This window comes from Myotis nattereri, assembly GCF_964212035.1.
Source record: "Myotis nattereri genome assembly, chromosome: 19".
Taxonomy (NCBI): Eukaryota; Metazoa; Chordata; class Mammalia; order Chiroptera; family Vespertilionidae; genus Myotis; species Myotis nattereri.
Genome location: NC_138095.1, coordinates 2,697,940 through 2,985,493, shown reverse-complemented (window position 1 = coordinate 2,985,493; position 287,554 = coordinate 2,697,940). Strand labels below are relative to the sequence as shown.

The 287,554-nt window shown below is 48.0% G+C and overlaps 6 protein-coding genes across 6 annotated transcripts; 5 read left to right on the top strand and 1 right to left on the bottom strand.

The window, feature by feature from the left end:
- Window positions 1–112: 112 nt before the first annotated feature.
- Window positions 113–2,169, top strand: LOC308534994 (THO complex subunit 1-like; the record flags this gene model as incomplete). Its single annotated transcript, XM_081113714.1, is given in 3 exon segments — window positions 113–1,823; window positions 1,826–1,879; window positions 2,027–2,169. Coding segments are annotated over 3 exon segments (1,908 nt in total).
- A 4,048-nt stretch (window positions 2,170–6,217) lies between these two features.
- On the top strand, window positions 6,218–8,274 carry LOC308534993 (THO complex subunit 1-like; the record flags this gene model as incomplete). The annotated part of the gene is given in 3 exon segments (XM_081113713.1): window positions 6,218–7,928; window positions 7,931–7,984; window positions 8,132–8,274. Coding segments are annotated over 3 exon segments (1,908 nt in total).
- A 4,004-nt stretch (window positions 8,275–12,278) lies between these two features.
- On the top strand, window positions 12,279–39,226 carry LOC308534992 (THO complex subunit 1-like; the record flags this gene model as incomplete). Its single annotated transcript, XM_081113712.1, is given in 3 exon segments — window positions 12,279–13,989; window positions 13,992–14,041; window positions 39,155–39,226. Coding segments are annotated over 3 exon segments (1,833 nt in total).
- A 17,876-nt stretch (window positions 39,227–57,102) lies between these two features.
- On the bottom strand, window positions 57,103–57,669 carry LOC308535374 (small ribosomal subunit protein eS8-like; the record flags this gene model as incomplete). The annotated part of the gene is made up of 1 exon (XM_081114241.1): window positions 57,103–57,669. One exon carries the CDS (start codon window positions 57,667–57,669, stop codon window positions 57,118–57,120), a length of 552 nt encoding a protein of 183 aa, XP_080970367.1. The 3' UTR covers window positions 57,103–57,117.
- Window positions 57,670–67,427: 9,758 nt separating this feature from the next.
- On the top strand, window positions 67,428–204,784 carry UBASH3B (ubiquitin associated and SH3 domain containing B). Its single transcript, XM_081113655.1, has 14 exons — window positions 67,428–67,607; window positions 167,466–167,519; window positions 168,147–168,333; window positions 168,688–168,886; window positions 171,921–172,090; window positions 173,199–173,407; window positions 175,473–175,605; window positions 176,999–177,119; window positions 177,968–178,090; window positions 186,804–186,896; window positions 188,039–188,183; window positions 198,860–198,966; window positions 201,403–201,512; window positions 202,939–204,784. The coding sequence occupies exons 1-14, from the start codon at window positions 67,480–67,482 to the stop codon at window positions 203,074–203,076; spliced, it is 1,917 nt and encodes a 638-aa protein (XP_080969781.1). The 5' UTR covers window positions 67,428–67,479; the 3' UTR covers window positions 203,077–204,784.
- Window positions 204,785–218,081: 13,297 nt separating this feature from the next.
- CRTAM (cytotoxic and regulatory T cell molecule) lies at window positions 218,082–245,467 on the top strand (the record flags this gene model as incomplete). The annotated part of the gene is given in 13 exon segments (XM_081113711.1): window positions 218,082–218,113; window positions 219,640–219,680; window positions 219,683–219,715; window positions 226,832–226,975; window positions 230,008–230,163; window positions 232,072–232,215; window positions 233,955–234,113; window positions 236,950–236,997; window positions 237,000–237,092; window positions 238,951–239,034; window positions 241,096–241,242; window positions 244,670–244,756; window positions 245,337–245,467. Coding segments are annotated over 13 exon segments (1,299 nt in total).
- Between the last annotated feature and the right edge of the window lie 42,087 nt (window positions 245,468–287,554).

Here is a 287,554-nt window from a genome sequence, read left to right as displayed (position 1 = left end):
GACCAACTGAACGCTGTGTCCGTGTCATTTCTTCTTCGCCGAATCCGTCCACACGTTTGGGAACCCCTGGACCTGCTGGGCTTCGACCCCACCGACACGCGCGGCCGAGAAGATGTCTCCTACACGGCCACGCTTCAGTGTGCCCGAAGCGCGGACGCGGTTCACGAAGTCTGCCAGAGAAGCCCTGAACAACAAACATATCAAGCCATTGTTGAATACCTTCGGCCAGTTACCTGGAACTGAAGATGAAAGAAAATGTGCCCTTGACCAAGCTCTCAGAGGTGTTCTGCAAGAAGAAATTATAAGTCACTCATCGTGTGAAAATGTTCTAGCTGCTATTTCTTTTGCTGTTGGGGGAGTAACTGAAGGTATTTGCACCGCATCTACACCTGCTGTGTTGTTGGGAGACGTTTTGGAATGTCTCCCTTTGGATCAGTGTGACACAATATTCACGTTTGTGGAAAGAAATGTTGCTACTTGGAGATCAAATACATTCTATTCTGCTGGGAAAAATTATTTACTACGTGTGTGCAATGATCTCTTAAGAAGATTATCAAAATCCCAGCACGCAGTTTTGCGTGCACGAATTCAACTCTTTTTGGCCAGGCTTTTCCCTTTATCTGAGAGATCCGGTCTTAACTTGCAGAGTCAGTTTAATCTGGAAAATGTCACCGTTTTCAATACCAATGAGCAGGAAAGCACCTTGGGTCAGAAGCACGCTGAAGACAGAGAAGAAGGAATGGACGTAGACGAAGGTGAAATGGGCGATGACGAAGCTCCAACAACTTGCTCCATTCCAATGGATTACAGCCTGTATCGAAAATTCTGGTCACTTCAGGATTACTTCAGGAACCCTGTGCAATGCTATGAGAAGATTTCATGGAAAACTTTCCTCAAGTCCTCAGAAGAGGTCCTGGCTATTTTCAAGAATTACAAATTAGATGACACTCAGGCCTCAGGAAAAAAGATGGGAGAATTAAAAACAGGAGGAGCACATGTATATGTTGCAAAATTTTTAACAAGTGAGAAGTTGCTGGGTTTACAACTGAGTGACAGTCACTTTCGCCGGCACATTCTACTGCAGTATCTCATTTTATTCCAACATCTCAAGGGACAGGTGAAATCCAAAAGTTCAAAGGATGTTTTAACTGATGAGCAGTCACTCTGGATTGAGGGTACTACAAAATCAGTTTATCAACTGCTCTCTGAAAACCCACCCGATGGAGAGAGATTTTCAAAGATGGTAGAGCATATATTAAACACTGAAGAAAACTGGAACTCGTGGAAAAATGAAGGCTGCCCAAGTTTTGTGAAGGAAAGAACATCAGATACTAAGCCGAGGAGAGCAGTACGAAAGAGAACAGCACCAGAGGACTTCCTGGGGAAAGGGCCCAACAAAAAGACTCTGAAGGGAAAGGAGGCGTTAACAAGCCTTTGGGATCTCTGCCCGGATAATATGGAAGCTTGTAAATCAGACTCAAGAGGCTACATGCCAACTTTGGAGGAATTCTTTGAAGAAGCCATTGAACAGGCAGACCCGGAAAGCATGATTGAAAAGGAATATAAGGTTGTGAACAATCCAAATTATGGTTGGAGAGCCCTGAGACTGTTAGCACGGAGAAGCCCTCACTTCTTCCAGCCAGCCAAACAGCAGTTCAAAAGTTTGCCAGAATATCTCGAAAACATGGTGCTAAAGCTAGCAAAGGAATCACCACCTCCTTCAGAAGAAAGAAAAACAGGACAGGGTGAAGATGAGGAAGATAATGATGCTGTACTGAAGGGAAATGAAAGCCCTGATGCTCGCCGGGACAAACCTGTAACAGGGGGAAAATAGAGATACTTGCCAACAAATTGGGTGAACAATGGAGCACATACCACAGTTGTGTGCTTACTTATTTATTTATTTATTTTTATTGCATTTGTGTCAGTGGGGCCCCGCGGAGCTGAGTCTGAGCGAGGCGTCCATCACTTCTTCTGGAATGAATGGCTGAATGACCTTGGGCTCTCCTCACCTGCGCTTCAACAGTTGGAGGGCTGACTCAGATCAGCCCTCCAGAGTTCTTGAGGGCCCTTCCCTTCACCACCCTACAAGGACTCCGTTTCATTAGCTTTGTGACTACTGCCCCAAAGAACAACTTCACAGTCGCCACACTGGCTCCATCGCTTTGATGAGTGCTCAGTGACCGGGAGGGGCTAGGGCCGGAGGACAGGCAGGGGCACTGAGAAAGGGAGGTGACCGCTAATGGGTATGGGTGTAGTGTCCTACAGTTGGCTTCTCGCAGATAACGCCCCTGGCTGGACCTTCCCCCACCCCTCGGGTCTACCCACACCTGGGAGGTCCAGACACCTGGCTCTGCCTTCCCCAGAGAAGGTTGCGGAATGGGGTGCGGGTGCGGGTGGTGAGTGCGGGGTGGGGGGGGAGGCTTGCATTGGCGCTCCAAGACCAGTAGAGGGCGCCACTGGCCCGCCGAAGCGATTCCCGGGGCTTGGGGAGGACTGGGGAGATGGGGCAGGTGCCCGAGGAGCCCGCGGGGCTCCGTCTCCCTGCCTTGCGGGGCGGCATCGCGTTCTCTGGGTTGAAGAGGCGACAATGCATATTTAGACAGGCCCGGGTGGGACGGGGACAAGCCACAAGGAAAAGAGCCACAGTGAATCTCCTAGAGGTGGCCACTCATTTGATAGCGGAACTTGTGCTCCCGTGTATGTGTGCCTGTGTGTGTGGGGGGGGGGGAGGGGGGGGAGTGGAGAGGGCGGAGGAGGGTAGGTGTGTGGGTGTGCGTGTGCGCGTCTGTGTGTGTAAATCCGCAGTCACGCACGGGCACTTCTGGATTGGAATGGTCCGTCGGCATCCATGCGCACCCTTCATCCCGGGCCTTCTTGCAGACAGCGTGCCCCGCCCCCTGCTTGTCCTTCCTGGCTCTGGTCAAGGCCAGGCCCCTGGCTCTGGCTGCAGGAGGGTGGCTTGCATTGGCGCCTCTCGACCAGCAGAGGGCGGCACGGGCTCTCCGGCCATCTTTGAGGGGCACTAGGCCCAGCAGGGTTACCTGAGAGGCCATCGCCTCACTGCGAGGAGAGGCTGTTTATTTGTGCTAAGTCAGGAGTCCAGGTCACCACACACCAAGTCTACAGCAGGCACAGGAGAAGCAAGCGAAAGGAACTCAAACATAGCACTGCAGAGAGTCCTCAGCATACAGGACAGGAGAGCAGGAAAATAACCGAGAAACAAAGGGCTCTGAAACCCAGAAAACCATAACAGCGCGAGCACCCTTCACTGGCGATAATCTCTTCAAGTATAAACAGATGACAAGATCCGACTGAAAGACAAACGGCGCCCTGCTGGTGTGGCTCAGTAGGTGAGAGAGGTGGCGTCAGGCCATGGAAAGCTGAGGGCTCCATTCCGGGTCTGGGATCCCCGGGCAAGGGCGCATACGTGGGTGCAAATACCAGATTCTGTCCTGGCTCTGGGCAGGGTGCTGTGGGAGGCAACCGATCCCTGATTCTCTCACATCACTGTCTCCCTCTCTCCCTCTCTCCCCCACTCTCTCCGTCTCCCGTTCTCCTGAAAGTGGCTGAGATGCCCCCTGTTCATTCCTCAAAGGGAGGGGCGGGGTGGGAAGGAGGGGGGAGACCGGAGACACAAACACACCGAAGGAAGGGTGCCTTGGAGGTCATGGGAGGCAGAGGCTGAAGTGGATGAGAATAAAATGTGTCTGCTTTTGTGTATCTGGTTGTCGATCAGAGTGATTGGCGGCGGGGCTTTATTTTTTTATTTTATTTTATTTTATTTATTATTTTATTTTACTTTATTTTAGAGGAGGTTGCAGCGGGGGGTGGGGGGCATGTGAGGGGTTGGGGGGTTGCATCTGCGCTTCTCAAACAGCAGAGGGCGTCGCATTGAAAGTCTGGATCAAAGTGTTCTTTTAGGAGGTTTATTTTTATTATTTTTATTTTTTTAGCAAGTTTTTGTTTTGTTTTGTTTTTTTGAAAATGAGTAGGACAATGGCCGCAGTCACGCACAATACTTTGAGCATCTCCCGGCCTCAGAGGTAACCAGAGTCCTGGGAGCAGGGCCCCTACTGATCCATCTTGTCCAAGAGCGGGGTGGCATCCCCAGCAATAGACATGGGTGCTTTCATTCCTAGGGCCGGGGGTGGCCGAGGTGTCAGCCGCTGCTTTTGTTTCCGCCGCGCAGCCTCCTTCTCCTGCAGCCACTGCTCCGCCATCTTCCCCCAGTCGATGTCTGCGTGGCTGTTGGGCTTTGGCTGTTGCTGCCATTGCGTTGCCGGGAGCCAGAGGAGGGCTGCGGCTGGGGCTGGGGCTGGGGCTGGGGCTGGGGCTGGGGCTGGGGCTGGGGCTGGGGCTGGGGCTGGGGCTGGGCCTGGGCAGACAGTGGGGTGGTGCTGGCCTGTAGCTATTGGTATAAAGAAAGAAATAAAATAAAAAGTATTCTGTCAACATTTATTTGGTTTTTGGCCTCGCCCCGGATCAACCCAAATCACTCTGATCCACAACCAGAGACTAGTCCGGGCCAGGAAAATATAATTATAAAATGAAATGAAATGAAATGAAATGAAATGAAATGAAATGAAATGAAATGAAATGAAATAAAATAAAATAAAATAAAAAAGTTAAATAAATAAAATAAAATTAAAGTAAAATAAAATAAAATAAATAAAATATATAAGTTAAAATAAAAAAATAAAATAAAATTATTAAATTAAATTAAATTAAAAAAGTCCCGCCGCCAATCACTCTGATCGACAGCCAGAGACCAAGTCCCGGCCAGGCCATCTGCTGGACCCACCCTCTCTCTGTGTGTGGCCGGGTCCCCGCCAGAGACCAAGTCCCACCCGCCCGTTTTGGTGAGCACAAGGTCATTCAGCCATTCATTCAGGAAGAAGTTATGGAAGCCTCGCTCAGACCCAGCTACGCAGGGCCCCACAGACTCGGACTAGTCATGCCCTCCCTCGGTGGGGCTAAGCTGTTTGAGTGCAGACAGATGGCTTTTCTCCCTAGGCTCCCACTCTTCACCCTGTTCACAAGGGTACCCTCGCCATGGCCCTCACCTTCTCCACCTCCAGCTTCCGGTCTCCCTGATAACTGACCCGCTTATGCAAATTAATTTCACCTGCCTCAGCCTCAGTTTCCTCTTCCAGAAATGGATTAATGTAACCTACAAGGTGGCCCTGCTCCCACCACACAGGAAGCCCTCAAGGTGCCGTTGGCACCTGGGCCAAACCCTAATATCACATACACACACACACACAACTGTGGTACATCTACATAATGGAATACTACGCTGCAGTAAAAAGGTAAAAAAAAAAAAAGAGAGAAGGAATTCTTGCCAGCATGGATGGAACTGGAGAGCATTATGCTAAGTGAAGTTAGCCAGTCAGAGCAAAATGAATACCACATGAGCTCACCCATTTGTGGAATATAGAGAACAACGTAGACTGAGGAACAGGGACAGATCCACAGACATCTACACCAGCACTCTCTGCTGGGGCTGTTTGACTGCTGGTGGCCTCTGGCGTCCTGGGCGCAGAGCTAATATACAAAACCATACACATTGTATTCACATCAACTTCAGCCTCAGCCCCTGCCTCCCATGACCTCCAAGGCCAGCTGCATTCGGTGTGTCTGCGTCTCCGGTCTACCCCCTTACCCCCTCCCCCCACCCCCCCACCCCCCTACACACACCCTCGCCCCGCCCATTCCTTACGCGGAATAAATACCAGGCGCAGCCACATTCAGCAGTACCTTTCCTTGAGGTCCTTTCGGGGAATGCCACCTGAAGGGGCGAGCCGCGCGGGGCCTAGCTTGGAACATGTGCACCCCCACCTTAAACTTGACGCCCAACCGGTGACGCTGTCAGTCCAGGGGGCGGCTGATTGGTGGAGCGGGTGTGATTTGGCTCCTCCCACCACGCTCTGGGCTATAAAAGAAAGCAGCGTCTTCTTTGCAGAGCTTCTCAGCCCTAGGCTTGTTGTCTTGGTCGTCGTCCTCGTCCTCCCAAGACAGCTTTCAGGGGAGAGATCTCGCCAAGCACCGATCCCGGGACATAGAAGCCGCTGGAGCACCTGGCTAGCACTTGGCTAGGCTGCTGACCAACTGAACGCTGTGTCCGTGTCATTTCTTCTTCGCCGAATCCGTCCACACGTTTGGGAACCCCTGGACCTGCTGGGCTTCGACCCCACCAACACGCGCGGCCGAGAAGATGTCTCCTACACGGCCACGCTTCAGTGTGCCCGAAGCGCGGACGCGGTTCACGAAGTCTGCCAGAGAAGCCCTGAACAACAAACATATCAAGCCATTGTTGAATACCTTCGGCCAGTTACCTGGAACTGAAGATGAAAGAAAATGTGCCCTTGACCAAGCTCTCAGAGGTGTTCTGCAAGAAGAAATTATAAGTCACTCATCGTGTGAAAATGTTCTAGCTGCTATTTCTCTTGCTGTTGGGGGAGTAACTGAAGGTATTTGCACCGCATCTACACCTGCTGTGTTGTTGGGAGACGTTTTGGAATGTCTCCCTTTGGATCAGTGTGACACAATATTCACGTTTGTGGAAAGAAATGTTGCTACTTGGAGATCAAATACATTCTATTCTGCTGGGAAAAATTATTTACTACGTGTGTGCAATGATCTCTTAAGAAGATTATCAAAATCCCAGCACGCAGTTTTGCGTGCACGAATTCAACTCTTTTTGGCCAGGCTTTTCCCTTTATCTGAGAGATCCGGTCTTAACTTGCAGAGTCAGTTTAATCTGGAAAATGTCACCGTTTTCAATACCAATGAGCAGGAAAGCACCTTGGGTCAGAAGCACGCTGAAGACAGAGAAGAAGGAATGGACGTAGACGAAGGTGAAATGGGCGATGACGAAGCTCCAACAACTTGCTCCATTCCAATGGATTACAGCCTGTATCGAAAATTCTGGTCACTTCAGGATTACTTCAGGAACCCTGTGCAATGCTATGAGAAGATTTCATGGAAAACTTTCCTCAAGTCCTCAGAAGAGGTCCTGGCCATTTTCAAGAATTACAAATTAGATGACACTCAGGCCTCAGGAAAAAAGATGGGAGAATTAAAAACAGGAGGAGCACATGTATATGTTGCAAAATTTTTAACAAGTGAGAAGTTGCTGGGTTTACAACTGAGTGACAGTCACTTTCGCCGGCACATTCTACTGCAGTATCTCATTTTATTCCAACATCTCAAGGGACAGGTGAAATCCAAAAGTTCAAAGGATGTTTTAACTGATGAGCAGTCACTCTGGATTGAGGGTACTACAAAATCAGTTTATCAACTGCTCTCTGAAAACCCACCCGATGGAGAGAGATTTTCAAAGATGGTAGAGCATATATTAAACACTGAAGAAAACTGGAACTCGTGGAAAAATGAAGGCTGCCCAAGTTTTGTGAAGGAAAGAACATCAGATACTAAGCCGAGGAGAGCAGTACGAAAGAGAACAGCACCAGAGGACTTCCTGGGGAAAGGGCCCAACAAAAAGACTCTGAAGGGAAAGGAGGCGTTAACAAGCCTTTGGGATCTCTGCCCGGATAATATGGAAGCTTGTAAATCAGACTCAAGAGGCTACATGCCAACTTTGGAGGAATTCTTTGAAGAAGCCATTGAACAGGCAGACCCGGAAAGCATGATTGAAAAGGAATATAAGGTTGTGAACAATCCAAATTATGGTTGGAGAGCCCTGAGACTGTTAGCACGGAGAAGCCCTCACTTCTTCCAGCCAGCCAAACAGCAGTTCAAAAGTTTGCCAGAATATCTCGAAAACATGGTGCTAAAGCTAGCAAAGGAATCACCACCTCCTTCAGAAGAAAGAAAAACAGGACAGGGTGAAGATGAGGAAGATAATGATGCTGTACTGAAGGGAAATGAAAGCCCTGATGCTCGCCGGGACAAACCTGTAACAGGGGGAAAATAGAGATACTTGCCAACAAATCGGGTGAACAATGGAGCACATACCACAGTTGTGTGCTTACTTATTTATTTATTTATTTTTATTGCATTTGTGTCAGTGGGGCCCCGCGGAGCTGAGTCTGAGCGAGGCGTCCATCACTTCTTCTGGAATGAATGGCTGAATGACCTTGGGCTCTCCTCACCTGCGCTTCAACAGTTGGAGGGCTGACTCAGATCAGCCCTCCAGAGTTCTTGAGGGCCCTTCCCTTCACCACCCTACAAGGACTCCGTTTCATTAGCTTTGTGACTACTGCCCCAAAGAACAACTTCACAGTCGCCACACTGGCTCCATCGCTTTGATGAGTGCTCAGTGACCGGGAGGGGCTAGGGCCGGAGGACAGGCAGGGGCACTGAGAAAGGGAGGTGACCGCTAATGGGTATGGGTGTAGTGTCCTACAGTTGGCTTCTCGCAGATAACGCCCCTGGCTGGACCTTCCCCCACCCCTCGGGTCTACCCACACCTGGGAGGTCCAGACACCTGGCTCTGCCTTCCCCAGAGAAGGTTGCGGAATGGGGTGCGGGTGTGGGTGGTGAGTGCGGGGTGGGGGGGGAGGCTTGCATTGGCGCTCCAAGACCAGTAGAGGGCGCCACTGGCCCGCCGAAGCGATTCCCGGGGCTTGGGGAGGACTGGGGAGATGGGGCAGGTGCCCGAGGAGCCCGCGGGGCTCCGTCTCCCTGCCTTGCGGGGCGGCATCGCGTTCTCTGGGTTGAAGAGGCGACAATGCATATTTAGACAGGCCCGGGTGGGACGGGGACAAGCCACAAGGAAAAGAGCCACAGTGAATCTCCTAGAGGTGGCCACTCATTTGATAGCGGAACTTGTGCTCCCGTGTATGTGTGCCTGTGTGTGTGTGGGGGGGGAGGGGGGGAGGTGGAGAGGGCGGAGGAGGGTAGGTGTGTGGGTGTGCGTGTGCGCGTCTGTGTGTGTAAATCCGCAGTCACGCACGGGCACTTCTGGATTGGAATGGTCCGTCAGCATCCATGCGCACCCTTCATCCCCGGCCTTCTTGCAGACAGCGTGCCCCGCCCCCTGCTTGTCCTTCCTGGCTCTGGTCAAGGCCAGGCCCCTGGCTCTGGCTGCAGGAGGGTGGCTTGCATTGGCGCCTCTCGACCAGCAGAGGGCGGCACGGGCTCTCCGGCCATCTTTGAGGGGCACTAGGCCCAGCAGGGTTACCTGAGAGGCCATCGCCTCACTGCGAGGAGAGGCTGTTTATTTGTGCTAAGTCAGGAGTCCAGGTCACCACACACCAAGTCTACAGCAGGCACAGGAGAAGCAAGCGAAAGGAACTCAAACATAGCACTGCAGAGAGTCCTCAGCATACAGGACAGGAGAGCAGGAAAATAACCGAGAAACAAAGGGCTCTGAAACCCAGAAAACCATAACAGCGCGAGCACCCTTCACTGGCGATAATCTCTTCAAGTATAAACAGATGACAAGATCCGACTGAAAGACAAACGGCGCCCTGCTGGTGTGGCTCAGTAGGTGAGAGAGGTGGCGTCAGGCCATGGAAAGCTGAGGGCTCCATTCCGGGTCAGGGATCCCCGGGCAAGGGCGCATACGTGGGTGCAAATACCAGATTCTGTCCTGGCTCTGGGCAGGGTGCTGTGGGAGGCAACCGATCCCTGATTCTCTCACATCACTGTCTCCCTCTCTCCCTCTCTCCCCCACTCTCTCCGTCTCCCGTTCTCCTGAAAGTGGCTGAGATGCCCCCTGTTCATTCCTCAAAGGGAGGGGCGGGGTGGGAAGGAGGGGGGAGACCGGAGACACAAACACACCGAAGGAAGGGTGCCTTGGAGGTCATGGGAGGCAGAGGCTGAAGTGGATGAGAATAAAATGTGTCTGCTTTTGTGTATCTGGTTGTCGATCAGAGTGATTGGCGGCGGGGCTTTATTTTTTTATTTTATTTTATTTTATTTATTATTTTATTTTACTTTATTTTAGAGGAGGTTGCAGCGGGGGGTGGGGGGCATGTGAGGGGTTGGGGGGGTTGCATCTGCGCTTCTCAAACAGCAGAGGGCGTCGCATTGAAAGTCTGGATCAAAGTGTTCTTTTAGGAGGTTTATTTTTATTATTTTTATTTTTTTAGCAAGTTTTTGTTTTGTTTTGTTTTTTTGAAAATGAGTAGGACAATGGCCGCAGTCACGCACAATACTTTGAGCATCTCCCGGCCTCAGAGGTAACCAGAGTCCTGGGAGCAGGGCCCCTACTGATCCATCTTGTCCAAGAGCGGGGTGGCATCGCCAGCAATAGACATGGGTGCTTTCATTCCTAGGGCCGGGGGTGGCCGAGGTGTCAGCCGCTGCTTTTGTTTCCGCCGCGCAGCCTCCTTCTCCTGCAGCCACTGCTCCGCCATCTTCCCCCAGTCGATGTCTGCGTGGCTGTTGGGCTTTGGCTGTTGCTGCCATTGCGTTGCCGGGAGCCAGAGGAGGGCTGCGGCTGGGGCTGGGGCTGGGGCTGGGGCTGGGGCTGGGGCTGGGGCTGGGCCTGGGCAGACAGTGGGGTGGTGCTGGCCTGTAGCTATTGGTATAAAGAAAGAAATAAAATAAAAAGTATTCTGTCAACATTTATTTGGTTTTTGGCCTCGCCCCGGATCAACCCAAATCACTCTGATCCACAACCAGAGACTAGTCCGGGCCAGGAAAATATAATTATAAAATGAAATGAAATGAAATGAAATGAAATAAAATAAAATAAAATAAAATAAAATAAAAAAGTTAAATAAATAAAATAAAATTAAAGTAAAATAAAATAAAATAAATAAAATATATAAGTTAAAATAAAAAAATAAAATAAAATTATTAAATTAAATTAAATTAAAAAAGTCCCGCCGCCAATCACTCTGATCGACAGCCAGAGACCAAGTCCCGGCCAGGCCATCTGCTGGACCCACCCTCTCTCTGTGTGTGGCCGGGTCCCCGCCAGAGACCAAGTCCCACCCGCCCGTTTTGGTGAGCACAAGGTCATTCAGCCATTCATTCAGGAAGAAGTTATGGAAGCCTCGCTCAGACCCAGCTACGCAGGGCCCCACAGACTCGGACTAGTCATGCCCTCCCTCGGTGGGGCTAAGCTGTTTGAGTGCAGACAGATGGCTTTTCTCCCTAGGCTCCCACTCTTCACCCTGTTCACAAGGGTACCCTCGCCATGGCCCTCACCTTCTCCACCTCCAGCTTCCGGTCTCCCTGATAACTGACCCGCTTATGCAAATTAATTTCACCTGCCTCAGCCTCAGTTTCCTCTTCCAGAAATGGATTAATGTAACCTACAAGGTGGCCCTGCTCCCACCACACAGGAAGCCCTCAAGGTGCCGTTGGCACCTGGGCCAAACCCTAATATCACATACACACACACACACAACTGTGGTACATCTACATAATGGAATACTACGCTGCAGTAAAAAGGTAAAAAAAAAAAAAGAGAGAAGGAATTCTTGCCAGCATGGATGGAACTGGAGAGCATTATGCTAAGTGAAGTTAGCCAGTCAGAGCAAAATGAATACCACATGAGCTCACCCATTTGTGGAATATAGAGAACAACGTAGACTGAGGAACAGGGACAGATCCACAGACATCTACACCAGCACTCTCTGCTGGGGCTGTTTGACTGCTGGTGGCCTCTGGCGTCCTGGGCGCAGAGCTAATATACAAAACCATACACATTGTATTCACATCAACTTCAGCCTCAGCCCCTGCCTCCCATGACCTCCAAGGCCAGCTGCATTCGGTGTGTCTGCGTCTCCGGTCTACCCCCTTACCCCCTCCCCCCACCCCCCCACCCCCCTACACACACCCTCGCCCCGCCCATTCCTTACGCGGAATAAATACCAGGCGCAGCCACATTCAGCAGTACCTTTCCTTGAGGTCCTTTCGGGGAATGCCACCTGAAGGGGCGAGCCGCGCGGGGCCTAGCTTGGAACATGTGCACCCCCACCTTAAACTTGACGCCCAACCGGTGACGCTGTCAGTCCAGGGGGCGGCTGATTGGTGGAGCGGGTGTGATTTGGCTCCTCCCACCACGCTCTGGGCTATAAAAGAAAGCAGCGTCTTCTTTGCAGAGCTTCTCAGCCCTAGGCTTGTTGTCTTGGTCGTCGTCCTCGTCCTCCCAAGACAGCTTTCAGGGGAGAGATCTCGCCAAGCACCGATCCCGGGACATAGAAGCCGCTGGAGCACCTGGCTGGCACCTGGCTAGGCTGCTGACCAACTGAACGCTGTGTCCGTGTCATTTCTTCTTCGCCGAATCCGTCCACACGTTTGGGAACCCCTGGACCTGCTGGGCTTCGACCCCACCAACACGCGCGGCCGAGAAGATGTCTCCTACACGGCCACGCTTCAGTGTGCCCGAAGCGCGGACGCGGTTCACGAAGTCTGCCAGAGAAGCCCTGAACAACAAACATATCAAGCCATTGTTGAATACCTTCGGCCAGTTACCTGGAACTGAAGATGAAAGAAAATGTGCCCTTGACCAAGCTCTCAGAGGTGTTCTGCAAGAAGAAATTATAAGTCACTCATTGTGTGAAAATGTTCTAGCTGTTATTTCTCTTGCTGTTGGGGGAGTAACTGAAGGTATTTGCACCGCATCTACACCTGCTGTGTTGTTGGGAGACGTTTTGGAATGTCTCCCTTTGGATCAGTGTGACACAATATTCACGTTTGTGGAAAGAAATGTTGCTACTTGGAGATCAAATACATTCTATTCTGCTGGGAAAAATTATTTACTACGTGTGTGCAATGATCTCTTAAGAAGATTATCAAAATCCCAGCACGCAGTTTTGCGTGCACGAATTCAACTCTTTTTGGCCAGGCTTTTCCCTTTATCTGAGAGATCCGGTCTTAACTTGCAGAGTCAGTTTAATCTGGAAAATGTCACCGTTTTCAATACCAATGAGCAGGAAAGCACCTTGGGTCAGAAGCACGCTGAAGACAGAGAAGAAGGAATGGACGTAGACGAAGGTGAAATGGGCGATGACGAAGCTCCAACAACTTGCTCCATTCCAATGGATTACAGCCTGTATCGAAAATTCTGGTCACTTCAGGATTACTTCAGGAACCCTGTGCAATGCTATGAGAAGATTTCATGGAAAACTTTCCTCAAGTCCTCAGAAGAGGTCCTGGCCGTTTTCAAGAATTACAAATTAGATGACACTCAGGCCTCAGGAAAAAAGATGGGAGAATTAAAAACAGGAGGAGCACATGTATATGTTGCAAAATTTTTAACAAGTGAGAAGTTGCTGGGTTTACAACTGAGTGACAGTCACTTTCGCCGGCACATTCTACTGCAGTATCTCATTTTATTCCAACATCTCAAGGGACAGGTGAAATCCAAAAGTTCAAAGGATGTTTTAACTGATGAGCAGTCACTCTGGATTGAGGGTACTACAAAATCAGTTTATCAACTGCTCTCTGAAAACCCACCCGATGGAGAGAGATTTTCAAAGATGGTAGAGCATATATTAAACACTGAAGAAAACTGGAACTCGTGGAAAAATGAAGGCTGCCCAAGTTTTGTGAAGGAAAGAACATCAGATACTAAGCCGAGGAGAGCAGTACGAAAGAGAACAGCACCAGAGGACTTCCTGGGGAAAGGGCCCAACAAAAAGACTCTGAAGGGAAAGGAGGCGTTAACAAGCCTTTGGGATCTCTGCCCGGATAATATGGAAGCTTGTAAATCAGACCCAAGAGGCTACATGCCAACTTTGGAGGAATTCTTTGAAGAAGCCATTGTACAGGCAGACCCGGAAAGCATGATTGAAAAGGAATATAAGGTTGTGAACAATCCAAATTATGGTTGGAGAGCCCTGAGACTGTTAGCACGGAGAAGCCCTCACTTCTTCCAGCCAGCCAAACAGCAGTTCAAAAGTTTGCCAGAATATCTCGAAAACATGGTGCTAAAGCTAGCAAAGGAATCACCACCTCCTTCAGAAGAAATAAAAACAGGACAGGGTGAAGATGAGGAAGATAATGATGCTGTACTGAAGGGAAATGAAAGCCCTGATGCTTGCCGGGACAAACCTGTAACAGGGGGAAAATAGAGATATTTGCCAACAAATTGGGTGAACAGTGGAACATTCTGGCTCCTTCCACATCACCCCAGATTGAAAAGAAAAAAAAAAAAACTCCTAAAAAACAGCAAAAATACTCCCCCCAAAAAACAAAACACACACACAAAAAAACCTCCTTAGAAATGACATTGATCCAGCCTTTCAATGCGCAGAGGCTTGGGCAAGCCCATATGGCCAGGCCAGGACTTGATCTCTGGGCGAGGACTGACCATCCATCCAGAGAGGGAGTTGGGGGGGGGGGGATGGGGCCGGGGGGAAGTCCAGCAGGTGGCCCAGCCCAGGTGGGGCAAAGAGCCCGTCCCACCCTCTGCTGGTTGAGAATCGCCAATGCAAGCCACCCTCCTGCAGCCACCTCTGGGGAAGGCAGAGGCTGGTTCCTGACCTGAGGCGGGTAGGACAAGCAGGGGCCGCGCTGTCTGCGAGAAGGCAGTGGCTGAAGGCTGCTCACAGATGCTGAGGGACCATTCCAATCAAGGAGTGTCTGTGCGTGACGGCGGATGAGCACACCCACACGCACACCCATTGGCCCCCACCCCGCTACTGTCTGTGTCCATTGGTGATGCTTATATGCATGCATGCAAGCCCTTTGGTTGACCTCTTGACTCCTTTCCCTTCCCCTCTCCCTGCTTCCCCTCTGTGTTTGATGGTCTGTATGATGCTTCTCTATCTCTGGATCTATTTTTGTTCATCAATTTATGTTGTTCATTATATTCCACAAGTGAGTGAAATTATGTGATACTAGAAGCTCGGTGCATAAATTCGTGCACCAGTGGGGTCCCTCAGCCTGACCTGCAGGATCAGGTGGAAACTGGCTCTCCGACATCCCCCGAGGGGTCTCAAATTGTGAGAGAGTGCAGGCCAGGCCAAGGGTCCCCACTGGTGCATGATTGGGGCCAGGGAGGGACGCAGGAAGTTGGCCAGCCAGGGAGGGACCACAGGAGGGCTCCAGGGTGTGTCCAGCCCATCTCACACAATCCTGATCAGCCGGACCCCAGCAGCAAGCTAACGTACTGGTTGGAGCATCTGCCCCCTGGTGATCAGTGCACGTCATAGTGAGCAGTTGAGCAGCCTTAGCATATCATTAGCATATTACTCTTTGATTGGTTGAATGGCTGACCAGACAACTGGACACTTAACATATTAGGCTTTTATTATATAGGATTTATCTTTCTCCAACTGGCTTATTTCACTTAGCATAATGCTTTCCAGGTCCAGCCATGCTGTTGCAAATGGTAAGAGTTCTTTAAAAAAAAAAAAACAAAAAAAAAACCTCCTCACAGTAGTGAGTACTTTTTAAAATATATATACACTGAGTGGCCAGATTATTATGACCACCTGATGTTTGTATGCAAATTAGCTATAATTTCACACTGAAGTTGCTAGAGGGCCAGACCATTATAAATAGGGAAGCAGGGTGTTTACCACGACAGTAGAAGTGATTTTTTCTGAAGATATGGGTAAACAACATGATTTAACAGCCTTTGAATGTGATAATACACACACACACACACACACACTGAGTGGCCAAATTATTATGAGTACTTCGTTGGGCCACCTTTTGCCTTCAATACTGCGGCGATTCTTCTTGGCATTGATTCCATGAGATGTTGAAAGGTGATGCAAGGAATCTGACACCATGCCTGATGAATAGCACTGTCCAGTTCTGTGAGATTTGATGGTTGTGGAACCAGCTGCCTGATGGCTCTTTTAACTTCTTCCCAAAAATGCTCAATTGGAGTGATATCTGGTGATTGTGGGGGCCACCTAAGCAAGGCAAAGTCTCCCTCATGTTCTTGAAACCACTCCTGCACAATACGAGCACCGTGGCATGGTGCATTGTCTTGTTGGAAGAAGCCATCTCCATTGGGATACGCCATCCACATGATAGGATGAACTTGATCAGCAATGATACTTAGGTATGTTGTGCTATTCAGATGTTGTTCCACGTTAATTAAAGGGCCCAAATCATGCCAGGGAAACATGCCCCAAACCATAACACTGCCCCACCAGCTTGAAGGGTGTACTCATGCATGTGGGGTGCATGCTTTCATGCTGCTTCCACCAAATTCTCACTCTGCCATCTGTATGATGCAACTGGAAACGTGATTCATCGGACCACATGACTTTTTTCCAATGCTCGACTGTCCAATCCTTGTGTTCCTGTGCGAACTGGAGACGTTTTATCTTGGTAACTGCAGACAGCAAAGGTGTTCGAACAGGCCTTCGGCTTCCATATCCCATACAATGCAGTGTACGACTAATATGCCTACAAACGTCAGGTGGTCATAATAATCTGGCCACTCACATTCAAATATATCCCACGTTCAAAGGCTGTTAAATCATGTTGTTTACCCATATCTTCAGGAAAAAAATCACTTCTACTGTCGTGGGAAACAACCTGCTTCCCTATTTATAATGGTCTGGCCCTCTAGCAACTTCAGTGTGAAATTATAGCTAATTTGCCTACAAACATCAGGTGGTGATAATAATCTGGCTATTCAGTGTGTGTGTGTGTGTGTGTGTGTGTGTGTGAGTGTGTGTGTGTGTGTGTGTGTGTGTATTTAGGTACTCCTACATTGGGTGCATATATGTTTACCAGGGTTATAGCCTCTTTTTGGATAGATCCCATTAGTATTATGTAGTGACTTTGTTGTCTCTTGTGATGGCCTTTATTTTGACATCTACTTTGTCAGATATGAGTACTGCTACTCCAGCTTTTTTCCCTTTCCATTTGCATGGAAAAACTTTTTTCCATCCCTTCACTTTTATACTGTGTGTGTCTTTTGTTCTGAAGTGGATCTCTTGTAGACAGCATATAGTTGGGTCATGTTTTTGTATCCGTTCAGCTACTATATGTCTTTTTATTGGAGCATTTAATCATTTACATTTAAGGTTATTATTGATAGTTACTTATTTATTGCCTTTTTAATTCTGTATGGCTAGGTTTCTCTCTGTGTATCTTCTTCTCATTACAGCAGTCCCTTTAGCATTTCTGGTAATGCTGGCTTGGTGGTGATGAACTCCTTTAATTTTTCTTTGTCCAGGAAGCTCTTTATTTGACTGTCTATTTTAAATGATAGCCTCTCTGGATATAGTAATCTTTGCTTTCCAAATCCTTTGCTTTCCAGATCCTTGCTTTGCATTACCTTGAGTACTTCATGCCATTCCTTTCTGGCCTGTAGAGTTGCTGATGAGAAATCAGGTGTCAGCCTTATGGGAGCTCCTTTGTAGGTAACAATTTGCTTTTCTCTTGCTGCCTTTAAGATTCTCTCTTTGTCTTTAAGTTTTGGCATTGTAATTATGATGTGTCTGGGCATGGGCCTGTTTGGGTTCTTCTTGCTTGGGGTTCGCTGTGCCTCCTGTACTTGTGTGACTTTTTCCTTGATCAGGTTAGTGAAGTTTTCAGCCATTATTTCTTCAGACATGTTCTCTATTCCTTTCTCCCTTTCTGCCTCTTGTGGCACACCGACTATTCTAATATTGTTACATTTCATGTTGTTCTACAGCTCCCTTAAGCTGTCCTCCTATTTTTATTTTATTTTTTTCTTTTTGGTTCTCTGTTGAGTGATATTTTCAACCCTGTCTTCTAATTCACTGATTTGATCCTCAGCTTCCCCTAATCTGCTGTGTATTCCTTCTAATGTTGTCTTTATTTGTGCTATGTCATTCTTTATTTCCAACTGTTCTTTTTTCATAGTTACTATATATTTTTCTCATGCTGTTGAGCATCTTTACCATTATTATTCTGAAGTCAGTTTCAGATAAATTTCTAATCTCCATTTATGTATCTCTTCTTCTGGAGAATTCGCTTGTTCTTACATTTGTGGGTTGTTTCTTTGTTTCCTCATTTTGGCTGCCTGTTTGGGTTTGTGACTATGTATTAGGTAGATCTGCTACACCTCTCGATCCCTGATGGAGGACTGTGTCAAATGCTGTTTCCAAATAATTAGATCAGGCAAAGACTCAAATCCTCCAGAGACTGTCTCTGGCTGCAGACTGATAGGATTCCTCTTGATTTTCCCTCAGGCAATCATCCACAGGTGTGGCAAGAGGTTTTTTTGTTTGTTTGTTTTGTTTTGTTTTGTTTTGTTTTGTTTTGTTTAGCAGGGTGGGCTAATTGTTTCTTCCTGGAGGGTAATTGTTATTCTCAGTCTCATATGGGGCAAGGTGTTTTCCAATAGGGTGGGTCAGCTGTCTCCCTCCCCTCCCTCCACCCAGGCAATGCCGCCTGTATAACAACTGTCTGCTTGAAAAAGATTACTTCTGCAGCGTAAGGGAATGAATGGGTCAACACAGGACACTGGAATGTCTGCCTTCTGAGCTCTAACCCCAGAGCCCTCAATCCTGGCTTCTGCTCACCCAACTCTAATCCACTCTGCTGTTTCTCTGTTGGATCATAAGATGGGTGGCTCCACAGGAAATTTTATGTGTTGGCTCTTTAAGAGCATGCCTGAATTTCCAGCCATCTCTCCCTGGTAGACAGCTACCCCACTGCTTTTCACAGCCAGATGTTATGTGGGTGCCTTTCTCAGTTCTGGTGCTCTCTGCTGGGGGCCCAGCTCTGGAATTAGTCACCAGAGTTCTCAGTTGGGAACCCCCTACATCTGAGATATCTCTCCGAACTTCAGCTGCTGTCTATGGGAGCCTGGCCAGCCCTTTTGCACCTCTGCTCCTCTCACCAGCCTCTATGCAGTCTTCACTTTTGGTCCTCCGTTATCAGGGTTCTCTCCAGCTGTCTTCCATTGATTATTCAGTAAGATTTTCTATATTTTAGTTGTAATTACAGTTTGGACTTGGGAGCATGTCCATACAGCATCCACTTACTTCACCACCATTTTTTAAAAATACATACTTTTATTTATTTCAGAGAAAAGGGAGAGGGAGAGGGAGATAGGAGCATCAATGATGAGAGAGAGTGTCATTGATTGGCTTCCTCCTGCACACCCCCCACCAGGGATTGAGCCCACAACCTGGGCATGTGCCCTTGACCAGAATTGAACCTGGGACTCTTCAGTCCACAGGCTGACACTCTATCTGCTGAGCCAAACCAGCTAGGTCTCACCACCATTTCTAATCTCCTAATTCTACCTGTTTTAAAACACTTCACTACACATTTCCCATTTCTACAAATGTCAATTCTAAGTGTTTCAAACACTTCCCTACACATTTCACAGCCCTTTAAATGTTAATTCTACCTGCTTTCATGCGCTTTCTTACACGTTTTTCATTTGATTAAACATGAAGACTAAGTGTTTCAAACACTTCCCAGCACATTTCCCAAGACTTTAAAGGCGAATTCTGTTTTCAAACACTTTCCTGCACACTTCCCATTTCTTTAAACGTGGATTCTAAGTGTGTCAAAAACATCCCTACACATTTACCACCTCTTTAAACATGAATTATAAGTGTTTTCACTTTCCTCCATATATCCTAGATCTTTCAATGTGAATCTATTGTTTCAAACAACACCCTACACATTTCCCTAACCCTAACGCTAAATGCTAACCCTAATACTAACACTATTGCCTAATCCTATCCCTAACCTAACCCTAACCCTAAACCCTAACACTAACCCTAACCCTATCGCCTAATCTTAACTCGAATTCTAACCCTAACATTATTCTACACGTCTCCCAGCTCCTTTAATGAGAATTATAAGTGTTTTCAAACACTTTCATGCTTATTTCCCAGCTCTATAAATGTGAATTCTAAGAGTTTGGAACACGTCCCTACACATTTACCAGTTCTTTAAACATGAATTAGTGTTTGAAACACTTTCTTACACATTTCCCAGCATATAAATGAGAAACATAAGTGTTTTCCTCCATACTTCCCATCTTTTCAATGTGAAATCTAGTATATCAAACAATACCCTACATATTTACTTAGCCCGAACCCTTAATCCTAACCCTGTCGCCTAACCCTAACCCTATCCCTAACCCTAAAACTATCCTATTTCCCAGCTCTATAAATGTGAGCTCTAAGTCAGTGATGGCGAACCTATGACATGTGTGTCAGAGGTGACACGTGAACTCATTTTTTTGGTTGATTTTTCTTTGTTAAATGGCATTTAAATATATAAAATAAATATCAAAAATATAAATCTTTGTTTTACTATGGTTGCAAATATCAAAAAATTTCTATATGTGACACGGCACCAGAGTTAAGTTAGGGTTTTTCAAAATGCTGCCACACCGAGCTCAGAAGGTTCGCCATCACTGGCCTAAGTGTTTCAAACACTTACCTACACATTTCCCAGCAGTTTCAACATTAATTCTACCTGTTTTTGAACACTTCCCTAAACATTTCCAGTTCTTTAAAAGTGAATTCTGTTTTCAAATGCTTTCCTACTCGTTTTCCATTTCTTTAAAAGTGAATTCCAAGTGTTTAGAACACTTCCCTACACATTTCCCTGCTCTATAAGCGTGAATTATAAGTATTTTCAAACACTTTCCTCCATATTTCCCAGCTCTTCCAACATGAATTCTAGTGTTTCAAACAATATCCTATACATTTCCCTAAACCCTAAACCTAAGCCTACTCTAACACTAATCCCTAACACTTAACCCCTAACCCTAACCCTAACCCTAACCTCTAACACCTAACCATAACCCTAACCCAAACACTAACTGCAATCCTACTGTTACTCCTACCCTTACCCCTAATCCTACCCCTACACCTAACCCTAATCCTACTCCTAATCCTACCCCTTCCCTTGCCACTACCCCTTCCCCACCCCTACGTCTACCTCTACCCTTACCCCTGACCCTACACATACCCCCATCAATACCCCTGTCCCTGACCCTGAACCTCATCCTCACCCTAACCCAGTGGTTGGCAAACTCATTAGTTAACAGAGCCAAATATCAACAGTACAACGATTGAAATGTCTTTTGAGAGCCAAATTTTTTAAACTTAAACTACATAGGTAGGTACATTGTTATTAACTTAATTAGGGTACTCCTAAGGCTTAGGAAGAGCCACACTCAAGGGGTCAAAAAGCTGCATGTGGCTCACGAGCCGCAGTTTGCCAACCACAGCCTTAATCCTACCGCAATCCCTACCCCTACCTCTAACCTTAACCTAACCCTACCCATAACCCTAAATCTACCCCAAACTCTAACCCTAACCCTAACTCTACCCATACCCCTACCCCGACCAATACCCCTACCCCTATACCTAACCCTACCCTTATCCTAACCCTAACCCTTTCCCTACATCTAAACCTATTCCTACCCCTAAACCCACCCCTAACCCTAACAATAAAACCCTAACCCTAATCATAAACCCTATACCTAACCTGAACCCTGAACCCTAACCCTAACACCCTAACTCTAACTCTAATCCTAACCCTTTACCCTTAACCCAAACTTTTAACCCTTAGCCCTAACATAACCCCTAACCCTAACCCCTAGCCCTAACCATTATCAAATAAGGATAGAAGCAAGAGATTGGAGAAAACTCAGAGAATGAGGAGAGAAGTGAGAGATGGTAGGAAAAGAGAGAATGAGGATCAAAGTGAGAGATCAGTGAAAATGGAGAGAATTAAGAGAAAAGGGGAGATGATAGAGAAAAGAGAAAATGAAGAGAGACACTGGAGATTGGTGAAAAAGGAAATAATGAGGAGAAGGGAGAGTTCATTAAAAATGGATAGACTCAGAATGAGTCAAGAATCAGGAGAAAATGGAGAAAATGAGGAGAGATCAGAGAAAACAGAGAGAATGAAGCTAGATATGAGAGATTGAAGAACACAGATTAAATGAGTAGAGAGGAAAGAGATTGGAGAAAAAGAGCAGATTCAGGAGGGAAAGGAGTGATCAGAGAAAAGAGAGAGAATAAAGAGACAAGGAGAGATGGAGAGAATGAAGAGACTACTAACGATTGAAGAAAATGCAGAGAATGAGGAGGAAAGTGAGAGTTCAGAGAAAACAAAGAGAGTGAGGAGAGATCAGAGAAAGAAAGTAGATTCAGGAGGGAAGCAACAGATCAGAGAAAATGTAGAGAATGATGAGAGAAGTGAGAGATCAGAGAAAATGGTGAGAAGTGGTGACAAGTCAAATGAAAGATCAGATAAAATGAGGAAATTCAGGAGGGTAGTGAGAGATCAGAAAAAATAGAGTTAATGAGGAGAAAGCAAGATATCAGAGAAAACTCAGGGAATGAGAGAAGTGAGAGATTATATGAAACAGAGAATGAGGATAGAAGTGAGAGATTGTAGAAAAAAGGAGAAAATAAGGATAGAAGCAAGAGATTGGAGAAAATAGAGAGAATGAGGAAAGAAACAAGAGATCATAGAAAATGTAGGGAATAAGGCTAGAAGCGAGAGATTGGAGAAAAGGGAGTGAATGAGGAGAAAAGCGCGAGATCACAGAAAATGGAGATAATGAGAAGAGGTGGGAGAAAATGGAGAGAATAAGGAGAGAAGCAAAAGATTGAAAAAATACAGCAGATTCAGGAGGGAGGTGAAAGATCATATTGTAGGTAATGTAGAGAATGAGGAGAGAAGTGAGAGATCAGAGAAAATGGAAAGAATGATAGAAGGAAGAGATGACCCAAAATAGATAAATTCAGGAGTGAAGCAAGAGACAGGAGAAAATGGAGAGAATGAGGAATAAAACGAGAAACTGGTGAAAATGGAGAGAATGAGGGGAGATACGAGATATTAGAGAACACAGATGAAATGAAAGAATGAGTAGATAAGGAGAGGTAGTAGAGAGCTGAGAGAATGAAGAGATTACCGAAGATTGAAGAAAATGAAGAGAATGAATAGAGAACCAAGAGATGGGGGAAAGAGAAGAGTCAGTTAAGAAGGGAGGAATTGGAGAAAATGGAAAGAATGAGGAGAGAAGCAAGAGATCAGAGAAAATGAAGAGAATGATGAGAGGTGCAAGAGATCAGAGAAAACAGAGAGAATAAGGGAAATGAAAGATCAGACAAAATGAGGAAATTCAGGAGGGAAATGTGGATTCAGAGAAAATGGAGTGCATGTGTAGGGAAGGGAGAAATCGGAGAAAATATAAAAAAAATGGGGAAAGACTCCATCAGAGAAAATGGAAAGGATGAGAATAGAAGTGAGGGATTGGAGAAAACAGAGAGAATGAAGAGAGAAAGGAGAGATGGGAAAAAGAATATGCACTATTGCAACTCCTCCCTTACTAGGGTGCTGTTCTCAGAATGTTCACAAGAGGGCAGTACTGCAAATAATCCCTTATAGGGTGCTGTTATCAGAATATCCACAAGAGGGCAATATTACTCCTCCTCCCTGAAACTGCAAGAGATATCTAGGTCTTTCAATTGAGTTTTCTTTTCAGGCAGGAAGAATTCATTACTAGATCCTATTTCACAATGTACTCAGGAGAGCACTATTTCAACTCTGCATGCAGGTCGAGAGGCCTCTAGGCCTGTCAATTGGGTTTTCTTTTCAGACTCACATACTTCATTATTAGGGCGCTGTTCTAAGAATGTCCACAAGACTAATCTCTTACTAGGGTGCTGTTCTCACAATGTCCACAAGACTAATCTCTTACTAGGGCGCTGTTACAATGTCCATAAGAAGTCCCTATTACAACTCCTCACTTTCTAGTTTGCTGTCTCAGAATGTCCTCAAGAGGGCAATATTGCAACTCTTCCTTTACTAGGGTGCTGTTCTCAGAATATCCACAAGAAGGCACAATTGCAACTCCTGGTTCGAAATTCTTCGGAGTCATGGTTTTGATTTTGGCTGAGTCATGCTTTGCATTTTGGCTGAGTCATTGTTTTTTTTCTATTTAATATATTTTTTATTGATTAAGATATTACATATGTGTCCTTATCCCCACGTTACCCCCTCCCCCCTCCCCCCCCCCCGCTCATGCCCTCACCACCCCCCCCCCCCCGTTGTCCATGTCCATTGGTTAGGCCTATATGCTTGCGTATAAGTCCTTTGGTTGATCTTTCCCCCTTACCACCACCCTCCCCTACCTTCCCTCCAATGCCTGACAGTCCAATCAAAGCCTCTCCGTCTCTGCATCAGTCCTTGTTCATCAGTTTATGTTGTTCATTATATTCCACAAATGAGTGAGATCCTGTGGTATTTATCCGCTCTCCAGTTCCATCCATGCTGTGGCAAATGGTAAGAGTTCCTTTTTCTTCTTCCTTTTCTTAAAGAATACCTTTCAGCATTTCATATAATGCTGGTTTGGTGGTGATGAACTCCTTTAGCGTTTTCTTATCTGTGAAACTCTTTATCTGACCTTCTATTCTGAATGATAGCTTTGCTGGATAAAGTAATCTTGGTTGTAGGTTCTTGGCATTCATAACTTTGAATATTTCTTGCCACTCTCTTCTGGCCTGCAAAGTTTCTGTTGCTAAATCAGCTGACAGTCGTATGGGTACTCCCTTGTAGGTAACTGACTGTCTTTCTCTTGCTGCTTTTAAGATTCTCTCTTTGTCTTTTGCTCTTGGCATTTTAATGATGATGTGTCTTGGTGTGGTCCTCTTTGGATTCCTTTTGTTTGGGGTTCTCTGTGCTTCCTGGGCTTATAAGTCTATTTTTTTCACCAGGTAGGGGAAGTTTTCTGTCATTATTTCTTCAAATAAGTTTTCAATATCTTGCCCTCTCTCTTCTTCTGGTACCCTTATAATTCTGATGTTGGTACGCTTGAAGTTGTCCCAGAGGCTCCTTACACTATCTTCATATTTTTGGATTCTTTTTTCTTTTTTGGTTGGGTATTTTTTGTTTCTTTGTATTTCAAATCTTTGACTTGATTCTTGGGATCCTCTTGTCTGCTGTTGGATCTCTGTATATTATTCTTTATTTCAGTCAGTGTATGCTTAATTTCTAGTTGGTCTTTTTTCATATCCTCCAGGGTCTCACTAAATTTATCGGCAGTTTCCATAAAATTCTTGAAAAACCTTATAAACGTGGTCTGGAACTCTATATCCAGTCGTTTGCTTTCCTCCATTTCTGTCATCTGTGACCTATTTCTTTGTCTCCACATTTTTTATGCTTCCCTGTGTTGGTAGAGTGGTTTTGTGTGCTAGGTGTCCTGTAGGGCCCAGTGGCTCAGCCTCCCCAGTTACTTGAGGTGGACACTCTTGGTGCACCCCCTGTGGGCTTTGTGCAGAGTCTTGTTGTAGTTATGCCTTGATTGTTGTAGGATCACTGGGAGGAATTGACCTGCAGGCCAATTGTCTGTGAGAATCAGCTGTGTCTGCAGTGGGAGAACTTCTGTGCTGAAGATACCCTTCTGGGGCAAGACTTGCTTCAGTGGGGCTTTGGTGCTCACTGAGTCTGCCCCCTGAGTGTGTCCCTTATGGATCTGAGGAGTTGTAATCTGGATGGTCCCACTCTGACCACTGGGTACACTGGCTCTTGGATCTAAGAAGGTGCTAATTTAGTCTCTGCCTGAGGTTACCCCACAGGATCTACAAAGAGAACTGCAGATCCCCCTTCCTTTTTTGGAGTTTGGAGGTGCCCAGATGAGGCCCAGCTGTGAAGCAATGCAAGCTGCTGTGGGGCCTTGGGCCTTCTTTTGGAAGTTCTGGGTCTGTCTGGCCCAGCTGCAATTTGTTAGGTAATTTTCAGGTTGCAAAGGGCCAGGGCATTCATATGCAAAAGCCTCTGCTGCAGCCTGGGTGGGGCGGGGTCTCAGGGAATCAAAGGGCGGAGCAAGCAGCTATGGTGGATCCTCAGCCCTGCCCTAAGGGGCCCTGCGTCTCAGTGTCCCGGTAATTGCTGCAAGCACCTCTGAGGGAAAGCCACCCTTGAGTTCCAAGTTCTGCCTGCTGCCAGACAGTCCAGTTTCTCCCCGTATGAGTCCTGGGTCCCCAGAGACTTCCCAGAACCGGAGTTCAGAGCAGTTGGGAGCTTGTGACTCCCTCCCGATTCAAAAAGACAGCTGCGTCCTCAGGTGCCAGCCCCTTTGTGCGCGTGCTCAAGCCTCTGTACCTCTGCACTTTACTTCCGCAGCTCCTCTGAGTCTCCGTTTGCTTTTCTTTTTCCTTCTAGTTGTAGAATTTCCACTCAGCCAGCCTTCCTGTAGTTCTGGATGATGTCCGTTTTGTCTTTTCATTGTATTTTTGAAGTTGTTGTGGGAGGCAGCAATTTCCGGTGTTTACCTATGCCGCCATCTTGGTTTCTCCCTGAGTCATTGTTTTTAATTTTTGTTGGATCATAGTTTTGATTTTTGTTGAGTCGTACTGGTGTCATGCTAGTGGGTTTGCTAAGTCATCCATTTTCTCTGACATCTGGCTTCACTCTTGAATTTCTCCATTTTCTCTGAAATGGTATTTTTGCCCAGAATCTCTCCTTTTTTTTTTTTTTTTGATCTGATGCTTCACACCATTTTTCTGATCTATTGTTTCTATCCTCAATCTCTCCGTTTTCTCTGATCACGCCCTTCTTTCCTTATTCTCTCTGTTTTTTCTGAACTCTCACTTGTTTCCTGAATATCTCTGTTTTCACTGAACTCTGGCTTCTCTTGTATCTCTCTGTTTTCTCTTATCTATAGCTTTTCTCCAGAATTTCTCCATTTTCTCTTATGTCTCATTTCTTCCCTGAATCTGTTTTTTCTGATTTGTAGCATCTCTCCTCATTATCTCCATTTTTCCTGATCCGTCACTTACCTCCTCATTCTCTTTGTTTTCTGTGATCTCTGGTTTCTCTCCTGAATCTCTCAATTTACTCTAATCTCTCACTTCTCTTCTGAACCTCTCCATTTTCTCTAATCTCACTTCTATTCTGAATTTCTCAGTTTTCTCTGCACTCTCATTTCTCTCCGTAATCTCTAGGTTTTCTCTTCCCTCTCACTTTTCTTCCCATTCTCTCCTTTTTCTATTATCTCTGGCTTCTATCCTGGATCTCTCCATTTTCTCTGATTGCTTACTTCACTCTGAAATCTCTCTGTTTTTCTGATCTATTGTTTTTCTCCTGATCACTCACTTTTTTCCTTATTCCCTCCATGTTCTTTGAACTCTCACTTCTCTCCTGAATCTATTTTCTCTAAACTCTAGCTTCCTTCCTGAATCTCTCCATTTTCTCTGAACTCACACTTCGCTTCTCTCCCTTTTCTCTGAACTCTTGCTTCTCTCAAAAATTTTACCATTTCCTCTTATCTCTCACTTCCCTCCTTAATCTCTGTTTCTGTGATCTTTTGCTTATCTCCTGAATCTTTCTGTTTTCTCTGATCTCATGCTTCTCTCCTGGAGGATAACCTCTGACCTTTGATCTTTGTTCTCTGAACTTTGATCTCTGGCCTTAAACTTTTGACCTCTGAGTTTTGAGCTCTGAGCATTGGCCTTTAACCCTTGACCTTTGACTTTAAGCTCCTATACTCAGCCTTGCCATTTGAGCATTGACTGTGACCCTTAAAACCAAGCCATGATGTCTGACACCTTTACCAGTGACCACTGACCCTAGATATTTGAACCTTGTTCTTTGAACCTTGATATTTGAACCTTGAGCTGTAACAACTGGTGTCCAAGATCAGTCTTTGACCCCTGATATGACACTTGAACCCTGACCTTGAAGCCTTGCACCTTGACCTTTTAATCCTAAGCCTTGACCGCTGAACCTAAATATTTGGCCTTTGAACCTAGAACTCTGACTCTTGACTTTTGACCCTGACCAACTTGCCCTCTCTCTCTAAAATTATAATCTAACCTAAATAAGGATAAATATCATTAGAATAAATTAAAAACAATAAAATTATGCAATGATGACACACATGAGATGAATGAGGCTTGTGTTGGCAAATCAGAGCAATCTCTTCCCAAACCAAAACAATGACAAATAAATACATAAATGGTTTTTTCTTTGATATTAGAAACTTCTGTGCACCAAAAGAAGCTGTCTAAAGAAAAGGGAGCCCACAAAATGAAAGAAAATCCTATATAATAAAAGGGTAATATGCAAATAGACCAAACGGCAGAACAACCAACCAACCAATCAAAGCATAATATGCTAATGATATGCTAAAACTGCTCAACTGCTTGTTGTGATGTGCACTGACCACCAGGGGACAGGCAGTCAACTGGTTGACCAGTCACTAAGATGTGCACTGACAACTAGGTGCAGATACTCCGACCGGTAGGTTAGCTTGCTGGGGTCCGGCCAACCGGGACTGAATGAGATGGGCTGGACATGCTCTGGAGCCCTCCCGCAGTTCCTCTCTGGTCCGATGTGCACCATGGGGTCCCCCTGCCAATTAATCTTCAAATTTTTATCATGATTTTTCTGACCTTAAAAACCACCAGTACCCTGGCCCTGTGGCTGTTAGTTGGGTGCCTCCTGTGCACCAAAAGGCTGCAGGTTTGGTTCCCAGTCAGGGAAGGGCACAGACTTAAGTTTCAGGTTTGATCCCCCTCCCCCACACTGGGGTGTGGTCAGAGCGACTACAGAAGGCAGCTGATCGATGTTTCTTTTTCACATCAATGTTTCTCCCTCTCTCTCTAAAGTCAATGAACATATCCTTGGGTGAGGAAATATTTTTTAAAGTTTGATCCCTCAAGTAGATTAAGTATTATTAGAAAACAAACAAACAACATTGGTGCTCCCCATTACTTGTTGAATTCAATTGAAATTCCTTGGCCTGGCATCTGGGGCCCTTGTTACTCCGGCTTCAACCTCCAGGCTTACCTTGCCTTATGTCTTCTCCATCTGTAAGAAAAGAGTCTGAGGGGACCTTTAGGAGTCTTCAGGCTGGGCCCTCTTTGAACTTCCATCATTTCTGATCGACATTCCTCCTATTCTTCAACACAGCCTCCAATAGCATATTCCCCATGAAATCTTTAATAAAGCTCCAACTGAATTAGCTTACTTTCTTTCTTGTATATAGACTAACTTGTATATAGTTGAATTGATGTATGTTCTTTTGAGCTCTGAGTCACATGGTGACATTTTCTAATTTTGTTCGTCTGGGAGATGGGACGGCAGAACACTCGGGACTCGGTGCCCCTCACACTCTGGGGCCAACGGTGTGGCCAGACACTTCCATTCACTCTCCAGCAGTTGTGAGCACCTCCCTTGCAGGGAGCTGGTCCACCCTTGCTGCTGGACACAGTCGCTGCAGGGAAGAAACATCTGCACAGCATATGCTTCAAGGGACCTGGCGTATATGGCGTACTGTTCTTAATATGTTTGCTCCCCCTCTTAGCGCTATGTGTTTTGACCAAGGCCACCTCCCCGAGAAAGGTTGTTTCCCCAGGTAGGGACTTTTCCCTGGAGTTAGGGATTAACAAGACTAAGGAAAGGAATAAATCAGTAAAACCCCTTAACTAAGTACCAGGCGGGTAGTTAATCACCTTAACTATGAACAATCATGCTTAAGTTATATAATCCTTACTTAGGATAATCTCCTTCAGTTACTTCCTTGTAGCTTAACAGAACAGTAGAGTAGTGACCTTGGAATGGAGATAACACCTTTGGAATAGAATTGATAGGATTAAAATCAAATGGTATAAATACAGATGTAACAGGACAATAAAAAGAGAACCTGGCTAGAGAGAACCTGGCTATGCTGATCAACTGAATGCTGTCTCCGTGTCCTTCATTCTTCGCTGACTCTGTCCACACCTTTGGGAACCCCTAGACCCACTGGGACTGGACCCCAACACTCCCTGAGTGCCCAAAACACTGAGAAATGCTTATAATTTTTCCAACTGTATGATTCTGAATTCTCTGGAGAAACTAAAGATAATGTTTGGGCTGTGTGTGGTTAGTGGAGGGTGATTTGTATAGAAATACTCTCAATATTTTGTAAATTGTTATGGGTTCACTCAGCGAGATAGACCACCGACTCAGAATTTAAATTTAAGAGCCTTTATTAAGCTGGCCAGCTGACTACAGTTACAGCACCCTGCCAAAGCAGAGGCCGAACTGCAGCACCGACTTCCATGGCCAGCTGACTACAGTTACAGCACCCTGCCAAAGCAGAGGGCTGAACTACAGTGCTGACTGCAAGAGTTACATTTTATTATTAAATTCTTTGCAGGCCCAGAGAAAAATGTGTCTTTCAAATTCTGGGCCCCCAATATGGAGGAAACTCTCTTTATTTATACTTTTCCCAGTCCTTTGTCTCCCAAATTTGGAATGAGACTTCCGGGACTTCTGAGAAAGAAGGCCTGCGTGCTGGGAAGGGGCCATGAGACCATATCTCAAGGCCTGGCCTGATGTCAGTACCTTCCTATCTATGTGTTTTAGGAACAGACAGCACAGCATGACCCATCTGGCCAAAGTGCCAGATATGCAGCCCAGCACATAAATAATTCTTATTCCCATTCTGTTAAGGTGCAGATTTCATCAGAAAATTATCTCCTTCCTCCCTACACAACACACTTGCCAGTTCTATCCTGAGACAGACATAGGAGAGGAAAAAGGTCGACAAGGTTTAGAGTCAGAATCCTTAGCACTGAGCCTCAGATCCAGTAGTTACAAGCTATGTGGCCATGGATCCATCTGTTCACATCACTGAAATCAGTATCTACTGTAAAGGGCAGGACCTTTCTGGGGTCTCCCTGGTGGACAGACATGGAACAACTGTAAACTGCAATGTGGGGTTCAGATGCTCACGGAGTTGCCATTATTTCTTCCTTTTTTCCTTCTCTCCATTTGCATAACTCAAGTGAAACTGAAATGAGATTAGAGTTGTTAAAGAAAATGAAGGACTGACAGCGCTGGGGCAGTTCATGGTCACAGAATGTGTTGGGGAAAGATATTGGGGTGAGCAGAGTTAGAGGCTCAGTCAGAATAAGTAAAAAGAAGGCCAGCCCTGTCCTGCCTGGGTGGCTCCGTGGGTTGGAGCATTTTTCAGTGCACGAAAGGGCTGGGGGTATGATATAGCACATACCCAGGGTGTGGGTCCAATCCCAGTTGGGGTGTGTGTGGGAGGCAACCAATAGATGTTTCTCTCTCTCTCTCTCTCTCTCTCTCTCTCTCTCTCTCTCTCTCTCTCTCTCTCCCTTCCTTTCTCTCTAAAAAAAAAATCAATAAAAACATACTTTTTTAAAAAAAGATCAGCCCTCCTTCTTTTGTTCTCCCTCCCTCCCTCCTGCCCTCCTTCTCCCTTGTGTAACCTCATTTGAAAAAGGTGATCAAAGATAGATTCTGCCGCTTCCTCCCAGTACCTTTGCAGTCAGGTGAGGAGAGGGCAGGAGGTGAGAACTCCAGGGATGAGTGGAGCACGCGTGGCACTAAAGGTGGCTGGCATTGGTGGGTGCTTTGTCCATAAAGGGGGAAGTCGCTAGAAAGCACAGGTGAGCTGAGGGACGGGGAGACGTGAGCGTACTGGGTATTTTACACCAGAATGCTGCCTCTGGACCCTCTCCTGCCTTCGTGCCTTCTAAGCATTTCTAGAATACACCAAGGATGACTTGCATCTGTCTTCAGTTACAAGGCATTTCACTTCTAGTCAATAAGTTTATGTTCTAAGCAGTATGGTCTCCATTTTACAGGTGAAGAGTCTGAAGCCCAGTGGTTAGTGGCTTGCCCAAGGTCACACTCTGTGAGAGCAATCGAACCCAAACCCAGTGTGAAACCCAGAGCCTGAGCCCAGGGGTTGCCGCAGGACACAGAACTCAAGCAACTGACCCGAAACCCCAGGACCTGCACACGAGGAGGCGAGGAAGTGGCCTGAGGAAGGGGAAATCGTCTTACTTCTACCCTCTCAGCTCTCTTCCTCCCTCCTCCTGTCCTCTGCTGCCTCTCTCCAGAGTACCCAGCATCCCACCCACTGCCCACCAGCTGCAGTTCCCACTTTATATCCTGCCTAGACCCCAAAGTGCTAAAACCACAACCAAAGGAGGCAGTTAAAGGGGCCGGTCCTCTGTCCCTCCCTCCTTCCTTCTCCCTCTCCTATCTCATCTGGATATCCCCCAACCCCTCCTCCACCCCCACCTTCTGGAGACAGTAAGGCTCTTATACCCTTCAGGCTAACAGGGCAGGTTTCTGGGACTGGGTTCTGTCCCTGCTAATGGACCCAAGAGATGTAAAGTTACCAGGCATCTCAGGAAACTTAATTCAATTTCTTACAGATCATTTCTGTAAACCAGTTCCACTCTCATTGTGAGGTTGTCCCCCCCCCCCCCCCCCCAGAGAGATTAGTAATACACAAAGAGCCATTCTCTCCAGGTTCAATGAATAAAAGCAGGAAAACTCAAGAATTAGAGGTGGATGGGCCTGAACTCTCTTTTCACCTGTGCCTGTTGGTTCCCTTTCCTGTTCTCCCTCCCATTCTAATCCCAGTCCTAGTGGCAGTCAGCAAGCCTCAGACCCAGCCCATGGCAGAGGGCCTTCCTTTCTGTTGGGAATGGTCAGACTCTAAACGTTGTGTGCTGTGGTCAGGTCCTGTGAGCTGACGCTGAGCTCAGAAGATACAGCCGCTTTGCTGATAGGTGGCCGCCGACCTTCCCCTGGGACCTAGCAGGCTAGCCTCTCACCACCTGCTTCTTGGGGAAGAAGCCGGCGTGGCCGTGTCCATCTTGTCTTCCTTTATGTAGTGTGCGCAGCACCCCGATTGTTTGTCGGGACGTTAGGAATGAGTAGAGGCTAAGAAGAGGACAGATCCCTAGATGAACATCCACTCCAAGTCCTTATTAACGACATCCTTGTCCCCAAGGGGTTCTCCCCTGGCAGTGGAGACAGGCACTTGTCTCAGATGGGAGTGTTGTCATTTCAGCCAAGTTCCTGAAGGGGAGTCCCAATCGCTTCATCTGCCTCTTTGTCAAATGCTTCCCTGTGCTATTGGGAGACAGACAGTGCAATGACTGCAAAGCACCACAGAGAGGAGAGCGGTTCAGCTCTCGCCTGTCCCAGGCTCTGACAGGACTCCATTAACCCTACAAAGTGAACTAGAAAACAAGGGAATGTAAGAATGAGTGAACAAATAAATGAATATAATGGTTTGTCAGGCTTTGCAGTCTGCGATATGCTTCCTTATTGTAATTCTCGCATCTCTTTAAGCACATTTCTATTTCTTTTTCTTTCTGTAGATCAGGAATATGAGGTCAGACTTGCCTACAGTGACCCAGGTCGGAAATGGCAGCGGGAACTTGGACTCAGATCTCTCTGTCTGAGCCTCGCACCACTGGCGTTTCTCTCAGCATGTCAGCCTCCTCTGCATAGTCAGGTCTGGGCTTCGCATCACGTTCTCAGTGCTGGGCTCCCTGTCCACCCACCTGGCTGCCTTCTTCCCTTTCACTCTTTCCCATTTGCCTGTTTCACCTCCTTCACCTCATTTATCGCTGCTGCTGTCTGGCATCATCCTGTTGCATTTTTAAGTCTGTAAGCTGTTCTACGTGCTAGGCTCTGTCTGAATTTGGCTTCCATTCTTTAGTATGGAGGTTAATATCACCTTTACCTCTATTGTACCCAAGTGAAAACTGAAGTGTATGGAGTTTAATTACTTTCCAAGTTTAAACAGTGGAGGCAGAGTTACCCTTTGTAGGAGATTTCAGATATTTGACTGCAAGGGTCACATTTTAATTATGTGCTAATCTCCTGAAAGTGTTATATGAATTTTTTCTGGATAAGGGTTGTGTCATTGTTGCTATTTTTCCCCAGAAATAATATTTAACTTTTACAACAAGTCTTATTAAAAAATTTTTATTGTTGAAAGTATTACAGAAGTCTCCTTTTCCCCCATTGATATCTTCTAGCCCCCCTGCCCCCCCCACCCCAGGCCTTCACTACACTATTGTCTGTGTCCATGGGTGATGCATATATGCATACAAGTTCTTTTGTTAATCTCTTCACACCCACTCAGCCAACTCTACCTTCCCGCTGAGATTCGACAGTCCATGGAAATATTTTGTGAATAAATTGTCTTTGTTCTTAAGAATCCACATATGCATGGAATCATGTGATATTTGTCTTTCTCGGCCTGGCAAATTTTGCTCAGCATAATACTCTCCAGGCCCATCCATGTTGTCTCAAAGGGTAAGAGATTCTTCTTTTTTACTGCTGCACAGTATTCCCTGGTGTAAGTGGACCACATTTTTATCCACTTATCTACTGATGGGCACTTGGGCTGTTTCCAGATGTTAGCTATTGTAAATTGTGCTGCTATGAACATGGGGTGCACACATTCTTTCTGATTGGTGTTTCAGGTTTCTTGTAATATATTTCCAGAAGTGGGATCACTGGGTCAAATGGGAGTTCCATATTTAATTTTTTGAGGAAACTCCATACTGTTTTCCACAGTGGCTGCAACAGTCTGCATTCCCACCAGCAGTGCACTAGGGTTCCCTTTTCTCCACATCCTCGCCAGCATTTGTCATTTGTTGATTTGTTGCTGGTAGCCATTCTGACAGAGTGAGGTAATACCTCATTGTCATTTTAATTTGCATTAATCTGATGATTGGTGTCTTTGAGCATTTTTACATCTGTCTCTTGGCCATCTGTAGGTCCTCTTTGGAGAAGTGCCTATTCAGGTCGCATGCCTGTTTATTAATTGGGTTATCTGTCTTCCTTTTGTTGAGCTGTATGAGTTCTTTATATATTTTGGAAACTAACCCTTTATCAGATGGATCATGACCAAATATGTTCTCCATAGCGTGAGCTCACTTCTCATTTTCTTGGTGGTTTCTTTTGCTGTGCAGAAGCTTTTTATTTTGATGTAGTCCCATTTGTGTATTTTCTCCTTAGTTTCCTTTGCCCTAGGAGATGTATCTAAACATATTGCTACTAGAAATGTCTGAGATTTTGCTGCCTATAGTTTCTGCTAAGATTCTTATGGTTTCATAACTTACATTTAAGTCTTTTATCCATTTTGAGTTTATTTTTCTGTATGGTATAAGTTGGTGATGTAGTTTCATTTTTTTGCATGTACCTGTCCAATTTTGCCAGCACTATTTATTGAAGACTCTGTCTTTACTCCATTGTATGCTCTTGCCTCCTTTGTCAAATATTAATTGAGCACAGTGGCTTGGGTTTATTTCTAGGGTCTCTGTTCTATTCCATTGATCTGCATGCTTGTTGTTACACCAGTACCATGCTGTTTTGATTAAAATGACTTTGTAATATAACTGGATATCTGGTATTGTGATCCCTCCAACTTTGTTCTTCTTTCTTAAGATGGTTGCAGCCATTTGGGGCCTTTTTTTGGTTCCATATAAATTTTTGGAGTATTTGTTGTTGATCTATGAAATATGCTGTTTGTATTTTAATAGGAATTGCATTGAATCTATAGATTGCTTTAGTAGTATGGACATTTAAGGATATACCAATCCAGGAACATGATCTATCCTTCCACTTTTTTATATCTTCCTCTCTCTCTCTTTTTTCAATGGCCTGTAGTTTTCTGAGTATAAGTCTTTTAACTCTATGGTTACATTTATTCTTATGTATCTTAATTTTTTTTTTTTGCAATAGTAAATGAAATTGTTTTTTTAGTTTCTCTTTCTGTGAGTTCATTATTGGTGTATAAAAATGCTATTGATTTCTGGGTGTTAATTTTGTGTCCTGCTACTTTGCCAAATTCATTTATTAAATCTAGTAGTTTTTTGGTCGAGTCTTTAGGGTTTTCTATGTACAATAATGACAGTTTTATTTCCACCTTTTCAATTTGGATGCCTTTTATTTCTTCTTGTCTGATCACTGTGGCTAGGACTTCCAGTACTATGTTTAATAAGAGTGGTGAGAGAAGACATTCCAGTCTTGTTTCTGGTCTTAGGGAAAATGGTTTTAGTTTTTTTTTCCCATTGGTATGATGATAGCTGTGGGTTTGTCATATATAGTCTTTATCATGTTGAGATATGCTCCCTCTATTTGTTTTTGTATTTATGTATTATATGCATCTGCTACAACTCCCAGTCTCTGGTGCAGGACAATTATAGACACTGTTTCTGGCCCCAAGTACACTGTTTGGAGCTACCAGCAATCCACAGCTTGTGGCTCCCTCTGCTGGGCTGGGCACCTTTGGAAAGGACCAACATGTGCACCAAGGTCTGCTTTTCCTAGCCCCAGGCCCAGAAGGAGATCAGGCAAAGATTCAAAGCCTTCAGAGATCTTCATCAGCCTGCAATCTGATTGTTATTTTCAGAGCCTCAGGCTCTAGACCACAGCAAGCCATAGAGTGCACAGGGCAGGGTGAAAGGTTTTCTGACAGGGTGCTGCCATTGCTTCCTCTCCCCCCAGACAAAAGCTGCCTGGATGCTAAAGGTCTGCCTCAGAAAGATGCCCTCTAAAGTGTGAGGGAATGAGGACTCAGCACAGGAAACTGGGGCAGCTGCATTCTGAGCTCTAACCCCAGAGCCCCCAACCCTGGTTTGCGCTTATATAGCTCCAGTCCACTCTGCCCTCCCTCTGCTGGAACTCAAGGTGAGTGGCTGCACACAAAATTTTGTGTGTTGGTCCTTTAAGAGGATGCCTGCACTTCCAGCCATCTCTCTCCCTGGTAGACAGCAACCCTGCTGCTTTTAACCCATTGTACACCATAAGTGTCTGTAGATGAAAGGGGGGGACCTTCCCCACATGCCAAATGTGCCTATAAAAAAAAATATGTTTTCCCTAAGTGGCAGCCCTGAACAACTTTAAAATCATTTTTCATGAGATTTTTCAGCTGAAAATACTCAAGAACACCCACATTGTGAGTAATATATATTTTTATAATATTCATTGCAAATTGATTTTTTAAATTAAATTCAAAATACCGTGGTGTGTGAGGGTGGTTTCAGTTTTGGAGGTGTGGCAGTTAACTGGTTAACAACCAGATGTTATGTGGGCACATTCTTCAGTTCTGGGCTGGGAGGTCCAGCTTGGGGTTTAGAACCCAGAGTTCTGAGTGGGAATCGCGACAGCTGAGACATCCCTCTGGAACTTCTGCTGTCTGTGGGAGCCTGGCCTGCTCTCTTGCGCCTCCACACTTCCTATCAGTCTCCATGTGTCTCCACTTTCTGTCCTTGGTTATCAGGGTTCTCTCCAGCGAGTCTTCAGTTGATTATTCAGGGTGTTTTTTCTGTATTTTAGTTGTATTTCCAGTTTGGTGCTGGGAGAGTGTTAGTGTAGCTTCCATTTACTCCACAGCCATTTTGGAACTTCCTACAACATGGCTTAAGAAAATTGGTGACATTCCAGTATCTACCAACTTCAGGAGGATTGAGAATTACTGAAATCAATGGTATAATTGAAGTGTATAATAATGGAATGATTTAAATATGTACAGTAGTTCCTCGGGTTATGTCGGGGATCCGTTTCTACAGCGCGATGTAATGCAATTTTTGCTGTAAGTCAGAACCCACCTACATAAGCACCTACGTCACTCACATGGAGCACATACACAGCAGTAATGAAGTGAAACAGTAAAAAAAAAGAATTAAAAGAACGATAACAATTCTTGATCTTTACTTGTAAAAAAATAATAAAAAACATAAAGCACATATGTACATGAGTCAAAATGATGGAAGTTTGTTTTTTAATAAATAAATGGGAGATGGTGACATAACCACAAAACAATGCTCATCGAGTCCGACATAATTCGAGTAGTCTGTATATTTTTCAGGCTCATTAATATGTGATTTGAAAATGCATGTACTTATTCTTCTCTACAGATTTTACTGAAGATCCTTTCAACCCAGAGCTTACGCTGACTGGTCATGAAGGGAAGATGGCCCAGATGTGTATTTGAGGGTGGAAGGAAATTAATGATTTAAAGCCTTCTAGTTATCACTTAAGACCTGAAAATATAAAAGTTGACTATAAATTACTGGAAATAATAGACACAGCATGAATTTCAGATTCTGGGGCTTCTAACAGTGTGTTTGGAGTCTCTTAAACTCTCTGAGTCTTGCTTTTCTCATCTGTTAAATGAAGAAAAGAAAACTTTATTTAAAGGGATATTATAAGGATTAAATGAAACAATTAATGTAAAATTTCCTGGCATGCAATTGGTGATAAGCGAATTTTAGTCTCCTTCCACTACCCCTTGTTCATAATGATTGAATAGTTCATATGTGAGAGTGATTATAAAGTAAAAAATAAGGTTAGTATAGCAAGTAAGCCTACTAGAATGCAAACATCTAATGAGTGCTGACCCAGTGCAGTAGCTTCTATGGGGAAGCTGCCCACTCCACCTGACTGTGCTGTTTTGGCTAAAAACATTTGGAATGCTTCTCTCTACAGTCAGACCCTCATGCAGAACACATTCACAGGAAATTAGTTCAACAATTTTTTATTCATTCACCATGTTACTCATCCTGAACAAGTGAATGAGCTATTGTTTTCAAAATAGACCAACAGATAAGAAGCAAGCCACAACTCTAGCACCCCTTTTCAGCTCTCTAATCAAGTATTGCTCAGCTCCCCACAACGTTTTCTAGATATGCTCAGAGAAGCTCTTGTTGGCAAATTCACCAGTAGCCACTTTCTAAATGGAAAGTGTATTGTCTCTGAGGGACAGTGTGTATCAGTCAAAGGAGGTAAGGGATAGTGACATTCGTGAAGACAAAGGAGACAGAAATAGAATTACAAATACCTAGAGCATTCTTTGAAAGAAAGATTTAAAAACAGTAGCTTTAATGAAAGAATAGGGTGGAGTGTAACAAGGCTAATATGGGAATGAGGCAACCCTATTTCAGGTAGTAGCACTTCCCTGGAGATAGTCTCAAGAGCCATTATTTACAGGAAAACTTGCTTTGACTGTGAGCATCCTAAAGAACCACTTTACATCGATTTAAAAGGCCAACCATGTTGACACTTCCAACTAGGGATTACTAGCTGGATCTGTGGCTTATGAGAAAGAAATCTGTGTTGGTATAAAAAAGGAAAAGTCCAGCCCTGGCCAGTGAGACTCACTCCTGTCCACCAAAAGGTTGCTGGTTTGGATTCCTGATCAGGGCACATACCCAGGTTGTGGGTTTGACCGCCTGTTGATGTGCATATGAGAAGCAGCCAATCAATGTTTTTCTCTCTAAAAAAAAAAAAAAAAATCAATAAAAGCATATCTGTGTATATATAAAGAGCCAGGGTCCATAATGACCGAAGGCTAACCAAACACCAGATATCAGTGCTGGGTTGCCATGGCGACCCAGCACTGACTGCTGAGGGGGCTGTGGATCAGGCCAGGAGACAGGCTTCCAGAGAGAGAGGCAGGGTCTGATCCGCAGCCTCTGTGGCAGCTGTTGATCAGCTGTTGCCTCTCTCCTTCTCTCAGGGCTTCGCCAGCAGCCAGGCCTCTGCAGGGGCTGCTAATCAGCCCCACCTCTTTTATCAGGCCAAGAGATAGGCCCAGAGATGCTGACTTGCATAGAAACTGACCAATCAGAACCTAATCTAGGTGAAGTGCCAGGAGCCAATGGCCGCCTAGGAGGTGGAGCTCATGACGCTGAACTGGCATCAAAACTGACCAATCAGAACCTAATCTGGGTGAACTGTGAAGGCAGAACCTAAGGTAGGGACTGAGGAGGGGTTCTCAGGGCAACAGCTGTTTGGTGCAAGGTGTAAGAAAGCGGTTCAATTTTTTAATGACTACTTTGGCAGTATAGTGCGTATGGCTGGCTGTCAGTCCAGATATAGGGGTTATGTACTTTTGTCTGCCAAGAGCATCTCCTCCTGCTAAAAAAGGCTCCCCCTGCCTATTTAAGCAATCCTATCCTATATAATCTATCTATACTAATAAAAGGGTAATATGCTAATTAGACTGGGTCGACCAGCCATCTTCCAGATGTCCGACTTCCTTCCAGACAAAGCCATCTTTTTTTTTTTGTTTTTTTTTATTTAAATCTTTTTTTAAAATTTTTTATTATTAGTTAAGGTATTACAAATGTGTCCTCATCCCCCCCTTTAACCCCTAACCTCCCCCCACACACAAACTCATGCTCCCATCCCCCCGTTGTCCATGTCCATTGGTTTGGCTTATATACATGTATACAAGTCCTTCTGTTGATCTCTTCCCCTTACCCCCGCCCTCCCCTACTTTCCTTCTGGGGATTGATAGCCTGATCGCTGTTTCTCAGTCTTTGGGTCTGTCCTTTTTCATCAGTCTATGTTGTTCTCTATAATCCACAAATGAGTGAGATCATGTGGTATTTATCTTTCTCTGACTGGCTTATTTCACTTAGCATAATGCTCTCCAGTTCCATCCATGCTGTTGCAAAAGGCAAGAGTTCCTTTTTTTTTTACCGCAGCATAGTATTCCATTGTGTATATGTACCACAGTTTTCTAATCCACTCATCTGCTGATGGGCACTTAGGCTGTTTCCAAATCTTAGCTATGGTGAATTGTGCTGCTATGAACATAGGGGTGCATATATCCTTTCTAATTGGCGATTCTGGTTTCTTGGGATATATTCCTAGGAGTGGGATCACAGGGTCAAATGGGAGTTCCATTTTTAGTCTTCTGAGGTAGCTCCATACTGTTCTCCACAGTGGCTGCACCAGTCTGCATTCCCACCAGCAGTGCAGAAGGGTTCCTTTTTCTCCACATCCTCTCCAACACTTGTTGTTTGTTGATTTGTTGATGATAGCCATTCTGACAGGTGTGAGATGATAACGCATTGTCGTTTTGATTTGCATCTCTCATATAATTAGTGACTTTGAGCAGGTTTTCGTATGTCTTTCTGCCTTCTGTATGTCCTCTTTTGAAAAGTGTCTATCTAGGTCCGTTGCCCATTTTTTTATTGGATTGTTTATCTTCCTTTTGTTAAGTTTCATGAGATCCCTGTATATGTTGGAAATTAAACCCTTATCGGTGGTATCATTGGTAAATATGTTCTCCCATGTAGTGGGTCTTCTTGTTGTTTTTTTGATGGTTTCCTTTGCTGTGCAAAAGCTTTTTATTTTGATGTAGTCCCATTTGTTTATTTTCTCTTTAGTTTCCATTGCCCTAGGAGCATTATCAGAGAAGAAATTTCTTCGGCATATTTTTGCGATTTCGCTGCCTGTGGATTCCTCTAGTATTTTTATGGTTTCCCGTCTTACGTTTAAGTCTTTTATCCATTTTGAGTTTATTTTTGTTTATGGTGTAAGTTGGTGATCTAGTTTCATCCTTTTGCATGTATCTGTCCAATTTTCCCAACACCATTTATTGAAAAGACTGTCTTGACTCCATTGTATGCTCTTGCCTCCTTTGTCGAATATTAATTGGGCATAGTGGTTTGGGTCGATTTCTGGGGTCTCTATTCTATTCCATTGATCTATATGTCTGTTCTTGTGCCAGTACCAAGCTGTTTTAAGAACAGTGGCTTTGTAATACAGTTTGATATCTGGTATTGAGATCCCACCTACTTTGTGTTTTCTCAGGATTGCTGCAGCTATTCGGGGTCTTTTTTTTATTCCAGATGAATTTTTGGAACGCTCGTTCTAGATTTGTGAAATATGCCGTTGGTAATTTAATGGGGATTGCATTGAATCTATAAATTGCTTTGGGTAGTATGGACATTTTGATGATGTTGATTCTACCAATCCATGAACACGGTATATTCTTCCATCTGTTTATGTCTTCCTCTATCTCTTTTTTCAGTGTCCTGTAGTTTTCAGCATATAAGTCTTTTACCTCCTTAGTTAAGTTTATTCCTAGGTATTATAATTTTTTTGGTGCAATGGTAAATGGGATTGCTTCTGTAGTTTCACTTTCTGTAAGTTCACTATTGGTGTAAAGAAATGCCATGGATTTCTTAGCATTAATTTTGTATCCTGCTACATTGCCGAATTCATTTATTAAGTCTAATAATTTTTTGATGGAGTCTTTAGGGTTCTGTATGTACAGTATCATGTCATCTGCAAATAAGGACAGTTTTACTTCTTCTTTTCCAATCTGGATGCCTTTTATTTCTTCTTCGTGTCTGATCGCAATGGCTAGTACTTCCAGTACTATGTTGAACAGGAGTGGTGAGAGGGGGCATCCCTGTCTTGTTCCTGTTTTTAGGGGGAATGGTTTTAGTTTTTGCCCATTGATTATGATGTTGGCTGTGGGTTTGTCATATATGGCTTTTATTATGTTGAGGTATGATCCCTCAATTCCTATCTTGCTGAGAGTTTTTATCAAGAAAGGGTGTTGGATTTTGTCAAATGCTTTTTCCGCATCAATTGATATGACTATGTGGTTTTTTTCTCTCAATTTGTTTATGTGATGTATCATGTTTATTGATTTGCGGATATTGTACCATCCTTGCATCCCTGGGATAAATCCTACTTGGTCATGGTGTATGATCTTTTTGATGTACTGCTGGATCCGATTTGCTAGGATTTTGTTGAGGATTTTGGCATCTATGTTCATGAGGGATATTGGCCTATAATTTTCTTTCATTGTATTGTCTTTATCTGGTTTTGGGATTAGGGTGATGTTGGCTTCATAGAATGAGCTGGGAAGTGTTCCTTCCTCTTGGATCTTTCGACATAGTCTGAGGAGGATAGGTTTTAGGTCTTCCTTGAATGTTTGGTAAAACTCCCCTGTGAAGCCATCTGGCCCCGGGCTTTTGTTTGCTGGAAGCTTTTTGATTACTGCTTCAATTTCCTCCATAGTTATTGGCCTATTGAGATTTTTAGATTCTTCCTGGTTAAGTTTTGGAAGGTTGTATTTATCTAGGAATATGTCCATTTCCTCCAGGTTGTCTAGTGTGTTGGAGTAGAGTTGTTCATAGTATTTTCTAACAATCCTTTGTATTTCTATGGGGTCTGTTGTTATTTCTCCTCTTTCATTTCTGATTTTGTTTATTTGGGTCCTCTCTCTTTGTTTCTTGGTGAGCCTGGCTAGAGGTGTATCAATCTTGTTTATCCTTTCAAAGAACCAGCTCTTGGTTTTGTTGATCTTTTGTATTGTTTTTTTGGTCTCTATGTCGTTTATCTCCGCTCTGATCTTTGTTATTTCCTTCCTTCTGCTTACAGTGGGCTTTTTTGTTGCTCTCTTTCTAATTCTTCGAGTTGTAGAGTTAGGTCATTTATTCTCATTGTTTCTTGTTTCTTGCAGTAGGCTTGTAGAGCTATGAACTTCCCTCTCAAGACTGCTTTTGCTGTGTCCCATAGGTTTTGGATTGTTGTGTTTTCATTGTCATTCGTTGCCATGATGTTTTTTATTTCTTCTTTGATCTCACTGGTTACCCAGTCGTTGTTTAATAGCATGCTATTTAGTCTCCATGTGTTTGATTTCTTTGGATTGTTTTTGTTGTAGTTGATTTCCAGTTTTATGCCTTTGTGGTCTGAGAAGATACTTGATATGATTTCAATTTTCTTGAATTTGAAGAGACTTTGTCTGTGACCCAATATATGGTCTATCTTTGAAGATGACAAATGTGCACCTGAGGAGAATGTATATTCTGTGGCTTTGGGGTGAAATGTTCTGAAGATGTCAATTAATTCCATCTGATCTAGTGAGTCATTTAGGATTGATGTTTCTTTGCTGAGTTTCTGTTTAGAGGATTTGTCCAGTGGCGATAATGGGGTGTTAAGGTCCCCTACTATGATTGTATTGCTGTCAATCTCTCCCTTGATCTTCTCCAGAAGATTTCTTACGTATTTGGGTGCTCCTATATTGGGTGCATATATATTTACCAGAGTTATTTCTTCTTGTTGGACTGCTCCCTTTAGTATTATGAAGTGGCCTTCTTGATCTCTTTTTATGTCCTTCACTTTGAGATCTAATTTGTCAGATATAAGTATTGCTACCCCGGCTTTTTTTTCACTTCCATTGGCCTGAAAAACCTTTTTCCATCTCTTCACCATCAGTCTGTGTGCGTCTTTTGTTCTGAGGTGGGTTTCCTGTAGACAGCAGATATATGGGTCATGTTTTCTTATCCACTCATTTACCCTATGCCTTTTGACTGGGGAATTTAATCCATTTACATTTAAATTATTATTGATAGAAACTTGTTAGTCGCCATTTTTGTTCTTTACCGCTGCGTTCCTTCTTTGTTTCCTGTTTTTTCTATTTACAGCAGACCCTTTAGCATTTCTTGCATTGCTGGTTTGGTTGTAATAAACTCCCGTAGACCATTTTTGTCTGTGAAGCTCCTGATTTGACCCTAAATTTTGATTGATAGCCTCGCTGGGTATAGTATTCTTGGATTCAGACCCTTCCTTTGCATGACTTTGTATATTTCATTCCATTCCCTTCTTGCCTGATGTGTTTCTGTTGAGAAATTGGTCGCTAGTCTGATGGGGGATCCTTTGTAGGTAACTTTCTGTCTCTCTCTGGCTGCTTTTAAGATTCTTGCTTTGTCGTTGGTGTTTGCCAATTTAATTATTATGTGCCTTGGTGTCGGTCTTTTCGGGTTCATTTTGTTTGGGACTCTGTGAGCTTCTTGGATTTGTGTGAGTTTTTTCCTCCCTATATCAGGGAAATTTTCTGTTACTATTTTTTCAAACAGGTTTTCTATTCCTTTCTCAGTTTCCTCTCCTTCTGGCACCCCTATTATTCGGATGTTGTTTCGTTTAGCATTGTCCCAGAGTTCTCTTAGGCTCTCTTCCTGCTTTTTAATTTTTTTTTCTAGAAGCTGTTCTGTTTGGGTATTTTTTTCTACCTTGTCTTCTAGCTCACTGATACAGTCCTCTGCTTCTTCTAGTCTACTGTTGATGCTTTCTATTGAGTTCTTTATGGCAGTGATGTCGTTTTTCATTTCTTCTTGGTTTCTCTTCATTTCCTCTTGGTTCTTCTTCATTTCCTCTTGGTTCCTACACATATTGTTGAATTGGTCTTCCATTCTTTTCATCCACCTTATGACCATTACTCTGAATTCTTTCTCTGACAGGTTGCTTGCCTCCATTGCCTCTATTTCGTTTACTTCCTTTTCTGATGATGCCTGTTTTTCTTTCATATTTGGGTTGGTTCTTTGTTTCACCATGATTTCTCTTCTCAAGGTGTTTGGTTATGTAGATCTCTCTCTGTTGCGCTGATTCAAAGGCACAAAATACAACACAACAAGGCACAACGTACAAGGCACCAAACTAAATGCATTCATGATATTAATAACCCCAAATAAAGGTGACCCCCCCCCCCCGAGCGAAGAGAATTAGGGGATAAAGAAGAAAAAAGAGAAAAATATTAGAGAGAAAAATAAAAAACAAAAAGGAGTGCCGAAATGAGATTGGGAAAAGGGAGAGAAAGAAACACACAAAAAGACCAAAAAAAAAAAAAACAACAACAACAACAACAAAAACAAAAAAAAAATTAAGAGAATGAAATAGAGGTGGGGAAGAGGCTATTTGTATGGGGAGAGCGAGGGATTGGAAATTAGATATATAAGTAGGGTGAAATTTAGACAGTGGGTAGAAAGAAGGAATAGGTAAAATCCAAAGCAGGAATAGGGTAAGAGAAACAGGACGACAAAAGGGGAAAAGTGAGGAAGAGAGTTTTGGCTTAAGGGTAAATGTGAGATAGAGAGAAATGATGCTAAAGGAACGATGAAAATAGAGTGTAGAACACTAATACCAAAATAAAATAAAGAAAAATTAAAAAAAATAATAAAAAATAAAATGACCCTTGAAAAAATGGTAAAAGGATAGCAATAATACTGGTTAAAAAATGTAGTAATTAAAAAGGTAAAATCAGGTGATGAAAAAAATAAAAAAATAAATAAAATAGGTTCTTAATGAAATGGTGAAAAAAGAATTAAAAATATATATATATAAAAATATTCAGAAGTGAAGGTGCTTCAGATCTTCCACTCTTCTTTTTGGCATGCCTCAGTCCTGCCAGGCATTCAGGGGAGTGTTGAACTTCCCTGCGATACACTGTCCCTCCGTGCAGTAAACCACAGACCTGATTTTAAGGCAGGTTGTATTTTTTTACCAGACTGCCTTTATTTGTGATCGCAAAAGAGACAGTTCGTGGCTCTGCCTCTGGGTGGCAGTGTGTCTGGATTTACCTCCGAGGCTCTAAGTCCTCTCTATCAGTAGGGTTTTGTCCTCTATGGTATTTGGAACTGATTCGGGAAAGACCACTGCCCAGAGCTGGTTCCTTGCCACTGTCCGCTGTTTCCCAGGCTCCCCAAAAAGAACTTTCCCCTACAGGCTCTGCGAATGACCCCAACTGGGGAATCCCATGCGCTGGGTTTAATAATCAAATGCACGGATCTAAGGGGGACTGTAACAAGAGCCCGATAGTTGTGCGAATTCGCAAGCCTCCACCTTCCAGGTCTGCGCACAGTCTCCACGCGCCCACTCGCCCCTGGTACCAAGCAGCCAGCAGATTGGCAAAGTCCAAGGCTGCTCCTTTACATCCAGTCCAGCTATGGGCTCATTTTTCGCGTTCCCTTCTGCCAGCAGCCCTGTGGGGCCCCTTCCCCACTCGCGGGTCACGCTGGTCCCAACGGCTGCGGACTCTGTGGGGCGCTGATTCCGCCCCGCGCGCGCGAGCTCGGTCCTCCCTCCAACCTGAACTGCAAACCGCACCTTTAGGGGATGTCCAACCTTTCCGTGAGAAGAAGCAGTGCTCGTCTGAATTCACGCAGTCACGCTGCTTGAGATCCCTTGTTTCCAGGTTAGTAGCTGGTCTCTGGATGCCGGCAACAACCACCCAAGATGGCGCAGTCTCCGCTGCTTAGCTGGCGCACCAGGAGAGGCTTCAGCTGCAGTCTCCAACCGTCCTTTTTTTTCCCTGGGGGGTTCTCAGTCTTTCCTAGCTGCAGACAATCTCTCAGCTGAAAATCCTCTACCTATTCGGGCTGAATGTTACCCGTTTCAGCTGCTCACCCTTATCTGCTCCAGGACAAGGCACAGGACACGTCCGCTTATACCTCCGCCATTTTCCAAGCTCCAGACAAAGCCATCTTGATGGGGGCTGAGGCAGAGGCCATTAGGGGCAGTCAGGCCAGCAGGGGGGGGCAATTAGGGGCGATGAGGCAGGCAGAGGCAGTTAGGGCAGTTGAGGTCAATTGGGCCGGCAGGGGAGTAGTTAGGCATCAATCAGACTGGCAGGGGAGTGGTTAGGGGGCGATCAGGCAGGCAGGCGAGCGGTTAGGAGCCAGCATTCCCACATGGTGAGAGGGATGTCCGACTGCCAGTTTAGGCCTGATCCTAGGCCTAAACCGGCAGTCGGACATCCCCCCAGGGGTCCCAGATTGGAGAGGGTGCAGGCTGGGCTGAGGGACACTCCCCAGTGCACAAATTTTGTGCACCAGGCCTCTAATTTTAAATAAAAAGGAAAGAAATAGAAGAATTCCATGAGTAAGATGCTAAGCAGCCAGAATGGCTCTGGAGCCCTGGGCTTTATTGCCCAGGTGAGGGTTTTTTCGTAGGAATAAAGACCTGCATCTCTAATTCCATCTGTTGCCAAACGAGCTAGGCTCTAGGGCAGCCGTGGGCAAACTATGGCCCACGGGCTGGATCCAGCCTGTTTGAAATGAATAAAACTAAAAAAAAAAGACTGTACCCTTTTGTGTAATGATGTTTGCTTTGAATTTATATTAGTTCACACAAACACTCCATCCATGCTTTTGTTCCGGCCCTCCGGTCCAGTTTAAGAACCCATTGTGGCCCTCGAGTCAAAAAGTTTGCCCACCCCTGCTCTAGGGCCATAGACCATCCCCTCTGTTCAAATGTTCCATCTTTCCTCCAAAATGCATCACTACCACTGAGAGAAACCTAAAGTCTTTTGTAATTTAAAGGATGAAGTACAATTTTTTATTGCTTTAATTTGAATATTTTCAAACCCACAGGAAAGTTGAAGGAATAATAGAATACCCATATATCTCTTCACCTACATTCACCAACTGACAAGTTTTTTTATACCCACGTTATTTCACTCTCTCTTTATTTATATACATACTTTCCCTTAGCTAAACTATCCAAACGAAAGCTCCCCATATCATGACATTTCAGCATTAAAGTTTTAAGTTTGCATGTTCCAGGGACAAGAACATTCTCCATAACCACAGCACCATTATTGCACCTACAAAAATCAGCATTAATACCTTGAGTCTGCAGCGGTTCAGAATGAGCCACACCAAGATGCGCCTCAGTGGTATATGGATTATTTTGAGTTAAAGACAAACTTCTATTAATCTCCCCTCTTTAACTATCTAGAGAAATTTCAATTAGCAGCCTTGCTCATAATAAGAGATTATCCAAGATAACCTTTTCTGACCTAGCTCTGTGGCAGAGCAAACTCCAGAGTACTGACATGTGCTCTCCCTGCAGTGGCTTTCTGGGACCCCACGGTGCATCACCTCATCCCTAACTCAGAATGTCTAATAGACCCTTTTTTCCTTTCTGTGTCTGAACTTCTTGTGTGTTGTATCTCTGACTCTCTTGTGTATGTGGGGTTCCCATGAACACAAAATTAAATTTGATTTTCTCTTGTCAATCTGTCTCTTGTTAATTTGATTATTTGGCCGACCAAGAGAACCAGAGGAGAGAAAAGGGAATTTTGCCCCTTCCTCACAAGTCCATAGTAAAGTTTCAAAAACTATCCCCAAAATGTTCTTTATAGTGGATTTTTTAAAATCAAGGGTCTGATCAATGTCTACTATGCATTGTAAACACTCCAGTTGTGGGAAGCCGCCTATTTGTCTTCACTAGCAGAGAGGTGTGGACAAGGAGCCCTGGCAAAGGTCAGAGCTGTGCACCCACTGTTTAGTCGAGACAATGGTAGCTGAAGCAACTTCCCCACCAGATAGTCATGTAAATCCTCACTGATAAGATAGTCTGCCTGTTACTGGAACTTGCCTGCCTAACGGCTATGGGTGGATCCCAAACTGAATAAAAAGATGGCGAGGCCTGAGCACAAGCCGCTCTCGCCTGGCCCCCCAATTTCCAAATTATTACTTGTCTCTTTCACTTGTGTGCGGCCCCTCTTCCAGATTCTGAACCCTGAACCACGCGGGACGTGGGGAAACATACATATACAAATTTACACACTAGTGTTCATGGTCTTGGGTCCTTTATTTGACAAGCCTGGGCTACTTTTCCTGCAGAACATCCCACATTTAATGATGTAGGAAATGTGCAGGAAAGTGTTTGAAACACTTAGAATTCAACATTAAAGAGTGCAGGATAGTGATAAGGTTAGGGTTAATGTTAGAGTTAGGGTTAGGGATTAGGGTTGGGGCTAGTGTTAGGGCTTACTTCTTGCATTAGTATTTAGGATTTAATTAGGAATGTTTAGAGTAGTGTTTGGAATGCAGAATTCATGTTGAAAGAGTGGGAAATTACGTAGGAAAGTGTTCAAAAACATTTAAGTTCATGTCAAAGACCTGGAAAATACATAGGAAAATGTTTGAAAGCCCTTATAGTTCACATTAAAACAGGTGGGACACAGAACCTGGCTGGAGATCCTGGATAGAACCTGGCTAGAGAACCTGGCTATGCTGATCAACTGAACGCTGTCTCCGTGTCCTTTCTTATTCGTTGACTCCGTTCACACCTTTGGGAACCCTTGGACCTGCTGGGGCTGGACCCCAACAATACAATAAACAGGAAGCCTTTACTTGCAAGTACAAAAAAAAGCAGGTGGGAAATATATAGGGGAGTGTTTGAAACACTTATAATTCCCGTTTACAGCGCTGGTAAATAATTAGGAAAGTGTTTGTAATCACCTATATTTCACCCTGAAAGAACTGGGATATATGTAGAAAAGTGTTTGAAAACTCTTACAATTCACGTTGAAAGTGTTGGGAAACGTGTAGGAAAGCATTTAGCATAAGAGTCAGGGACATGGTTAGGGTTAGTTTTAGGGTTAGGGGTGAGGGTTAGGGCTAGAGTTACGGATTACTGTAAGGGTTAGGATTTAGGGTTAGAGTTACGATATGTGTGGGATACTGTTTGGAACACATAAGTCACATTGAAAGACCGGGAAAATATGAGGCAAAGTTTTAGAAAACACTTATATTTCATGTCAAAGAGCTGGGAAATATGTAGGGAAGTGTTTTAAAACACATATTTCATGATGATAGAGCTGAAATGTGCAGGAAAGTGTTCGATACACGTGTAATTCATGTTGAAAGAGCGGGGAACGTGTAGGAAAATGTTTGAAACACATATAATTTACGTTGGAAGAGCTGGGTGCTTTCGTACTCCTGGTTCACTTAATTATCACAGAATCCCATTTTAAGATGAGAAACTGAGGTAAATATTTTTGCTTACTTTCCCAAACCTACAGCCCAGTCCTAGAATGGGACTCATCGTAGAGTGGGCTGAGGGAGGGAGGTTTGGGTTGGGGATGGGGCAGCAACTGAACAGGGGAGGGGGCAGCAGCAGGCACTTCAACATTGTAATTTCCAGGATGTACATGGCAGACATTGCACTTGCCAGAGTGGAATTCCCTGTGGCTTGGTATAACTTAATCTTCCCTCATTGTAGAGGTTACAAGTTATTTGTGTTTACATTACATACCATGTACGATTTGGAAAAATATATCTAATATCAATGTACACAGTTCCACAAAGATTCACTCAAATGCATTTTCTATAATTTGAAAGTAAACCTACATTTTAAAAAAGAAATACTCAAAAATTATGTCTTGCAACCTCTGAGACCACTGTATTTTCTTTTCAGGTTTTTAAAATAACATTTATTTTTTAAAAGTTAACATGTGCCTAATAGGAGGCGAAAACACAAGAAGCAAAGAACAAAATCATCCATAGTCACAGCAGTTCACCTTTAACGTGCCCGTCTGGGTCCCATGTGTATGTGCGCAACTGGGCCGCCATTTTTATGTAATTAGATTGTACAGGTATGTATCATGCTTTTTCACACATTATGAATACCTGCCATTTCAAAGTCCCAAACCTATATGTGTGTTTTCATAACCAAAAATACACTACACCAACTCAATCTGGGAAAAAAAATGTATAATCCTGCTTTTCTTGGTGACAAAAATTTTATAAAAGACAAAAATGGGAACAGGCCTTTAGTTAAAGATATGGACAGAGTCACAATTAATATACTGCATTCCCTTCATGTTCCATTAAGATTGAGACAGAAAGCAAGAGAGTACACAAGTATAATGCGTCTAAGAGAATTCTTTACCTGATCTACACTTTTAAAATATTAGCAAGGAAGCAAGTTTCCACTGAATTCCCTAACTTTGTCTCCCTACAGCACAGCCCAAGGAGGTGCTTGCGCGTCGATGGGAATCATGGGAATGGAAGTGCAACCGGTCTGCACACATCCCTGCCGCCCACCTCCTTGGCCCTCGCTGCCCCCCTGGGACAAAGGTGATGTCCAGGCTTGATTTCCGCTCTTTGAAATCAAGTTCTTGGATATGTTTTCTTCATATCTAGGTTTCTAGATCTACTTAATTCAATTCTATTTCTTATAAATAAAATTTCCCCTTATGCTGCCCATCCATTTTCTTTGGTATAAGAAAAAGCAGCTGTATGAGAAGAGGAACACACGTTTTTTAGCTTGTACTGCGATTGCACAACACTTCCATTGCTATGTAGCAAGCAGAGATGCGAGGCTTTCACACGAAGCAATGGATAACAGAGTGTCTCCTGTGAGGGTTCCAGAGCAGACACGCTGGGAATAAAATAAAAATAGACCCCTCCCGACTCTCTTGCTTTTGCAACTGGGAGAGATCTTGATTTTTCAATGGGTGTGAAAAATATAAGCATGTGTTGGTTTAGACGCAGGGGTGGGCAAACTTTTTGACTCGAGGGCCACAATGGGTTCTTAAACTGGACCGGAGGGCCGGAACAAAAGCATGGATGGAGTGTTTGTGTGAACTAATATAAATTCAAAGTAAACATCATTACATAAAAGGGTATGGTCTTTTTTTTTTTTTTTTTTTTTTTAGTTTTATTCATTTCAAACGGGGTTTGCCCACGGCTGGTTAGAGTGATGCTCCAAACTGTGTCCGCCTCAGCTTCTCCTGCTGGGTGACGTGACTGCAAGGTCAGGCTGTGCATCAACAGTCATGAGAAGGCTGCTGCACCTTCCCCACGGGCCCTGCTCAGTGCCTGGTCCTAGGGACAAACTTCAGATGGTAAAACAGTCCCCAACCTGCAGGCCCTTAGATCTGTTATCATCGTGCTTCAAGGACAGGGTAAGAATGGCAGGACTATTTCTTAATTTTAATTTAATTTAATTATTTAGGTCTAATTGACATAAAACATTGTAAGTTTAAAGTGTACAGCATATTGGTGATTTAAAAATGGCAGAGTCAGTGGATGCTGCAGGGACATGCTCCCAGGAACAAACTGGAATTACAACTAAAATACAGAAAAACTTCCTGAATAATCAATGGAAAACTCATGGAAGAGAACCCTGATACCCAAGGACTGAAAGTGGAGACTGCATAGAAACAGGTAGGAGGGGCAGAGGGGCTAAAGGCCTGAGGGGGCACCCACAGACAGCAACTGAGGTGACTGGAGAGATATCTCAACTGTGAGGGGTTGCCACTGAGAACGCTGGGGTCTAATCCCCAAGCTGTGGCCCGCCCCCCCCCCCCCCAACAGAGAGCACAACAATAGAAGCCAGGATTGGGGACTCAGGGCGTAGAGCTCAGAAGGCAGACCCTCGTAGTTTCCTGGGCTGAGTCATTTCCTCAAACTGCAGAGGTCATCTTCTCATGAACACTTTGGGTTTGCCTGAAGGGAAGACAGTTGACCCACCCTATTGGAAAACTCCTTGCCCTGAGGCCACTTAAGAGACTAAAAATAACAATTAACTGCCAGGAAGAAGCAACTGCCCCACCCTGGTGAAAAAAGTTCTCACCACACCTGAGGACAATTACCTGGGGGGCAATTTAAGTCAGAATCCTATCAGTCTGTAGGCAGAGGCAGGCTCTGGAGGCTTTGAGTCTGTTTTCAGAAACGGCATTTAACACTGTCTTGCATTAGAGATTGACAGGTGTGGAGGATCTACCTAATACATAGTCACAAACTCAGACAGCCAAAATGAGGAGACAAAGAAAAAAACCCAAATGAAAGAATAAGAGAATTCTCCAGAAGAAGAGATAAATGAAACAGATAAGAAATTTATCTGAAACAGAGTTCAGTGTAAAGATGGTAAAGATGCACAACAGCATGAAAAAAAAGACATAGTCACTATGAAAAAAGAACAGTTGGAGATAAAGAATGACATAACACAAATAGCGAACACATTGGAAGGAATACACTACAGATTAGAGGAAGCTGAGGATAAAATCAGTGAATTAGAAGACAGAGTTGAAAATATAGATCAATCAGAGAACCAAAAAGAAAAAAAATAAATTAAAAAACAGGAGGACAGCTCAAGGGAGCTGTGGGACAACGCAAATGTAACAATATTAAATAGCAGGTGTGTCAGAAGAGGCAGAAAGGGAGTAAAGGATAGAGAAGGTGTTTCAAGAAATAATGGCAGAAAACTTCCCTAACCTGGTAAAGGAAAAAGTCACATAAGTTCAGGTGGCACAGAGAACCCAAGCAAGAAGAAACCAAATAGGCCAATGACCAGACACATCATAATTAAAATTCCAAAAATGAAAGACAAAGGGAGAATCTTAAAGACAGCAAGAGAAAAGCAAACAGTTACCTACAAAGGAATTCCCATAAGGCTGACACCTGATTTCTCATCAGAAACTCTATAGGCCAGAAAGGAATGGCATGAAGTACTCAAGGTTATGGAAATCAAGGCTCTGAACCCAAGATTACTATATCCAGAAAGACTGTCATTTAAAATAGACAGTCAAACAAAGAGCTTCCCAGACTAAAAAAAAAAAAAAAAAAAAAAAAAAAAAAAGAAGAAGAAGAAGAAAAGAAAAAGAAGGAAAGAAAGAAAGAAAGGCTAAAGGAGTACATCGCCACCAAGCCAGCATTACAAAAAATGCTTAAGGGATTGCTGTAACGAGAAGAAGACACACAGAGAGAAACCTTGCCATACAGAATTAAAATGGCAATAAATAAGTACCTATCAATAATAACCCTAAGTGTAAATGGATTAAGAGCTCCAATAAAAAGGCATAGAGTAGCTGAATGGATACAAAAACATGACCCAACTTTATGCTGTCTATAAGAGACCCCCTCAGAACAAAAGACACACACAGGATGAAAATGAAGGGATGCAAATGGAAAGGAAATGCTTATATCTGACAAAATAGACTTTAAAATGAAGGCCATCACAAGAGACAACAAAGGCCACTACATAATACTAAAGGGATCGATCCAAAAAGAGGATATAAGCCTGGTAAAGATATACACACCCAATGTAGGAGCACCTAAATATATAAAAAAACTGCTAGAGGACTTTAATGGAGAGATCAACAACAATACAATCATAGTAGGGGACTTTTAACACCCTGCTGATTTCACTGGATAGAACTTCCAGACAAAAAATTAACAAGGAAAGAGTGAGTCTAAAGAACACACTGGATCAGATGGATTTACTTGACATTTATAGAGCATTATACCCAAAGCAGCAAAATATACATTCTTCTCAAGTGCACATGGATTATTCACTTGATCCATAGGTTAGGACACAGACTAAGTCTCTACAAGTTCAAGAATATTGAGCCATAACCAGTTTGGCTCAGTGGATAGAGCGTAGGCCTGCAGACTGAAAGGTCCCAGGTTCGATTCCGGTCAAGGGCATGTACCTTAGTTGTGGGCACATCCCCAGTAGGAGGTGTGCAGAAGGCAGCTGATTGATGTTTCTCTCTCATCAATGTTTCTAACTCTCTATCTCTCTCCCTTCCTCTCTGTAAAAAATCAATAAAAAATATATTTTAAAAAAGAATATTGAAATCATATGAAGTGTCTTCTCAGATTATTGTGACATGAAATTAGAAATCAACTACAGCAAAAACACTCCAAACATTCCAACACACGGAGGCTAGAAAGCATGTTATTAAACCATAAATGGCTTACGAACAAGATCAAGAAAGAAATTAAAAACTTTCTGGAAACAAATGAAAATGAACACACAATAACACAAAATTTCCGAGACACAGCAAAAGCAGTTCTAAGAGGGAAGTCCATAGCACTAGAGGTATATCAAACAAACAAACAAACAAAACCACCACCACCACCAAAAAAACAACAAGAAAAATAAGCAACAAACTATTTAACCCTACAACTTAAAGAACTAGAAAGAGAACAACAAGAAAATACCAGGATATGTAGAAGGAAGGAAATAATAAAGATTAGAGCAGAAATAAATAACATAGAGACTAACAAAAAAAAAAACGACTGTAAACAATCAATGAAATCAAGAGCTGGTTCTTTGAAAGGATAAACAAAATTGATGAACCATTAGCCAGACTCATCAAGAAACACAGAGAGAAGACCCAAATAAATAAAATCAGAAATGAAACTAGAGAAGTAACCAGTGATACCACAGAAATACAAAAGATTGTAAGAAAATACTATGAACAACTATATGCCAACAAGCTGGACAATGTGGATGAAATAGAAAAATTCCTAGAAAAATATAAACACCCAAAACTGAATCAGGAGGAATTAGAAAGCCTGAATAGGCCAATAACAACTGCTGAAATAGAAGCAGAAAAAAACAAACAAACAAACAAAAAACTCCCAGCAAACAAAAGCCCAGGACCAGACAGCTTAACAGGATAGTTTTACCAAATGTTCAAAGAAGAACTAACAGCTATACTCCTCAAACTATTTCAGAAGATCCAAGAGGAAGGAACACTTCCAAATTCTTTTTATGAGCCAGCATTATCCTAATTCCAAAACCAGATAAAGACACTACAAAGAAAGAGAATTACAGGCCAATATCTCTGATGAACAAAATATTAACAAACTACATCTAGCGACATATTAAAAAGATCATACACCATGACCAAGTAGGATTTATTTGAGGGATGCAAGCCTGGTACAATATTCACAATCAATAAATGTGACACATCACATAAACAAATTGAAAGACAAAAATCGCATAATTATAGCAATTGACGCAGAAAAAGTATTTGACAAAATCCAAAACCCATTTTTTATGAAAAGCCTTGGCAAAGTGGGAATAGAGGAAGCATATCTCAACATGATAAAGACCATTTATGACAAACCTACAGCCAACATCATTTTCAATGGGAAAAACTAAAACCATTTCCCCTAAGACCAGGAACAAGACAGGGATGTCCTCTTTCACCACTCTTATTCAACATAGTACTGGACGTCCTAGCCACAGTGATCAGACAAGAAGATGTAATAAAAAGACTCCAAATTGGAAAGGAGGAAATAAAACTCTCATTATTCGCAGATGACATGATATTGCACATAGAAAACCCTAAAGACTCCACCAAAAAACTACTAGATTTAATAAATCAATTTGGTAATGTAGCAGAATACAAAATCAATGCCCCCAAATTGATGGCTTTTTCATAATGAATTCTCAGGAAGAGAAACTAAACAAACAATCCTATTTAGCATTGCAGCATACAAATTAAGATACTTAGGGATAAACTTAACCAAGGAAGCAAATGACCTGTACTCAGAAAACTACAGGACATTGAAAAAAATATAGAAGTACATATAAACAAGTGGAAGAATATACTATATTCATGGATTGGTAGAATCAAAATCATTAAAATGTCTATACTACCCAAGGCAATCTACAGATTCAATGCAGTCCCTATTAAAATGCCAACAGCATACTTCACAGCTAGAACAAGTACTCCAAAAATTTATATGGGTCAAAAAAGGCACCAAATAGCTGCAGCAATTTTGAGAAAGAAAAACAAAGTTGGAGGAAATGTGGGGACTGGCTCTCTTAGTAGTAGGGAGCTATTTACAAACACCAGATTTCAAGTTATATTGCAAAGCCACCGGAATCAACACAGCCTGGTACAGGCACAAGAACAGGCATATAGATCAATGGAACAGAACAGAGAATCCATAAATTGATTCAAGCCATTACACTCAATTAATATTTGACAAAGGAGGCGAGAGCATGCAATGGAGTTAAGAGAGTCTTGTAATAGATGGCGTTGGGAACATTGGACAGTACATGCAAAAAAATGAAACTAGACCGCCAACTTACACCATACACAAGAATAAACTCAAAATAGATAACACATTTAAATGTAAGTTGTCAAACCATAAAAACCCTAGAAGAAACCATAGGAAGCAAAAATTCAGACATCTCTCATTGCAATATCTTTTTTTTTTTTTTTTTTTTTTTTTTTAGGATAAACACCTTTATTACAAGGGCTAAGATAGAAGAGAAGAGGACTTATTTGCCTTTCCGGGCCTTGATTTTCCTCAGATAGAATTCCAGCGCCTTGCCCTCGAGCACATAGCCATCTGCTCAGCCGCACTGGCCTGGTCTTGAAGCGATGCATGCAAGCAGCTTGCTCTGCTGGAACTGCTCCTCGAGAAGACTGCTGATTTTGGCATTCTTTTTCCTCTCATCGTATTTCTTCTGAATTTTCTTTGGTCGTTTTTTGTTCAAAATCTCTTCCTCTTTAGGAGTCAGCTTGGCCCCCTTCTTGCAGCCCAGGGGCAGTGCGTAGTGGGACTCGTTCCGCTGTCGGTAGGGTGTGCTGTCAACCAGCACGATGCAGTTCTTCACTAGGGTCTTGGTGTGGACCAGCTCATTGTTGGATGCATTGCAGACAACATCAATAATCCTCATTTTGCACGTACAACACTCGGAGCCCCAGGAGAAGTTGCCCACGTCCAGCCTCAGGGCCCGGTACTTCTTGTTGCCGCCGTGCACGTGGACTGTGTGTGTGTGGCGGGGTCCAATCTTCGTGTTGGCGGCAGGGCGTCCCAGCTCATATTTCTGCTTCTTGTCGTAGGGCTTCCTCTTGCCCCCCGTCTTGCAGCGCTTGTGCCAGTTGTCCTGAGAGATACCCATAGCTCGGCGCCGGTTCGAAAGAGTCATTGCAATATCTTTACAGACAAATATCCTTCGGCAAAGGAAACTGAGGAGAAAATAAACAAGTGGGACTACATCAAAATAAAAAGCTCTGCACAGCAAAAGAAACAATCAATAAAACGAAAAGAGAGCCCACTGTATGGGAGAACATATTTGACAATGACACATCAAATAAAAGGTTAATATCCAAAATATATAAGCAACTCATACAACTTAACAAAAGGAAGACAATCCAAGTTAAAAATGGGCAAAGGATCTAAATGGACACTTCTCCAAAGAGGACATAAAGATGGCCAAGAGAAATATGAAAAAATTCTCAAAGTCACTAATCATCCGAGAGATGCAAATCAATATGATAATGAGGTACCATCTCACACATGTCAGAATGGCTACCATCAACAAATGACAACTGTTGGTGAGGATGTGGAGAAAAGAGAACCCTCGTGCACTGCTGGTGTGAATGCAGACTGGTGCAACCATTATGGAAAACAGTATGGAGTTTTCTCAAAAAATTAAATATGGATCTGCCATTTGACCCAGTGATCCCACTTCTACAAATATATTCTAAGAAACCTGAAGCACCAATGAGAAAGAATGTATGCAACCCTATGTTCATAGCAGCACAATTTACAATTTCCCCTAAGAACAGGAACAAGACAGGGATGTCCGCTTTCACCACTTTTGTTCTGGAAACAGCCGACATGCAGGACTACTAAGGGAGCCAGTCCCCAGTTCTGCCCCGCCACCGCCACCCATTGATTGTAGCCTGAGGACCAGGAGGAGGGACCAAGAAGTATGCCTTCCAGCCACTCATCAGTCTCCACTGCCACCAATTGATCGGAGCCTGAGGGATCCCTGTTCCCCTGTTAGCCATCCCCTGATCAATTGGAGCCTGAGGGCTGGGGGTGGACCGGTCGTTTGGTCATCCTGGTCATCACAGCCTCAGGCTTTTTATATTATATACTCCTTTATATTATATATTACTCCTTCGCAAATGTCATGTCATAAATTAGAATTGAAAGTAGGTGCAATCATCATGCTACTGAGAAATCTTAAGAGTAAATGGGGTCTTTGTAATGGTACCAGATTTGTTATCAAAAGATTGCGACCTAACATAATTGAAGCTGAAGTATTAACAGGATCTGTAGAGGAGAGGTTGTTCTGATTCCAAGAATTGATTTGTCCCCGTCTGACACTGGCCTCAGAATAAGTTTAATCAATTTATTAGACATTGTAGACATTGTTTTTATCAATGTTGTTTTTATATCATTTTTTTTCTTTTCATATCATGTCTTTATTGTTATATCATGTAGTTATTGTTTATTTATTAATCAATTTAGATATTATTTCATATATATTTTACTAATTTTCTTTCATCTCTGGCACTTCTATTATAGGGAAAGGACAACTAGCAATATTAAAATATTTCTTCTAATTAATTTCCTTTCAATATGCATGAATTCCTGCACCAGGCCTCTAGTATGCATATAAGATCTTTGTTTAATCTCTTCCAGCCCCCCTACCTCACTTCCCTCTGAGAATTCCCAGTCTTTCCCATTTCTATGCCTCTGATTCTATTTTATTCTCCAGTTTATTCTGTTCATTAGATTTCTTATTCCTTTATTTTGATTTTGTGGTGATGAACTCCTTCAGCTTTTTCTTGTCTGTGAAGCTCTTTATCTGACCTTCAACTTGAACTGATAGCTTTGCTGGGTAGAGTATTCTTGGTTGTAGGTCCTTGCTTTTCATCACTTTGGCCTGCAAAGTTTCTGTTGAGAAATCAGTTCACAGTCCTATGGGTATCCCTTGTAGATAACTAACTGCTTTTCTCTTGATGCTTTTAAGATTTTCTCTTTGTTTTTAACCTTTGGCATTTTAATTATGATGTGTCTTGATGTGGGTTTTTTTGGGTTCCTCTTGTTTGGGACTCTCTGCACTTCCTGGACTTGTATGTCTACTAGGGGCCCAGTGCATGAATTCATGTACCTTGAAAGGAACCGTGGGCCACAAGTTTGCGGTGGGCACAGGGGCAGGTCTCGGCCCATCCTCCGCGCCCCTGCCCAGCCCCTACCTCCATGGCTCCTGGTCCCCTGTCTGCTGGCAGCCCCGCTCCTGCCACTGCCGCTCCCATGCTCTGATTGCTCCAGCCCCGCTTGCACTGGCTGATGGTACCAAGCGATTGGCTCCATTGCCAGCTGCAGGTGCAAGCAGGGATGGCACAGGCAGCAGGTGCAAGGAGCAGCTCTGGTGCTGGCAGCAGGTACGATCAGGGCCATCACTGGAAGTGAGTGCAAGAGGCGGTTGCCAGCCTCAATCACCCTTCAGGATCAGGGGGAGATGGAGAAGCCCTGAGGGGTGATTGGGGCTGGCAGCTGCAGCTTGCATCGCTAATGGCTCCGAGCAATTGGGGCTGGTGCCAGGCGCTGGCAGTGGGTGCAAGCAGTGGCTCTGGTGCCAGCAGCGTGTTCTAGCGGGGCTGGCCGCCAGCATCAGGTGCAAGTGCCAGACAGGACTGCGACACACAGGAGCAAAGAATTTTCTGTAACAGCAACCAACGCCCCGCCTTGGTCTGATGTCCCCATTCAGCTGCTCCACCATCCCACTGCAGCCAATGCCTGCCATGTTCTACACTCTGCCGCCTTATGCTGATGCCCACCATGTTCTGCGTGCACCCCATGGTGATCAGCGCACGTCATAGCCACCGGTTGTTCGGTTATTCTGCTGTTCGGTCTATTTGCATATTAGGGTTTTATATATATAGATTTCTTTCACCAGGTAGGGGAAGTTTTCTGTCATTATTTCTTCAAATAGGTTTTTAATATCTTGCTCTCTCTCTTCTTCTGTCACCCCCATAATGTGAATCTTGGTAAGCCTGAAGTTTTCCCTGAGGCTCCTTACACTATTTTTTTATTCTTTTTTTCTTTTTGCTCTTTTGATTGGGTGTTTTTTGCTTTCTCATATTTCAAATCATTGATTTTATTCTTGGAATCCTCTACTCTACTGTTGAATCCCTGTATATTATTCTTTATTTCAGTCAGTGTATGCTTAATTTCTGACTGGTCCTTTTCCATGTGTTTGGCATTCTCACTAAGATCCTTGAAAGTCTCACTAAGCTATTTGAAGGTCCCATAAAGATTCTTGAGTAACCTTATAACTGTGGTGTTGAATTCTGTATCCAGTAGTTTGCTTTCTTCCATTTCTTTCATATATGACATGTTTCTTTGTCTCCGCATTTTGGCTGCTTCCTTGTATTGGGTACAACCTGGAGTTGTAGAGTGGCCTTGTGTAGTAGGAGTCCTATAGGGTTCATTGGCTCAGCCTCCCCTGTCATCTAAGCTGGGCACTCAGGTGCACTCCTTTGTGGGCTGTGTGCACAGTCTTGTTGTAGTTGGGACTTGATTGCTGTTGGTGTAACTGGGAGGAATTGACCTTCAGGCCAATTGGCTGTGAGGACCAGCTGTGTCTACAGTGGAAGAGCTGCTGTGAAGGAGACACTCCTATGGAGCAGGAATTGTTTTAGTGGGGCTTTGGTGTTCACTGAGTCTGCCTCTTGGGTGTGTCACTTGTGGATGCATAGAGTTATAATCTGGTGTGGTCTGATGCTGTCCACTGAGTGCACTGGCTATTGGGTCTCCAGGGAGGTACAAAGTCAACCACTGCCTGGAGCCATCAGGCAGGAGTTACAGAGAGATCTTCAGATTCCTCTATTTGTATTAGGTTTGGAAGTGCCCAGGTGAGGCCCAGCTATGAAGCAAGGCAGGATGCTACTAGTGCTAGGTCTTGGGCCTTTTATTGATAGGTTTGGGACACACTGTCACCATCTGCAGCTTGTTTGAGAGATTTTAGCAAAATCTGAAGCCTGAGCAATGACAGGCCATTCATATGCAAAAGCCACTGCACAGGTTGGATGAGGCTGCAAATTGGATGGGGTGGGGTCTCAGGAAATCACCAGGCAGAGCAAACAGAAATGACTGCCAGTCAGCCCTGCTACTGGTGAGGTCCCAGCATAGGCACAATGACCCTTGCAAGCAACTCCATCTGGGAGAAAACTGCCCCTGAGTTCCTGACTCGATGGCAGACAATCCAGTTCCTACCCGCAAGTTTCTGGGTCCCCCAGAGCCTTGCCCTGGTGCTGGAGCTCAGAGGAAGCTGGACTGTATAAGTTCAGTTTGTGTGCCAGCCCTTTAAGAGGAACAGCTGGGTCTCCAACAGCCTCTGTGTCTCTGAGCCCCAGTCCTTGCTGGATTTTACAGCTGGTAGTTACGGGGACTTCTCTTGCCTGCTCTGGGAGCCTGGGGTGGGGGTCTGGTGTGGAGCTGGGACCCCTTGGTCCTCATGGGCAGCCTCAGTAGGGACGATCTCCCTCCTGATTAAAAAACAGCACACGTGGGTGTCAAAGCAGTCCGGTCTGTGCCTCCGCCCCTTCTACAGTCTCAGTATGCCTTCTCCTTTACTTCTCTAGTTGTAGGACTTCCATTCAGCCAGCTTTCAGGAAGTTCTGGATGATGGTTGTTCTGTATTTTAGTTGTAATTTCGATGTGGTTGTTGGAGGTGGCAAGTACAGGCATTTATCTATGCCACCATCTGGGTTCTTCTCTCTACAGCCTGTTTGAAATGCAGTCATTGGAACTTTTCTCAAGGGCAGAGAGGAGAAGGAAAAGGCATAGGACACACCTCGGAAATCATGAGTTCAGTTAACTGGGCCCATCTCGGGCATCTGTGTGCCCATTTTAGAAGGGCTAACACAATAAGACGGTGGCTGGGGCCAGGGGGAGCAAAGTTAAACGGTGGTCACAGGAATAAAAAGAGGTTTGTGACCCAGAGTGGACCTCACTGTTGGTGCAGGGGTACATGATAACTATGATAACTTGCCTTCTCTTCTGAGGAAGCAGCTTCAAGCTACTTGCCAGTGTCTCCCTCTGCAGGGCCGCTCCTGCCCCATCCTCCCCCTGCTGTCACAGGTCCTGTCAGATGCAAAGCCATCTCTCTTCTCTTTGTAAAATAATGTGGACATTTATAAAGCTTTCCCTAGCTTTTAAAAGTCAATATAATAAGACACAGTGCATCTTAATTGCCAGCCCCCTAGCCCTTGCAGAACAATGGCAACAGTCCGGCTGCTGGCACTGAACTGAAGAACAGTGAGGCAGTCAGGCTGGGGTGTCTCTAAAAGTGCCCCGGACAAAACAGTTTCCACCTAAGGTGTTTGGCTTTCCATCGTGCTTTCTCCAGACTCCTAAAACTATTTTATATCTATCATTTCCTCTCAGTTTGCTTAGACTCTGGAAAGAAGATGTAGAGGTTCAGAAAGAGCCCCCCCCCCCCCCCCAAAGTTGTGCCTCCGTGGTAGCAGATGGTTTTGCGCTAAAGGCAACTTTAGCTCTAGTGAAGGCTCCAGAGAAACTTCTGCTCCATCTTAAATCCCTAGATGCATTTGAGTAAGGGGCTTTGCCCATAATAGAGATTATCTATTGGGAAGGGCAAACTTCTAGTTACTGCTCCTTTATTGTCCCGAAATGATCCATCAAAGCCCTCAAGGCACCTTACTCACCCCTAGCTCAGAATGTCCTAGATACCCATGTTCCCTTTCTGTCTCTGAAACCTGACTCTCTCTCATGTATGTGGGGTTCCCATGTTGGTTATTTCATCTTGCGAATCAGTTGCATGTCTTCTTGGTTATTAGGAAAGAAACTTGAGGGTAGAGGGAAGCTTCTTCCTCCCACAAAGACAGTTAATTCCGTTTTTCTGAAGAAACAGAGATCTAGCAATTTTGTATCAAGGGGCATAAAAGGAGTCAAAAGGCGACCATGTTTTTTATTATTTTTTTAAAACATATTTTTGTTGATTTCAGAGAGGAAGGGAGAGGGAGAGAGAGATAGAAACATCAATGATGAGAGAGCATCATTGATCAGCCTCCTCCTGCACGTCCCACACTGGAGATCAAGCCTGCAATGTGGGCATGTGACTGGGAATCCGACCAGTGACCTCCTGGTTCATAGGTCGATACTCAACCACTGAGCAACACTGGCTGGGTAACCATGTTATTTTAATGGTTGGTATCCTTTTCCATCATAACAATGGTGATAAATGGCTGTTTGGACAAATTTTAAGAGTTCAAATCCTGATTCTACCACTTACTAGCCATATGATATTGGACAAGATAATTGACCTCTATCTGCTTCAATATATTTGTAAAGAGGCCAGCGATAATATGGTTGTACCTATGTTACTGGTAGGGTGGCTCTACCATCCCCACCTGTTGCAGGGAGAAGTGGAGGTCTTGGTTTGCCTCAGAAAAAAGGATTTCTTGAGGTTCCCACAGGAGGATGAGGTGTCATGGAAAACTTTATTGATGAGGTAACATTAAGGCAGTTCCCTTCCAAGGTCCCACCTTGTCTTAGCAGAGCTCGGATTAAAGCCACTACCCAAGCTTCCATTCCATGTGGAAGCACGTCCAGTCCTGCATCTTCCTCGCTCAGCTTGTGTTCCCTGCCACAGCTCATTGAGTGTGGGTTCCCCATGGCCATGGACCAGGCTGTGCTAAGGCCACACGGCAGGCTAGCTCAGGTCACAGAGCAAACACATGCAAGGAAGCAGGAACATGCAAGAGAAACAAGAAAGTAAGAATTCTATTTTTTTTTTTTTTAACTAGGAGCATAACCAATGGGTCCTTCAGGGTTTTCTGAGCTTGCAGTGCTCTACCCCTTTAGCTAATTATCTTTGTTCCTCAGACTAGCCTGACAGGCAAGCAGCTTTCCTACATCACCCCAGCTTCGCTGCACATGCATCCATTTCTCCCCTTATTGGATCCCTTCCCCCAGTGACTTGCAGGGAATGGACCAGTGGGTCACTGTGGAGTGTGACGTTGCAGTTTCCTGGGGAAGCTACCCAGATGACCACGCTTACACTATCTGGCCTCCCATTTGTTCTTTTGCTATTATTAGTATTAGCAAGCTAGTTACAGGAGCAATGTGGCAGGCAGTTAGACAGACATGAGCAGAGCAAGGACGGTGGGCCAGGTACGGAAGGTCACAGGGTAGAAAGCCCCAGGTGCCTAGCAAAGGGCAATTGTAAGGTAGCACCTCGCCCCCAGGGCGGCCTTTCCTCCCCTAGCTTATCGCTGGTCATTAGGTTTAGACCTCCTGACCTTGCCTCCTTAGAGAAAATTAGGCCTCAGCTGTATTTCAGCTCCAGGTCCAGAAGAGCAGCAAAACCAGACCAGTGCCCCCATGGCTGACCATTGAATGATGACCCTCTGCCCTGGTGCCGAGCAATCCATCAGTGGAGAACACAACCCTGAAAGGACACACCTGGAAAGCTGCTGAATCTTCTATCCCCCTGGGGCCTCCCCTAACATCTCCACCTTTAAAACCCGAAGGCAGAAGACCCCGTGCCTCTCCCTCCCGGGAGCACACCCAAGCCTTTCCCTTTCCCCTCCCCAACCGCTCCATGTCCCGTTCATGTTACCATTAGCTTCCTCGCTTCCAAGCCCCTAGGACCCTTCCTTTGCCTCCATAACTCATTTCCTCAGCACATCTCTCCTACGAATTATTTCCTCTACCTCTGTAATTTTATAAATGAACGTTCTCTTATAACTGGAGTCTTAGCTCTGAATTCTTTCCTAGCCAGAACCCAAGAACCGAGGTTGCTGAACCTAGGTTTGGTCTGACCTCACGGTCAGGCACCTGGTGCCCTTCGCACCCCTACAGCAGTAACGCCGACTTGATTGCCTTATTGAGAGAGTGAGCTCTACCTGTGAGAGCCTAAAACAGCCCTAGCATAGAGTAAGTTCTCAATATATTTGAGTCATGATTTGTGTGGTGCGTATGGTTTACAGAGAGCTTCCTCAGGCATTAGTAGCTCTTGACTGGGCTCCAGATCTTGACTCGAAGCCCAGGCATTTGGAAGAAGTTCGGAATATCGGGGAAGGCCCACCATCCTTTACTGAACACATTCCCAAGGAGGATGTCTACCAGGTACTGTCTTCCCAGCCCAGCCCTGTGCTCCAGGCCCTGGAAAAACACTCTGCAAGGCTCCAGCTACTTCCTCTGCCCGGACAGAAGCTCCTGACCAGGAAGTACACACATTATTGCTGGAGGCCCAGTTCTTATCTCCCCACGTTCAGATAGCACTGTTTATTCCCCAGAAAACCAGTTCTGGGCTAAGAGAATGAAACTGTGCCATTTTCCCTGGTAAACTTTTAGATTCCTTACAAAGCAAAATGAATGCCAGTCACCACCCCGCCCCACACTCCCTAACGGGCAGGAGCTGACGTTTTTGAGGAGCCCAGTGTGAGTAAGGTACTGTGATGCTCACGGTGCAGGTGAGGGCATGGGGCTGTAGGAGGAGGAGCAGCTTGCCCAGAGCACCACTGAGAACAGAAGCGCTGGCCATGCACATAGCAGCTCCACCATCTTCCTCAGCCTCGCGGAGCTGAGTCTGCTTATCTGTAAAATTAAGGTAATAATCACACGCGTTTCACTGGGTTCTTGTAAAGATTCAATGAGTCGAGTCATTTATGTTTGGCACAATGGTTGACACGAACAGGAGGCCAATAAATTCCCTCAGAAGAGAAGCAGCTGGGGTGCCTCTGTGCCTTTTCCAAGTGAACCTCTTGTCCCTGGCGGAGGAAAAGAAGTTTCCTCCAAATGAAAGAACCTTCACAGCGCCAGCCCCGCTCCTGCTGTGGGCATGGAGGAGGGGGTACGGGTAGGAGACCCACCTGTTGGAGGTGGGGGTAGTTTTGTCCAACCTATGAAGCAATTTCCTTCTCACCACCCACCAGGGAGGACCCACTCTCTCTGAATCCTTGTATTGACTTGGCACTTGCCCCTTAATGGAGCTTGACTACCATTCATGTGAACACCTCTTCCAGGTTTCTCTATTCCTTCTCCCTCGCCCTCCTGCCACTTCCCTTTCCTCCTTCCTCCTTTCATCTTCTCCTCCCTCCTCCTCTTGCAGCCCCGTGCTCCCCTCCTGCCCGCCTCCCTCCTGGGCCCCAGTCTGAGGTCCCACTCTGCTGGCCCTCACTATCTCAGTCTTGGAGAGCGTGGCAGGTTTTCAGTGTCGCCACTTGTCCAGGGGCTGGTGGAATCGTCTTCAATGGCTGCAACAATCCTCTGTGGTTTGCAGGGTCTTTCGGAAGCAAAACCTTTCCTCTGGCCTCTCTCTGGCTTGGCCTTCTGTTCGTGAAGCCATCCATCAGTCCCGCAGTTTCCATTGTAACCCCGTCTAGAACTTTGCATTGGCTGGATGTGGTGTCTGAGGCCCAGTCGACCCGATTGCAAGCCATGGAGAGGGTCGGGGCGCTGGGGGCGACTTCCCCAAGCTCAGGCGCCCGCAGCCGGCCCGGTGGGAGCCCCCGCCCCGGTGGGAGCCCCCGCCCAGCAGCCGGGATGCCCCGCCGGCGCCGCCTCCAGCGCCCCGCGCGCGGCCGCTTTAAGGGAGGGCGGGCCGGCGGGCGGGGCGGGCGCCCACGCGCGGCGCTCGGGTCCATTCAGAAATTACTCCCCGCGACTCCCCGCCGCCGCGGGGCGCAGGGCGGGGGCGCAGCAGCCTCGGCGGCGGGGCGCGGGAGGCCGAGGACGGACGGCCGCCCGGTCCGGCGCTGCGGCAGCTCGGGCCCCCGTGGCCGCCCCAGGAAGCCCGGAGCGCCGCCGCCTCCCGCCCGCCCTCCGCCCCGGACGCCCCGCCCCGGCCCGGCCCGGGTCCCCGCCCTCCGGACGGTCGGGCTCGCGCCTCCCGAGCGACGGCGGGCCGCGCAGCGGGGCCCAGCACGGCCGGACGCTCGGCATGGCCGCGAGGGAGGAGCTGTACGGCCAGGTGGCCCCGCGCCGGAGCCGCCAGCAGCGGCCGGGCACCGTCAGGCACGGATCCGCGCTGGACCTGCTCCTGTCCATGGGCTTCCCGCGGGCGCGCGCGTAAGTGCGGGCTGCAGCCCGGCTCCCCCGCCCTCGGCTTCGCTCCGGCTCGGCTCCCCCGCCCGCCCGCCTCCCGTGTCCCGTGGGGGTCGGGGGGCGGGAGCCCGGCGCGCTCTCTGCGGGCGGGGGCGGGGGGCGGCGCAGGGGATGCCCGAAGGCGCGGGACGCAGGGGAGTCCCTGGTACTTGCCCAGCGCCCGCCCCCGCCCCCGCCCCGGGGCGCAGCCGGTATCTCGCGGGCTCCCCGGGGTCCCCAGAGGCGGGGCCCGTGGAGGGTCAGGCCCCTCGGGACCGGAGCGCCGGGCTGGCCGGGACCCCGGTGGCGGGGGGACGGAAGGCGCCGGGGCTGGAGGCTGGCGCTCGGTTCCGTCTCCCCCGAGTAGGAGGAGCGGCGCGGGCGGGGCTGCGTTCCTTGATGGGGAGGAAGGAGCGAGGAGAAGCGGTTTCTCGAGTTCTCCGGGGGACCTGGGTTCTCGGTTCTGGCCAGTGGCTGACGGCAGCGCCGACTGGGTGTCCGAGAGCACGGAGGGGAGCGGTCCGCCCTCGTCCTCTCTCCCCGGAGGGCGGGGCTGGCCCGGGCCGAGCGCGCAGGTGGCCGCCCTGCAGGCGGGCGAGAGGCCTGGTCTTTGGAGGCGGCGGCAGGAGTCTCTGGAGCTGGGCATCGCGATTGTGGGCTGGCCCCGTGCCCAGGAGCCCTTCTCCCTGGGGTGCCTGCAGCTCTTGGGTGGGGACACACTGCCCGGGAGCCTGTGGCGCGGCGTCTGCGAATTACCTCCCCTGCAGGGGGAGTTGGCAAACTTTACTGGGAAGGAAGGCAGAGGCAGGGAAAGGGCCCCGGGCCTCTGGGAGGCCTTGCTTATTCCTTACTAACCTGCTGTCACCTCTACCTCAAAGCGGACCCTGCTTTTCCATTTCACCCGCTGGCTGGGAAGGCCAGGGAACGGACCCGGGTTTCTCTTCCGCCGGCTTCCCCGCACCGCCGGGTCCTGATGCCTGAGGTGCAGGGAGAAGGTGTGGGATGACGGAGATGGTGAGCCGTCCTCAGGGATGGGTCGGGGGCCGAGCCTGCTGGACAGTGCCGCAGAGTTAGCAGGCAGAGGCATGTCCCCTGCCAGGAATGAGGCCAGTGTTAGGACTCACACTGTTTGGTCAGGGGAAGAGATCCTTAACGACGCAGACCTGCATGTGTGCCATTCAAGCTGGCTTTAGAGGGACATCTCTTTACTGTTCTGGGTCCGGGAGGCACGTCCTGGTCCTGACATTAGGATGATGGTCTCATTTTTACTGACTCTCCCCCTGAGAGCTCACAGTAGTTAGCATTCACGGAGCACTTCCTATGCCCGCTTCTGAACACTTTACCTGCCATTCATTCTAGCCTCTTAGCCACCCGACGAGAAAGGGAACGATGTGTCCACTTCATGAGTTGGGAAATGGGTTTTGAGAGGTTACATACGGCATCACAACAGTGAGCAGTGAATTGGGGATTCCAGCCCAGGCAGTGTGCCCTTCGGCACAGGCCTCATGGCCAGGGCCAGGATAGAATGAGTTAATGTGGATAAATACTTAGGGAAAGGCCTGGTACAGAGTGGGCAGCCATTAAATGTCAGCTACTGCCTTCGTTCCTGTGGCTTCTGTAACAAGTTACCACAAACTGGGAGTCTTCAAACAACATGCATGTGTTCTCCCATAGTTCTGGAGGACAGCATCACTAGGCGGAGAGGAAGGGACAGCAGGGCTGTGCCCCATCAGGAGGTTCTTGGGGACAATCCATTCCTTGCCTCTTCCAGCTCCTGGGGGCTGCTGGCATTCTTTGGCTTGTGGCTGCATCACTCTGGTTTCTGTCTCCATGGCCACATTACCTTCTCTTCTGTCGGGCAGATCTCCCTGTCTCTTTCCTATAAAGACACCTGTGAGTATATTTAGGGCCTTCCTGGGTCATTCAGCCCATCACAGCTACTATTATCGCTACTGGCACTGCCTCTCTTTACTGAAAAGCTGGGAGTGTTCTGTCTCCTTCAGATTCTCTGCCTCCATGGGCAGGGAGCCCGTGGCATCCCTGACCTCGTTCCACTCCCTACCTCGGTTGGCATCTCTTCCGCTTCCCCCTAGAAAGGCCGATGTGGTCTGCCTTCTCCTTAACAAAACTCAGGTCAGTAAGAAGGGACCGCTCCCCAGGCCACCTGAGATTTCAGAGAGCAGACTGTTGACTTTATTTTGGACAGTTGAGAAGAAAGAGAGCAAGGGTGTCAGGCTTAGCTTCTGAGAAGCCTCCTTTCTAGGCCTTAGGCCTGGAGGGAGGAGCAGGATGACATGGGAAGCAGGAGAGAGCAGGGATGGTCTCCTGGGATCAGGATGACTTGGCTGTGACGGGAAGAAGGGAGGACACCGATGTCTGGGACATGTGTGGGCGGCTAAGACGATAGAATGAATGACAGGTAAAGTGTTCAGAAGTGGACAGAGGAAGTGCTCTGTGAATGCTAACTACTGTGAGCTCTCAGGGGGGCATGAGTAAGGGATGCCACTGATACCTTGGAAGAGAAGGCAGTGGCAGCCAGTGCCGACAGCTCTATGGGTTGAGTGTTGTGCCGCACAGGGAGACTCCCCAGGTCTGGGTGCTGCTGGAGAACTCTGGAGCCGGGCCCCACTCCAGCGTGAGTGGCCTGTGGTCTTGGAGAAGTCATGTGCCTCCTCGGGACCCCATGGCCTCCTAGGGGCGCAGGATTGCTCTGCACCTGCTTCTTCAGTGCTGGTCTGAGCTACAGGGAAGAAGTCCTGAGCACACAGGGTGACGTCGGCTGTGCTCTCCCGCTCTTCACACCCTTGGACCTGTGCTGACTTCCCCTCCCACCTTCTGACCTTTTAGCGAAACCTAGATGGTGCCGGGGAAACTCCCGCATGTGGAGAAGGGCGAGGAGTGGTGTCTGTGTGTGTGGAAGCAAGTGGAAGGCAAGGACGTGCTAGGGAGGTCTCAGGAAGAAAACTTCCAAGGAATCAAAATAGCCCATCCCTTTCCTTTCCTTTCTTTTTTATCTACGTCCAATAGTTCTGTTCTGTTCCAAAAGTTCTAAAAATAAAGGTCCAGCTTTGTCAAGAGTGGATCGAGGTTGGTGGGAAGGAAAGGGAAGAGAGTGTGTGTACTGAGCAAAGTCCTGAGGAAGAGGATGGCCGCACAGGAACTCTGGGAAAGTTGCGGGCATAGCCCTACTCATGGGTCCTCTCCCCGCTCACCTCTCAGTGTCTGGAGAGCATCTCTTATTTCTTATCTTATCTCTTCTGTAGTGTGAGGCCATCTGAACAATGCATTTGAGGAGTCCTGGCTGATACAACTCTGCCCTTTTTTTTTTTCTTGGTTGGGGTTTGAGGCTGCCTGTGGCCAAAGACTTTAGCATGTTTCCTAATGATTGAGAGAGATAATCTCGCAAAAGGACCTTGTGACCGGGGTCAGATGACCTTCCAGTTTCAGCTTCTGACTGACTGACTACTGGGTGCTTTTAGGTCTTCTGTTTAACACCTTTTTATTAAGATCCTGACCAGGCATCGCAGTGCCTGTCTGTGTAATCACAAGGCTTTGTAAAGACAAAGCGGTGTCAGGGCCGGAGAGGACTTGGAGAAGTTAAAAGTATCATCTGGACACAAGAAGGACGATCTGATAGGGTTGCGTGGGATTGGGTGTGAGGGGTTGAGATCCTCAGCAAGGGGTCCCAGGTGCTGCTTCTCCTGCTGAGAATATTTGGACGCCGCCCGGCGCCCCAGGAAGACGGCGGCAGGAGCGAGCTGGAAGACGTGCCTGCGGCTTTACCCGGGACGGGAAGCTGCCTTAGCTACACCCCCTGCCCAAAGATAAAGGAGCTCAAAGCTGGCCGCACAGTTGAGCGGAGCTTGGAGAGCCCATGAATGAAAATATCCAGTGCCTGTGGCCGCTCCAGCGTCCTGGTGATTGACATTGGCTGGATTCCCTGAGAATTCTTGGTCAACTCGGCCTTTCTGAATTGTGGCGGATTCCGGATGGGGCTAGAGCTGCTTTCCCAGGTGTGCTGGGTAGAAAGAGAAGACGAACCCTGGCCACAGGCGCCAAGGGGATCTTACAGGTGGGCAGGGCAAGGAAGTCTCTCATCTACCCAAGGCCGGCTGCCCACAGCACTCCCTTCCATGTGTGTTATTTTACAGTTGAAAAATTGCTCTCATTCACCAAATACCCCTCTTGACCAGTACAGCCGTCCTGTGAGGTGAAGCTCATGATTCGAGCCTCATTTTAAAGACGAGTTGAGCCGTGACCGGTTTGACTCAGTGGATAGAGTGTCAGCCCACGGACTGAAGGGTTGGTTTAATTCCAGTCAAGGGCACCTACCTTGGTTGCAGGCCCTGGTGGGGTGCGTGCGGGAGGCAATCAATTGATGTCTCTCTTTCTGTCCTTCCACTCTCTCTAAAAAAAAAAAAAAAAAAAAATCAATGGAAAATTATCCCCTGGGATGAGGGTTAAAAAAAAAAGATGAGAAGAGGCTCTGGTAAGTGAGGACATAGCCAGCCTGGGTCCATGTCTCCGGGCAGCAGCGGTTCTCAACCTGTGGGTCGTGACCCCTTTTGGGGTCGAACAACCCTTTCACAGGGGTAGCCTAAGACCATCGGAAAACACATCTATAATTACATATTGTTTTTGTGATTAATCACTATGCTTTAATTATGTTCAATTTGTAACAATGAAAATACATCCTGCATATCAGATATTTACATTACGATTCATAACAGTAGCAAAATTACAGTTATGAAGTAGCAACGAAAATAATTTTATGGTTGGGGGTCACCACAACATGAGGAACTGTATGAAAGGGCCGCGGCATTAGGAAGGTTGAGAACCACCGCCGGGCAGCCTTGGGCTACAACTGTTAAGTCCAGTGACCCGGTCCCAAAGGAAACAGGTTGGAAAGGAAACACCTCGGCCCGTGTTCTTGTCCAGCTTCATCCAGGTCTCACTTATGGGCTGCGTTAACCTATTCAGAGGGTGTCAGCTTTGATCTGTGACACACAGGGAATCAGCACCACAGACACAGCACCTGCCCAACATGCCCCTTTGCTGTCAGGCTCTCTGCACCCCACCCTGGGCGGCGGCGACCCGCTTCCTGCCCCTCCAGGTTAGGGGCATTTTCTAGGCGTCTGTGTAAGGGGACTGGTGCCGCGTGTACTCCCGGGCCTGCCTGGCTTCTTTTCTGATATTTTTGAGACTCGGCCGTGATATTGCTGCATCAGTAGCTTGTTTCCTGTGACCCCTGAGTAGATCTTGATGTACGATAATGTGCTAGGAACATAATGATAACCTTCGTACACGTTCCTATGAAAACTTCCTGTTACATTCTAATGCTACCTTAGCTTTCAGGCCCCTTTAGAGGTTACAGAGCAGGTTTAGATCCATAATCACTGTCCCGTCTCAGACACGCTCGTGTCACGAGAAAACTGAGTTTCAGGAGGTTGAGTGTCTCATAGTGTCCTCTGGTGTCGCAAACTCTAGTTGCCTTTCACTGAGCGGCCAGTAATTCTCAGCTGAGGGTTTTGCTTTTCAGAGAGACAACAAAATTAGAGAATCCTGTGTCTCCCACCAGCTCTGCTCCTGCCAATGGCAGTAGTGGGGGAGCTGTCAGCAGGCATGTGGGGTGTGTGTGGGGTCAGGGCGGGCCTCTTCTCGACAACTGAAGAGACCCTGTCATTACCTGCCGATACCCCGAAGTCTAAACGTGTGGCGGCTGTTTACACAGCTTGGGTTCAAATCCCAGTTCTGCCCCTTAGCAGCTGGGTGACCCTGGGCGAGTTGCTGAATCCATTGAGCCTCAGTTTCCCGGTCTGTAAAGTGCTGACGATAATAGTCCAATGCAGAGAATTGTTGTGAGGCTCAGGGTGCTGTTCCATGCAAACAGGTGGGGAATGCCGGGCGTTGGCAAAGCCCAGTGAGGAGGCAGGTGTGGCTGCTCCGATGGCATTTTATTCTGCCGGCTCCCTGCGTAGCTGGATGACCCTCCGCGTTCACAGCTCCCTCTACTCACTGAACTGTGGGCAGGAAGTAGTGCGGGTAGGGGCGGCTGGTGGTGCCCTAGGCACTTCAGCCTTTCTCCGGCCCTGTTCTCCAGGCCCCTCGCTGTAGGTGCCCGAGGGTGCCAGGCCCGGGCAGGCAGAGCCAGCGCCAGTGCCGCCCATGCTGCTGACGGTGATGAACAGCCTGGGTTGGGGTTGGAAGGAAGGCCAGATGGTTGTCTTCTTATTAGTCTCAAATGGAATCGGAGTCCAGCCCTGGAGAGGAAAAAAAAGAAAAGCACTTACGAATGGCTCCTCTGCATGGGGGAAGCAAAGCCTCAGCAGATTGAGAAAATGCTCTTAAAATGGCAGTTTTACCATTTATTCTGTACATCAGAATCGGAGGGAAGACCTAAGTGGGTTACATGAAGTTCACTGGTGGTAGGTTGTGGGGCGAGCTCTGGGATTGGATAGAAAGTAAAACGTTTGCACACACTTTTGCAAGGTGGGTGTCCGGAGAGTTAATAGTGAGCATGATGACAACGGGGGTGGGGGTGGGGGCCTGTGGTCTCTGCTTGGGTGCAGTGGTGGCGCTCGGAGGGTGGGAAAGGGGGAGCTTACTTATTCCAAAGGCATGTCATCAGGCCTGTTATTGCAGATGCAAAAAAGACAACAGACAGGCTTAGTTAAGGTGAAGACTGACCTTTGTGAGTGAAAAATACTGGCCAGGACATGCCTGTCTGCCATAAGCTGCTTTTGGTTTTAGTTTCAGACTGTCCTGTGGCGTTGCTGTGGGTCGCTGAGTTTGTAAGGCCGCACACAGGCCTGCCCTGGGCGTGGCGGGTTTAGTGTGTGACCCCTTTTTGTCCACAGTGTGCACAGCATCCTCCTAAATTCTTTGCCATCCTTGGCAGCAGAAGAGGATGTCCAGCTTCAGGATCTGGCCCTCGGGAGCCAGCCGTCCTGCTGGCCACGCTCCTCAGGCTGCTCAGCGGTGACACAACGAAAGCAAGTCCCCACCCGGCTCTGCTCCCCTGTCCCGCAGCGGGGGGCTGTTTGGACCCACACTCTCTCTTTCCCGGCCTGGCTGCTCCCAGCAGTGCAGGGCTGACGTCAGCCGCCACCTCTCGGCGCCTTGCGTGTTGGGTGCCGTGGGGGTGGCATGGACAGGTGTTTGGGGCAGCGGAGAGGTATTGTCACTGCTTCAGGTATACGGCACGTTTCTGTTTCAGAGTGTCCGGCTTTTCTGTTTTAGTTTTTATTTTGTTTTGTTTTCCCTAGAGGTTTATTGACAAATTCTCTTCTCTTATCCCTTTAAAGAAAACTCTTCGAGACCATTGCTATTTCAGAATAAAGAGATGGGAAGTGTCAGACAGGAGGCAGCAGTTACAGGAATGGTTTCCCTGGGAGGCATTAGTATAATTTCCCATCGGTTCATAATGTCTTCCTTGCAATTATGACTGAAGTGCTGGCTAAATGGGAGGAGCTCAGTGCCTGGATCCAGCTCCTGGGGGTACTTGTGGGCACCTTTTTAATTAAAGGGCCAGCCCCCCTTCAGCAGGGCCACCAGCTGTTTGCGTAACAGTCCCCGTTGTGGTCCTTTGTCCCGTTGGAAACATTCTTGTACTTAACACGCAGCGGCAGGGAGCTCCCCCAGGCCCGAGCCCACCCCAGTGGGAAGCAGCTGCGGGAGCCTGGCACAGCCTCAGAGGAGCTGACAACACCCATGGCCAGAGGCAGCCATGCGCTCGGGTTTTGCTGGATCACCCTTCTCCATAGTCAGGCAGCAGCGTTGTTTAGAATCCTGCTTCCGAGTTGCCTGTGCCTCATTCACAAATATTTACTGTGAGCATGCGCTCACTGCCTGTTTATTCTCTTCTCTTGGGTAGGAAGCACTTGGAGAGGAGAGCCTGTGCCAGTGGCTGCTGCGTGCAGTCTGTTTAAACAGACAAGTTTGCCAAGAGCTGCGCAGGCCTCTGGGTCCCCTGCGGGGCACCTGTGTGTGTTCCTCACTCAGCCCGAAGCCTGCCCCCTCCCTCCTCCTTTGCCTCATCAGAGTTTACCCAACCCGGAGGCCTAGTGCAACCGGAATACATTTGGCTTCCCTTCGTCTTCCTTGCCGGTCCCTCTCCTGTCTCCTGTCTTCTCGTCCCTCTCCCTGAAGCCTAGGTAAGCTTCACCGAGTGAGCAGGCGAGGTGGCAGGATGGTCACTAGCTACCTGCAAAGGGACAGAGTTCTGGTCCGTGGTCTTCAGCCACCTCCACCCACAGTGATCTTTTCTCTTTGGACAATGGACATCTTCAAAGAACAAGACAAGAAAAGCAAAGCAAAACATTGTATCTGTCTTATCTCCATGGCAAGTTCCCGGTGATACCTTTTTTCCTTAGCTAGAGGCCCAGTGCATGAAATTTGTGCACTGGGGGGGGGGGAGGCGTGTCCCTCAGCCCAGCCTGCACCCTCTCCAATCTGGGACCCCTCGGGTAATGTCCAACTGCCAGCAGTCAGACATCCCTCTCATAATCTGGGACTGCTGGCTCCTAACTGCTCGCCTGCCTGCCAGCCTGATCACTCCCTAACCACTCCCCTGCCAGCCTGATCAACGCCTAACTGCTCCCCTGCCAGCCCAATTGTCCCCAACTGCCCTCCCCTGCTGGCCCGGTTACCCCCAACTGCCCTCCCCTGCTGGCCTGGTTGCCCCTAACTGCCCTCTCTTGCAGTCCTGGTCCCTCCCAACTGCCCTCCCCTGCAGGCCTGGTCACCCCCAACTGCCCTCCCCTGCTGGCCAAATTGCCCACAACTGCCCTCCCCTGCAGGCCTGGTCACCCACAACTGCCCTCCCCTGCTGGCCTGGTCGCCCCTAACTTCCCTCCCTGCTGGCCATCTTGTGGCTGTGGGTGCCGTCATCTTTGAGGGTGTGACAGTCAATTAGCATATTCCCTCCTGATTGGCTGTGGGCACTGCCATATTTGTGATGGCATGAGGGTCAATTAGCATACTCCCTCTTTATTAGATAGGCTGCACCGGCAGTCATTGTGTATTTACAGGCAACTAGTATAGCCTCTCTCAGTAGGTGGGGGTAAAAAGATAATAAGGGGTAGTATCTGTCTTCAGGGCTGCTTGTAAACTAGTATTGAAGATAGAGACTTATGATAAAATGTGGTACAGAAGACAGATTCAGTAACTATGTGAGGACATGAAGAGGCTAATACAGCCAGGCAGACCTGAGGTAAATTTTCAAGTGCAAATACCCTTCATAGTGTAAGAGGCAGGAGCTTGGGAAGATCAGAGATAGTTCAGGCTAAGATAGAGGCAGATTTCAGTTTAAACGCGGGCTTCTTGAATCACTCTGCTGTCTCCCGTCTCTGCCTCAGCGAGTCCCTGCGGTCCTGTGCTGCGGTCTGGTTTAGAAAGCAAAGGAGACATGTTGGCTATCACACACACACACACACACACACACACACACACACCACACACACACACCACACACCTGGCCATCTTGGGCCTGGGTTTACATTGGACGTTATTCATTCTCCCATTGGACACTGACTCGGTGCCTCCACCACATGCTAGGAACTCGTTAGGGATGTGAAGATTGTCTTTCTTTAGAGGCGCTCAGCCTCCCACAAGAGAGAACAACATAAACCATAAAGCGATGCAATACAATTAGTGCCGTAGAGGTTTGAAGGGAGCTCTGTAGGGCCACGGGAAAAAAATGATTCGTGCAACCGGAGAAGGTGGAGGAAAGCAGAGAAGGTGACAGTCAAGAAAGACAATGAATAGATGTTCTAGGAACAGGCGGAAGGGCATTCGGTCAGAGAGGACAGCGCGGAGTTCAATGTGAGAAGCACGTGGAGCTGAGGGTTGTGGGAAGGAGACAAGAGGATGGCGAGAGATGAGAGCAGAGAAATGAGTCGGGCCTCGACATTATGGAGAGTGCGTTTTAAAGCACTTTTCCTACAGAAGTCAGTATAAAAACCAGAAGGGAGCAGAGAAACTAGGCATGGAAGCCCATAGAAGGTGGTTGTAACAGGCCAGGTGAAAGGTGGATAGGGCTTGGATTAAGATGACAGAGCCATTCTAGAGACGTTTTTGAAGTTGAATTAACAGGATTTATAATCTATTGGGCGTGAAGAGTGGGGGAACAGAAAGGTAGTTTAAGATGAACAGTTAGAGAAAGTGGAAAGGCAGAGATGATAATAACCTGGAGAGGACACACCGTCAACAGGGCCCTTTTATTTTTTATTTTATAAATATTATTTTTATTGATTTTAGAGAAGGGAGAGGGAGAAGAAGAGAGTGATAGAAACATCAATGATGAAAGAGAACTATTGATCAGCTGCCTCCTGCATAACCCCTATTGGGGATCGAGCCTGCAACCCAGGCATGTGCCCTTGACCAGAATCGAACCTGGAACCCTTCAGTCCACAGGCCGATGCTCAATCCACTGAGCCAAACCTCTTGGGGAAGCCAACAGGGCCCTTTTAGAGGAAGGGTTAGGGCAGTGGTTCTCAACCTTGGCTGCACATTAGAATCACCTGGTAATCTTTTTAAAATCCTGGGGCCACAACATTAGTAACAAAGAAACAGAATTTCCGGAGGATGAGGCCCAGAAATTAGGATTTTAAAAAGATTCCCAGGTGATTCTAATGTGCAGCCAAGGTTGAGAACCACTGGGCTAGAGGATCAGGACAGGTTTGGTTTGAGACGTATTAGGTTCTACAAACACATGAAGAAACGATTGGACATAAGGATCTGGAGCTCAGAGGAGAAGTCGGGCTAGAAATGCAGGAAGGAGTTGGTGGTGGTAGACAGGTGAGGGCAGGTGTAATGAACAGGCAGAGTGTGAAGAAAAGAAGTGAAACCAATTTCCAGGGGAAGAAGTTTGGGGTGGAGGATGGAGGACGGCGGCAGGAGGAGCGGCTGGAGAGGCAGGAAAGAGCCAAATGGGGGAGCCTGGGAGAAGACAGGGAAGGAGGGAGCTTCATGAAAAAGATTCAGGTCAACAAAACGTTTCTTTTCCTTTGCATTTCCCAAGTGAGTGAATCGCTGCTTGGGCACGATCCCGTAGCCTCTCCGAGGGCTTCTGGTGTCCCGGCGACACCGGGCGCCGGGCGGGCCGCTGAGCTTGGCCAGCTCTCCTGCAGGACACTGGGCTCTGCTCCCTGAGACGGAGGCTGCTGACCGCCCCCTGGCTGGGGATAGACAGATCGTTGAATCTCTGATGTGAGAATCACCTGCCCTTTAGAGTCCCCCCTGCTAAATTCCACTTACAGATTTTACCTGCCCCCCCTTTCTACCTCAGTACGGATACACCCCCCCCCGCCCCCCCCCAAGCAACTTGGAAACCATAGTGAGGTCCCCTGATTGTCCTTGGTGAACTGACCCTTCATGCAGTGACCTACTCTTTCCTGGTCCTTCCTGCCGGCCGGCCGTCGAGCTCAGTGCTGTGGGCGAAGCGCTGACAGACCTCCTCAGTCCCTGCCCTGTTTGGTCACAGATGCTGAGGTCTCAGCCTGCCAGGCACTGGGCCCATTTCCTATGTCCTGTCCCCAGTGAGTCCTTGCCACCACCTCCTCCATCAGAAATACCTCTTCAGGGAAACGGAGGGTCTAGGCCAGCCGTGGGCAAACTACGGCCCGCGGGCCGGATCCGGCCCGTTTGAAATGAATAAAACTATTGAAAAAAAAGACCGTACCCTTTTATGTAATGATGTTTACTTTGAATTTATATTAGTTCACACAAACACTCCATCCAGGCTTTTGTTCCGGCCCTCCGGTCCAGTTTAAGAACCCATTGTGGCCCTCGAGTCAGAAAGTTTGCCCACCCCTGGCCTAGGCTCTGCCTGTGAGACACCAGCACTCAGGAGGGGCCGCAGCAGCTCTGGGTCCGTCAGGGAAGGCTTTCCCAGTTTTCTAAGCTATTGAATGTTGTTTTGCACACCTGGGTCTGTCCACACTCACTTGCAGTCTGGAGGTGAGTGTAGAAGTGTGACAGAAGAACAGATGATGGGTGTAGCGGGTGCTGTGGAAAGAAATGATAGTGGGAGGGAGATGGAGGAGGAAACAAGGAAAGGACCTTGCACGAGGGCACCTGAGTCAAGGTGGGAGGAAATGCATTTACCCCAAAGAAAGGGCAGCCGTGCTTCCCATGAGAGGTGTGTGCTTGTGGGAACAGAATTCTAAAGTTGGTAGACACCGAAAATGTCAACACAGAATGTACAGTTTTAAATTTAGGTTCGCAAGAAATGTTAATTACTCACTTCTTAGACTGTTCCTACTATGAAATTGCGTAACAGTCATCACTTGCTCCTGAGTTGAGTCATGTATGTTGGAAGGTGGGTTTCACTTGGTTCTGCCCTGTGTTGGGATAACTCAGCTGCACCCGCTGAAGTAGAGCATCCCTCCTTGGAAGAAGCTTAGAGACACAGCATCTCAGAAAGGTGTGGCGGGAGGGGAGGAGAGCTGACCCCGCCCCGCACCCTCCTGTTCCCTGCGAGTACCAAGACGAGCGCGTGGAGTCACTTTTCAGCACCGGCCGCTGTCGATGGAAGTGGAGCTCGGGCCTCCTGACCCCCAGCCCGGACCACAGCTTCTTTTCTCTACATCAGGCTACTTCCCCGAGTCCAGGCTCTGTCTCCAAGAAATCAATTTCTAACAAGGTTTTGGCTCTGTTTTCAGGAGGAATGAGTTGGTCTCTTGTCCTTCCTTTCTCTTTTGCTCCCTTTTCCTGCCATTTATTCATGTCTCAGCCTAGAGAAGCTGAAGCTGACATGTGGATAGGCGGTGGAAAGGTTGCCTCTGCGATGCAGGGTGGGCTGGCGTGGGAGGAAGTCTCACACCCGCGGCAGAGCAGGTGTTGGGAGGCATCCGTGGTCGTCCGTCACCCACCCAGGAAGGTAAGGATAGAAGTTATGTTCTGATGTGGGGCAAAGAAGATTGGCATTGGCTTTAGAGATAAAAGACTGGGTTCAAATTCTGCATCTGTCACTTTCTGAGGATGTGGTTTTGGGCAAGTTATTTCTACAGGTTGAGTGAATCAAAATGAGGCAATGATTATAAAATAACAAAACCACAAAAAGCCGTGCACACATAGAGCGATGCTGGTGTTTGTCATGAACGTGGGTGGGGTCATGGTACTTCGAGGCTCTTCCAGAAAGTCTGCAAACACTTGGGTTCTGTGCCGTGTGGAGCCAGCCCATGGCTCCGGAGAATTCCGTCGCAGTGAGGGTGGTGAGGAGCCCTTTAAGGGGCCAGTTCCATCAAAGCGAACACTTCCTTCTGGAAGTTTAAATTTTTATTTCACTCTTGGGAAGTAGGGACGTGAGTCATCGTGAGTTAGCAAGTGGGACCTCACACATGTAGCCAAAGCCACGCCGCATTTCCTGTTGCTGCTGTAACTAACTCAGTGACAAAACAGCCCAATTTAGCTCACGGCTTGGAGCCCCGTGGTCCAAAGTGGGTAAAATGGGCAAAAATGAAGATGTCACTGGAGCTGTAATCGTCATGAGGCCATGGGAGCGAGTCTCCTTCCTTCCCGGCTCTGGAGCGGGCCCTCTCGGCTGGTGGCACCTCTTGCACCTTCAGATGCCTCATGCAGACCTCTGCTTCCGTCATCGCATGCCTCTCCTCTCTGCCTCGGAATCCTGCTCTTTCTCTCCCTTGTTCTCATCTTTCTGGTGGCCCCTCTTCAGCTCTAGGCTCCTAGCTTAATCGGTCTGCCAAGTCCGTGTTGCTGTGTCAGGGAACCCATTCATAAGGCTTAGGATGTGGGCATCTTTGGGGAGCCATTTTTTGTCTACACAGAACAACAAGTAGCTTTTATGAAAAAAAGAGGTGAGGTGTGTGTGTGTGTGTGTGTGTGTGTGTGTGTGTGTGTGTGAGAGAGAGAGAGAGAGAGAGAGAGAGAGAGAGAGAGAGAGAGAGCACTCACTCTGCATTTCCCTTAGTTCATGGTATTTCTCACAGAAGAGAGGTTGACTGGGTGTTCCTCATTTGCATTTCCCATTCTAACTCATCACCCTCACTGTTCCTAGACCAAACACCGAGTATTCAAAGCTAGCTTTTCTTGAGTGCCTACGGTGTGCCAGAAAATATTTTGAACACTTTGCGTGTGCATTATTTTGTGCATTCCCAAAACAAGTTTATGAGATGGGAACTATCATTACTCCCATTTAAGATGAAAAAACAGGCACAGATTAAACAATTTTTTAGTCACAGTTGACATTCAATATTTTATTAGTTTTAGTACAGTGGTTAGCTTTTCGTTGGCACAGTAATTAGACATTTATATAACTTACTAGGTGATCCCCCTGGTAAGTTTAATGCCCACTTGACACCATATGTAGATTGCAATATTATTGACTATATTCCCTATGCCGTACTTTACATTCCCTGCCCATTTTGTAACTGCCAATTGGTAATTCTTAATCTATTTATCTTTTTTCACCCTGCTGCTCAATCACCTCCCATCTGGGATTTGTTCTCTGTATCTGTGAGTTTGTTTTTGTTTTGTTTGTTCATTTATTCTTTTTTATTTAGATTCCACATATAAGTGAAATCATTTGGCATTTATCGTTCTAGTACTTATTTCACTTAGCATAATATCCTCCAGGTCTATCTATGTTGTCACAAATGGTAAGATTTTATTCTTTTTTTTGTAGCTGAGTAGTATTCCATTGTATATCAGGGGTGGGCAAACTTTTTGACTCGAGGGCCACAATGGGTTCTTAAACTGGACTGGAGGGCCGGAACAAAAGCATGAATGGAGTGTTTGTGTGAACTAATATAAATTCAAAGTGAACATCATTACATAAAAGGGTACGGTCTTTTTTTTCAATAGTTTTATTCATTTCAAAGGGCCGGATCCAGCCCGCGGGCCGTAGTTTGCCCACGGCTGGTATAGATGTACCACATCTTCTTATCCACCCGTGTATTGATGGGCACTTAAGTTACTTTCATATCTTAGTTATTGTAAATAAGGCTGCAGTGACCGTAGAGATGCACATATCTTTTCAGATTAGTGTTTTGGATTTCTTCCGATGACTTTAGAAGTGGAATCGCTGGGTCATAAAGCAATTCTATTTTTAATTTTTTCCAGGGAACGCCATACTGTTTTCCACAGTGGCTATCGTGGCTGCACCAATCTGCAATCGCACCAGCAGTGCACCAGGGTTCCCTTTACTCCACGTCCTTGACCACACTTGCTGTGTGTTGATTTATTGACGACAGCCTTTCTGACAGGCGTGAGCTGATCGCTCATGGTGGCTTTCATTTGCATCCTCTTATCATTAGTGGTGCTGAGCATCTTTTCATCGGCCTATTGGCATCTGTAGGTCCTCTTTGGAGAAGAGTCTATTCAGGTCCTTTGTCCATTTTTTAAATTGGATTGCTTTTTTTTAAGTGGAAAGTTATATGAGTTCTTTGTATATTTTGGATATTAACCCCTTGGTTAATATGGGCAAATATGACGTGCAGAGATTTTTAAATTGCCCACGCACATAACTAGTAAGTGATAGAACCGGGCAGGCTGGATCTTGGATCTGTGTTCTTAACCAGCACCACAGTATTGACGTGTAGCTGTAGCTTAGTAAAATTTGAATGGCAGGAGGACAGAAACGTGAGGTCCAAAGAAATGATTTGATGTCCCTGAGATTGCATAGAACCGGGGTCAAGCGGGCAGTCTCACTGGTCCTTCGGCTTCGTCTGTTACTGGGCCTCAACTAACTGCAGTGGGGCTGGCCGTCTGGTGATGGGGGCTGGAGGGACAGTGGCCTCGCCCTTTTTGACAGCATGTGGGCTCATCACGTGCCGCCCCTCTCGCTCCACACGATGAGCAGACGGCACAGGACTGTGCTCAGGAGCTAGTCACCAGCAAGACGCTGCCAGCCCCTCTCCTCGCCTCCGCCTGCTGTGCCGACAGATTAACCCCCCGTGGAAACAGGGGGTGCTCCTGTTCCTGTGGCCTGCGTGCGGGGGTCCTTGGGTAGGTAGGTGCATAGGGGTTTTTCTGGGACTAGAGTTTGTGGTCAAAGTGATGGACATGCAGATTCCTAGTCCATGTTGGGCAAGTTACTAAACTCTAAGATTCAGTTTTCTCATCTGTTAAATGAAGGTAATGTATCTGCCTCAAGGGATGGTTATAATGATTAAATGAGATAATATATACATATATACTAATAAAGTAGTTAATATGGATATGACTCTTTTTAAAAAAATATATGTATATTTTTTATTGATTTCAAAGAGAAAGGGAGAGGGAGAGAGAAATATCAATGATGAGGAAGAATCATTGATTGGCTGCCTCCTGAACGCCCCCTACTGGGGATCGAGCCTGCAACCCAGGCATGTGCCCTTGACCAGAATCAAACCCAGGACCCTTCAGTCTGCAGGCCTAGCTCTATCCACTGAGCCACACCGGCCATGGCCAGAGATAACTCTTAAGTGCGTAAGTGGTGGGTATGGTGGGTGATCACAGGGGTTAGAACTGCATTCTGTGGGGCACAGAGGGCACTCTGGGTACACGTCTTTCTAACTCTTTGGTGAGTGTGGGCTTAAGTCCTGGGGCTGAGGGATAATTTAAGCAGCGTTCAGTTGATTGGATGTGCATTCTGGGAGGGACAGAGTGGGGGGAGCTGGTGAGAATGTGGAAGGGCTCTCTTCCTCCTGTCGTCTGCCTGGCCTCACAAGCACCAGCACTGCTCTCCTCGTCGCAGAGTCCCTGGCACGGCTGCTGTGTGGTGATGACGGCAAGGGGCCCGGGGCGGGGCGGGGGTCAGTTTGTAGGCAGGTCTTGAAAGTCCACTGATTGACGACGGCCTTGTGGAGACCTCAGACCTCACTCAGACGGGCAGCACTTTGTGTGTCAAGACTGAGAACGTATGAAGTTCTTACCTTCCAACTAGTGCCCTGGTGCACGGATTTGTGCACATTGAAAGGAAATTAATTAGAAGAAATATTTTAATATCGCTATTTGCCATTTTTCTGTAATAGAAGTATCAGAGATGAAAGAAAATTAGTAAAATGTATATGAAAATAATATAAATTGATTAATAAATAAACAATAACAACATGATATAACAACAACAAAGACATGATATGAAAGCAACAAAAAAGATATAAAAACAACAAAAACATGATATAAAAACAACACTGATAAAAACAATGACTGATAAATTGATTAAACTTATTTTTTTTTTATATTTTATTGATTTTTTACAGAGAGGAAGGAAGAGAGATAGAGAGTTAGAAACATCGATGAGAGAGAAACATCGATCAGCTGCCTCCTGCACATCTCCTACTGGGGATATGCCCGCAACCCAGGTACATGCCCTTGACCGGAATCAAACCTGGGACCTTTCAGTCCGCAGGCCGACGCTCTATCCACTGAGCCAAACCGGTTTCGGCGATTAAACTTATTTAATATCTCCCTGTATACCACATTAAGAGTAAAAACACTTTCAGAGTACTTGACTAATTTCCCTTGTAATCACGTATTTGCAACTTTAACTTTAATGTCACACGCTCTTCGAACTTGAGAGAAAGCAACATAAAACTGACCATGTCTGAAAACGGGTTCAGGTAGGAATATTCCTTCTCTGTCTAGAGCTTGTCCTTGTGATCTATTAATAGTCATTGCAAATGCTGGCATCATGGGAAACTGTCTTCGAATTAATTTAAATGGGAGGCCAGTGTCAGATGGGGACAAATCAATTCTTGGAATCAGAACAATCAGAGAGCTTTATATGTATCATGCATGCGCGAATCAACATTTATTTTTAAATTAGGGGTCCAGTGCACGAAGATTCGTGCACGGGGGTGGGGGGTGGAGGAGTTCCTCAGCCCGACTTGTACCCTCTCTAATCTGGGAGCCCTCAATGGAGCCCTCTCCAATCCAGGAGTTTCTGTCTGTCTTTGCAATCATATGAGCGAATTGTCTGAGACCCCCAACCCAGTTTGGTTTGTTGCTCACAGAATAATAGAGGCATTTTTTTTTCTTTGCTTCATCGGTGGAGATTTCCTGGAAGTTTTAGGATATCTTCCCTTTAATTTTTCCTAGACACTCTGATTTTACTTATGTCCCTCATCTTTGCTTTCCCTCCATCTCCCACTGCAACAGTAACTTGCTCCAGGCTCAATTTGCTCTAGTGTCTAGATCCGTCTGCCACCAGAACTACGATTCCCAGCATTTCTGGTGCTCCCCATGCTCTGGGCTTCCGCTTCTGGTCCTGGGGCTGCCATCAGAACTACTATTCCCAGAATTCCTGGTGCTCCCCACGCTGGGAGTGACTGAGGGAGCCACGTCCCCCAAGCTGCTGGCTCTCCTGTTTCTGCTCTCTACCCTGCGCCTGCATATGCAAATTAATCCACCAGCTTTGTTGGGTTAATTTGCATATTCACTTCTGATTGGCTGGTGAGCGTAGCGAAGGGATGGTCAGTTGACATGTTTCTTTTTTATTATATAGAATTGCCACTGCTTGTCATATGTACCAGCCTGGAGCAAGTTACTGTTGCAGCTGGTTGGTTGGTCGGACGGTCAGACATACATAAGTATGGCCGGTCACCTCGCCTTTTATATATATAGATGAGTGTGCGATCACAGGCTTAAAGCTGTGGGGCTAAATAGGCAGCCATACCCTTTTGCTGTTCAGCTGCTTCAGGCCCCCAGGCCTCTGGTGTTACTTCACCTTTAAGACTTGGCAGGGAGGTGGTAAGTGTGGCTGTCTTTTTATGGCTGGGCTGCCAGCTCTCAGGCAGGTGGAGGGGGAGGTGGGCCAGTGGAGGAAGAGTGATGGAGCCAGCAGCACCCTCCAGCAAGATGGCCTGTGGGCCAGCCCTGGGGAAGGCTTTCCCATGGAGTGGCTCTCGGGCAACCTGAGCAAATGTAGATGGCTGCTGCTTGCTGGCCAACTGGCTGGGAAATGTGTGGAGGCCAACAGGTGAACTCTCATTTGAATTTTTAGAAAAACATCTCCTTTCCATGTTAAGCAGCCTGTAGAACTAGCTACTGCTTTGCTGAGTTGACCTGGGAAACAGGTAATGTGAGGCTAAATATGTTTAGTCTAAAGAGGACTTCAAGGGAGGGAAGCAGCCCAGGCAGGGCAGAAAGATCCTACTCATTCAACCAAATTTTCCCGAGCCATGGCTCTGTGCTGGGCATGAGGGTTTGTGCTAAGTGAGGGACAAATATGAGTGAGACCTCATCTCTGACCACAGGAGCTCCCCCGCTCTTGGGGAAACAGACTGAAGCTGGTGGCGTCAGTGTAGTCTGCTGATGAGATGGGAAGGGAGGGCGGCTCTCTCCTCTCACAGCTGGAGGGTTGCCAGTGGACAGGGGACACTTCAGTGGTGGCTCTAATTGCTGGGGACGCAGATTTCAGTTTCCTGGAAAAAACGACATTTGGAAATCCTGGCCTAGCGAGCGCTCTGCCTGCGGAGCCATGCTTCCTGCCCTTGGTCGCGATTGAATGTCCTCTGAAGCTCCGTGCCGGTCAGCGGGCAGCCGGGCTCAGGGCCGGTCAGCGGGCAGCCGGGCTCAGGGCCGGTCAGCGGGCAGCTGGGCTCAGGGCCGGTCAGCGGGCAGCCGGGCTCAGGGACGGTCAGCGGGCCGCCGGGCTCAGGGCGCCGGGGAGGAGAAGCCGCTGAAAGTGTCCCTCATGGGGCGGGGCTTTCACAGACAGGACTCTCTCCGCTGCTCTAACATGAAGCAGATAAGCTTTTCTACTTAAAAGATTTAAAAATTGGAGCTTACAGAAGGGACATGTACACAAAGCTACTAAATAGTACAACTAACCAGCCCCAGACCATGAGTGTGCAGATAGCGACCGCAGAGGCCGCTTGCAGTCCCGCAGCCAAGCAGGCAGGGCTGCTGGAGTGACCCCACAGGTGTGGGCCTTCCCCTCCCACCTGCTGGTTTTAAAGTGTCCTGGTGCCAAGTCTCTGGGATTCCCTGAACACCTGGTTCCCAGGCATCTTTGGGAGTCACACCGCCAGGGCTGGTTAGGAGTGGATTGTCCCACACAAGATTGATGGGATGTGCAGAGTTGAGCTGAGGGGTGAGCAGGGGCCTCAAAGGGTTGGACCTTGAGCATTCACTCATGGGCCAGCCTCCCAGATGGGGACTTGCTGGGCTCTGGACCGGTGGTGGCCGTGGTGGTAACAGCATTGGGCCCGGAGGAGTGGTGGCAACTGGAGAAGCAGCGCAGAGCGAGCTGCGGCGAAGGAGACACCAACAGCATCCGCAGCCAGGGCAGGACAGAACCTGAGAAGGAAGCCACTGTCCAGCCAAGGAGAAGGGGAATGAGGAAGGCGCTAAGTTTATACTATACTTAGGATGCTGACGTGTTCAGCAGGAAGAGGAATAGCCTGAGTTTAACTCCTAAAATAGAAAATTCCGGAAGGGCTGGTGTTCTTTCTGTTGTCACTGTAATTTCTGATAATGAGGAGTATGCATATTGCAACACTTTCAGCTGAAGAATCCAAGCCCAGTTCCCCGTTTGTCCTCTTTGCTCTGGAATTGCTTTCCTACAGAGGGAGCGTTCTTTAAAGAAAAAGAAGAAGATCGTGATGGAGGAGGAAGTACTCTCATGTTTCTTCAGCTTTTCTCAGCTTGCTGCTGGAGTGCTGCCAGTGCCGGAGTGCCATTGCAGCGCTGTCTCCAAGGCTCAGGTGCCACCCCCGTCCCCCCCCGCCCCCTCCGCCTCCACCCATCTCCAGCTCCACTCATCTCCAGCTAACAGGGCCTTTTCTCCCAACACATTGATTGGGCCTGCACTCTGCTGAGTCAAAAGTAACAAATTTGAACAAAGAATGGTGTCTGCCTCCTATTACGTCCGTTATGGAGCCGGAAATGCCATTTTAATAATCTTTTATGTGCCAGTCACCAGCCTGAGTACTGCACGTTATTGGGGAAGTGAGGGATCCCTCCCTGCCGGATGGTGGGGGTCAGATCCTTAAGATATCTCAAGGAAAAGAGTTTTCTGAGATTTGCACAGAAGGATGAGTGGTTTTTATTTGTGTGGAATTGTATCCTTGGGGTTGCAAAGTCCCATCTCCCTGAGTCCAGTCCTGGAAGAGGTGCAGCCGGGGACTCAGTAGAGCTAGAAGCCAAGCCCGTGTCCAGGCTTCCATTCCCTATTGCACGGTCCGTCCAGCATCAGGCCAGTTGCGTCCATCAGCTCATTGTGTGGGACCACAGGGCTGTGGCCGTGTGGACAAATGCAGGTGCGGGAGCCCACCCCCAGCAACAGAGTCCCAAGAGAAAGGACAGCGAACTCCTTTGTTGAGGAGATTAAACATCTTAAATCTTCCCGCACTTGCAGTGGCCACACCTACTCTGGCCAGTGACCTGCTTCCAGGTGTGACTGACAGGCAGGTATTTTCCCTCTGCCACCCAGACGTTACTGGGCCTGCATCCGTCTTCCCCGTCCAGCCCCTGGGGAGTGGTGCTGCAGCTCCTGGCAAAGCTGCACAGAGGGTCGCCCCTGTACTTGGCCTTCCGGCAGCTCCGCTCCTGCCATGCGTAACGAGATTAAGCTACAATGGCACCACTTTCAAAGACGATGCCACTCACTCTTCCCTGAGAAGCTGTGCAGTTGGCATGAACAGACACATTTTAAAATGGGAAGTGGAGGCTCACAAGGGTGTGCATCATACGTAAGTGGCAGAGCTGGGTTTCTAGCCCTAGTTTTTCGGATCCAAAGGCCTTTGCATCAGACCCACGGTCGGTTGCTGCCTCAGTTGCTGCCTCGCTGGTTTATTTTCATGCCTGGATCACAGCTTGTAATTCACACACACAGCTGAGCACCCTGACTGGCAAGCAGACGTTACTGCAGCCGGCAGCTGCTGCTTCCTGTGTTTATAGCCACACTGCAGGGATGTGTTTAAGAGTTATTTCAAGTGCATCTGCTCCCCATGTGGAAGTGCGGATGCCGCTGCTGAGAGGAGGGTGGCACGGGTGCTCCGTGCTGGGTGGCAGTTCCCATTTGGTGGGGATTGGAGAGGAATGCAGATGTCACCGGATGAGGTCAGAGCCTTTGTTTGGTCTGGGCCATGTGGCTCAGAAATCAATGGACTGTGAAGTCAAAGTTCTAGAATAAACTCGACTGCCGATCTCTCCTGTGACTTTGGCTAAGACAGTTTACATCTGCTTTGCACATCTGTGCCATTTAGCTCTCCGGTGAGCCAAGCACTGTGCAGATCCATGGGCCTCAGAGACCAGTAGTATGCATTCCTGGCTTCTGTGAATCCTTGGGATTAGGAAGGAGGTAGGTAGGGATAATCACCACACAAGGGGGTAGCCTTGCCAACCTAGGGCCATTGGTGCTAATTCAACGCCAATTTGGGGTGTGGTGAAGAAGGAAACTTTTCAGTGTAAAACAGCTACCCAGTGTGACACAGCAGGGACAACTGCACAGCAGTGAGGCGGCCCTAGGGCCTGGCCCTCGGCTCCGGGCTGTGCCTGTCTGCTCTGGCGGGCGCTGCTCTGCCCTGCCCAGCGAGGCATCTTCCCGTGCCAGCCCAGCCAGGGAGACAGTTTTCAGTCTTTGGTGGAAAGGGAAAGTGCACTCCTGAGCCCGAGGGGAACTGACTTATATGGACAGAAGTCCCACTCCTGGTCCCTGATTGGACTGTCTGCATGCAAATGTGGACTCGAAAACCTCACAGTTTGATTGGTCCAAAGGCACTGTCCTGATTAGTCAGAATAGAACTGCTCTGATTGGTCAGAATTGTGTGTGTCCAATTGGATGGGGAAAGCCTCAGTCCTATTGGTTAAGATAGGATCCAGGAACTGCTTTATAAGGACTGCTCAGTGGGCAGAAACAGTGCAGGCAGGCAGTTCACTCAGGCTGCTCCCTGTTGTGTAATGTGTGTGAGAGGCGCCTGTGCAGAAATGGCTGCTAGGCTATTTTTTATTTTATTTTATTTTTTAAAGTTGAGCCCTTCTTCGTGTCTTCTCTCTCAGGGTCCATGGCCTGCTGGAGGGGGAGCTGTGTTTCCTCCCAGTTTCCAAAGGACCATCTTGGGAATGCAGGAGTTTGGAGCTTCTAAAGTAAATACTCAGACAGACAGCTGGTGCACTCACAGCGTTGTGAACTCACTATGCGTTCATGTCCTCTTTATCCATCCGAGACAATGGGGAAAGCAAGGCAGGCCAATTAAAGGTTTATTCAACTCGTCACTACTAACAGCGGTGAATTAGTCTGGCTTTTAGAGCCTTTTCCCTCCTGCCTCACCATAAGATCTCATTTTAAAGTTTTAAGGTCCCTACTGTGCAACATCCCTCTGTGGTGGAAGTGCCTTCCGCTTCCCTCTGCCTGGCTCTAGGCACCATCATCGGGAGGTCATCTCATCTCCATTTCCAGCTCCTGCTCTGCCCTCTGTGGCATTCGGCTGCTTTTGACTGCTCAAGTTCCTACATTTTCAACCCCTCCGGGTCTTGCTCAAATTTTTTAATCAGTCAATGAATCAACAAATGTCTTTTCCTGAGCGCACTATTCTCTGGTGAAATCACGTACATCCTTTTCAGATACACTTTCCTTTGAGAAAATTCCTCAGTGGACAGAATTACCTGTTTCTCACTCTTCCACCCACTGCTCTCCACTCCCATCTCAAGACAGAATGTGTGTGTGTGCGCTGCCCAAGTACATTATATGTGTGTGCACCACAAAAGCACATTGTATGTGTGTGCACTGCCCATGTACATTGTGTGTGTGTGTACTGACCAAGTTCACTGTGTGTGTGTGTGTGCACTGCCCACCTACATTGACTGTACCCCATCCAATACTTTTCATATCAATTTACAACAATCTCATTGTAGTGATTCCCTAGCACTTAGTGTGGTGCCAAGTACTATTCAGGCACTCACTTCATTCATTCCTTCCTTTAGTGACATTTATTATTCCTATGCCTTGTGCGAGGGAGACGATGGCAAGCAAAGCTAGACTTGTCCTTGCCTTCATGAGCTTCATTAAGGTTCTTTAGAAGAAATTGAAATCAGTTGACTTCCTGTGAAAGCAGGCCGTCAGGCGCCATAGCAAAGTGTTGGAGCCTGCAGGGCTCCCACGGACACGTGTGTTGTCTCCGTTCTGGAGAGAGAGGCAGGTCTGGCAGGTCCGGGCTCTGCTGAGGCCTCTTCCTGGCTCACAGACGACCACCTTCCATGTGTCTTCACCTGGCCCTTCCTGGGCGGCTGTTTGTGGAGAAAGAGAAAGCGCGTTCTCTGGTTTTTCTTCTTATAAGGACACTACTCCTATCAGATCTGTGCCACCCCCATGACCTCACCAAACCCTGTGACCTCCCAAGGGCTCCATATCCGAGTGCCATCACTGTGGTGGCTAGGGCTTCCACACGGGCGTTTTCAGGAGACACAACTCAGTTCAGTTCACAGCAGCCAGCAGTTCATTCGGAGAGACGACCTCTGGGTCTAATAAGAATTTCCAGCGGGCGGAGGAGGCTGGGGAGGATGCTATGTTGAGCAGGCGGGGACAGAGATCAGGGCAGGTTAAGGCTCCCTGTACACATGACCCCTCCCACCCCTCCCTGCGTCCTGCCCAGTCCCTTTCATCAGGCTGGGCTGCCAGGGGGTCACGCTCACTGCCATTCTTTCTGTTGTGGCCGCACTCAGCCCAGGCCCTCATGGCTGACCCACGTTCCTCTGGGTCCAGGTGACCAATAAGGAAATAGAAGCCTCGAGACCTGAGACGGGAAATGTCTGCCACTCAGGGGGAGGTGGTGAGGGCAGCGTCTCCCAGGCTTCCTCCTGACTTGCACGCAGTCGGTCCCAGAATGACTGACTCGCTGCCACCAGGACCTGTGGCACTGAGGCCAAAAGGTGTGTTTTCAGGAGCTGCCCCTGGGCTCAGAAGTCGCCTGTGCTCCACAAGGGGCAGCCAGGGACAGGGCGCCGTTCCCAACACCCCAGCCGTTCAGAGCACAGCCTGCGCCTCCCTCTGCTGGAAATGCCGGAGCATGATTCCTTCCTCAGGCAGTGATGGCGAACCTATGACACGTGTGTTAGAGGTGACACGTGAACTCATTTTTTTGGTTGATTTTTCTTTGTTAAATGGCATTTAAATATATAAAGTAAATATCAAAAATATAAATCTTTGTTTTACTATGGTTGCAAATATCAAAAAATTTCTATATGTGACAGGGCACCAGAGTTAAGTTAGGGTTTTTCAAAATGCTGACACGCCGAGCTCAAAAGGTTTGCCATCACTGGCTTAGGGGCAAGAAAACGCACACCAACACCCAGAAGGTGTGGGCTCTGGTCCCAGTGTTGCATTTGATTTTCTGGGTGATCCTGGGCAATTCATTGGCTCCCTTCCAAATAACATGAGTTCTACCCCTACAATGCCCCAAGAACTGCTTGGCTAGTGGGTGTGTAGGAATAAATAAGATGACCTCAGCTCTACGGACCTCAGTGTCCTCGGCCTTGTGGTCCAGGATGTGAGGAGGGCCAGAGGTACTAAGGGACCTTACGAAGGGGCCACCTGGCCCAGCCCCGGGATCTGGAAGGCTCCTTTGAAAGGAGTCTGGGGCACAAAAGACAAGAGGTTGGATGATTGGACACGTTGAGGGTGGAGGGGTGTGGTGAGGAGGGGATGTTATAGGCAAAGAGGCTAATGTGGTCAAAGGCACATGATTGAGAAAACCGGTACCTCCCGGAGTGGAAGGGCTTGTGTGTGCACCTGGATGAGCGTCCAGGTGTGTGGTGGGCAGTGAAGCTAGAGAGACTGTCAAGAATCACATCCCACTGCAGAGCCACAGGCACTGGACAGGCCCAGAGGGTGCCGAGCACGTTCACAGCATCGCCCAGGGTCAGAGAGGGCCTCGCCCTCAAGTGTGGTCCCCAGACAAGCAGCTGTGGCACCCCTGGGACTTGTTAGATATGCAGGTTCACAGCTCCACCCCACCCCACTGACTTAGAGTCTACATTTTCATAGGCTTCCTGGGTGGGCAGTGAAGCTGGAGATGCACAGAGCTACAGTATGGGTCAGCAAACTTCGTGAAGAACCAGAGAATCAATATTTTAGTTTTTGAGGGCCTCCTGGTCTCTGTGGCAACTACTCAACTTCATGTTGTAGTGCAAAGCAGACAGACAATATACAAACCAGCGAGGTGGCTGTGTGCAATGAAAGCTTATTTATGACACTGACATTTTAATTTCATGTAATTTTTACCTGAAAAATTTTTGATTTTTTCCCTAACCATTTAAAAATGTAAAAAACATTCCTAGCTCACAGGTTGTACAAAAGGAAGTAGCAGGCGGATGTGGCCATGGGCTGTAATTTGCTGACCTCTGATCTGTAGGATTTGACCTTCAGTTTGCAAATAATACCCCTGACCTTTACGCTTTGTTGTGAAAACCAGATGAGCTGGGAGTGCCATTCAGAACAGCCCCTTATGTGTCAGATGAGGAAATGGAGGCCCAGAGCGGGAGAATGAGTTGCTCAAAATAACACAGCAGCTTCCAAGCCTGCTGGCTCCCACGCGAAGGCTGGTCCCTGCTCCACGTGGAGCTGATTTGAAAGGGGAACAGCAGTGCTGTCTCTTTCCTGTGCCTGGAGCAGAGTAAGGCATGCTTACAAGGCTGATGGACCTTCTCTTTCTGGTAAGTTACAAACGGTTAGTAAGGGCTTCTTATCGTCAAAACTAGCGGCCCGATGCACAAAATTCATGCAAGAGTAGGCCTTCCTTCCCCCAGTTGCCGGCACCGGCTTCCCTCTGGCACCCAGGACCCAGGCTTTCCTTGCAGCCCTGGCTTCGTCTGGAAGGTCGTCCGGAAGGGTGTCCAGTCTAATTAGCATATTACGCTTTTATTATTATAGATGCTATAAGCAGCCTGTCCTAGGAAAGTGTGTTATCCACAGCAAGACCCAGAGCTTCCAATGCCTGAAGTAAGATTTTATGTATTTATGCCTGTGCTTTTATCTAAACCTTCATCACAGTTATTAGCGGGTTGTTAATTATAACCTTTACTTAAAAGCATCATAGAATGAAGCACATATTCCACTTGTTTCTTACCCCAGACGGGAGGAAGCCTAAGAGAATCTTATAGCAAAATCCAAGACATTGTAGATTTTTAAAAAGTCCATCAATAAATTTTATTTTCTCAATAAAACATATCCCTACCTGTGGCCCTTTTTCGTTTTCCCAGCCCGACTCCCAGTCAAACAGCGGCTGCTCACAGAGGAAATGGAGTGTGGCCTTTGTGTACCCCCTGCTGTGTCTTTGGACTCAGATGATGAGATGCAGAATATATGCTCTGGCTTCGCCACACCCAATGCTCTGCTCTGCAATCGCCTGCCAAGGAGGTCCTCGGGCGCCTGGAGAAGCTGGCCTGGGACTGGGGTCAGGTGTATTGTCTGGGGGTGCTGTTCCTGGGACCAGGGCTCTGGGACGGCGCACTGCCCCGCGGAGGTAATAGGCGGAGGCTCAGATGCATCCTCGCACACGCGTGCCTCTTGCTCCTGCACAGGTGGGAGGAAATGTGCTTCTGCTTGGAGGCCGAGAGGCTGGGAGGTTACTGTGTGCACAGGGAGGGCACAGCAGTGGCGTGGTCAGGGCATGCTCCATGGGTGCTGAGCATGGCAGCAGCCAGACTGATTCCTCACTGCCCTCTGGGGGGGGGGGGGGAGCGCTCAGGTATCAGAGCAAGCTTGGCCCATCTCCTCCTCCCCATCTCCCTTCGCCACCGCCGGGACACTTGAAGGGTTAGTGGGGAGGACACCGAGTGCAAATTCCCCCTCTGAGTAGTATACCCTGCTGACTCACTTAGAGGCTTGAACAAATTGCTTTGTCTTAAATAATTAATTGTGACAGTTTTCATTTATTTATGTGTATGGTACAACAGATCCACTGTTCAGACCCAAGTCTCTGACCTACTGCACCATGCCGCTTCTCACCCTCCCATATGAGACCTCATCTTCACGACAGTTCTTTGATATGGGTGGTAGTAATATTCCCATTTTATAGATGAGAACATTGAGGCACTGAGAAGTTCACTTCCAGTTGTTGGGCAAGGAATGAATCCAAAACTTCTGACTCCAAAATCCCATATTCTTCCTGGTCTGCCTTCTAGAGCTTTTATTTTTCCATGCGAGAAGCTGAGAAATACTTATTTCCCCTTCCACTGGTTCTAGAACCTCTATCTAACCAGGACCTGCTCTGAGAAAGAGTTGGTCAGAGCCAGGGATCAGTGCTCCTCTCACTCTGGTAGGACGAGAGGACTAGCCCAGCCGCAGCCTGCCCTCCCCTCCCAGAGGGGCTAACACCAAGCACAGTACAGCTGGGTGAGCTGCTTTATAAAATTCACCTGTCACCCTGTAGTGAAAGGAAATTTAATAAACTACTAATTTAAAAAAATTAATGGAAAATTTCATACTTATGTAACGGCAGTAAGAGTAGTATAGTGAAACAACATATTGAGCTATTCCTGCCTGATCTTATTTCATCTGTCACACACTTTCCTGTCTACTTCCCACCATCATTTCCTCTGTAAATACCCCGTATGTGTCTCTAAAAAATTGCAACTCTTACTGAAGTGGAACCACAGGGTCAGGGATAACACATGAAAAGTAAATAATTATGTGATATCAATATCTATTTGGTGGTTATATACTACAAATTATCTTATAATTTAAAAAAAAATATTTTTGTGTGTGTGAACCAGGATTCAAGTAAGTTCATACTTGAATTGATGGGATGTGTGTCTTAATGCAGCTCCCTTCCTTTCCCTCCCTGCTCTTATTTATTTATTTTTTGACGAAACTAGTTTTGTCTATAGTTTCCCATAGTCTGGGTTGTGCTGATGGCAGCCCAGGATGCTATGGAACATATTTTTCTGGTAATTCTTATGAACTGTCGTTGGAGCAAGAGGAACTATCGATTTTTAACGTCGATTTTACTTACCTGACCAGAAACTCTTGCTGAGGCACCAGCTAAGCACTAGTCCTTGTGGGGAACGGGAGGTCGCTGAAGAGTAAGGTGAGATGGGCCTTTGTCTTGTGAGGCCGACTGGCAAAGGGTTCCCTAGAGTCTGGTTCACGTGTGACCCATCCATTCAGTTGGCTGTAGATACAGGTTGACCAGGTGAGCTGACCTGATGAGTACTGAGTGCCTGTTATGTGTCAACCAGATACAGGTGCTGGGGACTCAAAGTCAAATCAAGCCTAGTCCTGGTCTGGGCAGGCCTGTCTCTGTGAGGGGCAAACCAATGAAAGCTCCACGTGCAGTGCAGGGGCCGTGGCTGCGGGAGGCGGTGTTCCTCCCAGTGGGCAAGGCGAGGCTTCCTGCGGGAGGGGCTGCGTTACGGACGATGAGGTGTGCAGTTTCAGAACTGCATGCAGTATTGCATTCGGTTTCCTGTGTTTGGGAAAATAAGCTCATGGTGATGTGCTAGTAAACTTGGATGTATTTTTTAAGATTTTCAACATGGATTCCAAGCTGAGGCCTGAAATCCTCCTGTCACTGGGAAGTCATTGGTCCAGATCCTTAACTTCTGTCCCTCCGTGCTCCGTCTTGTCACTGCACCTCACATCCGAAGCGCCGGCACATCCTCACTGCTCCAGGTGGCCCTGTGTGTCTTGTCCTGGCAGGGGGAGGTAACTTCTTTTTTTTTTTATCCTCCAAGACTTTATTGTCACATAATAAAAGATGAAGCTTAGAACTGGGTTGCTTGGCCTTTTCTCACCTCCTCCCAGTTCACAATGCTTGCATGTCTTCATGCCAGCCTCCTGGGACCTGAGGCCGGGCTCAGAGCCCTCAGGCCTCAGCACAGCCTTCTCTGTAGCTGTAGCTTTTTTGCAGAAAACCAGCTGCAGGGGAGTCCCCGCACATGGAGGCCCCTTGCCCCTATCCTGGCCACTCCCCGGGGCTGGCGCTGGGCTCGCACTAGAAGCTCTAGATTAAGCTTGGGAAGGTGCTCTTACAGAACACCTGCGGGTTAGGACCATCCCACGTCGGCAAGAGCGCCATCGGCACAGAGAAGGAAGGTGACTCTTTTTTCCCCAATTGTGGGTCTAATCCTTGGATTAGCACCGAGTTTGCAGCCAACATTCTTGCAGCCTCAGAACAGGAAGATGGAGGAGGAACCAGCTTATGTCCCAGGGAGAGGCCCCTCCCCGGGTTTTGTTTGCATTTACTTGCTGATCCCCTCCTGCTCCTGGGAGGAGCTTCTGATGGCAGCAGGCCGGCTGTCTCCATCCCCCTGAGCCTACTGTCTGGACGGGTTTGCCAAATGCTGCCCCTGCTCTTCCTACCAGGGCTGCTTGCCTCTGAACACTTCTTCATGTGAGTGCTGCAGCTTATACAGCCATGCGCCGCTAAATGTGGAGAGTAACACCAGACAGGTTCCTGACAGCCCCTCGCTGTGACGGCACCTCACAGTTTGCAAGGCCGTTCTGTTTTCCTTGTCTTGCTTGATCTTCACAGCAGCCTGTTAAGGTGGCGGCAGACAGATACTATTGCCATCAGTGGGTGACGAAACCGAAGCTGAGAGGCCGAGTGAGTTGCACAAGGTGGTTGCACAAGGTCGCAGGGCCCGGGAGGAGAGGCAGGCCCCGCCGCCAGGCCCGCAGGCACCTGGCCGGTCTCTGGCCCAGCACACAGGCCGCGAGACCACATCTCTCCTCTCTGCTCGTGAATAGAAAGACCAACCAGGAGTCTGACCCAGGCCTCGCCGAGAGCCTGTGGGGAGCGGACCCCAGCTGAGCCTCAGGGTCTTTAGAAGCCGCTTGGTCTCTGGCAGAAAATCTGCCGGACGCGGCCAGCGTGGACCCGAGGAGCAGGCTCTTTCTCCATCGAGCTGAGTTGTGACAATCAGAGACGGATGTGTGGAAAGAAGGAGAGTGTGTAAGAAAACCAGTAACACGTGAGCAGTGTGGAACCAGCAGGCTTCGCGTGCGGGGTGAGGGAGCCAGGCCTGCTTGACCGCAGGGCTGGGCTGGCAGTGGCATTGCTCCGCGAGGAGCCGGGGATGCGGGGGCTGTGCGCTGGCAGGTGCATAAGAAGGGGATGGAATGGTGCCTTAGAGGTTAATAAGCCAAGTTTATAAAACGTTGGGGCTGGGTCTGTGCAGGTGGGCGTGGCCTCGGCCTTGATGTGCAGGGAAGAACGACCCCGGCAGGAGGAGGGAGGAGAGCAGAGGGAGGACAGAGCGGACGTGCTGTCTCCTCTCCTTGCCTGTTCGCACGGGAATAACAGCCGGGCACCGACCCCTGCCCTTAAGCCCCCTTCTGCCCCTGTGTCTGCTCACGTGCCAGCTGATCTCAGACAGTCTCTGAGTGAGCCTGTTCTTGCCTAAGTGAAATGAAAGTAGTTCCTATTTTTCTATACCTCCAGTGAGGTATTTATTTTTAATAAATATGAAAAATTGAAAGTTTATCCTAAGCCACACAAATGGGAGATGTTTTTGTTACCATCACCACAGACGCTGTAGGTGCCGAATAAATAAGATAGGGTTATGGCATCTTTGGGTATGTGTAGATGGCAATTTGCCATCTGTTCGGGATCTTGCCTGAAACTCATTTGGCAATAATGGTTGATTAAATGGCTGGATGCTTTGGTTCAAACCTTCCCTTTGAGATGGTGCCTCACCACCCTGGGTTTCAGGGGCAGAGTGTTTGCTACTCCAGCAAAGGGAGAGGTTTTAGAATCTGACGGAGAACAGGTGTGTTGTGTTGGGGACAGGCTGTGTGAGGAAGGGCTCGGAGGAAGATGTTAAGAATCAACTTCATGTCCCCTACTATGCCAGGTGTCTTACATGCTGCCTTGCTTCTTTCAACAGCCCTATCAACCCATTTTACAGATGAGAAAGTTAAGGATTTTCCCAGGGTCACTTAGTAAATGGGATCAGGATTTTGTTTTGTTTTACTAAATGGCTTATTTTGGGTTCTCTGATGACTTCTTTAGGGCCTAGCGGCCTGGGCCATGTGGCATGGTAGGAGATGCAGCCTTAGAGAGGACTGTTCATCTGGCTTAAAATCCCCCTCAGTTCCTCACTGTGCACTGCCTGCCTCAGGAAGAAGTGGAGAGCTGAGGGGACCTCTTGGTTCTGACCGGGGAGATGTCCTTGTTCAGAAACCTTCTCCAGGATCCAGATACCAACAGGAATGGGGATGGGCTCTTGGTTACTTCTTACAAGCCTTTAAATAGCCCTATAATTTAAAATACAGTGTATGCTTATTGTGTTAATTTAGGAAAATATAGAAAAAATACAAAGAAGAGCAAACAAATACCATCTATAATAATAAAAGTGCAATATGCTAATTGACCAAACGGCCGAATAGCGGAACTACTGTCTGGACAATCTTCCGGACGACCTTCCGGACAAAGCCAGGGCTGCAAGGGCTGAGGCAACCGGGGTTGCGAAGGCCTACTCTTGCACGAATTTCGTGCATCGGGCCTCTGGTCTATATATATAAAAACCTAATATGCTCATTGTCCCTCTGACCATTCGACCGTTTGACCAGTTGCTATGATGCACACTGGTCACCCGGGGGCAGATGCTCTGACTGGTAGGTTACCTTGCTGATGGGGGACAGCTGATTGGGACTGGAAGAGAAGGGCCGGACACACCCTGGAGCCCTCCTGTGGTCCCTCCTGGCCTTGATCAGCACTGGTGGGGTCCCTTGGCCTGACCTGTGCCCTCTCGCAATCCAGGACCCCTCGGGGGATGTCGGAGAGTCAGTTTCAACTCAGTCCCCACAGACCAGGCCAAGGGACCCCACTGGTGCATGAATCTGTGCACTGGTCCTCTAGTCTATACTAATAAAAGGGTAATATGCTAATTAGACCGGGTTGACCAGACATCTTCTAGACGTCCGACTTCCTTCTGGACAAAGCCACGGTGGTGGGGGCCGAGGCAGAGGCGGTTAGGGGCAATCAGGCTGGCAGGGGAGCAAGCAGTTAGGGGTGAGATCAGGCCAGTGGGGGAGCAAGCAGTTAGGGGGTGAGATCAGGCCGGTGGGGGAGCAAGCAGTTAGGGGTGATCAGGTTGGCAGAGGAGCAAGCAGTGAGGGGTGAGATCAGGCCAGCAGGGGAGGGCAGTTGGGGGCGATCAGGCTGGCAGGGTAGCGGTTAGGTGCTGATCAGGTTGGCAGGGGAGCAGTTAGGGGGCGATCAGGCCGGCAAGTAGAGGCAGTTAGGGGCGATCAGGTAGGCAGGCAGAGGCAGTTAGGGGTGATCAAGCAGGCAGGCAGGTGAGCAGTTAGGAGCCAGCGGTCCTGGATTGTGAGAGGGATGTCCGATTGCTGGTTTAGGTCTGATCCCTGTCAGCAGTCAGACATGCCCCGAGGGGTCCCAGATTGGAGAGGGTGCAGGCTGGGCTGAGGGACACCGCCCCGCGCCCCCCCCCCCCCCCCATGCACGAATTTCATGCTCCGGGCCTCTAGTTACATATAATTCTATAGACATTAAACAAAGTTGGGATTATTATTTAGCAATTTGTTGTGCACATTTTTCTGTCATTAATTATGCTAACGTGATTTCTCATGCATTTCTAATAGGCCATTGGATGAATATACCATGTAATCAAGTCCCTATTTTTGGAAATCTGGGTCATTTCGTTGTGATGGACATTCTTATAGATAAATTCCTGTGTCCTGAATAGGAGACTGAGATTAAAAGCCCAATAAATTCAATTTAAAAAATAAAAAAGCAAGAAAAATGTAATGCAAAAGCATTTTTTAAAAAGCGTTAGTTTTATCTTTGGAAAATGGAGGTGATGATGCCGTTTCCGAGCACTGTCTGATGGCCTAGGGAGGACGTTGAAGTACTTAGCACAGTGCCTTGCGCACGGCCAGCTCTCCATGTGCAGCCGCTGTGCTTAGCTTACTTTGTGTCTGATTGTTTTAAGTGTCAAGAAGTGGAATTATGTCTTCAGGGTTTTGGAGAACCGTGTGCTTTGACTGTGTGAGTCCATCTGAAGGTCAGTGGAAGGCAGATCGGGTGAAACAGAAGCCACAGGACAGAGCAGCTCAGCTCCGAGTCACGCCTGTCGGGTACGGTGGCCTCGATGGGGTCATGGTCGTCACTGTGGCTGTCCCGACGTCCCCGGCCAGGACCTGGCTCCATCCCACCCACATATCCCTGTGTGGCCCAGCAGCTGCTGAAGTTTACAGACACGCCCGGAAGAGCCTGGGAAGCCAGCCTCCCCCGAAACTCGTCCTTGTCCCCTCATTGCTCACTTCGCGCCTGAACTGTAGGGAATGGTGGCTGAGGGTGGGTGCTGGCCGGGGTGCCCTGAGCGCTCAGACCCGTCACCTTGCTCTACGCAGCGCACGGTCTAACGTCAGCGTCAGTGGTACCTCGGCGTCTGGGAGGCTGAAGCCCAGAGCCTTGCAATGATTTGTTCAAGGTCCTAAAACAGTGATAGCGAACCTATGACACGCGTGTCAGAGGTGACACGCGAACTCATTTTTTTGGTTGATTTTTCTTTGTTAAATGGCATTTAAATATATAAAATAAATATCAAAAATATAAGTCTTTGTTTTACTATGGTTGCAAATATCAAAAAATTTCTATATGTGACAGGGCACCAGAGTTAAGTTAGGGTTTTTCAAAATGCTGACACGCCGAGCTCAAAAGGTTCGCCGTCACTGTCCTAAAACAAACAAGTGGCAAAGCCAGAACCAAACCCCAGGCCATATGGGTCCTGCCCCTACAGTGTTTTTCTCCCCGGACATGCTTATTTCCAGTAAATGAGAGGGAACCCGGGGTTAGAGGTCACGGGTGGGTTGGACAGACATGTCTGCCTCTCTTTCCTGAGAGGTTCATTACCCGAAAAATGAAACCGCGTGGTCCTGTGTCCTGCCCTGGGCCTGTGGCAGCCCTTTCCGCGGTATTTCCGTTAACATCATGGAGAAGCTGGGAGGAGCGTCATCAGGCGCCTTGTTTCTCTCCTCGCCTCCTGCATGTCACACAGACACTTGCTGCTGGTTTCTGCAGGACAGAGTCACTGTTTCTGCACAAAAACTTCAGCAGCCATGCGGTGTTTGTCTCCCTTCCCAGGTGCGAAGTAGAGGAAACTGGCCTTGACTCCTTGGCGCCTTCAACACCGGCCGGGGCGCGAGGAGAGCCGGCGAGGCCCCCTCCGTGCAGAGCTGGTTTCAGAACTGCACCCAGACCTTCTTCCTCTGGGGCTTCTGGACCTCACGTAGCTCCTCTGTCAATTTAAAGTTTAAAGTCATTATCAAAAAGGTGTTTTTATTGAACTTTCAAAGACACTAGTTCATCTGTTACTGCGATAGCCACCTACCACTTGCGGTAAAATGGTAAAATGTCAAGCTGTGGGTTAGTGTACAAATGAGAAAGGCTGCCTTGCTTTGCCTTACGCTGGGTGAGTGTGGATCTGGCCTTTTGCCGAGTCCCGCCGATGCAGCCAGAGGCCCTGGTCACTGTTCTGTGGGCCAGCCTGGTGGCCCAGGCGTGCTTTCCAGGCTACAGTCACAGCTACCACAGCAGGCCCGGTCTGCCTGCCAGATCCGGCTTTGATCACGAAGGAGGGCAGTAGGCCAGACAGAATAAGGTCACAGATGAGGCCAGAGTGGTAAAGAAGGACATGGAAGTTTTCCAGGCCGGGTGCATTTCTTGGCTCCGCCATTAATGTGACTTAATCTCTCTACACTCAGATGTTCTCACCTTGGTGCCAGTAGAAGTGCCCACCTTACACGTCGGGGGTAATTAGGTGGGGGAATGCCTGTGAAGCACTCGGAGGTAGTAAGTGCTCTGCAGTGTCAGCCATCAAGCTAATGTTCTAGACGTCCAGAAGCTCCTCGTGCACTGAACCTGGCGCGTAAAGGGGGCCCGCAGGGACGTGGGGTAGACCCCACAGAGAAAGCGACATCAAGGGATGGTGGCGCAGTTGGCTTGGGGAGTGAGCACGGAGGGTTCTCAGAGGAGGGGCAGGGAGGGGAGTTTGCATATTGTCCCAGGCAGACGCTGTCCTGTCCGCAGACGTGGAGGGGGCTGCGTGTCTGGTCACAGCAGACGGGGAGTAGCCAGGGATGCTTCCATTCAGCAGCAAGGAGGAGACACGTTTCCTCCTTCAAGGAGTCTAGGGACGGTGGGGAGAGGCGCACAAGCGAGTGAGTGATACGTGAAACCGTCCTCAGGGCTCAGGCTCAGGGCATCCTGGGAGCGATGGCTCTTCCCCACCCAGAGCGAGGGGAAACCCTGGAGGGAGGATGACAGCCTCGCGGGCAGCTGTGAGGTTAACCAGCTGGAGGAAAGTGGGGGAGAGGGAAACATTTCATCAGGTGTCCGAACGCAAAGGGCGAGGAGGTTTCCGAGTGGGTGCAGTCACTGGAGCAAAACCAGGCAGTAAGTGTGGCTGCAGGAAAAACAGCGAGGCCCCAAGAGGTGGCAGCTGGACGGTGCCTGTGCGTAGCCACTCTGCAGCGGGTCCTGCCTGCCCACCGTGTTCCTGCGAGCCCCGGGCCCAGGCGTGAGGTGGGCAGGCGGCAGGATGTCAGCGGCTGTGGGGACTGACTGGGGTGCTAGGCAGACACGGCATTAAGAAAACAGACACACCCTGGCCCGTTTGGCTCAGTGGACAGAGCATCAGCCTGCTGACGGAAGGGTCCGGGTTTGATTTTGGTCAAAGGCACGGACCTCGATTGCAGGCTCCATCCCTTCCCTGGTCGGGGCTCATGTGAAAGGCAATCGATGATGTCTCTCTCTGTCTCTCCGCCTCCCGTCCACTCTCTAAAAACCAATGGAAAACTATCCTCCGGTGAGGATTAACAAAAAAAGAAAGAAAACAGGGCCGCACATGGTGAGCAATTATTTATTTTTCAATTCTGATTACAAGAGAGGCTCAGTCAACTAATCAGCGTTCCATGGGTAATACCTCTCTCCTTTAACCTTTTTAACAGAGAGCCACAGGCTTGAGGCTCAGAACTCGGCGGGCAAGAGCTTGTAACTAGAATTTAGTAAGATTGTTTTGTTTCCTGTCTTTAAAAAAAATGGATATTTTCTGTTCATGGCGAATGGTACTAGTTTTTCATTTACAGAAGTCATATAAATTTTTCTTTAAAATGTATTTGAGTTCAAGTACATGCGTTATTTTAAGAAAAAGTACTTAAATGCGGCGGGTACTGCTGCAGATGCAGCAACACCGGGGCGTTGATGAGGCTGAGCCGGGCAGCAGGGCCTTGCGCCTGGGGACGCGGAGGAAGAGGAGCGGCCGGAGCCGTGCTGGCCAACCGGTTCCTGGGTGCCTAGGTCAGTGTGTCTCACTGGTGTGAGGTCGCAGCTCCCAGCGTAGAGTTTGGCACGCAGCCTGTGGGCCTCTCGGGGCGCGCCGTGCGCAGGGGGTCTGCTCCAGAACCCAGCGCTTGCGTTTATTTTTCTGCTCCATCCACTTGGGCCATCACTCAGCCGCGGGGGTCCTGGGGAGGAGTGGGAGCGCTGGTGTGAGCTGACAGGAGCCTGCGGCGGCCAGGAGGTCCCGCGCGGGGCTTGGCTGGAGAGCGCGGATGCCTGGGTCCTCCACGAGCACGAGGACTCCTCCCACTTTGTGGGGTGATGATACCCCCTTCCTGGGACCAGGGACCCTTTAAGAGTCCCTCGTTCTCAGAGAGATGCAGCCAGAGATGGAAGATGCCGCTGAGTGTGAGACCGTCGCCATTTCAGTAGCTCTAAGAGATGTTATGGTTCTTTTCTTTCTCCTAAAAAAGATTTTTTTACTACTCGTAAGCATTTATGCATATCATGTTTTATACCAGTGGTTCTCAACCTTCCTAATGCCGTGACCCTTTAATACAGGTCCTCATGTTGTGGTGACCCCCAACCATAACATTATTTTCGTTGCTACTTCATAACTGTAATTTTGCTACTGTTATGAATCGTAATGTAAATATCTGATATGCAGGATGGTCTTAGGCGACCCCTGTTAAAGGGTCGTTCAACCGCCAAAGGGGTCGCGACTCACAGGTTGAAAACCGCTGTTTTATTCAGTGCAAACCTTTTAGTACTTGGGTATGTGGTTTGCACCCCAATTACACTGTCCTTCTCCCTGGAGGTCCCATGATGCTCAGAAAAGACAGGTCATCGGCTCCTGCGTCCCAGCCAACCAAAGGGCTTCCCGACGTAGTTTCCAGTCACTGCTCAGAGCTGCCCACAGACCTGAGCTGCCGGGACGTCCCTGAACAGCCACGTTGAGCATATGGTTTTGGCCTGGTGGCCAGTTTTAATGTCTCAGTACTGAGCGGATAGAATTTTAACCTAAATGATATCTCTACACGCTTTCTGCCTTAAATATATGTATTTTAAAAGACAGCTGAAGGCTAGAATGAGTCAGTTGGCCGGGTTTGGCCACAGCAAGCCTCCCAGCCTCCTGGGTCAGCACTGCAGGCCACTGGGGCGCGGCTCCCGCTGTGCAGAGCACAGAAAGCAGCCCAGCTGGGATGGAGGCCCCGCTGTTGACAGATGTTTCTCCTTATCTTGTTTTCACATCAGTTGCAACTCAGGTCTGTTCAGAACAAGCGTGGGTGGGGGTTCCTCCCACCCTGCTCTCTGCTAACTGTTAAAGCGAGAGGGTGCTTTATCATATTGTTTTTCAAGTAAAGATCAGCACAGTAGTTGGTGGTTGCCATAGGTCACTGGAGGGCTTTGTTGATTGCCAAGCAAAGCCAGCCAAGCCCGGGACCACATCCACGCCCACACGTCACCGGATTGTGGTGATTGGGTGGACGGCTGCTGGACATTAGGTAGATCTCAAAACATCTAAACTACATTTTCAAACTCAAGTAATTGGACAGTTTTTTCAAATCAATTTCCAGGAATTACAGCATGCAATGGACCGCTAACATTCCAATTGCACTTTTCAATCCATGAAGCACTTTTACATATATGACTATTCCCATATTACAGATGAGAAAACCGAAGCTCAGAAATATTGAGAAAGTTTTGGCCGAAGCCTTGTGTTTTATGGCCAGTAGTGACTGCGGCAGCTAAAACCAAACGCCGGCCTCCTGCCTTCCAGTTCTGAGTCTTCCTCTACTATCCTGCCTCACATGTGTTTCTGTCTTTTTGTCCAAATTGAATTCTCCACTTGCTGCTTCAGCATATAGCACCTCAGGCCTTGCTAGTTGTGGTCTAGGGGCTGCAATACAGACATGTAAGACAATAGAGATGAACCCCTTTCATCACTGGAGATCCCTAAGTTTACAGCAATTTAGAGATAGCGTCAAGGAAAGCACTAGTGTTTGCTGGGCAAGCAGTCGCTATGCTGGGAGCTTCCTGGGCCTGTCACGCATGAGGGCACATATTTGCACACCTCCCGGTTCCTGCATCGCACGGCAGACGATTGCACTGGAGCTTGGAGATACAGGGAACTCGCCCGAGGTTGTGTAACAAGTAAGTGGTGGAGCCTGAATTTAAACCTAGGCTTGCCTAACCCAAAGCCGGCCCGTCCGCCCCATTCTGTGACGGGGACACCATGGCGGAGGGACTGCCATGGCTCAGCAGCACAGCCCAGTCCTCTGCCCAGCACACCCACAGGCCTCGGCCTGTTCTCTGTCCCATCAGGTAACATCTGCCAGCCCTGCAGGCAACCCTCTCCCCTCACCTATGGCTCTGAGGTCATGAAAAGTTTTCTGCAATTCACATCAGCCATTGAATTTGCCTCCTGTTGCTCTCCACCTTCCAGAAACCCTCCATGCCCCTCATCTGGGCTTTGATAAAAGTTGTTGACAAGTAACCTCATTTGATCCATTTGATCAGCAGGATTCTCCCTACCTTACAATAAGGTGCGAGGGTTGGCTTTGGAGACTACAGAGAAGTAAGGATCACTTCGTAGAGAAAGGTGTGCAGACATAGTGGGAACAGCACCAACCTGCATGAAAGCCCAGGCAGGTGTCCGGTGGCCACCAGCTCCGAGGTACGACCACCCAGGCCCAGGGGCACCCTGGCTGCCATGTGTGGGGGCTCCCTGGGGTCCTACAAAGAGCCAGCTTACCAACCCAGCGTTCATACCTCCACCCGATTCTCCTTACACCCTGTATTCCCCACCCCTTTGGAAATGTTTTGCTTCTTTCTCCTCTGATGCTCATTTTAGCCGGAAGTTGTGTGCATAAATGTGTAATATTCTTAAACCATCAGTCCCAAGCCTCGTGGTCCCACTGGCCTCAGGGCCAGGAGCGGTGGAGGGTCCATGGAAGGGACTCCATCCAGGTGTCTGCTCTGGAGAGCTGTTCTATGGGACCCTCACAGCAATGCTTCTCTTCCAGAGAAGACAGGCTCCCGTGGGAGGCCCCACGTGCAGGGTCCCCGCAGCGGGTCACAGAGCAGGAGCAGCGTCCAGCCTCCGGAGCACATGCTCCTTCCGCTGTGCTGCGCCACCTGCTGCCAGTGCTGCCCCGAGGCTCACCCGGGAGGAGCATGTGGGGCACAGGCTGGGTTCGAATCCCGCTCAGCAGCGTCCTGGGTCCCACAATCTCTGCTGCCTCCTAGTCTGTAAGTAATAGCATCTGCCTTCCCTAAGATTGAGAAACACATCAGATGAGAGTTTCCATGTTTTGTGATGTATTAAGCTCCACATAAATGATGTTATTTAATTTTGAAAATTGGTTAAGGAATTGACAATGGTATCCACAGGCCAGTGGTAGAACTGGTCATTAGCCAATCAGGAGCTTGATTCACCTGGACTTCGGGTCTCCTGTCAGGTACCAATCAGAGCATCCTTCCCTCTCTCCCTCCCTCCCTCCCTCCCTCCCAGGCAGGACTGCTCCCTCCTTCCTTCCTTCCCTCCCTCCCTCCCTCCCTCCATGCCTCCCTCCCTCCTGGGCAAGACTGCTCCAAGGTGCAGGGCCTCCCAGACCACACTCACTGGGCCTCCACTCAATAAATTTAACATTTCTTTTTAATTTTTTCATTTTACTTTTTCAATTAAACATTCCCTGAGCTCATCTTACCGCTCCCATAACTTCTGGTCATTACCTGTCCTCGTGCTGTGAGCAGGGGGCTGGGCTGGGAGGGATTGCCGAGACTCCCCTGGGTTTCTTTTCTCAGGAAACGTGAGAAGCGCACTCGGGACTCAGCGCCTGCGTGTGCTGAGGGTTCCAGGAAAAGACCCTCTGCTCACACGCAGCCAGATCGTCCTGTTTCATCACAAAGAGGTATCAGTGCCGAGGGTGCTATCTTTGGTTTTCCATTGGAAATGCCCGGCCGGCCTGCAGGCTGTGCGTCTGCTCTGTCTGCTTTGAAGTTCTTGCCTCTTTGTCCGAGGACATAAAAACTCCAGTTGTGTCTTGGTGGTGGCGGTGGGGGGGGGGGGGGGGGGGCGGGGGGGGGGTCGTCTAAGCACTTTACCAATTGATTTTGGATTATAAAGAAACAAAAAGACAGTAAGAAATGGTCTAATTGGGTTTCATTTGGGGGGGCCTGTAGCTCGAAGTCCCAGGGTAATTAACACAGGGCAGCGGGTTAGAGGTTCTGGCCTCAAGGCAGTGGGAGAACCTGGGCAGCACAGAAGTAATGAGCTGAGTGTCTAATGAGAGCGAGGCACCTGCAGGGACAGCTTCTGCGGTTGCTCGACGGGACGGGAGCCTCTTCACACTCACAGTTTCCGACGTCGTGGGTGTTGCACACGGGCCTTGCTCTTCCTCCTGACACCCCTCTTGTCCCTGAGCTCCCTAGGGCTAGCTGGGGCCAGAGGCTGGCATCTACACGCACCCCCAGAGCACCCTGGCAGCCCACTGCTGCTCGCCAGTGGGGGGGCTGGGGAGCTGAGAATAAGACCAATTCTTCCCTCTGACTGTCCAGCCGAAATGTCTCTGCCTCCATCTCAACCTGTCCTGATACCTTTGGCCCAAACACAGCAGGTCATCTCCCCCTCCGAGCCCCTCCGAGCTCCGGGGCCTGTGGCCTCTCCCTTAGGAGCCTGTGCCGTCCCCACGGTGTACCCCTGACTCCGGGAGCCCGTCTCCCTCAGGCCTGACATGGGGCTGACGAATACCAAAGTGTACACTCAACAGAGACGATCACCAAACACCCCAAGGGGACATGTGCCATTTGTTTCTCAGAAATGGACTTATTTGCTTTAAGAATGAATCCAAGTCTAACATAGTGCGATGCGAGGAGACATTTCATCCAGGACACGGAGGCGTTGGCCTGGGGAGAATGTGGGAAGTGCTCGAAGGAGGGCAGGAACATCACCACGTACAGTAAGATACAGGACTCTGTCCCCAGGAGGCCTAGGGCTCCTTGCTTTCCTTATGGGAGGCCAGGTTGGAGGCTTCACAGAAGCCCATTACAAGAGATTCTAGAAACCAAAAATGTGTCTGGACTTTTTGGGAATAGCTAAAACATGAAGCAAGAAGAACCATCAGATTTTAACTCAGAGAAAATGTGTGTTTCCCTCCCTCTTCTGTGGACTGTATTAATGCCATTAAAATGAGGAAGAGGAATTGCTGTGATGCGCACTCCCACTCCTGGTTTGCATGTATTCGTCATTCATTTATGCATTTATTCACTCGCTCATTGAGCGCATCACTCACTCCGAGGGTGGGCGCCCTGTCCGGTTCTTCCCTCTGTCCCCTGAGTGAGGCCCACACGAGGTACTTAGTACCTGGCCGTTGGACCAGGTTGGTTGCAGACAGGCCACACACTTCTTTGAAATTTCTTTTTTTTTTTTAATTAAATCTTTATTGTTCAGATTATTACATTTGTTCCTCTTCCCCCCCCCCCCCATAACTCCCCTCCTTCCAGTTCCCGCCCCACCCTCCGCCCTCACTCCCCACCCACTGTCCTCATCCATAGGTGCACGATTTTTGTCCAGTCTCTTCCCGCATCTCCCACATCCCTTTCCCCCCCAAGAATAGTCAGTCCTTTCTATGTCCCTGATTCTATTATAATCACCAGTTCATTCTGTTCATCAGATTATTTATTCACTTGATTCTTAGATTCACTTGTTGATAGATGCATATTTGTTGTTCATAATTTGTATCTTTACCTTTTTCTTCCTCTTCCTCTTCTTAAAGGATACCTTTCAGCATTTCATATAATCCTGGTTTGGTGGTGATGAACTCCTTTAGCTTTTCCTTATCTGTGAAGCTCTTTATCTGACCTTCAATTCTGAATGATAGCTTTGCTGGATAAAGTAATCTTGGTTGTAGGTTCTTGGTATTCATCACTTTGAATATTTCTTGCCACTCCCTTCTGGCCTGCTAAGTTTCTGTTGAGAAATCAGCTGACAGTCGTATGGGTATTCCCTTGTAGGTAACTGAGTTTCTTTCTCTTGCTGTTTTTAAGATTCTCTCTTTGTCTTTTGCTCTTGGCATTTTAATTATGATGTGTCTTGGTGTGGTCCTCTTTGGATTCCTTTTGTTTGGGGTTCTCTGCGCTTCTTGGACCTGTAAGTCCATTTCTTTCACCAGGTGGGGGAAGTTTTCTGTCATTATTTCTTCAAATAGGTTTTCAATATCTTGCTCTCTCTCATCTTCTGGCACCCCTATAATTCTGATGTTGGTACGCTTGAAGCTGTCCCAGAGGCTCCTTACACTATCCTCGCATTTTTGGATTCTTTTTTCATTTTGCTTTTCCGGTTGGGTGTTTTTTGCTTCCTCGCATTTCAAATCATTGACTTGATTCTTGCGCTCCTCTGTTCTGCTGTCGTGAGTCTGTATAATATTCTTTATTTCAGTCAGTGTATGCTTAATTTCTAGTTGATTCCCCAATATAACATCGAGGGTCTCATTAGTTTTCTTGTAGATCTCATTAAGTTTATCGGCGGCTTCTAAACAGTTCTTGAGAGACCTTAAAAGTGTGGTTCTGAACTCTATATCTTCCATTGACAATTTTGTCCTGTTTCTTTGTCTCCGCATTTTGTTATGCTTCCTTGGTGCACCCCCTAGTGGTCTTTGTGCGCAGTCTTATAGTTAAACCTTGATTGTTGTAGCTAATTCCAGGGAGGGTTTGACCTCCAGGCCAAGTGGCTATGAGAATCAGCTGTGTCTGCAGTGAGAGAACTTCTGTCCTCTAGGGAGGTGCTAATCTGGCGTTTGCCTGAGGCTATCCGGCAAATGCCTGTGTGCAGGGCTTGGGCGGGGCGGGTCGCACAGGATCAACAGGGTGGGCCGGAGAGAGCAGTTATGGCCGCTCTCAGTCCTGTCCCCAGGGGCTCTGCCTCTCTGAGTCCCAGCAACTGCTGCAAAGCTCGGAGAGAAAGCTGCACTCGCTCTGACCAAAGCCAGACAGTCCCGCTTCTCCCGTTTGAGTCTGGGTCCCTAAAGACTCGCCTGTATCTGGAGCTCAGAGTCTGCGACTCCCTCCCGATTGAAAATGCCAACCGTGCCCTCCGCCGCCAGCCCGCTCCGCGCACTCCGCACCTCAGAATTTGACTTCAGTACTGCGCCTCCTCTGAGTGTCCGTATGCGTTTCTCTTTCCTCCTAGTTGTAGGACTTCCACTCAGCCAGCGTTCCAATGGTTCTGGGTGATGTCCGTTACGTTTTTTAGTTTCACTTTTGAAGTAGTTGTTCAAGGCAGCAAACTCCGGTGTTAACCTATGCCGCCATCTTGGTTCCCTCTGAAATTTCTTTTTATTTTTTAAAACAATGATGAGTCAAACAATCCATATCCCCTTAGAAAATACGGGAAAGTGCACCTGACTAATCATCATAGACTATGTTTTGAAACTTTTAAGACTTGGGCAGTAATTGATTTTAAAAATAAGTTCATATCATGTCTCCATAGAAGTGCTGAGACACAGAATCAGTGGGCGCCTGAGACTCCCGGGTTCTTGGCATAAACATAGAGCATCGTGAGACTGTACTTCTGAGGCTCGCTCTGTGAGGTCGAGCCTCCTTCCTCCCAGGACACAGAGATGCCTGGCTGAGCAGCTCTAACAGAAGAGGACGTGGGGGCCTGGTATTGGGTTAGGGGTGAGGGGAGAGCACAGTTTTTAGGGCAGAAGAGATCCTGGTGGCATGAGCCCTGGGAGGTGCCCTCTTAGACCTGGTGTCCATGGCATGTGCCCTATGGGCTTTAGCGTGGCTGTTCCTCCCTGTCCTCGTGGACAAGAGGATGTCTTGGCCGAGGGGCCATTGCCCCTTACAAACCAGCACCCATGTCCCAAATGACTCACTGGAATTGGACCTCAGCCTGCCGTGGTCAGGGAGCCTGTGACCCGAGGTCCCATGGAGAGCAAAGGGAAGTTTTGCCCGTAGGTGCCAGTGCTCCGGAGGCTGTGTGTGAACGCAGAGAAACCGGAGCTGGTTGGCGTGTTACCCGGGGCTCCGTCCTCAGCTTGGGCACCCTGAAGCCTGCCAGCCTGTGTTCTGATTTAGCTGAGTGCGGAGCTTCTGAACCACAGCTGCCCCGGGTCTTCCCCCGAAGGATCTGGAAAGCACCTGCTGCTCGTTCACGTGCTGCCGGCGCCTCGTGACAGGGCAGAGGACAGTGGGTGTGGGCGGTGTCGGGTGGGGCTGGTGGGCTGAGTGGGGGACCCGAGAGGCTTCAGCTGCAGCGAAGCTGAGAGAGCTGCCCCCTCCTCAGGCTGCTCTGCGAACAGCTGTTTCTATTCCGTTTCAAATGGAGGACTTGGTCCCAGGGTTGCTTTAGGACTGCATTTTCTAGAGGTGGCAGAGGGTAGAGACAGTCAGCTCTCTTGTGTGTTCTTTATTTTGGGTTGGAAGAAAGGAAGACAGTCCCCTGGAAGAAAGGCCTTCCACCACGCCCTCCTGCCGCACGCCGTCCTCAGAGGCAGGTGTCCTTCCTTTGGATTCCTGATGCTGGGATCCAAAAAGGAGCAGGCAGTTCTGTGGTGGAAGCAGGTGACTAACTGAAACCCCAGGTGTGGCATTGGTCCCCACAGGTCCCCCGGGGCATGGGCACACCTGGCTGGACGGGGTCTGCACCTCAGGCCACCTGGGGCTGTGCATAAGGAGTCAGAGCGTCCATCCTGGAGACAGAGGCAGAGAGTCCCTCCGTATCTGTACAGCTCTGGTTCTTAGTGCCACCCGGATTCAGGCCCAGGGTTCAGGACTTGAGAAGATATAGCTTCTTTGGAAGAACCCATTTGTCCCCTTCTCAACAAAGTTGAAAAAACAGATTTGAGAACGCTCTCCTGAGCTAGCCTTTCAGCGCTCCTAGAACCTGAGCGCTCAGAGGAGTCAGAGGCCTCGCTTGTACATCTGGCCGCGGTGGGAAGAGGCAGCTTGCTGCCAACAATCTGCGTTCACCAGAGTGTACATTGCACATGTTGCTCCTGCACCTGGCACCCTGGCCACCGATTCCCTTAGGGAAGCACAGACCCTCATAGCTGGATGCGTTGGAGCGGGTGGCTAGGATGGGGATAGCCTTCAGAATGAGTTTGGGCTTGTTGTTCTCCTGATGATGGGATCCAAGAGGGAGGGAAGTCTTTCAGAACTGTTTATGGTGGTTACAGAAATCCTCGCCTGGAAGGAGCACCAAGAAGTCATACAGGGTGGGCAAAAGTAGGTTTTAGTTGTGAGCACACGAAACAGAGTTTATTTTGTATTATTCATTATCTAGAGCAGTGATGGCGAACCTATGACACGCGTGTCAGAGGTGACACGCGAACTCATTTTTTTGGTTGATTTTTCTTTGTTAAATAGCATTTAAATATATAAAATATCAAAAATATAAGTCTTTGTTTTACTATGGTTGCAAATATCAAAAAATTTCTATATGTGACACGGCACCAGAGTTAAGTTAGGGTTTTTCAAAATGCTGACACGCCGAGCTCAAAAGGTTCGCCATTACTGATCTAGAAGCCTAGTGCACAAATATGAATCCAGTGGGGTTCCTCGGCCTGGCCTGTGGGGATGGGGCCGAAACCAGCTCTCCGACAACCCCCAAGGGGTTCCAAATTGTGAGAGGGCAGTTCTTGGGTGACGCACCCCAAAATCGGGCTCCCTCCTCTCTGGTTCTGGGTACATCACCCGAGAACTGCAGCTGCCAAGTCACCACAGCTCAACACCTCCTGCGTTGAGTGTCTGCCCCCTGGTGGTCATTGTACATCATAGCTACCAGTCAGAGCATCTGCCCCCTGGTGGTCATTGTACATCATAGCTACCGGTCAGTCAGACAGTTGCTTAGGCACATATATCTAACTATATATACACACACACACACTAGTGGCCCGGTGCACAAAAATTTGTGCATTCGGTGCGGGGGGAGTGTCCCTCAGCCCGGCCTGCACCCTCTCCAATCTGGGACCCCTGGAAGGATGTCCTACTGCCGGTTTACAGGGATCGGGCCTAAACTGGCAGTTGGACATCCCTCTCACAATCTGGGACTGCTGGCTCCTAACCACTCACCTGCCTGCCTGCCTGATTGCCCCTAAGCACTCTGCCTGCCAGCATACTTGCCCTCAACTTCCCCCTGCCGCTAGCCTACTCATCCCCAAATTCCCCCCCGCCAGCCTCATCACCCCCAACTACCCCCCCTGCCGGCGTGCTCACTCCTAACTGCCCCCTCCCCCCCGCTGGCCTGCTTGCCCCCAACTGCCCCCCTGCTGGCCTGCTCACTCCAAATGGCTCCATCTTCTATTCCATTTGTGTCCTTTCCACCCCTAAGTTAATGTCGTGTCCTTAATATGTGGGTATCAGATGTCTCTGTGACTGAGCTGGGAAACCTTTCACGTTTCTCTTTCCTTTCCTTTCATCTCAGGATAACTGAGCTCTGCAGTTTGTGTGGGACCGAAGGCCCTGGGAATACAATGCTGAGCCTTCTGAACTCATTTTATTCTTCATTGTATTATTTGATTCCTGGGGCTGAATTAAACATGAAAACAGAAGAAAATATACCCTTAGATATAGAATCTGAGTCATTACCCGGAGATTTCTGAGGGAGTTGACACTGAGGCATGAAACACATGTGTTTATTGGTCAGTTTCCTCAACTATGGAACGGAGGTTGATCCTGCCCCTCGGATCCTTTGGAGGTTGGATATGATGCATCCAGAGGGATTAACTGGCAGCTCAGAGAGTAAGATCAGAAGTCAACAGACACTTGTTTCCTTTACCCAGACAGAGTTAGAGAAACACAACTCCTTTTATCATATCAGCAGCAAGGGCCATGCCTGTGGGAGGAGGAGCAGGGAACCAGGGCTTCCCCCTTGCTCCTTCCCCTCCCTCCCTCCCTCCATCCCTGCACTGGTCCAGCTGCTATCGCTATGGTGGAACCGCTCAACTCAGGCTCTGGCCCCGCCCATGTCACAGGGAGGAGCATGCGCAATTTCTTGCAGACACAGAAGCAGCTGTGGAGTAGGGAGGTGGCGGTTTTTCCCCTGAGCAGGCGCTGAAGTCCTCATTGAAGTCTCCACTCCGGAGCCTGCAAGTCCTGGGAGGCTGCGCAGTGGAGGCGCCACATTCCTTTCAGTAGAAACTGAAGATTGATAGGAGCCTGCCGGCTGCGGGGAAAGACCAGGAGGTCTGCCTTGCGCCCATTTGCCAATCCCCAGTTCCGCCTCGCTGATCACACCGCCTGAGCCCCTGGCTGGTGGCACGGCTCAGGCGGTGCGATTACTGCACCCGCCTGAGCCCCGCCACCCTGGGCTGCACATGGGGGGGGGGGGCCCGCTGCATGGGGCCGCACACGGGTGCCTGGATGGCGGCTCCCGCTGTCCCGCCATGCCTGCAGTATGCAAATTAGCTGTCATCTTTGTTGGTTAATTTGCATATCACTCTGATTGGCTGGTGGGTGTAACGAAGGTACGGCCAATTTGCATCTTTGTCTTTTATTAGATAGGATAGATTATTATATTATTTTCCATGCAAAGAACTGTAAACCTACTTTTGCCCCGCCTTATATGTACACAGAACTAATAACTTACAGTTGGGTTTATATACTGAAAAGGGACTGGGCTATAAGAGGGAGACTCTCAGCTGCACATTGTCCATGTGCTGAGCAAGGATGGCACCGATCCAGGTGAAGGAAAGGCTGAGCCTCTACCTGACCCTGCCAGGGCCGATGGGCTGAAGTATTCAATCAGGAGTTGGTGCCAAATTCTTTCAACATTGTCATTAGCCCAAAGTGAAAAGAGAAAAATAAATAGGTTTCTGTGGGAAGTTCCCAGATGGTCTTCCTCGGGAAGAAGAGACCTTTATTCTGAAATTGTACCCTTCCTGCCATTTTAGTATTGAAACATCCTGTCTTCTGTGAATTAATTGTGATCATCGGTAGCAGGAATTTTAGATGAAGATTCTTACTTGAGCTTGGTTAATTGGAGTGTTGTCCATACGCCAAGGGGTCATGGGTTGATTCCCAGTCAGTGCATATGCCTGGGTTGTGGGTTCCATTCCCCAAGGGGGCACATGTAGGAGGTGGCCAATCAATGTTTCTCTCTCACATCAATGATTCTCTCTCTCCCTCTCCTGCCCTCTTTCTCTAAAATTAATAAAAAACATATCCTTGGGTGAGGATTAAAAAATAAAATAAAGATTCTTACTTGAGAAAATTAAAACTGAACAGTCCCATGTGATTCACTCCTACCCCACTGACCTGTTTTCAAAGTAATTGGTCCATAAAATGCAAATATCTGGGACCAACTGGTTTACCCATACCATACGCCACCAGGCAGATAAAATTTTCTGCTCCCTATCCTGAGAGAAGACCCTACATCCCTATTCTGCAGGTTTTTCCAGTACTTTCCTCCCGCCCCTGATGGAAAGTTGTAACCTTTTCCTAGTCTGTGCCTTTGTTGTTTAATGCCCTCATTCCTTATCGCTCCCCTGTGAAACCTTCTAGATACCCTTGCAAGAGAGTTAACTTGCCTCTTCCTCCTCTGGACTGCCTATGGGCCTTGTCCATATTTTGTTATGATGATAAATGATAGCCACTTGAATGAACTTCTTTCTCACTAAGCTGTGTTCATTAAAGACATGACTTCAAAATTAAGAAGGTATCTTTTTTTGTCATTACTAAGTACAATACCTGATAAATATATATAATTTGTTGAATGAATAAGCATCCCAAATCAGGTTGCAGTTAAAGCCTACTGACTCGTTGATTTCCTTGGGTAGCAATAAATAGCTAGTCTCTTATATTAAAACTAGAGGCCTGGTGCACCCATTCATGCATGGGTGGGGTCTCTCGGCCTGGCTGGAGATTGAGGCCTATTGGGGAGCCAACCAGCCAGGGGGAGGGACTGCGAGAGGTTGGCCTGCCAGCCCCCACCCCCTAATAGGGGCCTGGGGGGAGGGACCATGGGGGACTGGCTGGCCGAGGGGAGAGGCCACAGGAGGTCAGCCGGCTGGGGGGAGAGGCTGTGGGAGCGCACTGACCACCAGGGGGCAGCTCCTGCATTGAGTGTCTGCCTCCTGGTGGTCAGTGCACATCATAGTGACTGTTCGACCGGTCGTTCCAGTTGTTTGGTTGTAACGGTCGCTTAGGCTTTTATATATATAGATTCTCCTTATTGAACACTGTGATGGATTCCCTCTTTGGTCATCTCTTCTCTTGACATCATAAAAATACCAGTAGAGAAACAGTGGGCCAGGGATCTGAAACCTGGGCTCTGGTTCTGACTCTGACCCAAGTCACTTTCCCTTTGGAGACTCAGTGTTCTCTCTGTAAAGGAGAGGGCTGAGAGTGATGGTCTCACAGGTCGTCACCATCCTCCACATCCTAGAGAGGAGAGGGTGGAGGGCAGGGCCCTCAGATGTGAGATGCATGACTCGTCTCTGGGAATTTTACTAAATTATTTAAAGATTTATTTTCATTTGATGTTTGGTAACCTATTTGTATATTCTTTCAACAAATTTTATTGCCAAGTAAACGGTAACATTCACTTGTTCCTCTCGAAAGGCCTAGAAGCTGAGCATCTCTTTGTTTGATGGTTGTTTGAGTGCTGGTCTCAGAAGGTAGTGCTCTAAGTTGGTTTTGGTTTATGTGTTTATTGATTGATTGATTGATTGATTGACTGATTCATTGTTCAGTTGCCTTGGTTTGAAAGAACATTCTCAGTTAGGGATTTAAAATAATGGAGAAGCCCTGACTGGTTTGGCTCAGTGGATAGAGCGTTGGCCTATGGACTGAAGGGTCCCAGGTTCGATTCCGGTCAAGGGCATGTACCTTGGTTGCTGGCACATCCCCAGTAGGGGGTGTGCAGGAGGCAGCTGATCGATGTTTCTCTCTCATTGATGTTTGTAACTCTCTATCCCTGGGACTCTCTTCATCTCTGTAAAAAATCAATAAAATATATTTTAAAAAAGATAATGGAGAATAACCTGAGTGGTGTGGCCCAGTGGTTGAGCGTTGACCTATGAAGCATTAGGTCACAGTTAGATTCATGATCAGGGCACATGCTAGGGTTGTGGGCTCCATCCCTAATCGGGGGTGTGCAGGAGGCAGCTGATCAATGATTTTCTCTCATCATTGATGTTTCTATCTCTTTCTCCCTCTCCCTTCCTCTCTGAAATCAATATATATATATATATATATATATATATATATATATATATGAAGATAATGGGGAGTAAATGATATGGCACAGCCTTCCAAGTCACAACAGGAGGAAGGTAACAGAAGTTAGAATGTCCAGGTGAATGTGCTGAGGGAGGTCAGCAGCAGCAGGAGGAAGAGGAGTGTGGGAGTGTGTGACAGTGAGGGAGTGGCGGGGGGTGGGGGTGGGGGGAGGGCCCAATGTTATCTGCCAGGCATATATTATCTCCCTCTACATCACAGCCACTCAGGACTGCAGTCAGACGGCAGCTGGCCCTGGCACAGCAAAGTTGGTGGTGGGGGCAGAGGCTGACCCTGGAGGGCAGACTGGGGAGAGCTGGGGGACAGGAGCCCTTCCCCAGTGTTTGCTCTCATTCCGAGGGGAGTGGGAGGGGTGGTGGAGAGGTCAGGGGAATAGCTAAGTGTCCATCTTAGGTTTTCCAGGACAATTTTGAAATCATGCCTTTAATTGACAAGGCATAGGCAAAACATTGACCTTGACTCTTGTTTTAGAAAATAAGGTCACCAGTAAAGGCACGGGGATAGGAAGTGTGGAGCTCTGTCGCCTGAACGCATGATTCCTGGGAAGCAAGGTCTGAGCACTCTGGACTCTGCCTCTGTGTGCTGGCCGGGTTCCCCCAGCCGGTCCTGAAGGGGCCCATCCACCCTCTTTAAAGCGCTGACGAGGAGGGATCTCAGCCTGTAGTTCAGACTCTAAATCTCTGAGCAGATATTTCTTTTGGGAGAGGGACCCCAAGCCCTGGAATTCTTAATCTTTTTAGTGCTTTGTGTTTAAGAAAAAGGAGTGGTAATTGAGTCCCATTCAAAACTCCGTCTGCTTCCTGCCTTTTTCCTTGCCACCCTCTCCAGGTAGCCATGCCCCACGAAAGTCACCAGTCCCTGAGTGCTGGCAGCTCCTAGGACACAGGCAGGCTAGAGCCCAACTCGGGCCAGGTGGTAGCTTGGTCAGAGGTCTGAGTGGCCGGTGAGGAAGGCCAGGCACTGGAACACTCAGTGCCTTGTGAGGACACACGCAACCAGGAGCACATGTGCCTGTGAGTCTCCTGAGCGGCTCCCTGGGCATGTCAGCCTGGCCTTGGCCTCGGCACTCCCTCCCTCTGCGTACTTGACACGGATGCACGTGGGACAAGAGCTGAGGTTTCCTGACAGCAGCGGTTTTCTGTGTTTCAGTTTGGGCAGATCCCCTGCTTTCCTGGGGCCTCTAAAATGGGGTACTGACCTTGCCCCTAATATCTCCATATACCCTCCACAATGAAGCCGCGAGGATACGGAAGGGAAACAAGGCACCGCAAGGCTGAAGAGCACCCAGGGGTGATTTTGTCCATTTGCCACCGCCGCACAGCAGTGCCCATCGAGGAGAAAGAATGCCTGGCATAGCGGCCACCTAGGGCAGGGCCTGCAGCTCCCCGGGGTGGAAGCCAAGGTGGAAGTTGTTGTGACAGCTTTTCTTTCATTCTTTCTTTTCCCCTGCATTGCTGTTCATCATCAAGTACTTCAGGCCATTTGGGGGAAAATTACTTCTCAAAATGAGGGAGCGATTTTCGGCATCTGTGACTTCCTTTTTAATTTAATCTGTTCTTCTCAGATACCGGCAGCGAGTGCCGGCGTCAGCAGTAGGATTCAGCGTGCACAGTCTGAAGGCGCTGGAGATAAATTGATGTGCTCTGTACACATGCAAATTGAACGGAAGCCAGATGGCCACGTTGTCCTCAAGGTCCTCTGGAGGGCAGTGGCTGATCTGAAGCTCTGGGTGAGGAGCTGCCGTGCTGGATGCACCCCCAGTGGGGGGGGGGGGGAGGGGGCTGGGAAGCTTCTCCAGAGAGGGGGTCAGTGACAGGGGCTTTCCCAGGAGCCTGAGTGGGCCCAGAGGCTCTCCTGCCTTCTTCCCTGCTGCCCAGCACAGCGGCTTAGTTGGCTCCCATCTCTTGCTCTCTCCAGCCTCGCTGAGCACCAAAAATGGAGGCGACTCAGACCCCTCCCCGCCTTCCCCCCGGGGGTGGGGCTGATGGAGAGGATGGGAGGCGGGTTTCCTGGTTGTGATGGGCCCCTCTGTGGCGGCCGGAGTGGGGACTCCTGGACCCGAGGAGCAGCAGGGCATCTCCGTACTGACATCTGGGGGGTCTGGGTGCCCTCCTGCACTCAGGGCCGGTTTGCCTCGGACCCTGGCTCAGGGCGTGCGTCTGGCTGCTCTCTGAGGAGGCGTGAGTGCGGGAGCTCCGTGTGCCATCGCCCTCCTCGATAGGATGCCTGTTGTGCATCAAGTCCAGCTTTCAGCATCGTGGTGTCGGTCCAGCCGGAGGTGCACCTGGGAGGTTTGCAGTGGGCGGAGGGGAGGAGAGACCTTCTCTCCCGTCGGAGGCTCTGGGCCGGCTGCTCTGACCTCACACAGGGGGGTCACAGGGGTCCACCACTCCTGCCTCTCTTCTTTCCCTCCTGCCCAGGCACTGAGGCCTGGTGTCCCCTGGCCCAGCAGAGGCCACGGCATAACAAGTGGGGCAAGACCTGCCCACGTGCAGGACAGGGGCTGCTCCTCGGACCAGGCCCGTCTCCCGAGGTTCCCTCTGGGCTTCCTCTCCACCGGGACTGGCTGGTCCATGAGGCAGGGCCCCTGTCCCCAAAGTAATCTTCACACACAGCCAGACACCTGGGAGGCCCAGAGACAGGGACAGGGAGTGGCTTGCCCCCCCCCCGCCCCCCCGCAAAGGCCTGCGACCTGCCCAGGAGCTGCCACCTGGAGGGAGGGCATCTTGCCCTGCACTCCCACATGACAATCCCATGGACCCCGAAGTGCCTGGAGCCCTGGAGACGGGTTCCCGTCCACACGCATGCTTCCTGACCCATGGCTGCAGGTCAGTAGGGGGAGAAACACTGCACCCAGCCAAGGCCCGGGGATGTCGGGGGCTTCTCCACTGCTGCCCCCTGATGTCGCCACAGGTGCCGCCACTGACCCTGAGGTTCTCGCACTCCAGGAGCGGCTGTGACTGTTGGTGGCAGCTCTGTAACGAGAAGTCACAGGGGGCCTGGCCTGGTCAACCACCAGCAAATGATTTCCTGTTTCCTTCCCGCTCCCCGCACGGCCCAGCCCCACAGACACCAGGGCGGCAATTGCTCGATGAGAATGAATTCAACTGTCAGTGGATTTCTCACCCAAGTTCTAAACACCTCCAAGAAGGTAGCTGCTAAGCACCTAGTCATGTGTTTAACATGCAGTTCAGATGGAGCTGCTTTTCTTGTTCCAAAACCAAGCCCCGCAGAGGCAGGCTGGCGAGGCCTCGGAGACGCCAGCGGCTGCGGAAGGCCCAGACTCTGTGTCTGACGGACTCGGTTTGGATTCTGGCTCCGCCACGTTCAGCCGCAGGACCTGGGCGAGCTGCCTCACCTTTCAGGAGCCCCCGTGACCTTGCCCGTGGGTAGTTAATTTGCCTTGTGTGACGTATGCAAAAGCAAATGCCGTAGCGCTCATCAGATCCTTGAGAGCAGTGCTTTCCATATTAATGGGAACAGAGTGGAATAAGAATATCTTCATTACAGCAGCAGAGGGATGACAGAGGGCCAGAGATTATGTCACTTACGGGGTGCGAGTCCTGTGTCCTGGGAGGATTCATACCGGGAAGCGGATGGGTCTGCCTTCGCCTTGCTGCTCCCACAGGACACAAACCCTTTGAGTGCTTGTGCAGCAAAATCCGACCTGCGTTTCCTACGTGCAGGCCTGTCCTGGGCTCTCACAGTGATTCCTGTCTCACCCTCCTCCCACCCACGGGGCAGGTATTCTCCAAGTGTCCATTGTACCGATGGGCTAACACACAGTGAAGGGGAGAGTCACTGCCCAAGACCACCGGCTGGTAACTGGAGAGCCAGAAAGTCAGCGCACCTCTGAGCATTAGCTTCCTGGGGGGGTTGTTTAGATGCTCACCGACGCCCACACTCCTGTGTCTGCACTGCAGTCATCTGGGAGACTTCCTGGAGTATGTGGAATTTGGGAGCTACTTTTCAGGGATGTCAGTGATGAAAAACCATTTAGGAAACTGAAAATGGTCTGAAATTCTTTGAAAGTGTTACATTTGCTCTTGCCACCTCCTTTCACTTCTCTCTCCTAGTCCTTCCTCTTCCGCCTCCTGAGGTGGAGACCCGAGTGTGGCATTAGCTCCGAGAACCCAGCATGCACCTCCTCACACAAGTCCAGGAGCCCCTGGCCAGCAGAGCGACAGCTGGCAGAGCAGCTTGGGATCTCATTGCAGCTGTTTCTCTTCTTGGAAAATCTAAAGCATTATAAGCAGGTCCTTTAAAACTCCTCAAAGACACGTCTGTGCTGGCATCCCCCTGTCCTCTCCTTCCCTCCGAGCTTCCTCCACGGGTGTTGTCCCGTCTCCTGCCGAGGCCACCGGCTGTGCTGGCATCGCTGCATCCTACAGTCACTTCGTCCCAGCTGTGTCCATGGTGGCATTGGCTGCAGGTGGCCCCTCGGTCCTTCCTTGACGAGATCTGGCTGCCCAGAGGCGCTTCTCCGGCCCTCCTACCTCCTGGCTGCTTCCACTCCAGGGAGGGCCACTCCATTCTCCGAGGGTCAGCCCAACGCCCCGTGGCCACCCTCACAGCCTCATTTCTATCTCACGTTCACCACCAGCAAACCCGCCAGCGCCGCTGCCCCACACTGGTCTCAACCACTCCGTCCCTTTGTGTTACAGTCGCCGCCAACGGCTTTCACCTGTGCTTTTCTGTCCTCATCAGCATAACCAGAGATGCTTTCACAAGGTAAGGTAGCTGGTCTCCCGACTGCTGCTAGGACAGGTGCCTCATGTTTCCCCATCGCTGTCAGAGTGAAAGCTAACCCCTTAGCCCCACCCTGGTGTGTTTCCTCGCTGCCTCTCTGAATCTCATCGCCTATCACCCACCTCCTTCAGTCAACTGAAGATATACCATCTACGCATTGTTCTTGACTAAACTAAGCATGCACAGCCTCAGGCCATTGGACTTGCTGGTCCCTCTGCCAGGAGTCCTCTTCACAAAGATGTCCACGTGGCTCCCTCCCTCCCTGATTTGTTTAATGTCTTATCTTACCACCCTGTACAAAATAGGAGGCACCCTTCCCATCCTTCCTTGCTTTATTCTTTTCCAAAATACTTACTGTAAAATGCATACCTTTCTTTTTAAAAAAAGATTGTTATTGATTTCAGAGAGGAAGGGAGAGGGAGAGAGAGAGAGAAACATCAATGATGAGAGAGAAACATTGATTGGCTACCCCCTACATGCCCCCACTGGGGATAGAGACCGTAAGCTGGGCATGTGCCCTGATGGGGATCAAACTGTGACCTCCTGGTTCATAGGTCGACGCTCAACCACTGAGCCACGTAGGCCGGGTGATTGCATTTCTTTATTGTCATTTCTCTCCTCCAGAATATAAGCTGTTGAGGGTGAAGATTTTCATATGTTTTGTTCACTGTTTTATTCTCAGCGCCAGAACCATGCCTGCACCTGGCAGAAGTTCAGTGGATAGTTATTGAAAGAATGAATATCGTTTGCTCAGTTTCTGAGCAGCCTCTGAGTGACCAGCCAAGCTTGGTGGAGCTCTGTGCACTCAGCGCAGTGACTGCCACCGCGTCCTTGGGGTAGGAGTGGGAGCACGGGGGTTGGGAAGGCCACGAAGCCTTTTTCGCGATAAATCCCTTTCTGCCATAAATTTCTTTTCCACCTGATGGTATTGGCCGTACCAGGATTTCAGCACTAGCTCCGAGCTGGCCCAAGGACATATCCCGGGATGAACTTGCCTGAGGATTAAATGATTCTTAAAACGGTTTCCCTGAAAGAATGCTGTTGGAACACCCTCCCTTTGAAAGTCCTCAATCCAGATGCCTGTGCTGTGGGTGTTCTCGGATGCATTATTTAAAGTTATTTCCAGTGGCGTGTGGGTGGGAGGTGGGTGCTACCCTTGTTACTTTGCGGTTTTGAAAAGCCTTCCAGGATCTCTTTCCTCTCTACCCCAAAGAGTGTGCTCACCGTGACCCTTCTCTCCTAAGCCACTGAATGCAACCTAGACGCTGCGGCTGGCCACGGGCTCCTCGCACACGGCCCTGCACCTCCATCTCTTAGTGGCCAAAACTTAGAAACAGGCCGCTCTGGTCTCTGGGGTGTCTCCTAGGAGAGGGTGCTGCTGTTCCTTGGGGAGTCAAAAGCGATATTCATAGAGGACACGTTTTCCATGAGCCCATGTCACAGATGCTTGCACTTCGGAGCGAGCTCCACGTTGGTGGCACCGTGGGCCATGTGTCTGCACGGCTTTTCATGCTTTGCAGCCCTTCACAGTCTGTTGTTTCACTGGATGCTCAGGAGGCCTCTCGTAGTAGACAAGTTGTCACCACATTTTACAGAGGAAAACCCAGGCCCAGTGAGGGCGGTGGCCCTGGCGGATGGGCCGGTCACCCGGTCTCTCCCACAGAGCAGTGGCCACCCCTCGATATTGAGATGTTGCCCTCTGTCCCCCTGCCCTGCAGGAGCTCAAGTTCCTTCTCAGATCTGTGATGATCATCTTTCATTGCAGACGTCCATGTCTAACTTGCACACCCTGCTTCTGCTGCCAGGCTCTGAGAGAAGGGATGTCCTTCTCTGTGGTCTGGCCTGTTCCTTCCCTGGAGAATGCTCAGAGGCAGGGGCACTGTCTGTGTTTCCATGGAGAGCTGCCGCCCTGAGTTCAGGGTCTCTTGGCAGAGCTGGTCTCTTCTCTGGGTGTCCCCTGCGAAGCCACATCCCGTCCACGTCCTCCACTTAGAAGTCAGGCTGCGCTGGGGGGCACCCTGTAACGTAACACCTGGCATTGGTTTCACCACAGACTTGCAGCGATGCCAGCATCTGTAAAGCAGATTATAATTACTGGACTCTTCTTCTGGAGATACGAATTCAGCAGTTTTGAGAAAAATCCAGAAATCTGTGTTTTTTTAATCCTGAAGAGTCTGACAATGAGCCCTGCTTGGACACCACTGTCTAGGTTCCCCACAATCATGAGGTGGCTGTTAACTCATTTGCAGATGTAGCTCAAGTCAAGTAGGTAACTTCTGAGTCTCTAAGTCAGGGGGTTGGAGAACCAGGCTTCCAGCCCAGGCCTGTCTCCAAGCCTGAGTCTCTTCCCACTGCAGCCTCCCTCCCCGGCTCACCCGGCTCTCAGTTCCCCGGCGTGTTGATTTCTCTTCCTACTCTGACTGTTCATCAGCATTCTCCTCACCGGGTCCAGCCCCTTCCCCAGGGGCTGCTCCGAGGGGCCGGAGAAGACGTGGAAATGCAGGAGGAAGCAGTTCCGACCCCTCCATGTCAGTGAGCTGGGCCTGTCCGGCAACAACGATGGCTAGGCCTGCCTCCGCTGCAGGGGGAGCAGCCTGGTGAACAGTGCGGGGCCCAAGACGGCTCCGTGCCCCAACCGGTCTCCCAGCCCCGTGCCCAGAGCAGTTCTGCAGAGCACAGGCAGCAGCGCCTGCCCACTGGCGGGGAGGAACCGCGGGCTGTCCCGCTGGGCCCTGGCCTCAGCAGGCTGCGAGGACTGTTGAGGTTACTACAGAGCCTCGCCGGCTGCATCCCTCCTGTCCTCCCTTCAGGAACACGGACCTGGCAGGGCAGGTGCCGCTGGGGAGATGCACTTCCTTTTGGATGGGATCACTCTCCGGGGTTCCTGTTGGAGCAGATGGGGTTCAACTTGGGGAGCAGGGCACGCAGAGATTGGGGCCAACCGTCCCATATCTCTCTCCTGGGTCTGAGGTTGGAAGACCTGTGACTTCTGTTACCATCAGAGAGCTTTTGTCCTCCACTGACAGCTCCCTGTTTAAGCATGAGCCTCTCGGGGGTTTGTGAGCCCTGGGCTAGTCCAGGGTCTGGCTCATCGCGAATACTCAACCATTTGTTGTTGGATTAGGTACTTCATTCAATAACATTGAGTGCCTCATATGGACTAAAATCTGGTAGTGCCAAAATCAAATACCGCCGCTCTCTCTATAGAGTTAGCAATGAGGAGGAAAGCTGTCTGTGTCCTCCAGCATCTAGCGTGGCTGGGAGCGTGGCGGGAGCGTGGTGGCCCTGTGGCTGGGAGCGTGGCGGGAGCGTGGTGGCCCTGTGGCTGGGAGCGTGGCTGGGAGCGTGGCGGGAGCATGGCGGGAGCTTGGCGGCTGAGTTAAAATGATAGGATGCTGGGCCCGCAGAGTCTCAGGGACTGCGGGTCCCTTTCTCTCACTTCAGAGGTGAAGAAGCTGATTGGTGAGACTCGTGTTCAAGGCCAAGCAGTCAGACAGGGCCGGAGAGAGGGGTGTCTGCAGCCCCTGCTTTCAGCTCTGTGTAGCACCCCATGCAGCTTGCTTTCGGACTTTAACTAGAAGGATCAAATCCTGAAAAGTAGAGGCAGTACCAGGGAGGGCAGGAGCTCACTTCCACCGCCCACGGCGCTCAGGGACCTACATCCTGTAAGTGCTTGGAAGCTCTGGCACTGGTTCTCAGACGTGGGCTGCAGAGAGGGCGACTCAGAAGCAGTGGGGACCCAGCTGCCCGTGGCTCCTGGCGGCCTCATCCTCAGAGGCCAGCCTCTCCAGCTGGCTTGTTGTTCTGATCTTGCGGCTCCGGTCAGCTGCGATGCCTGACGGGTTTCAGGAGGAGGTGTGTGAGAGGTTCTGGTTCCTAAACCACAAGGAGGCCTTTCCCTCCTGCTACAGTAAGTCCAGGGCCCTGGTTAAACAAATGTAAAAAGACATTTTTGAGACAATCAGGGAAAAATGAATGTGGGCTTGATATTCAGTGATATTAAAGAATGATCATAAATGTGAGATAGGATATTAGTCATCAGAGATGCAGTGATGTCTAGGCTGTTTTAAAACACGTGGAAAAAGAATGTGGAGTGAGATGTTACTCTGTCTGGGATTTGCTTTAAAATATTCCTGGAAAAAAAGTTGAGGAATAGAGAAACAAGTTGATGAAACATTGATCCTTGTAATTATTGAAGCTGGCGGGAACGTGGTGGCCCTGTGGCTGGGAGCCACAGGGAGGCTCCCACAAATTGGGAGGTGGGGGTGTCACACCAGGCTCTTTGCTTTGTCTGTTTGAAAACTTTCAGAATAAAAAATTTAAAAAATAGGTCCTGGATCTGTCCCTGTGCCCTCCATGCCCACCAGTGAGGCCTCCCTGCCTGGCGCGGGCCGAGACCGGCGAGGCTGCTGCAGGCCCCAAGGGAATCGGCTTGGACCCCTAGTTATCTTAGACGCATGGAAGGACCGGAGCACCTCCTTTGTATTATTTATTTTCTCTTTACAGTTGATGGACAGTATTTTACTGGTTTCAGATGTCCAGCATGGTGATTAGGCATTTACAGGGTGGGGCAAAAGTAGGTTTACAGTTGTTCCTGTGGAAAAATAATACAATAATTAATAAATTATAATACAAGAATAAACTCTGTTTCACAAACTTAAAACTGTAAACCTACTTTTGCTCCACCCTGTATATAACTTACAGAGTCATCACCCCATAAGGCGAGTACCGTCTGACACCATACGTGCTTATTGCAAAATATTATTGATTACGTTCCTTATGCCGGACGTTACATGGCCATGACTGCTCTTATAACCAGCAATTCATCAATCTTAATCCGTCCCCTTCTCACCCATCCCCCAAGCCCCGCCCGTCTGGTGACCATCACTTTGCTCTCTGGATCTAGGAGTTTGTTTCTGTTTTGTTTGTTCATTTGGGACGTGAAGTTCCTGTACCAGTCCTGCTCTTAGACGGAGGCCTGTTCTGATCTTCCTGTGGCCACGCCCTTCAGTGCAAAGCACAGCTTCCTCAGGTTGATGGAGACATACTTACCTAGAGCCTGTGTAGCCTCACCCCACCCCATACCCCACACACTAGGTATTGGGGATCCAAATGACTGGGAGACTGTGTCCTGTGCCCCCCCCCCCATGCCCAGCTTCCTGAAGACAGACACTCTAGCCCCAGGGGTGACCAGGGAGCAGTTGTGTGGGAACTTTTTCCTGCTCCCAAGGTGTCCATGCTGGTGTGGGGGGCCACAGGGAGAGGTGTCCACGCACATGCGTGCGGGCCCTCTGGGACCTGGTGTGGGGGGCGGCCACAGGTGAGGGGTGGCTGCCGCGCTCTCTCATGGGAGGCCAAGGATCTGGGAAATCTAACCAGGCCATTGGGAAGGTAGATTTGTCAACCTCGAGGATAAGACCCATTTCATTTGCCAGTTTGTTCACTTGACTTGCTCCTGGTAAACATGTGGACACTGGGAGTGTGGGCCTCCCTTTAGACTCTTGCCCAGATTAGGTGTGTGTGTCCTGAGTGAGACTCGGGCATTTGGCTCCTGGCTGGACTTCACTCCACCTCCAGGTGAGCTGAGGTCGTCTGTGGTGTTGCCTGCAGCGTGTGAGACGCAGCGTGTGCAATCCTACGGCAGCACCCTGACCCTGTGTTAATAGTGGAGGGGAAGCCACGGCACGGCCTTCCACCCTCCACTTCTCATTCCCAGCCAGCCTCTGGTACCTAAGCTCACAAGCTATTTCAAAATACCCCTAAAGTGGGGTCGCTTGTGTGAGGTCACAAGGCCTCCCCTGAATTTCCTAGGTCCTTCAAAGGGCCTGGCAGTGTTCTGGGCTCCATTTAATAGTTATCAGCTTGAAGACCCAAAAAACTGAGTTATTTTTTAAATTATAGTTTCTCAAAACAGCTCCTTCTCTTCAAATAGTGTCTGAATTCTGTCTTCCTTCCCTCTCTCCTTTCTTCCCTCAACGAGACGTCTTCATTTCCCCAATGTGCTATGTTGGCATTCCTCACTTATAGGGGCACACCCATCCCTGCGCCTACATATATCAAAGAGAAGTGTAAAGGCCTTTGGGATATTCCGGCTAAATGTCTCCACCTGTGTCGGTTGTGTGATTGGCCTTCTCTCTGACCCAGAGCCCTCGTGCTGAATAGGAAATGAAGAAGCACCACAGCTCTATGGAGTGAGTGGCGGGCTGGGTGAACAAACGGTGACTCCACACAAACAGAAAACATGCTTCCCTTTGCGCGGAAGACTTAGCAGCTTCCCGCTCAACCCATCTCAAATCCCAATTAAATTTTAATCCACATCATCATGAAGGCAAAGTCTTCAAGCTCCGTTACTTCTGGGCTCCCGGTGCCCAGTTTAAACGCATCAGGGAAAGATGCCTGGCACTGACGGGTAAAGGTATTGACTTTGGAAAGAGGAGCCTTAACACCCTCCAGTGTGTCTACGATTAGTCACTGGGAACACCCCAGCCATCCAGGTGGCTTGTTTATGCAGCTCGGGCGTCTTGCCACTGAAGCTCAGCCCATGTTAGAGTTTCACCTTGGCAAGTCTTGCCACTCAGCATGCTTGGCTCCTGTCTCTACCTGGGTGTGGACAGACGGAATCTCCCTTGCACAGTCCTCCTCCATTTCGCTGTGCCTCACTCACACGTTTACCTCACAGGAGCGCACTGAGCGGCCCTGCTGGTCTTCGGGGAGGGAGGCTGGTTATGATGCGGTCCTTCCCTGGAAGGCACCCCAGGCAGGTAAGCCGGCGTCATAGTGATGAGAAGCGTGTGTGCCGATGGGGTCTGTACAGAACCCTAAGGGCGCAGGGGCAGTGTCCTCCGCCTGGGAGAGCTGGGAGGTGTCAGAGGAGGTGACGTTTGACTTGAAGCTTAAATGATACAGGAGAACAGGGACCGCTGAGTGCAGCAGCTGAGAGTTAATGTCTCCTCTCGAGATTTCCACTCCCAGCCTTTTGGTGTTCATGAGCCCAGAAGAGGGATGGAGGCCTCAAGGTCAGCTGGAGGCCTTGCCCAGTGACCGTGAAGAGGAGAGAACTGGCAAGTGTTGAGAACGCCGAGCCTGGGCAGGACCCTGCCTGGGCAGACAGGGATTGCCAAGGGGAAACGGAGGGCTCAAGGGTGACCCGCCCTTTGCTGGGTGGTATTCATCGCCTTACCAGTTGCTGAGGCTTCTAGGATGCCACTGTCCTGGGAACCAGCCGTCCAGAAAGGCCGGGGACAGGGCCAGACCCTGCTCATCTGCTCAGCTCGGCCTCCGGAAGACAAGGCTTCTCCCTATGCAAACCCGCTGCAGCCTCCGCCCTGATTCACATCTTGAAATAACTCCTCACCGAGCGAGTATTTTAAGACACAGCTTTCATCAAGAAGTTTCCCTTAAAGCAACTCCAATAGAGCGAATAATCATTTCCCTCTCATCAGACATGCTGGTCTTAGAGAATTATGATGAGTTCAATTCTCGCTTTTTCAGCCCTATCTTAAAAGAAAAGAAAAGAAAAGAAAAGGAACAGACTGAGGAATCTCAGAGGGAACGGTGAGGGAAGGCAGGAAGAGATTAGAACATATGGATATATGCAGTGCCCATGGACACAGACAACAGGGTGGTGAGAGACAGGGGCGGGTGGGAACTGGGTGGAAGGGGCAATGGGGGAAAAAGGAACCATCTGTAATACTCTCAACAATAATGTTTTTTAAAGAGCTATTAGAGAAAATTGAGGTTCAAAGAAAACCCCTGTATCTGCCCAAACGTTTCCCTCTGCATGTTCAGATCTGTCTTCTGGGAAGCACTTCTCTACGGCTTCCATACCATGCTTGTTTTTTAACCTTCCTGTTTCCTATCAAACTTTACATAAACTCATTTTGTCACTGTCGAGTGTTCAGGAGGAGCCACTACTTCTCCGGCACCTTCTGAGTCACTGTGCCCCCGGAGGTCACAGTTTTTGGGAATGTTTTGACAATCTTCAATTATTTGCACTTAGGGAGTTGAATAGAGAAGGAGAAATGCATAAATTATCAGCAAAATGACATTAGAGCAATGACATAGATAATAACCAGTGGCCCTTGAATGCACTTAGGATCTTGCTTTTAGCACACCGACCTGTTTTAATTCTCAATTCTCATATGAATTGTAGATGTGCAACCAAGTGTAGTTAGGTAGCCCATTAACGTGTGGGTAACAGAAAGCTAGTGTAATACGACTTTTCTCTAGCAAACAGTTCATCACAAAGAGAGGCTGAGTATACCACCTTCTAATTAAGGAAAGAAACAGGAACCTAGACAGGCAGGAAGGCCTGTTCCACCACCCTGACTCTCAAAGCCAAGACTGCATTCCTCTATTTATTCAACATTTATTGGACGCCTACTGTATGACAGGCTGCAGAGATGCAGCAAAGCAAAGGACATTGCCCTATCTTCTTGGGTTCAGTAGAGGAAAACACAGCTGGGCAGACATCCAAACAGATCGGCGAGTCCCTGGCGGGGGCCCTGTATGTGGAGCCACATTTTGCCTGGGCACAGGGGAGTATGCGGAAGACATGTGTGGGCGGAGATGGGGAGGAGTTCCAGGCAGAGGGCCCAGCGTGTGCAAAGACTACAAAGGAAAGACTGTCCTAAGGGAGAGATAGTTCAGGGTTTTTGAGATGTAGGGGCAAGAGGGGAAATGGCAGGGCTGAGCCTGGAAAGGTGAGTTTAGGCACCAAGAGGGAGAACCTTGGATGCCATGTGGGAAAGATTTTATCCTGTAGGTAACCGAGTCTCTGAAGGCTTATGTGGAAGTAATACGGCCAGATATGAGTTCTAGAATAATGACTCTGACAGCAATGCGGATGGGATATGAGAGGGAGAAGGACTAGGGGAACCAGAGCAGGCGAAAGGTGAAGATCCGGGAAAGAGGAGGTGCAGATGAGCAGCGAAGGCAGTCGGCCTCATTAGGGTGCTTCGGGCCCGATAGAGGAAGGGATGTGAGAAGGATGGGGAAGTTGGAATGATTCCTCATTCTGCAGATTTCAGTGGCATGGCCATTTTTTTAAATGTGCAGATAAGCATGTCTCACCGCTTATACACAGGTCCTGCTGCTTGTCCTGCCTCCCTCTCCTTTCAGAAATGGCAGCGCATCCCTAAGTGCTGGGGAGACTCGGCCTCAGTCCACATCCCTGACTCTCAGGTCTGAGGATTTATAATGTGTAAGGTTTAGCTTATTCTGGTTCTTCTCTAATCCAATAAACAACGTCGTCGTTATGCTGGAAGATGAGTCATGCAGGATGAAGACGGAGTCTTTTTCCTCAAGGAGAGCATAGGTGAATGGAGGAGGAGACAGTCACAGCAGTCTGCTCACCAAGGCAGGGTGCAGGCCAGAGGGCCGTGGAGGCACGGAGAAGAGCCTGGGGAGGCAGAAGGTTCACAGGGGTTCACCTGGGACGTGACAACGAGCAGCTGTCGCGCAGGGGATGGAGGAATGCTCCTGAAGAGACAAGCTGTGTTCACGTGCGCAGTTGTGAGAAAGCGTAGCATGTTAACATGTTCAAGAAACAAGGACGTTTGTCCTGAAGAGGGCATATAGAGAAGGGGGAGTGGCCTAAGATAAGGGGCCGGGATATAGAGCCTACTGCCTGGTTAGCCATGCGTAGGTTTTGGAACTTTATCCTAAGGGAAGCAGGAAACCGGAGGGTTGAAGCAGAACGGCGGTGTGATTATTGCTTGCTTGAGAATGAATTGGAAAGGGCGAAACTGGAAGCATCGCATCTGTTCGAAAGCTGTTATATAGTCACAGAGAGAAGGACGGTGGCTTAGTACAGAGAAGAGGTGGCAGGCAGGAGAGAACAGGGTGTGAGGAGTTCAGGCAGACTTGGACAGGCTCGGACTGGGGTCCGAGACGAGAGAGAGGCAGGGGGAAGTCAAGGGTTGATCTTAAGTTCCTAACACGGGAAATTAAATGGATGATATGTCCTCAACTGAGAGAATTGGAGAGAAGCAGGTTTGAAGTTGGGAAAGGTGAGCGTGGTTTTTAAACATGAGGTTTAATCAAGCAGGATGTTCAAGTGGAGATTCCCAGAGAGGAGCTGGTTCGGGGAGCCCGAAGGATAAGAGAGACAAGTGGGTAGCGGGCAGAAGCGGGGCCTCGCGAGCATGTGGAGTGGGAGCTGTGGCCAGGGCTGAGCTCGCCTAGAGCGACTAGGACGTGAAAAGAAAGATTCTTGAGGAATACCAGCAATGGAAGTGCACATTGAAGACAGAATTGACAGAGAACTGAGAAGGAACAGGTAGGGAAAATAGTGCCATGTCTGGAAGTAAGAAGTGGAGAGCAGAGGGAGTGTCAGCACGGGGCATGCTGGGGCTCAGAGACTGGAACTCACAGCCCGCCGACCACTGCAGTGCTTTGCATTCTCACCGCTGCCTGCCGTGAGCACTGGGCACTGGGCCCTGGCTGCTGGGCACTGGGCCCTGGCCGACTGACAGGAGGCGGGTACTTAATTTTGCTCTGGACCTCATCTGTACTCTGCGTGATTGCAGAGCATTCAGATTCATATATAAATGTTCAGTAAATATTAGCCACTAATTTTCGCATTATTTTTGACATGAAGAACTGTTGGGGCTTCAGGGGGAGCCGTTTTAGTGTGAAGTGCCAGTTATGTGACGTTTAGTCAGAGGGAAAAGTGAGACAGAGGGCTTGGGGGAGATTTTCTAAATGTAAAGGAGGAAGAAGTGGAATGCGCTGGCACTAAAGCAAAATGACAGGCCGCACATGAGCCAGAGAGCCTGAGCGTGGGATCCCACAGCACGCAGGGAGACACGGTCAAGTGCGATGGTGAGGGTGAGCCACGCTGGGAGCTGAGCCCATTACGATGTCCCATCAATGAGTCTGAATATTTGAATTTTCATTCTGTGAACATGAGGGAACCATGGACAGCTTAAGAGTGGAGAGTTTAACTAAACTCATTGTAGAAAACGACTCTAACAGGAGAGAAAAGGAAGGATTATAGGGGAGAAAGGTTTAGATAAGAGTTGCCGGTGGAAGAATTTCGTTACAGAGCAAAAAACTATAGCATGACCTTAACTTGGTCATTTAACCTCATCAAGACTCAATTTCCCATCAATAAACTGGGACGATAATGCTTTGTTCCTGGGTTGCTTTGAGCACTTATTTTATGTCAAGTACCTAGGTGCTTGGCATACAGGGAACACGCCAATCGATTTCCTTCCTGGTCTTCTTCCCCACCCCTGTCCAGCCTCTGGGAGCCCTGAATGCCGTGCTGTCCCTGGTTCTCAAGTGACGTGACTGCTTCCTGCCTCACACAAAGCCGCAGGCGTCTCTTCCACCGGCGTCCTTTCCGAGGAGGGTCAGTTGTCAGCTCTGCTCACGCCCTGATTTGGCAGATTGACAGCTTATTTGCTCCCACCAAAGGCCTTGATGCACGAGTGTGAGCATCACTTCCCGGCAAGGCGTTAGGCTGGAACCCACGGGATGGAGGACATCCCCCTGAACAGGTGGCACCGTCCCAATCTCTCCTCCAGTTTCTCTTTTTATCCGTGTTCCCTGGCATCTGACTTGGTTAGCTTCATTTATACCCAGAAATAACTGGTTTCTGGAAAGATGTAATCTGGATTATATTTCTCCAAAGCCATATGCTCCATACATCCTAACGTCCACACAGATGCCATTTGGTTTTATTCATTCAATAAATATTTATAGAGTGTCTGCTTGGTACCTGGCATCTACTGAGCAAAGGAATACTACTCAGTTCTGTATTATAAACGCCGCCATACTTTGTGAAAAGGAAGACCTAATGGCATACAGTAACTTCAGTAGATCGTGGCTAGGTTAAGTAGGTGCTACCAACTAGCATGAAAGTGGGTGGGGGCAGGGAGCTGCAAGAACAAGTGTTAGCCTAACTGGCATTTGAACTGAGTCTTGAAGTGTGAGCATGATTTTCCCCGATGATGACAGGAGACGTACTTTCCTGATATCTTCCTGGGGAGCCACAGGCACCAGAGGGGATGTCTGAAGTCGGGGCGTCTGGCCTGAGAGGAACCGCCATCAGTCATCCCAGGGTTGGGATGCCAGTGGGTGTTTGCTGAGAGCTTAGATGTGCCTGCAGGGTGCTAAGTGCTTTAGGTTCTGTTTTTTTTTTTTTAATTTGTTTGTTTTTTGTTTTGATTCACAGAACAACCGTATGAGGCAGGTCCTAATATTATTCCCATTCTACTCAGGAGGTGGCTGAAGCTTAGAGAGGCTGAGCGAGCGACTGTCCCATGATCACAGCAATGCAGCTATGATTTGAACATAAGCCATCTGATCCAGCACCCTGGGCTCTGTACCAGTCCATGAGCTGGATGCTGGGCACTGGGTGCTGGGCACTGAGCACTGGGCGCTGGGCACTGGGCGCTGGGCACTGGGTGCCTGGCACTGGGCACTAGGCACTGACTGGGCGCTGGGCACTGGGTGCCTGGCACTGGGCACTAGGCACTGACTGGGTGCTGGGCACTGGGCACTGGGTACTGGGCGCTGGGTTCTGGGCACTGGCTGCCTGGCTCTGGGCACTAGGCACTGGGTTCTGGGCACTGGGTGCTGGGCACTGGGCCCTGGCCGCTGGGTGCTGGTCGTGGCCCAGAGGACAAGGGGCGGCAAAGGCAGGGGGTCATGAAGGTACGGAACACTAATGTGGGGTTAGTGTTACCGGGAAACCCCTAGGTGGCTCAGCTGCCTGTCGCTGTGTCCAATATCGAAGGCGGGGTTGGATCATATTAGTCGCTTATTGAGAAGGCTAACCAACCAAGAAGACAGGGCGCTTACAAGCATCAAATCCTGCCTTTCCGCAAGGCGCAGGGGACAGGGTTATATAGGGGAAGGGGCTAGGGTGAGACTGGGTGAGGAATGCAGCTATGGGCAGGCCTGGGGGTCTGCAGTCCTCAGCTATTATAATTAGTCATCAGGTGATGAGATGATGTTTTGACTCTTGGTGGGTCGGTCTGACCATGCTTATCGGTTCTGCTTGCTGGATTCACAGCTGAATCACTTCCTCAATCGCTTCGCACAGGCCTTGAAAAGGAAACTTTAAGAAAAACTTAACCCCCTATTTGTATATAAGAAACTTAACCCCCTGTGCTCATAAGTATATGTATTCTAAGATTTAAAATAATATGATTACTTTTCAGCTTAAGTCAGGTGCTCTACTAGATTATAAGTCCCCCCTGTCAGTCCCCCTGTGATTAGATTGGTTGATATCTATCCACCTTATACTACACTAGATTTTATTTTGAAATTTATTATATTGCCGTAGTACTAATTTCGCCCCTGCTACATGGCGAAAAGAACCAAACAAATTAGTTTACTTCAGATTCACTTATCTAATTAGACTTATTATTCGGTATGCCTATAATTTCCTTTTAAGATTTCTCTTCACAACCCTTCTCTGACGTCCATAAACCTTTCCCTTCAAAATGCATCTCTATGCCTCATGCCTTCTATTAAGGATTCCTACTCCACTACCCTTTCTTCCTGTTATATCCCTTCCTTTATATCCCTTCTCACCATTTTTACTTCCTCAGCTTTAATTCTTTACAGACCCTCTGCAACTCACACGCACCTTCTGCAATTTGCTCAGTCCCTTTCAGTTCGTTAATTCACGTTCTTTTTCCTTCATCTCTATACCTTATGTCTTCTATTCACTGAAACCATAAGTTCTTTCTAATTAGTTTCAGTTAAAGGTCAGCTCCACACAGGCCCCTCCATGGCAGCTGCAGAGCGGCTGGAGTGTGAGAAGCACATCGCAGGCTCCGTTTCTCCTCCAGTTGACCCACCATCTTTGCTCTGGGCTGTCTGACTGCCCACCACACCCCTCAAGGATCTGGGCTCTGAGTTCTTTCAGGGAAAGGGGGTTTTGGATCTCTTAGCTGCTTCCTGCCGATGGGGGTGAAGGCTTCTCTCAGAGCCAAGAGACCCTTGCTCTCTGTCAGAGGGACGATGAGGCCTGGGCACAGAAGGAGGTGGCAATGGCTCCTAGAGGTGGTATTGCCTCGGTGCGAGTAGGACTTGTAACCTGGTGGGAACAAACTTTGTTATAAAATGTAGTGTTATTGGGCACTGGCCGCTGGGCTTTGGCCCCGGCACAGAGGACAGAGGTGGCAAAGGCAGGAGGGGATCGAGACAGCTCTGAGGTACTGAACACTGATGCGGGGATAGTAGATAGATTTTTGTGTTTTATAAAATTTAATTGTATTGCTTTTGAAGTGAAATAGAGCCCATTATTTAGACACATTTCTCAGCAGAAGGCCTACTTTAGTGGGAAATAGTAAGTTTATAAATGAGAAAGAGGATTAGGAGAAGAAATCTAACTGAAAACCCAGTTGTTCTTAGGAATTTTAAGTCCTCCTTCCTTGAAAAATGCACACTGATACTTAACTTGACTTTCAGTCATCAAAGTGAACCCCAATAATGTAAACCCCAATAAAGTAAAAGTACTTCTAAGTTAGTCATTGTTTTCACCTTGAAAATGATGCAATTTATTTTCTATTAAAAAATTAAGGAACGCAGACTGGCTTAAACCTTCATCTGTTTTAAAGACTGAAGTTGTTATGTGATTTAGATTTCTATAGGAATTTGCACAGAAAAAAATCCCTTCAATTTACTTTCAGTTAATAGGACATTTTTGTTTGTTTCTGTTTTGTTTTTTATCCTCACTGGAGGACATGTTTTCCATTGCTTTTTCAAGAGAGTGGAAGGGAGGAATGGAGGGGGAAGGAGAGAGAGAGAGAGAGAGAGAGAGAGAGAGAGAGAGAGAGAGAAGAGAGACAGCAATGTGAGAGAGACACATCCACCGGTTGCCTCCTGCCTGCCCCTGCCTGGGGCCGGGGATCGAGCCTGCAGGTACATGCCCTTGCCTGGGAATCTAACCCGAAACCCTTTGGTGTGTGGGCCGATGCTCTAACCAGTGAGCAACACTGGCCAGAGCTCAGAGAACATTTTCATGTTCTGCCTTTTTTTTTCTAAGTGAATTTTAAGAATTATTTATTTGATTCTTGTGAAAATATATTCATGAAGCATTTCAAAAAGCAAAAATAAACCCCAAGACAAAAATGTAAATTAACCATAACAATAGCCCATGTGCTGGTTGTTTAGTGATAAAGAATCGTTTGGGTTCATGTCAGAACGTAGCTGATGAGCATAACTGGAGGTCAGATTTGCTTCCCTTCAAGTCCGTCACTGTAGGATGAGTCGCTCATGGAGCGGTTCCTCGCTCCCCACGCCCGAGCTGCAGGGGCTGAGCATCCAGCCTCAGCGTCTTGGCTGGCCCCGCCCTGTTTGGATTGAGTCCCTGTGGTGCTCTGCTTGGAAAAGCAGACGCACAGCAAGGAGCCCAGCTGTTCCCCTCCACGGGCCCTCATGAGGCCCAGGCCCCACCTCGGTGGCCGGGTTATGAGGGCCTCTTCTGGAGCGAGCAGCCCTGCGTCCCTCCCATGGCTTCTACTTCCTGGAACCTTTTGCTGAGCAAGGAACAGCCTGGAGCAATTCCCAGCCCAGGCCACCAGCTGCTAGGACAGTGCTTCTGGATCTGCTGGCACCTCCGCACAGCTGGGGGCTCGCCTCGCGGGGAGCGCAGCCCCAAGAACCCTCCCTCCCCCACGGGAACAGCAGTGACAACACACACTCGGGAGGTGGTGGAATCCAAGGTCCCCTCGGCCTCCGCGTTCTCACTGTTCTCACTGTCAGTCAGCGAGGCTCCACTGGTCGCAGCCTCTGACCTCAGGGAGCACTGAACCCTGGAAGGGGCGGATGAGGCGGTTAAGAAACGGCTGGGACTTGGAGGAAGAGAAAGATTTGGACAGTATGTCAGAGAGGAGAACAAAGTGAGCCAAGAAGAGCAAGGACTTCTCCAAGTCCAGGAGCCTCTCATTTCTGCCCAGAAGATCTCCAGGAACGGAGATTCCAGGGCCTTCCCCGAACCTAACCCGTCCTCCTCCTTGGGCCTCGGATGCCCGTTTTCTAGCCCCGGCTGTGAAGTAGGGGAGCCTATAGGAAGGGACCCTGAGAAACAGGTTATGTCGGACAGAGGTGCTAACCTGCAGGAACCCCAGGCCGGCCTGGTTTTCTGTTCTCTCGTCTCCTTCCAGCCGCATGGGTACTGGCACTAGGTTGCTTCTCCTGCACTGGTTTGGGGGAGCTGCCTGCTGACACCCCTTCTCCAGAGACCTTTGGCAGGAACGGAGTGCAGAGGGAGCGTGTGGTTTGCTCTCTCTCTCTCTCAGCTGCAGAGTAGGGCGGCCAGTTCCTCTTAAGGTCACTGCTGCAGGGAAAATGTTTCCAGTAATCTCTTTCTGAGAGAGAGAGAGAGAGAGAGAGAGAGAGCAAAGTCCCAGAAATGTCATTCACCCCCAGCGACGTCCTCTCACTTTGGCTTCCCCTCAAGTCTTTTTCAGTAAGTTGTGGGATTCAACCCCAACTGCTTCGGCAATTAAAGTATAAACGGATCTCTCCCGCCTCTATGCCAGGCCACCTCTGTGCCACGCCGCCTCTGTGCCAAGTCAGCCGGCCCTGATTTCTGCATGTCGTTTGGTGTGTGTGTGCACGCAGGTGTGAGGTAGGTGGTGTGTGTGTGTACTCAGGTGTGAGAGGAGGTGGTGTGTGCACACGCAGGTGTGAGAGGAGGTGGTGTGTGTGCACACAGGTGTGAGAGGAGGTGGTGTGTGCGCACGCAGGTGTGAGAGGAGGTGGTGTGTGTGTGTGCACAGGTGTGAGAGGAGGTGGTGTGTGTGTGTGCACAGGTGTGAGAGGAGGTGGTGTGTGTGTGTGCACAGGTGTGAGAGGAGGTGGTGTGTGTGCACACAGGTGTGAGAGGAGGTGGTGTGTGTGTGTGCACAGGTGTGAGAGGAGGTGGTGTGTGTGCACACAGGTGTGAGAGGAGGTGGTGTGTGTGTGTGCACAGGTGTGAGAGGAGGTGGTGTGTGTGCACGCAGGTGTGAGAGGAGGTGGTGTGTGTGCACACAGGTGTGAGAGGAGGTGGTGTGTGTGCACACATGTGTGAGAGGAGGTGGTGTGTGTGTGCACAGGTGTGAGAGGAGGTGGTGTGTGTGCACGCAGGTGTGAGAGGAGGGGGTGTGTGTGTGTGCACAGGTGTGAGAGGAGGTGGTGTGTGTGTGCACAGGTGTGAGAGGAGGTGGTGTGTGTGCACGCAGGTGTGAGAGGAGGTGGTGTGTGTGCACGCAGGTGTGAGAGGAGGTGGTGTGTGTGCACGCAGGTGTGAGAGGAGGTGGTGTGTGTGCACACAGGTGTGAGAGGAGGTGTTGTGTGTGTGCACAGGTGTGAGAGGAGGTGGTGTGTGTGCACAGGTGTGAGAGGAGGTGGTGTGTGCGCACACAGGTGTGAGAGGAGGTGGTGTGTGCGCGTGCAGGTGTGAGAGGAGGTGGTGTGTGTGCGCGCAGGTGTGAGAGGAGGTGGTGTGTGTGCGCGCAGGTGTGAGAGGAGGTGGTGTGTGTGCACAGGTGTGAGAGGAGGTGGTGTGTGTGCACACAGGTGTGAGAGGAGGTGGTGTGTGTGTGCACAGGTGTGAGAGGAGGTGGTGTGTGTGCACACAGGTGTGAGAGGAGGTGGTGTGTGTGCACACAGGTGTGAGAGGAGGTGGTGTGTGTGCGCGCAGGTGTGAGGAGGTGGTGTGTGTGCGCGCAGGTGTGAGAGGAGGTGGTGTGTGTGCGCACAGGTGTGAGAGGAGGTGGTGTGTGTGCGCGCAGGTGTGAGAGGAGGTGGTGTGTGTGCGCGCAGGTGTGAGAGGAGGTGGTGTGTGTGCACAGGTGTGAGAGGAGGTGGTGTGTGTGCACACAGGTGTGAGAGGAGGTGGTGTGTGTGCGCGCAGGTGTGAGAGGAGGTGGTGTGTGTGCGCACAGGTGTGAGAGGAGGTGGTGTGTGTGCGCGCAGGTGTGAGAGGAGGTGGTGTGTGTGCACGCAGGTGTGAGAGGAGGTGGTGTGTGTGCACAGGTGTGAGAGGAGGTGGTGTGTGTGTGCACAGGTGTGAGAGGAGGTGGTGTGTGTGCACGCAGGTGTGAGAGGAGGTGGTGTGTGTGCACACAGGTGTGAGAGGAGGTGGTGTGTGTGTGCACAGGTGTGAGAGGAGGTGGTGTGTGTGCACAGGTGTGAGAGGAGGTGGTGTGTGCGCACACAGGTGTGAGAGGAGGTGGTGTGTGCGCGCGCAGGTGTGAGAGGAGGTGGTGTGTGTGCGCGCAGGTGTGAGAGGAGGTGGTGTGTGTGCGCGCAGGTGTGAGAGGAGGTGGTGTGTGTGCGCGCAGGTGTGAGAGGAGGTGGTGTGTGTGCGCGCAGGTGTGAGAGGAGGTGGTGTGTGTGCGCGCAGGTGTGAGAGGAGGTGGTGTGTGTGCGCGCAGGTGTGAGAGGAGGTGGTGTGTGTGCGCGCAGGTGTGAGAGGAGGTGGTGTGTGTGTGCACAGGTGTGAGAGGAGGTGGTGTGTGTTTGCACACAGGTGTGAGGTAGGTGGTGTGTGTGTGCGCACAGGTGTGAGAGGAGGTGGTGTGTGTGTGTGTGTGCACAGGTGTGAGAGGAGGTGGTGTGTGTGTGTGTGCACAGGTGTGAGAGGAGGGGGTGTGTGTGTGTGCACAGGTGTGAGAGGAGGTGGTGTGTGTGCGCGCAGGTGTGAGAGGAGGTGGTGTGTGTGTGTGTGCACACAGGTGTGAGAGGAGGTGGTGTGTGTGCACGCAGGTGTGAGAGGAGGTGGTGTGTGTGTGTGCACAGGTGTGAGAGGAGGTGGTGTGTGTGTGCACAGGTGTGAGAGGAGGTGGTGTGTGTGTGTGTGTGCACAGGTGTGAGAGGAGGTGGTGTGTGTGCGCGCAGGTGTGAGAGGAGGTGGTGTGTGTGTGTGTGTGCACAGGTGTGAGAGGAGGTGGTGTGTGTGCACACAGGTGTGAGAGGAGGTGGTGTGTGTGTGTGTGCACAGGTGTGAGAGGAGGTGGTGTGTGTGTGTGCACACAGGTGTGAGAGGAGGTGGTGTGTGTGTGCACAGGTGTGAGAGGAGGTGGTGTGTGTGTGCACAGGTGTGAGAGGAGGTGGTGTGTGTGCACAGGTGTGAGAGGAGGTGGTGTGTGTTTGCACACAGGTGTGAGAGGAGGTGCCGTGCGGCTGGTGGGCCTGGGAGCGCCAGCGTTGCCGAGCCTGTTCCTTCCCTCAGTCTCCTCTCAGTTCCTCACCGTCAGCGTCTGCCCTGCTGCTCTGAGGGACCTGTTCATCTCAGACACCCCTCGGTCGAGCCGGGGGGGAGTGAGAGGTGATCCTCCTGGAAATGGGGTGAGAGCTCCTGCTGCTGGCAGCCCTGGAACAGGTGCCTGATTCCTCACTCTCAGCTGCCTCGTCTGCTTAGTGGTACAGGGTTAGCACCCCCCTGGCAATGGCAGGAGGCGCTGGCGTGCAGACGTTGTGAGACACACGGTGCTGCGCAGACTTGATATTGGGGAGCATTTTACCGTAGCGGGGCTGGGACAAGCACAGACCAGGAGGCGTGACTGAGCGAGCAGCCAAGAAGCTCGGGTCAGGGAGGGAGCCGGAGGCCCGGTCCCCAGGGCTCCTGCCTGAAGAGCTGGTTTCTGAAGAGAGGGGCTCCCAGGCAGACAGGAAGGCGCAGCGTGCTCCCCTCGGCCTCACAGCAAACCCCTGCCAGAGGGAGAGGAGCGATCTGGTGGGCGCTGCCTTCAGTGCCACGTAGCCAGCTGTAGAGTCAGGACCCAGGCTGCCGAGTGGCCTGGGCCGGGTGGCTGCTGGGAGGAAGCTGGGGGGAGGGGAGGGAGGACGGGGGGCTGTTAGGGGGCTGGCGCTGCAGCCAGACCTGCCAGGGGGAGTCCAGCTTGCACCTGGCCCTTCACACGGCTCTCCTCCCCACTCTGGCTTCCTGTTTTGAAACCACCAATGGATGGAAAATGTGAATATTGTCACTTTAATGGCTCAGGCTGTGTATGAGTGTGTGTGAGAGAGCCCTGGGTGTGTGAGAGTGTGCACTGTGTGTGTGTGAGCTTGTGTTGTGTGTGTGCACGTGTCTCTGTGAGTGGGCAGATACGTGTGTGAGCATGTGTTGTGTGTTAGACCATGTGTGTGTGTGAGAGAGTGTAATCATGTGTGACTGTGAGGATGTGTTGTGTGTGTGTGTGTGAGCATGTGTGAGCATGAGTTGTGAGTGGTGGGACTGTGCAGGCTGGAGTGTGTGCACCGCCGGGCCAGGTGCCGAGGCAGCCCTTTCAGGGGCCTGTGGGGGCGCCGGAGTTGCCAGCCCCCCAGCTGCCCTGCGGAGGCAGCGGGCGGAGCAGGTCACCTGGTAGGGAGCTGCCAGGCTGTCAGCTCGAGAGCTCATCTCTCAGGTTGTGGAAAGGTCTTTTTTCAAGCTTTAAAACAGAAATAATTTCTTACCAAAAACGGCTTCCTCGGGACCCAAGGCATGTCCCAGCTGAGCTCGAAAGGCAGGAGATGTGTCTGGTTCCTTTCTGCATCCCCAGAACCTCAAACAGTTCCTGCAGGCCGCGGGCCCTGTTCCTTCAGCAAGTGGGTGGGGAGCTCAGTGGGTACCACGGCGGCTCCAGGCTCCTGGGGGTCAGCGGGCCCGTGGGAGCCTGGCCCCGTGGCTCACAGCCCTCCAGGCAGGCAGCTGCGGCCGTGTGTCGCGGTGACAGGTGCTGTGCGAGCGCCTGAGCACACAGATGCCCTGACAGCTCTTCCCGTGGCTTTGGGCGAGGCTCTGGCTTTTCTGGCTGAACAGAGGGAAGGCCATTACCCACAGGCCTGTCTCCACAATGGAGAGAACAGCATCGACCCCCGTCTTTTGGAGACAGAATCTCCCCGAGTGAGAAAAGGCACAGGGGTGAGGCGTCCCTCCTGCATGCCCTCCTCCGCCCCTTGGCCACCGCGGCGTTCTCGTACGTCCCGCCTTCCCCCCATCGCACCTCCTGCCCCTTCTCCCTTCTTGTCTGGATGACAGCGTTCGGCGACTCGTGCATCAGGGCCAGCTCGATCCTGCCCACTGTGTGGCCGCGTGGAAGGACCAGGAGGGAAGCCTGGGCGCTGCGATCATTGCTCCAGATTTGTGCTTTGTCTCAGCGCAGCTCCCCGCGGCCAGCGACTACGTTTTGTCTGTGGCTGGATTTCCCAGAGCCCCACACAGGCCCTGCCCTTCTCAGGCTCAGCATAAGAGGGGGATGAAAGGACGGGGTGTTGGAGAGGTGCCTCTCACTCACCTGCCTGTGATGAAAGGCAGACTCGAACGCCACGTCAGCCGGCTGAGGTGTGCAGACCAAGGACATCGTCTTCCTGGTCAGCTCAACTGGCACCTCATTTTCCCGAAAATTCTCCTCTTTGGGTCTAAACCACTGAACACAGAGCAGTGACTGGAGGACACGGCCGTATTGCAGCGGGGAGAGCAGGATGGGGTCAGACAGAGCAGGACTGGTTTGGAGAGCTCGAGCCTGTGTCCCTCCAGGCTGGAGGGAGGCTGGGGCTGCCCGTGGAGGGGCTGGGCACAGGGCTGGGGCACAGGGCCTGCCTGCAAAAGGCTTGGCATTGTACCGGGTGTGGTGGGTGTGACTTCTGCTCTGGTGTCTGGCATCAGTGCCCGCTGGGGATCCTGCATGACCCTCTCCCGCCCTCCCTCGCAGGGCATGCCTCATGATCAGCCCCGAACTCGTACTACACCTGGTACCTTTTCTTTTGATTCCTCATTGCCTTCCAAGGTTAAACAAACAGCCCACTTCCTCCCTGGTGTGTGGAAGGCCACACACACTCACAGGAAGGGGCGTGGGAGGTCCCTGCAGGTCCCTGTTGTTTTCCACGATCCCAGGAAGTTAAGGGACTTGGCCAGGTCACACGGTGACGGCCAGACTGGAACCCTGGCTGCACCCCCCGTGAGTCCCTGTCCCAGACGCACAGCAGCCACCAGGGTGGAGAGGGGCCTGGCAGCATGGGGGAGGAGATACATGCCAAGGACGTGTCTGCCGGACTCTAAGCCAGCTGCACCCCAGCTCGTCACGACCATAACGAAGTCGTTTTCTTGTCTAGGCTCAGCTGCCTGATCCGTAAAATGGAGAAGTCAGACCACATGACTTCTCCCTGTCACCCTCCAGGGGGGCAGGTGTTTGCATGGGTTTCAGCGGCGCACCTTGGAGGCAGCGCCGACGTGCCGTGGCCACACTGCGCTCACGGTGGAGTCCGCTCAGTGCTCGGGTTCGAGCCGCAGCCTCCGTCTCTGTCCGCTCACCGGCTTTTCACGTAGCAACTCCCAGAACCCAGAGGGCAATGGCCTTTTGACTTGTCTTTTGGGGAAAAGGCCTGAACACTTCATAGGTTTTTTCCTTTGTAAGGAACGTGAGGATCAGGTCTCGGGCGTGGGAGGCCCGGAGGGCCACGCAGAGTGATGGTCTGGCACCAAAGGGCTCTGCCCAGCGGGTCCGGAGGGCCCCATGCCAATGGAAGGCGTCGCAGGGCAGGACGGGCCCTCGGCTCCTGACCCAGGCTCCAGGGTGGCCTCCCCTCCCGTCCCCGAGGGAGGCCGCAGCTGAGGGGAAGCAGGGCCGGAGGACATGACTCATTTCGGGTCCTCTGAGCTGGGACAGTCCGCTTAGCCTTTGTCAGCTTTGGCTCCGGGTCCTACAAGTCTAAGACTGGATTTATATTTAGAAAAAAAGAAAGCGGGCCGGAAAGCTCTTGTAAATCTCATGGCTAAAGATGACCCGTCTAACAGGGTGATGGGTTGTTGTCTGCGTTGGTTTTCTTACTCGCTGGTTATTAGATGATCCGTTTCCTGGGGTTTGGAGCTCATTGCAGAAACTGTTTGTGTCCAGACCCTGCAGAGCCCCGCCTGGTCCCCCCAGGAAAGGGTGCTGGACACAGGGCACCCCTTCCCCTTGGCAGCGTGAGCTGGCTAAGGAGGAGGTCTGTCAACTAGGATGGAAGGAATCGAGCCGGCCTTCAGGCATCAGCCTTACAGTGTGTCGGCCCAGAGGGCTGCCGGCTGCCTGCAGCAGGTGGCATGTGCCTGTGGCAGTGAGAAGGGACTGTGTGAAAAGGTTTCCCCGCTTTTGGCCTTGAAAGCCACTCAGTTACCAGAGCTGAGCCAGGCCCTCTGTGCACTCCCCTCCCTGCCTCCCCCCTGTGCCGGGAGCCGGTCCATCCTTGCTGTTTCAAGGGACCTGGCATATATGGCATACTGTTCTTAATATGTTTGCTCACCTTCTTGGCACTATGTGTTTTAACCAAGGTCACCTCTCTGAGAAAGGTTGTTTCCCCAGGTAGGGATTTTCCCCTGAAGTTAGGGAGGGAATAAAACCCCTTAACTAAGTGCCAGGTGGGTAATTAATCACTTTAACTATGAACAATCATGCTTAAGCTACATAATCTTTACTACCTGGAATGAAGATAAGAAACGCCCTAACCTTTGGAATAGAGATTGATAGGATTGGAATCAACTGGTATAAATACAGATGTAATAAGACAACAGGACACAGAACCTAGACACAGAACCTAGACTCAGAACCTAGACACAGAACCTAGACAGAACTTAGACACAGAACCTACACAGAACCTAGAGACAGAAGAACTTCGCTGGAGAGAACATGGCAAAAGATCCTGGACTGAACCTGACTACAGAAATTGGCAAGAGAACCTGACTAGATCCTGGTGACTGAACCTGGCTGGAGAACCTAGCGAGGGAACATGGCTACAGAACCTGGCTGGAGAACCTGGAGAACCTGGCTGGAGAACCTAGCAAGAGAGCATGGACACAGAACCTGGCTGGAGATCCTAACCAGAACTTGGCTAGAGATCCTGGCTAGGCTGCTGATCAACTGAACGCTGTCTCCATGTCATTCCTTCTTCGCCGACTCTGTCCACACCTTTGGGGACCCCTGGACCTGCTGAGGTTAGACCCCAGCACCCCTGCCTCTCACCTGCTTCCCTGTCCGGTGCCTCCATCTCTGTGTGCAGACTCCCCTCCCTTCACATCTTTGCGGTTATAGCTGGTCCCCTGAGGCTGTGTGCCTCAGCAGGGAGGCCGAGGTAGGGCCTAGGACGCCCAGAGGGGAGGCCGAGGTAGGGCCTGGGATGCCCAGAAGGGAGGCCGAGGTAGGGCCTGGGACGCCCAGAGGGGAGGCCGAGGTAGGGCCTGGGACGCCCAGAGGGGAGGCCGAGGTAGGGCCTGGGACGCCCAGAGGGGAGGCCGAGGTAGGGCCTGGGACGCCCAGAGGGGAGGCCGAGGTAGGGCCTGGGACACCCAGAGGTTATGTCCCAGGTTGGGCCTGGGAGGCCCAGGGTGAAGAGGCCCTGATGCAGGAGATCAGCTCCGGCCGAGGCAAGCTCAGAGCTGCCTCTCGGTGCTGGGGAGGGATCCCAAGGCTCCCAGCACATTGGCCTGGAGTCAAGAAGTGGCGCTAGGAGGTTGGCAGTGCAGCCTAAGCACAGATGCCCTTGGGAACGCGCCTCGGACGGAGTGGAGGGCTGAGGGTCAGCCACCAGCCTCTGCGCATGGGTCCAAGGAGCCACCCAGCAGCAGCCATGTGGCCTCGGGACCTCGTGGAGAGCTGGCCCTCAGTTCCACCACCCTGGCCGGGCCGCTTCCGCCCAGCGTGGGAGCTGAAGTGAGTGGCCCCGACCTCCGTTGTGAAATCAGTGGGCGTCCTCTGTCGCATCTGAACCACGTGCTGTCAGCAGATCCTGGTGTTGCAGGCTCCGCTCAGGCACAGTCACACGCAGGCCTGGCAGGGAGGGCATCGGTGGGTGTCTTATAATCTAGACCCTCCAGGCTGTGGGGCAGCAGACAGCCAGGGTGCATGCTCTGTCCATCACATGAAACCAGTCACCACCTTCCTGCCGTTTCCTGAGGCTGAGGGTGAGGGCCCTTGAGGGGGAAGGGCGCTAAGCTCTCGGGAGCCCAGTGGGAAGACAAGACCTTATTTTTTTAAAAAAAGGAAAAAGCTGCTCCTCTGAAGGAGGCATCCTCAGAGTCCCCAGAGCCCAGAGCTGAGGCCTGGGAAGGGGCCGGCCTGCTGGGGTCGGGCTGCGGCAGAGGCGGCCTGGAGGTTGGGGGCTCTCCGTGTCCCGGTGAGTTTGGTTGAGTCCCATTTATTAAACAGAAAGTGCCCCGTGAAAGAGGAAGCAGTCAGTCATTTCAGGAAACCGCCTGACCGCTCAGCAGCTCAGCTGGTGGACCCCGGGCTCTCAGCTGCAGCGGGAGCCTCCGGACACTCAGCCAAGAGCCGTGTTCCTGAGGGTGTCATCCCGGGAAGCAGGAGGCCGGCGGGGCAGCGAGGGGGACAGGCCTGGGCCGCTCTGAGCTGGCACTTCCTTATGCCACTTCGTGTGCCAGGCAGTGCCTCAGCCTCCGTTGACTCAGGCCGGGCTGAGCCAGAGAGGGGTTGTTCCTGGGCCTGCACTTCATTCTGTCTGACTCTAGGTCTGTGTCCTGGTCGCTCCAGTCCACCCCTCCCTTAAGTACCCAGCTCTGACTCCCCTAAGTTAGATTCACTGGATGGCAGGAATGAGCTGAGGAGGTGTTGACGCTGCAGGACTCAGATCGGCGTTTCCCTTGGTTCTGGACTGGTCCTTCCGTCTCCTGCAGAGAAGGCCAATCTCACTCCTTAACCCTGAGGTTACTCACCAGCTCACAGGGCTGCACAAGCAACGTGACGGTCCCCCCACTTCCCCTTTCCTGCAAAGCTGCTGTACTTTCCCCATCCTATGTAACGAGAGAGGAATATGCTAATTATCCATTGCACTGTGATGTCACGACCAATCTACAAGTGGTGGAGAGCTACAGGAGGGCGGGGCAGCGAGCTAGGAGCAGCGGGAGGGCTACCAGCGGGCAGGTGGCCAGCTGAGGAAGCGGCAGTGAGCTACTCGCGCACGGATTCATGCGCAGGGCCACTAGTTCATCAATATTAGAGCTTAGTGACTTAACACACATACATTTGTATTGCATGTGACATTATTATACTTAAAATTGTTTTTCTTGAAATATTAATGTTTATTGCATGTAACATTATATTTAAAATCGTTTTTCTTTTAAAAAATCAACAAAAACAAACAAACAAAAAGCACATACATTGGTATTGTCGCGGTTTCCGGAGGCCGGGAGTCCCGGCTTAGCTGGGTCTCTCCTCAGTCAGCTTGCAGTCAGCATTTGGCTTCTCAGCTAGGGACTCAGCTCGGCTCCCTGCATGCTCGTGGGAGAGGCACAGGCCGTGGTGCTGGAATGGGGGGGGTGGGGTGGGGTGGGGTGGGGGGGCAGCTCCTCACAGGACAGTTAGGTCCCGAGGCCCCACGGCTGCTGCGGGCGGCTCCTTGGGCGGCTCACTGCCCATGGCTTCAGGCAGGAGCGTGCATCACGCAGAGCCCCGTGTTTGTCACAGCACGTCGCAGCCCGACCCGTCACCTCTGCCTTATTCTGTAGGACGGGCTGGCCTTGGAGCTGCCTGCACTCCGGGGATGGGCACGCAGGGGCACGAATGTCAGGAGGCGGCCTTTTTAGGGTGTCCTTGAGGGCCTGTCTGCCACACTGGCTAAACCGGTAACATTTTCATAAAGTTCACTTTAAAAAGGCTTAACACCTACTATGTGCCCAATACTATGCCAGCAGTTATGGCTAAAAGAATGTCTCTGCTTGAAGTAGCTCACCGTCCGCTGTGGAAGACAGATCATGGAACAGAACGTGGAAGGCGCTGTGAGGGCAGACTCAGGGCGTGACCGGTGCCCGGGCCAGGCGGGCACAGCTTTTCCAAGGAGACGGAGTGTTAAAGGTGGGAAGAAGCCTGGCCACTGGGGGTGCAGTTGGCCCTGCAGAAGAAGGAATGGATGGAAGAAGCTTTTGAGTGTGAGACAGGAGCCAAGGAACAGAATGCTGGGAGCTGAGGAGGAGCCGGAAGGAGTCTCTACTGTCCTGGACAGGAGAGCTTTACAGACAGGATGAGGCGCCCTGTACGGAGCGGGATGGCGGCAAGCACTAAATGAGCCAATCCCGTTCCTCTGAATATCGCACATATAACTAGACCCAGCCATGATTTTTGCTAGTTTGGGTTTTTGTCTCCACGGATATCTCCTAAAGTAAGCAGCTGGCAGCTTGGATTTGATCTCGAGACTACTGGCTCAGTAGGATTTGCTGCAGTTACAGCCTTCAAACGTCTACCCACACCTCCTTGAGGACCATCCTCCCGGGAGAGAGCTCTCAGTTAATCCTTCAAACCCGGGACTCACTCACGCACCTGCACAGGCCTCCGGAAGCGGCCTCAGGCGTCCGTGGAGGGAGGGGCAGGCCCTGGGAAAGTTGGGACCTGGGTTTGAAATCAGACCTGGTTTGATCTCAGCACGGCCACGGCGAACCGTTCCCCGTGCGCCTGAGCCGCGTGTGAGCTTTCCACACCTCGGTGTCACCGTACGGGAGCAGGAGGCAGTCCGCCCACCGTGTTGGTTTAAGAATTAACTAAGTCGGCCCCTGTCGATCCAGAGCACAGTAAGAATTCCGTCAATGTCAGCTTCCTCCCTTTCCAACACCTGTTGGTCGAAGTGGCCATCTAAGGGCTTCCCTTCAGGGCAGGGCAGCCTTTTCTGTCCTCATAGTCACAGCCCTTCACCCGGCATCTGGCAACAGTTGACACAATACAAACTTGTGTAGGGACACACGGACACTGTCCAGTGTTGGGGTGAGAAAGCAGTGAGGTCATGTTTGGTAGCAAGTTTCCAGGGACGCGTGTCACGGCACTTGACCTCACTGTGGTCCGGAAACGGCCACGGAGGACACGCGGGCAGTGGCTCTGCTCACACATCAGTGCTGTGTCTTCTTCCCAGCTGTGGGGCCTGGGCACGCTCTGCACTGCCTCTCAGCCTCACTTTCTCACGTGTTCAGTGAGGGAAATGACGGACCTACCTTTCAGGTGAGGACTGAATGAGAGCGCGCATATATACATATACATATACATATACATATACATATACATATACATATACATATACATATACATATACATATACATATACATATACATATATATACATACATACATACAGTGGGGCCTTGACTTACGAGTGTCCTGACTAACGAGTTTTTTGAGATACCAGCTGTCTCTTGGCTGATTTTTTGCATTGAGTTGGTAGAGTAATTTGAGTTAACGAGCTCCTTAACAAGCTCCTTAACGAGCTCGGTCTCGGAATGAATTAAACTCGTAAGTCAAGGCCCCACTGTATATATATATATGGCTAATATGCAAAGTGTCCCCTCAGGAGTGCGACTGGGAGACCAGGAGTTCGATCGCTATGTGCGCTGACCACCAGGGGTCGGCATGGAGCAAAGGAAGGTCCTGGCTGGCAGCTGAAAGGCCCCAATGGGCCCTGATCACCGGCCAGGCCTAGGGACCCTACCCGTGCAGGAATTAGTTTATATTTAAAATGTTTAGTAGTGCCTCCCTTCTCATCAACGCTCAGCACATGTTAGCTAATACATCACGTATACGCACAGGTACATGTTAGCTAATACAACACGTATGCACAGGTACATGATAGCTAATACATCACATACATGCAGGTACATGTTAGCTAATACATCACATATGCACAGGTACATGTTAGCTAATACATCATGTATACGTGCAGATACATGTTAGCTAATACATCATGTATGCGCAGGTACATGATAGCTAATACATCACATATGTGCAGGTACGTGTTAGCTAATATATCACATATACGCACAGGTACATGTTAGCTAATACATCACATATGCACAGGTACATGTTAGCTAATACATCACATACGCACAGGTACATGTTAGCTAATATATCACATATACGCACAGGTACATGATAGCTAATACATCACATACGCGCAGGTACATGTTAGCTAATACATCATGTATGCGCAGGTACAGACGGTGTCAGTGGTCTGTTTGGTAGGGTGCTTTCCTCTGACCCACCCAGGCTATGAGTCAGCCTCTCATGTAGCTTTGGGCTGAAACCATTGCAGCAGGACTAACAAGCATCCGTGTTTAGGTACTTTGGGCTGATTGTAGTGGTTTAGTGAGGAAGGAGGTGGAAATTAGAAGAGGAAAAACAGTCTCTGCAACATGAAATGACTCCTCATCTTCACCTGTTTCTCCCTGGCCCTTTGGTGGGAGGATGAGGGCTGTTCCCTCTCTGGATTTTAACTCCCACCTGCCAGCTGTTGCTATGGAGATTAACCACTGGGCCACCCTCCCTCACCCTGAGACCCAGGGCCCCTCAGGTTTCTGGACAAGAACAGGCAGGTCAGAGTTCTCGTCACACCTCTAGCTTATGCTGTTCTACGAGCTGAACAAGTCTTTGAACCTCTCTGTTGCCTCCTTTTGCTCACCTGTGATGTGCTGCCTGCCTCCCCGGCTGAGGTGACTGAACGTGGTGAGAAGTGTCGCGGGCAGGGAGCTCAGCCTCTGCTGGGCCTGTCTGCCCGCACGGCCCTGCGCCTGGCTCCGTGTCCTGCAGAAGCTGCTGACACGGGGGCACTTCCAGGGCTACCAGCCTGCAAGGGAGTAATAATGGTTCGTCCTGTACATCACCATGAGCTTTTGGAATGTTTATCCCAGTTCCCTTGGGGCCACTGCAGCGTGGGGGATGAAGACCCCCCAGGAAATGCGACTCACTCAGGCTCTTAGGACCTTCGAGGAAAAGGGGACCCGGCTAGCCTTGCCCAGTGCCCACGACTGAGACGCCCAGGACAGGGCTGGCTGGGCTCCTTGGATCCTCCCTCTGCAGCTCAGAGAGCCCCACTTCCCTCCTGACCAAAGCGGCTCCTGCCTGCCTCCCCGCAGACCAGAAGGTGGGCTCCCGCCTTCAGGGGAGTGCCAGCTTCTGCAGATGGCTCCCCGCGGCCGCCCCTGGCTGCTCGCCCCTTTGCCCCTTTTCCCGTGGGGTTGCCTTGTCTGGAAAGCTTTCTCTCTCCCCAAATCCCAAATACGCCTCAAGACCTTCCCAAGTGGCTGTCAATCACTTTAGCAGAGACGAGCTCTGGGTCTTCTGATGCATCTTGACATGTGAACATTAGCGGGGAATGGGAGACATTTATTCTAGGAAAACTGCAGAGACAGACAGATGATACGTGAAGGCCTGTGCTGTTTTTAAGTATGTGCTGAGCTCTCAAATACAAATGCACTAATGCTGCCATTAGCGTCATTCTGCCCGCAAGGGGTAGCTACTGTTACCCCGCTTAAGAGATTTGGAAAAGGAATGTTAGGATAATTAATTAGTCACAGTCCCACAACCAGTAAGAGCTTGCTCCCCAGAATGTGCTCCTGTCACACTGCACCCTCCCCGTGTGCCTCTGCAGCACCTCCCTGACCCCGGAGAGGGGTCCTGCCTATCCCCCAGGGAGGGGTCCTGCCTATCTCCCGGGGAGGAGTCCTGCCTATCCCCCGGGGAGGGGTCCTGCCTCTATCCTGGGGAGGGGTCCTGCCTATCCCCCGGGGAGGGGTCCTGCCTATCCCTTGTGGAGGGGTCCTGCCTATATCTGGGGAGGGGTCCTGCCTATCCCCCGGGGAGGGGTCCTGCCTCTATCCTGGGGAGGGGTCCTGCCTATATCCAGGGAGGGGTCCTGCCTATCCCCCAGGGAGGGGTCCTGCCTATATCCAGGGAGGGGTCCTGCCTATATCCGGGGAGGGATCCTGCCTATATCCGGGGAGGGATCCTGCCTATCCCCCAGGGAAGGGTCCTGCCTATATCCGGGGAGACATCCTCAGAGGCAGGAGGGACATGCTCACTGCTTCCCCACTGCGGTCTGATGGCTGGTTCCCAACCACAGCGAGGCCAGAGCTCAGCGCCTTTTCAGCAAGAACAAAACGCGGCCTCTCCTGTGGGCTGCGGGCCGTGCCGCAGGAAAACACCGGAACCTAGCAGCGTCCCCTGTGGACCCGCGCCCAGGAGAGCTGCTGACCGCTCCTTGTGGGTTGGGAGAGAGTCTTGCTGGAGGGAGAGGGAAGGGGCGCACGGCAGGTTGGAGTTTTCCACCTGGAGTCCTTAAGCCCCAAATAGCTCGCAATCCCCCTCTTCTCTGATTAGTTTTATTTAAAACAATGAAAACTGTAGCATTTTCATTGCCATTAGCTGGTCCTGGTGGGAGCATCCCTCGCCCAGTTGGCTTGCTGCTCCGTTGGCTGTTAGCTGTACAGGCCGCAGCTTCTGAAAACATTGGCCATTAGCCCACGGCTGAGAGGGTTCCCTGACAGGAGCCTGACTCTGAACCTGGGTCTCTGTGATCGATCCATCTTCCTCCATTGGGTCCATTTCCTCTGAAGGGAACGGGGCCATCATGGTTTATTTGATTGACAGGCCCCTCTACTACCTTCCTTCATCTCCTAGGGAGGCGGCCTGAGGGGCTGGGGCCCCAGAGATGAATCTGTTAAGCTGAGCTGTCCAGGCCCTTTGCAAGCCTATCTCACCGGCCTTAGCAACAAAAAGTGGCTGAAATCCCTTGTGTTAAAGTGACATAATAAATTATGTTGTTAGGTCGGGAAAGCATGACCAACTGGCAGGTATGGAGAAGGTGGCATGAGCCTGGGCACAGGTGGAAGGAGGTGGACATAGGGAGGGACTTCAGTCATCGAGATTTTGCTGAGGCCGCTCTTCTGAAGGCCTGCGAAAGCAAGAAACAGTCTTTGGTACAACCGCGGAGGAAGTGCTACCTTGTCTGGGGACCAGGAGGGATAAACAGCATGGTCTCAACTTCCTTGGCAGCCACAGAGTCAGTGTCTATCACGGACGGTTGCTCTGAGGACCTCGGAACACTGACGCCTATCACATCTTTCTTTCTCGCCGGTGTCCTGTGTGCCGTTCATCACCTCCTCTTTGAGATGAAGAAGCTAAAGTACCAAATTGGGAAATGACTTCCTTCAGGGCAGAGGCACCTGAAAACCAGTGCCCATGTCCTAGTTCCTTTAAGGAGCCACTAGGCAGCAGTGCTTGGCCTTGATTTGGCTTAGCTGAAGGACCACGTGTGCCCGTCCTTTGCTTGTGTGCCTCTTAGCTGCTCCTCAAATGCTCTCCACATTCATTTGGCCTCTGATCATCAATTAAAAGTGGGACTAACACTGTGTGGATCGTATTGGCCCCCGTGGATGAGAGGGTAACCGTATCAGAAACTGAGGTCTCAGTCAGCAGGCAGTGATGTTGAGAGGAGGTGCAGGCTATGAGTCAGGGGTGAGATCGGTAGCTCTGTAAGCATCTCCTTTCCCCGGCCAGTGGGCTGCATGGACACATGTCTGCACTTTATTTTGTGTCTGCCCTCAGCTCATGATGGGGGAGCTCTGCACATGGGGTTCTCTCTGCTGCCGAGAAGCCCCATTCCATCCTGAAAGGCACCCCAGGGGTCCGGGAAGATCTCTGTGATTACATCCAGTGAAAGGGTAGGGGCCACTTCTCTCTGGTTTCCAGAGAAGAGGGAGGTGGGAGGCCATTGGCTGAGATGCTTCCCAGGCTCAGTGAGAGGCTATGGGCTCAGTGCTTCAACTACTCAGCAGACTCCTTTCACTGACTCAGACTTCAGCCACGGCTTCAGAACCAGCCCCTGGGTTGGGACAGCCATCATAAAACGCAAACAGAGACATGGGACAGCCGACTGCCAGGCAGAGCCATCCAGGTCCAGAGGCTCTTGACAGTGCGGCTTCACGTTTGGCATGAGGGTTTAAATCCGTAAGTGCCTGGTGCATGGAAAGTCTTCAGTCATTACTTTCTTATTCTTATACTAAAGGCCCAGTGCATGAACTCATGCATGGGTGGGGTCCCTCGGCCTGGCTGGTGACTGGGCGATCGGGGCTGCAGGAGTTTGGCCGGAGGGAGGGGCTGCAGGAGGTTGGCCGGTGAGGGGGTGGGGTGGGGGGGAAGGGCCACAGGAGGTTGGCTGTGGGAGCCCACTGACCACCAGGGGGCAGCTCCTGTACTGAGCATCTGCCCCTTGGTGGTCAGTGTGCTTCATAGCGATAGGTCGACCAGTCGTTTGGTTGTTTGGTCACTTAGGCTTTTATATGTATAGATTTCTCCAACTAGAGGAGCAAATAGATGCCAAGTCACCACCTTGCCCTCTGCTCTCAGGGTAGCTGTCAATCTCCAGAAGACTGTTAAGCTGCCTATTATCCTATGAAGGTAGCACTGGGCAGGGGATTCTTCATAGAGCACAATAGAGGCCTCTGATATTTCTACCTAAAACCACATTACCAAATAGCATCTGTTATTTAAATACACCCTAAATGAATTCCTCATGGTTGCTTTGTGGCACCAGTGGCCTCTTTATATTATACACTGAACTCACCAAACAGGAAAAATAGGAGTTGGATTCTACCTATGTTTGCCCATCCCCCAGCCTAGAGCAGATCTAGGGAAAAGGATGAGATATGTGAATAACTGGGTCATCTTTTAATTGAATTCACAGTATTAGATGTGGAAAATTTAACAACTAATATCCTACAGGTTAAGAACATTTAAAAAAAATCCTACAGTTAGCATTAAATGTTTCTAAATTTGAGGTTGTCTTGGATACATGAAGGACATTTAATATTTAAATTTGATTGCATAGGAAGCGTCATCCACTTGGAGGATCACACTTAACCCATTATCCACACTTTCCTACACCAATAAGTCCTTGGTCCCTGGGCGCCAATGCACAGAGCAAATGAGGCCCTAAGGCCATGAGTACGCGTCTGTCAGCAATCCAAAGCCAAGGACAGAACAAGTAATTGGAAAGCTCAACAAATTAGGTTTCTAATTCATTCAATCAAAGTCTTGCTATTGTGAGGGATATGTTTCCATTTCTATGAGTACACATGCTTCCTAATTTTTTTGCTTCAGGCTTCAGGTTTGAGTTTAATTAGTTCAATAAAATAGGGATTGACCTGTCACCTGAAGGCAGGTGAGAGATGTATCATGCTTCCTGGAGAACCTGGGGTCTGGGTTAGCCTGTCCACTGGAACCAGGTGTCTGGAGTATTTACTGACCTCAATTTTGAGTGAGTTGGGATCTGAAGGGACTCCTTAGACAGGACACAGGCGCTCAGTGGGTAGGCTAAGGAAATGTCTGGCTTACAAACAGAGAGACAAGAAATCAAAGTCAAGTAGCCAAAAACTCGAGGAACAGAGTGCCTGGCCAGGCCGGTGTCTGTAATGATATGTGGTCCGGCAGTTAGCCCCAACCCCAGCTTCTCCAGGGAACAATAACCGAGCTCACAGCTACTACCACCCCAACCCCAACCCCAACCCCAACCCCAACCCCAACGTGTCTCTGCTCTTACAGTCTCACTCATGGGTGTCCCCACCATCCACACATACATTCAAGCTATAGTTCTCATCAGTCTCCAAGAGTATCCAATCAATAACCCAGACATCCTTCCTAACATCCCCTCGTCAATATACTTCAGCCGCTCAACACTCCCTTTCTAAGTGGTAGCCAGCGTAGTGGTAGCCTCCCTTAACTCCATCCCTCACATGCAGTCTGATCGCCTCTTCGCTTACCATTCTTTATTGTTCCCACTCCATAAGCTAGTCAGGTCCAAGCCCTCTAAACTGGCCACACCCCTTCCTTCTGGAGCTGTCCACCTGTTCAGCTCCACCTGTACTTCTTCCAGCTTTACCATCTTTGTTCCAGCAGCATGAACTCTAATTCCCCTGCACGTGTACATTAGCTCTTGCCATGCTCTCCACTTCAAACGCCCTTCTCCCTCCCCTCTTCCGCTAGCCAGCTCTTACTCTGCTTTTAAGATCTCGATCAAGCATCATTTCTTCTAGGACAGAATCCCAAACTTTCTCAGTTCACAGCATCCTTAGTGTCTCAGTCATTTTTACATAGAGCCGGCAGGCCAACGTAAATGCCTAATAATTCATTTAATAGTTAGATCCAAAGAACTTAATAAGTATTTATCTCCTAACAACTTAAGGGCCATGTGAAAAATAATACAAACAATTGAAAGAAAAATAATATTTTTATTTCATTCTTAAATAACCACAACTATTTACTAATAGGATGTGTGTTTGCTGGGCACTGCACAGCGACTCAAACCTTAGGACCCGTTTGGACACCACCACTCTCATGTCCTGTTCTGCCCCGGTTTTCATTGGGCACTTGCTTCTTATTACAACCGTTTCCAAAGTCCCAGTCCACACAGATAGGAAGCCAAGAGGAATGCAGCACAGCCTCGCACTGGAACTGTGGCTGCCGAGCTCGTAGCTTGTGGGATGTCCACCAGGTGATGCGTATTGCTGTTTCCCTGGAGAACTTAAACTGTCCCCCAGCACCTCTGGGTTTGCCGAGGCCTCCTGACCCAGAGGAGCTTTGTGTTCAGCTATGAGCTCAGCCGCAGCTCCCCCGCCCCTGGGCGCTCGGCCAGGGCGGCGCCACAGGACATGGAGGAAGCTGTTTGCATCGGTCTCTTCCTCCTGTGACTTCTGCAGGGCAGGCACCCGTGGGTCCCTGCCAATGAATAGTGCAGCCATAGCACATAGTGACACAGGGGTAAATGCAGATTCTCGCACGGTAACCCCACTTCGGCTCCCCCTGCACAGGGCGAGGGCCACTCTCACACGCGGCTGTTCAGCTGAGAGGAAGTGAAGGGTCAGAGCCACAGTGGACCCACGGACCAGCGAGGCTGCAGAGGACACCAGCTTGGGGACAATTAAATAGGAAATTTCAGTCCAGCTCTAACCTGTGGTTCTGCTGGACCTGGAAGTGGGACCAGCCTGCATCTACTGAAACATGTCAAACTTGAAGGCTACGCGGGCCACAAAAAACAAAAGCTTCCATTTTCATAGAAACGTAGGTTTATTTCGCTAGAGACATGCTGAATACAAAGGGCTGAAATAAATGAGTAATCCTTAACATAAAATAATAGAACATTTTAATAAAAATTAATATTTTTCTTGAACATTAACTTACCAGACACTGAATAACTGCACAAATTAATAAGTGTAACGCAAATAAACCTATTTTTCTTGTTCTCTGAAAGTGAAATATTTCCTGTTGCGCACACCAAACAAGTCAGTCCAAGACTAACGATGTGGCCATCGGCTGCTAAAATATTCGCTGCTAGTATCAGTGGAGAGAAATGGTGCGCCTGCGCGTATGGCAGGGAAATGAATGCAACACGATGATAGTAATCAGTCATTAGTGAACGTTGTAGTTCGTTATTAATAATTGTGTGTAACAGGATGTTGTAAAAATTAAGTTATGGAATTTTTATTAAAATGTTTCTTACATACCGTTATATTGGCTGGGCCGCAAACATATTGGTTGTGGGCCGCATGCGGGCCGCGAGTTGACATGCTTGACCTACTGGACCCCGCATGAACCAGGAAGCTCCATCCAGTACATTTCTTACTGTCGTTTGGTTTCCTACTAAGAGTTCCCTGGGAAGAGAAGGAAAAGAGAGACTGGAAAGAAAGGAAGGAGGGAGAGAAGAGGGAAGAAAGGAATACAGAAAAGGAAGGAAGAGGGAGCGGGGAGGGGGAAGAAGTGCTCCTCAGGTGTGTGCAGTGACAGGTCATGAGGCATCTCCGCCTGGTGGCTGGGGGGCGCCCTGGCCTGGAGCCAGACCAACCTGGAACCCACAATGTAACAGAGCTGAGGGCGACCCCGGGCCTCCTATCCCAGCCAAGGAGGCCTGGCCGTGGGCACTGCGGTGAGGCATGAAAATTCGCACATTTTTTCACATTCTGCTGAGAATAAACCTTCAGCGTAACAGGAAGGTGAGGCAGGACCAGGACCAGGAGGCAGGTTTCTGTTCTCACCTGAGAACATCCGCAGTTCTTGGGCCTCACTGATTCCGACTGCCGAGGTCCCGTCTAAACAGTCGCTGTAATTCACGGGCTGGCCTCCTCCCCTTTGGGTTTAGAGGGCTGCTCCTCTGTTATCTGCTCAAGATCTCCGCTGTCTCTGCCAACTCTGAGTCACTCTACAGGTGTCAGACATTCAAGCTCAACCTGATGTTTGGGGTGCACCCTCACACACCCGCCCCCGCCCATGGCCTCAGACCGGCGGGAGCTCTATTATGCCGTCTTTCGTCAGTGAGGTGGAGTAGGGGGTGTGACCGGCCGCTGCCCATGCTCGGTCTGTCCTGTGGACAGAGTTCTGGGAACAGAATGAACCCAGCGCCTCCAGCAGGAGCCCTGCCCGGGGCTCCTTGGAAGCCAGTTTACGCCTCCTGCGTAGAGAATCTCACACCTGTTTCAGATCACTAACTACTTACCAGAAACTTTCAAAGAAAAACAAAACAGCTTTGTAGCACATACTGCCAGGAAATTCCTTCTGATGACTAAGGTGAGCCCTTTGTGCTATTGCTAAAGCTTGTTTTATCTTGGTAACATTTGCTAGCGAAGGTGCATCAGATACAATAACCTTCCATAGAACACTTTTTAATTTTATGTTTCAACTAGGGGCCCAGTGCATGAATTCGTGCACCTTGAAAGGAACTGTGGTCTGTGAGGCTGTGATGGGCACAGGGGTGGGTCTCGGCCCATCCTCTGTGCTCGCACCCGGCCCCTCCCACTGCGGCCCCCTGTCCCCTGTCTGCTGACAGCGCTGCTCCCGCAACCACCGCTCCCACATGCTGACAGCGTGGAGCAATTGGGGCTGGTGCCAGCAGTGGGTGTGAGTGGGGCCTGCACTGTCAGCGGGTGCGAGCAGCAGCTGCTACCCTGATCGCCCTTCAGGAGCAGGGGGAGATGGGAAAGCCCTCAGGGCCAATCAGGAGCAGCAGTTGCCACTCGCACCCGCTGACAGCACTGAGTGATTGGGACCGGCGCCAGGCGCCAGCAGCGGGTACGAGCAGGACCAGCACCAGCAGGAGGTGTGAGTGCTGGGTGGGACCATGGCATGCAGGAGCAAAGAATTTTCAGTAACCACCAGAAGCTCACCCCAGTGACACTGACTGGCACCCTGCCTTGGTCTGGCGCTCCTGCTCACCTGCTCCACCATCCCGTAGCAGCTGATGCCCGCCATGTTCCGTGCACACCCCCTGGTGGTCAGTGGACATCATAGCGACCAGTTGTTTGGTTGTTCGGTTGTTCCGCTGTTCAATCTATTTGCATATTAGGGTTTTATATAGAGAGATTACAGTTGACATTCAACATTATTTTATATTACTTTCAGGTGTACAGCAGAGGGGTTAGGCAATTATTCCACTTACAAGATGGTCCCCCAATAATTCAAGTATCCCTGTCACATGCATAGTTATCACAGTATTGCTGCTCTGTTCCCTACATTGGAATGTACATCTCTATGAATGTTCTGTAGCTTCCAATTTGCACTTCTTAATCCCTCCTCCTTTCACCCAGCACCTCTGGCAACCATCAGTTTGTGCTCTGTATCTACTAGTTAGTTTGTTTTATTTGGTTGTTTATTCTATTCTTTAGATTCCACATATAATGAAATCATATGGTACTTGTCTTTCTCTGGCTGACTTACTTCACTTAGCATAACACCCTCTACGTCCATCCATGTTGTCACAAATGATAAGGTTTCATTTTTATGACCAAGTAGTGTGTGTGTGTGTGTGTGTGTGTGTGTGTATTTATTTATTTATAAATGTCTTTATCCAGTCATCTGTTGATATACACTTAAGTTGCTTCCATATCTTGGTTATTGTAAATAACACTGCAATGAGCATGGGGCGCATATGTTTTTTCAAATTAATGTTTTGGATTTCTTTGGACATATACCCAGTCATAAGGCATTTCCATGTTTTATGTTTTAGGAGCCTCCATACTGTTTCCCACAGTGGCCGCACCAGTCTGTATTTCCACCAACAGTGCTTGAAGGCTCCCTTTTCTCCACATCTCACCAACACTTGTTTGGTGATTTATTGATAATAGTCATCTGGCAGGTGTGAGGTGATATCTCAGTGGGGTCTTAATTTGCATCTCTCTGGTGATTAGTGACTTTGAGCATTTTTTCCTATGTCTACAGGTCATATTATGTCCTCTTTGGAGAAGTGTCTATTTAGGTCTTCTGCCCATATTTTAATTGGATTTTCAGGAGGGGGTGTTAAGTTCTATATGAATCTTGGTTATCGATCCATATCTGATGTATCACTGGCAGATATCTTATTTTATTCACTAGGTTGTCTTTTCATTTCATTGATGGTTTCCTTTGCTGTGCAAAAATTTTTAGTTAGATGCAGTCCCATTAGTTCATTTTTTGTTTGTTTCCCTCACTCTAAGAGATATTTCAGAAAAAAATATTGCTAAGAGAAATGTCAGAGGTTTTTTTTTTAATAAAATATATTTCTTGGTTGATTTCAGATAGGAAGGAAGGAGAGAGAGATAGAAACATCAATGATGAGAAAGAATCATTGATCAGCTGCCTCCTGCACACCCCCTACTGGGGACTGAGCCCACAACCCAGGCATGTGCCCTTGGCCGGAATCGAACCTGGGACCCTTCAGTCCTCAGGCTGACGCTCTATCCACTGAGCCAAGCTGGCTGGGCAAAATGTCAGAGTTTATTGCCTATGTTTTCTTCTAAGGGTTTTATGGTTTTGGGTCTTTTAAGTCTTTAATTCATATTGAGTTTGTTCTTGTATATCGTGTAAGAAGGTGGTCTAATTTCATTTTTTGCATGTATCTGTTCGATTTTCCTAACACTGTTTACTGAATAGATTGTCTTTAACCCCATTATATATTCTTGCCTTTTTTTTTTTTTTGTAAGATTTTAATTGTCAAGGTAGGTGTGGATTTCTTTCTGGCTCTCTCTTCTGTTCCATTGATGTGTCTGTTTTTATGCCCGTACCACACTATTCTGAATACTAGAGCTTATAGTATAGTTTGATATCAGGTTGTGTGATCCTTCCAACTTTGCTCTTCTTTCCTGAGATTGCTATGGCTCTTTAGGGTCTTTGTGGTTCCATATAAATTTTTGGATTTTTTGTTCTACTGTGAAAAATGCTATTGGTATTTTTACAGATTGCATTGAATCTGCACATTGCTTTGGGCAGTATAGATATTTTACTGATGTTAAGTCTTCCTATCCATAAACACAGTATATGCTTCCATTTACTTGTATCTTCTTCAATTATTTTTTAGTGTTTTTACAGTTTTCTGAGTGCATGTCTTTTGCCTCCTTGGTTACATTTATTCCTAGGTTGTTGTGGGTGTTTTCTGAGGCAATTGAAAATGGGATGTTTTCTTAGTATCTCTTTCTGATATTTCATCATTGGTGTATAAAATACAACCAGTTTCTGAATATTTATTTTGTATCCCACTAATTAATAAATTCATTTATCAGTTCTGTTGGATTTTTGGTGGAATCTTTAGGGTTCTCTATACAAAGTATCATGTCATCTGCAAATAATGACAGTTTTGCTTCTTCCTTTCCAATTTGGATGCTTTTTATTTGTGTTTCTTATCTGATTGCTATGGCTAGCACTTCTAAGACTCAGTTTAATATGAGTGGTGAAAGTGGACATTCGTGTCTTGTTCCCAATTTTAAGGAAACCACTTTAAGCTTTTCCCTGTTGAGTATGATGTAGTTGTACGTTTGTCATATATGGACTTTGTTATGTTAAGGTATGTTTCCTCTATTCCAACTTTGCTGAGAGTTTTTATTATAACTAGAGGCCTGGTGCACGAAATTGTGCAATCCTTGGGGGGATCGGGCCTAAGCTGGCAATTGGACATTCCTCTCGCAGTCCGGGACCCCTCGCTCCTTACTGCCCGCCTGCTCGCTGCTCCTTACCACTCAGCTCACTGCTCCTTAGTGCTGCCGTGGAGGCAGGAGAGGCTCCCGCCACCGCCACTGCACTCTCCAGTCGTGAGCCTGACTTCTGGCTGAGCGGCGCTTCCCTTGTGGGAGCACACTGACCACCAGGGGGCAGCTCCTGCACTGAGTATCTGCCCCCTGGTGGTCAGTGCACATCACAATGACCAGTCATTCTGGTCATTTTGCCATAACGGTCACGTAGGCTTTTATTATACAGACTAGAGGCCCAGTGCACGAAATTCGTGCACGGGTAGGGTCCCTAGCAGCTGCCAGCTTCTGGCTGGGCCTTCCTTTGATCCGCGCCGCCCCCTGGTGGTCAGCGCACATCATAGCGAGTGATTGAACTCCTGGTCTCCCAAACTCACTTTGCATATTAGGCTTTTATATGGGTGCTGGATTTTCTGCATCTATTGATACGATTGTATGCTTTTTATTCTTTCTTTTGTTCATGTGGTATATCAAATTAATTAATTTGCAGATATTGTACCAACCTTTCACCCAGGAATAAATCCACTTGATCATGGTATGTGATCTCTTTAATGTATTGCTGAGTTCAGCTTGCTAATATTTTGTTGAGAATTTTTGCAGCTGTGTTCATCAGGGTATTCGCCTATAATTTTCTACGTTTGTAATGTCTTTGTCATGTTTTTACTCAGAATAATGCTGGCCTCGTAATGAGCCTAAAACCAGCCTGGAGGCTTCGCTCCTCTTGAGTTTCTTTGAGTAGTTCCAGAAGGAGAGGTGTTATTCCCATAAGACTTTTCAGACGTGTCTTCTTCACAAAGAAGAACTTGGATTCCCATAAACTTTTATCATCGCCTTATCACCCAAACCCTTCATTGTCTGTCTCAGTTATAGTTTTGAACCCCCTCCAAAATTTGTTTTTTGAGTCACGGAGACCATGACTTAATTAGACCTTTCATTTCCAGAGAATTCTCCTAGTGCTTAAAGAAAAGTACATTTCAGTGAGGTATATTTCACCAGGAGAACGGCATAGAAAAAAATTGGATCTTTTAAATATAAATAGCACATTGTATCACAGATGAGTTTTCCTTTTCTCAATTGTTTTTTTAAACAATAGGTGTTTTTGATTAATTTAATTCCTAGTAGATTCTAACTTCTAAGAGACTGATTTGCATTCTTCTGTGGGTATGTGGCTGCTGGATCCAAAAAAGCCAAGAGGTATGTTCTCGGATGGCCTAGTAAACAGTAAAGGAAACGGCTGGCAACAGGCCAGCACGAAGCACCTTACCCAGGTGTGGGCATGGGGCAGGGGGAGGAGGGGAACTTGTTTTCCAGTCTTTTCCTCAGCAGCTTCTGTCCTGAGAAATTCTGAGGGGCCCAGAGCACTGGCCCTGCTTCTTCATAACTTATTTACTGAAAGGAGGCGTGTCTTCTAGGAGCTGTTCTACTTAGCTGTGCCAGTTTCTCCACCCTGTTCACCTGGTATCTGTGCTCAGGTTTTCATGCAGGAAAGGCAGGCATTTCTCTTGCCTTTGGCCTGTGGAGCGAGCAGGAGCCTGGCCGGCACTGGCATCCCCTTCGCCAGGCTGCCTTCAGCAAGTTGCTGTCCTTCCTCCCCAGCTGCCCTGTGTGGAGGGAAGAAGTCAGGTCTCAGGTGATCTCTGAGGTCCATGCAATCGGATCTCCCATGATTCTCACAGCACCAGCTCTTCTCATTGCTCCATAGAGGGGCCACGAAAGGGAAAGAGGAGTTGGGCTCAGCAGCCAATTGGGAAAAGGGGACATTCCGTCCCCTCGCTCCTCTCTCCCAAGGACCCGGGATCCGTGTCGGGTAAAGGATGGGAGTGAGTGTTCATTGGCATCTCCCATGTGTCAGGCACCGGTCAAGCACTTGACTGAAGAGTCGATGCACTGGTGTCCTTCGCTACCACAGCCCCGTGCGAACCCCCATCCCTCCCAGAGGGGTCCGTCCGTGTTCTTCAGGTCTCACTTAAGGTGTCACCTCTTCTCTGAAGCCTTCCCTGACCCCCTGGCCGTTCCGCCTGGGTTGGTCTCCCTGTCCTATGTTATGTTCCCCTACTTTCCTTCACTGCCCCGACCACAGTAGTAAATAATTATCTGTACAGATGAATGTTTTCATGCCTGCTCAGCTGAGATCTCCATGAGGGCAGGAGCCACATAAGTGTTGTGTTTCGCTGTATTCCTAGAGCCTAGAACAGCGTTGATGAGATAACAGCAATTCACTAAGGATTTCTCGAATGGGCGTCGTAAGCATGCGTGCACGAATGGGTGGGTGAATAGCAGAGCTGGGCACAAACCCACAACTCTCGGCTCTTGGAGACCAGACGGAAACTTCAGCAGCGTCTACTGTGCTGTGTGCTGGCGCGCAAGGGCCTTGCCCCACAGCCATCCTCCTCTCTCCAGCAGTGGGGTGTCATTAGCGCTGCTCTGGACACTGGAGCCCAAAGATGTCTGTGAACTGGTTGGAGATCACGGGTCCACCTGAGGCTGGTGGTGGTGACGCGGGAGGTGGGCGGGAGGAGGCATTGAATTAAACCAAATAACTGTCCTTGGTGGGCATTTGGCCCACTTTCTCGTACGCTCTGCCAAGGGCTGCGAATAAACAACATTCTGCAAGGGATCTAGGGCAGTGAGAGTGAGTGCATGAGAATGAGGGAGGAAAACCCACGACATGACAACCTTCAGGGGAGCAGAACTAAAACTCCAGTGTGGAGCCTGCTGACCGCCCACCGGCTCAGGCTGCCTGCAGGCCCCTGCTGGCCACACGGAGGTCAGCGCCCACACGGTGTCCCAGCGCCTGGCTGTGGCCCTTGGGGAGCCCGCTGCCAGTGTCTGCCCACCTCCGAGAGGCTTTAGTCCCTTACTTCACACCACCTCCTTTACTGCAACGAGCAGCTGACCAGAGGCTGAAAACACTAACAACAGAAATTTGATTTCTTCTTGTAGACAAAAAGCTTTGGCGTCCACCGGAGGAAGAAGTGTTCAAGCCGCGTGTGACTGGTTGGTATAAAATAACTAAATGAGAAAATGACACTTGATCAGCTCTAAGTATATGCGGATGACAAGGTTGTGAACCTGGGGGGTGGGGCGAGGGAGACCCGGTGACTGGACCGTCCATCCCGCCATTGCCTCCTCCCGCTGCCCAGGGCGTGCTTCTCCTTAGCGGTGTTTCTAAGAGAGCCTGTCCCATAGCTGCCGCCCTCCAGCCACCACAGATGTAAGAAGCTGTGTGCAGGCTGCGCAAGTCAATTGAGGGAAAAACCTACCCACCTTTCAGGAAGTCACTGCCCAGGGCAGAGCCCAGGGCAGCTCCGAGGGTCCCTTGTCTTTGGGAGGCTCCGGTTTCTTCAGATGGAGCTGAAGGAACCCCATTGAACGGCCGTGGGGTTGGGAAAGGGTTGGGGTTCGCCTGCGAATGCCGCCTGGAGAGGGCTTCAGGTTTCCGAGTGGCTGTGGGCGAAGAGGCACCCACAGGCGAGGCTGCGGCTGAGGTCAGCTGTGAAGTGTGAGCTGCGAAGGGTGGATCCTTATTGCAGAGGGAAAGCTCTTCCCACCAGCGGAGTGTCTGGTCGTCCCCCCCCCCCCCCCCCCGCCATTCTCCAGCAAGGATGCCCGCTCTCTCCGCAGGCTCTTCTCCCACGTGGGCGACCCCTTCCTGGACGACCCGCTGCCCCGGGAGTACGTGCTGTACCTGCGCCCCACGGGCCCCTTGGCCCAGAAGCTCTCCGACTTCTGGCAGCAGTCGAAGCAGATCTGCGGGAAGAACAAGGCGCACAACATCTTCCCCCACATCACCCTCTGCCAGTTCTTCATGGTGAGCGGCAGCCCCAGCCCTGCCCCGACCTGGAGTCACAGGCGTAAGAGCTGTGTGATCCGGTGCCAGGTCATTGGGCGTGTGCAGCTCCCCTCCTCACAGACGGGGTGTGTGTGTGCGTGCGTGTGTGTGTGCATGTGCGTGCATGTGTGTGCGCGTGCATGCGTGTGTGCACATGTGTGTGCGTGTGTGCACATGTGCGTGCGTGCGTGTCTGCACATGTGCGTGCATGTGTGCGTGCGTGTGCGTGTGTGTGTGTGGTGGTGTCACAGTCTCAGCTGGGCGGAGGGTGCCTGAGGACCTCAGAGCTGAGCTCCCCTGGCCCCCCGAGTGCAGCCCCCGCTTCCCTTCCAGTGCGAGGACAGCAAGGCAGACGCCCTGGGGGAGGCCCTGCAGGCCACCGTCAGCCGCTGGAGGGGCAAGTTCTCGGTGCCGCTGCCCCTGGAGCTCTACACCTCCTCCAACTTCATCGGGCTCTTCGTGGAGGAGGCCAGCGCCGACGTCCTCAAGAAGTTCGCCGCCGACTTCGCCGCGGAGGCTGCATCCAAAACCGGTGAGCCCGGCTGGCCAGGGGGGCGCCCTCAGAGTGGGGGAGACGGGGATGCTGTGACAAGTGGGATGGGGTGGGGAGGTGGCTGCGGGAAGGGGCCGAGCAGGACAGGAGCGCACCCCCTCCCGGGAGCACCCACACCACGTGCTGTTCTGCTAACTTCCCCGAGAGACTGCCCAGTGCTACTCCAGACACCAAGCGGGAGGAACAGACGCCTGCTCTCCAAGGAGCCACCTCAGCGTCAGGAACCTTCCTCCCTCCCCCACCCCCTCCCACACAGGCACCGCCTGGGCGGTCAGTCCAGGCCCAGGGAGCACAGCAGAGGAGAGTGGAGCCTCTCAGAGTCAAGAACAGTCATCCCCACTGAGCCCCGCCCTCGACCTAGGAATCCATTCGGCAGCCCCTAGGCCTCCAAAGCCGTCCCACGGCCCCCCTTCCACATCTCTCCTGCTCTCTCGTGGCAGCTCTTAGCTTAAAGCTGCTGCCGTTTTCCCCCAAAGAAGTTAGCTGAAAGGGATGCTGATGACGCATGGTGACAGGCGGCAGGCATTGGGGGGGGGGGGTCCTCCTCTCTGACCACAGGTGCGGACGAGCTCCCCGAGCTGCAGGACAGACAGACAGTGAGGTGGGGCAGTGTCTGGGCGCCCAGACAGCGGAGTCCAGGGGTCCTCAAACTACGGCCCGCGGGCCACATGCAAATACAAATATTGTATTTGTTCCCGTTTTGTTGTTTTTACTTCAAAATAAGATATGTGCAGTGTGCATAGGAATTTGTTCATAGTTTTTTTTAAACTATAGTCCGGCCCTCCAACGGTCTGAGGGACAGTGAACTGGCCCCCTGTTTAAAAAGTTTGAGGACCCCTTGCCGAAACCGGTTTGGCTCAGTGGATAGAGCGTCGGCCTGCGGACTGAGGGGTCCCGGGTTCGATTCCGGTCAAGGGCATGTACCCAGTGGGGGATGTGCAGGAGGCAGCTGATCGATGTTTCTCTCTCATCGATGTTTCTAACTCTCTATCTCTCTCCCTTCCTCTCTGTAAAAAATCAATAAAATATATTAAAAAAAAACAAAACAGTTTGAGGACCCCTGGCGGAGTCAGTCGGCAGGGCTCAGTGGGAAGCTGCAGTGTGTTCCCCGCCACGAATGCGACAGTCAGACGTGGTTCCTCCTGGCGGAGCTCGGAGCCGGGCTGAGCACAGGGGCTGGCAGAGCCCAGAAGAGAGGCCATCCCTGGAGGGGGGCTCCCCCGCGCAGCAGGAAGGAGCTCACAGGGCGATGTTGATCCCTGCAGGGCAGGCACCCCAGCCCCAGCAGAGAGGGCCACGGAGGCCACCCACCCACGGAGGCCACCGGCCCGCGGAGGGCGAGCGCACAGCTGGCCGGAGGGATGGGTGCAGGGCCAGAGGGGCCCAAGCTGCCTGCACCACCCCGTGTGGAGGGCAGGGCCGGGCCACCTGGGGTGGAGGCTGTGTCTTCGCAGCCCAGCTGGGACTGTGCTGGCACCTCTTCACTGGCAAGGCCGGAGCAGGGCCGGGCTCTGGAGTGTGCAGAGGGCCCATCCCCCGAGCCGGGAGGGCGCCCTGGGGTCCAGCCTGGAAGATCCCTCTCCCAGGTGGGGCCTGCAGCGGCCCCCCAACCCCCCTGCTTCTGGACGAGTGTCTGCTTCCTGACTTGGGGCGCCTGTCCTGTCACAGGGCCTGAACATGCCAGAGAAATGGCCAGTAGAGAGGACAGTGGTGTCCTATGTGCACCCTCCTTTCTCAGGGAACTGGCTCCTGTTCACCCCACAGCACCACGGAAACCCCACAGACACCAAACTCATGTTGTGGCCACAAAACCCAGGTGCCTCGCACAGGAGCAAAGCGCTCTCGCAGGGCCTGGCCTGCTTTCCTGGCGGGAGGGGGAGACGCCAGGAAAGCAGTTTCTGGGCCCCCGCGCCGCCCCGCTGGTGGTTCGCGGAACTGCGTGCCCTGCTGTGTAGCCGCCTCAGGGCCTTGCCTTGGTGTTCTAGAGTTTGGGGCCCCGGATTCCGTCAGCAGGTAGATTTGGGGTCGCCCCACAGGGCGATCCATCCATGTGTCTTTGCTCATTTAACAAGGACTGACAGCTGCCATGGGCTGAGCACCGGACCCAGTGTGAACCAGACAGCCCCGGCCTCCCGGCGCACAACGGAGAGAAGCATGTAGGGCGCAGAGAAAGCGCTCAAAGCCCCAGGACCCAGCTCCCGCCGCATCTCTGTGTGGTCTGAGCGAGCCTCTTAGTTTCTCACCCCCCTAAGCAGCAGTCGCCAGCCTTTCGGACCTCACGGGCCACCATCCCAACCGCCGCCCTAAACCCCTCTGGGTCAGAGTCTGGCATGGACAGGAGCTGCGCTGCCCATTGAGAGACACGAACGAGGAAGGAGAGGCGATGGCGGGCTTCGCTTGCCTCTGGGGGGTCTTAGAGGAGCAGTCTGTCTGCGTTAAGCCAGCGGGGTTCCAACCCGGGCACGTTTGCCCCAGGGGACCGCTGGCAACGCCTGAGTGTTTCTGGTGGTCACACCCAGTGGTCACACTCTGGGTGCTGCTGTGGCCTCCAGGAGGCGGGGCCTCTCTGCCCAGGGCAGCGCCCAAACAGAGTTATTTCACCCAAATGCTGTTGAGAATCCCTGTTTTAAACTTTGAAAATATTACTTTTTCTTCATTTCTCCATCAGAGCCACTCAGAAGCTGAGACTTGATTTCACAAAACAAAGGCAACATAGCTGTGAGAGGCGCATGATGACATCTGCTCTTTATTTCTGCGTGCATTAGTTCCTCCCCTTAGGGCCGTTTCCTCATCTGAGTGGTGGGGCTGCTCCTGCCGGGCTGTCGTGAGGGGAGCAACCAGGAGGATTGCTCTTCCCTCTCAGGCTGCGGGTCCGGGTCTGTGCCCCACGCGGCTGTCTGACAGCAGGCTCCCTCGCTGGGCGCTGGGCGTGGGAAGCAGGATGCTGGGCTCTCCCTCGGCCCCACCGCTGCTAGCAGTGTGAGCCTAACAGCACCTGCTCCCCCTTTTCCAGAAGTGCACGTGGAGCCTCATAAGAAGCAGCTGCACGTGACCCTGGCTTACCACTTCCAGGCCAGCCACCTGCCCACCCTGGAGAAGCTGGCCCAGAGCATCGATGTCAAGCTGGGGTGCGACTGGCTGGCAGCCATATTCTCTCGGGACATCCGCTTCGCTAACCATGAGGTAATGCTTCCCTGTGGCTCCTGACCTGAGCAGCGAGGAAGGGAGCAGGCAAAGCAGGAGCCTTGCTGCTCACTGGGGCAGAGGGAAGGCAAAGCAGGAGCCTTGCTGCTCACTGGGGCAGGGGGCAGGGGCAGGGGGCAGGGGGCAGGGGGGCGTCGACCACCTAGGCGCCACCATTTGGGGAATCTGCACTGCGCTCAGACCCAGCCGTCTCTGAAGAGTAACACTGCCCTTATCCCTGAAGGAGAAGCTGAGTCACAGAGGTTAGGTCCGAAGCTGAATAATTTAGGGCCAGAGCTGAAACCAGAATTCAGGGATTTCGACAATGAAGATGGGCAATCCATCTAAAAACAGACCACATGGTTTGATGAAACAGTAACCATCCAGTTTAACTCCATTTATTAACAGCACTTACATGTGTTTCCTAGTTTTTTTTTAACAGCAGCAGAACTGACTTCTTAAAGTGTATATAGTCTTTTAACATTTCTTTTAGATTTTGTAAAATATGAAAAATTGTTGAACCTCAGGGTCTAGACCAGACAACCTCATCATGGATTTGGAGTGTTGGGAACAGCCACCCAGACACCGCTGGGGCCGGGGCCGGGGCCGGGCCAGGGCGCAGGGCGGCAGTGCCAGGATGCAGCTGCCGGCGCCAGTGGCTGCCCGGAGCCTTTCCGGCCGGCTCTGTGAAGACGCTGCAAGGAGCCTGGGCTCGACCAGACTTGCAACTCTGGCGTCTCCTGAGCAGCGGCCTCCCCTGCACAGGGCAGTGCTGGGTGGCGGGCGGCCGCCTGCTTTCCGAGAAGCCGCCTTGGAGAGCAGGGAGGCGACGGCATCTTCCAAGGGCACCTCCAGTCAACACTGTCCTCGGGCGCCTGCCTGACCCACATTGGGCTCGGTTGGCACTTAGGGAAGAGACGCTCAAATGAATTATTTTCTAAAAATAACGTGGCCTCTTTGTCTCTTATTTGTTAAAGCTCATTTGTCCTGTCCCTGCCGAGGGGCTCCCCTCTGAGGCCGTGGCACCTGGGGAGCCCCCTGCACGTGTTCACGCAGGACCCGGCCGCCCGGCGGGCAAGGCGGGGCCTCACTGCCCTCTCTCCTCCAGACCTTGCAGGTGATCTACCCCTACACCCCCCAGAATGACGACGAGCTGGAGCTGGTCCCGGGGGACTTCATCTTCATGTCTCCCGTGGAGCAGGCCAGCACCAGCGAGGGCTGGGTCTACGGCACCTCCCTGACCACCGGCGGCTCCGGGCTCCTGCCCGAGAACTACATCACCAAGGCCGACGAGTGCAGCACGTGGGTGTTCCACAGGTGAGCCGCCGAGGCCTGTGCCCGCAGACTTCCGGGAGGGGTGCCTGGGCGTGACCTGGACACGCAGGGCAGCAGCCACTGTAGACGGAGGCCCGGGAGGAAAGCGGGCCGGCTCCAGGCTCCCAAGGAAGAGCTGCCGTGGGGATGGGAGAGCTGAGAACTGGGGTGGCTGGTGGGTCCTCCTGGGCTTAGCCTCAGGCCTGGCGCTTGGGAAGATGCGCTGGGTGTGAGCTCAGCTCCCCTCCCCGCTCTCAGCAGAAGGCACTGCCTGTGGTCTTGCTGGAACTGACACCCCCACTGCTGGCGGGAGCCCAGGCCTCATCCCAGAGGGGACAGGGGCAGGCGTGCTCCTGGAACTGCCTGCAGGAGGGGCTCTCAGGCCTCGCAGCAGCTGAGGAAGCAGTGAAGGGGCAGGGCAAGTGGGGCCGAGGTTCCACCCACGCATGTTGGGCCCTACAGGCTTGAGGAATCGGAGAGTGAAACTGGATTTTCTTTAGCTCGGAGATGTTGGGAGGTCTCGGTTTAAAACAAAAGAGAATAACCGTCCATTAGACTGTGTGAACCGCCCAGGATTTCCTTGGTCTACAGTTGCTTAAATTTTACCAAAATAGGTCTCCTTTGGCCACACATCACACTTACCGAGGCAGCTTTGTTACACGGGACCCACCTCACACTGTGAGTCCCGGTCTGTGCAGAGTGTTAAACCCCCCCTGGTGGCCAGGACGTGCGCAAGGGCTGAAACACTGCTCCTCTGGTGTGAGCATGGGTGACCTTTTGTACAAAGAGGGTGAGTCTGTTTTCAGTTGAAGAAAGGGGCGCCTTGGAGAGTGAAAAGGTGCTAAAATTACTAAAATCAGACAGGTTTTTTGTTTTGTTTTGTTTAATCCTTACCTGACGATATTTTTCCATTGTTTTCTAGAGAGAGTGGAAAGGAGGGGGAGAGACAGAGAGAGAGAAACATCAGTGTGGGAGAGACACATCGATTGGTTGCCTCATGCAGGCTCCCCAGTCAGAGCCAGGAATTGAGCCTGCAGCCCAGATAACATGCCCTTGATTGGAATCGAACCTGGGACTTCAGTCCGCAGGCCGATGCTCTACCCACTGAGCCAAACCTATGGCCATAGACTTTTTAGAAAGAATTTTTACTAACTACCAGTTAGCTTTAGTATATTGTTAACTATTATAAGTTTTTTTTAAAGTTAAAATTCTAAGAATAATACTGTGTTAAAAATACACAATCCAGAGCGGATGTTACACTGCACAGATTGCTGGGTCAGCAGGGAGAAGCCAGGACTGCGCAGGGCTGACTGGGCCTGTGGCTGCCCTCGTTCTGAAGAAGCGAGAAATCTAACACTTAAATGTTCTCCCTTGACACTGCCCAGGATGCTGACGGAGATGGTCACCGGATTTGCCTCACGGCCATGCTTAAATCGCAGTGTTTATTAAACAAGGCTTTTGGAGGTCTTACTAATCCAGTCATTTCTACCTGGCGTGAGTCCCTGCCTCCGTTTAGCGAGGCCTCTTTGGGCTCCTGCAGTTCTGGTGTCACCCAGGAAGGGGAGGCCCAGCATCTGGCCGGAAATGCCCTGTGGGTGATGATCTTGTTGGAGGTGTTGCTGAGAGGAAGGAGGGGCTTGGGGACAGGGAGGTAGAAGGGGACGGGGGTAGGAGAGGGGAAGTGGCCATGAGGTTTTCTCAACCATGAGGAGCCACAGGCAAATTATTTATTTCTTTTGAGCTTGAAAAATAGGTGGAAACAATGGTCCAAAACTGACACTTCATTATTCTTTCCATGACTTCACTGTAGACCATGCCTATGGCGTCTTAGCACAGGATGCAGGCCTGTCTTGCCCAGGGGGTGAGTTCGTCTATTCCAAACAGAGAAGCCATCTGCCCCTAATGGATTAACAGCCGATGTCAGCATGAAGCAAGATGCGCGCGTCCCAGGAGGGGGGCCCCCTGCTGAGCTTCCCCAACCCGGGCCTGTCCAGGGAGCGTTTGCTGCCGGTCCGGGCTGAGGACTCCCAGCGGACGCAGTGACCTTCTTCCTTATCTTCCTCTGCAGTTCTTACTCCATCTTAAATGCATCGTCTTCCAACGCGCTCCCATTCGGTGACGGCATATTGGACAGGCGGTCGTACGAGGACCAGGGCCTGGGGGAGATGGCGCCCCTCACCATCGTCTGCCAGCCCTCACAGGTGAGGCTGCCACCAGGGCACGCCCTCAGTGGCACTCCAGGTCCTCTGAGCACCTGTTACCGAGGCTGAGGCCGCTGACATACATACACACCGGAGACGAGAAGAGCCAGACGAGGTCCTGACAGGACCACCAGCATCTGGTCTCGGCTGTCAGGAGGCTCTTCGCAGAGGGGAGCACTTCAGCACGGGCAGCAGCAATCGCTGTCTCTGTGTCGTAGGCCGTGGTGAGGATGAGAGGAAACAGGGTGGGGAGTCGGTGAAGAGCAGTTAGAGGTGCAAATTCCTGTTATAAAATAGATAAGTTATGGAGATGTAATAGGAAGCACAGAGAATATAGTGATTAATATCATAACTCTGTATGGTGACAGATGGTTACTTATACACCATAAGGTATATAAGTGTCAAATCGCTATGTTGTACACCTGAAGCTAATACACTATTGTATGTCAATTATACTTTAATGAAAAATATTAAAGGCAAGAAGAAGGCTGTTAGCACAGTACCCGGTGCACAGTGACTGTTCAGTGTACATTGGAGTGCTTGGTGTATGTCAGAAAGTTTGCAGAATGAAGGGTTGGGAGAGTAGTTTGAACAATACAAAGGCAAGTTGAAAGTTCAAACATGTTGAGGATCAAGAGACTAGATCACTTTGGCTAGAGCCCAGGGCTTGAATTAGAAAACGGGAAGGGAAGATATGGGGAAGGCATGCCACCCCCACTTATTAACTTCCTCCTTGGGAACCAAGGTAAATTCTGGCCAGCGTGACGCCTGTAGCCCTAGGGAAACAGGGAATCGCTCAGAAAGAAGGCATGGAGGGACATCTACCATGACCCACCCGGCAGTTGTAGAAACCAACGTCATCTGGACATGCCTTTGACCAGACCCTGTTTCATCACCTAATGTAGAACCATTTCCGGGAGCACCAACATGTATGAGTTGGACAATAGAGCCTAAACATGGTTAGAGCAGGAAGGCAGGCCCTCACTGTTGGAGGAGACCACTGGGCCATGTGGTCTGACACCAGGCACATAGAGGTGAGGCGGACGTGTTTGTGGAAATGAGCGTCCTCACTCCCTGAGGAGCTGAAGAGGCCTTTGCAGAGGGGAGGACGCCGTCCCAACAGTGGCTTTCTCTACGTGCCAGCTTCACCTCTGAGCAGTTACTGCTCCTACTGACCATAGCAGTCGCACTGACAAGGCCATTTTCTAACCCTTCTGTTTTCGCAAAGCACCTGCAGTTTATCGCATTTGAGCCTCAGAATAACCTGTGAGGTCTGCAGGGGGACAGGCCACGTCATACATTCGCAGAACCCGCTCTGGAGCTCAGCTGGCCTGCGCCTGGCCCCGGCCTGTCCACTGTCTTCTCTCCACTAACAGCTGTTCCTCACCTGCAGCCTCTGAGGGCAGGCAGCCAGCCTGGTCCCCAGAAGAGATGCCTCTTTGTGTGTCGGCACGGCGAGAGGATGGACGTCGTCTTTGGGAAGTACTGGCTATCCCAGTGCTTTGATGCCAAAGGTGAGGAGCTGTTTGTCCTCTTCAGCATTGCTATGCCTATCGTGGCCTCTAGAGGGCACAGTCAAGCTACCTTTATCTAGATCAGCGGTTCTCAACCTGTGGGTTGCGACCCCTTTGGGAGTCAAACTACCCTTTCACAGAGGTCACCTAAGACCATCGGAAAACACACATATAATTACATATTGTTTTTGTGATTAATCACTATGCTTTAATTATGTTCAATTTGTAACAATGAAATTGGGGGTCACCACAACATGAGGAACTGCATTAAAGGGTCGCGGCATTAGGAAGGTTGAGAACCACTGATCTAGATGTAGTGCTCGTTTCTGGCTAAGTGGGCTGTAGAAAAGCCTGCAGTGTGTTTCATTCATAGCCCTTCCTTGGTTGTCTTGAGTGTTAGGGGACAGGTAAGTGTTCTTGTCTCCAGCCTGTAAACTGGGACACCGGGGCCAAAGGCAAATGTTCTGCCCACGGTCACATGGCCAAGTCAGAGGCAGGAAGGGGCATCCCGATTCCATGGCCGGAGGCCCCCCTCAATTCGCCGACTCACGCTGGTTCCATGTTCCTTGGAGTGGCCTGTTTCACACGGGGAGGCTTACAGTTCAGGTCAGCCCCTGCTGAAGGGTGTCTGGTGACGACTTTCACTTCTTGTCACCTTTGTCAGCAGAATAGAGGAGTGGATTCCCAGACATTCTCACAAAGGAAAAGTGTCGGCCTTGATATTTTCTAGAAAGCTCCATGTAGTCTCTTTGGCCAAAAAAGGAATGGAAATAGAGAGGCTTCAGGATCAGCAATGAAAACCCTAAGGAAACAAGAAACTCACGTAGCCCTGTACGGCTTTTTTCTAGGCCGCTACATTCGCACGAACCTGAACATGCCTCAGAGCTTACCTCAGCGGAGCGGCGGCTTCCGGGATTACGAGAAAGATGCTCCAATCACTGTGTTTGGGTGTATGCAAGCCAGACTAGTGGGTGAGTGTCCCGGAGTAATCGCACAGCTGGATTGGCCACATGTTCAGGATTCTGGTTCCAGTGGGCATGCCAGGACACTTCCTGGGAGATTCTATAACTTTTCTACAGATAGTAAATTTCCTCAAGGAATTTCTTCTTTTTTAAAATATGTTTTTATTGATTTCAGAGAGGAAAGGAGAGGGAGAGAGAGATAGAGACGTCAATAATGAGAGAGACTCATTGATCGGCTGCCGCCTGCATGGCCGCCCCCACTGTGGATCGAGCCCAAAGCCCAGGCATGTGTCCTTGACCAGAATCAAACCTGGGACCCTTCACTCTGCTCTATCCACTGAACCTCACCAGCCAGCGCTCCTCAAGGAATTTCTTATGTAACCATTAAGTTAGGACACTGCACTGGCACCGGGCACTTTACCGAAGTGAACAAGGTGTGATTCCTATTGAGGGTGTATGGGCCAGTGACGGGCAAGGTCATGCCTGGTGTGGCAGAGAGGCCAGCTGCTAGCACACGGCTGAGGAGCAGGGAGCCTCGGGGGAGGGGGGCTGGAAGCTCAGCAGCCAGCTGTCCTTTGAAGATGCTCAGTTCCTGGCAGAGAGCCTGCCACACGGAGACAGCAGCCTTGTCCGACCCAGTGACCTCACTGCTGATGCTCACTCTTTGTGCAAGGCAGTGCCAGGTGCTGAGGATCCAAGCAGGAGTCCCCACCCTCAGGGAAACACCTGTAAGTACATAAATGCCTCGCAATGTAGCACCCAAAAATAATACGGTGTGCACAGAATTATGGGAGCTCGGGGGAGGCGGGGACCCAAGATGGCAGTGGAGTAGGTGCAAGTTACACTCACCTCCTCCCAGGATCAAACTGGAATCACAGCTAAATTGTAGAACAGTAAACCTGAATGACCAACTGAAGACAAGTTGAACAGAAGTCTTCTAACCAAGGACTTACAGAAGAAGCCGCACTGACACGGTAGGAAGGGCAGAGACAGGCCAAGGGCTGGCCCTGCTCCCAGAGGGCGGCTATCCCAGCTGCACAGGTCGCTAGTCTCCCCAGCCCAGAGCAGCAGAGCCGGGAAGAGGAACCCACATAATACCTGGCTGTAAAAATCAGCACGGGGTCTGTCTGCTAGGAAGAGGCAGGAGTCTCCTAAGAAACCCAGGTGCCCTCTTAAAGGGCCAAACACACAAAATATCATTTGCAGCCAGTTACCCTGGGCTCCCACAGAAGAAGGCGGCTTGGAGCAAATATGGAATCATATGGCTGCCAAGAGAGAGCTGAAGGGACAGCTACCAGGGCCCATGTGCTGAGTCCCTCTCCAACACTGCGCACAAACACCATCATTCCTGGGTTGATGCTCTCCATAGAGCATCGCCCTGGGAATGCAATAGTCCCGCCCTCCCGACTCCCCGTTGCCTGGCCCTACCAAGCTCATGCCAGCCGAGGCCTCAGTGCACACTCCGTGGATGGCTCTGAGGGTCTGCACAGCTCGGGGGGGGGGACTGAGGTGTGTGGCTCTATGGCATGGACCATTTTCCCCTCACACACACCCTGGCACCACCATTCCTGTGCAGGGCCTCCCTTCACATGGCCAAATCCTGGTTTCTTTGGGCCTGAGGAACTCTGCTGGCCTCACCCTCCATCCCTGAGAATACACCCCCCAAAAGGTCAGCAAGCACACAGCAGGTGGCAGCTAGCTTTGGTGAACCCTCAAACTTCTGCTTCTGGCGCAGCACTAATGTGCACTTGAACCTGTATCAGCCTGATGAGCAGCTCTTGCGTTGACCTGTTGACTCACTGAGAACCTACCTCACGCAAATCCAGCTCCTAACAGGCAGCCCAGGGCCAGTCACAGGCAGCTTCTGACATTGACCTGCACTGGAGACTCTCCCAAGAGGCCCCAGAACCAACACACCCTGCGGGATTCAGACCACGTCAAAGCACGACCCAATTAGCTCCACAAGCCACACACCCAAAGGGAGATCTCAGCAGGCACCAGACCCCATGGAGGCAAATCCCGCTTCAAGTGGTCAGCCTCCACGCAGCAGTTAGCACAGTGTGGTTGGGGTCAGTTCTCACAGGCTGCCACCCTGAGGGTCAACTTCACCCACACAGGGGCCAAAAACAGTAGACTCAACTACAACAGCAGGGCTCACATGATCCACACAAGGGACATTCCTGGACTGAGCCCCATAGAACCTACTACCTAGACTGGGAGACATAGCAGATCTACCCAATACACAGAAACAAATACAGAGAGGCACTCAAAATGGGGAGACAAAGAAGCATACCCCAATTAAAGAACAGGAGAAACCCACAGGAAAAAAAAATGAATTAGAGACAACCTACCAGAAACAGAGTTCAAAACACTGGTCATAAGGATGCTCAAGGAACTTGGGGGGGAAATGGATTAACTTAATGAGAACTATAACAAGTACATAGTAAGCATAAAAAACATGAAAAAGAACCAGTCAGAAATGGAGAATAAAATATCTGAAATGAAGAATATACCAGAAGGAATGAATAGCAGGTTAGATGAAGTGGGGATCTGCTCAGCAATTTCAAAGACAAGGTAGCAGAAAACACCCCAATGAGAGCAGCAAAATCAAAAAGGAATTTTAAAAAATGAGGATAGCTTAAGGGACTCTGGGACAACATGAAGTTTAAAGCATCTGCATCATAGGGGTACCATCAGGAGAAAGAGATAGCAAGCGATTGAGAACTTCCTTGAAAAATGACTGAAGATTTCCCTCACCTGGTGAAGGAAAAAGACACAAGGTCAGGAAGCGCAGAGAGTCCCAAACAAGATGAACCTAAAGAGGCCCACACCAAGACACATCATAATTAAAATGCCAGAGGTTAAAGAGATAATTTTAAAAGCAGCAAGAGAAAATGTTAGTTACCTACAAGGGAGCTCTCATGAGACTAAGCGGATTTCTCAACAGAAAATTTGCACAAAGTATTCGAAGTGATAAAAAGCAAGGACCTATATACAACCAAGAGTTCTCTACCTAGCAAGGCTCCCATTTAAAACTGAACGAGAAAAAAAGAGCTTCCCAGACAAGAGAAGGTAACAGAGTTCATCACCACCAAACCACTATTACAAGCAATGTTAAAGGGACTTCTTTAAGAAGAAAGAAAAAACAGAGGAACGTAAATATCTATCCTATATAATAAAATGGTAATATGCAAGTTGACCCTAAGGGCAGAATGACCAGTTGCTATGCTGTGCACTGACCACCAAGGGGCAGATGCTCAATGTAGAAGCTGCCCCCTGGTGGTCAGTGTGCTCCCACAGGGAGAGATCCATTCAGCCACAAGCAGGGCTGATGCTGCAAGCGCAGCGTAGGTGGCAGGAGTTGGACATCCCCCAAGGGCTCCCCGGCTGCCAGCTTAGGCCCAGCCTCCTGTGGAACAGGCCTAAACTGGGAGGTGGACAGCTCCCGAGGGCTCCTGGACTGCGAGAGGGTGCAGGCCAGGCTGAGGGACCGCCCCCCCTCCCTGAGTGCATGAATTTTCATGCACCAGGCCTCTACTATATAATAATAAAAGCGTAATATGCTCATTAGACCAGACATTCTTCCACACGCTCAATGCAGGAGCTGTTCCCTGGTGGTCAGCGTGCTCCCACAGTGGGAGTGCCGCTCAGCTGATTGACCCATCCTGGCAGCCCACCAGCCCAGTGGCAGCCATTTACTCCCTCAGTAGTCCTGCAGGTCCAATCTCTGGAGAACGGGCCAGGCCCCAACAGACCAGCACCACCAGGCTATCACCGCCGGACTGGTACTGCCAGCATGATCCCAGCAGCACCACTGGCCTCCTGGAAGTTGGCCTTGGGTACCATGGCCGCTTCTCCTCCCTAGACGCTCTGCAAGGAAGAAACAATATAAAAGTGGCTGCCAGGTGGCTCCTGACAACTGGCACGAACATCAACGGAATGGATCTGGATCCCGGGCCAGCAAGGGCATCCCACCTACTGCCAGGATGGCCAATCCCCTCCCAGGCCCCGGGCCCCAGCCCCCTCAAGACGGCACCAGATGCAGGGCTCATGACTGGCTGGCGAGCGCTGCTGCAGCGGTGCAAGGCTCTCCCAATCAGGACTGACTGGGTGTGAGCCCCTGGCAGGCAGGAGTGGCAGGTGGCGTTGGACAGCCGGTTTTGGCCCAATCCTTGTGGGCCACGCCAAGGGACCCCACCAGTGTGCGAGTTCGTGCACCGGGCCTCTAGTGAATAATAAAATGGCAATAAATACATACCTATCAACAATCACTTAAAATGTAAATAGATTTAATGCTTCAATCAAAAAGATACAGGGCAGCTGAATGGATAAGAAAACAAGATATGTATATGCTGTCCATAAGAGATCCACTTCAGATTGAAAATAAATTTGACAAAATAGCAGGATTCAAAATCAATATTCAGAACTCGGTTTCATTTTTATACATTAATAATAAACTCTCAGAAAGGAAAACTAAGATAATAATCTCATTTACAATGGCCTCATACAAACAAACTACCTAGGAATAAATTTAACCAAGGAGCTAAAAGACTTATACTTAAAATTTTATAAGACTGAAGAAAGAAATTGAAGAAGATATAAATGGAAGTATATACCATGCTCATGGATAGGAAAATTAACATAATTTAAATGTCCTTGCTACCCACAGCAATCTATAGATTCAATGCAATTTCTATCAAAATATCAATGGCATTTTTCCCAGAACTAGAACAAATAATCAAAAAAATTATGTGGAACCACAGAAGACCCCAACTAGCCACAGCAATCTTGAGAAAGAGGAACAACCTTGGAGGTATCACATACATACTACCAGTCTATAGTAATCAAAACAGCATAGTACTGGCATAAAGACAGACATATATATGGATCAATGAACCACAGAGAATGCAGAACCCAGAAATACACCCATACCTGTGTGGTCAATTAATATTTGACAAAGGAGGCTAGAACATGCAAATGAGTTAAGACAGTCAATAAGTGGCTTTGGGAAAATTGGACAGATACATAAAAAATAAAATGAAACTAGACCATCTTTTTACCCCATATGCAAGAATAAACTCAAAATGGATTAAAGACTTAAGCCTGGCTACCATAAAAGTTTTAGAAGAACTACCGTAAAGGGAACTATCAGAAAGGGAAACTAAGGAAGTAGAATCTCTGATATTTCTCTTAGCAATGTATTTTTCTGATATGTCTCCTTGGGCAAGAGAAGCAAAAGAAAAAAATAAACAAATGGTACTACCTCAAACCAAAAAGTTTTCGCACAGCAAAGGAAACCATCAACAAAACAAAAAGACAACTGCTCTAACCGCTTTTGGCTCAGTGGGTAGAGCATCAGCCTGCAGACTGAAGATTCCCAGGTTCGATTCCAGTCAAGGGCATGTACCTTGGTTGCAGGCACATCCCCAGTGAGGGGTGTGCAGGAGGCAGCTGATTGGTGTTTCTCTCTCATCATCAATGTTTCTAACTCTCTATCCCTCTCCCTTCCTCTCTGTAAAAAACCAATAAAATATATTTAAAACAAAACAAACAAACAAACAAACAAAAACACAAAAAGACAACCTACTTAATGGGAAAAGATATTTGCCAGTGATACATCAGGTAAGGGGTTAATATACCAAAATTTATAAAGAATTCATACAACTCAACACTGAAAAAGAAAACCTGATTAAAAAATGGACAGAGGATGCCCTGACTTGGTTGTTCAGTTGGTTGGAGTGTTATCCCAGACTCCATAGGGTTGCCGGTTTGATCCCTCGTCTGGTCTTGTATGGGTGGCAACCCATTGATGTTTCTCTCTCACATTGATGTTTCCCTCTTTCTCTCTTCCTCTCTCTCTAAAATCAATAAAAACATATCCTCAGATGAGGATAAAAAAATAAATAATGGCCTGGGACCTGAATAGACACTTCTAAAAAGAGGACATGCAGATGCCCAATAGACATGAAAAGATGCTCAATGTCACTCATCAGAGAAATGCAAATTAAAACCAAAATGGCTCTCATCAATAAATCAACAAACAACAAGAGTTGGTGAGGATGTGGAGAAAAGGGAACCCTCATGCACTGTTGGTGGGAATGAAGATTGGTGCAGCCACTATGGAAAACAGTATGAAGTTACCTCAAAAAATTAAAAATGAAACTGCTCTATGACCTAACAATTCCACTTCTGGGCATATATCCAAAAAAAAAAAAAAAAAAAAAACCACACCAAAAAACACCAAAAACCCAGAACACTAATTTAAAAGAATATAAACACCACTGTGTTCATTGCAGCATTATTTACAATAGCCAAGATATGGAAGCAACCCAGCATCCATCAAAGGACAAGTGGCTAAAGAAGAGCTGGTGCATATATAAAATGGAATATACTCGGCCATAAAGAAAAAAATGGAATCTCACCATTTGGACCTAGAGGGTATTATGCTAAGTGAAAAAGTCAGTCAGAAAAAGACAAATACAGAACAGGATTAATGAACAAACAACATAGAAACAGATTCATGGATACGGAGAACAGATTGCTAGTTGTCAGGGAAGAGGTAGGTTGAGAGGACTGAGTAGAAAGGTGAAGGATGTGGGGTTAGCCGTGACCAGCATGGCTAGAGAGTGAGTGAGGCCTGATTGAGAAAAAGAGAGAGACAGGCACAGAGACAGTAAGTAAAGCTGGGACCAGGTGGGACGCTGTTCTCCAATAGAGAGACGGTGGCTCAGAGCTAGTGCAGCGCAGTTATTATATACAGCTTGATACCAGGAAGTTTTACTAGAGTTTAAGACAAAGGAAATTATGTGAAATCATGCTCTAAAGATCAGGCCGCATTCTTCATTCTTGTGGCTTCTCATAATTGTCAGGCCTGGCTGGACCCAGATAATTGCATCTGCCTTGGCGCCTGAGTGAACCAGATAATGGCACCCACCCCCTGGTGCCTGAGCTAAAGGCCAGGAGTGACAACATTCCTGCCTTTGGCGAGGTATGTCTCCAGGATATGGCGCTGCCGTCGCTGCTAGATTCAGCTGACAACCTTTGCTCAGGTGCTCTCCCAGGCACTCTCTACAGAAGGGATTAAGAAGTACAGATTGGTAGTTACAGAGCAGTTGTGAGGATGTATATTACTGCACAGGGAATACAGTCAATAATCTATATAAAAAAAGCCTAAGCGACCATCCGATCGGTAGCTATGATGCGAAGTGACCACCAGGGGGCAGGCCCTCAACACAGGAACTGCCAAGCTGCGGTGACTTGGCAGCGGTGGTTCTCGGGTGACGCACTGGAACCAGAGAGGAAGGAGCCCGATTCCAGGGTGCATCACCCAAGAACCGCCCTCTTGCAATCCGGGACCCCTTGGGGGATGTCAGAGAGCTGGATTTGGCCAGATCCCCACAGGCCAGGCTGAGGGACCCCACTTTCCAGAAGGGCCCCGCTCACTCCGCAGATGCCCTTTGAGCCCCACGTCTCCCCAGGTGCGGCTGGCCGGTGAGGGACTGCGGGAGGTTGGCTCCAGGGCATGCCCAGCCCTCTTGCCCAGTCCTGCCCTCCTGGCCACCTTCTATTTAATCTCCTTTCAATGTGCACGTGTCTGTGCACTGGGCCTCTAGTATTGTAATAACTGTATGGTGCTGGGTGGGTGCAGGAAATGTCAGGAGGGGCGTCTTGCAAATATGACTGTAACCACTGTGCTGTACACCTGAAACTAATACAAAATAACATTGAATGGAAACTGTCATTGAAAAACAAAATTTAAAAAGACTACGTTGATTTCAACCTTCTAATCAAAAGGAAAAGAATTATGAGGGCAAAAAGGGGGGAAGAGAGGTAAGCTGTGATCTGAGTCAAAGCCAGCCGGATAGAGAAGGAGGAGGAGGGAGGGAAGGGCATCCCCGGGGGAGGAGCACAGGAAGTCAGAGACACGAGCAGCAGCACGGAGTGTGGGGGGATGGGCTGTCTGGGTTCTGGAGCGTAGATTGTGGGCAGGGCAGCAGAGGAGGCTGGATGACGGATAAAGACCAGTCCGGGGAAGACCTTGCCCACTGTGAGGGGGTTTGGACTTTATCCAGTGGAGGGAAGCAGCGGGTTCCAGGAGACAGTGTTGAAGTATTGGGTGTTGAGATTTACCTCCGGTGTCCAAGAATATGGCCAAGAATATGTTTAGCATAAAATTAAATCAAGACCCGATTTTGAGAATATAAACCCTCCTACTTTTAAGACAAACTTGAAATCAGAGCATTATCATGCTTCTAGATCTTCTAGATCAGGGGTCTGCAAACTTTTTAAACTTTTTCACTGTCCCTCAGACCGTTGGAGGGCCGGACTATATTTAAAAAAATAATCTATGAACAAATTCCTATGCACACTGCACATATCTTATTTTGAGGTAAAAAAACAAAACGGGAACAAATACAATATTTGTATTTGCATGTGGCCCGCGGGCCGTAGTTTGAGGACCCCTGTCCTAGATGGACACTTTGTCACTTGGTAGCACCAGAGAGAAGGAAAGAAAAAGACGAAAAGGAGTCTTTTGGCTTCTTTGCCTAGAAATAAATCTCTCTCTAGCAAAGGATTTGTTGGAAACAAACAAAATAAAAAGGCAGAAACTGCTGGCTGAAAGTAATCCCTCCCAGAAAAGGCGAGGTCAGCAGGCCCCCTGCCCCTTGCCCACATGGAGGCTGCGTCCATCAGGTTGATTCTCCTTTGGTGTTCTTTGCAGGCGAAGCCTTATTGGAAAGCAGCACCACAGTTGGCCATGTCTATTGCTCCCCATCCCTGCGCTGCGTTCAGACCGCACACAACATCTTGAAAGGTAAGGCTTGGTAAAGGTCAACCAGTCCATCCCTCTGTCTCCAGGCAGATTCCCAGACTCATGGGATATTAGCCACGTCAAAGCTTCAAATTTGGAATTTTTAGCGATGATGCTTTTGGAAGATGTCTCTATAAAAGTCCCCAAGCCATATGCTGCCAGCATAAAGTGTGATGAGAGGATGTATACAAGTAATTTTTTTGAAAATGTTTTTCTTGGGTGCACGGCAGGCATGTAAAGTATTGTCATCTGGCAGTCGCTTAGAGCCTGCAGCGCTCTGAACAGGCCACTCCCCCACGGAGCTCTTCTGCCTGCTCCCAGGAGCAGTGCTCCTGCTGCCTGCAAACCTCAGGCATCTGGTTTCTTCACCGGCATGTGAAAGCACCATTGCTATGCAGGTGCTCAGCGTTCACCCTGAAATCCTAGGAGCTTGAGTTCCCGGGATCGCCATTCTAATTCACTGGAAAGAAAACTAGAAGAAACCACGTGGGGCTGTTTACTTACACCAAACAAAGGAACGCGCCAGAAATAGCTGCACCTACAAGTAATTTACACTGTATTAGACTCCTACTCATTAGTCTTAAGTAAACCACACTTGGCTTAAGGCGATATAAAGAGTTAATAGGGGCCAATTCCCGCTCTGAGGGTAATTACACAGCAATAAAACACGAACTTGTGTGCTGGCATTGTAAATATTCAACATTGGATACTCTGATAGAGAAAGTGAATTTACATGATATTCAGATAAAGTGAAAGCTACTGTAGGCTAGTGAATGCTAAGAGAATCTCTGAAGTTTCTTCATAAGACAGTCTGGGCACTTACTTATGAAAAGGAATCGCAGTCACAGAACTGTGTAAGTTATGGGGATAATGACATGTTTTTTTTCTAAACCACATGCCACTTCAAACTAGCGTACGTCCATTCTGGTGGCGAGGCCCAGTATTCAACTCATACATTTGTAACTCCAAAAATTAAACACCCGGTCCAAACCCCCATGCTTCCCCTTTATTTTGCTCTATGATAGTATCTGGTTGAAAAGAGAATGGAAGGCTGACCAGAATTTTTATAACAGTTTGTCCTCTCTTTGCTTTTTCTCTGAGAGCATAGTGGCATTTCCTTCACCTTCATTTTATTTTACCTCGAGGTTTACAACAAGAAAATCACTTGAAGATCCGTGTGGAGCCTGGCTTATTTGAGTGGACAAAATGGGTCGCTGGGAACACATTACCTGCCTGGATACCTCCGTCAGAGCTGGCAGCAGCCAACCTGAGTGTTGATACAACCTACAGGTAACCCCGACGCCGCTGCTGCCTGAGCCCAACGTGCAAGTCCTTTCTACAGCAGCCAGCTCCTTAGGGAGATGAAGGACCAGACAGAGCCCATGGGCAGTGATCTACGCTGCTGGCGGCCAGGCTGTGATATCAAACACCCAAACTGGAGGAAGCCAGAGCCCTCCTGTATTTAGCTTCCTTCAGATTATATCCCCCATGCACAGTGGGTTTTCCTGACTGTATTCTACCTCTTTCGGGAAATAATAAAACCACTTTGTGTCCCAGGGCCTGGCACCAGCCAATGAGGAGACAGTTCCAGAAGCTTGTTGGGAGATAAGGGAAGTGACCATGTCTTAAACTGTCATATTTAATTTTCAAAACATTTTTTATTGATTTGAGAGAGAGAAGAGAAACACCGATGTGAGAGAAACATCGATCAGTTGCCTCCCACAAGTACCCTGACCAGGAACAGAACCCGCTACCTTTTGGTGTGCCAGACAACCAACTGGGCCACACCGGCCAGGGCTCAAAGCATTTTTAATCCTCTTTATCATTTATTATTGCCATCATCCCAGAATATAGACAAGCCACTTTTATATATAAGAGAATGCAGTGGCTTTGCCTAAAGTTGTCTGTCTAGTGGACACGTATCAGTAATAATCACAACAACTAGCCTTTATTGATCATTCTCTGCATGGGAAGGACTGTGTAAGCTCCTTTACAGTCTTCTTGTCCTCAGGCCTTGGCTTTTCTACATTTAACCCAGTGGTTCTCAACCTTCTGGCCCTTTACATACAGTTCCTCATGTTGTGACCCAACCATAAAATTATTTTTGTTGCTACTTCATAACTGTCATGTTGCTACTGTTATGAATCGTAATGTAAATATCTGATATGCAGGATGGTCTTAGGCGACCCCTGTGAAAGGGTCATTTGACCGCCAAAGGGGTCGCCACCCACAGGTTGAGAACCGCTGATTTAACCAGACTGTGCTGACGTTAAAAAGAAATGTTTGTACATTGATCACAAGTGAATAACCCAGATGTAAACGATTCAGAATTAACCAATAATGGTATAGTTACATTAACTCTCAGAAATTCACTCAGACATTTGTAAAATGTCTTTGAGGAGGGACACATACATAGTCACAACTGTTATGGTGGGAAATTAAGTTCATATTTCTTACGGCAGAATTTAGAGCAAGTGACCAATATAAGCAGAGATTTCTTCCCTGGGATATCCTTTGACCTTGCATTTCAGATACCTACCCAAACCACAAATTAAGCCATATGAGTTTCTGGCTAAGGTAGGATAAAACATCTTTTTTTCCCATGCTCATGTTCCTGCTCTGTAAATAAGATCTCATAGAACCCCATAAATAATTAATGCGCCTACTTCTTGCTTAGAGGAATTCACATTCCTTAAAAATCAAATCAAATCAATCAGATCCCTTACTAATATCCTTCACATTTTGTCCTGTCCACACTATGGCCACTGGTTTTTTATTCTTTGAGGAAAACAGCAACAAGCTGTTGTCTCATCCCAACAGTCATCATCTTTCTGGCCCGGAAGGAGGGTGAATTGCTGCCAACGTTGGTAAAACAATTTCTCCGCTCACCACCCAGCACCTCTGAGGTCCACTTAGGCCACCTCTGTTCTCAGCTTTCCCCTTAAGTGAGTCCTGCAGTCTTCCCAAGCTGCTTTACAGATATCGCCAGGATCATTCTATCTGCGAGCCTGAATGCATGCAGACACCCCAGGCACATAGACCTCACACCCCATTAGTAGTACAAGCCAAATGATGAACGCCAGGAGCCCGGGAGTCAGAAGAGGGTCTCTTTCTATTCCAGATTTTCTCTTCCTCTACAGAAAATGAAAATTCAATCATTTTGTGTTTAAGAGGGGAAAAAGGTTCAGCCTCTAATTTTATAAATCAAGTGTGGAAGTCAATAATTTATCACATGCTTTAGCATGTGAGAGTTACCACCTCGGGTTAAATTTTCTCTGAAATTAGTTATGCAAAGGATTGGGCCTTTAGAAGCAAGCAGTGGTACAGGTGATTGAAGAAACATAGTGATAGGCAAGGACTGACAGGGTGTTATAGGTAAAGCAGGCACTGTTTGAAGAGCCCTGTCACCTTAGAGCAGGATGAGGCAGGGCTGGGAGGCAGGTTAAGGGAAACTAACCAGGCTGGCGACTGATCTCCAGTCAGCAGACCTTACCTGGGCGCTGGGGCAGAAAGCATCTCCAGCCTTAGGGAGCTGGACCCAGAGGAGCAAGGCAGACAAGATATATACAACAGTTGGATGGAGCTTCAGAATAAGGTCTTGACTGGGTGTGTTAAGAAATAGTGGGGGTAGGGGGGGAACCATGGATCCAGAGTGTTATAGGGGCGATGACTCAAACTTTGTTGTGGGGCTCAAGGCAGAAGCTTCGCCCAAGCAAGGTGAGGAGGCGAGCTTTCATGGAGAGAATCATGCTCCAGGGATGGTGCCTGAGCACCCAGAGTTCCGGGTTCCAGGTCTAGTGGATGATTGGCGGCCACCTGGCACTGAGTGTATGTGTCCTGCAGGTGTGGCTAGAGCATGGCACATGCTGCTGACAGGGTGGGAAATCTTTGACTCTGTCCCATGCCCATCAGGACTGGTGGCTCCAACCTGGAGGCCCTTCATAGGTTCGACTTCAGGTCAAGAAATGCCAAAGGCAAGAGCTGGCCAGGAGGAACTGGATCCCAGCAGCCACTTGCTCTTTACTTACAATGTGGTTTCACTCTTTACATGACTGTCTGGACCGTACAAAGAGGCCTTTTCTCCTGGGGGAAGGGAAGTGCAAGACCAGGACTGGATGAGCGGTTGGGGTGGTGAGAAAGAGTTTGCTCCAGAGCAATGAGGGCCACCCTAATGAGTGGCCACCATGTCTCTCCCCAGCCCTCAGGGTGTTTTGAGATTCAGAGGCTGTTTCCTAGAAGTATGAGGTCAGGTTCTTTCAAATGGAACAACAGTGTTTCTCTCTGGACAGTAAACCCAAGTGCACAGAGGGGCAGCCTTGAGGAGGACACCATCAAAAATTTACATGGTCCAGAGTGGAGGACAAGTTCACAGGCTTTGATCTCAGGCCCCATTCAAATCTAAGCTCTGAAGAGTTGCTAATGGCATAAACATAGGCAAGTCATCTGCAGCCTTTCTGAGACTCAAAAAATAGAACTATAGATTAATATTCCTGATGAATATAGATTTAAAAATTCTGAACAAAATATTAACAAACCAAATTCAACAGCATATTAAAAGCATCCTACAGCACCACCAAGAGGGATTTATCCCTGTGAGGCAAGGGTGGTTCAGAACACAAACTCAGTTAACATGATACACAGACACCCCTTTAGTTGGGTAAAAGATAAGTGTGATTTTATCATCTCAATAGATTCAGGGGGAGGGGGAAATTAGACAAAATACACCATCTTTTCATGATAAAAATGCTCAACAAATTTGGTATAAAAGAAACATAACAGTATAAAGGCCACATATGACAAGCCCACAGCTAACATCAGACCCAATGGTGAAAGGTTGAAAGCTTTTTTTCCAATATTAAGAACAAGATAAGGATGCCAACTTTCCCCACTATGATTATAATACTGGACGTCCTAGCCAGGGAAATCAGGCAAGAAAAAGAAATAAAAGTCATCCCAATTGAAAAGGAAGAAGAAAAGTTGTCTCTGTTAGGAAATAATAGGCTATGTTGAAAATCCTAGAGATCCTCATAAAGCTGTCAGGACCAATCAACAAATTCAGGAAAGTTGCAGGATACAAAATCAACTTACAGAAATCAATTTTTTTATACACTAACAATGACACATCTGAAAATAAAATAAAATAGGCCCATCACAATAGCATCAACAATATAATATTTAGGAATTAATTTAACCAATGAGGTAAAATATCTGTACACTGGAAACGGCAAGACTTTGATGAAAGAAACTGAAGACATAAATATACCCCATGCTCAGCAATTGAAAGAGTTAATCTTGTTAAACTCTCCATACCACCCAAAGGCATCTATAGATTAATTGCAATCCCTATCAAAATTCCACTGATGTTTTTCACATAAATACTGTATAGAGAGAGCCCTAAAGATTTCATCACAAAATAAATCCTAAAATGTATATGGAATCACAAAAGGAGTATCACACTTCTGATTTCAAAGTATACTACAAAGCTATACTAATAAAAACAGTATCCTGCTGAAACCAGTTTGGCTCAGTGGATAGAGCGTCAGTCTGTGGACTGAAAGGTCCCAGGTTCGATTCCGGTCAAGGGCATGTACCTGGGTTGCGGGCACATCCCCAGTGGGAGATGTGCAGGAGGCAGCTGATCGATGTTTCTCTCTCATCGATGTTTCTAACTCTCTATCTCTCTCCCTTCCTCTCTGTAAACAATCAATAAAATATATTTAAAAACAAAAACAAAAACAAAAAACAGTATCCTACTGGCATAAAAACAGACACATAACCCCATGGGACAGACTTCAAAGCCCAGATAGGGAGAGATAGGTTTTTTTAATTCTTGCTGGCTACAAGCCACTCTGCTGATGTAAGGGTCCGGTCCGTCCTTTGTTCCTCCTAGCACAGTGGTTCTCAACCTTCCTAACGCCGTGGCCCTTTAATACAGTTCCTCATGTTGTGGTGACCCCCAACCATGAAATTGTTTTCGTTGCTACTTCATAACTGTAATGTTGCTACTGTTATGAATCGTAATGTAAATATCTGATATGCAGGATGTATTTTCATTGTTACAAATTGAACATAAGCAGAGTGATTAATCACAAAAACAATATATAATTATATATGTGTTTTCCAATGGTCTTAGCCAACCCCTGTGAAAGGGTCATTTGACCCCCAAAGGGGTCGCGACCCACAGGTTGAGAACCGCTGGTCTAGGGCAAGTAGGGGGACCATTTTAGGGATATGAGAGATCTGCGCGGTTCAGAAGCACTATGACATAAACAGATGTGATCTGAAGAGAAATGCTGTACATTGCCCTGGAGCCAGAGGTCTGTAATGAGCTCGAACATACCTTGTGCTCTTTGGATGGATAGTCTGCGCCAGGCAGGGGCGTGCTGTCACTAACAATCTACAGGAATGTGGAAGCCTGGGTATATAATTTATTAGTCCTTTGGCTGATATGTGAGAGGGGCCATTTTTCTCAGGAACACTAGTGGGAGGGTAGGTTATTCTAGAGGCAAGGTGTTTGTTTGTTTTTTTTGTTTGTTTGTGGGTTGTTTTTTTTCCAGTCCTGCCCCTTGCTATGCATCTGGAGCTTTCTGGTCTGGTGAGTGTTTACATATGTTTCTGGCCTATTATCCTTGCTCTGGGGGTCAGAGGGACGATGAGGGCTGGGCACAAAAGGAGGTTGTGATGGTGTTTAGGGGTGGTGTTTTCTGAGTACAAGTGGGGCTTGGAACCTGGTGGAGATAAACTGTTTTAGACATTTTAGTATTACTGGGGTAAAAGTTAGAACAGTAAGAGTTATGACAAATGGTCTGGTGGAAGGAAAGAGACATTAGTTTGGAGGATTGTAGTCTAATATACCAAAATGCGTTTTATTCTTAAATTATTTATTTTTAAGTGTCCTTGGTTTAGGGAAGATAGGATTTACTAGATGGCTGTGGACTGCTGTTTTATTATTTCAGTTTTTCTATTCTGCTTGTCCTGACTTACTGGTTTATGTTATTTATATAATTTTTATATATTCTTCCCTACAAACCTTTTATAATTTTCATAACCATTTTTATAATTTTAATTCACTTTCTTTTTTTCTTTAAAAATGCATGTCCATGCCTTCTATTATTAAAACCATACAATTTTTAAATCTTAATTTTCCAATGATAATTAAAAGTAAGCAGCCAGCATTTCTTAGGTTGACATGACATTTATGAACATTCTCACTTTTAAGAAATATATCTTTAACAAAGCACTAGACACTATATTAACAATTCTAAATTTACTTTGTAGATTTTCTGTAATAAAAGCAAAAATCTGGTGAATTTAAAACTTGTTGGAATATTTAGATGTCTAGCAATGTTTCAAAGTTTTAGAGTTGCCAAAGACTTTGGAAATTATGTATAGGCAAATGAGGCTGGAGAAAAGGCAGGGTGAGGAGGGAGTAGGCCTAGCAGTCTGTTCCCAAGCCTCTCGCTGCTTGGATTTAAAACTTTTCGTTAGAGATAACATGCTAAGGTTTGGGTGATAATGAGTTCAGCTTCTGATAATAGCCAGACTGTTAAGTAAGCATTTGTAGTTTTGTAGTAAAGAAAGTTGTTCTTTGGAAAAAGGGGTGTGTGTGAGAAGGTGCTGAGGTCGGAGAAGTTTTCAGAGTTAAAGGGGTGAGAATGCTGGCCTAGGGATCTAAAGGCTCAGTGAGGAGTCCCTTGGCCGTGTCAGGCTATGGAGGAGCTTTGTAAGAAAACTGAAGTTGGGAACTCAGAGGCGAGAGTACATAGCGGAGCCGAGAAAGGAGAGTATTTCTTGTTTAGAGGAGGGGAGAGTGATGGAGGAGAGAAGGCATTTACAGGCTAAGGAGTGGCATGGCTTTGTGGGTGAGTGAAACTGAAGTTGGTGAATGTTGTTTGGGACAACTGGGCTTTATGAGGGGCTGTCTATACCATTCAGGTTGGGCAAGAAGAGTGGGTAAGGGGTTATTTAGTAAGATGTAGTGTAGAGGTGAGGTGGCTACTGACTGTGAGACTAATTTGTCAACCCCCATAATAGAGACTGAGGAGGGGATAAGGGTCCCAGGGAATTCGGGGAGGGCAGTGACCCCAGCGTCAGTTAGAAAGGAGATCGGCTTACCTGCCACCACAGTCGTTACCCGAGGCTCTGCCCTGGTGATGTAAGTCTGTGGGGCCCTGTCAGGGCAGCTTCAGTCTTTGGTGGCCAATCCCAGGAGGTCTGGGAGCTCCAAACTGGATCCAGAGGGCGGCCGTGCTGAGGTCCGACCTGGAGGGGCCAGACTGCAGCCTGATCTCCAGTGGCCTTCCCTCCGCACCTTGGGCCGGGCCCAGGCGGGGGTCTCGGGTTTGGGCAGGACTTGGCCTGTGTCCTCTCTTGTTGCATTTGAAGCAGGGCCCAGAGGAAGCTTAGCTCCTGACTTACCTGCAGTTGGAGGACCGGCACTTCGTTTGGGGTCATGAGAGCCGTGGCTAGGAGCTGAAAGGCTTTCATCTGGGCTTCAGCCTTGGCCTGGTCTCATCTTTGTTTTTGGGTTTGGGTCTCCTTGTCTCTATTATTAAAGACCTTAAAGGTCATGCTTAAAAGGTCTCGTTGGGGGGTTTGTCCCCCTTGGGCTTGTAGGGTCAAGATTGGTGTATTTTTCTATGGCCTGTGTAAGGCGAGAGAGGAAGACTGCAGATTTTCATGTCTTTCCTGGGTGACCTCTGCTAATCCTATATAATAAAAGGCCAGACCATAAGTGTAATGACTGGAATGACCGCTCAACCAGTCGCTATGGTGTGGGGGGCAGGCGAGGGGAACCAGCTGGCTTGCGGCCGTGGCGGTGGGGCGGACGAGGGCCTGTGAGGGGAACCGGGTAGCTGGCTTGCAGTGGCAGGCGGGACGAGGTCCTGCAAGGAAGACCAGCTGGCTGGCGGTGGCAGTGGTGGCCAGGGACTGGTGAGCGGGCGGAAAATGGCCCTGATCGCAGGCTAGGCCTAGGGACCCTAACCACTGGGCATCTAGTTTTTTAAATAATTAACTGCTTTGTGGGCTGCTTTCTCAGTCCTTCTTGGCAGAGAACCATGTGGTCTTGAGACCTGCCACCTTCCTGCCCTTCCTGATAGATTTACAGTGGGTCCCTGTCAGGGACAGCATCCGCTCTGACTGGGAGGGCAGGGGCCTGCCGGTGGAGGGTATTCACATGGCCGTGGGCATGAAGCCAGATTTGGTGCTGGCGATTTCCTGAAAGGGGCACTTTAAGGCTAGTGCCGGAGTGGGGGGAGGAAGAGAGCCAAAAACTGCTCTGGAGAGGGTGTGAGACAGGGTGGTGGGATCCGCTGGGTAGGGTGGCGGGCTCTCAGGCTGCTGAGACAGAGGAGCCATAGGCTGGGGGGCGAGGGGATGGTGGCAAGATCAAACGTAGTGAAGGAGGAGGAGGATTTGAGATCCTCTGGCTTAGAGTGAAGAAGGAAACTCTGTGAGGGAGAGCAGCTGTGACAGAGAGAAGGACGTGTCCTGAGTATGAAAAAAGCCTGGATGTACAGCAGTGGTTCTCAACCTTCCTAATGCCGCGACCCCTTAATACAGTTCCTCATGTTGTGGTGACCCCCAATTTCATTGTTACAAATTGAACATAATTAAAGCACAGTGATTAATCACAAAAACAATATGTAATTATATATGTTTTCCGATGGTCTCAGGTGACCCCTGTGAAAGGGTCGTTTGATCCCCAAAGGGGTCGCGACCCACAGGCTGAGAACCTCTGATGTACAGGATCTCAGACCGCTTACCCTGCCTGTAGCCCAACTCCTTACAGCAGAGTATGACTTGGCCTTAAAATAAAAAGCATGAAATCTTACCATTTGTGACATCATGGATGGATGCAGAGAGTATTATGTTAAGTAAAGTAAGCCAGTCAGAAAAAGACAGATACCACGTAATTTCACCTACATGTGAGATCTGAAGAACAGAATAAATGAACAAACAAAACTGAAACAGACTCATGGACACAGAGACCATGATGGTTGCCAGAGGGGAGATGGAATGGGGGCCTGGGTGAGAGGTGAAGGGATCAGGAAGTACAAATTGGTATTTACAGAGCAGCCCTGGGGTATAAGACAGCACAGGGAATATAGTCAACAACACATAATAGCTTCGTACGGTGCCAGGAGGGTCCAGGAAATATTGGGCGGCCACTTTGTAAAATATGTGATTGTCTCACCACTACGCTGTACACCTGAAACTCATACAAAATAATACTGTAAATGTAAACTGTCATTGAAAAATGAAATTTAGGTTTAAAAATGACGGGATGACCGAATAGGTATTTTTTCAAAGAAGACATACAAATGGCCCACAGTACATGACAAGATGCTGAACATCACTCATCAATGAAATGAAAATCAAAGCCACAATGAGTTGTCACCTCACACCCATTCCAATGCTTATCATCAGAATGCAAAAGCTACCTGCCCTTGGCAAGAATGTGAAGGAAAGGGAACCTTTTATAGGGTGGTACCTGGGTTGGCCTATGGACAGCAGAATGGAGATTTCTGAGGAAATTGAAAATAGGCTACGTTATGGCCCAACAATCCTCCTCTGGTTTGTAGCCAAAGGAAAGGAAAACAGGATCTCAGAGACATCTAAACACATCACTTATGTGGAATCTACAAAAACCTAAATCAGAGAATCAGACGCTAGAGCGGTGGTTACCAGGCCTGGGGGGAAACGGGAGATGTTGGTCAAAGGGTACAAACTCCCAGTTACAAGATAAATATGTTCCGGGGATCTAATGTATATAACTGTAATGTGCTTATAGTTAATAATAATTACTATGCACTTTAAAGCTGCTAAGAAAGTACATCTTAATCCATCTACGAAAACAAAAATGGTAGTTATGTTACATAATGGATATGTTAGATAGGGCTATGGTGCTAATAATTTTGCAATACATGTGTATTACATCACCATGTCATACACCAAACATTACACCATGTTATATGTCAGTTATATCCCAAGAAAGCTGGAACAACATTTTAAGAAATAAAACCTATCCTTGCGGGTTATTGTTTGTAAGGCTACTAAAAAGGGGCGTAGGAAATCTCTGGTGCTCTGAATAGGTAACGAGATCTAACCTCCACTTTGCTTCCTCTTGGCTGTGTGACCTGGGACTGATAGTCAGTAAAACTGGCCAAGCTGCTTATTAATCACTAGAGGCCCAGTGCACAAAAATCTGTGCACTGGCGGGGGTAAGGGGTGTCCCTCAGCCCGACCTGTGCCCTCTCACAGTCTGGGACTCCTCGGGAGATAACCACCTGCTGGCTTAGGCCTGCTCCCTGGGTGGCAGATGGCAGCCCTATCCCTCGGTGCCTGCCCCGCCTCCCCAGGTCGCCCATGGCAGGCCCGAACCCGCAGTGGGGCAGGCGGCGGATGGCACTGCCCTGCCGCCCCAGGCACCCCGGGTCGCCCATGGCAGGCCTGATCCCACTGTGGGGCGGGCGGAGGTCGCTGCCCTGCCCTGCTGCACTGGGCGCCCTAGGTCGCCCAGGGCAGGCCCGATCCCACAGTGGGGCAGGCGGTGGATGGCACCAGCCCCGCCCCACCTGCAGTATGCAAATTTAACGGCCATCTTTGTTGGGTTAATTTGCATACTCTTCTGATTGGCTGATGGGTGTAGCGAAGGTATGGTCAATTAGCATCTTTGTCTTTTATTAGTGTAGATTTACCAGTAACAGGTGAAGCCTGCACTGATTGCTTCATTTCTGAGCTGGTCACTCTGACACTGTGCACCCAGGGCCTTTATTTCTGTGCATCGTGTACATTTCAACCCCATGTCTAAGAGGGGATACTCTACCTCCTTCCCTTCTAGGAACAGGTAAACAGAATTATGGGAATTTTAGAAGGGTCTTGAAATAAAAGTTAAGAGTAATATCAATTGCTGTGTCTTAGGATCAAAATGTTTTATTGCCTTTGTTCATTTTCTATTACAGACCTCACATTCCAGTCAGCAAATTAGTGGTTTCAGAATCCTATGACACTTACATCAGTAGAAGTTTCCAAGTAACAAAAGAAATAATAAGTGAATGTAAAAGTAAAGGTAAGTGGTGTTATTTTGGATTCCATATTTAAATATGTGACCATTTCTCCATCATGGTTAATAGGCTAGTCAAGATGTTTTAACTTGCTTAATAAATTTTTCCAGACTCTTGTGTATGCTTTCATGTTAAATTTGCAACATTCCCTTGAATACCTGGAATGGTAGGCATTCCATGGGAATACACCAGACTCAGTTTTGATATGAAGTAACTTAGATGTTTCTTGCATTCTGTGAAGGAGATTCCCCAGCACAGTTTCTAGAAGTTCTTTAGCATACCATTGTTTTTCCTATAATTTGACGCAGGTGGGTGAACACCCCCACACAAATATCCCTATGCAAACGCACATCCCATCACTGCTGCCCCCAACCAAGGAGTGTTCTGTTAGACCAGGGGTGGGCAAACTTTTTGACTTGAGGGCCACAATGGGTTCTTAAACTGGACTGGAGGGCCAGAACAAAAGCATGGATGGAGTGTTTGTGTGAACTAATATAAATTCAAAGTAAACATCATTACATAAAAGGGTACGGTCTTTTTTTTTTTTTTTAGTTTTATTCATTTCAAACGGGCCGGATCTGGCCCACAGGCCGTAGTTTGCCCATGGCTGTGTTAGACTCAAGTCTGTTTGCTATTGAATTATATAAACACTGAACTCAAACATTTAATGATATGTAGAAGTCTTCACTATAAAATGTTTAGTAAAAATAAGGCAGGTTACAGAAGAGTATATACATTCTCATCGCTTTTTTCAAGTTAAAATTGAATCTTTATAGAGCAAAGACTGGCATTATATATACCAAAATGTTAACAATGGAAATCCCTGCTCCACAGTATTATGAGTGATTCCCCCTTTCAGTCATTGCTCACTTCATTACCACTCCGAGATCCTACTAGAAAGAGACCCAACATGTTCTCAACAAGAAGGTCTCAGTGCGGCAACGTGGAAAGTACACTCACAGTATTTAATGAAACCATTGGCGGGCGGGAGGGGGGGGGGTGGCGAGTGGGAGAGTGCTATAATGCTCGGAACAGAGCACACTGTAGACAAAGAACAGGTTTGTATCTTGATCATGGTGGTGTTTACAAAAGGTTGCATGTGATGGAACTGGATCAACCTGGTGAAACGTAAGTGAGTGATGTGCACCGTTATTCATTTCCCGATTGTGACAGCTTAGCAGTTAGGCAAGAAGCTGCCAGTGGAGGGTGCCTGGGACTTCCCTGGCCCGTGTGTGTGTACATCTATGTGTAGCATATATAGTTTATATACGTACCACGCAATCTGTAAATATATGTTAGTGTGCATATACTTATGTATAACATGATGTCTATGGCATGTAAAGTTGACCCTTGAGTAACACAGGGTTAAGGGTGCCAGCCTCTATGCAGCTGGGAATCCACATATAACTCATACAAAATAATAGTGTAAATGTAAACTGTAATTGACTCCCCCAAAGCTCTACTGTTGACTGGAAGCCTATTGAACCATTAGTTGACACATATTTTGTTTGTTTATGTATTAACTAGAGGCCTGGTGCACAAAATCCGTGCACAGAGGGGCGTGTGTCCCTCAACCCAGCCTGCACCCTCTCCAATCTGGGACCCCTCGAGGGATGTCCGACTGCCCATTTAGGCCCGATCCTAGTGGGCAGTCAGACATCCCTCTCACAATCCAGGACTGCTGGCTCCCAACCCCTCACCTGCCTGCCTGCCTGATTGCCCCTAACTGCTTCTGTCTGCCAGCCTGATCACCCCCTAACCACTCCCCTGCCAGCCTGATCGACATCTAACTGCTACCTTGCCAGCCCGATTGCCCCCAACTGCCCTCCCTTGCTAGCCCGGTCCCTCCTAACTGCCCTCCCCTGCCAGCCTGGTTGTCCCTAACTGCCCTCCCCTGCAGGCCTGGTAAGTCCTAACTGCCCTCCTTGCAGGCCCGGTTGCCCCCAACTGCCCTCCCCTGCTGGCCTGATCACCCACAACTGCCTTCCCCAGCAGGCCATCTTGTGTCCACATGGTGGTGGCCATCTTGTGTGTTGGAGTGATGGTCAATTTGCATATTACTCTTTTATTAGATAGGATACTATTCTTACAATAATGTGAGCTACAAAAACAAATGTTATTAAGAACATCATAAGAGAAAATGCATTTACAGCAACTAATGAAAAAATCTGCACATAGTGGATCCACACATTCAAACCCATGTTGTTCAAAGGTCAACAGTGATTTGATGGGTGCATGTAAACTACATTTGTAACCTCCTATGAATCTATAGTTATTTTATGATTAAATTGTTAAAAATGATATTAGGCTGCCTTCACAATACTAAGTATTGTTGTCTCCTTGAGAATGTCTGCCCCTGCCCAGGTTTAGCTTCCGGTGTTTACAAAGTTTGCATGTGTCTTGATAGAAATGGTCTTCCCAGTTCTTGCTTTCCCCCCCAGGAAATAACATCTTGATTGTGGCCCATGCATCTTCCCTTGAAGCATGTACCTGCCAACTTCAGGGCCTGTCACCTCAGAACTCCAAGGACTTCGTACAAATGGTCCGAAAGGTAAGGTAATCCATGCTTGCGTTTCAGGGCCCTGTGGCCCCAGCGATTTCAGAACCATTCAATGACTGCTGGCAGCTGAGTGTTCTGAGCTGGGTAGAGGCATTTATTGACTCTCTCACCAAGATTACTGAGTGGTGGTAACCTGTGTAAGGTACTTTCTTAGGTCTTGTATAAGAGAAAAAAAACTGCTTGACCTAGTTCTAGTTTCTGAGCTAAAATTTAGGAAGTAGCTAAACAATCTAAGCACATTGTCTGGCGTCCCCTGAGGGGCTGGGGGTGGGAGGAAGAGCGGTGAGTGAGCCAGACCTCGGCGTCTGACAGCTCGGTGAGGAGCGGCCTGGCTGGCAGCCATGGGAAGCAGTGATTGAAACTGTCAGGCTGAAGGGCGAACCCAAGAGAGGGCAGGGAGACAGAGCCCGCGAGGCTGGCCGACAGCTCCTTTTCCTGCCATGACCCCCCCCCCCCCCCACTTCCCTCCAGGACACTCAGGTGTTCCCTCTCTGCGCCCCGGAGAACCTGGCTCAAACTCCATTGCAATTCTTTTCCATGTTTTTAAAGCTTATTTATGCTTCTGTCCTTCCCACTGCTCTGTAAGCGGCTTGAAGGCAGAGATTTTTGTCTTGTTTATAATGCAGCTCTGGACACACACACAAATAAGCTTCTAAAAGCCATGAGTCCTGAAGTGAGGAAGGACCAGCTTCAACTCTGCATGTTGCAGATACACATGGAAATAAATAAATAAATAAACAAACAAATAAATAAATAAATAAATAAAGCTGGGTGAAACAAACCAACAGCTTTTCAAAAATTGAATAATTTTTCCTATTGTCTAACTATAATTTCAGAAATGTTTACGCTTCGTTTTTAGCTTGACTTGCAATTATGAAATTAGGAATTGCCTGGCCTGTATGGCTCAGTGGTTGAGCATCATCCCGTGCACCAAGAGGTCACCAGTTTGATTCCGGATCCGGGCACTTGTGGGCTCGATCCCCATTGGGGCGTGCAGGAGGCAGCTGATAGATGTTTCTCTCTCATTGATGTTTCTCTCTCTCTCCCTTCCTCTCTAAAAATCAATAAAAACATATTTTTTAAGAAATTAGGAATTAACTCCCAGCACCTCAGCTTCATGTACTGTCCTCATTCCTGCCACACCACCGAGCAGCCAGCTGTGGGCAGTTAACCGCACTGAAGAGCTCACATATAATGAATCCTTCTGATGAGTCCTTTTGCAGTGTAACTGCTCTGACCTCGAGTCTAGCAGCTTTTTCCATTTCATTTTCTTTATGGGTTTTGGGGATGCTTGTCTACAAAGCCCCGATTAATTCCTATGAATACTTATTTTCAAGGGCCACCTGAAGATCTCTGTTTTAGGTAAAACTTGCAGCATTAAACCTCTGTTTCCTGTTCTTTACTACTCTTACTTCAGATTCCGTACTTGGGGTTTTGCTCCTGTGAAGAACTGGGAGAAACTGGAATCTGGCAGCTGAGGGACCCACCCATCCTTCCTCTCACCCATGGACCCACTGGGGGCTTCAACTGGAGAGAGACGTTGCTACAAGACTGAGCCACGCCCCGAGGAGGGAAACAGGCTTTGGGAAGCCTTGGGGAGACGTGTCTTGTGTGTTTAGTAACAACGAAGAGGTCTGCACCACGCTACACGTGACAGCGCAGAATAACTTAGCCTACTCCCTTTCATGCTTTAAAATGCTCGTGATGGAGACTGTGTGCATAAGAAAAAAAACCGGATTCAGAGACAAAGCTCATTCTCCCTGGACTCTTTTCTGGTTAGCAAGGCTTTTGGGACTTGTCTTCCTACGTTGAGGCACCTGCTACTGCAGAGGCTGTAGCCTTCCCTCCTCCGTGGCCCGACCCCGCGGCTCCCGGAGGGAGGAGCCAGCCCGTGGAGGGGTGCCGGAGAAAGAGCAGGTGCGGCACCAGCCGGAGGGACCGGAGCTGCCTGTGAGGTGGTGGGATGCCCTTTCGAACTCCATGTTCCAGTGAGGCAAAGCCACGCTGAAGGGTTCTTCTCAGGTTATCAGAAAACGTGCCGGTAGAGAGCTGTTCTGAGGTTACACTCCGACTGCTGCCGTGGAGACGACCACAAGGGCGTCCAGCTCCGACGCTGCCCAGAGGGCGGCAGGGACCCAGCTCAGGCATCCCGAGCCCCTGGCCACGCTCTGGGCAGAGCCATGCTCTGTGAAAGGGCAGACGAAGCACTTTTGCTCTCTGAAGCACTTGTGGACACTCAGGAGGAAGTAAGTGTGTGAAGTAGTCAATTGTAGGAACAAAGAGCTGAAAACCACGAAGTGGCTGCGTGGTCCGTGCTGCCACCAAAGGAGCCCAGCGCTTCTGACGGCCGTGCTGCTCGTCCTCGGCCCTCGAGTCCGGACTCTGGGAACCAGTTAAGGAAGCTGACGCTTCCTTGAAAGGATGTGCGTTACATACAGTGTTGGAATGAGCAGAAAGCCCATTCTTGTGCAATATGGACATCTGCAACCGCGCCGGGGCAGGGCGGCGTCCGCTCACATGCAGTGCACGTCAGTCATGCCAGGCCGGCCACAGGCGCCCCAGCTACACCAGGGATGTGCAGACCGAGTCAGGGAACTAACTTAAGTGGTGACAACTACGGTCGCACTGCTACTTGAGCTGTCATTTTTGTTTGCTTTTCTAGGATAATTTTAAATATGTAGCAGAGCTCCTTAGAGGCAGTTGGGAGAACCACACCCTGTGGCTTCCCTTCAGACCTGCTTCCCGGATTTAGAGGGAGTTTATTAAAAAAAAAGAAAAAAGAAAAAAAGATAATCAAGTTAAAACATCAGTTGTCAGCGTCTGTTTGGTTGTGTGGCCAGCTGAGGGCCGCGGGCGGCAGACGGCGGCCAGGTGCGGAGCAGCTCACTGTGTGAGGATGTGCGCCACACAAAGGGAGCACCAGTGCAAATCAAGTCAATAGATACGGTAGCATCGAAGAAGCTTCGAAACCCACGTGCATGAAGCCTGGTGTGTGAAACAGGTCCACGGGCCTGTTCGACACAGGAATTTGATGAGCCTTGAAACAAAGAGGGAATGTGTGCTGATCAGCTGGAGGGTTCGAGAGGGGTTTTAAAGTCACTTAAAGAAATGTGTCGTGAATTTTACATTTTAAGAAGCAAACCTTGATTTCTAGCATTGTGCAAACAGCTTCTGAGTGTGGAAGTAACTCTATGCTGACACCATTGGTTAATATGAATGTTTTAATCTTCAAATGGTGACATATTCATTAAAGGGCTGTTTTTTATCCTTACTCTAGGAGAGCTGCCATTCATTCTTCTTTTTTTTAAATATGCTTTTATTGATTTTAGAGAGAGAAAGGGAGAGAGAGAGAGAAACATCAATGAGAGAAACATCAACATTGAACGGCTGCCCCGGCACACCCCCTACTCGGGATGGAGCCCATGGCCCGGGCTTGTGCCCTGACCGGGAACCGTAGGGAACTGCTGGCTTCTAGGTGCCAGGGCCAACACTCAGCCTTGGAGCCACCCTGGAGGCCAGTCATTCTTTCATCCATAAGGGCATGAGCCACTGCTCAGGCAGACTCAGTGTGTATTAGCTCTGCACATGCCCATGGCTTCAGTGCCCAGGAGAATGCCCGGGTCCCTCCCATGCGGCTCCTTGGCAATAGCAGCATGTTTTGGGCTGTGTCTGTACTCACACAGAACCAAGTTCCGATGGGCTCTCCTCCCCCTCCCCCTGGGGTTCTGAGTCCCAGGATGGACTGCAATCCACTGCCTTTGGTCCAGTGTGCACGGAGCCTTGGGCTGTTGTCTGCATGAGCAAAAGGAGGCAGAGACTGAAATCATTCAGATTTCCCACCTGAAATCTGAATAATTCAGGTGGGAAACCTTGAGTAAACAAAGAGTTCATTCCTCGGCTTTAATTATCCAGATTATTTTTCAAAATGGCCTGAAAATCTGAATTCACATTAAATTCTTTTTCACATTTATTTAAACAACCAAACTTAAACTCCAAATGAGAAATCCTTTGGAAATCATCTTGAATGTATGTGTAATGAAAGAAACATGATTTCATATTCATCCCAAAATTCTGGGCTAATATTACAACCTGAAGTGCAGGCTGGTTATTTTTGATCTCAGCCTGATGCTCTCTAAGAACAAATGCTGATTGAGGGTTGGGGGCAGAGAGAAGAAAGGAAGGGAGAGGAAGTGCCCATCAGAGCCAGATGGCTCCTTGCAGAAGGCATTGTCTCCTTTAATGTAGAAAGTACCTGAGACAACCTGAGGGGACGTTAACGGGAGGGTTTCAGCCAGGCTTGAGAGTCTGCAGCATTTTGCTCTAGTGCACGCGTCCCCTCCAACACCCCAGTACCACCACGCGTGGCTCTTGGTTTCCCTGACTTACAGCCACGTCTCTCCTGGGGGACAGGAGTGACGGCCCGTTTTCCTGCAGTTTCCTCTCCAGCTGGTCGGTAGCCAGGGCCTTGGGCTTCACCCCAGCTCACAGTGCCGGGTACAGTGTTTCCATTACATTTGGACCCACAGAATCGGAATGGCTGATTAAATGGCCATCTGGTGGCTGAAAGAGGACAGTATTTTTCACCCTGTAGTGAAGGGCTTCCAGCAGTTTCTACTTTTTATTTGAATTATACTTTAACCAAAGAATTATTTTTAAATAACCTTATATTTGAAAGATGATTTTGCAAAAAATAAATAAAAATAATATTTTCTAGAGTGATGTCAGTTTGATAAATCACTGTTGCTAATTTTCTTGCATTGTAGGCTGATGTGGTATTTGGAATGCATCCTGATTGTCCTCCAGTTGTGTTTGGCATTACCATCATGGGTCTTCCTACTAGTGCATTCGTATTAAACAAAGCCTCTTCTTTCACTCGCCTAGTGTCCTTGTCTCTGAGGAAGCGTCCAGTGTAGTGAAAAGGGCGGCGTTCCGTGTAGCCTGGGCACCGCCGCCCAGCGTTCAGTCGGAAGGCATTACCGATTGATCGCTCCTCTGAATTTACTCTGATGTGTGTGCGAGCATGCAGACAGCCGCCTCTGACTCTCACAGGCTCCGTCACAGCTGCACTGTTCCACGAAGTGCTCAGATGGTGAGGGACAGAGCTGTTTGCTTTTAAATTGTAATCCTGCCCCCGTGAGAACCCAGGGCACGAGCTGCCCGGCCAGGAGGAACCAGACTGGCCTAGGAAGCTGGGGAAGGAGCGAGTTAGCGTCTATTTAGGTTAATGTTCACTTTACAAAGGTGAAGGGGGGTGTTTCCTTAGGTGATGGAAGATGCTTTTCATCTTTAAAGACGGGATTAAAATGCGATTTGCTTTTCTTTAATACTTCAATACATTGAATTTTTCCTAGGAAAGTGACTAGCTATTATGAAAAATCGTGGGAAGGAAAAAATTGCCTCTATAATATACGTAGAAGAAATAACTTGATTTTTAAGTACATGTAATATTACGCTCAGTGTATGTAGGTTTAAAATTGATGAGCAGTCAAGCTTAATATACAATTAGTTCTTATAAATGTGTGACATGGTGCCACGTACCTGCCAGCACTCCTGGAAAAATGAAATTTTGCAGCTGTTTATTCTTGGGCACTGGGGAAACGTGTGCTGGCTCTCTCTCTGATTGCCACTCGAGGTGAGAATAGCCACGTATTTTGGTGATGCCCAGACCAGCCTCAGCCTCTGCTTTCAGAGGTATATTGGTTTCTTCCTCGCTGAGGGCTGTGCTATGCTGACCAGGTGCATTCACTGGAGGAAGGAGGTCTCTGTGAGACAGAAACCACCCCTCCCCGCATCACCAAGTTCCTGCGAATGCCTGTGGCACCTGCGTGCTCCTGCTTGGGCTCCGCACGCAGCTCTGGCCGCTCCGGCCACGGGCCTCTCCATCGCGCGGTCCTTAGCCGCTTTCATAAAGGAAGCTGTCCTCGGTCGACCCAGAGCGGCCTCCTTCAGTGCTGAGTGGTCTGCGCTCCGTCGTGTGTCCGCTGTCACTGTGGTCACTGTTGTTTTGTAAATGTCCGTTGAGAGTGTGAGGGGCCAGGGCCACCGGCTGCTGATGGAGACGGAGGACGCTGGGCAGCACAGAACCCGGTCCCTTCAGGTCGGGCGTCCCGGTGAGTCATCAGGCTGCGGAGATGGAAACCCACCCCCGGGTGGGAGGCCAGCACCAAAACGCTTCCTGCCCACGTGGGAGCGTCTGGCCTCACCGCGGCCCAGCCTGGAGGTGCCTCAGGAACCGTCCACAGAGTGGAATGTGGGTCAGAGAGAAAGGAAACGAGCCCCAGCAGGCGCCACGCTGCCCAGAGCCACAGACCCGGGTTCCACACTCACTGACTGTTATTGCCGATGCTGTTACAATTGTTCCATTACTAGTTGCTGTTGTTCGTCTTTACATAGACCCCGTTTTTAAAGTCATGATATGTTAAGCATAGATTTTAAATAAACCATGTAGGAAAATGTATGCCCAGGAAATGATGCCCATTTTCATTGACACAACCAGATCCTACCCTGGCAGGGCTAACATCCTGAGGAGATGTGGACAAAAGGGACCACACACCAAGCCTGACGCGCTCAGGGAGGCCTGCATGGCCGCCTTACACACTCAGAGACCGGCAGTAACCACAAAGGATGGTCTGAAATGAAAACTTTTTAACTAAAAGCAGTGATGGTGGGTAGTCATGTCCTAGGCTGGTATCTTCCCTGACAAAGGTCACTCTTTACCTTAACTGAGCCTCTTGTCTTTTTGCATCTACGACAACATACTGGAATGTGAAAACAACGTCCCTCTTTCTGGACCCCTCAAAGCACAGGCACTGCTCTGCAGAGACCACACCTCCCCTCATTGTTATTGACTTCATTGTTCACTGTTAACTATCCTGCACCCACCTAAGCAAAAGAGGTACCTGTCTATCATTTTACTTTTTATCCAATCCTAGAGGTTTCCCTGCTTTGATCTCTCCCTCCTCCCTAATCTATCACCAATGGATTTCCTGTAACCCACCTACCTCTCCTCCTTTGACTGTAATGTATAAAACAAGGTGAAAAACTGCCATTCTCTGGAGCATCAACCCAATCTGTTGAGATTCTGCCTCCCGACAATTGTCGACAGTTTGGCTCAAATAAACTCACGAAAATTCTTCACAGGTTTGAATGTTTCTTACGTCGACAGAAACATAGCAACTTATGCTCACATCTTACAAAATACCAAGCCATGTTTAGCCTGTGGCTGGTTCTTAGCTGTTCTCTACGTGACAGATCCCCAAACTCACTCTGCCCTTTCCCGACAGACGTAAAGCCTGCCTGCAAACAGAGAAGATAATGAGTCAGTGTGCTTTGGATTGGTTTAAGCTAAAATAAACAAAATGTTTTTTGTTTTGTTTTTTAAGTTCAGGACCAAAAAAGTCTACCTTCTGAAGAGATAATAAAAAAAATTCTTCATTTTGCTAGAAATAAACGTAAACCCCAGATGGCTTGCTCCTGCCATGAGAAGCCACCCAGGCTTCCTTAGCGTCCGGTGCCCTGGTGTTGACGGGCAGTCAGAAGCTCTGCACGTCACTGGGGAGGAGCCTCCTGTCCCAGAGAAGAAGTCAGATAAAGCTGGGTAATGGCCCTGGCTTAGCTGCTTGCTAGATTCCTCAAATTCCTTTCACCTTCATAATGGGCACATGCTGATTTTTTCACCATGGTCGTGACTATCAGATAGGACAACGGATATAAAATACCTCCTTTTGTTCCCATGGTGAGAGGTCCTTGTCTCCACCAGTTCCGAAGAAAAGGGACTTTCTGAGACTTGCTCAAGAGGGGGAGATGTTGGGAATGCGATATTTCTGTGGAAATCACCCTCCTGAGTTTCCAAGGTCCCATTTCCCTTAATTCCCCGAAGGAAGGTGATTAGTTGTGGCTTCAGCAGAATCTCTGTTCCATGTTAGGGGGTATCCAGCCCAGCGTCAGGCTAGTTTAGCTTGGGTTCCCCACTGCAGTCCATCAGTCCATTGTGTGTGAGCCTTGGTCCACACAGCTCTGGAGGAAACAGGGGCGATTACAAGGTCAAAGGAACCAGGAGCCAAGAATGAGCTAAAGGAGAGGGAGAATTTCTGTGTTTGGGGCATTATGTATTCCCAAATTTTCACGGGCATGCAGTGGCCGTGCCCACTCTGGCCATGACCCCTGTCCCCAGGTCTGACTGACAGAAACCTTCCCCAGACACCACAACCTACCTGCGCATGCACCATCTCCCCTTAGGTGGACCCCTCCCCCAGGGACCTGCTGGGAATGGGCCAGTGGTTCCCTGGGGAGTGAAACTGCAGCTTCCTGGAGAAGCTGCCCAAATGGCCATGCTTATAATGTTTAGCCTCCCTTTTGCTCCTTTCCTATTATTAATAACTAGCTAATTGCAATGGTATCAGCCCCCCACCCCCCTTTAAAGAGAAACTAGCTTCTTTGTAATCTTACAAATGGTGACTGAATGAAGGTCTCTATCTTCTTGTAATGGTTTCATGCTGTCAATGGGCATCGGCCTGCCTATCCCAAGGCCCAGAGGCTCTCCTGTGACTGACAGAGGGACAAGGGAGCACATGGGATGGGAGAGGGATTTTGCAAAATCCAGGTCAGTCTGGGTCCCTGGGAGGTGGCATAGGCAATGTCAGAGGATGATGTGCTGGACAAGCTGCCATTTTTGGATTCTAGAAGTGACCAACTCGACAAGAAGGTTAAAAGGCATCATTAAAAAGTGAGGACACTTATAGCAACTGAATGTTTGGTGACCGGTAACAACCCATGTGACGAAGGGAAAGACTGACTTTACAATGTTCCAGATGAGGCCGGAGAAGGGGCTTCACTGCAGGCGCGCGTGCCACACCTTGCTGAAGCCCTTCTGTCCACCATACTTAACTCAAATGAAGCAAAGGGAAATATTCTAAGATTTCCCCATCAGAAACTATGGGGCTTTTCTGTCTGAACCATGTGGGCAGAAAAGGGAAAGCAGTTTCAAATAAAGCCAATAGGCCATCCGCACGTCATCCACTCAAACATACGTCCAAATCATTGAGCCTCACTTCAGGAGAGGCGATGCAGATGGCTTCTAACGTGAGGCTTACACCAGGTGCACCAGCAACCAGGTAACTAAGGACATAGGCACACAGTCTATTAAAATAGACGGACACAAACCACAAAGGTTAATACACATAGCAAATCACAAACCAATTTATTAGACGTCCAGGTGTAAGGCTGTTGCTGGAATGAAAGCAAGCAGTGACATTCTGAGGGGTCCTCTGTAGTGAGAACATCTCTGTTGTCATCAGGTGCTGAGACCTCAATGGCACACACAGACACAGCCTTAAAAGCAAAACATTGAAGACAGTTAACGACACTGGAGTACAATAGCCACCAGTGAATATTGTGATTTTCATTGAGACACAATTTTTCCTCTCTAAGATTACCCTTATTTTCAAAGAGACTGTAATAAGTCCAGTTCTAATTTGGCCTGATTATTTACATAAACACAAGAATAGCAACTGATCAAATCAATCACACAGGTGCTTTCAAATTTGCTTTGCTGGAATTTTTCATAAGCAATCTTTAGACTGAGCTGTAGTCAGCACCTCAGGGCAAAGAAACCAAGCCACAGTTGCCATAGGCTTTGCCTGTGATACCTGTAGGTTTTGGTTGATTCCTCAAGTCCTCGAGATCCCCCTAATGCCTTGAGGTTCCTTTCTTGCCATCTTTCAGGAAAATAACCTTCATTCCTTACCTGGAAAGATTGCCATGAGCCATGTGACCAGACAAGGCATCAGGCCATTTTTGCAATGGACTTTGATTGGCTTTGAAAGTCAACCTTAATTCCTTAAGGCTTTCTGGTGACATCCGTAGTCCATACATGTCTTTCTCAGACATGCCATTTCAGTCAAAATCTTGGTTAATAAGACCACATAGTTTAAAACTGGTCTTATTGAACTTATGCAAAGAAATGTGTTGCCATGACTCTTTTATTGTGGGGAGGACAAGAAGTGATAAACCAAAGAACTTATATATTTACTAGAGGCCCAATGCACAGATTCGTGCACTGGTGGGGTCCTCGGCCTGGCCTGCACTCTCTCGCAATCCAGGGCCCTTTGGGAGATGTCAGAGAGCAAGTTTCAGCCCAATTGCCCTTGTTCCTCTGTCAGTCACAGGAGAGCCTCTGAGCCTTGGGATAGGCAGGCCGATGCCCATTGACAGCATGAAACCATTACAAGAAGATAGAGACCTTCATCCAGTCACCATTTGTAAGATTACAAAGAAGCTAGTTTCTCTTTAGAGGGGGGTGGGAGGCTGATACCATTGCAATTAGCTAGTTATTAATAATAGGAAAGGAGCAAAAGGGAGGCTAAACATTATAAGCATGGCCATTTGGGCAGCTTCTCCAGGAAGCTGCAGTTTCACTCCCCAGGGAACCACTGGCCCATTCCCAGCAGGTCCCTGGGGGAGGGGTCTGCCTAAGGGGAGATGGTGCCTGCACAGTGAATCAGGGTGACTGGGGAAGATAGTTGCCTATCAGTGAAGCCTGGGAAGCCATGGGTTGGCTAGAGTAGACAGGGCCATTGCAAACCCACCAAAATCTGGGAATATATATTCCCCCAAACAAAGGAGTTCCTACTCTTGCTCACTCTTGGTTCTTCAGGTCCTTGGACTTTGCACTCCCCTGTGTTCTCTCTGTAGCCACATGACCCACGGCCATGCAGACCCCACACACAGTGGATGGTGGACTTCCTGCAGCAGGATGCACACTCTCAGCTTGTCTGATGCTGGATTGGATGGTGCCCTCACACGGAACAGAGATTCTGGAACACTGGCTTCTTCTCTGCTGGAAGCAAAATGGGAATTCTTCTTGGCAGGAAGGTGGTAGAGGGGCCTTGGAAACTTAGGAGTTTGGTTCCACAGAAATAAAGCTTTCTGTAGGTCTCATTCTCCTGTGGGGGTCTCCAGAAATTCTTATTCCAGCTGTACCCCAAGAGCCCCACTTCCACTGATAGCAATACTACATGTTAAGAAATAAATAATTGCTTTTGCTGCAGCCAACATAAAATTATACATATAGCCACTTTCCTGTCTGTGGGGGATATCAGGGACCAGGAAGGAAAATGTCCTCATTCATACTGATATTACTTCACTATTCTCCCCATTAGTTAGCTTCTGTAATAGAAGAGGATGGGAAAAGTGGGCGGTTGACTTCTGTGGTCTGTCTACGAAACTGTCATAATGACTTACCATCTTCCCTTCATATAACTCTGCGTAGTCTTAAGAACACATTCTCATTTGATTCTCATCACCATTTTACAAGTGAGGATATCAAGTATTATTAACTCACTGTATAAAACTAGGATCTTAGGTTGTTGATTCATTCATCCTTCTACAATACTGATTGAACACTATGTTCCTAGCAGGGTGGCAGGCTGGGGCTACCATAGTAAGTAAGAAAGCAGTGTACCTGTTCTCATGTAGTGGACAGGTGGACAATGAACAGGTAAATAGACAAGGTACATAATTACAGCTGTTGACCAATAATGCTGTTTAGGAAAATATCTGGGTCATATGGTAGCTTTGGGAGGTTTGTGGGACAGGGGGAACTACTTTAGATAAGATGGTCAGGTCTGTTGTCCCCAAGCAGGTGGCACTTACACTGACAGGTAAGGCTGAACAGAAGTGGGTCATGGTGAAGAGCCAAATGAGGAGGCTCCAGGAAGACAGGAAGTGCAGAAGTTTCCTGTAGAAAGGAGCTGGCTGGGGTAGAATACAAGAGTTAGGACATTAAAGCTTAGGGGGATGGCACAAAGTGGGGGAAGTGAGGTTGCAGAAGTAGGCAGACCCGAAGACACGGGGTCCTGTACACCAGGAATCCAGTTGCCTACAAGCAGAGTCTGGCCCACAGCTGGTATGTGTACACCCCACAAACAAGAATGTTTTTACGGCCTGTGTTTGTATGGCCCACAATTATAATGATTGAAAAGTATCAAAAGAAGAATATTATTTTATGAACCATGATAATCATATGACATCCAAATTCCAGTGTCTTTAAATAAAACCTTATTAATACACAACCACACTCATTCATCTTCATATTGGCATACTGGCTATGGCTACTTCCAGGACACAACGGCGGAAGTTAGCAGTCAAAGCCATAGGGCCTACAAACCTTGGCTCTTTACAGAAAAAATGTGTTGGCCTCTGTGTAGACCAGGATGAAGCACTGGGAATTCGTTCTCAGCCCACAGAGTCTGACGCAGACCCAGGTTTGCCTGGCATAACAAATGAATAGATTGGTGGTGTCCACTGGCTGGCAAAGTGACAGCCAGCACTTTCTAAGTACTTTACCCGTGTAAACCTCTTCCATCTCCTCCATGACTTATTTAGCAGATACTATGATTAGTCCCAATTTACCGAAGTCGAAGCTGAGTCTTAGAAGGATTCAACACTTTGCCCAAAGTCACATGGCTGGTGAGTCACATGGCAGATTTGAGCCATGTCAGCCTGGTTCTAGAGCCTGGATTAATAGTTTAAAATATTTTCATAAATAAATTTTAAAGAAAATATCACAGAACCCTGTGGCCCCTGAGGGACACAGCTTGGAAAGCACTGCTCTCATCTAATCCCTCATTTGTGGATGAAGACATGGAGGGAAGTCACCTGTCCGGAGAGAGACCTGTGAGCCGAGACTCGAAGCCGGTGCCTGCTGTCCTGTGTACCTTCTCCCAAACCACAACGTCCTCCTGAAACCAGCCTTCACGTGGGTTCTGTTTAATTAGACCAAGTCCTAGCAGATCCTTGGGAGCAGAAGCTCAGGTCCCACCCTTCTCCAGGCACATCTGACCTGCAGGGCTCTGTGGGGATGAGGGCAGCCCCGGGCCTTTGGGGTCTAAAAATGAATGGAGAGTCCATGTGCCACTGAGCAGGCACGTTGGGTACCGTGTTTATTCATTCCTCCAGGTCATCTTGTACCGCGGTTATTCTCCCCGTTTTATGATTGCGGAAACAGAGCAAGAGGAAGCCGTTTGCTCGGGGCTACACGGCTGCTAGTGGCAGGGGCCAGGTGACAAGTCTAGTTCTCTCTGCTTCCTACCCGCCTACTCATCCCACTGAAGTTCTGCTGATCCTCGGAGGGCTTTCCTCAATCAATAACCAACTCCAAAGGCTGCTGCTCCAGCTTAGAGACTCCACTGGCACTTTGTGTAAGTCTATAATAGCCCCCCAAGTCCCGGCACTGGGGGAACTCACCCTCGCAGCCCCTGCTGGGAAGTGCAGGCGAGCCCCTCCCGCCCAGGCCCGGGGGAAGGCCACACGCTTGTGACAGAAGCCATGAAAGGGCAAAAAGAAAGTTCAGGCCTCTCTCGTAATTGCAACAGAAAACCAGTAACTTCCACCCAGGGGAAATCCCCTGTTTTTTTTTTTGTGGCCCCTGAAACAGTCCAACTTTCACCTGCTTAATAAATGTCTCCTTTTCCTGTTTGTTTGTTTCTTCTCAAGATAATCTACGTTGACCAAGGTGATGATGGGAAATAGAAAGGAACTTTTTTTGTTTGTCTAAAATCTGTCCCCACGACACCACCCCACCAAGTGTTAACTCCCTATTAGCACTGAAACATGGCATGCGAACTTCAGGCCACAGGGACCAACATGACAAATGCCGTCCGCTGCCAGGCCTCCCCCATACAAGGTGGCCAGCAGACATTTTCCCATCAGGAAGAAGGAAAAGGTCACTGGCTGGCCACTGTGCCCCCCATCTTTCCCTCCACCCTGCGAGGCAGCACCCACGGCCGCTGCGGCTGAAGAGTGGGTCTGAGAGAGTGGGAGGGACCGTGAAACCACAGTGCGTGTCATTCACAGCCCAGCTCGCAGCGTTTCCCCCGAGAACCACTTTTATTCTCTGAGTCCAGTAAACTCTTGTGGTATTTGTCAAGTTTTCTGACAAGCTGAACATCACTGTCATGGGTGAAAAGACACACTTCTCCTTGCCCAGGGAAGGCTGTGGTGAGATTCCCTGTGATGCTTGGGTTAGAATGATAAGCCAAACACCCATTCAGGTTTCAGAGCGTAGTGAGCAGTGTCCCTCTCTCCCATGGGGAGCTCCTTCATGCGCTCCCTCACGCGCTCTGTTCCCAGTGCCCGGGTCAGGTGCCTGGGTCCGAGGCTGCAGGGAGGGGTGCAGGGGTATGGAGGGTGCTCCGGGGGCAATATCCATGAAGGGAGCAAGACCAGGCTGGGAGGAGCTGAGCTGAAATGCAGTCCCAACAGCCTCACCAAACCGTGGCGGGAGCTCTGAGCGGGAGCCCTCCCTGTGCTGCCCCTCCTCGGGGCCAGGAGCGGGCCTTCAGCTCCATCCCCGACACCCCTGGAGGGGACACCTGTGTGAGATGGCTCTTTCCCAATGAACGCAATTTTCAGAGAGGAGCCCAGCTGGCATGTCTTACCTGCCCAGCCACCAGGAGATCAAGAGACAGTCTGGGTGGCACATCGAGTGTACACCCCAAGTGCCAACAAGGGACCATGCGTCACCTGATTTAACTACTCCTGCTCTCCTTGAACTTTCCCTCTGAATTAAGGGATTGTTATGAAAGCTAATGTGGGAGAATACAGTTTTCCTTTATCTAAAGTCTTCCTACAATTGCCTCAATGCAATAGGCAAGAATTAAAAACTGTACTATGGCAAACAGCCTAGAAGCCACCTACAGGCGAAGGGTGAACAAACTGGGGTGTACTCACACACCGAGCCCTGACCCAGCAGTGAAGAGGGACCTGCACATGCTCCTCATAGATGAGCCTTGGAATAATGACGCTGAGCGAGGGAGCCAGGCCAGGGATGCTCACTGTGGGAGTCCGTCCACACAACACCTACAGAATTAAAGCCAGCCTTAGTTCAGAAGGCAGATGGTGATTGTTTTAGGAGGGGATGTGGGGAGGGCCAGAGAGGATTAAAAAGGCGGGGGGGGGGGGGGCTCTTGATAGGTGTATGCGTATGTCAAAACTTACCCAATTGTACAATTCAAATATGGACAGTCCATGATGTCTGTTATGTCAATACAAGCATTTTAAAAACAGATATCTTATGGAAGGGACATGCCAGGCCTCAGGGACACTCAGGTGAGTAAGAAGCAAACTCTGCTTCCAGGGAGCTCAGAGTCTAGCCAGGGAGACAGATGTGTGTTCAACTAAATCTAATGCAAATCAAAATAAAACTGGTATGATATCAAGAGAGAAACGATCACAGGGCAAAGAAAAGTAGAGCATTTTTTCTGGGAGTAGAGAGGAGCTAACTTATGCAGTGTTTACTATGTGCCGGGCACTAAAGTATATTAGCATCTTCAGTTCTCCCCACAGCCATATCTGGGTGCTGTCATGACACCTGTTTCCCAGGTGAGAAAGCTAAGCTGTGGTTAGGAATCGTGTTCTTAGCCACTGGTCACCACTGCGCTCTGAGAAGTGCCCCGCTTGACCTGGGCTGGGAGGGTGAATAGTCTCCCCAGAAGAGAGGCCGCTCTTGACAGAGAGGACAATGGGAATTATGACCCAGTGTCCCTACAACTATGCTTGAAATATAGCACGAGTTTCCTGTGGGTGTGCACTGGGGAGTGCAGAAAAGGGACTGCAGGGAGATTGTGGCCAGGGCTGATGGCCTTGAATGATTGGCTAGAGCAGTGATGGCGAACCTATGACACGCGTGTCAGAGGTGACACGCGAACTCATTTTTTGGGGGTGATTTTTCTTTGTTAAATGGCATTTAAATATATAAAATAAATATCAAAAATGTAAGTCTTTGTTTTACTATGGTTGCAAAGATAAAAAAAATTTCTATATGTGACACAGCACCAGGGTTACACGCCGAGCTCAAAAGGTTCGCCATCACTGGGCTAGAGAGTTTGGACTATGTCCTTCATGCAAAAGGAAACCACTGGGAGATTGGACTAGAAGAAGAATATCAAAATGGAGCTTTAGAACGGAAGGCGAAGAGAAAGTCCACCTGTTTGCAGTTAGATGAACACCTGGTAAATGTCATGTGAGTCCATTCACAGGTATTGCACTGAAACTATATTAAATCAATACATTTGGGATGGATTACACTGTACATTTAAGTTTCAATCTCAGACTATTTCATTCTCTGGTCACCCGAGTCCTGTATTCCTTGTTTTCACCTATGTTTCTGTACATTTTTTCACTCAACAGAAAACCACAATTGGACAATAGAGAAATGAAGTGAACCTTTTGCAAGCCCCTTGCCTAAATTTAGTTCAAAATTGGTGCTACTCCACCCCCTGCCCCCTCACAGGTTTTAATGAAAAGTCCTATGATGGCATTTTAACTTTGTTTCATGTAAAAGTGATTTTTTACCTCCTCACAGACTCAATTACATGATAAGCTCAAGGTCTGAAAAATCAGCCACAGCGTGTGCTGCTGAGTCCAGGACGTCCCGGACACCGACACGCCGCGGTGGCCCGCCTGGGCTTTGCCTGGGAAAGTCCGAACACCCGACACCGAACAGCACTCCTAGGGGGAGTGTGAGAAGCTGGGCACTGGCCCTGGTCGGTTCTCACCGCCATGAACTTCACGTGTACTTTTCTGGGGCTTTCGTAAGAGGGTAGGCGACAGGGTATAACAATAAAGCCTCACTCGAAAGCAAGGGCATGGCATCAGCAGGAAAGCCAAATGCTTAGACGCCCATGGAGCCTGGACTATAAAAACTGGAGTCCATGGAGGGAACCTTATGAGGAAAAATAATTATCAGACCCAAGACTCAAAAGTGTCTCAGTTCTGCTACTGACTCACTGTGTCAACTCAGGCAAACTCCTTACTTCTTTATTTAGAATTTTTAAAATTATTTTTAGAGAGAGAGAGAGAGGGAGAGACAGACAGACATCAATGATGAGAGAGAATCATTGATCGGCTCCCTCCTGCATGCCCCCTACCGGGGATCCAGCCCACAACCAGGCATGTGCCCTGACCAGGAATCAAACCAGTGATCTCTCGGTTCATAGGTTGACACTCAGCCACTGAGCCACACCAGCATGGCCTTCATTCTTTATTCTTTAAAATGGTACAATGCAATGCTCCCTGCTTCCAGAAGGAAGTCAATATATTTCAATACAGTCAACCAACAGGAGAACCTTCTACGGCCCCACCCACTGGCTGATAGCAGCGCCCACTCCCAGGGAGTGGTTTCTGCTCCACTCTCACACTCAGCGCTGCCAGACTCCCGGACACGCCTGGAGAGCTTGGCAGACACAGGAGGCACCTCATTCAAGTGGGAGTCTGATTAATCAAGCTGGGCTGACCCTATCCATCTGCATTTCAGCTGATGGCCCTAGGCATTCATGTCGCCATACTGCTTGAGACATATTAGATTTGTGCTAAACTTCTTAAGGAAGGTCGATTCTCTCTCCTCTTTTTATTCTTTCTACCTGTTGAATGGGTAACACATTTGAAAGACATTTTTGATGGATAGAATTTTTCCTACCCAAGCTCTTGACACATTTACAGACTATTAACACTCATGTCAATTAGAACCAGAAAATATTTCCTTTATAATTTTTCAAATATTACAGATTAGCCTCTATTTTCTAAACATAGAATCTATTAGTATGTTGCTGTGTGTCCCTGGAAGAATGAAATTGAGTCTATCTCAATTTGTCCAATTATTGAGGATTAAATATCAAAATTATTCATTTATATATTGTCACCTCCACTAGATCACAATATCCCAAAAACAAGGATTTATCTGTCATATCTGATTATATCTTAAAACAATGCATACTAGGTGGCTGAATAGATGAAGGGATGGATGGATGGACGGATGATGGGTGGGTAGATTTTTTAAATGAGCAAATATGCAAATGAATGAACTCTGATCCTAATAACCATTATAAATTGTTGCCAGAATTAGAAATATAAAATATCCCCAACTTATTTAATTATAATTGTTTAATAAACTAGACAAGCACTGTGACAATAAGGTGACATTACCACACAGGGACTTTTTGATATCTCTCCCACACCTCCACCCCCCACCTCCCAGGCCTTGCAGCTAGTTGACACACCAGCACTACCCACGTGGAGTAGAATCATTTGTGCCACCAACACATCACTCCTCTCTCCACAGTCAAGGTGACACGTGCGGCCTCTGCATGTTCCAGCAGGAGGTGTTTGGGGGCAGCTAGCTAAGCGGGGGCTTCCAGGCCCGGGAGGCGGGCGACCCATGAGGTCACAGAGCCCCAGCCGCTCCCCTTCAAAAGAAACCGCTCTGCCCTCGCCTGCAGGCTCTGAGGAAGCCAGGGCGGCAGCACCGGCGGCATGTGGTGGAGCGTTTGCAGCTGGCTGGTGTGGTGGTCCCTTCCAGGTAAGCCTTAGAGCTCATGTTCTCTGACGCTCATTTGACTTAATGTTTTGCCAAACCTTCCAGTCAACCAGCTGCATCCTCAGAGGAACTACTCTAGAAGGTGACCCAGGTAAATGTGCTCAGATGCCCCAGGGCACATCTGAGGGGAGCTAGTGCGTTTATTTAAGGGTAATGGGGACAGACGGCAAGGATTGCTGCAGCGTGTGTCTCTGGGGGACCTTGGATGGCAAAATGTAACAAGTGTACCAGCTAAAAGAGCATCAGCTTTGGATGTAAAATTTCCTTGCTGTAGAAGTCTTAGCCAAATAATATAACTGTTCTGACATGCAATGTCTGTATCTTGAAATGAAGATGATAACAATGTTTGATCTACCAAACTCCCTGGATTGTTAGAAGATTCAAATTTCAAATGTGAAAGCACTTTGAACATAGCCAAGTGCTACAGGACTCTTCCTGAGGTCAGAGATAATAATGAGCACAGCGAGACGTAGTGCTTATGTCCTAAGAGCCAGTTTTACTTTACATTGTATTATAATTTTCAAATTTTATTTTTGTTTTTTTTATTCCAATGAAGCATTATGCAAATTAAAGACTCAGCTACCCTTTGAGCGCAGGTAACATTATTCCTGCCCAAGTGGGGTCCCTGATTGGTTGCAACTTGTATCATATTCTGGCAGAGGAAACCACACATGAAATGCTGCTTGCTGGTGTGTGTGTGTGTGTATGTGTGTGTGTGTTCAAACCCTGGGCCTGGAGGTATGTTTCACAAGTGCAGTTATTATTCTAAGTCTGACTCACCATAGAATTGCATCGGAAAGTCTCTATTTAACAACTAGATTTCCTCCTTTACATAGTATTTTATTTTATACACTTCAATTTGTGCCTTCTTGTTTGATCCCTGTACCCTAAGGCACTTGATAAGTATTCAATTTTGTTAATAAATAATATCAATTCCTTTAATAACGGACTTAAAGAATACCTACTTACATTCAGAAAAACACACATTTAGACAGCTACAATTACAATGCTTTAAGTTAGTCTGAAGTTTAAAGCCCTTAACTGACCATAACTTTTTCAGGATTCAAGTTATTGTCATGTGAAACTGCCTCACAAAAATAAAATTTTAAATAAAAACAGCAATGACTATGTTTTATAACCTAGGTAAACCTGACACAAGTCATTTAGAAATATACTCAAATATTATTCATAAAGAGGAGAGAGAAATATGTTTATTGTGCAATGCACAGTACTGGGTAATTTTTGTTAATTACGTTTAATTTTAGCAAAGATACTGAGATAGGTATTAACATCCCTAATTTACATATGATAAAATTTGAGGTTAAAAGAAGTTAGGTAACCTGCCCAAGTTTTCACAACTAGTTAATGATAATGTAAGTAGCAGCCTACAAAGCACGTAGTAAAAGTATTTTCTCGTGAACCAATCTGTGTACATGTATGTGTGTGTGTGTATGCTTATATGTGCATGTGTGTGTATGTGTGTGTGTGTGTGTACTGGGTTGTGACAGAAAATGTGTTTCTTAATGTGGATTAAAAGTTTGACAGCCACTGACCACACAGTTGGGAGATCCATTTTTGAGAAACCCCAATGTGAAAACCCATCTAAGGCCCCAGAGGGCACCTGGCCTCACTGAGGGCTGCCTGCCGGCTGCCACTCTGGCCTGACCTTGCTCAGGCTCACCAGAGTCCCAGACAAGGAAGGAGCTGACCATGTTGCTTTGTTGGTAAAGAGGCAGCAAATCCATTTTGGCACCGCTATAAATGTCAGCTGTGTTTAGCTGATTGTATTATGGGAACATCACGCTACCTTCTAGTGTACAACTTCTAAGGCTGCAAAAAATTTATAGACCAGAGAAGTCCCATAATCTTGGAGCCTACCCTCTTGCCAAAGGTGTCATTGGCATAAATAGGTGCTAGAATGGTTGAAACAACAAGAATGAAGGATGTGTCCATGAATCCCACTGCCCTATACTGTGGACGATGAAATCCCACCCTGGGGCCTCCACTCTGGCTACCTGGTGGAGGTCGGACACAGGAGACCACAGCACAGCTGCAGGGTGAGTGGGTCCTGCTGACCCGTCTTTGGACCAGGAAAAGCCTTATGTGCACTGACACGCATTTGAGACATTTTATTTAAAGTTGTATTGAAAGTAATTCGATTCTGACAGACTAATTGTTTCACTTGTTATGCCATGTATTTATTCTATCTACAAAGTAGAATTGTCTCTCCTCGTAAGGCACTGAGGGAGCAGAGCTTGCCTCCTAACTCATCGTTCATGGAATAAGCTCTGGTTTGAGAATGACCTCATTGCATGTGTCTGGTTTTAACTCAGCTCTAATCTTTATTATTCAACATAATAATTACAGAGTCAGCATCTTATTACTGCATATATACATTATGCATTTACTCATTTTTAGTCATTCATTCAACTGATACTTACAGCCTTCCTCTGTGCTAGGACCTGGTCATATGAAATGCAGGAATGGCAAACAGTTTCTCCAAGGAGATTGTAACCTCGCCCCAGGGACAGGCTTGTAACCACTCTGTGCAAAGGCTGTGCTAAGTGCTTGAGAGAAGCCTAGTCCGAGCCTGTGGGGCCTGGAGGAGTGTCACCGGTCCTTGTGGGGCGGGTGGACCTAAAGGCTGTTGGCAGGTTGGACAAAAGCGGTGTAATTTGAGTTGAGTCTTGAAAGAGAGAAGAAAGGTATTCTAGGCCCAGAGAACAGCTGGGACCGGAGCCCATGTGTCCGGAGCCTGGGCTCCCTGAGAGCAGCAATGGCCTCTGCATGGGGCGTTCGAAAAGGAGCCTCAGCCAGTGGTGTGAGGAGAAGGCAGGAACCTTCTGGAATTTTGGTCTGTTTCTTACAAGCAATGGAGCTGTACAAGAAGTCTAAGAAAGGAACACATGTGATCAAATTTATGTTTTAAAAAATGTAATTTTAGAAGCAGATGAGGATGATAAACTCGAAGGGCAGAGACCAGCAGGAAGTGATTGCAGTGGCAAAGAAAGAAACCAGGGAAGCCTCAGCTAGAGCAGTAATAGTAGCAAAAAGCAAACAAATAGAGAGAGAGGAATAATTGATTAAAGCTATGTTTTGGGGAGAGAGAGCGCCTCCCAATCCCTGGTATGCAGTGCTGGCGCTGACGTTAATGACGACTAGGAAGCACCGGAAGGAAGAGGTGGCAAGGCCGTGGGAGGTGTATGTGTGGCCTGGGGAGCAGTAGGAATAATGCGTTCCAGTTGGACACGTCCATTGAGGGTCCCTGCAGGACAGACTCTGTTCTGGAGCTTTTATTATTATCACACGCAAATCTACCCGACAAAGTGAGAACAAGGAAGAATCCTTCGTTCTCTCTGCAGTCTACTGAGATGACCCCAAGTGGAGGTGGAGACCACGCACTGCAATCCCCCGGGGCGGGCACTGAGGGTGCTAGAAGGGCACATGGACTTGCGTGTGCTGTGCAGGTGGCCGTGAGGCTGCTTGCCCTTCTGCTGAACGGTGGTCACGTGCTTTGGCGTGGAGCCATCCCCTTGTCTGCACTGCTAGTTGATGGGGTTGGAAGTGGGGATGCGGAAGGTCACAGGTTCCAGTTCTGTACACAAACCAGTCCCGGTGAAGAGCCCTCCCAGCCCGGCTCAGCAAGGAGCCTCATAGCACAAGCTGGGCACGGAGGGACGACTCCAGCCGCCGCGGTAACAACCAAGCCCAGAGCCCACAGTCCACTCCATGAGCCTGGCCTGCCAATGCGAGTGGTCACACCCAGGGAGACCCCAGCCCCTCCCCGCCGAGCCCTGCCGGTGAGCGTGTCCGAGCCCCATGGAACTCTGGAGCTCAGACAGGGAACGCCGGGCAGAAGGACAGGCGCTCAGGCCCCAGAGAAAGGGTGCGTGTTTCTAGATCCTGCAGGGAGGAAGTGGTGAGCAGAGAGACCCCACACCCCAGCCCTCTGATGCAGAAGGTGAAGCTCTGACTCCAGACTTAGGTGAAAACAGTTGAACGGAGGAACTCCAGTTCAGTTTTCAGCGTCAGTGAGAGGATCATGGGGAACGGTTACTAGAAGAGGTGTCCTGCACCTAGGTCAGCTCTCTGCCCCCTCCCCCGTCCCGCCCCCCCCCCCCCCCCCCAGGCTGCTCTCCTGCCTACAGCGACTTCCTGCCTCTAAATCAAGCCCGGGGGCCACATGACAACCTGAAAGAAGCCTGTGCAGCCAACAGCAAGGCTTGGAGCAAAGAGCGAACAGAATAACGCGTCTTCTGTGCCCGAGACAGCCCTTTCCATCTAAGCGCACACAGCCCCTTTCCATCTAAGCGCAGGCATCTCCAGTCCTGGTCAGCCTGGTCAGCGCCTGATCCTGAATCACAGGAGCAAACACTAACCTTAGGAGACACAATTCTCACCATGTGCTGAAAAGCCAGACAACTTAATTCGTAGGCATGTATCCCAAGCAAAAGACCATGATCCTTAAAATGAGAGACATCTCTAATAATAAAAGCATAATATGCTAATTAGGCCAAACAGCCCAATGGCCTTCCGGACGACCTTCCGGACGGGGCTGCGAGGGCCGAGGCAAGCCTAGAGCCGAGCCCCTTGCACGATTTCGTGCATCAGGCCTCTAGTTTATTCATAGACAGGCCGCTGATAAAGCTTGCCACTCCCATCTCCCAGATGCAGGCTTCCTGTCTCCACAATCATTTTACCAAAGGGAAGCACATTGGCAACATTTCTAAGTATAAACCTTGGGCCTCAAGGGTGAAATCAGGGCCGCTGGTTAACACTAGATTTTACTCTGTCATGGATTCAGTGTAGCCACTTCCCTCCTGTCTGTGTTCTTATTAGCAAGGAGAGCGCAGCAGTGGTGCCTGCACTGCAGTGCCAGCACGAGAGCGGGCGTTAAACCCTGTCTTAAGCTCACAGTGATCGTTCCTGTAAGGAATCAATTTTGGAGAAATGAAAGGCATACTCACTGCCCTCCAGAAAGTTCCATCGGTTTGTGGGAAGCGAGATAATGCACAAGAACTAGAGAGCAAAGCAAGAATCTTGATGTCATGGCTATGGAGACAATGGGGTTAGTTCTAGGTTCAGACTCTTGGCTCAGAAGCTGTTTAACCTTAAAAAATTCTGTTATCACTCAAAGCCTCTCTACTAATATCCTTATTATTCAATTGTGGGTTGATTCTAAAGATTAGAATATTGCCAAGGACCCACCCTAAGCAGAATTCTGGAACAATTCTGGAATGGAACAGTGAATTCCCAGAGCTCTCCAAAGTACTTTTCCTAATACTTGAAATTTATCACAAGCAAATAACTCCCTTCTTCTTTCTTTCTTTTTTAAAATTTAAACTAATGCAGTAAGACTCATTATATTTCATTTTCATATTTTCTAACCCCACAATATTCTTATGCTTCTGGGTGTGTTTTGTACTCTCATTGATAAGAATTGTCATCCTCAGAAAAAGTATTTTTTAAATTTAAAACTTGAAGAAATAACAAACAGCAACAAAGGTGCCAACTTATTTTTCCCATCCCTGTCCTTTTTGGGGGATAAACTTACAGCTGCTTCACATCAGTTGTTTGCTGTTCTCCGGGGCAGTGACGGGGGCGGGGGAGCCCCGTCCTCCCCTCTATCCTGGATGCCTGCAAAAGGTGCTCCTTCATAAGCAAGGCCAGGAGGCCGGGGCCTGGGGCTCCTCACTCAGTCAGTGGAGTTCCAGGGCTGCAGACTCTGCAGCGTGCAGACCTGGGTGCGACCCACTCCCAGGCCTGTGCGACCTTGAGCCTCTCTTCCCTCATCTGTAGAGGGGGCTGCATAATTCTTCCTTCGAGGGTTAGTTTGAAAGTTAAATTAGATGCAGGTAAGCCTGGCGGTGTGGCTCAGTGGTTGAGTGTCGACCAGGAGCCAGGAGGTCGCTGGTTCAATTCCGATCAAGGGCACATGCCCAGTTGTGGGCTCTACCCCCAGCAGGGGCATGCAGGAGGCAGCCGAGGGATGATGCTTCTCTCTCATCCATGTTTCTCTCTATCCCTCTCCCTTCCTCTCTCTCTAATGGTCAATAAAAAAATATTAAAAATAAATAAATAAATAAATAAATAAATAAATAAATACAGGTAAGAGGAACTGATGTAGGACAGAGCAAGTGCCAGTACATGTCCAACTGTCCCCTTTTCCCATCCAGACCCCCTCCCTCCCCCTTCAGCCCTCCTTCCCTCGCATGTTGGTGCCGGCTGAGGTCCTGTTTCTGGATGAAATGTGTATAACTACTGGAATAATTGGGGAGGTGGGTTGAGGCTGAGTCCCTGCGGGTGGTAGTGGGTTCTGGAGCCAGCTGATCACACCCCTTCTCTCCCTTGTGTTAGAAATAAGGCGCCCCGAATCCAGGGGTCCCGGTGCGCGCAGAGCGCCCAGAATCCAGAGGTCCCGGTGCCCACAGAGCGCCCTGAATCCAGGGGTCCCAGTGCCCGCAGAGCGCCCTGAATCCAGGGGTCCCGGTGCATACAGCGCCCTGAATCCAGGGGTCCCGGTGCACACAGCGCCCCGAATCCAGGGGTCCCGGTGCACACAGCGCCCTGAATCCAGGGGTCCCGGTGCACACAGCGCCCTGAATCCAGGGGTCCGGTGCGCGCAGAGCGCCCCGAATCCAGGGGTCCGGTGCGCGCAGAGCCGCAGGGCCAGGCCGCGGGCACAGCTTCCCTCTGCAGAGGCGCAGGGCCTGGGAGCACCTGCCCTGAGCGGGTCCCTCCGGTTAATCCTGACCCACGTGACCCGTCCCTCACTCCTGATTGGAGCTCAGGCGCACAGTCTTTCCCGATTGGCTAATTCAAAGGGAGGGGCTGGCCTTTGTGGTTTCCAGATGGGGCCCCAGGGAGCTGCAGGTCATGCGGGTGGAAATGGCAGGGGTCGGACAGGAAAGATGACTGTCTATTCTCACACTCGCAGCGGCCTCCCTGGGCCCCGCGGAGACGGTGGAGGTGGAGGAGGGCCAGCCAGTGACCCTGAGCTGCGTGCCGCCCCCCGCGGAGCGCGGCCACCTGCAGTGGCTGGCGCCCTCGGGGTTCACCATCTTCTTAAACCAGCATCGCGGTGAGTGGAAGAACATGGATGGCTCCCTGCTCCCCCAGGCGTCTTGGACAGACACGGCGCCGGAAGCCCGGGGGCGGGGAGGACCGCAGAGGGCGGAGCCCCGCCAGCTGTTCCACACGTGGCCGCCGGGGCCTCTGCACCGGAACCTCCCAGCGGCTGGGCGAGGGGCTCACAGCAGAAGCCCTTTTCCTGCCCGGCCTCGCCCCTCACCCACATCAAGGTGCCAGTCTCCGTGGCCATGGACGGGCAGCAGCACAGGTGCCGGGTCCCACACCTCCGGCCGCTGCGCCCTGTGCCCTCCACTGCCCCCGCCCCCCCTCAGCCTCTGCACAAACTCCTGGGCGGGCCCAGCCTGCATGCAAAGGCAGTCGTTTTCCGTTTTATTGAGAGACTAGGGGCCCGGTGCATGGATCCGTGCACGGGTGGGGTCCCTCGGCCTGGCCTGCGGGGATTGGCCGAAACCTGCACCAGGCCTCCGACATCCCCTGAGGGGTCCCAGAGGAGAGGACTCAGGCCAGGCCGAGGAACCTCACCGTGCACACACTGGGTCTTTAGCATGCATATGAGATCTTTGGTTAATCTCTTCCTGCCCTTGCCCCCCTTCCCTCTGAGATTCATCAGTCTGTTCCATGTTTCCATGCCTGTGCATTGAGAATCTGCCTCCTGGTGGTCAGTGTGCACTGTAGCTGCCGGTTGAGTGGTTGAACAGTCAGATACTTAGCTTATTAGCCTTTTATATGTATAGATTATTGACATATGGGTTTCAGGTGTACAACATAATGATTGACATGAGTATATATTCAATAAGTCTGATTAGTATGCATCCCCTCATATAGTTACATTGTTGTTGCCTGCAGGATTCTTAAACATCTATTTCATTCATCTCTGAGAGCAGGATTCTAACCCTCCTCTTCATACTGAGGTCATTATATATCCCCACTCAACATTTCCAAGGCCACATGCTTGGAACGTCTTCAAAACAGCAAACTTCATTCTGCCTTTGAAAAGCAGAGCCTCTGACAACGTAACAGGCTCTGAAACCATCATGCATTGATATGGTAGGTGTAGAATAACTGAGTGTACTTATTTCAAGCTAAATGAACCATGAAGGCTAGATCCCAATACTATTGTTAAACGTTCTGACTGAGAAACTTTATGTAGAGACTAGAGGCCCAGGGCACAGATTCGTGCACAGGTGGGGTCCGGCAGGCCCGCCCCAATGGGTGCTGATGGGGCCTGGCCGGCGGGGGGTAGGGAACTCAGGAGGTTGGCCGGCTGGACCCACCCCAATCAGGGGGCGCCAATCGAGGGTGGGGCCGGCCAGGGGGAGGGGCTGCGGGTGATTGGGGCCTCAGTGTGCATCATAGCGACTGGTCGTTTTGGTCATTTCAGTCATTCCTTCATTCCAGTCGCTTGGCTTTTATATATATAGACAATGCTGTTACATAATGCCTTCGAATGTTTTGTTTTGGGCTTTTTAAGGTGATGGCATGACCAGATGTCTCCCCAGGAGGCCTGGATCTAGCTGGGTGGTTCCCCTTGCCCCTGGACATTGTTGCTGTAAATGGGGAAAGGGGGCAGGGGGACCCTGGCATGTAGTATGCAGGGAGGCTGGGATCAGGGGTCAGGGATGCATTTAAACTCCGTACAGTGCACAGAACAGCCCCCACGACAAGGAATCAGGGACTCAAAAGTCAATAGTGCTGAGGTGAAGTCCTGCTTCTAGTTCATCCGACATCGGAGGGACACAGTGTGGTTCTGGGTGAGAAATAGCTTTCCTTGCTCAGCCATTCTTGGTTTAACAGTTCTAGGCTTGTTCATATTATAAATCTCAACAGAAAAAAAAAGAAAGGGAGGGAGGGAGGGAATGAGTGAGGGGGAGGGAGGGAGGGAGGGAGGGAATGAGTGAGGGGGAAGGAGGGAGGGAGGGAGGGAGGGAGGGAGGGAGGGAGGGAATGAGTGAGGGGGAGGGAGGGAGGGAGGGAATGAGTGAGGGGGAGGGAGGGAGGGAGGGAGGGAATGAGTGAGGGGGAAGGAGGGAGGGAGGGAGGGAGGGAGGGAGGGAGGGAGGGAGGGAATGAGTGAAGGGGAGGGAGGGAGGGAGGGAATGAGTGAGGGGGAGGGAGGAAGGGAAGGAGGGAAGGAGGGAGGGAATGAGTGAGGGGGAGGAAGGGAGGGAGGGAGGGAGGAAGAGAGGACTGGTTAGCTGAGGGCCTCAGACTACGATGGGCCTCCCCATGGAACCAAGAGGAACAAACACCTGGAAGGACTAAGTCATAATTTGGGGGGAACTTCAAATAATAATGAACTTTTAAAAATAAGAAGCACCCAGCTGGACAATGAATACCAATGCATTTATTTTACATTCTTCACACTCATTCTGACAAGACAACATCAAGTGAATCAGATTTCAAAAGGTAAATCATAGTGGGGCATTTTTTTTTTTAAGCAAACACATCCTTTAAAAAAAACCCACAAGTTTTTTTATTTTCTTTTTAAAGAGAGAGAGAGAGAGAGAGAGAGAGAGAGAGAGAGAGAGAGAGACATGGATGTGAGAGTACCTCCTGCGTGCTCCCCTGGGACTGGGCCGAAACCCGGCATGTGCCCCAACCGGGAATCCAACCAGCAACCTTTGGGTTCACGGGACAATGCCCAACCAACCGAGTCACACCAGCCAGGGCTAGTGGGGCATTTTTCACAATGTAATGTCTAAAATTCTGTAAAATTCCCCTGCCACCTGAACCATCCACCAGCATAGTGTTTTTAATTTCCTACAAACAGAAATAAAGCAAATGCTTATTTCACAGATACCAGGATCAACATATTTTATTTCCTACTCTCATTTCAAGCTAAGGAGAGGCATCCAGCTGGTAACACTAGAATTTGTAAGTCAACTCAATCCAAGGTGTGATATTTGTTCCTTTAAAGTGTGCAAATCAAGAGCTATTTCTGCGAATAATCCATCCACCAAGAATCTATATTCATCTGGTACTTTTCCTCATAACATGCTCTCCCCCTCTCCCCCCATACAGCTTTAAAAAATACCAAATACCAGCTTCTTCATCACTCCCCCAATGAGCTCTCCATCCGCGTGGCCAATGTGACTCCGCACGACGAAGGCGTGTACACGTGTTTACATTACAGCCGCTCCGTGAGGAAAACAAAGGCAGTGAAAGTGGTGGTGCTGGGTGAGTGCCTCACAGCAAGGTGCCAGGAGGGAGCGGGGCGCCAGGAGGGAGCGGGGCGCCAGGAGGGAGCGGGGCGCCAGGAGGGAGCGGGGCGCCAGGAGGGAGCGGGGCGCACAGGAACATTGCATGTCATTTCTAAGCTTAACATTTTAGTTTTAAAAGGTTCCCTCTAGCTATGACCTGGGCACCTCTGCCATCTTTTGTTGGAAGGAAACAGAAGGGAACACTTTGAGCTGCAAGGCCTTAGATCAGTGGTTCTCAACCTGTGGGTCGCGACCCCTTTGGCAGTCGAACGACCCTTTCACAGGGGTCACCTAAAACCATCCTGCATATCAGATATTTACATTATTATTCATGACAGTAGCAACATTACAGTTATGAAGTAGCAACAAAAATAATTTAATGGCTGGGTCACAACATGAGGAACTGTATTTAAAGGGCCAGAAGGTCGAGAACCACTGCATTAAATTAAAATGTGAATTCATGAAAGTTGTCTTTGGACTCAACTAAGTTTTCTCTCCCGGGAACTAAAAAAGAGAATTAATATTTGATGACCTGTGACTAGGCTCCAGGGAACCAGAGGTGAACTGGGCACCACCTCTGCTCACAAGGCCCTCGCACACTCGTTCCGGAGGGCAAAGCGTGTGTAAAGAAAGTAGAGCATTATGACAGCAATGAAGTCAGATGTGACTGCACTGGAAAATCAGCTCACATCCTCTGCCCAAACCATTTCCTCTCTCTTGCAGGGGGTGGGGGTGGGGTGGCGGGACTGGAGGAGGAGCGACAGCCTCCTGACCCAGCGACCTGGCTCAGCTCTGGGTGTCACTTTTGGCAGGCTCACATCCACTATCTTTACCTGCCGGCTTTCTCTGTGGCAGAACAGCTGAATCAACAACGTAATTCCCCATGTCATACCAGTGAACTCACGCTTCTCTTACTGAGTTAGTATGTGCGGTGCCATCCGTAAAGTAATGGCATGGTGACAAAGTGTCAGGAAAGGGGTGGCTCCTGGGGTAGACCCATGTGCTCAGCCCAGGGCCTTCTGTCCCCCTCGCTGGCCACCACACAGCACTCCGCTCGGCTGTCTGTGTGTCCTGGCAATCAGAGCAGCCGTGAACACCTCCGTCATTGCACTGTCACACAAGATCCTTTTCCCCACGTGATCTTTTCATGAACAGTTTGGGGTGCAGTCTGCCACTAAACTACTAGTTCGGCATCTAACACATTGAACCACACTTGGCGCTGGCTTCCCAACGCCTGGATGGCAGGTGGATGAGTAAATGAATGTGAAGAGCGCAGGTCTGGACCAGCGTGTGAAGTAGAATGGGAAGAGCGAGAGACTGACTACAGAGTATGTCCAAGGCAGGAGCAGGAAGAAAGAGATCCAGGAGCCCTTTGTAAGACACATGGTCTTTGATGCTGGAAGAGAGAAGTAACTTGTGGTGAAGTGAGTCATAGACTCAGGAAGTTTAGGGCTTAAACAGCCAACTTATAACCCAATTTCTTCATGTCACAGACCAGGAAATTGATAAACTAAAACATTGGACGACTAACCCAAGTTCTTACAACTAGTTGGTGACAAAGGTGGAGCGAGAATTCAGGACTCTATTCCTCACCTAGTGCTCAACCAATCAACACAGTCCTATATCAAAGGTGAAGCATTGCTTTTGTAAGAGAGTCAGTTGGAGAATTCCCAGGGACTAATCACATGCTGGTCAGGAACCATCTGACTCTCGCCAAGTAGCTGCGCAGGCACAGCAAACTCTTAACTCTGTTCTGGGAGCGGTCAGGTGGAGATACGCCATGACTCAGCCCAGGCCCACAGTTACCCCTGTGTGAGCAGGCTCTGGGCTTCCTCAGATATGCAGACCAGCTAACTCAGCACAGAAAACTCGTGTTTTTTTCTAGCAACTCCTCTCAAGTCAACCCTGGAAGCCTCCATTATCAGAACGAAAAACAGGGAAGAGCAGGTGGCACTGACGTGCTCCACGGTGAGGAGCAGGCCCCCCCCACAGATAACCTGGCAGCTGGGGAACCACACCGAGCTCCCAGGTGAGTGCATAATTCTGTGAATGGTTTGGCGCCCCCTGGTGGCAGGAGGTGTCAGAAAACACCATTCAATAATTTTCTGTCCCTTATAACCAATCGCTGTTACATTTTAATCTTGGAAGGCTAATCACAAATAACATTATAACACTAGAGGTCTGGTGCACAAAAATTTGTGCACTCCGGGGAGGGGGCGGGGAGATCCCTCAGCCTGGCCTATGCCCTCTTGCAGTCTGGGACCCCTTGGAGGATGTCCACCTGCTGGCTTAGGCCTGCTCCCTGGGGGATTGGGCCTAAGCTGGCAGTCAGACATCCCTCTGGCAGCCCAGCAACCCTCAGGGGATGTCCTCTTGCCAGTGGGGAGCAGGCCTAAGCTGCAGTCAGACATCCTTAGCACTGCTGAGGAGATGGGAGAGGCTCCCACCACTACTGCTGTACTGGCAGCCGTCAGCCTGGCTTGTGACTGAGCAGAGCTCCCCCTGTGGGAGCACACTGACCACCAGGGGGAAGCTCCTGCATTGAGCGTCTGCCCCCTGGTGGTCAGTGTGTGTCATAGTGACCAGTCATTCCCAGTCTTTCTGCTGTTAGGGTCAGTTTGCATATCACCCTTTTACTATATAGGATAGAGGCCTGGTACACAGGTTGGGGCCGGCTGGTTTGCCCTGAAGGGTGTCCCGGATCAGGGTGGGGGTCTCCGCTGGGGTGCCTGGCCAGCCTGGGTGAGGGGGTGAGGGCCATTTTCAGGCTGGCAAAGTCCCCCCAACCCCCCGGAGATGAAAGCTCCCAACCTCTTTTTTTTTTCTTTTTTCATTCTGGAATTTATTTACCTTCTATAATTGAAACTTTGTAGCCTTGAGAGGAGCTCAGAGCCTGCCAGGGTGGGCAGGAGGGAAGCCTCCTGCTCGCTCCAGCTCCGTGGCTGCTGGCCCCCATCTTGGTTGGGTTAATTTGCATATAGTTGCTCTGGTTGGCTGGTGGGCATGGCTTAAGGCATAGCAAAGGTATAGTCAATTTGCATGTTTGTCTTTTATTATTGTAGATGTTTTGTGCAAAGCAAGGTAGAAATCTAAAATGTGATGTTTATAATAGCATCTTAAAATTTGACAACATTTTATAAAATAAAAGACAAAATGGAGCTATTACCTGTGAGCATAAGCTTCTTACTAGACATAACATTGAAAGCACATTTAACATGCTACATGGCCTTTCTTATATGGGGCAGAACAGTGTCATACCCTCGATGACAGTAAGTAATTATGTAACAGAATCTAAGCCTCAAGCTGCTGATGGAAGGGGGTAACTGTCACGCATAGAAACGGTTTGAGCTTGTTTCTGTTTCAGCAGCGTTACACGTGGTTTGACATCATCTTGGTTCTTAGAGCTGAAGGACCCTTTCTGGCGGGGAAACCCAGGCCAGTGAGCCCGGCGCAGCTGGCCCGGCTGCTCCAGCGCCTCCTGTTTATTCAGTGGAAGGCTCGCGCCTCCCGGTCCTGCAGGAGGCCAGCTGTCCTCGCCCAGCAGGCACGCCTGGGGGCTGTCAGGAGGGGAGGGTTGATAGGAGGCTCTCCGCTGTGGTCACCGCGGCCCGCTGTGGAGGCCAAGCACACGCAGGCAGCGGTCTGTGGTCAGAGCAAGGGTAGGAGGCTCACAGGCTGGCAAGAGGGCCAGGCCTGGTTTCCGAGAGCCACACCGCCAGGAACCGCGGGCAGCCCGGCCTGGCCTCACGCAGCGCCTGTTGCCCGCAGGGGACACCTCGCACGCCTTTGACAGCGGCCGCAGGGCCTGGAACAGCAGCAGCGCGCTCAGGGTCCCCGCGCGCCGGGGCTCCGCCGTGGACTGCGTGGTGCGCCACAGGGGCCTCCGCGGAGGGCGGCTGGTGGTCTCCTTCCGGTTTGAAGATTGGGGTAAGAACTGATGACGTCTGTCATCATTTTCGCTTTCCTCAGTGTTATACTACCAAACCCAATGGAAGGAAGCTCCCCTTAGCAAGTTCTCTTAATGATGGAAGCTTCTCCAGCTGGGCAGCCCGTGGCTGCTTTTCCCACACTCCTCGCCCACCCCGCCCCGCTGCCTGGGAGCCGCGCCCGCGTCACAAGCTCACAGTGCCAGCTGGCTTTCTGATCGTGACGTCACATGCTCACGCGTCATGCCTGCTTTCTGATTGTGACGTTACACGCTCACAGTGCCACGCTGGCTTTCTGATTGTGACGTTACACGCTCACAGTGCCTCGCTGGCTTTCTGATTGTGACGTCACACGCTCACAGTGCCACGCTGGCTTCCTGATCCTGACGGCCAGGTCAGGGGCGTGCCTCGGTGCAGCGCAGCCATGTTTCGGGGAGACCGTATGAACCGCACCGCGCCTTTATATTTGACCCCAAAGGAGGTCATACGAACTGAAATCCATCTAGCGTGTCGGTATCATTTGATGTGAACACGAGGCACTCACTTGGGGACATTGCCATGATCATTCTGTAGATGTTAAACTGTTTGGAAGATTTTAGTTTAATTGTTAATATTCTGAGCAAACACAAGACAGTAAAAATCAACAAAACATCAAGTATTCAAGGCGAAGAGGAGTGGCTTCCATTTTCAGAATCTCTAGTCTCCGAAAGGGGCCCTAAGGGGAAGAAACACTTTTTACGCGAGAGAACCTTCTGAGCAAGAAGCTCCGAGTCCCGCGTGGTCCCAGCGCGCACGGTGCGTCAGGCCTCTCTCAGGGGCAGCGCCTGGGACCGCTCCCTGCGCCCGCGAACAGGAGCCTGCGCGGCTGCCGGAGCGTCCTCTGTGGTCCGCGTGAGCCAGTGCCTGAAAGGCCCCTGCTCCCGGACCGGGCCTGGGAGCTGCCCCTGGCTCCCCGCATCCCTCGCCGCCACCGCGCCCACCGTGGCTTCCATCAAACCGCAAGCGCTCCTTGAGGCGGCTGCCTTTGGGAGACTCGGACCCACAGCCGGCGGCGGGGCTGTGACCTGACGCAAATACTCGGCCTCCGCGCCCATCGCCCATCGCCCATCGCCCATCGCCCACGGGTGGAGGGAGCACAGGGCAGGCGGGGCCACGGGAGGTCACGAGGAGAAGGGAGACTGGATGTAGCTGATGCTCCTGAAAGGATTCCCGCGATTCTGAACCAGAGCACCCGCAGCCCGCAGCCCGCAGCCTCACCTGCCAGACGGCACAGCAGCAGCGCGCTGACCGCCCCAGGGGCCGACTTCATCTCCGCGGCCTCCAAAGGCCGAGTCCTGATTTCCTACCGCTTATTTGACGATGGGATAAAAACAGAAAGTTGAGCAACTGTGGAATTAACGTTTTAATAGCTTTAATCTTTTTAAATTTGAATTTAAATAGTCGTAGCACCTGGTGGTGCTGCATGGACTAGCCGAGGGCTGTGGCATCTGATCAACCAGAACGACAAGTCTCCAGTCTCGCCATCAAAGCTCTAAAGCAGTTTGTCCTGCAGCTTGCCAACTGGGAGGATAAATCCAGCTTAATATCTATGGACTCCAGTTCATATAGATTCATGCATAAAACAGCTTCTATGGATATAGATGCATGCAACATAGAAAATATAGAAATATTGCCTATGTATGTATAGATGGTTTTTATATATACATGTATTATTATATATCCAACAAGATATATAATGTGTATATATACATATACATACCCTGTTTTGTACATAAACATATAATTATCTAATTTTACATAGAATACTATACATTACTCTAGAAGACCTTAACATGGATAAATTTTATTCTGTGTGTCCCCAATATTTCTCATATGTTGCTCTTCTTGTCATTTTCTTCTAGTACTTCTAGTTGCCTCACTTTCAAGCATTTTCCTCTTTTCCTTGCCAGTAACTCTCCCGTTTCTTCGATTTTCTCTGGTGTCTTTGTGGTCACCGAGTTCGTTTCACCTTCAGTCCATGTCACTATTTCTCTAGTGTTTCCTTAGTGGTTCTTCTTCCTTTTCTTGGCGCTCTTGTGTGCAATTCAGGCTTTTTTAAAACAGTTTTCAAAAAATGTTAATGTTTAATTAAAACAAGAAGATACTAAAATCAGGGAACCCTTTGATTAAATGAAGTTCTCATAGATTTCATAGGGACACGCCCCTTGTCGCCTATCAGTATTTGCAAATTGACGGAAACCTTTTTATGCGCTCCTTGGGTCCAGGCCTATTCACAGCTCAGAGCTGTGCTAAGCGGACCTCTAGAAACATTTCTAGACACTGTTTTATATTATACAATTACCATTTACTAAGCACTGTGCTTAACAAATAGCCGGCATAGTGCTAAACATGTGGCATGAATTAATTCTCACAGAAAACGCCAAGAGGTAAATGCACTTAGTACCTTCATATTGTAAGCATTAAGAAACTGAGCATTCAAAACATTAGGCATCTTACTCAGCTTCACTCAGTATCAAGCAAGTAACGCATTGGAACCCAACCCTGCCTGAGCCTGATCCAGAGCCAGCTAAGAGGGAGTGGCTAGGTGTGTGAGTGGGTAGATGATGGACAGGCCGGGGGCGGGCAGGGAGAGACAAGTGTAGAAGGCGGAGACCCTTTGCCCCGGGTGCCAGACGCTCCTCCCCAGAGGTCACAGGCTGCACCCCGAAGCCAGGGAGCTGGGCAGCCGGGGGCCACAGGGCCACACACCAGCCATGAGCTACAGAGCAGCAGCTCTGAGGCATCTGCAAAACCTCCACGAGCAGGTAGTAGGTGAATACATCCTCCACCCTGTGCAGTGAGCATGCTGTGGGCAGGCTTGGTCTTCATCGTGGCAGAATTTTGTTTTTCCCTTTTCTAGTTACCGGTCAAGAGGCGGCCTCAGATGCACCGGGGAAAAGCTCTCCATCCTCACAAGACGCCCTGCAGGCCGCTAGCACTGGTGAGTGTCGAAATCATTCCAACTTTAAAAATCCTGCCTCTTTGGGAACTCAGTTTTCCAATAATAAGTTTTAAGAAAGTGGTTTCTTGTTTTGTTTTGTTTTGTTTTGTTTTGTTTTGTTTTGTAACAAGACCATTCAGGACTCCCTCCAGCTTTGTGGTGACTGGAGAAGTGCCATAGTTAACCATTGAGGGTTCAGAGTAGCTAACACCTTGTAAGCTCTCTCTCTCTCTCTCTCTCTCTCTCTCTCTCTCTCTCTCACACACACACACACACACACACACCTTGTGACATTTGCATGTCCACTGTGGAGACTCGTTTCTTTGCTTTTCCATCTAGAATAGACCAAAAACAAATAGAAAAGGAGCAGGACCTGGAGATTTGATGTTTCTTATCATCAAGTAACAAAGTCACCTTTGAAAGTTTGTCACTTACTTGGTTGTCAAAAACTCAGATAGTTTTAATGACAAAATTGAACTATAAATGCAGAAGAATGCAGAAAGCCTACATTATAATTTGTAGACAGTGAGTCCACTTGCTGGTGAACTCTGGACAATGATCACATATGTCAGTTATGTTGTCTCTCACTCAGCTTAGCATCTGGTAACAGCCAGTGCTGAGAAAGTGCAGTACAGCCACTGGGGGCAGGATGCAGGCGGCCGTGGTGTGGTGAGCGCCACCGTGAGCCTCGCCCAGAGAGGCTGCAAGTTCGACTCTTGCTTTTCAGAGGCATCTGTCACAGTGCGATTGGTGGGATAAATGCTCTCATAGCATCATCACGCGCACACTTCTGAGTATCAGATCACACTTAAAAATTGCTTATCTTGAATCATATTTAAAAGTAAATGTTTGGGGGTTTTAAACTGATAAATACACTGTGTGCCATAAAGTTTTTTGAAGAACAATGGAAATTGAAAATATGAAGTAGAATAGCCACATCATTTGCTTCATAAGCCAATATTTTTATAAATGTTTAGAATCTAGTTGTCTTTAAATTGGCTGACACTCAATTTTTTAACAACTCAATTTTTTGCTCTGCCTTTTCATATATAAAAGAGTTTAAAAATGTGGTTTCTAAAACTCCTTTCAGTTTTCAATTTTTACAATTTTACTTACTGTTAACAATAGCCATTTTCAGTAGGAGAATAGGTGGTTTCATTCCCTTGTGTAACGGGCTAAAAAGCCAGAGACTACAACAGGAAAAACCTAGGGAGGAGAAACAACAAAATCAGGAAAAGATTGTTGTGACTTTTACAAACTGTCCCCGCTAGCAAAGGCACCTGGTACATCCCTCCCCTGGGGGTGGGGGCACACACAGGTTTGAATGGCAGCCGAGCCCACTTCTAACATCGAGGCATGGCTTTGCGCGTTTCAGGCTCAGGTTTCCCATCCATAGAGCTCGGACGCCTCCTTCACTGTCCAGGTGTCTCCGGAGGCGTCCTACGGCCTTCTCACCGACAGACCTGGTTCAGGAAGGAAGTGCACATAACGGCTTTATGCTGGGCTCTGACTTTCAGTGTTGGCTCCGCCACTGCTTTGCTGCAGGCCTTTAGCTGATTTATTTACATTTTCTAACACTCTGCTGCCCCAGAGCTGTGGTCAGAAGTAACATGCTCAGTCTAAGGCCTGGTACAAAGCAAACGTTCAAAACACATTAACCTTCAGAAAATAAGGCAAAGCAAGCCAGACCATTCACCTCTATTTGGGGAAGACATCTGTCGTTCAGAAGAGACCTCATTGTTCCTAGTGAGCCTCGCTAAGCTTGGTCGCCAAGGCTGTGTGCTGCCTCTGGCTGACCGTGTGTGGACGCACTCTATGCACAGTCGGACGCATACGCCCTGTGTTGCTCTCACCCTAGTTGCAGCGATGGAAGGTTTTAGTACGTCAGCGACGGACAAGGAAGCGGAGGAACAAACCACTCCAGACCCCGACTTGACCACTGGTACGTGTCGCCCACCGCCGTTAGAGTAAACACTTGACATTCTAACCTCTTAGCCAGTAAGCCCAGTGTTTTTTTCAGTTCTCATTCCTCTTGACTTTTCTGCTGTTCACATCACTGCTCCCTGACTTAGCTACCTCCTGCCTCCCTGGTCCGTGCGTTTGCTGCCACTCCTGTGCCCATTAGCTGACTGCCCTCCCTCCTGTCACTTCCTGTACGTAGACGTGTTTCTGATTTTACTTCCCCATCCTTGGTTCTTTCCTTAATACGTAAAGCGTTGACCCCTTCCCAAGACTGTCCCTGATGCCACCGGGCAGGAGATTTTGTACTTGTATTTCCAGAACATTCTCCTGAGCATTAGTCCCTGTTTCATCCCAGTTCCTACATTTCTCAAGCGGAATTTCCTGCCAACTCCTCAAATTCAACATTGCTAACCACTGAGCAACCTCTGTTCCCACGAAATCAGCTCAGGCCCAAACTACAGTGTCCTCCTTCATGACTGTCTGTGCGTGTGTCTGTGTGTGTGCGTGTGTCTCTGTGTGTGCGTGTGTATGTGTGTGTGCGTGTGTATGTGTGTGTATGTGTGTGCGTGTGTATGTGTCTGTGCGTGTGTATGTGTGTGCACGTGTGTGTGCATATATATCCATGTGTGTGCGTGTGTATGCATGTGCGTATATACACATACATATGAAACCAGGGCCTTTTGAGTCATTTCTTTCAGGTATTCTGATCCTGACCCTCATCATCTCCTGCATGCAGTATTATAACTTCAGCTTTCCTTCTATCATCCATTGTGAGCACCTTACCATCCAAACATCCCTTCGCACTTTTCACACCTGTGTTCAAGAAACCTCTGTGGCTCCTGAGCATGAGCCTTAAACCTCCCTCTCCATGGAGTGCACTCTGCCTCCGCCCTCTGCAGTTCTGTCTCTGTAAAGTCCCGACAAGGATACGTTTTTCTGAAAACATCTCACTTAGATTGCCCTGCCCTCGCTTATCCTAACTCGCCCCGCTGAAAGGAAAGACCCCTCCACTCCTCTCCAGACCCCTTTTCAATGTAAATTTCTTCATTGGAATTTTCTTGACTGAACCCCTGAACACAGTATAATAGTGACACGTGTGGATCTACGTTTTGGCATAGATGGCTTACTTCTTTTTGTTTTTAATAATCTCCTAGAGGCCTGGTGCATGAAATTCGTGCACAGGTCAGGTTCCCAGGCCTGGCCGGCACTCATTCGCACCTGCCTTGGCTAGCCTAGCGCCACCCTCTCGCTGGCCCCGCCTCCCACCGCTGATTGGGGTGTGCGGGCTGGGAGCAGCTCCTGTGTTGAACATCTGCCCCCTGGTGGTCAGTGCACATCATAGTGATCAGTCATTCTACCATTTGGTCAATTTGCATATTAAGGTTTTATAGATAGATTTGTTTACACACATGGAGAACTACCCCTGAACGATAGGGGTGTGCCTGCTGCAGCCCAGGCATGGCATTCCGCACAGAGCCCACACTCCTTATTGCTTGTTGGTTGGGCTGAGGGGGCCAGGACATTGAGCAAAGTTAGAGCCCATGGAATCAGAATTCTAGGTTTAGAAAAGATCTTTACGGGCTCATCAAGTTTATTTCCAAATGCCTTCATATAAGACCACATTCAACCTAGTCAAGATCAATAAATATTCATTTTAGTTGCATAGTTTTTTAAAATTAACAATCTCTCTTGCTAAACCACACTTTGCTAAAAAAAAAAATTATTCCTTACAGCTAATTTGAATCCCGACTATCATTTAAGTCAATATTCTCACATGTTTTCCCAAGAAATGAAAAATAATTAGTTCAATACCTATATAACTTAAAAACCTTTTCCAAACTATCCCACAAAATTACTTTGTTTATATTCTTGCTTTCAGAGAGTAAATAGCATGAATCTTTTTACCTTCAGGGTAAAGCTCTTTGTCTCTTCATCTGAGCTGCCTATTAGCCTACCAACCCTATCTTTTGGAAGGGTTGTGTGTACTCCCCAGTGAACAAAACCCCTCAAACCATCTAAAATCCGTTCATTTTCCTTATAGGTGCACATCCTCAGTATGACGGGCTGGTGAGGAGGAAAAGCGGAATACTGCTGCTCACGCTCGTGTCCTTCCTCATTTTCATTCTCTTCATCATCGTCCAGCTTTTCCTAATGAAGGTTCGGAAAGCACATGTGATCTGGAAGAAAGGTGAGCCACCGAGAACCAGGTGGAAGCACAAGATGCTGAAACAATTGGTTGCAAACAGGAGAATTCTGTCAACTAGAGCTTTTCTGTTATTTGATGTGTTATCACTTAAATACTAGTAAGTAACTCTTTGCCTTAGGCAGTGGTTCTCAACCTTAGCTGCACATTAGAATCACCTGGGAATCTTTTTAAAATCCTGATTTCTGGGCCTCATCCTCCGGAAATTCTGTTTCTTTGTTACTAATGTTGTGGCCCCACCCCATAACAAAGAAACAATTTCCGGAGGATGAGGCCCAGAAATCAGGATTTTAAAAAGATTCCCAGGTGATTCTCATGTACAGCCAAGGTTGAGAACCACTGCCTTAGAGTAAGCAGAGAATTTGAATCTCCAGGAACTATAGTGAAAGAGTGCAAAACCAAGAGAAACTAGAGCAGCTCCAGAAACTGGAATTATGGTATAAAAGTGTCTATTCACAAAAGGATACAAAAAAAGAGAGCTCATCCATCCATCCATCCGTCGGTCCATCCATCCATCCATCCATCCATCCATCCATCCATCCGTCGGTCCATCCATCCATCCGTCGGTCCATCCATCCATCCATCCATCCATCCATCCATCCATCCATCCGTCGGTCCATCCATCCATCCGTCGGTCCATCCATCCATCCGTCCATCCATCCATCCATCTGTCCGTCCATCCATGCAATAAGCACTCCCTGAGCAGCTACTGTGTGCCATGCAATGGGGATACATCTGTCAACAGGACAGACCAGGCCCTGCTCTCACAGAGTTCTTCTTCCAGGAGTGGGCAATCAAAGCTTTAGTCCCATTTTGAAAGAATGCACTCAACTTCCCTCAACCATATGTTAGTAAGTTTTGTTTTTTTTTTCTAAGCATTCTGATTAAAAAGTTATTGGAAACAAAACATATATCATACTAGTGACCTGGTGCACAGATTCATGCACTTTGAAAGGAAATTAATTAGAAGGTGGCTGGCAGGGCAGGACTGGGCGAGACGGGCCAAACATGCCCTGGAGCCAACCTCCCGTGGTCCCTCCCCAGCTGACCCCACCTGGGGTGGCGCCATGGCTCAAAGGGCATCTGCAGAGTGACAGGGGTTCTTTTGGCAGGTGGGGTCCCTCACCCTGACCTGTGGGGATTGTTCTAAAACTGGCTCTCCAACATCCCCCGAGGGGTCCCGGAGTGCGAGAGGGCACTCTGCAAAGTTGCTGTTGTACAGGGTGTGGAACACAAAGGCAAGTGTGCAGTAAACCAGATTCAGGGTCGACAGTGCCCCAGCAACAACATAACCCATGGCCGAAGGTGGAATCACGCGGCCCCACAAGGAATCGGGCTCCCTCCCCTCTGGTTTCAGGGTGTGTCACACGAGAACCGAGAACCGCTGCTGCCAAGTCACTGCAGCTCAGCAGCTCCTGTGTTGAACATCTGCCCCCGGGTGGTCAGTGTGCATCATAGCCACTGTTCGGATGGACATGTAGCATATTAGCCTTGTATATATATACTAGAGTCCCGGTGCACAAAAATTTGTGCACTTGGGGGGGGTGGTCCTTCAGCCCAGCCTGTGCCCTCTTGCAGTCTGGGACCCCTCGGGAGATGACCTCCTGCTGGCTTAGGCCTGCTCCCTGGGTGATTGGGCCTAAGCTGGCAGTCAGACATCCCTCTGGCAGCCCGACAGCCCTCGGGGGATGTCCACTTGCCAGCGGGGAGCAGGCCTAAGCTGCAGTCGGACATCCTTAGTGCTGCTGAGGAGGCGGGCGAGGCTCCCACCACAACAGCTGTACTGGCAGCCGTCAGCCTGGCTTGTGACTGAGCAGTGCTCCTCCATGTGGGAGCTCACTGACCACCAGAGGGCAGCTCCTACATTGAGCGTCTGCCCCCTGGTGGTCAGTGTGTGTCATAGTGACCAGTCATTCCCAGTCTTTCTGCTGTTAGGGTCTGTTTGCATATTACCCTTTTATTATATAGGATAGAGGCCTGGTGGGGGCCAGCTGGTTTGCCCTGAAGTGTTTCCCGGATCAGGGTGGGGGTCCTGCTTGGGTGCCTGGCCAGCCTGGGTGTGAGGCTGATGGCTGTTTGCAGCTTGTCACACCCCCTTCAGGGTGGGAGTCCCCACAGGGGTACCTGGCCAGCCTGGGTGAGGGGCTGAGGGCTGCTATCAGGCTGGCCAAGCCGGCAACGGAAGCTCCCAGCCTCTCCTTTTCTTCTTCTTTTTTTAAATTCTGGGATTTATTTACCTTCTATAATTGAAACTTTGTTGCCGCTCCAGCTTGAGGCCAGGGCCTGCTGAAAGCAGGTATCTGGGGCTTGTTTAGCTTCTATAATTGCAACTTTGATGCTTAGAGTAGAGCTCAGAGCCCGGCCGCAGCAGGGAGGAAGCTTGGCTTCCTCCATCACTGGAGCAAGCAAGCCTCCTGCTCACTTCAGCTGGGTGGCTGCAGCCGCCACCTTGGTTGGGTTAATTTGCATATCCTACTGATTAGCCAATGGGAAGCATAGCAGAGGTATGGTCAATTACCATGTTTGTCTATTATTAGATAGATAACTAGTATAGAAAAATACCTGTTAAAATACATGGACTCAACATCTATCAGAGCAAGAAGGGACCTTAGAAATTACCCAGAATAACCCATCAATTCAATTCATTCCATAAATGTGTGTCTGAGCAGTTTCTTAGCCCTGTGCCATTTAGCACAGTAGCCACAACATGGCTGTTGAGCGCTTGAGCTGTGGCTAGTCCCTCCTGAGATATGCTGTAAGGAACACACAGACCCCATTCTGAAGGCTCAGCACACACATACATGCACACACACGCACACAAGAATACCACATGTCTAATAATAATATATTGGGTCTACTAGCTAAATAAAATATATTATTAACTCAGTTTCACCTGTTTCATTGTACTCTTTGAGCATTGCTACTGGGAAGCTTGAAATTACATGTGAGACTGGTGCTATTCTGCTATTGGACATGCTGACTTAGCCACATATGTGACAGAGGACTCATTGTATCGCCAGGCAAAATCCCACGAGTAGACATAGAAGCAGGGGCTGGCTGCTCTGTGTACCTGCACAACAGGAAGTGCCATCCTATTGTTTCAGAATCTCCCACGGACGCCTCATTCCCAGTTTTTAAGGGCTATTGATTGTTCTTTCCCAAAGGATAACATTTGAGCCCCAGCTGCCGTCATGCGACTTCTGCAATTCTTATACCACCTCCCACATACCTGCGGGACTCAGAGCAAACAATGAAAATGATTGGCTGAATGGATGAGGACATGAGGTCTGGGAGAGGAATGATAACTCCACTGCTGTACAGAAACAGAGGCATCATGTTATTCAACATACGTTTCTCATGTAGATGATGCCTGTGGCGCCTGAAATTAATAATTTGGTTTCTTTTCTTGCAGAAAATGAAATTTCAGAATACACTCTAGAAAGTTACAAATCGAGGTCAAATCATGAAGAAACATCATCCCAGGAGAAATATGGCCAAAGTAAGTCAACCATGTGACCGGAGGTTTGAAAAATGAGGCTCATTGATTTGTTGTGCTTAAGGGGGAGCGCAAAAAATATTGGATTTATAAGACTAGAAAGTCGACTTCCAGAATCATCTTGTAGAACTTAAGGAAGTGCATCCTGAAAAATGAAAAGTAGTTTTTTAAAAAAGAGGAAAATTGGCAGTTAAGTTCATGTAGCTGGTGAGTCCAGGAGCCGTTGCTGCGTCCTCCCTGACACGCATGCCCAGCTCTGGCTGCATGTCCGTCTGCGTCCAGACTGCCCTGCTACTTACAGTATGAAATTCTGCTGAAGACAATGCATTTTCCCCAGCAACACGTTATTTTGTAGCAGAAATGTCCATATATTGTATTTCAATTGTATCATTTTTATTTAACAAGACCTTTTAAAAGTTAGACGATAACAATACATTCAGATCATTTATCTGCATGTGTGCATTTCAGATTCAATTTTTAAGACATTAACATCTGGACCTAAACATACCACGTGCAGTGTTTCAAATAAAGGGTGCGGTGCTGTCCAGGATAAATGCTCACCTCCCACATGTCTTTCTCCCAGCTCCCCGTCCTAAGCGCTGCGTGGACTACATCACACAGCTGTGCTCAGAAGCGAAACCAAAAGGGAAGGAGCACACGCAGCAGGCGAAGTTAAAGAGAGGGCACACGCGTGTGCCAGAGAGCGTCGTGTAGTGCCCTGCGGTGGGGAGCGTGGCTCCCGGCGGGGAGCGTGGCTCGCGGTGGGGAGCGTGGCTCCCGGCGAGGCGTGGCCAGCACGGGCAGCGGCGGGAGGAGCCCAGCCTGTGGCAGGAGGAACCTGCGCTGAGTGCCATGCAGGACGGTGTCTTTCTCTGAATCAACCGGACTCAGAGCAGCGAGACAGGACTGAACATGGACCGAGGCTGTGCCACCTGTGGTGCCTGACACTACTCCAAAGCAGGAAGATGCTGCTGAGCCTTGGACTGGCCAGTGGGACCCACAACAGGGTGCTGAGATGGGAACAGGTTTTAGATGGAACTAGTGAAACTACTTAAAACAAATTGAAAATCTTTCTGGCCCAGCCTGTGTAGCTCCGTGGTTGAGAATCAACCAATGAACCAGGAGGTCATGGTTCTATTCCCGGTCAGGGCACATGCCTGGGTTGCGGGCTCAATCCCAGTGTGGGCCTGCAGGAGGTAGCTGATCCGTGATTCTCTCATCATTGATGTCTCTCTCTCTCTCTCTCTCCCCTTCTTCTCTGAAATCAATAAAAATATACTTAAAATAAATAAAATCTTTCCTTCTGATCTTCATGAAAGGGACCTAAAGAAGGTCTCTAGCCCTGGGCACTTGTTCTAAGATGGATTTGAGCCAAGAGTGGTGGGTTTGCTGCCAGGGAGATGAACACCCAGTGAGCACGATCCTGAGACAGGGCTCAGTGCCGGCAGGCCCAGGGCTCTGGCTCCCTGGGTTTTCTTGCTAAATCACAAAAGTTGACCTAGTGACAGCTTTTTTTTGTTTGTTTGTTTTTTAATGACACTTCATTATAAAAACATGTATAAAAGAGCAATGATGATTTAATTAACCGATTAGTGACCTAATGGATGCTTTTAAAAAATTATTTAATAGAGAGCAGAATATATAAAGAGAGGAAATGAGACGTTTTTGGAAAGACTTTTCTGGAATGATTGTCATCCAGGACAAAAGGGGCGCTGAGGCGGGGTGAGCGTGGAGCTGCCCTGCCATCTGGTGGCCAGTGGGGCACCTGCAGGCAATAACCGCGTGGAGAGCCCTGGGGGCCCCAGAATACACAGAAACCCACTTCAATGGAGGCCAGTGGACGTGAAAAAAAGTTGCCACTGTGGCATCTCACCAATGTTATAACGAAAATAGAGGCCAATGCACAATATTTGTGCAAGAGTAGGCCTTCCTTCCCTGGCTGCCGGCACCAGCTTCCCTCTGCAGGACCCGGGCTTGGGTCACAGCCCCGGCTTTGTCCTGAATGTCATCGAGTCTAATTAGCATACTATGCTTTTATTGTTATAGATGCCTTTGAACGAAATGGCATTTTTCAAGGAAAAATAAGGATCAACCCCCACCCACCAAAAAAGCCTCCAGAAATCCCAAATAAACAAATAAAACCAATGTATGGTGGTAAATGTTTTATTTTGCAAGTAATATGTATATATTTAAATCTAGCATCCATTGCTACCATCATCTTACTTTTAAAGGATGGTAATTCCCAGAAAGGGTTTTCTCAGAAAAAAAAAAAAAGACAGCCCTTTTTAAAGAAATATTTATTTAATTTATCTTTATTGTTGAAAGTATTACATATGTCTCCTTTCCCTCATTGTTTTATATCCCAAATATGAGTGAAATCACATGGTTCTTGTCCTTTTCTGTCTGATTTAATTCATGTAGCACAATACTCTGAACATCCGTACATGTTGTTGCAAATGGCACTATTTCATCTTTTCTCATGGCTGTGTAGTATCCCATTGTATATATGTAAGCACAGCTTCTTTACCCAGTTGTCTGTCAAAGGGCATTTATGTTGTTTCTAGGTCTTGATTATTGCAAATAATGCTGCAATGAACACAAAGGTGGCATATCTTTATAAATAAGTGTGTTCAATTATCTTTGGGGGGTAGATACCCAGAAGAGGGATTGCTGGGTCATAGTCTTAATTTTCTGAGGAACCTCCACACTGTTTTCTGCTGTGGCTGCACCAGTTCACATTCCCACCAGCAGTGCACAAGGTCCCTTTCTCCACGTCCTCACCACACTTGTTATTCTCTTGTCTCATTGATAATAGCCATTCTAGCAGGTGTGAGGCAGTTTTTCATTGTGGTTTTTATTTACATTTCCCTAATAACAAGCTATATTGAGCATCTTTTCATATATCTGTTGGCCATTTGTATGTCTTCCTGCGAAAAATTCAGATCCTCTGCCCATTTTTAAATCGAATTGTTGTTGTTGAGTTGTGTGAGTTCTTTATATATTACTAGAGGCCCGATGCACGAAGATTCCTGTAAGAATGGGCCTTCCTTCCCCTGACTGCCGGCACTGCCTTCGCTCTGGCCCGAGCTGCCTTTCTGCCTTCCCACGCTTCCCAGAGGCCTGGAGCGGTTGGGGTGGAGCTGAACACCTGTGTCATTGCCATGGCAATGATGCAAACGTCCTGCCCAGCCCCCAGCAGCTTGGCACCTGAATATGCAAATTAACCCGCCATCTTTGTTGGGTTAATTTGCATATCCACTCCTGATTGGCTGGTGGGAATTGCAAAGGTATGGTCAATTTGCATCTTTCTCTTTTATTAGTGTAGATGGGTATTTACCCTTTATCAGAGTTATCATTTGCAAATGTCTTCTCTCACTTGGTTGTCTGCCTTTTTGTTTTCTTGGTGGTTTCTTTTGCTATGCAGAACTCCTTAGTTTGATGTAGTCCTGTTCATTTATTTTTGCTTTTATTTCTTTGCCTTTGGGGTCAAGTTCACAAAAACCCCACTGAGATCAAGGTGCAAAGTTTAATGCATGTTTTATTTAATGTATTTTATGTCTCATATTCAAGTTTTTAAGCCACTTTGACTTAATTCCTGTGTGCGGTGACAGAGCAGTCTATTCTCCGTCTTTTGCATATGGCTTTCCGGTTTCTCAGCACCATGTATTAAAGAGGGTTTCCTTTCTCCATTGTATGTCTGGGTGTGAAAAATCAGTTGCTCATATACAGGTGTGTTTATTTCTGTGTTCTCAGTTCTGTTCCATTGGGCTCTGTATGTATTTTTCTGTCAGTACCATATTGCTTCAATTATTATAGCTTTGTAGTATAATTTTAAGTGAGGGAGTGTGATACTTTTGGCTTTGTGTGTTTTTTCAGGATTGCTTTGGTTATTTGAGGATTTTTGTGTTTCTATACAAATTTGAGAATGTTTTCATTCCATTTATTTGAAAAATACCATTGGGATTTTGGTGGGGATCACATTAAATCTGTATATTGCTTTACATAACATAGTCATTTTAACAATGTTGTTATTCTTTCAATCCATGATCAATCAATATCTTTCCATTTATTTTTGTCTTCTTCAGTTTCTTCCAGCAATGTCTTGTAGTTTTCAGCATATAGGTCCTGCACCTCTTTTGTTATGTTATTCCTAATTATTTTTGTTGTTGCTGTTGTGATTGTAAATGGGATTGTTTTCCTAATTTTTTCTCATATTTCATTGAGAGTATATAGAAACTTAACAGATTTTTATATATTAATTTTGTATCCTGTTAATCTACTGTATTTGTTTATTGTTTCTAATAGACTGTTGATGGAGTCTTTAGGATTTTCTTTATAGATAGAATCATTTTATCTGCAAGTAGTGACACTTTTACTTCTATATTCCTATTTGAATATCTCCCCCACCCCCAATACTTTGACTATGGCTTCCAGCACTATGGTGAATAACAGTGGTGAGAGTGGGCATCCTTGTCTGGCCTTTTTCCTGATCTTACGGGAATATCTTTCAATTTATCAGCACTGAGTAGTATGTTCCTGAGGGTTTGTCATGCGTCCTTTATTATGATGCAGTGCTATCCTTTCATATCCATTTATTGAGTTTTTTAATCATAAATGGGTGTTGGATCTTGTCAAATGTCTTTTTGGCACCTATTGATATAATAATATGATTTCTACCTTATGTTTTGTTAATGTTGTGTATTATAGTGATTGATTTGAAGATGTGAACCATCTTTGCATTCCTGCAATCAATAAACCCTACTTGATTATGATCTATGATCCTTTTAACATATTGTTGTACTTAATTTGCTAGTATTTTCTTTAGGATTTCTACATCTGTGTGCATCAGATACTAGTATTGGCTTACAATTTTCAATTTTTTTGTGATGTCCTTGCCTGGTTTAGATCTCAGGGTAGTTTTGGCCTTGTAAAATTAGGAAGTATTCCTCCTCATCATTTTTTTGGAAGAGGTTAAAAAGGTTTGGTATTAAATCTTCTTGTACTATTTGACAGAATTCACCTGTGAAACCATCTGGTCCTGGACTTTTGTTTTGGGGAGCTTTTTATTACTTTTCAAGTTCCTTACCATTGGTTATTAGCCCATTTAGGTTTTCCAATTATTCATATTATAGCTTAGGGAGGTTATGTATTTCTAAGAATTTGCCCATTTTTTTTTAGATTATCAAATTTGATGACATATCCTATTTTCATAGTATTCTTGAATAACCCTTTGTATTTCTGTGGTATTTGTTATAACTTCACTTTCATTTTTTATGTTATTTATATGAGTCTTCCTTCTTTTTTCCTTTGTGAGTCTAGCGGCTAGCCGGAACTTTGTCAATTTTGTTTATCTTTTCAAAGACCCAGCTTTTTTTTTTTTTATGGGGGGGGGGATGTTTTTAAATTTTTAATTTTAAAAAGTTCTTTATTGTTGAAAGCATTACATATAGTATTATATATGTCTCCCTTTTCCCTCACTGACCTCTCCCCAGATACCCCCATATCCCACAACACATGCCCTCACCCCCCTACTGTCCATGTCCATTGGTCATGCTTATATGCATGCATACAAGTCCTTTGGTTGATCTCTTACCCCTCCCCCCACCCTCTCCTGCCTTCCCTCTGAAGTTTGACGGTCTGTTCGATGCTTCTCTGTCTCTGGATCTATTTTTGTTCATCAGTTTATGCTGTTCATTATATTCCACAAATGAGTGAGATCATGTGATATTTATCTTTCTCTGACTGACTTATTTTGCTTAGCATAATGCTCTTCAGTTTCATCCATGCTGTTGTGAATGGTAAGAGTTCTTTCTTTTTTACAGCAGCATAGTATTCCATTGTGTAGATGTACCACAGTTTTTTAATCCATTCATCTTCAGATGGGCATTTAGGCTGTTTCCGAATCTTAGCTATTGTAAATTGTGCTGCTATGAACATAGGGGTGCATATGACCTTTCTGATTGGTGTTTCTGATTTCTTAGGATGTATTCCTGGAAATGGGATTACTGGATCAAATGGGAGTTCTATTTTTAATTTTTTGAGGAAACTCCATACTGTCTTCCACAGTGGCTGCACTAGTCTGCATTCCCACCAGCAGTGCATGAGGGTTCCTTTTTCTCTGCATCCTCTCCAGCACTTGTCATTTGTTGATTTGTTCATGATAGCCATTTTGACAGGTGTGAGATGATACCTCATTGTCATTTTGATTTGCATCTCTAGGATGATTAGTGACTCTGAGCATGTTTTCATATGTCTCTTGGTCTCCTGTATGTCTATTTTTGAAAAATGTCTATTTAAGTCCTTTGCCCATTTTTTGATTGGGTTTTTATCTTCCTTTTGTTAAGTTATATAAGTTCCCTATAAATTTTGGAGATTAGGTCCTTATCGGATATAACATTGGTGAATATGTTCTCCTATGCAGTGGGCTTTCTTGTTGTTTTGTTGATAGTTTCTTTTGCTGTGCAGAAGCTTTTTATTTTGATATTAGAGGCCCAGCGTGCATGGAATCATGTGTGAGTAGCTCGTTTCCACTTGCCTCAGCTGGCCGCCTCACCCATTGCCGCTCATAGCTCTCCGCAGCTAGTAGCTTGTGCCCTGCCCCACCTGCTGCAAGAGCTGCTGCTTGTTTGGTTGTGATGCCGGCGTCATGACCACAGGCCTTTTATAATATAGACTAGTGGCCTCTCTGGGAGGGCGGGGTTCCCTCAGCCCAGCCTGAACCCTCTCCAATTGGGGACCCTTTGGGGGATGTCCGACTGCTGGTTTAGGCCCGATCCTAAACCGGCAGTCAGACATCCCTCTTGCAATCTGGGACCACTGGCTCCTAACTGCTCACCTGCCTGCCTGCCTGATTGACCCTAACTGCCTCTGCCTGTGTGATCTCCCCTAACTGCCTATGCCTGCCTGCCTGATCGCCTCTAACTGCCCTCCCCTGCTGACCATATCTCACCCCCAATGACCCGCCCTTCCTGACCTGATCTTGCCCCAATGGCCCTCCCCTGCCAGCCTGACCTTGTGCCCAATGGCCCTCCCCTGCAGACCTGGTTGCTTCCAACAACCCTCCCCTGCTGGCCTGATCTTGTCCCCAATGACCCTCCCCTACCAGCCTGATCTTGCCACAAATTGCCCTCCCCTTCCAGCCTGATCTTGCCACCAATTGCCCTCCCCTGCCAGCCTGGTTGCCCCCAACTGCCCTAACCTGCTAGCCTGGTCACCCCTAACTGCCCTCCCCTGCTGGCCTGATCTCACTCCCCAACTGCTCGTCTCTGTTGGCCAATTTGGTTCTGATTGGTTGGTTTCTATGCCAGTCAGTGTCAAAAGCTCTGCCTCCTAGGCAGCCATTGGATCCTCATAGTTGACCCAGATTTGGTTCTGATTGGTCAGTTTCTATGCCAGTCAGCATCTCTGGGCCTATCAACGGGGTCTGATCAGAAAGGCGGGCCTGATCAGCAGCCCGGGAGGCCTGGAGAGAAATGGAGTCATGGCTGCTGGCCTGGCCTAGAGAGAAAGAGAGAGGCAAGTGCTGATCAACAGCTGCCTCACAGGCTACAGATCAGATCCTGCTTTTCTCTTCAGGCTTCTCTCTGGGTCTATTCACAGCCCCCTCAGCAGTCAGCGCTGGGTCGCCATGGCAACCCAGCACTGACTGCAGGACTGACTTCCTGTTAATCAAGCCTCCGGTCATGATGGATCCAGGGTTTTTATATATTAGGATACTCCCATTTGTTTATTTCCTCCTTAGTTTCCATTGCCCTAGGAGCTATATTTGTAAAGATATTGTTATAACATATGTCTGATATTTTACTACCTATGGATTCTTCTAAGATTTTTATGGTTTACCATATTAAGTTTAAGTCCTTTATCCATTTTGAGTTTATTTTTGTGTATGGTGTAAGTTGGTGGTCTGGTATCATTTTTTTGGATGTGTCTGTCCAATTTTCCAAACACCGTTTATTGAAGAGACTGTCTTGACTCCATTGTATGCTCTTGCCTCCTTTGTCAAATATTATTTAAGCATAATGGCTTCTGTCAATTTCTGAGTTCTCTGTTCTGTTCCATTGATCTATATGCCTGTTTTGGTACATCATTGCCAGGCTGTTTTGTTTACAATGGCTTTGTAATATAGTTTGATATCTGGTATTGTGATCCCTCCAACTTCGTTCTTCTTTCTCAAGATTGCTGAAGATATACAGGGTCTTTTTGATACCATATAAATTTTTGGAATATTTTTTCTAGATCTGTGAAGTATGCATTGTTATTTTTTATGGGAATTAGGTTGAATCTATAGATTGATTTAGGTAATATGGACATTTTAATGATGTTAATGCTTCCAATTCATGAGCACAGTATATTCTTCCATTTGTTTATGTCTTCCTCTATCTCTTTTTTTCAATGTCCTGTAGTTTTCCAAATATAGGTCTTTTACCTCCTGATTAAATTTATTCCTAGGTATCATAATTTTTTTTTTGTTGCAATGGTAAATGGAATTGCTTTTGTTGTTGTTTCTCTTTCTGTGAATTCATTATTGACAGATAAAATGCCATAGATTTCTGAGTGTTAATTTTTTATTCTGTTACATTGCCAAAATCATTTATTAAACCTAGTAGTTTTTTGATGGAGTATTTAGGGTTTTCTGGTTACAATATTATGTCATCTGAGAATAATGACAGTTTTGCTTCTTCTTTTCCTATTTGGATGCTTTTTATCTCTTCTTCTTGTCTGATAGCTATGGCTAACACTTCTAGCACTATGTCGAACAGGAGTGGTGAGAGTGGGCATCCTGTCTTATTCCTATTCTTAGGGGAAATGGTTTTAGTGTTTGAGTATGATATCGGCTGTAGGTTTGTCATATAAGGCTTTTATTATGTTCAGAGATGATCCCTCTATTCCCACTTTTCTGAGAGTTTTTATCAAGAAAGGGCATTGGATTTTGTCAAATGCTTTTTCTGCATCAATTGATATGATCATGTGATCTTTATCTCTCTTTTCATGTGATGTATCACATTTATTGATTTGTGGATATTGTACCAGCCTTGCATCCCTGGAATAAATCCCACTTGGTCATGGTGTATGATCTTGCTAATGTAATGCTGGATCCGATTTGCTAAAATTTTGTTGAGGATTTTAGCAATATCATGAGAGATATTGGCCTGGAATTCTCTTTCTTTGTAGTGTCTTTATCTAGTTTGGGGATTAGGGTTATACTGGTTTCATAGAAAGAGCTTTGAAGCGTTCATTCCTCTTGAGTTTTTTGAAATAGTCTGAAGAGGATAGATTTTAGTTCTTCTTTGAATGTTTAGTAAAAGTCCCCTGTGAAGCCATCTGGCCCATGGCTTTTGTTTGCTGGGAGTTTTTTGCTGACTGCTTCAATTTCCTCCATAGTTATCAGCCTATTCAGATTTTTTATTCTTCCTGATTGAGTTTTGGAAGGTCATATTTTTCTAGGAATATGTCCATTTATTCTCGGTTGACCAGTTTCTTGGATTAGAGTTGTTCATAGTATTTTTTTTTTTTAACAATCATTTCTATTTCTGTGGGGTTTGTTATTTCCCCTCTTTCATTTCTGATTTTGTTTATTTGGGTCCTCTCTCTTTGCTTCTTGGTGAGCCTGGCTAGAGGTTCATCAATCTTGTTTATCCTTTCAAAGAACTAGCTCTTGGTTTTATTGATCTTTTGTATTGTTTTTTGGTCTCTATGTCATTTATTTTCACTCTGATCTTTAGTATTTCCTTCCTTCTGCTCATTCTGGGCGTTTCTTGTTTCTCTCTTTCTAATTCTTTAAGTTGTAGAGTTAAATAATTTATTATCAGTTTTTTGTTTTGTTTTGTTTTGTTTTGTGTTTTTAGGTAGGCCTGTAATGCTATGAACTTCCCTCTCAGGACTGCTTTCACTGTGTCCCATAGATTTTGGATTTTTATGTTTTCATTGTAATTTGTTCCCAGGTTGTTTTTTTTATTTCTTCTTTGATCACATTGTTTAATAACATGCTATTTAGCCTCCAAGTGTTAGAATTTCTTTTGGTTGTTTTTATTCTAGTTTATTTCTAATATTATGCCATTGTGATCTGAGAAGATGCTTGATATGATTTCAATCTTCTTGAATTTGAAGAGACTTTGCCTGTGTCCCAATATGTAATCTATCTTTGAAAATGTCCCACGTGCACTTGAGAAGAATGTATATTCTGTAGCTTTGGCATGAAATGTTCTGAAGATGTCTATTAAGTCCATGTCATCTAGTGAGACATTTAGGATTGCTGTTTCTTTGCTGATTTTTTTTGTCTAGGTTTTCTAATTTTTGTTCTTCTTGTCCTTCTGCCACCCCTATTATACATATGTTACTTTGTATTATGTTGTCCCAAAGCTCCCTTAGGCTCTCCTCCTGTTTTCTAATTTTTTTCTCCAATTGCTGTTCAGATTGGGTGTGTTTCTCTGCCCTGTTTTCTAACTTGCTAATTCGGTATTACACTTCTTCTAGTCTATTGTTGAAACCTTCCATTGTGTTTTTTATTGTAGTTATATCATGTTTTATTTCCTCTTGATTCTTACATAAGTTGTTGATTTTTCTCATCCATCTGGTTTATGAACTGTATGATCCTTACTTTGAATTTTTCTGACATATTGCATGCCTCTATTTCATTGAGTTCCTTTTCTGGAGATGCCTTTTTTTCTTTCCTAGTGGGGTTGTTTTTTTGTCACCCCGTTTTTGCTCTTACCGAAGGGTCCAGGCTCCAAGTTGCTGATGCAGAGGGCTTGGTGGGAGGGTCACACACCCTGAGAGTCACTGGAGGGCTCAGGTGCTGGGATGCACAGGGTCCATGGCCAAAGCGGTGGGTTGGCAGGAGGCTTGTGCACCCCAAGTCACTGGAGGGCCTAGGCGCCAGGACTAGCAGGGCCTGTGGCATGTTGGTGGGTAGATCATGTGCTCTGGCACTCACAGGAGCCTGTAGCCAAAGAGACTGGAGTCCTGGTGTCCATGGTTCTGCAGCTGAGGTGGCAGGTCTTTGGCTCGAGTGGCTGTAGGATTCTGGGTGGGGTCTCAAAGACCCAGCTGTTTGTTTTTAAGTTTTTTTCTAGTCTTTTTGTTTTCTATTTTATTTTTTCTCTTCTGATTTTCATTATTTTCATCCTACTGACTCCAGGTTTTGTTTGTTCTTCTTTTATTTTGTTCTTTAAAGTGAAATGTTAGCTCATTAACTTGAGATTTTACTTGTTTCTTGAGAAAGGCCTGTAATGCTATATACTTTCCTCTTAGTATCACCATTGCTGCATCACCCAAATTTTGTTATGTCACATGGTCATTTTTTAGTTTTGGCTATGTATATTTTGATCTCTATTAAAAATTTCTTCTTTGACCCAGTTCAGTAGCATGTTGTTTAAATTCCACACATTTGTGGTTTTTCCATATTTCTTCTTGTACTTGATTTTCAATTTCATATTGTTGTGGTCAGAAATCATAGTTAGTATAACTTCAATTTTTTTATATTTATTGAGAGTAGATTTGTTTACCATTGTATGCTCTTTCCTTGAGAATGTTTTGTGTGCACTGGGAACAATGTGCAGTCTATCGTTTTGGGATGGAAAATTTTATAAATATCAATTGAGACCATTTCATCTAATGTGTCCTGTAATTTTGATGTGGTTGTGAGAGGCAGCAAGTATAGGTGATTACCTATGCTGCCATCTTGGTTTCTCTCTGGAGTATGTTATTACTGTCATTTTCCCTTTAACTATCCTATGTAATAAAAGAGAAACATGGTAATTATCGTACAACCGCTACCCTTCCCATTGGCTAATCAGGGCGATATGCAAATTAACTGCCAGCCAAGATGGCGGCTGGCAGCCAGGCAGCTTGAAACTAATATGAGGCTTGCTTGCTTCAGTGACAGAGGAAACCAACGTTACCTGCCTGCCTTGCCGGCCTCTGAGCCTGCAGTTTGAAACATTGTAATAAATATAGAAGCTAAACAAAACCCCAGAAACCTGCTTTCAGCGAGCCGGGATCTCAGAGCTGGAGTTATACATTGTTTCAATTATAGAACCCAAACAAACCAGATACCTGTTTTCAGCAGCAGAGGCCTCAGAGCTGGAGCCAGAGCTAAAGCTGGCCCAGAATAAAAAAGAAAAAGAAAAAAAAGAGCAGTTGGTTGCTTCAGTCACCCGCGAGCCTGAAAACAGCCCTCAGCCCCTCACCCAGAGTGGCCAGGCACCCCAGTGGGGACCCCCACTCTGAATCGTGTGTGACCAGCTGCAAATAGCCATCATCCCCTCACCCAGGCTGGCCAGGCACCCCTGTGGGGACCTCCACCCTGGTCCAGGACACCCTTCAGGGCAAACCAGCCAGCCCCACCCATGCACCAGGCCTCTATCCTATATAGTAAAAGGGTAATATGCCTCCCAGCACCGGGATCAGCAGAGCCGAGAGGCCTCCCGGCACCGGGATCAGCGTGACAGGGGGCAGTGCCCAAGCCCCCTGATCGCCCTGCGGCTCTGTGTGTGACATGGGGCGGGGCCACAACCTCCCTATCTGCCCTGCTCTGTTCATGACAGGGGAAGGCGCCCCAACCTCCTGATCAGCCCTGCTCTGTGCCTGATATGGGGGAGCTCCCCAACCCCCTGATCGCCCTGTGGCTCTGTGTGTGACAGGGTGCGGTGCCCCAACCCCCTGATCGGCCCTGCTCTGTGTGTGACAGGGTGCGGCGCTCCAATCCCCCCAACCCCCACGGGCCCTGCTCTGTGTGTGACGGTAGAGCTATAACCTCCCCATCGGCCCTGCCCTGAGTGTGAGAGTGGCGGCGCCCCAACTCCCCTATCAGCCCCACTCTCTGAGTGACAGGGGGGAGCTCCTCAACCCCCTGATGGGCCTTGCTCTGTCGTGACAGGGGGCGGTGCCCCAATCCCCAATCGGCCATGCTCTGAGCCCGACCAGGGGCTGCACCTAGGGACTGGGCCTGCCCTCTGCCACCTGGGAGCAGGCCTAAGCCAGCAGGGCGTTATCTCCCAAGGGGTCCCAGACTGTGAGAGGGCACAGGCCAGGCTGAGGGACGCCCCCCTTCCCTCCCGAGTGCACAAATTTTTGTGCACTGGGCCTCTAGTTATGTTATAATTGTTTAAATATCCTATTCTGAAGTAGAGTTTAAATTTCCTGCTTCTGTCATCTACTCAAAGTTGTGTAAACTTCTGTGGTGGCAGTCAGACAGATATGAGCAGAGCAAGGATGGCGGGCCAGGTACAGAAGGTCGCCAGGGCAGAAAGCTCCTGGTGCCTAGCAATGGGAAAAACTGGGAAAACCAGGACCTCACCTTCAGGGTGAGCTTCAGCCCCCCAGCACATCACTGGCCATGAGATTTAGACCCCATGATCTTTCATATTGCGGGTCATGCAGTTTGGACTCTCCTCCCCTAGCATGTCATTAGTCATGTGGCTTTAGACCCCCCTTAGAGGAGGAACAAGGGGCTTAGAGGAGAACAGCCTCCTATGACCCCCATACAAGCCCTCGCAGGACCACTCCCTTAAGCACTGGGCTCTCAGGACAATGAGGTTCTGATCCGCATCAAATAATCTGAGGAACAAAATCGTAGGTCTGTTGACCACAGAGACAGAGTTTTGGTCAAACTAGAGATGACATTTAGGCCTTAGCTGTGTTTCAGCTCTGGGCCCAGAAAAACAGCAAGGCCAGGCAGGGTGCTGCTCCAGCTGACATCATAGCTGGCTGGGATGACTAATGATACTCTTCCCTGACTGCCGGCCAATCAGTGGAGACCACAATCCTGAAATAACATGTCTGGAAAAGCTGATGCATATTCTATTGAGATCCTCCCCTGGGACCTCCCCTAAAATCCCCACCTTTGGAAAGGGGATAAAAACCCTCAGGGTGAAGGGCCCAATGCATCTCTCTCTCTCTCTCTCTCTCTCTCTCTCTCTCTCTCTCTCTCTCTCTCTCTCTCTCCTGCACCTACCCTCCTTTTCCCCACAGCACATGCTTTCTCTGAAGCATGCTTGAGTTTACCCCCGTCCTTCCCTTAGGCGTGTATATCCTTGCTTTCTTTCTTCTAAGTTCCAAGGGCCCCTTTTCCTCTGAAACTTGTTTCCTGAGCCCACGTAGCCTCACTGGCTCACTTCTTCCATGGCTCACTTCTTCTACCTCTCTGACTTTCTAAATAAACTTTACTTATATTTATGTCTTGGCTGTAAATTCTTAGCCAGAACACAAGTACCGAGATTGGTGAACTAAGGTCCAATTGCTGGTAACATACTGGTGCCATTTTGCCAGTAACACTTTTGTTTGTGCGTTTCTGGTAAAAGAGCTATTAACATTTCTTATAATGCAGAGCTTGTGGTAATAAAGTCTCTAAAGCCTTTATTTTTCCTTCACATCTTAAGGATAACTTTGCTAGAAATATTGTCTTTGGCTGATGGTTTTCCTCTTTCAAAAATTTGAATATTTTCTTTCACTCCTGGCTTGTAATGTTGCTATTGAAAAATCTGATGGTGACCTACAGGGTTTCCTGTGTAGGTTACATTCCCCTTCCAGCTGCCTTGAGAATTACCTTTGACAATTTTCATATAATGTGTCTTGGAGAAGATATTGAAATAATTAGGTACTCTGTTAATTTCCTGAATTCAAGGGTCCATTTCTTTGTATAGTTGGGGAAGTTCTATCAGTTATTTCTTTGAATGGGCTCTTGGTTCCTTTCCCCTTCTGGTACATCAATCATCCTTATGCTGCTCTTTCTAATGGAATCAAGTAGTTAATCATAGAATTCTTTAATTTCTTTTTTTAAAAATACATTTCTATTGATTTCAGAGATGAAGGGAGACAGAGAGAGATACAAACATCAATGATGAGAGAGAATCATTGATTGGCTGCCTCCTGCACATCCTCGACAGGGGATCGAATCCACAACCCGGATGTGTGCCCTGACCAGGAATAGAACTGTGAACTCCTGGTTCATAGGTCAATGCTCAACCACTTAGCCACCCAGCCAAGTTCATTTCTTTCCTAATTCTTATTTTTCTTCTTCCTCCTGGGAAAAAAATCATTTTTGATTTTTAACTTTGAGCTCTCTTCCATTTGTTCTCCTATTTCCATTGTTCCCTAATGCTTTCATTACTTCCTTTATTAAATTCCTCAGGTCCAGAATTTCTGTTTGGTGCTTTTTAGTAAAGTACTGAAGTTCTCTTCAGTAAAGTACTCTTTTTGTTCATTAATTTTATTATGAGCTCATTGACCTGCCTTTCTGATTTTTCTTATATCTCATTGTGTTACTTTATAATTGCAGTCTTGAGTTATCTGTCATTTAAATTGCAGTCTTCCATGAAGTGAGTTTGGTTTCTGGAGACTTTTCATTTTCTTCCTGTGTTCCCATTTTACATTGTTTGTTTATGGTATCGATGAATTGCTTCTCTGCTTATGTATTTGAGGTAGTGAACACTTTTCTTATTTACTAGTAGGCACTGTTTTGCTCTTAATTAAGCAAGTTGTAAATAGGGTCCTTTCATCTGTTTTCCAGTAGATGGTGCTATAGAGCAAGTTTTTGTTTTCCCACCACTGACCCCTCTGTGAAGGCCTGAAATGGTAGTGAGGCTGTTAAGGTAAATGCCATATGCCCTCTGCAGTGGGAGGTGTCCCCGCCAAGGAGCTCAACTCAGGCCCAGGGCACCTCCCCCACTGCTCAGGGAATGTGGCAGATCTGCAAGCTCCCAGCACTGCCTCTTGGTTACTAATGGCTGCTGGTCCTGCTGTATTGTTTGAGGCCTCTCAGCTCCAGATCTGGGATGGTTGGGCGATGCAGGTAAGTACAATATTTTACAACTCTGCCTTCTTGACAGCAAGGGCTGTCATTTCTACTGTGATGCTCAAGGCATCTCAGCTGCCTCTACTGGGATGCTGCCCTGCGGAGGGGGAAGGGAGCAGCCTTACCCGGAGGGACACACTTCTTCACCTCTTCTACCCCAGGCAGCGCGGAGTGAGGGCAGCGACCACCTTCTCAACCACGACTGCATCCACTGGCCGCACAGAGCGCCACTCTGCACCCCTGGCCACTGCCCCCGTGTCTCCTCCCATCCTGCCTCCCCTCCTGGTTTCAATATGCCCATCTTAAGTTAAACCAATGAGTGAAACTCCCAGGCATGCTTGCTTGTTCAGTACGGGATGCTTTGTTGAGTTGTAGTTGTTTGAATTGTTGTAAATTTAAGAGGAGAAACAAAGGAGTCTCCCCATTCCACCATCTTGCTTACATCACTCCCAGATATTGTCTGAATGGCTATATTTCCAAAATTAACATGTAATCAAAATCACAAAGCAATTACTTTGCACTCCTGAATTTTACCTACAAGGAGAAACAGGAGAACTAGTAAGGGGAACAAGAAAGCAAAGTCTCCAGCAGGTAGTAGAACATCTAACAACACTACACGGAAGCAGTGTGGCACTGATGACAAAATACAGTAATGACACAGAACAGACAGTCCGCAGAGAGAACATGCATTTATTTTGGTGATTTTTTTTAAATGAGAAAAACACAACGAAGTTTATTGTGCACCCAACATGTTATGATTTCATAGGAAGGTTGACAAAATGCATAGGAAAAGAGTAAATAGGAGTGACATCAGCACTGGTGTGAGAAGACCTCCTGGTCTCTCTCCCGAAAGTTACAAGTCTGACAACTACAATTCACACACAAACAGGCCTGGCAGACCCAGGCACGGAGACATCAGAAGTGGGCCTCTCAGGGTGAGCAGGGAAGGAAGGGTAGGGGATGGTGGAGCTGAGTGCTCCAGGCACATTCTAGCCCCTGCAGGGCAGTCACTGGTAGCAGTAAGCATCATATTGTGGCATCCAATGGACAACCAGTGAGCACCAGAGGGGCAGAGGCAGCCTCCTGGCCTGAGGGGCTGGTACATATTGAGGCAGGGCTGAGTGATAGGCGGGGAGATGCAGTTCAAAGGCGTGGCTGCCCTGGGGGATCAGTGGCCATCACTAGGAGAGAAAAAACAAAGCCACAGATGCACTAAGGTCCCCACCGCATCCCCATGCCTTCCCTGTTCCAGCAGATGCTAGGGATTATGGCCATCACTTGGCAGGTCGTGATGGTGCAGAAGCAACAGCTCAGCCCGAGTGACTGCTGCATACTGCAGGTAACCCAAGTGAAAAAACAAAGCTGCCGATGCATGAACTGACCGCCCAACACATACCCCTTCCACCCACCATGCCAACCCAGCAGAGGCAGCTGAGGCTTCTCGGACTGCACAGGTCAGCTGGCAGCTTCAGGTTGCAGGAAAGCAGTGCCAGGGAACAGGCAGACCTGGAGTCACATTGCGCCCTGAGACTGAGGCAACTGGGTAGTAATGGGGATGTCTACCTCCTCAGGGGATGCAGGGCATCTACAACAGCCCCTCTGAGTACCCAGAAGTCCCCAGAGTGCAAGTAAGAGAAAAAAGAAACTTGAATATAGCACCAGATACTGGAAAACAAAGAAAGGCCTCTACTTACCAAACTGCTAAATTGTTAAAAGCAAAACACAGTACTTAAAAAAGATTTCAATCCTTCCAATGCCCAGGCAATGAAATATTTATCAAGTAGCATGAATACCAAGATATCAAGGTAGTTCAGAAAAAAAGTCTCCAGAATATAAAGTCAAAGAAATGGGAGACTGTGATATAAATGACAGAAAATTCAAGATTGCATTCTAAAAAAAATGATATACAAGTAAACACAGAAAGGCAGTTCATTGCACTCAGGAATAAAATCAACCAACAAAAGGAGTACTTTGCCAAAGAATTTAAAACTATAAAAAAGAGCCAAATAGAAATGCTGGAGATGAAGAACTCAATAAATGAGATGAAGAATGAATTGGAGAGCTTAGGAAACAGAGCAGACCAGATGGAGGATATAATTAGTGATCTTGAAGATAGAAATCTAGACATGACTGAGGTAGAAGAGAGAGAGGACTCAGAGTAAGAAAAGGAGAGAACTCTGTGAGAAATATCTGATTCTTTAAAAAAAAAAAGGAATATAGCAAAATGGGTATGTCAGAAGGAAAAGAGACGGAGAAGAAAGCAGAGAGCCCACTTAGACGAGTGACTTGTGAGAACTCCCCAAACTATGCAAAGAGCTGAGCCCGAGTCCTAGAAGCTAAAAGTACACCTAATTATCTCAATGCAAAACACCTCCAAGACCATTATATTGGTTTTTTAAGCAGAAGCCTTTAAAAGCTAGGAGAGAGTAAATCAAAATTGAAAGAGAAAAATCACCATTCAAAAATAATGTATTTAGTTCCCTGCCAGCATGGCTCAGTGGTTAAGCATCGACCTATGAACCAGGAAATCACAGTTTGATTCCCAGTCAGTGCACATGTTGTGGGCTCAATTCCCAGTGGGGGCGTGTAGGAGGCAGCTGATTGATGATTCTCTCTCATCACTGATGCTTCTATCTCTCTCTCCCTCTCCCTTACTCTCTGAAATTTTTTTAAAAAGTTATTTAAAAAAATATATCTAGCAATGTTATCCTTTAGATCTGAGGGAGAAGTAAAGTATTTTCCAGATAAACAAAAGCTGAAGGAATTTACCACAAGACTTGCATTACAAGAAATGCTGAAAGGAGATCTTCTACCTGAAAGAAAAAGACAAAAGGATACAAAACTGTGGGTAACATGACAGACAGACAGACAGGCAGACAGAAGCAGGAAAATCACAACTCTTGTTTGGAATAAGGTGTGAAACGGGTAAATATAACATAAAGGTTAAAGGGGATAAAAGCAATAAAAAGACTATAATTCTGCAATATGGAAATGAACAAACACCATAATAAGGGATCATTTGTGACAAGAAAAACATAAAGTGGGAGGGGAAAAAGGACTGAAATTGCACAGGTGAATGGAAATAAGATGCAGATTAAAAAAATATCCTATATAATAAAAGCCCAGTGACCAAAATGGCAGAACAACCAGAATGACCAGAGACCAGAACACCTGCAGCCACTTGCCCCGGCTGGCCTCGACCCTCAGCGGGGACGGCCACTCTAATTGGGGGTGTGGCCAGCCTGAAAACTGCCCACAACCCCTCGCTCCTGTTACCCAGTGGGGACCTCCCACCATGATCTGGGGCATGGCCAACCTGCAAACTGCCCTTGGCCTCTAGCCGCTGATGGCCCTGCCCCCCAGCGGGGCCCCCCACCCCGATCGGGGGAGTGGCCAGCCTGTAAAACACCTGTGGCCTCCAGTGGGGACCTCCACCCTGATCCGGGGCCCCCATCAGGGAAGGCTGGCTGGCCCCCACCCATGCACCAGGCCTCTAGCCTATTTAATAAAAGGGTAATATGCAAAATGAGTCTAATGGTGGAATGACCAGAATGACCGCTCGACCAGTCACTATGAGGTGCACTGACCACCTCTCAGTTTTTTCCCCGTCCGTCAGGCTCTGATTGCCGATGACGAACAGGGAAACAAGGATGGGTGGCAAGGGATGTGGTTGGCGCCAAGCCAAGGCCCCCACCCTGCCAGTTGCCCCACACACAGAGGGCAACCCATGGTGGGGGCAGGGCCAGTGAGCAGGAGGGAACAGCTGACTTCTCTGTCCCTTTCTCCAGCCATCAGGCTCTGATCGCCTGATGGTGAAAGGGGAACCAAGGGTGGGGCCAGCATCAGGCAGCCAGAGAAGATGGCCCTGATTGCAGGCCAGGACTAGGGATGTACCCACACACGAATTTCATGTGCCGGGTCTCTAGTATACAATAATATGTAAAAAAATTGTTTCCCCCATAAATGTAATGGTAACTAAAAAGCAAACTCTGGAATGGAGACAGATACCACACAATAAGACAAAATGGAGTAAAGCTTCAAGAATACAACCAAGCCCTGGCTGGTGTGGCTCAGTTGGTTGGGCGCTGTCTCATGCACCAAAAGGTTGCCAGTTCTATTCCCAGCTGGGCACATGCCCAGGTGTAGGCTCTGTCCCCAGTGGGTGTGTGTGGGAGGTGCCGATCAGTGCTCTGCGCTCACATTGATGTTTCTCTCTCTCTCTTTCTCTCCCTTCCTCTCTCTAGAAATCAATAAAAATATTGAGAAAAAGAATGAAACCAAACTAAAATAGTAGACAGAGATACATAGGCAAAGAAACAATTTAGATAAATCCTCATATATAAAAAAATCATTCTCTATATAAATGTACTGAACTCACCAATTAAAAGACACTGAGTAGTGGGATGGATAAAGAAATAAGACCCAACTATAGGAAACCTTCAGGAGGTCAATCTCAGTTACAAAGACAAACAGAAATTCAAAGTGAAGGAATGGGAGATGATATTCCAAGATAATGGCATCCAGAGAAAAAATGGGTGTAGTCATACTATGTCAGGCAAAATAGATTTCAAGATAAAAAGGAACAAAGATTGACATTTTAAAAAAGTATGTTTTCATTGATTTTAGAGAGAGAGAGCAAGGGAGAGGGAAAGGGAAACAGAAACATCGGAGAGAGAGAAACATCAATTGGCTGCCTCTACATACTCCCTGCCAGGGACCGAGCCCACAACCGGGGCATGTGCCCCAACTGGGATTCAAACTGGTGACCTCTTGGTGCACAGGACAACACTCAACCACCTGAGTTGCACTGGTTGGGATAAAGATGGACATTTTTCATGATAAAGGGGACAATCCATTAAGAAGATATAATACTTATCAATATGCATATACACCCAACCTGGAAGCACCAAAATATATAAAGCAACTACTAACAGACCTAAAAGAAGAAACTTACAGAAAAACAATTGTAATAGGGCATAAATACCCCATTGATAGCAATGGATGAATAAACAAAACAATGCCAACAAGGAAATATTGGCCTTACGGGGCACATTAGACCAAATGGGCATAATTGATATTTACAGAACTCACATCCCCAAACAACAGAGTATATATTTTTCCAAGTGCACATGGAACATTGTGAAGGATAGACCATATGTTGGGGCACAAAATAGTCTTAATAAATATAAGATGGTAATCATACTAAGCATATTTTTTTGGCCACAATAATATGAAACTGAAAGTTAACTACAAGAAGGAAGCTGGAGAAACCACAAATATGTAGAGATTAAACCACATGCTACTGAACTAGTGGGCCAAAGAAGAAATAAAAGAAGAGGTAAAAAAGATACACATACACAAATAAAAATTATAATAAGACATATCAAACCTTGGGAGAGGCAAGCAAAAGTGTATGTACTAAGAGGGCAGGTTATAGCATTACAGGCCTACCTCAAGAAACAAGAGAAAGCTCAAATAAACAATCTAACACTACCTTGAAGAACAACAATGTAAAGAATGTACAAAGCCCAGAGTAAGTAGAAAGAAAAAAATAATAACAATTAGAACAGAATTAAATAAAATAGAAGAAAGAGACAGTAGAAAACATTAATGAAACAAAGAGCTGCGTCTTTGAAAGCGTAAATACCGTAAAGACACCTCTGGCCTGACTCGCCCAAGAAGACAGAGAGAGACTCACTTAAGTAAGATCAGAAGTGCAAGAGGAGACGCTGCAATGGACACACAGGAACGAAAGGATTATACAAGGACACTAGGAAAGGGGATATGCACCAAGTTGATAACTTAGAAGAAATGAACAAATTCTTAGATGTGTATAACCTTCCTAGAATAAACATGAAGAATTAGAAAACCTAAATAGACTGATTAGCAATAAAGATATTGAAATAGCGATAAAAAAATCTTCCAAATATAAAAGTGCAGGACCAGGTATTTTTACTGGTGAATTCTATCAAACATTGAAAAAGATTTAATACCTACCCTTCTCAAACACTTCGTAAGACCTGAAGAAGAGGGAATATTTCCCAACTCATTTACAAGGCCAACATTACCCTTATACCAAATCCATGTAATGACAATACAAAAGAAAATTGCAGGCCAACATTTCTGATAAACACAGATGCAAATATCTTCAACAAGTGCTAGCTAATCAAATATGAATACATGAAAAAGATAACGCACCACAATCAGTGGGGTTCATTCCAGGAATGAAAGGATGGCTCACATCTGCCAATCAATTGTTGTGATCTATCACATTAATAAAATAAGATAAAAATTATATAGTTCTATTAATAGATGCTGAGCAAGCATTTGACAAAATCCAACACCCATTCATAATTAAAACACGCAGTAAAATAAGCATAGAAGGACAGTACAAATCCTCAGCAAATGATGGTGACCTATTGAAAGCTTTCCTTCTAAGATCTGTAACAAGACAAAGATGCCCACTCATGCCACTCTTATGCAACGTAGTACTAGAAGTCCCAGTCAGAGCAATCAGGTAAGAGAAAGAAATAAAATGCATCTAAATTGGGGATGAAGAAACAAAATTGTTATACATATAGAGAGTATTGTCATTACGTGGATTTGGTATTAGGGTAATGTTAGCCTTATAAAATGAGTTAGGAACTATTCTCTTCTTTTCAGTGTTTTGGAAGAATTTGAGTGACAATTTTCTATATATAGGTGACACAAATCTATACAGAGAAAACCCTAAAGACCACACCAAGGAACTATTAGAAATAATAAACAAATAAAATTGCAGGATATAAAAAAGTCTGTTGTGTTCCTATAAATTAATAATAAAATACGGGGAAAGGAAAAGAAGAAAACAATCCTATTTGCAATGACAACAAAAGAGATGAAGTGCCTAGGAATAAACTCAAAAAAGGAAGAGAAAAACCTTGTACTGAAAACTGTAAGACATTGTCGAAAGAAATTGAAGAAGACACACAGAAGTGAAAGATATTGTCTGTTCGTGGGTTGGAAGAATTAACGTTGTTAAAATGGCCAGGTTATATAAAGCAATATACAGATTTAATGCAATCCCCTTCAAAATCCCAGTGTCATTTTTGAAAGAAATAGAACAAAAAAATCCTCAAATTTTCATGGAACCTCAAAAGACCCCAAACAACAAAAGCAAACCTAGAAAAACACACAAAGCCAGAGGTATCACACTCCCTCAGTTAAAATTATACTGTTATGCCCAGATGTCAAGACCCCCCACAGAACCACCAGGGAGCGCCGAGTCTGATGCAAAAGCATAGTCTTATTTAAGCCAGCTTGGTCTCTCTGCCTCCATTACTGGATGCAAGAGAGCCCGGAGTCTTGGAAGAACAAAGAATTTATAGGGCTTTGGGTCGGGGGTGGGGGCACACTCTGACCACTGATTTGGCCGATTCCGGTTGGTAGAGTGAGGGCCGTGAAAGGACAGAGCAGGACTGATGGCTGTGTCCTTAACCTCTCTTTCCAAGAAAAAGCCGCAGGGTGTATCAGTTACTCAGCCTGCCCTTATCTCGGCCAATGGGAAAGTGGGGGAAACTAGCCCAAGGCCAAAAGTATGCTGGCCACCCCACCCCCCCGTCTTTGTGTAACCAGACCCTAGCTGCACCCTGCCCGAACCCCCAACCCCAAGCCCTATAAATTCTTTGTTCTCTTGGGATTCGGGGCTCTCTCTTGCATCCAGTAATGGAGGCAAGGGGGGGACCAAGCGAGCTTGTATAAGAGACCCTCTGCTTTTGCATCGGACTGGCTCCCTGACGTGGTTTCTTGGGGATCTTGAATTCTGGGCATAACATTTTGGGGGCTCATCCGGGATCCCCAACACCATCGAGAGGACCCCCAGTCCGGAGGGCCTGACTGACCGCGGTAGGTCTTGTTTTGTTTGTGTCGTGTGTTTTGTTTTGTATCTATCTGGTGTGAGCTCACTTCTGAAATCTGTAAATGCCTGTAAATGCCTGTAATAATGATCTGAGTGGATGCACAGGATCAACAGGCGGGAGGAGCTGGGGGACGCCTCGATCCTCCATCTGAAGGGGTATAGCTTTGCTTGCGTGGAGTCGGAAGGTCTGTAGGAACCCCTCAATCTGAGAAAAGGCGGGTCGCTCCTGCTGGTTGGCGCGCAGCCATCGTCTAGCTTTCGGTTTTTGCTTCCATGGAGTTGGAAGGCTGTACTTTTTTGGGCCCTTTAGTTGTTTGTGTTTCCGTTTTATTTTGTGGACTTGCTGGATTAATAATTTCAAGGAGATTGGGGGAGGCTTTAGAGCTCCCTCAGGAATGGGGAAGTTGTTAGGAATTGAATGGATTGTTTAAACTCTGAATGAATGTCTGGTGAAAGTGTATGAATGTGGAGGGAGGGGGACTGCTCTCACCCCTCCTTTGTGTGGCGGTCAGGCGGCCGCCTGAGTGAGGGTCTGTGGAAACAGGTCACCCCCTCCCCAAGTATTCTAAAAATTAAAATCCTTCTTGTAATTGAAAAGCGTTTACAAATTTATAAATGCATCTGGGATTTCTGTGCACATGTAAAGGGAAAAGGCCAGTTTAAAAATGAGTGCGCATAGTTTTGAGCTGAACTTGACCTTTTGCTGTGTACAGAATAAAAACCCGAGACTGTTTTGGTCTTAAAAAAGGCAGAGATGAACCTGACAAAGAAATGCAGACAGGTTTCCCAAGGCGATTTAAAGTAGCTTTTGAAATTTCCCTCCCTGAGGCAAGTACCACCAGGAAGTTGATAGTCAAGTTTACATGTGAATAGCTATGGTTTTGTTTCTTGACTTCCCCAGCAGGAAAATTGTGACCATTTTAGCAGCTATGCCAGGCTTATTGGCTGGAAACTTAAAACTTTTAAGTGCAAATCATCTAAAAGCATTGAAATTTATAATACTGAAATGTTGATCTAAATATGATAGAAGTTAATCTGTTAATTTATTAATCTGATTGAGAAGAGAGGATTGATTTTGTGACCTCAACTGAAGATTTTTAATACAAAAACCAGTTTAAACTTAATTGATATTAAGATAATTATAAAAAGTATAAACAGCTAATGAGATTTCTGTTTGTCTACAACATAATGTTGGCCATCTATCTTTTAGGTATTTTGGTTTGCTCTTCCCTTGTTTATTGTGAGAATAAGGAAATCATCTTTTCTGTCAGAGAACAGTGTAGACAGCCACAATGTTGAGCTGTATGACTTGGCGGCCGCCATGTCAGCCACATGGCATGCCGCACCCCTGGGGGTCACCATCTTGGAACAACAAAGGCCCCGCCCTCTGACTTAGCCAATCACAAAAGGAGTGGCTGCTTACTAAGGGAGGATATAATTTCAGAGGTGGAGTTTTAAGGCGGAGTTTTACTGCAGAAATGCAGATGGGGCAAAAAGTGTGCTAGCCTCGCGGATTTATTTAATACTTAATAAATTAGCAATCACGGTCTTAATATAATTTCAGTGGTATGATAGCAGTAGAACCACAGTTATACATATATCATACGCAAATTAAGAGTAATTGATTCCATGGTCAAGACTAAATCCTATTATGTTGAGAACTGTTTTTAAGTGTTGAAAATGTTTTCCTAAGTTTTACCTAGGTTACCCAAGAAAGATTTTTCTTTTTTCTGTGTCCCTTAAAATGTATTACTAATCACCTAAGAATTAAGGCTAAGAGTTCTAGCTACCTGGAAAGCATGGCCTTGGTGTGATAGGAGAAAAAAAAAGAAATGTTAAGTGAATAATATACCAGTGAGCTGGGACTGGTCACTAATGATGGATTGTGAGAAGAGCTGAACATGGCCTAATTTCTCCTTCCTTGGTACCCCTGAAACGTCAGAGGATCCAATGTGTTTAATCCTCTTGAAGGACATTGAATGGTTCTTTCCTTCCTCTTTAACTTTTAGGGGATTGTATAAATGGATTACTGATGTAGATTATCAAGAATCTCTAAGGGACTTGTCCTGTATCTGGAGGAATGGCTTCTAGATGGTATTCACCATCTCTGGGACTTCCGGAGGGAAGTCGAAACTCGGACTAGCTAAGGGTTCGAATCTAGCCTATCTTTTAGAAAGATAGGAAAAAAAGCATTCCTAGGCAGTTTTCTACAGCCTCTGTTCAGGGACTTGTTCTGTATCTTGACACAACTGAAACTGATTTGTTGGTATTTTGTGGTATAAATGTGGCATGCACCTCAAAGTTCTTAATGGGAAATGTATCTAGTTATCGTGTCTATTTAGTCTTGATTTCCGTGTTCAATATGAGTACCGTTTCTATCTGGATGAGACATAGGTCAAGAATCTCGTCCTGGGACGTGGGAAAGGGAGGCCCCCACATCTGTTCCTGTCAGGCCCCCATCAGGGAACTTGGGCTGTGTTCCTGTTACCTGCTCAAGATCCCAAGACTGTATTTGTTTATGTAAGTGTGGAAATATATTCTGTGCTAGGTTGGGATTTTAGAATTCTGGGGTAGATTTAAAAGATATTTGTGACTTTTCTAGTCTGATTGGGACATTTAAGGGTGGGGCTCACAGTTCCTCAGGGCAGAGATTCCATGGGCCCTTCCCCCTGCCTGTGCTGAATTAAATAATACAGGCCAGTGTCATTTAGCTTGCTGGTTAAAGGAAAACAATGGACCTTAGAATCTGTAAAGGTGGGCGGGAATGAAGCTGGTCAAATGTACTGAAAGAGTTTGGTACCTGTTGCTGCTAGCTAAGGAGGGGCTGATACCCACTTCTGGCGCACTCCCTTGAAAGAGGCCTGGTTGCTGCTCTGCCACAAAGGGAACTGGTAGAAAGACAAAAAAGCAGAGTGCTGTAACTGATAAACAGGGTTACCTAGAAGTCATCAGGACTTTGAAGTTCTCCAAGAGAGGAGGGATCTGACTCAGAGACTGGTGAGGACTGGGTGGCTTTTCTTTAACAATCTCTTTCCTTGAGAGGGCTCCAGAGGGTGCACGAGGACATTTGGCCGCGCCTCCGCGCCATCTACGGGACCAGCCCAACCCCAACTCCTCATCAGCACAGACCAGGAGATTGGGTCTACATCAGAAGGCACTGCTGGGAGACCCTAGAGCCACGTTGGAAGGGTCCCTACACTGTGGTGCTGAAGACCCCCACCGCTCTCAAGGTAGACCGCATCATGACCTGGGTCCATCCGGAAAGACTTCATCACCAAATGGAGCATCGATCGATCGAGATCAACGCACCCCGTTCAAGCTCAAGCTACGGAGTGCTTGACCTGCCTGATGCCGGTAACATGACTCACGATCGCTCCTGTCACCAGGAGCCCCCACAATACTGTGTAATACACTTAGATAATGCCTGCATCTTCATGGACATGGCTCCAATGAGACAAGGACCATTTATAGGATCACATGTTTAGTGGTAGATTTGGCTACCTGAAGCGGCCATGATGCCAATATTATGTTTCATTGTATTGATATGTTATATTAACCTTTGATTCTTTTGCAGGTTTGAATGTATGTTGGCTGTCCTGGAAGGGAGCTGTGTGGGGTGACCCCCAAAAGTAAAGGGTGTCTAGTTCCAAGAGGACAAGTGCCCAACTGGGCAGGGAAGGGTGCCCATCAGGTTTTGGTCTCTGTTGAGAGACAGCTAACAGTTGACAGCCTGTAATACTGTCTTGCAGGCCTGAGTCACCATGCCCATGTCAGGGATAGTAAAGCTGGAAAAAGCCTGTTTAGACTAGAAAGTCTGAGGCATGGACCAGCAATTACTGTTTTGTTTTAAATCCATGAAAAGAAATTAGCAAGGAAAGTCAGAAAATCTTTGAGTAAATCAGTATGTTTTTCTCCTTATGTAATTCCTCCGAAATCTGGCAATGCTAAGTAAGTACGTTTCTTTGCATAGATTCAGTAAGACTGGTTCCTAATAGTGGTTTTATTAACGGAAAACTTTGACTGGAGTATCATGTTTTGAAGAGCCCTATCTGAGCTCTAAAGACTTGAAGCCACTAAGAATGCCACGAAGAAAGCCTGGTATCCTGCCTGGGAGCCCTGAAGATGGCTGGCGCTAGAGCGTCAGGCCCATGCCCTACCATCACTGGCAGTTGGTAAGAGTAGAAGGGGAGCAGTAAAGATGCCTCTGCATCCCTGCAGAACCCCCACACACTCTGGGCCGCAACGAGTAGGAGGGCTACTGAGATGGGCCTTAAAGCCTGGAGCGTAGGCTCAGGTGGAGTTGCTACAGGTGAGGGATTCACCTAACTCAGCAGATACTGCAGGCAGGCCTGATGGCAGTTGGATGGCTTGGCTTCCTGGCCCTACGGGGCACATTAAGGTTCATCCATGAAATTCCAGCAAAGGTAGTCAGTTACCATTCTTGATGTGTTTATGCAAACATCAGGACAGTAAATAAATTAATCTTGATATGGCTTTTTAATAGCCATGGAGGAATTTTAAGAAGAAAAATCCTATTTAAGCTTATAAGAATAGTTCAATTGATAGTTCTGTGTGCCCAGTACGGGCCTCTAGCAACGGTGGAATAGAAATGCAGTCCGTCTCATGATTGAGCCGGAAGTTCCAAGACAAGGGGGGAATGAAAGGACAGAGCAGGACTGATGGCTGTGTCCTTAACCCCTCTTTCCAAGAAAAAGCGGCAGGGTGTATCAGTTACTCAGCCTGCCCTTATCTCAGCCAATGGGAAAGCGGGGGAAACTTGCCCAAGGCCAAAAGTATGCTGGCCAACCCCCCTGTCTTTGTGTAACCAGAACCCTAGCTGCACCCTGCCCGACCCCCCGACCTCAAGCCCAATAAATCTTTGTTCTCTTGGGATTCAGGGCTCTCTCTTGCACCCAGTAATGGAGGCAAGGGGGGGAACAAGGGAGCTTGTATAACAGACCCTCTGCTCTTGCATCGGACTGGCTCCCTGATGTGATTTTATGGGGATCTTGAATTCTGGGCATAACAATCTTCACAATTTTTCTGTAAATGTGGAACTATTCTAAAATAAAACATCCATTAAAACAACACCCAAAATTCTAGGAAATTGTAGCAACTGAACATACTGGAATGGACCACTGAAATGTCGGGGGAGTACGGAAATTGTCTTAGAGGAAACAACAACTCCCTGCCATATGCTGGACTGTAATGGAACTACAGGAAATGAGAGAGAGTAGAGTTTGGGAAAAATGTTAGGAGTTAAGAGGAAGGTCTCTGTTTTATAACCAGAGTGTGTGAGATTTCTGCATCTTCTGCCACCCTGGCCTGTCCTGGATGGTCTACTGGAGGCATTGTGATGTCAAGCCACACCATGGCAACCACAAAATTTGGCCAACCAGAGCTGAAGGGAGTAGCTCCTCATTAACCTAAAGAGTATAAATAGAGGCCAGGCCCCCTTCAGTAGTGTATGTTACCTCAGGATAGCGAAAATTAATAAGAAGATATTGTAGACTAGTAGAGATAAGGAGCAAGATTCCAAACAGAAGTGTGGATTAAGAAACTGTAAGTCCAAAAGTGAATTTATGTTCATATTGGGGGTAGGTGGGATGGATGGTGGAGGTCGCAGTCATGAGTAACAGGGTATTGTGTTAGTGATGGCAGTGTATAATAAAGAATTTGATTTCCTTTTTATATGGTAGACTATTGAATATTGTTAAACTATTGAAAGGATGGTCAGCTCAAGATGTGAATTTATGCCACAACTTGTACAGTTTTACTTTAACATCGTGGTCTAGAACAGCATTGTTGGATATTGGAGATACTAGAGAAGTGAGGTTTGACTCTGTTTCACTGAAGGGGAGGGATCTAAGGACGGGGCAGGCATGTGAGAAGGGAGTAATGTATATTTCTTTAGTTGGGGCACCAGACAAGCCATTGCATACTGAGCCAGAAACTTAGAATAAGGAGAAGGAGAAGTCTGATTGGGGATGTTTTTCACAAAACATTCTCATAGTGGCAAGGAAAAAAGAAGCTGATGTTTAATATAGGTTTGGCATCGGGAGGGTGGGATGGATGGTGGTGGTCGCAGTCATGAGGAACAGGGTGTTGTGTTAGTGCTGGCAATGTATAATAATGAATTTAATTTCCTTTTACATGGTAGACTATTGAATATTGTTAAACTCTTGAAAGGATGGTCAGCTCAAGATCTGAAGTTTTATGCCACAACTGGTCCAGTTTTTCTTTAACAACGTGGTCTAGAACAGCATTGTTGGATATTGGAGATACTAGAGAAGTGAGGTTTTACTCTGTTTCACTGATGATTCCCTTCAAGTTACTTTTGCCCCATACATAAGTAAGATATTAGTAATAAGGGAAATTGGGTATGGTGTACATGGTATTATCTTAACAATTTTTCTGTAAATGTGGAACTATTCTAAAATAAAACATCCATTAAAACAACACCCAAAATCCTAGGAAATTGTAGCAACTGAACATACTGGAATGGACCACTGAAATGTCGGGGGAGTACGGGAATTGTTTTAGAGGAAACACCACCTCCCTGCCATATGCTGGACTATAATGGAACTAAAGGAAATGAGAGAGAGTAGAGTTTGGGGAAAATTTTAGCAGTTAAGAGGAAGGTCTCTGTTTTATAACCAGAGTGTGTGAGATTTCTGCATCTTCTGCCACCCCTGCCCGTCCTGGATGGTCTAACTGAGGCATTGTGATGTCAAGCCACACCATGGCAACCACAGAATTTGGGCAACCAGAGCTGAAGGGAGTGGCTCCTCATTACCCTAAACAGTATAAATAGAGGCCAGGCCCCCTTCAGTAGTGTATGTTGTCTCAAGATAGCGAAACTTAATAAGATGAAATTGTAGACTAGTAGAGATAAGGAGTAAGACTCCAAACAGAAGGGTGGATGAAGAAACTGTAAGTCCAAAAATGAATTTATTTTCGTATTGGGCGTCGGTGGGACGATGGTGGAGGTCGCAGTCATGAGTAACAGTGTATTGTGTTAGTGATGGCAGTGTATAATAAAGAATTTGATTTCCTTGTTATGTGGCAGACTATTGAATACTGTTAAAGTATGGAGAGGATGGTCAGCTCAAGATGTGAAATTTATGCCACAACTTGTACAGTTTTTCCTTTAACATCCTGGTCTAGAAGAGCATTGTTGGATATTGGAGATACTAGAGAAGTGAGGTTTGACTCTGTTTCACTGATGGGGAGGGATCTAAGGATGGGGCAGGCATGTGAGAAGGGAGTAATGTAGATTTCTTTAGTTGGGGCACCAGACAAGCCATTGCATACTGAGCCAGAAACTTAGAATAAGGAGAAGGAGAAGTCTGATTGGGGATGTTTTTCACAAAACTTTCTCATAGTGGCAAGGAAAAAAGAAGCTGATGTTGAATATAGGTTTGGCATCGGGAGGGTGGGATGGATGGTGGTGGTCGCAGTCATGAGGAACAGGGTGTTGTGTTAGTGCTGGCAATGTATAATAAAGAATTTGATTTCCTTTTACATGGTAGACTATTGAATATTGTTAAACTCTTGAAAGGATGGTCAGCTCAAGATCTGAAGTTTTATGCCACAACTGGTCCAGTTTTCCTTTAACAACGTGGTCTAGAACAGCATTGTTGGATATTGGAGATACTAGAGAAGTGAGGTTTTACTCTGTTTCACTGATGATTCACTTCATGTTACTTTTGCCCCATACATAAGTAAGATATTAGTAATAAGGGAAATTGGGTATGGTGTACATGGTATTATCTTCACAATTTTTCTGTAAATGTGGAACTATTCTAAAATAAAACATCCATTAAAACAACACCCCAAATCCCAGGAAATTGTAGCATCTGAACTTACTGGAATGGACCACTGAAATGTCGGGGGAGTACGGGAATTGTCTTAGAGGAAACAACAACTCCCTGCCATATGCTGGACTGTAATGGAACTACAGGAAATGAGAGAGAGGACAGTTTGGGAAAAATGTTAGCAGTTAAGAGGAAGGTCTCTGTTTTATAACCAGAGTGTGTGAGATTTCTGCATCTTCTGCCCCCCCCCCCCCCCCCCCCCCCCGCCGCCCATCCTGGATCGTCTAGCTGAGGAATTGTGATGTCAAGCCACACCATGGCAACCACAGAATTTGGGCAACCAGAGCTGAAGTGAGTTGCTCCTCATTACCCTAAACAGTATAAATGGAGGCCAGGCCCCCTTCAGTAGTGTATGTTGCCTCAAGATAGCGAAACTTAATAAGATGAAATTGTAGACTAGTAGCGATAAGGAGTAAGACTCCAAAGAGAAGGGTGGATGAATTAACTGTAAGTCCAAAAATGAAATTATGTTCGTATTGGGGGTCGGTGGGACGGATGGTGGAGTTCGCAGTCATGAGTAACAGGGTATTGTGTTAGTGATGGCAGTGTGTAATAAAGAATTTGATTTCCTTGTTATGTGGCAGACTATTGAATACTGTTAAAGTATGGAGAGGATGGTCAGCTCAAGATGTGAAATTTATGCCACAACTTGTACAGATTTTCCTTCAACATCATGGTATAGAACAGCATTGTTGGATATTGGAGATACTAGAGAAGTGAGGTTTTACTCTGTTTCACTGATGATTCACTTCATGTTACTTTCGCCCCATACATAAGTAAGATATTAGTAATAAGGGAAATTGGTATGGTGTACATGGTATTATCTTCACAATTATTCCGTAAATGTGGAAGTAATCTAAAATAAAACATCCATTAAAACAACACCCCAAATCCTAGGAATTTGTAGCAACTGAACATACTGGAATGGACCACTGAAATGTCGGGGGAGTACGGGAATTGTCTTAGAGGAAACAACAAGTTTTAGAGGAAACAACAACTCCCTGCCATATGCTGGACTGTAATGGAATTACAGGAAATGAGAGAGAAGACAGTTTGGGAAAAATTTTAGCAGCTAAGAGGAAGGTCTCTGTTTTATAACCAGAGTGTGTGAGATTTCTGCATCTTCTGCCACCCCCGCCCGTCCTGGATCATCTAGCTGATGCATTGTGATGTGAAGCCACACCATGGCAACCACAGAATTTGGGCAAACAGAGCTGAAGGGAGTTGCTCCTCATTACCCTAAACAGTATAAATAGAGGCCAGGCCCCCTTCAGTAGTGTATGTTGCCTCATGATAGCGAAACTTAATAAGATGAAATTGTAGACTAGTAGCGATAAGGAGTAAGACTCCAAACAGAAGGGTGGATGAAGAAACTGTAAGACCAAAAATGAATTTATGTTCGTATTGGGGGTCGGTGGGACGGATGGTGGAGGTCGCAGTAATGAGTAACAGGTTATTGTGTTAGTGATGGCAGTGTGTAATAAAGAATTTGATTTCCTTGTTATATGGCAGACTATTGAATATTGTTAAAGTATGGAGAGGATGGTCAGCTCAAGATGTGAAATTTATGCCACAACTTGTACAGTTTTTCCTTTAACATCATGGTCTAGAAGAGCATTGTTGGATATTGGAGATACTAGAGAAGTGAGGTTTGACTCTGTTTCACTGATGGGTAGGGATCTAAGGACGGGGCAGGCATGTGAGAAGGGAGTAATGTAGATTTCTTTAGTTGGGGCACCAGACAAGCCATTGCATACTGAGCCAGAAACTTAGAATAAGGAGAAGGAGAAGTCTGATTGGGGATGTTTTTCACAAAACTTTCTCATAGTGGCAAGGAAAAAAGAAGCTGATGTTGAATATAGGTTTGGCATCGGGAGGGTGGGATGGATGGTGGTGGTCGCAGTCATGAGGAACAGGGTGTTGTGTTAGTGCTGGCAATGTATAATAATGAATTTGATTTCCTTTTACATGGTAGACTATTGAATATTGTTAAACTCTTGTAAGGATGGTCAGCTCAAGATCTGAAGTTTTATTGCACAAATGGTCCAATTTTGCTTTAACAACGTGGTCTAGAACAGCATTGTTGGATATTGGAGATACTAGAGAAGTGAGGTTTTACTCTGTTTCACTGATGATTCCCTTCATGTTACTTTTGCCCCATACATAAGTAAGATATTAGTAATAAGGGAAATTGGGTATGGTGTACATGGTATTATCTTCACAATTTTTCTGTAAATGTGGAACTATTCTAAAATAAAACATCCATTAAAACAACACCCCAAATCATAGGAAATTCTACCAACTGAACTTACTGGAATGGGCCACTGAAATGTCGGGGGAATACGGGAATTGTCTTAGTGGAAACAACAAGTCGTAGAGGAAACAACAACTCCCTGCCATATGCTGGACTGTAATGGTACTACAGGAAATGAGAGAGAGGACAGTTTGGGAAAAATTTTAGCAGTTAAGAGGAAGGTCTCTGTTTTATAACCAGAGTGTGTGAGATTTCTGCATCTTCTGCCCCCCCCCGCCCATCCTGGATTGTCTAGCTGAGGCATTGTGATGTCAGGCCACACCATGGCAACCACAGAATTTGGGCAACCAGAGCTGAAGGGAGTTGCTCCTCATTACCCTAAACAGTATAAATAGAGGCCAGGCCCCCTTCAGTAGTGTATGTTGCCTCATGATAGCGAAACTTAATAAGATGAAATTGTAGACTAGTAGCGATAAGGAGTAAGACTCCAAACAGAAGGGTGGATGAAGAAACTGTAAGTCCAAAAATGAATTTATGTTCGTATTGGGGGTCGGTGGGACGGATGGTGGAGGTCGCAGGAATGAGTAACAGGTTATTGTGTTAGTGATGGCAATGTATAATAAAGAATTTGATTTCCTTGTTATGTGGCAGACTATTGAATACTGTTAAAGTATGGAGAGGATGGTTAGCTCAAGATGTGAATTTTATGCCACAACTTGTACAGTTTTTCTTTTAACATCATGGTCTAGAACAGCATTGTTGGCTATTGGAGATACTAGAGAAGTGAGGTTTGACTCTGTTTCACTGATGGGGAGGGATCTAAGGAAGTGGCAGGCATGTGAGAAGGGAGTAATGTAGATTTCTTTAGTTGGGGCACCAGACAAGCGATACCATACTGAGCCAGAAACTTAGAATAAGGAGAAGGAGAAATCTGATTGGGGATGTATTTCACAAAACTTTCTCATAGTGGCAAGGAAAAAAGTAGCTGATGTGTAATATAGGTTTGGCATCGGGAGGGTGGGATGGATGGTGGTGGTCGCAGTCATGAGGAACAGGGTGTTGTGTTAGTGCTGGCAATGTATAATAATGAATTTAATTTCCTTTTACATGGTAGACTATTGAATATTGTAAAACTCTTGAAAGGATGGTCAGCTCAAGATCTGAAGTTTTATTGCACAACTGGTCCAGTTTTCTTTTAACAACGTGGTCTAAAACAGCATTTTTGGATATTGGAGATACTAGAGAAATGTGGTTTTACTCTGTTTCACTGATGATTCACTTCATGTTACTTTTGCCCCATACATAAGTAAGATATTAGTAATAAGGGAAATTGGTTATAGAGTACATGGTATTGTCTTCACAATTTTTCTGTAAATGTGGAACTATTCTAAAATAAAATATCCATTAAAACAACACTCAAAATCCTAGGAAATTGGTGCAACTGAACATACTGGAATGGACCCCTGAAATGTCGGGGGAGTCCGCGAATTGTCTTAGAGGAAACACCACCTCCCTGCCATATGCTGGACTGTCATGGAACTACAGGAAATGAGAGAGAGAGAGTAGAGTTTGGGAAAAATTTTAGGAGTTAAGAGGAAGGTCTCTGTTTTATAACCAGAGTTTGTGAGATTACTGCATCTTCTGCCACCCCCGCCCGTACTGGATGGTCTAGCTGAGGCATTGTGATGTCAAGCCACACCATGGCAACCACAGAATTTGGGCAAACAGAGCTGAAGGGAGTGGCTCCTATTTAACCTTAAGAGTATAAATGGAGGCCAGGCTCCGTTCAGTAGTGTATGTTGCCTCAAGATAGCGAAACTTAATAAGATGATATTGTAGACTAGTAGAGATAAGGAGTAAGACTCCAAACGGATGGCTGGATGAGGAAACTGTAAGTCCAAAAATGAACTCTTGTTCGTATTGGGGGTAGGTGGGATGGATGGTGGAGGTCACAGTCATGAGTAACTGGGTATTGTGTTAGTGATGGCAGTGGATAATAAAGAATTTGATTTCCTTGTTATATGGCAGACTGTTGAATACTGTTAAAGTATGGAGAGGATGGTCAGCTCAAGATGTGAATTTTATGCCACAACTTGTACAGTTTTTCCTTTAACATCATGGTCTAGAACAGCATTGTTGGATATTGGAGATACTAGAGAAGTGAGGTTTGACTCTGTTTCACTGATGGGGAGGGATCTAAGGATGGGGCAGGCATGTGAGAAGGGAGTAATGTAGATTTCTTTAATTGGGGCACCAGACAAGCCATTCCATACTGAGCCACAAACTTAGAATAAGGAGAAGGATAAGTCTGATTGGGGATGTTTTTCACAAAACTTTCTCATAGTGGCAAGGAAAAAAGAAGCTGATGTTTAATTTAGGTTTGGAATTGGGAGGGTGGGATGGATGGTGGTGGTCGCAGTCATGAGGAACAGGGTGTTGTGTTAGTGCTGGCCATGTATAGTAATGAATTTAATTTCATTTTACATGGTAGACTATTGAATATTGTTAAACTCTTGAAAGGATGGTCAGCTCAAGATTTGAAGTTTTTTGCCACAACTGGTCCAGTTTTCCTTTTACAGCGTGGTCTAGAACAGCATTGTTGGATATTGGAGATACTAGAGAAGTGAGGTTTTACACTGTTTCACTGATGATTCACTTCATGTTACTTTTGCCCCATACATAAGTAAGATATTAGTAATAAGGGAAATTGGGTATGGTCTACATGGTATCATCTTCACAATTTTTCTGTAAATGTGGAACTATTCTAAAATAAAACATCCATTAAAACAACACCCAATATCCTAGGAAATTGTAGCAACTGAACATACTGGAATGGACCACTGAAATGTCTGGGGAGTATGGGAATTGTCTTAGAGGAAACACCACCTCCCTGCCATATGCTGGACTGTCATGGAACTACAGGAAATGTGAGAGAGTAGAGTTTGGGGAAAATGTTAGGAGTTAAGAGGAAGGTCTCTGTTTTATAACCAGAGTGTGTGAGATTTGTGCATCTTCTGCCACCCCCGCCCGTACTGGATGGTCTAGCTGCGGCATTGTGATGTCAAGCCACACCATGGCAACCACAGAATTTGGGCAAACAGAGCTGAAGGGAGTGGCTCCTATTTTACCTTAAGAGTATAAATGGAGGCCAGGCTCCGTTCAGTAGTGTATGTTGCCTCAAGATAGCGAAACTTAATAAGATGATATTGTAGACTAGTAGAGATAAGGAGTAAGACTCCAAACGGATGGGTGGATGAGGAAACTGTAAGTCCAAAAATGAACTCTTGTTCGTATTGGGGGTAGGTGGGATGGATGGTGGAGGTCACAGTCATGAGTAACTGGGTATTGTGTTAGTGATGGCAGTGGATAATAAAGAATTTGATTTCCTTGTTATATGGCAGACTGTTGAATACTGTTAAAGTATGGAGAGGATGGTCAGCTCAAGATGTGAATTTTATGCCACAACTTGTACAGTTTTTCCTTTAACATCATGGTCTAGAACAGCATTGTTGGATATTGGAGATACTAGAGAAGTGAGGTTTGACTCTGTTTCACTGATGGGGAGGGATCTACGGATGGGGCAGGCATGTGAGAAGGGAGTAATGTAGATTTCTTTAATTGGGGCACCAGACATGCCATTCCATACTGAGCCAGAAACTTAGAATAAGGAGAAGGATAAGTCGGATTGGGGATGTTTTTCACAAAACTTTCTCATAGTGGCAAGGAAAAAAGAAGCTGATGTTTAATTTAGGTTTGGAATTGGGAGGGTGGGATGGATGGTGGTGGTCGCAGTCTTGAGGAACAGGGTGTTGTGTTAGTGATGGCAATGTATAATAATGAATTTAATTTCCTTTTACATGGTAGACTATTGAATATTGTTAAACTCTTGAAAGGATGGTCAGCTGAAGATTTGAAGTTTTATGCCACAACTGGTCCAGTTTTCCTTTAACAGCGTGGTCTCGAACATCATTGTTGGATATTGGAGATACTAGAGAAGTGAGGTTTTACTCTGTTTCACTGATGATTCACTTCATGTTACTTTTGCCCCATACATAAGTAAGATTTTAGTAATAGGGGAAATTGGGTATGGTGTACAAGGTATCATCTTCACAATTTTTCTGTAAATGTGGAACTATTCTAAAATAAAACATCCATTAAAACAACACCCCAAATCCTAGGAAATTGTAGCAACTGAACATACTGGAATGGACCACTGAAATGTCGGGGGAGTATGGGAATTGTCTTAGAGGAAACACCACCTCCCTGCCATATGCTGGACTGTAATGGAACTACAGGAAATGAGAGAGAGTAGAGTTTGGGAAAAATGTTAGGAGTTAAGAGGAAGGTCTCTGTTTTATAACCAGAGTGTGTGAGATTTCTGCATCTTCTGCCACCCCCGCCCGTACTGGATGGTCTAGCTGAGGCATTGTGATGTCAAGCCACACCATGGCAACCACAGAATTTGGGCAGCCAGAGCTGAAGGGAGTGGCTCCTCATTAACCTTAAGAGTATAAATGGAGGCCAGGCTCCGTTCAGTAGTGTATGTTGCCTCAAGATAGTGAAACTTAATAAGATGATATTGTAGACTAGTAGAGATAAGGAGTAAGACTCCAAACGGATGGGTGGATGGAGAAAGTGTAAGTCCAAAAATGAACTCTTGTTCGTATTGGGGGTAGGTGGGATGGATGGTGGAGGTCACAGTCATGAGTAACTGGGTATTGTGTTAGTGATGGCAGTGGATAATAAAGAATTTGATTTCCTTGTTATATGGCAGACTGTTGAATACTGTTAAAGTATGGAGAGGATGGTCAGCTCAAGATGTGAATTTTATGCCACAACTTGTACAGTTTTTCCTTTAACATCATGGTCTAGAACAGCATTGTTGGATATTGGAGATACTAGAGAAGTGAGGTTTGACTCTGTTTCACTGATGGGGAGGGAACTAAGGATGGGGCAGGCATGTGAGAAGGGAGTAATGTAGATTTCTTTAATTGGGGCACCAGACAAGCCATTCCATACTGAGCCACAAACTTAGAATAAGGAGAAGGATAAGTCTGATTGGGGATGTTTTTCACAAAACTTTCTCATAGTGGCAAGGAAAAAAGAAGCTGATGTTTAATTTAGGTTTGGAATTGGGAGGGTGGGATGGATGGTGGTGGTCGCAGTCATGAGGAACAGGGTGTTGTGTTAGTGCTGGCCATGTATAGTAATGAATTTAATTTCCTTTTACATGGTAGACTATTCAATATTGTTAAACTTTTGAAAGGATGGTCAGCTCAAGATTTGAAGTTTTATGCCACAACTGGTCCAGTTTTCCTTTTACAGCGTGGTCTCGAACATCATTGTTGGATATTGGAGATACTAGAGAAGTGAGGTTTTACACTGTTTCACTGATGATTCACTTCATGTTACTTTTGCCCCATACATAAGTAAGATATTAGTAATAAGGCAAATTGGGTATGGTCTACATGGTATCATCTTCACAATTTTTCTGTAAATGTGGAACTATTCTAAAATAAAACATCCATTAAAACAACACCCAATATCCTAGGAAATTGTAGCAACTGAACATACTGGAATGGACCACTGAAATGTCTGGGGAGTATGGGAATTGTCTTAGAGGAAACACCACCTCCCTGCCATATGCTGGACTGTCATGGAACTACAGGAAATGTGAGAGAGTAGAGTTTGGGGAAAATGTTAGGAGTTAAGGGGAAGGTCTCTGTTTTATAACCAGAGTGTGTGAGATTTCTGCATCTTCTGCCACCCCCACCCGTACTGGATGGTCTAGCTGCGGCATTGTGATGTCAAGCCACACCATGGCAACCACAGAATTTGGGCAAACAGAGCTGAAGGGAGTGGCTCCTATTTTACCTTAAGAGTATAAATGGAGGCCAGGCTCCGTTCAGTAGTGTATGTTGCCTCAAGATAGCGAAACTTAATAAGATGATATTGTAGACTAGTAGAGATAAGGAGTAAGACTCCAAACGGATGGGTGGATGAGGAAACTGTAAGTCCAAAAATGAACTCTTGTTCGTATTGGGGGTAGGTGGGATGGATGGTGGAGGTCACAGTCATGAGTAACTGGGTATTGTGTTAGTGATGGCAGTGGATAATAAAGAATTTGATTTCCTTGTTATATGGCAGACTGTTGAATACTGTTAAAGTATGGAGAGGATGGTCAGCTCAAGATGTGAATTTTATGCCACAACTTGTACAGTTTTTCCTTTAACATCATGGTCTAGAACAGCATTGTTGGATATTGGAGATACTAGAGAAGTGAGGTTTGACTCTGTTTCACTGATGGGGAGGGATCTACGGATGGGGCAGGCATGTGAGAAGGGAGTAATGTAGATTTCTTTAATTGGGGCACCAGACAAGCCATTCCATACTGAGCCAGAAACTTAGAATAAGGAGAAGGATAAGTCGGATTGGGGATGTTTTTCACAAAACTTTCTCATAGTGGCAAGGAAAAAAGAAGCTGATGTTTAATATAGGTTTGGAATTGGGAGGGTGGGATGGATGGTGGTGGTCGCAGTCTTGAGGAACAGGGTGTTGTGTTAGTGATGGCAATGTATAATAATGAATTTAATTTCCTTTTACATGGTAGACTATTGAATATTGTTAAACTCTTGAAAGGATGGTCAGCTGAAGATTTGAAGTTTTATGCCACAACTGGTCCAGTTTTCCTTTAACAGCGTGGTCTCGAACATCATTGTTGGATATTGGAGATACTAGAGAAGTGAGGTTTTACTCTGTTTCACTGATGATTCACTTCATGTTACTTTTGCCCCATACATAAGTAAGATTTTAGTAATAGGGGAAATTGGATATGGTGTACAAGGTATCATCTTCACAATTTTTCTGTAAATGTGGAACTATTCTAAAATAAAACATCCATTAAAACAACACCCAAAATCCTAGGAAATTGTAGCAACTGAACATACTGGAATGGACCACTGAAATGTCGGGGGAGTATGGGAATTGTCTTAGAGGAAACACCACCTCCCTGCCATATGCTGGACTGTAATGGAACTACAGGAAATGAGAGAGAGTAGAGTTTGGGAAAAATGTTAGGAGTTAAGAGGAAGGTCTCTGTTTTATAACCAGAGTGTGTGAGATTTCTGCATCTTCTGCCACCCCCGCCCGTACTGGATGGTCTAGCTGAGGCATTGTGATGTCAAGCCACACCATGGCAACCACAGAATTTGGGCAGCCAGAGCTGAAGGGAGTGGCTCCTCATTAACCTTAAGAGTATAAATGGAGGCCAGGCTCCGTTCAGTAGTGTATGTTGCCTCAAGATAGTGAAACTTAATAAGATGATATTGTAGACTAGTAGAGATAAGGAGTAAGACTCCAAACGGATGGGTGGATGGAGAAAGTGTAAGTTCAAAAATGAACTCTTGTTCGTATTGGGGGTAGGTGGGATGGATGGTGGAGGTCGCAGTCATGAGTAACAGGGTATTGTGTTAGTGATGGCAGTGTAAAATAAAGAATTTGATTTCCTTGTTATATGGCAGACTATTGAATACTGTTAAAGTATGGAGAGGATGGTCAGCTCAAGATGTGAATTTTATGCCACAACTTGTACAGTTTTTCCTTTAACATCATGGTCTAGAACAGCATTGTTGGATATTGGAGATACTAGAGAAGTGAGGTTTTACTCTGTTTCACTGATGATTCACTTCATGTTACTTTTGCCCAATACATAAGTAAGATTTTAGTAATAGGGGAAATCGGGTATGGTGTACAAGGTATCATCTTCACAATTTTTCTGTAAATGTGGAACTATTCTAAAATAAAACATCCATTAAAACAATACCCAAAATCCTAGGAAATTGTAGCAACTGAACATACTGGAATGGACCACTGAAATATCGGGGGAGTACGGGAATTGTCTTAGAGGAAACACCACCTCGCTGCCATATGCTGGACTGTAATGGAACTACAGGAAATGAGAGAGAGTAGAGTTTGGGGAAAATGTTAGCAGTTAAGAGGAAGGTCTCTGTTTTATAACCAGAGTGTGTGAGATTTCTGCATCTTCTGCCACCCCCGCCCATCCTGGATGGTCTAGCTGAGGCATTGTGATGTCAAGCCACACCATGGCAACCACAGAAGTTGGGCAACCAGAGCTGAAGGGAGTGGCTCCTCATTACCCTAAATAGTATAGAGACCAGGCCCCCTTCAGTAGGGTATGTTGCCTCAAGATAGCGAAACTTAATAAGACGATATTGTAGACTAGTAGATATAAGGAGTAAGACTCCAAACAGAAGGGTGGATGAAGGAACTGTAAGTCCAAAAGTGAATTTATGTTCGTATTGTTGGTAGGTGGGATGGATGGTGGAGGTCGCAGTCATGAGTAACAGGGTGTTGTGTTAGTGCTGGCAATGTATAATAATGAATTTAATTTCCTTTTACGTGGTAGACTATTGAATATTGTTAAACTCTTGAAAGGATGTTCAGCTCAAGATCTGAAGTTTTATGCCCCAACTGGTCCAGTTTTCCTTTAACAACCTGGTCTAGAACATCATTGTTGGATATTGGAGATACTAGAGAAGTGAGGTTTGACTCTGTTTCACAGATGGGGAGGGATCTAAGGATGGGGCAGGCATGTGAGAAGGGAGTAATGTAGATTTCTTTAATTTAGGCACCAGACAAGCCATTCCATACTGAGCCAGAAACTTAGAATAAGGAGAAGGAGAAGTCTGATTGGGGATGTTTTTCACAAATCTTTCTCATAGTGGCAAGGAAAAAAGAAGCTGACGTTTAATATAGGTTTTGCATTGGGAGGGTGGGATGGACAGTGGTGATCGCAGTCATGAGGAACAGGGTGCTGTGTTAGTGCTGGCAATGTATAATGATGAATTTAATTTCCTTTTACATGGTAGACTATTGAATATTGTTAAACTCTTGAAAGGATGGTCAGCTCAAGATCTGAACTTTTATTGCACAACTGGTCCAGTTTTCCTTTAACAACGTG

Excerpts from the sequence above, each read along its gene's own strand:
- UBASH3B (XM_081113655.1), top strand. The coding sequence starts at position 67,480 with ATGGCCGCGAGGGAGGAGCTGTACGGCCAGGTGGCCCCGCGCCGGAGC. Across the intron at positions 177,120-177,967 it reads CCAGTGCTTTGATGCCAAAG|GCCGCTACATTCGCACGAAC; the intron begins GTGAGGAGCTGT and ends GCTTTTTTCTAG. Across the intron at positions 201,513-202,938 it reads TCGTACAAATGGTCCGAAAG|ATTCCGTACTTGGGGTTTTG; the intron begins GTAAGGTAATCC and ends CTCTTACTTCAG.